General features: G+C 40.8%; 11 protein-coding genes and 4 non-coding genes across 17 annotated transcripts; 8 read left to right on the forward strand and 7 right to left on the reverse strand.

The window, feature by feature from the left end:
• Nucleotides 1-1,190: 1,190 nt before the first annotated feature.
• Nucleotides 1,191-154,302, reverse strand: macrod1 (mono-ADP ribosylhydrolase 1). Of its 3 annotated transcripts, none has more exons than XM_085363014.1 (11): nt 153,771-154,302; nt 152,352-152,450; nt 151,024-151,131; nt 71,703-71,732; nt 55,718-55,834; nt 51,338-51,502; nt 26,327-26,448; nt 17,536-17,566; nt 13,553-13,626; nt 9,507-9,588; nt 1,191-2,077 (listed from the first exon to the last, which is right to left on the reverse strand). In XM_085363014.1, the coding sequence occupies exons 1-11, from the start codon at nt 154,189-154,191 to the stop codon at nt 2,052-2,054; spliced, it is 1,275 nt and encodes a 424-aa protein (XP_085219140.1). In that variant the 5' UTR covers nt 154,192-154,302; the 3' UTR covers nt 1,191-2,051. The 3 variants fall into 3 exon arrangements, with proteins under 3 accessions (XP_085219140.1, XP_085219132.1, XP_085219124.1); XM_085363006.1 differs by lacking the exon at nt 51,338-51,502 and adding an exon at nt 6,658-6,687 and having other exon boundaries at nt 1,195-2,077; XM_085362998.1 differs by lacking the exon at nt 51,338-51,502 and having other exon boundaries at nt 1,196-2,077.
• On the forward strand, nt 111,902-119,964 carry flrt1b (fibronectin leucine rich transmembrane protein 1b). Its single transcript, XM_085362988.1, has 2 exons — nt 111,902-111,957; nt 114,672-119,964. Exon 2 carries the CDS (start codon nt 114,687-114,689, stop codon nt 116,886-116,888), a length of 2,202 nt encoding a protein of 733 aa, XP_085219114.1. The 5' UTR covers nt 111,902-111,957; nt 114,672-114,686; the 3' UTR covers nt 116,889-119,964.
• A 974-nt stretch (nt 154,303-155,276) lies between the features above and the next one.
• fermt3b (FERM domain containing kindlin 3b) lies at nt 155,277-171,107 on the forward strand. Its single transcript, XM_085372247.1, has 15 exons — nt 155,277-155,408; nt 156,654-156,778; nt 159,902-160,135; nt 162,171-162,287; nt 162,454-162,622; nt 164,610-164,712; nt 164,825-164,932; nt 165,130-165,264; nt 165,782-165,828; nt 165,983-166,107; nt 168,199-168,305; nt 168,469-168,687; nt 168,912-169,036; nt 169,484-169,625; nt 170,306-171,107. The coding sequence occupies exons 2-15, from the start codon at nt 156,655-156,657 to the stop codon at nt 170,483-170,485; spliced, it is 1,935 nt and encodes a 644-aa protein (XP_085228373.1). The 5' UTR covers nt 155,277-155,408; nt 156,654; the 3' UTR covers nt 170,486-171,107.
• trnaw-cca (transfer RNA tryptophan (anticodon CCA)) lies at nt 157,959-158,030 on the reverse strand. Its single transcript has one exon. It is a non-coding gene; the product is annotated as a tRNA-Trp (tRNA).
• On the reverse strand, nt 158,624-158,695 carry trnaw-cca (transfer RNA tryptophan (anticodon CCA)). Its single transcript has one exon. It is a non-coding gene; the product is annotated as a tRNA-Trp (tRNA).
• Nucleotides 161,064-161,135, reverse strand: trnaw-cca (transfer RNA tryptophan (anticodon CCA)). Its single transcript has one exon. It is a non-coding gene; the product is annotated as a tRNA-Trp (tRNA).
• Nucleotides 161,983-162,054, reverse strand: trnaw-cca (transfer RNA tryptophan (anticodon CCA)). Its single transcript has one exon. It is a non-coding gene; the product is annotated as a tRNA-Trp (tRNA).
• Nucleotides 171,088-176,068, reverse strand: trpt1 (tRNA phosphotransferase 1). The gene is made up of 7 exons (XM_085372258.1): nt 175,855-176,068; nt 175,580-175,661; nt 172,886-173,055; nt 172,106-172,283; nt 171,972-172,028; nt 171,769-171,879; nt 171,088-171,664 (listed from the first exon to the last, which is right to left on the reverse strand). Exons 1-7 carry the CDS (start codon nt 175,924-175,926, stop codon nt 171,642-171,644), a joined length of 693 nt encoding a protein of 230 aa, XP_085228384.1. The 5' UTR covers nt 175,927-176,068; the 3' UTR covers nt 171,088-171,641.
• A 134-nt stretch (nt 176,069-176,202) lies between these two features.
• On the forward strand, nt 176,203-179,964 carry zbtb3 (zinc finger and BTB domain containing 3). Its single transcript, XM_085372236.1, has 4 exons — nt 176,203-176,247; nt 176,555-176,709; nt 177,525-178,351; nt 178,723-179,964. The coding sequence occupies exons 2-4, from the start codon at nt 176,623-176,625 to the stop codon at nt 179,789-179,791; spliced, it is 1,983 nt and encodes a 660-aa protein (XP_085228362.1). The 5' UTR covers nt 176,203-176,247; nt 176,555-176,622; the 3' UTR covers nt 179,792-179,964.
• Nucleotides 179,965-182,413: 2,449 nt separating this feature from the next.
• rnaseh2c (ribonuclease H2, subunit C) lies at nt 182,414-185,047 on the reverse strand. The gene is made up of 5 exons (XM_085372270.1): nt 185,006-185,047; nt 184,143-184,297; nt 183,226-183,338; nt 183,012-183,131; nt 182,414-182,510 (listed from the first exon to the last, which is right to left on the reverse strand). Exons 2-5 carry the CDS (start codon nt 184,294-184,296, stop codon nt 182,487-182,489), a joined length of 411 nt encoding a protein of 136 aa, XP_085228396.1. The 5' UTR covers nt 184,297; nt 185,006-185,047; the 3' UTR covers nt 182,414-182,486.
• Nucleotides 185,048-187,969: 2,922 nt separating this feature from the next.
• On the forward strand, nt 187,970-194,161 carry LOC146638990 (seipin-like). The gene is made up of 10 exons (XM_085372282.1): nt 187,970-188,027; nt 188,980-189,235; nt 189,312-189,390; nt 189,685-189,828; nt 189,939-189,974; nt 191,858-191,992; nt 192,143-192,240; nt 193,625-193,748; nt 193,858-193,918; nt 194,016-194,161. Exons 2-10 carry the CDS (start codon nt 188,985-188,987, stop codon nt 194,159-194,161), a joined length of 1,074 nt encoding a protein of 357 aa, XP_085228408.1. The 5' UTR covers nt 187,970-188,027; nt 188,980-188,984.
• A 2,442-nt stretch (nt 194,162-196,603) lies between these two features.
• Nucleotides 196,604-201,951, forward strand: LOC146638991 (inositol-trisphosphate 3-kinase A-like). Its single transcript, XM_085372294.1, has 7 exons — nt 196,604-197,479; nt 198,674-198,758; nt 199,278-199,491; nt 200,044-200,248; nt 200,341-200,442; nt 201,523-201,594; nt 201,703-201,951. Exons 1-7 carry the CDS (start codon nt 196,607-196,609, stop codon nt 201,949-201,951), a joined length of 1,800 nt encoding a protein of 599 aa, XP_085228420.1. The 5' UTR covers nt 196,604-196,606.
• Nucleotides 201,952-206,429: 4,478 nt separating this feature from the next.
• nxf1a (nuclear RNA export factor 1a) lies at nt 206,430-217,207 on the forward strand. The gene is made up of 21 exons (XM_085372307.1): nt 206,430-206,673; nt 207,218-207,425; nt 209,017-209,176; nt 209,267-209,350; nt 209,611-209,715; nt 209,939-210,019; nt 211,137-211,206; nt 211,518-211,606; nt 211,722-211,829; nt 211,962-212,071; nt 214,639-214,675; nt 215,006-215,074; nt 215,187-215,242; nt 215,435-215,542; nt 215,710-215,768; nt 215,856-215,971; nt 216,061-216,103; nt 216,200-216,278; nt 216,658-216,840; nt 216,924-216,984; nt 217,096-217,207. The coding sequence occupies exons 1-21, from the start codon at nt 206,646-206,648 to the stop codon at nt 217,132-217,134; spliced, it is 1,893 nt and encodes a 630-aa protein (XP_085228433.1). The 5' UTR covers nt 206,430-206,645; the 3' UTR covers nt 217,135-217,207.
• A 1,301-nt stretch (nt 217,208-218,508) lies between these two features.
• atg2a (autophagy related 2A) lies at nt 218,509-247,041 on the forward strand. The gene is made up of 42 exons (XM_085363027.1): nt 218,509-219,023; nt 219,405-219,567; nt 220,011-220,160; nt 223,913-224,015; nt 226,153-226,297; nt 226,798-227,004; nt 227,100-227,199; nt 227,718-227,882; nt 228,291-228,427; nt 228,772-228,850; nt 229,587-229,839; nt 230,154-230,295; nt 230,681-230,779; nt 231,706-231,861; nt 232,235-232,508; nt 232,919-232,991; nt 233,436-233,610; nt 233,711-233,853; nt 234,509-234,630; nt 234,817-234,974; nt 235,282-235,414; nt 235,511-235,695; nt 235,778-235,858; nt 237,794-237,900; nt 238,000-238,092; nt 238,209-238,279; nt 239,111-239,187; nt 240,902-241,072; nt 241,173-241,299; nt 241,600-241,814; nt 241,920-242,149; nt 242,351-242,486; nt 242,607-242,834; nt 243,036-243,137; nt 243,398-243,482; nt 243,687-243,849; nt 244,077-244,146; nt 244,236-244,318; nt 244,425-244,546; nt 244,643-244,797; nt 244,915-245,073; nt 245,302-247,041. The coding sequence occupies exons 1-42, from the start codon at nt 218,853-218,855 to the stop codon at nt 245,536-245,538; spliced, it is 6,045 nt and encodes a 2,014-aa protein (XP_085219153.1). The 5' UTR covers nt 218,509-218,852; the 3' UTR covers nt 245,539-247,041.
• A 1,668-nt stretch (nt 247,042-248,709) lies between these two features.
• Nucleotides 248,710-251,891, forward strand: trmt112 (tRNA methyltransferase activator subunit 11-2). Its single transcript, XM_085372328.1, has 4 exons — nt 248,710-248,858; nt 250,648-250,749; nt 251,282-251,374; nt 251,483-251,891. Exons 1-4 carry the CDS (start codon nt 248,784-248,786, stop codon nt 251,582-251,584), a joined length of 372 nt encoding a protein of 123 aa, XP_085228454.1. The 5' UTR covers nt 248,710-248,783; the 3' UTR covers nt 251,585-251,891.
• The last annotated feature ends 2,128 nt before the right edge of the window (nt 251,892-254,019 follow it).

Here is a 254,019-nt window from a genome sequence, read left to right on the forward strand (position 1 = left end):
GTATTTTTTTGCAACATACTTTCTGTGTAATGGCCATAAACATGACATATATATGTGTATATACAACGTGTAAAGTAAATATCTTGCTATATTAAACTGAACTTGTAGAAACTTCTAACTAAAAGCACTTATTGGGAAAACATCATCTGAGGTCATAAATTAAGTGAAAATGAGAGTATTTGTCACAGGCTTCAACTTAATCAGACTTCTGTTTTCCGCCAGTGGAGTCGTACTCTGGCGGCTCTGCTTAGCAAGAATGCAGGTTTAAGGCATTTCTCGATCGGCTTCACTGATTTGTAGTCGACTCAGTCTTTTACAGTGGTACACTATCAGTCATGGATTGGCTTCCCTGGAGTCTGAGCCTCAAAGTTACTGAAGCAATGTGGGATCATTTTGAAGAAAAAGATGAGGCCAACATCTGGAGAAGAGCTTTGAATGTCTTTCAAGAAGCCTGGACCTGAGAACTGAGAACAATTATTAGCTTTCAAGCTCGATAGACTTGTGCAGACTGTTTTTACTGTATTTCCATCCCCGTTTGCATATGTTTCAGCACCTAGTTTCCATTTTTCTAGCTACACATAAAGGAATGAGGGATGACTCAAGACTTTTGCACAGTACTGTATGATTACCAAGTGAAATATTTTTGTCAAATTTGTTCTGGTTAGTCATTCATGAGAAAAAGGGCTCTGTGATAATTAAATATTAGCACCGTTTGACATTCTGCAAGATTAATTCAGTGAAGCTATTTCAATTAAACACGAGTCACTGACGTTCATGATTTTTCCTACATTTGCTAGTCTTTATTATTATCAGAAAAAAATTACCCAGGTTCAGGTTGGAGATAACTTGTGGAACAGATTCATCAAATCACTTGTTGATGGGAATTTTGGTTTCAGCTTTTACAGAGACTGTAGCGAGCTCAATAAGAGGCTCAAAAAAGTGTCAAACACGTCCTCAGAAAAGGAACTTGCTGTGTGATGAATATTCATAATCAAAACTTATGAATTAGGGACGAGATATTAGATAATTCTAAGGAACTAAATGTTAAAATAGAATAAAAATACATTTAAAAAACAAAAGAATTTCAGTAGAAGATTAAACAGAACAGTTTTTTTTTTTAAAGACTCTAAAGAGTCAGCTAAACGCAGCTGGGGGGGGGGCTGTTCGAGAGCCCTGGTGCTGCAGGCTGAAAAGCTCCGTCTTTCCTTCCAGTATTCAACTGGTATTCAACTGTGAGCTTGCTTACTAGAGTATATGAGTATAGTAGGCTAGACTATAACAATATAATCTTTTAAAGGGTGTCTGAACGCTTGCCTTTAAAAAAAATTGCACACGTTTAAAATAGAGGGTATTTATAAAGTCTCCCACTCTGCGCTCTCTCGGCAGGACATATCAAATGGCAGTAGCAGCACACACTTCCTCCAGAAAGGTTTGACTTCATCTTCCAGTTTATTCGATCTCTTTCACAAAGAATTACCAGAGAGTGGAGAAGGAAATACTGGTGTGAAGTGTTCTCGAATGGCGCCCCGACTCATCGACTCTTTCATAACCAGAGAAATAATCACTGCGCTCACACAAAGCTCAGATTCATTTTAATAAGCTTTTGTCATGTGTGTCACAATCACGCACACATGCTGATATTTTAATATTCAAATGCTGTAGTACAGGGAAGAGAGAAATCGGGAGGGTGGGGGACGTAAGCCTGATGCGAAGCTGCCGCTGATCACAGGTAGAGTGAAGCTTACGAGTACGCACAGTCCATTTTTCATAAGAATTATCTGCCTCATTTCACACAGTCATCATAACACCGCTCCTAACCTCAGCCATTAGTGGGAAGAAGTGAGAAAAAGAAAACCACCTCCTCCGACAACATCTGCAGGAGAACCGTAGCACTTCAAAAAGGCAATCACCCATTTGCAACTTATCTTCCTGATGAAGATGGTCTTGATTTGCATCAATGGCAAACAGGAGGAGGAGGAGGAGGAGAAAGAATCTGGATGTGAGTGTAGCGGTGTGTATCCACGGCAACCAAATCTGACAAATCCACTCTCTTAGAGTTTGCTCTTGACTGTGGCCTCTGTGGGAGCAGACAGAGAGAGAGGGAGAGAGGAAATGGAAACATGTAAAACACGGTGGGGGGAACATTTTACCTTGGTCATGCAGCGGTTAAAAGCATTTTGGCTTCTGGAGCGTCTGGTTGCTTCAGAGGGATCTGTTAGCGAGGCTTAGTCACTCTCAGCCCAACATGGCTAAGGACGCACTCAAAACATGCAAACACACAATCATACACATCAGACAGACAGCCAGCGTAGGTAGTGCCAGGTGTTGGAGACACATAAGGTTTATAGTGGAGACTTGGAGGCCTGCCTGCAGCAGCTCTGTCACACTGACAGACAGTTCCGGTCCATCTAACAGCCAAGCACCACTACTGCTACCAAATCTGCTGCACATCCATTAGAGGAGAAAGACACCAGCAGCTCGCTCAGACTTTTTTTTTTTTAAAGGGGCACACCTGGATTTTTGGGGGGAAAATAACCTTTTCGGTCAGCTGACCCAGGGTGAAGATGTGAAAGTGCTGATTTCATGGTTCAGGCATCTGACCGGCTGTGCCGCAGTTTGAGACTTTGGCTTGCTGAGTGGAAGCTACTGCTACAAGAAATAGGAAGAAAAAACAGCCTCTAATGCTCTGAGCTGTACGCACTGATCATTCTTTAACACTTAGCCTGTAAAGCAATAACTACATATTTGTTGGCCAGTTGTGGGTAGAGGAACAAGCTGTAAACAGCACAGTGATATAATTTGACCTCACAAGGTCATCAAAGTGAAAATGTAGGTGGAAAGGAAAAAAAAAGGAAAATATTTGGAAAATATGAATCGCGTATTCAGTCTTTATCCATTTTTGTTCTTTCGTCTGGTATTTTAGCAGAATATTTAGCTACTCAGGGAGAAAATAGCTGGTGCACAGACTGCAAATAAAAATATTCACCACTACTTTGTGGAGTTTTCTTTTTAAACTCTGAGTTTCTGCTGCTGTCATGTTTTATATTTGAGACACAAGCTGATGCATCCAAACAAAGAGATACATGCTAAAAAAGTGCTAGCTTTGAAATAAAATACTTGGGCAGGCTATATTATTTGTCAGATAACTGCATTAAAATGCTCCAAAATAAAACAATTGGTTTAAAAGTGATCGCTATAAGACAGTGCCTTCAGCCACTTTTGTTGCCACCTACTTGTTTCTCAAAGCTACAATGACCAAAAATTTTTTTGCTCCTTTTTTAGGCAGAACATTTTTTATTTATTTATTTATTTTAAACAGGAGTCGATGAGAACTGACTCATTTTCGAAACTGGCCTGAAGTGAACTGGAGTTTCTGCCTTGATTTGTTGTGGCTGATGACTAAACGTCTCTCTAAACATATCCACAAACTGATGACAAACTGGATTTAGACATAAAAATACATTTTCCTTCCGGCCAAACAGAAATAAAGGGCTGCTGTGATTTTACCTTGTAGCTTATTTTTCTACATAGGTAGCTGAGGCGGAAGGTCGGTGCTTTTTGCTCAGTACTCTGACTACTGTTCACTGCCTGTTATAGTCATATATATTTAGTCTTGTGGTTTTACTTTTAAAGGCAATGTATAACAGCTTTTTAGCAAACGTTACTCAAACAAGAATAAATAGTTTGTTTATTGGGTACCATTTTCAGCAGTGGATAAATACACTGATGATGCTCTACTGGGTATTAGTCAGCGTAAGGGCGTATGTGGGATTCTCTCAAAATAAACTCACACCTGCGCATTAAACGTTTTAGCAGGAAGTATCCACTTCTGCTTCCCCTTTTATCTGCAAATACATTGTTTTTTGTATATTTTGTATCTACATTCCCCGGACACTTTATTAGGTATACCTGTTTAACTGAGGGTTGACATAAATAGATAGTTAGCTGATCATATGGCAGCAACTCAGTGCAGTTGGGCATGTAGTGACCCTGCTAAGGTCAAACTGAGCATTAGAATGAGGAAGAAAGGTGATTCAAGTCACTGAGCGTAGCAGGGTTTTGGGGTTTGTCTGAGTATTTTAGAAACTGCTGATCTGCTGGGATTTTCCCACACAACCATCTCTAGTGCTCAAAGAGAGGGGTTTGAAGTTAAGATAATATCCAGTGAGCAGCAGTTCCCTGGCAGAAAATGTCTTGTTAATACCAGATGTCAGAGGAGAATAATGGCTTTGAGGCAGCAGTAACTCAAATAACCACTTGTTACAACCAAGGTATGCGGAAGAGCATCTCTGAACCCATAATGGATGCGCTACAGCAGCAGAAGACCACACCGGGTGCCACTCCTGTCAAATAGGAACAGGAAACTGATGCTACAATTCACATGAGCTCACCGAAATTTGTCATGCTTGATGATTCTTGATTTCTTCTGTAAAATTTACATGGTAGGCTCAAAAACAACATTAAATCGTGTATACATCCTGGTTTCCAGGCTGTTGTTGGTGGTGTAAAGGTGTGCTGGGCCCCTTAGTATAGAATGAGTGCCATTCAAATATCACAGTCTGCCCAAGCATTGCTCCCTGATCCCTGACTCCTGCAGTCAAAATGCTACAGTATCCTTGGCAAGATATGAAGCCCAGAGTTGCTTCCAGTGCATCAACTGGAGTGTGAACATGTGTGAACAATAGAAAGAGCTTAGGCGCAGATAAAATTGTTGTATGAATGCTTAGGTGAATGAGACTTAGACAGCAGCAGAAAGCACTTTGAGTTCATCTTCTGATGGCTTCTGATGCAGCAGGACGTGTCATGTCATAAAGCTGAAATCACCTCAAACAGGCTTCTTGAACATAGCAATGACTGTACTCAAATGGCCTCCACAGCCACCAGATATCAATCCAATACAGCATCATTAAGATGTTATGGAAAAGGAGATACGTGTCATCAATGTGCATCTAAGAAATCTGCAACAACTGTGTGACGTCTCTGAGCAGTGTTTCCAACACCTTGTTCACGCTATGCTCCCAAGAACGAAAGCAAGGGTTCAATCCAGTGCTTGCAACGGGTACCTAATGAAGTAGCCAGTGAATGCTTATAAAAAGCAGTTCATCACATTTTGAGATCTCATTATTTTTAGCAATTGATCCTCCTTGAACTGTAATAAATGAAAAATCCTTTCAGATTCGGGGGGCTAGTGGTCAAATCTGTTCACAAAAAAAGATTTTAAAAAAGATTAAGACTCTTGACCCGGTGTGTGAGTTCATATAAGAGATAAGGCTGCAGTGTTGATTGGATTCTCCTCTTAGGTTAAGCAGGCTTCTTCTCTTCTCTCTCCCACTCCTCTTTAACGCCTTGGCTGTCAGGCCATGTTTGTGAAAAACAGAAAACTCTCTCTGTGTCTACATTTGTTTCTTTATGTAGAACTCAGCTGCTGCCAACACGTCTAAAAGCACTCAAAGGTGAGAAAACAATGTTAAATGACATGCATGCTGTATGTTTTCTTGAACTGTTGAACTGCAGAACGCATATTAATGTTACAAAGGGTGATATATTCCAGCGCCAGCAGCATTTCTCTGCTTTGACTTTCCTGCGCTGAGACAATTTCATGGTCTCATTTTCATTTAAAATTAAACACTGCAATCCTGCTCTGGTTCACTTTTTTCTGTGGTGATTAAGTTTGCCTGATTTCAGTTAATTTCACTAATATTTCTGCCATGCATCTCTATTATGAGTGTTAGAGTGACCCGGCTCCATCTGAAGCTCTCATTTAAATTTAAATTCTGTCAAACCCAAAAGCACGGCTTCACTCGTACAAAAGACCTGCGGTTGATAATTTGTTGGATTTCTTTTCAGCAGCTTTGGTAGCACCTGCGTCCCAAGCCACATAACACCCATTAAAAATTACAAAACCAGAAAGCATACGACTGTTAAGACCTCTCTCTCAAAATGTTCCGAAGGCAAGAGGTGAGTTTGATTTATAGCAGCGGTAAAGCAAGACATTAGGGGTTAAGGCTGCAGTTGTAATACCGATGCTTAATTTGAATAATTGAGTGAATGACTGATCATGCTTAGGAGCCAGACTGCTTGGCAATATAACACCATAAATCACAAGTGTAATCAAAACAAATGGGTAAAGTCATCATGTCACAGCTAAAGCCAACATAACATTAAATACATTTTACTTATTTACAAAACTTCGTTTAACCAAATAGATCAATCTGTAGCGATGGCACAACACTTTCCTTTCAGTCTGTTTTGGAAAGCAGGTGAGGCATGACTCAAGAAGGCACCTTGGAGGCTTAAAAAGTGGTTGTTATTTTTCATTTAAATCAGACCCTTTTCACCACTGCAGGAAAAAAACAAAAAAAAACAAAGCCCATTTCTTTTTTCCTTGCATCATTTCGAACACTAACTAGCTTGAGGCCAGCCGTTGTACTCAGGAATGCACAGAATGCCATTTTCATTTAACTGAGGTCTAAATATGAGCAATTTATTTGCAAAATGGGACGAGTGCCGGTTGAAGGAAATGTCAGAGTTTCCCCTCCGTGACACGTAATTTACATTTTGCACTGGGGTTAAGACTGCGTGTCGACAAACAGACTGAATGCAGTTAAGTTGATAGAAGAAACCACACATGTTGACGCACAACACCACGATGGTTACCTGAACAACGGGTCGCTGCCACAGGTCAGGCTAAAGTGGTGGACGAAGAAATGAAGGCAGGATACAGAATGAAAAGACATGTTTGTATCAAAATACAAAACAAAGAAGCTGCAGGGGACACACACACACACACACACACACACACACACACACACACACACACACACACACACACACACACACACACACACACACACAGCCATTACTCTCAAGGTCCTTCCTGTTAAAAGGAAGCTCAACAGTGAGAACTTTTATAATAAGGCAGCTCATGAGCGTAGAGATTGTTTGTAACATTCATTCATATTTCAGGTGACTCATGTGATCAGAGATAAAAGTACAACCTGCATGTTATCCATAAAGTGCCACACTGACTATGCTTTTTATAGGGCAAAAAACTGAAAGCGGGCATCATCTTGGTTGCTTGACAAAATGCCAGTGGGAGTTATCAATAGGCTTTTCTTTTTTTATGAGTATCAGAAAAAAAGGCTCTGTGGGAAAGCTTTAATGCCACCATGTTTGGTTCAGCAAATCTCTACAAACTGACACCCTTTTTTGTGATTTTTGAAACTTAAATGCAAAAGAAAGTAGCTCACCACAATAATGTTAGGCTATAAATCAAGACTGTGTGACCAAAATCAAGTTCCTGTGTTTAACTCTATACCCCTTGAAAGTCCACTAGGAGTAACCTTTGCAATGTTTTTTCTGACTTGAGTGCTTTCTGTCATATTTCTGCTTCTAGAAGAAAATGCCTGGGTTTGCAGGTTAGTGAGGGTGGTCTCCGCCTCTGCGGCTACCCTCGGAAAAACCCAGAAACTATTCTAATGGTCAAACCGTGTCTTTATTGATATATAATGAGGTGTCAAGGCTCGTCATTAAGGGTACCGGGGAGGTCGTCAAATGTTGTCTTTATGGGGGAAATGGTTAATGTGATGATGCTGAATGTCTTCAACAACTTACTCTTATTTAGCCACTTATTAACCACCTGCTTTCTCTAGCACACATAAAGCTTAAAATTTGCAAGTGGGGCATTTATTTTTTTGTTATTGAACAAATGATTGCCATAATTTCTATCTAATGAAGGTCAGTTGGACCAAAACATTGTCTTATTCACCATTATTTTTATTAAATCACAGAGTACAAGAAGTTATAATTGATCTCTTTAAACACTCTTACGCACCTGTTTATGAATTTTGAAACTACTATCGAACAAATCATAAAAATGACCAAAGCGAGTGTTGACCACAGACTTTATGCTATGCATCTAAGATTCCATTCATGCAGGCCTAGGCAGTGGTTACTGATGACCTGGAAAACACATGTTGCTAGGAGAAAGTGTGTAATCCCAAGCGGTTAGTGGTTGCTGTAGGTTGCCAGCTGTCACCAGGTGAAAATAGCTGCAAAGAGCTACGCTAAATGCCTCTTTTTGATTGCTGTGGTTACTGGCGGGTGTGCATCGCCAATAGTTTGCATGGAAGATCTCCACTTGTCTGCAAACCCTCGAAAAACTGCTCGCTGAGTGGCAGTGAAATTATAAAAAAGTGCGACACAAACCAAAAGTTAAAGCTGCACCGACTGAAACATGATGGTTTAACACTGAATCTGATTGTTATGATGTCAGACACACACACACACACACACACACACACACACACACACACACACACCTCCTCCCACCCCGCTGATGTCCACTCAGGAAAACCCCTGAGTGACATAATATCAAATGTTTTATTAATTAAATTGCATTAATATTTATAAACAGAAAAAACCCCACAAACCAATAAAAATATACAAGTGCTATTAAACGCTGAGCCACTGACCCCGAGGGCTGTTAGACTGGACACTGAATCATCATTAATATTAATTAATGTCTACACAATCATAATGTCTGTTTTCAGCAGAACAAAAACTTGCCTCCAATTAACATCAGAAAGTCTTCCAAGAAGACAAAGGTACATTATTTATGCCTTAAGCTCGCATATATATCTTATTTTATTTGACTTTAGCCTTTGACTGTACTTGAGTTTATTTATACATTTTTGCAATTAAAAAAATGTTTTCTTTAAAAAATATAATTTCAATATGGCGTGTCATACAAACAAAGGGTTTAGTTGTTTTTTCCAGCTAGACAAAGACAAGCTGTCAGGAAAATAAATACTCAAGTAAAATACAGATACCTGAAAATTCTACTAAGTACAGAACCAAAGCATTTGCACTTTGTTACTTCCCATCTGCTGTTTGTATCGCAGTTCCTTTAAATTTCACGACCACCAAGTCAGTGTTTTGACAAGCATCAACCACTCACCAACCAGTCGTGGAATATACATTTTTCCCCAGTGACCTGTGGTTCCTAGGGGTCGCTGACAAATCTTTAGGGCTGTCTGACTGAAGTCTAAAAAAACTTGACATGAGTCAAGTGCAAAATGTTAACTCATTTCTAGAGTTCAGGACTCATTTATAGCTATTTTATACCAATCTCACTGCATCCATCTTGGTTTTCTGGGGCTAAAATGCTATATGTATATAAGAACAAACTAACACAAGCTCATGGATGGATGGATTTTCCTTCTCTCTGCAGGCCCTGAACACATGCTGCTCCCTCCCTATACTTGTTCTCTCACAGAGCCATTTACACATCAGCCTGGAATACCTCTCAAAATCAATCAATGTTAAAAGCTGTTTGGTTGCATTAATATATGGCTATTTTTTGTATGTGTGATCCCGATCCTGTATATATGTCAGGAGCCATGGTTTCCCAACACATTGCATTATGTATTCCTCACTTCATCTGTCACTGGTTTTAATGTTGTTGCTGATACGTGTAGCTGCACATATATATGAAGGAAACTCACCAGCAGGAAAGTAGAGTGGCAGGTTCTCCTCATACAGCTTCTGATCCTTCGGCAAGAACACGCAGAAGATGACTCTGTCCAGCTGACACACACACACACACACACACACACACAAAATGACCTTTATTGCAAGCATATGCAATAACTCTGAATCCATCAGTTGCAGCAGGGAACAATGTAAAAATGTGTGACACTGTGCGGTGGCAATATCAGGAGAATGCCACTAATGCATCAGTCCATTACTCCACTATTAGCTCTCTATTATGATAATGCCACGACAAGGCGCTTATTACTCTGCGTGCTGGGGACAGAGTGCTGAAAATGTGCAAAGAGAGGGAAAGAGTGGGTATGTGTGTGATAAAGAGAAAGACAAAAAGACAGAGGCAGAAATAAAGGGGTTAGAGAGATCATCACACACACACACACACACACACACACACACACACACACACACACACACACACAGCCATAAACATAATACAGTAGCTTTCAAACAATATTAAGACATTGGCTGAGAGTGTGCAGCTAGTATATGACAAAGAATCTTTATGCTCCGAGCTCCTATGTTGTTTAGACCCCAGCTCTGCAGTCTATAATATTTATATTATGCTCTGTATATCTGGACGGAGTACAGTACACACTGTGGATGTAGCCTGTAATGATTAAAGTTACTTTAGCTACAGTAAAACGATGCTTCTAGGGATATAACCTCTACTCTGCTCTGACTCTGACAAACATTATTACCACCCTAATGTCTCTACAAAGGTTTTGATTTCTCTGTTTTGGGTGAGGCAGTGCAATTTATAGCCAGGCTGTTTCCATCTCTTTCAGCCTGGTGTGGGAGTTTAAGTCTCAGTGCTTTCAAAGAGACATTTCAGCAGCATGCTAGCCTGCAGCCCATGTTTTTCAGCCCCGGCTTGCTGTACAATTACCATCACTCACCAGGATTTGCATGGAAGCTAAAAGGGAAGATATGGAAATGTAACTAGATCCCCTAGGCTAAGGTTTGAAATTTCTAACCTCCACACGAAGGTGGCTCCACTTGAAAACTGTAGAAGTGGGAACTAATTCTCACACTACTGCAGCAGCGAGCCTAGAGATGCTAATGCTAACAATAACAGCAAGTCACTGTAAATGGCTCTATGAGAACAGCCTGTTGTTAATGGAAACACGTTACACAACCTGTAAATATTCCCCTCTCAAACAGAAAACCTGTCAACTGTTGTGGAAATTACATTAGTCTTTGTGCTCTTGTGAAAATGCATATCCTTTAACAAACGACGCATCTAAAAATATATATAATACTGTGCTTTTCAGCTTTACTTCAGGCTCGACAGCAACTAAAACAATATTCTCACCACGATGTCTATTTAGTAGATTTTCTGAAGACTTCAGTCATAGCGCAACTTGTCCAGAAATAATGCAATTGTGGAACTAGTCAAATTATTAATTTAGAGTTTTAGGATTTCATACTGCTTAACAGATGAGATTGAAAGTCACACTGATCATTAGCCAAACCTCATCCTGAAAATGATTGTTCATTCACACCAAGCTGCGTTTGATCTGCTTTAAAAAATATTTTAAAAATTGGCTAACTGTGGTTAACAAGAGAGAATTTGTACATCAAGGCTCCCCTTTTGGACCAGCATGGTGCAGTCTCTTCAAAACATTTGTGCTTTACTTTTAGTGAGTTCTACCGTTTCCTTTTATTAGTCTGTTATTTAGCACCAATTAGCAGATATGTCTTTCTGTAAAGTTTTTGGATGGAGTTTGCTCACCAACTCAGAGTGTTAGAAGATAAGTTGTTCAACAAAATAGTACAGAGGTGACCAGAAACCAATGAGTGGCCTCTTTGATATACATTCCATGAAAGTATTGCACACTTAAGAGAATGTAAAGCTATACCGATCAGTTGATGAGCTTGTAAACTTTTAGATTTTTCATTTGGTTAGGTTTCTTTCCACATGGAGGACCAAAACGTGTCACTACAAACCGCGTGAGAATGCTCAGTCTGCTTACTGGCAAGATGCATCAGCAGTGCGAGCATCAAAAATAAACACAGAGAGAAGGTGCTGGGTCCTGGAGTAGTAGATAACGTGAAGAGTTTTCTCCTAGCATTTATATTTACCTGGGCATATAACTGTATGTAGGAGGCTAGTTGCTACAGTACATCTGTGGGACTGCTTATTCCCAGAATGCAAAGCAAACCCAGCTAGAGGAAGGTGTTGAAGCCTGCAGTGTACACTTGGTAGTTGGACTGGACCATGTCCTTAAAGGAACCACTTTGAAGTCATTTATAATGAGACCAACTTTAACCAGAACTGTTGTTGTTTTGGTCTGTGTCTGAATGTGATTGCTGTGTTTACAGCTGCAGAAACAAACGGCACCAAGTGGGGGAATAATTTGATTTGAACAGATTAAAAACCGTTACAGGTGTGACGACACCCCAAGAGTTAGGGGAGAGCAGATCGATTGTATTGATGCCAACATTGACATTGGATCCCTAATGATGTGATAGGACTGATACTTTAATATGTTTCTCTCCAAGTTTGGTACATTAAATTCATAAATCATCTTGTACTGCTCTCCTGTACATAAGCCGCCTTTAGAGTTTAAAAATATCAGTGATATTGGTTCTGTATTTACTTGGTTTTGCAGTATCACACACTGCTGCTAACGTTTAATTTAGACTTCTGTGGGAAATTTACATCCTAACTTGTGCAGTAACCGGAAGCTCCTTTGATCCCAACCCAACGCGTGGTTACATTTCTAGCGAGGTGCACGTCAGGTTATGCAGAAGATTGCGGCGTAGGGTTAAAATGGGGTTCCAGCTATGACGCAAGTTACCCCATAGACATAATGCAGAAGTGTAATTAAATTGTAAGAGTAGGGTGGGGCTTTGCAGCTCAATGCAACTAAAAAGCTCAATCTGCTGAAGAAGCTCGTGATTATGAATAAAAAGCCAGAAGAGCTGCTAAAAGGATTTGATGAGACTCTCTAGTTGACTCTGAGTCTAATTCGAGACCCCCCCGGTCCCCCAAAAAACAAAACAACAACAACAGCAGTTACATTTTAAAACTGGTATGTTTTCTGCACATAAATGATTCGATTTTTATTACATTTGATGCAGAATGTAGGCATACTGACATGTTTGCAGTTTTCAATTTCATTTCAACATTAAAGCGCTCCGAGCCAGAACATGCTCGACAAAACCCCATAAAACTTTTCAATTAATGAATAAACCCAATTTCCTCTGGTAAACATTCTCTCTTTATATTTATGTGGTCGCCTTCAATATTTTTTTCCCCCTTAAAAGCAGAGTGGAAGTAGTTGTGGGCAGAATATAAATAATTTTGTTGATTTGGCCTTCTGGTCTTATTTACTGACATTCGAGGCTTGCTGTCTGTTGTCCAGTCTGGTGAGAAATGCAATGATTTGAGTTCATTTGCTATGCACAGAGCGGCTGATGGCATCAGTCGACCGGTATTGCTACAGAGACTCTGGAGATGTCAGAGCTAACAATAACATCATCAGCACCCTCTCTGGGAGGCCGTGCAGGACGGCGGTAACAGCGAGGCTTCAAAGATGGAAAAAGAGAAGTGGGAGGAGACCAGAGAAGTAAAGGAGGGGAAAAAGGGAGGAGAGTTTAGGGCTTGTCAATGACTGATTGGAAAGTTTCCGCCTTTTCCAATCTCTTCCTCCGTCCCTCCCCTCCAGTCATCTATTCCATCATTTTGTCTTTTCTCCGCTTGGCGTTTCTCCTGAGAGAGAAAGTGTGTGCGTGCCTGTGTGTTTGTGTTAGTCGGGTTTGGTCCCGCAAGGAGCCAATTAAAACGCAGACTTGGCCATGAGCATGAGAGAGGCAGAACTTGGGTGTGTGTTCAAAAATATTTTTTGTGTGTCTGATTGTGTGTGTTTTCTCAATGCACCCTTTTCCTCGTATCGCCCGAAAACAAAAACAACAGCTGTGAGAGAAATAATACCTGGAGGAAAGGGTAGGGGAAAATTTGCCAATCATGCAGGCGCAAACACAAACACATACCCACCTTGTCATGATGTGCATCGAGGTAGTCCCTCACAGTTTTTAACGCCTCGTGCACAGCCCGCTCAGATGGATATCCTACAGAAACACAAACACACACGCGCAAGTGACATCAAAAATACACACACAGTTTTCGAGAACAGGTGCAGAGAGAGATCTGTGTGCTTGCGTTGTGCTGTTGTCTTCGGTGCTTTCTGTTCTTCTTTCCACTATTCTAACACTCCCCGTCCTGACTCCTCTCACGTCGTCTGATCCCGACTCAGTTATTCCAGCGAGACGCAGACACAACACACTTGTTGGTTACGAGGAGACAGATGGAGAAAGGCTGCTTTTCTTCTTCTATATTCATTGAGCAGCTGAGACCTTTCACTGCTGGAAAATTATACCCAGCGCTGGTAAAGCAGCACAAAGGCAATGAAAACTCATCATCTGGCCAAACTGCTCAACCCAAACAAACACTATTATACATTAGGAGATGGTTCAGCGTGTTAGCACAGGGGAATACGCGACGGTACAAATTAGCAACATACAATTTGTTAGAGCACTGAAACAAATGCACTGAAGAAAATGTAATATAATATGTTAATATGTGCCCACTATGGCTTGTTATATAAAACATTTTACTGATTGACATGTGCATCTAATTCAAGTGGCCTCACTCCATCTGCACAGGTGTTTTCACTCCTTTTTCTGTTTATTTGGACCAATTGAGACCTGCGTCACTCTTTAATTCAATATTTCAACCCTTATAATTTTAATTTTAAATGTATATGTTACATCCACGCATAAAATACTGAAATAAAGACTGAAAAATACAATGGCGTGAGCAGAGCTGTTCACTGAGCACACTGATTGTTTTGAATAGTTGCCACTGAGTGCATTCATTGCATATGATGTAAACAGCACCACAGGTTGTCAGCAAGGCTAGTGCTAGTGCTGGAGGAGGCAGAGAAAATGTGCAGCTTACAGCAGTGCTGTTAAATATTAGAGGATGATTTTGAGCAAATCTGTGCAAATTCGCACAGGAAAAAAAAAAGCTCAGCCAACTAAGCCACTTTATTAGGTACATCTGTTCAGCACATATCTAATCAGTCAATGTAAATGCAGCGACTCGATGCATTTAGCTTTATAGGTGAAGACACCCTGCTGAAGTTCAATACCAAGCATTAGAATTAGAAACTGCTGATCTACTGAGATTTCCCCACACCACCATCGCTAAAGTTTTCAAAGGATGGTCTAAAGGAGAAAAAGATCAAGTGAGCAGCAGTTCTCTGGGTGGAAATGCCACAACTCCTGCAAGCAAAGAACAGCAAACTCACACTACAATTCGCAGGGGCTCTCCGATCTCAATCCAATAGAGCACCTTTGGGATGTAGTTGAACAGAGGGACTGACATCATGGACGTGTACCTAACAAATCTGCACTAACTGTGTGATACGATCATGTCAATATGGACCAAAACATCTGAGGAATGTTTCCAGCACCTTGTTGGATCTATGGCACAAAGACTTATGACTGATATGCAGACAAAACAGGATGCAACACAGGATTCACAAGGTGGCTGCTGGGTGTCAAATTAATGTAATTTGTGTCCATATGGGTCTGAAAAACAAGCCACAATGTCAACATAATAAGCACCAAATTTGAAATGTCAAATTGACTTAAAGGATCAGGGCAGTTTTTGGTAATAACCACAAAGGATCAGTCATGAAAAGTGTAAGATCCTGTGGAAACAGCCCATAAAAAGTCCCGTAGAGCTGAATTACGTCTGTCCTGATTTCTACTGATTGGTTTATATTTACATGCAATACCAGTGAAAAGCTTAGGCACACTCAATCATTGAAGAGCATTTCTTTATTTTTAATTGATTTCTACATTTTTTTAAAAACAAAACAACATCTGCTGAATTCGTCAGTGACCTACAACACAGTAGGTTGAGCTTTCTTTCTAATGCTGATCCAGGAAATTGTACCACATATGTGTATTGGGGTCCTGGATTATTCTACTAGTAAATAAACGATTGCGATGAATCATCAATAGCCAGTGAGAAGAAAACTAAACCACAGACGCACCTGTAAAGCCACTAAACGATTGATCTTCCAAAGCAAACATCACTGATATTCTCATAAATTTTCAACATATTTTAAGAAATTTACTTTTTTTTTTTAATCACACTGGCTTCATGCTCACTCTGTACAACAATCAAAAGAGTGTAATTTTGTGCATTTGTGCATCACGTTATCTTATTAAACATAAAATGTTCTGATACTGTGACGCACAAATAATTAGAAACATATCTGCCCTCAGGTGTGTCTGAGCTTTCGATTGGTACTTTTGTTTTTCTTTGCATGTAAAAGTAATCTGTCTGGTTTAGCAGTAGGAGAGTTCAGTGATTTATTCAGTTTCAAACGGCTGCAATTGAAAACAAATCTGCCATCTTTAAGCCATAGTTCCACACAGAAAACATACCAGCGTATGAGTATCATTTTTAAAGAATGGTCTCATATTTTAGAGCTGTAACTTAATTCCTATTAAAGCATTAACTGCTCCTCATCAGTGTTTTATACACTCTGTAATCTAACGAAATTGGGAAAAACAAATGTGCCTGGCAGGCAGTTTCAAAGATTGGGGGCTCTACTGAAAAAACAGCTCATTTATAAAATTAAAATGCAGGAAAATAAACATTAAGTGGTTTATTTCGGTACCACAAATTTAGTGCAAAAACTGAGCGCGAGCACCGATTTAATCTCAGAGCTTAACTTGCACACCACTGGATGTGAAGCACAGCGTGGAACACGTTTCCCTTTTTAATATTTAATCAAAACCAAAATCTTTACTCCAACCTTAACTCGAGTGTTTTAGTAATCTCTACTTTACCACATATCTGACGCAAGAGGCAACCTGAGGAGAAAAATGTTGCTAATGAACATAATCAATGATGCAATTATATTCCCTCCAAAAATGTATTTACCGTCCTTATTAGTAAAGTAAGTAAACTATTTCGCTTATTTCCCAGCAGAGGTCTTCTCACCTCCGCTGTAATGAGGTCTGCTCAGCCTTATTGACTGAAACACCAGCAAGCTTTGCAGGGCCTTAAAGTGCAGTTATAATAGTGGTACAAAGTCTGGGAAGAGGTGTACATCATCTGTGTTACTACTAAAAAAAAACAAACAACAAACTACTAGTGTGACTGCCTGCCAGGCACATTTGTTTTTCCCAATTTCGTTAGATTACAGAGTGTATAAAACACTGATGAGGAGCAGTTAATGCTTTAATAGGAATTAAGTTACAGCTCTAAAATATGAGACCATTCTTTAAAAATGATACTCATACGCTGGTATGTTTTCTGTGTGGAACTATGGCTTAAAGATGGCAGATTTGTTTTCAATTGCAGCCGTCTGTCTGTAGAGACACAAGCTGCTTATACCTCCTAAAGTTACATAATTTGTGTTACTGCTTCAACACCCTGACCTACAAAACACTCAAGAGGAAAGAAACAGCGGGACAATGACAAACAAGCAGAACAGGGAGGAAGACAACCTGGAGTCAACTGGGAATTTAGCCTTTTCCTCTTTCCAGCAATGACAGAGAGGTGTCAACAACTAGCCCTCACAGCAAAGCCACCCTGGGGTGTGTTTAAGCACTATCCTTGACTCTCTCCTGCCAGCGTGAAGAGGATTACAGTCAATATAACACAATCTCCGGCCTAATCTATCTTAATCTGCCGCTCTTAATCCAAGGCGTTAATCTGAGAACCACCTCTGGGTCGGGGGAGATCATTTGACAAGCGGCACCCGGAGGCTCGGCGCTCTGGTCAAACAGGCAGACTGACAAGCGTGTGATGGAGAGCACACAGCGTGTACAGTGAATGAAGACAGCAGAGAGGAAGTGTTGTTGGTGATCAATAAATGTGAAATAAATGATAGAAAACTGACACACAAACACAAAGTGTAGGAACAGAGGAGACACACACATGAAGGCACTAACCGTAGATTCCAGTTGAGATGCAAGGGAAAGCCTGCAGAGTGAAGAGGAAAAACCAAGTTACAATGTGCCGCAGGTCACATTTAAAACATTTATCAGCTCCTTGTGTCACTCTGTTATGTTCTAATGCATTCAATCAATCCACCTTCCAATTTAAGTAAGTAAGTAAGTAAGTAAAATTTATTTATATAGCACATTTCACAGATAAAAATCACAAAGTGCTTTACAGTAAGATCAGACATACAAGTAAAAATTAATTAAATTAATTAAAAGCCCGTTTGTATAAAAATGTCTTCAGCTGCTTTTTAAAGGAGTCAGTAGAGTCTAGACAGCGTAAAGACAACGGCAGAGAGTTCCACAGCCTAGGTGCCAGTGCCTGAAAAGCTCGATCCCCACGTGTTTTAAATCTAGTACGTGGGACCACCAGTAGCCTCTGACCTGAAGACCTAAGTGCTCGGGATGAAGCATGAGGTTTCAACAGGTCAGAGATATACTGGGGAGCTTCACCACGCAGAGCTCTAAAAGTTACAACTAAAATTTTAAAATGAACCCTAAAATTTACAGGCAACCAATGAAGAGAAGCCAGAACTGGAGTAATGTGTGACCTCTTGTTTGTACCAGTTAAAAGTCTTGCCGCTGCATTCTGTACAGACTGAAGGCGATCCAGAGCTGATTTGTTAAGACACGTAAAAAGACCGTTACAATAATCCAAACGAGAAGAGATAAAAGCATGAATCATCATCTCAAGTTCTGCCTTTGACACCAGTAGCCTGAGTTTAGAAATGTTTCTTAGATGATAAAAACAGTTCCGGACAAGTTGTTTAGAGTGTTTCTCAAGAGACATCGAACTGTCAAATATAACACCTAAGTTTCTGAGACTCGACTGAAATGAAGGGTCTAAAAAACTGATATGCTGCCTAATTTCTGAGAGCATGTGATCAGGTGCAATAATCAAAGTTTCTGTTTTATCTGCATTTAACTGAAGGAAATTGTCATTTAACCATTGTTTGATTTCTGACAGACAATTATTTAAACAAGACAATTTATACAACTCAGAAGCTTCGAAAGAACAGTACAACTGAATGTCATCAGCATAGAGATGATAAGAAATGTTATTGTAACGTCTGATAATGTGGCCTAGAGGGAGTATATACAGCAAAAAGAGAATAGGACCTAAAACAGATCCTTGAGGTACCCCAGAAGACAGAACTGATGTTTCCGACAGCACATGATTTATACAGACAGTAAAGGATCTCTCAGATAGATACGACATAAACCATTTTAAAACAACGCCAGTAATCCCAAACAAGTCCTTCAGCCTATTTATCATGATGCTGTGATCAACAGTATCAAAAGCAGAGCTGAGATCCAACATAACCAGAACAGTGTACTCTCCAGAGTCTGCTGCCATCAGAATGTCACTAGACACTTTAAGCAAAGCGGTTTCAGTGGAGTGCAATTTGCGGAAACCAGACTGGAAAATGTCCAGAACATTGTTCTTTTCCAAAAAGTTGTTAAGTTGTTCTGCAACTGTTTTTTCCAAGATCTTTGACACCAATGGTAGTTTTGATATTGGCCTGTAACTGCTTGGAAGAGATGGATCCAAATTTGGTTTCTTTAATATTGGTTCAACAATAGCTTGTTTAAAATAGCTGGGAACTGAGCCAGTATAAAGAGAAGTATTAATTATTTCCAGAATACAGGGGCCAATAGAATCAAACACACTAAAGAAAAATGATGGAGGAAGTACATCAAGGTGGCTTGAAGTCAGTTTCATTCGACCAAGCAGAGCACTGATGTCCTGTAAGGTAACAGGAGTAAAGGAAGACCAGGTATCAGAGGTAAGCAACGTGTCAGTGTGATACTGAGAGGATGATGGAGAAATATTAGACCTGACAGCAGCGACCTTATTAACAAAATAGTTTAAAAAGTCATTACAATCAGATTTAGTATAGACTGGTACATGAGGAATATCAGGAGAGACAATGTTTTTAATTGTATCAAACAATACTCTGGGATTTTTCTTTTTTGAAGCTATTAGATTAGCAAAATATTCCGTTCTGGCATTTTTTATCAGGTCGTTAAGTGAGAAAATTGATTCCTTGAGATGTACCCTATAGACCTCAAGCTTGGAAGCCTTCCATAAACGTTCTAATTTGCGACAATATCTCCTAAAATTTCGAATACTTTCATTTATCCAAGGACAGAAATTTGAAGAATGGACAACATTTCGTTTCAGAGGTGCCACCGTATCTAAAATAGATTTACATTGATTGTTAAAAGACAAAATAAGTGAATCCATATCATTTTGAGTCATGCGAGGGACAAACATGGCAGAAAACCTTCTAGCAGCATCCTGGTTTATAATCCGCCTTTGGATCATCAATTTAGGAGGTGAAGGATCCACGTAAAATGACAAATTAAAGAATATACAACTATGGTCACTCACATGGACATCTTCCACATATGCATCATGTATATTTAAACCCAGGGAGAAAACAAGATCAAGAGTGTGGCCCTTCGTATGTGTGGGGCCAGAAACATGCTGCTTAAAGTTTAAACACAACACATGATAATGATGAAGCAAAATCATTTAGAAATCAAACGCTCCTTTTACATACGTGTTCAGACAGTAGATTCAGTACTTTGCTAAATCACCTTTTGCAGCAATGCATTATGAGCTCTTGGGAATAATCCCACAAATTTGGCATGCTTTTCTTTTCCAAAGCTCCTTTTCATTTTGACAGAATCTCTCATGCTCAGCGAAGCTTAACGGGAAGCAGTGGTGCACAGGCGTTTTCAAGTGTCTCCTGGGATGCTCCTTCAGGTCCAGACTTTTGGTTGACTTTCCCACACCAGAGCTGAGTTTACTTGGTAATGTGCTTTATATTCTTGCTAAGATGTAAACTTCTGCCTGAGTCTGAAATCTTATTGTGGAAAAGGTTTTCACTCAGTATTGCTCTGTGTTTTTTGCATCCATCTTCTGCTGCCATTACTGTGTTTGACTGTAGGAATGGTATTAATTAGGCGATGCTCAGTGTCCGGTTTCCTGCACACAAAGCGTGGGGAATTGTGGCCTAAGAGTTCAATCTTTATTTCGTCAGACCAGAAGTATAAGAGTCAGGTATCTGACAAAGCAGTCTGTCCACCATAAAGGCCTGACAGCTAGAACGCATCATCAAAGGCTGCCCTTCTTTTAGACACATCTAATCTCCATAAAGGAACTCTGGATCCTAATTATCATGACCTTTGAATTATTGGTTACCTGTTCACGCAATGCCTTCTTCCCCTATTCCTGATTTTGACAGGATGAGTGCTGGTGGTTCCAGATTTCTTTCATTTTCAACCAAATTCAACCAAATGCACCCTGACAGTGCTTTAGCACAAAAACTACATCGAAAAGTGATCATTTAAAAGACAAAAAAACAAAAACCCATCTCGCAGATCTTTGGAAACTTTATTTTAACTGGTATGTGTATATATTTCCTGATTTTGTCCAATGACTTCAAAAAGACAGATCATGCTGTAGGCATTTCAAGGATCACTGATAGACGTGGGATGCTTAATTACGTGTATCATGACAAAGGCTCCAAACAAAATGGAAAAAAAGACACTCTTTTAATTAAAAACATACACACACTTTACAACCTTGTTTTTGCTTTGACATTGTGGAGTACTGTGTGCAGACTGATGAGAGAACATGAACTGAAGAAGAGCATGAAACACATCAAAATGGGGAAAATTTTAAAAGATCTGACAACTTTCTGAAGAGCTCATCATCATCATCACACACACTCTCTGTATGTCTATCCTTCTGAGGACACTCGGTGACATAATGCATGGCCTATCCTCTCTACTTAACCTTAACTAGCATAAACCAAAGCCCTAGAAGCAACCCTTAACATAACTCAAACCTGACGCTAAACCTGAAGCTTAAATCCGGGTCTAAACCTTTGACGATGTGTCAAAAAGCAACTTTCCCCAAATCTCCTCACTTTCAAGGTCTACAACAAACTGGTCCTCACAAAGGCAGCCATACACGTACACACACGTAGCACTGCACAGAAATCACACTCTCTGCTGGATCCTGATGGAGTCTTTCTCTTGATTGTTTTTTATGGCAGCCTTTCTTCAGCCTCTGACTTTCACATCTATTTAAAGACCAAACTGTTGATCATCCTTTGCTGACGAGGCCGAGCAGGGAAGAATTCTTCCGTCAGCTTCGGCCGTGCTAGTAACACTAATCAGACATCATTACAGTAATTACGATGGTGGGTATACAGACAGCCACTGAGGAAACAATCACTTTATACCGTAAGCTATTACCGGTATACTTTAGGAAAAGAACTTAAAAAACTTCTTGTGTCCACGATTTTGTGGAATTGGTGCATTTTTGCAACAGCTACTTTTTAATGATGCTGGTGAAAATGAAGCTTTGAATGGAAGACTTGCTGCAGTGCTAGACAGATTGTGGGCTTGTAATTGTGTCATATTAGTTTAATACAACGCTAAATGGGCTTTTTTCCCCACCAATGCTGTGATTGAGTGGGAGATCCTTCCCAAACAACAGGACAAACAGGTAAAAGTTAACAGGTAAACAGAGTTGTCACCCTCTTCTAAGAGCTCACACTGCTTTTTACACAGTAAGTGTTGCTGTGTTCTGGCAGCTGAATGCCTTTAACTGTGTTGTCTGTGTTGTCTTAAAAACCATCCTCTTGTGAGTTAACACGTGGGCTATGAACCATGACATTTCCAGTTTGAATCATCGTTTTATTCCATCTCTCTCACCTGTCCTCACCCGTCCGCACTCATTATTAACAATAGCTGCAAAAAATCTGCAGCAGATTCATTATTTCAGGTTCCCGACAAAGCGAATGTGAGCGAGGGAATTGTTTAAAGTCTATTTAGCACCACATTCCCTCTTTTGCATCTCGGCAAGGTAAAATAGGTAATTTGGTACTGAAAATATTTAACCTTGGATTTAGTTTCTCTAAGTTGCCCAATTAATCACTTCAGATTAGCTTTGAAAGCATTTTTTCACAGCACAAAGACAACTGGAGATTTTGTCTCCGCAGTACTTAGATTGCATCTGATTGAAAGAGGCATGTCTTTGCAGCTGCTTTGGACCGCAGGACAACTGCCAAAACCAAAAACTTTTTTTTTCTTAAATTGGACAAGCAGACAAGCATAAGCAGGCGGATGTTTTTAAGACAGACTGGAACAATGTCGACTTGTACTTTAGTATAAAGTTGCAGCAGAGCCAACAGTTACATTTAAGCAATGGCGTGTCCAGCGGGGTGGCCTGGGGGGGCACAGGCCACCCCCCAAACCAGACTGGCCACCCCAGGTGCCACCCCAAAGGCAAAACAATAAAATTCAATCAAATATCAAATGTACGATTATGTTTTCACGGTGACGCTCAGATATCCGAGTGTAAGTGAATGCAGCATCGCTTCTGCGCTATGCGCATCACGTTATCAAAGGTAGGAGAGCCAAGCGCGAAAGATGGCACTGCAGGAAACAATTTTTCGGTGAAAGAAAATGAGGACAGAATAAATGTCCCGGTAAGTAATATTAAGTTTGTTGAGTTTAGTAAACTTCGGTGAAATTAGAATACCAAGGAAAAAAATAACACTTAAAGAATTATTGCAGCTGTGGAATATTTCAGACAGTATGCTACTGAGGGCAGCTAACATAAGAGTTATAAGATATAATCTAAGTCGTAACATTGCTGTATGGAGCTGCAGATTTGGTTGCAGGTTAACATAGCTGGACTGGCCATCGGGCATACCGGGCATATCCCCAGTGACTTATTTTTTTTTTTTTTTTTTGTAATGGCATGAACAATGAGAGGTGGTGGATTGGCCAGATGCAGGTCGATGTGTAGAAATAACTCCGTTGTTTGGTGGTGGCTATGACGGGGCTTCCACAGAGGCAACAGGTGGATGAGGGAAGGGGAGGCAGGAGGAGAGACCCGAAGCAGCCGCCAGTCCGAGTGTCAGGTGAACTGAACTTCAGGTAAGAAGTTATGACCTGCAGTCTCTCTGGGTCAGATATAAACCAAGTTTAGGTGGAGTTTATTTTCATGTTGCTGACTTTTTACTGTCAGTTGCAATAACTTGTACTGCGTTCTAGCCAGTTTGACGGAGTTTTTATACAGCTGGGTGGGTGCTATGATGTTACTGATAGTGAACTTTATTTTATTCATAAGGTTAGTAGAGTTGCCAACGGCTCCTTAAAAAAATGGGATGGTCCCTCATTCAGAGAAAATATTACGCGTTTCGTATTGAGCTGAGAAGAGACGCAGTTTGTCCCGGACTTTAGCTAGAATGGAAAAAAGACACAAAGCTGGATTTATTCTGTCTTTATGCTGCACAGCTGCCTCTTCTCTCATTCTCTCCCCCTCCCTCTCCTGTTGCTACTTCAATCATGAAACTGATCAATGATCAGCTGATCGGCTTTTCTCTCTTGTTTGTTTATCGCCCACTTTGCCAGAAAGAGGAAACCAGCAGATATTGCGCTAAACAACAGCAGCACGTTTAAGCTTGATCAGCTGTTGTTAGAATGTATTTAATATTAATTTCTAGTATCAGCTGATGTTTGCTGGAGCCACAGCTGTAAAGCTGCTGGTCATGATGTCTGTTTAGATATGTGGTGAGAGGGAAACATGAAGATGAAACCAGGAGATGTCCTTACTGAACCATCAGAGCTGAACAGGTGATGGAGAAACAGGTTTACCTTTTAGGTGACATGAATGAGTTGAAGTTATCAACTGTTTCTGAGAGATAAATAACACCAGGATCCTTTTTTATGTAGCTGACAGCTGGTAACTGTGCAGGGGCGGGTCTAGCAAAGTTTTGCCAGGGGGCCGATAGGGCATTAACAGGGAAAGGGGGGCACAAAGAAATACTTTTCTTTCTTATTCTCATTTAAAATACCTAGTTTTTATTAAATAATTATCTAAATCTTACAACCAAAGTTTTTATCTGACGTAAAATGTATAGAAATCATACATATACCAACAAGACTGTACATCACTGTCACAACAGCATTTGTTTTCATTCAAAGGCTTTATGGCTTTACTACCTGGTGGGTCGGTCTGTAGTCAAAATGCCCGATTTTCTGTCCCAGTCCAGCCCTGCAGGTTAATACTGGCAGTGTCACCATGCCAGCTGACTGTATTTCATCATCAGCCAGTGTTGTTCTTTATCAATATTACCAAAGTTTACGATAAGGCAGCATAGAAAGTATTTACTTGCTTTCAGGTTTTATTCAAATATTAGTCTTTTCAGTTGTTTCTCCACTTTTTTCCTGTTTCAAAATCAAACACCAGTTTGTGAGAAGATTATCTTCTTTTTTTAACAGGCAGATAAAGTTTTGCATTGGAACTGGCTAATTTGTCAATTGTTTGTTACAAATGTTCGTATTTTAATTTTCAAAAATGTTTATGCCCAAAACATATGTGCACTATATGTCAGTAAAAATACTATGCAAATATTGCTGTCCTTGAATGCTGAGTAAACACTGACAAAGCACTGATTGTATCTCTTGTACTTTATCAACGCAGTATCTAAAAACTTTGCACCGTAGTGGTTAAAATCTCATTCTAATAAGAGTTAAAAGTGCATTTGGTTATTAGGTTTATAGGATTATTGAATTATGGTTAAGGGTTGGTAGAATTTTTTTTTTAAACATTATCTGCCAATTAAATCTGCCACCCTTCTCCAAATCTGTGCCCCTACCTGGCCCCCCCAACAAAAATTTTCTAGACACGCCACTGCATTTAAGTCATGCATTATTTCCTGCACTGTAGGTGATTTTGCTTACATTGCTGGCAGACTCACCAGCAATGAAAAAACAATGACAAGAAGAGACCACAGCAGAAGGTAAATGCAGCTATTAACAGAAATAAATACATATTAAAAATCAAAAGGATTATAACTGTTAGTCAGTGAGGTCCGTGTTTGCCAAGTCTGTGCAACACCACTGGTTCTCCTTTGAGTCAAGCAGCCAGTAAACTTCAAGTCTGGCAGATTTCCAACCTGTTGTCAAATATGCCAGTACAAGCAGATGTCTGGATGCTCCCCAGGTCTCCAGATCTGTTCATTTAACCAGACTGCACAGCTTAAGACTCAGGGTGAAGGCAACTATGCCTCACAGGTTCTCTGACACCTACAATAAACAAATAATTTGAAGTTTTGTGAAAATTGCTGTTGCTATGAAAACTTCGGTTAAAAAAAAATCCTGCAACTGATGCATTTAAGTCTGTTTCAAATCCTGTTCTTTACTAGCGAAGCTACTAATGTTCTGCATGAATCTTCACACTGCTTCCATGCTCCTGTTTTCTTCAATTGCACCTCTGACTTTGTTTTCATGTTGCTTTGGTGCTTTTCTTTGGCTTTAACACTTCGTTCTCTGTGAAACCTCCTGCCTGGTGTGTTTAATGCTACCTTCTTACAACTCACACTCCTACCTCTTTTCCCCTTCCTCCATCCATCTCAGTTTGAACACTGTATTCTTTGAAAAATCCAATGCGATCATTTTTTCTGGCTTGGGTTTCTTTTTTAACTATAGCACCCTGTCATACAGTCATGACTGCTTCACCCGTCCTTTTTTTCTTCCTACCAATGCTTCTTTTGTATTCGCTTCTTTTGATTTCTTCTTTATTCGTGTGCCACAGTCTTCAGTATTTCTTTTTCTTTACCTTCTTTTACTTTTAACCTGACCTCTCAATCCTCCTGCGTTACCCCGTTTTCAGCATCAGTTCAAATTGCTGTCTCAAATTCATTCTCACCACAGAACGAGCACCATTTTCGGTCGCCGTCTCGAGGCTGTTTCTGTAGCACGATCTTAGCGCGTTCTTCTCCTCCTCTCCAACTCCGCCTTGTGCAATCGGCCCCACTGTGTGAATCACATCTGCAGAGATGGGAAGAAAGAATTCTTTACACAGTGTCAAAGGTATGAAGCTACTGTGAAATAAAGGTAACAGGACAACTGCAAATAAAATACAGTTAAAATTTATAGTTTTTATCAGGGAACTATTTTAAATATTATTAATAAACTCTACTGTTAACATTAAAGTCCTTATAAAACATGTTTTATATCCCCTGACAAAAGCCTGAAAAATGATGCTTACTGTAAACAGTGTTCCTGATCAGCTGAAAAGTAGTGCACTTTCTGTGCCAACTAGCACCAACACTATAATCTTTAGATCTATCCATGTTGATAGTATGATAAAACGTGCCCATCATCAGAAGAGTGGATGACCAGAACTGCTGGTGCACACCAAGAGGCCAACAGTGGATACATTTGTGGTTTGATATTCTGTTTAGCATAGAGGTGCAATTTTGGAAATTGCCATCCATTTTATTTCCGGATAAAATAAACCGTGAACATCCTACATGAAGCGATGAGTGGGCTTCGAGGGCTTGAAGAAGATTACCAGCCTTCCAGGTGATGCAGGTTAGCCGTGCTCCAAATGAATATTGAATGTTTCTTTGTGTTCATGTACAGGAACATGGCAGTAACACCATAAGTCTAATTGACGCAGCTAAATGGAACACCTCTTGTATTTTAGCCATTGCTTCTGGACTCCAAACAGCTTCTATTTAAGTGCTCTAAGCAAATCCAAAAGCTTGTAACTATAGAGCAACATGTCTGTGGCTGTACTCTTCTACTGAGGAGTCTCTTTCTTTCAGTTAGGAAAACAGAAAACACAAGATGACCTTCATTTTAACATTGCAGGATGGTTTTCTTAAGTAATGAGCACAATGAAAAACAAAACAAAGTCTACTTTTTCACATTTCAAACAGAGTTTCTACGTGGCAGAGTTTCCCAATATCACCGTTTTATTCATCATAACTTCAAAAATAAATAAATCAGGCAACCGGCTGGATGTATTAAGCTTTCAAAAAACCACCTTCTCTGTCAGCTCACACAGTGCACTGATCGCACTTCAAGCAAGTGTAAACTCAGATGCCTTCCGTCTATATAATCCAGCTCGTCTGTACACGATAGTCATCAAAATTTGCTTTAACACACATTTAAAATACATCAACTAAAAATCAGTGTCAAGTTGCATTTGAGCTGATAGCAAAAAAGCATAAAACATTTTATACGGATATATTTTTTGTCACCAAACTGTACACTTCTTTTTTCTTTCCTTGCCCCACTGTTATTGATTGTGCTGTCTCTGATGGCACATTAGCCATTAAAGTTTGACAACATGTCGGCCTTTTGTTTACATTTTTTACCTCTACTTGACCCAAGTCTTTTATTTTTATTTCTATTTTCTACATAGAAAATCAGCAGGGAATTCATGTTTTGTGGACGATCGTTAAAAAAAAGAAAAAACTCCCACTCTTGGCATACTCATTTAACCAAAGACCAATTAAATAGTTTTACCCAGGAAAGTATACATTATGCAAGGTTATCTGTATTGCAGCTGCGCCTTCTTTCCCCTCCTCCTGAGTCCCGAACATGAAGTTGGAAATGAGGCAGAATGTAAACATGCCATTAATAAATTGCACTTCCTGGTTTCTTTGTAAGTTGCACCTTGCTGGTACCAAGTTTTTTCTTCAGACCTGCCATAATTCTTTGTGGTATGAATTCAACGAGGTGCTAGAAACTCAACTGACATGAATTATGTGAATCTTCTGTTCCAACATATCCCAAAGGTGCTCTGCTGGATTCATATCTGGTGACTGTGGAGGGCATATCAGTGCAGTGAAATCACTGTCACGTTCAAGAAACCAGCTTGAGATGATTTGAACTTTTTGAACTATCAGAAGATTGTGCATTGCAGTCATAAAGGGATCGGCATGATCAGCAGCAGTACTCGGGCAGGCTTTCACGTTGTTTTAGCCAAATTCTAACCCTACCGTCCACCTGCTGATGCAGAAATCAATAAACCTCATGACAAATAAGGTTATTCCAATCTTTTGTTGTCTAATTTTGGTGAGCCTGAATTGTAGCCTCAGTTTTTTGTTCTCAGCTGACAGGAGTGGCACTCGGTGTGGTCTTCTGCTGCTGTAGCCCATCTGCTTCAAGTTACGATGCTTTTAGCATTCAGAGATGCTCTTCTGCAAACCTTGGTTGCAACTAGTGGTTATTTGAGAATGCATTCTCCTCTGACCTCTAGTATCAATAAGGCTTTTTCACCAAAGTAACTGCAGCTCACTGGATATTTTCTCTATTCAAACCCTTCCCTTTGAACACTACAGGGAGTGCAGAATTATTAGGCAAATGAGTATTTTGTCCACATCATCCTCTTCATGCATGTTGTCTTACGCCAAGCTGTATAGGCTCGAAAGCCTACTACCAATTAAGCATATTAGGTGATGTGCATCTCTGTAATGAGAAGGGGTGTGGTCTAATGACATCAACACCCTATATCAGGTGTGCATAATTATTAGGCAACTTCCTTTCCTTTGGCAAAATGGGTCAAAAGGAGGACTTGACAGGCTCAGAAAAGTCAAAAATAGTGAGATATCTTGCAGAGGGATACAGCAGTCTCAAAATTGCAAAGCTTCTGAAGCGCGATCATCGAACAATCAAGCGTTTCATTCAAAATAGTCAACAAGATCGCAAGAAGCGTGTGGAAAAACCAAAGCGCAAAATAACTGCCCATGAACTGAGAAAAGTCAAGCGTGCAGCTGCCAAGATGCCACTTGCCACCAGTTTGGCCATATTTCAGAGCTGCAACATCACTGGAGTGCCCAAAAGCACAAGGTGTGCAATACTCAGAGACATGGCCAAGGTAAGAAAGGCTGAAAGACGACCACCACTGAACAAGACACACAAGCTGAAACGTCAAGACTGGGCCAAGAAATATCTCAAGACTGATTTTTCTAAGGTTTTATGGACTGATGAAATGAGAGTGAGTCTTGATGGGCCAGATGGATGGGCCCGTGGCTGGATTGGTAAAGGGCAGAGAGCTCCTGTCCGACTCAGACGCCAGCAAGGTGGAGGTGGAGTACTGGTTTGGGCTGGTATCATCAAAGATGAGCTTGTGGGGCCTTTTCGGGTTGAGGATGGAGTCAAGCTCAACTCCCAGTCCTACTGCCAGTTTCTGGAAGACACCTTCTTCAAGCAGTGGTACAGGAAGAAGTCTGCATCCTTCAAGAAAAACATGATTTTCATGCAGGACAATGCTCCATCACACGCGTCCAAGTACTCCACAGCGTGGCTGGCAAGAAAGGGTATAAAAGAAGAAAAACTAATGACATGGCCACCTTGTTCACCTGATCTGAACCCCATTGAGAACCTGTGGTCCATCATCAAATGTGAGATTTACAAGGAGGGAAAACAGTACACCTCTCTGAACAGTGTCTGGGAGGCTGTGGTTGCTGCTGCACGCAATGTTGATGGTGAACAGATCAAAACACTGACAGAATCCATGGATGGCAGGCTTTTGAGTGTCCTTGCAAAGAAAGGTGGCTATATTGGTCGCTGATTTGTTTTTGTTTTGTTTTTGAATGTCAGAAATGTATATTTGTGAATGTGGAGATGTTATATTGGTTTCACTGGTAAAAATAAATAATTGAAAGGGGTATATATATATTTTTTGTTAAGTTGTCTAATAATTATGCACAGTAATAGTCACCTGCACACACAGATATCCCCCTAAAATAGCTAAAACTAAAAACAAACTACAAACTACTTCCAAAAACATTCAGCTTTGATATTAATGAGTTTTTTGAGTTCATTGAGAACATGGTTGTTGTTCAATAATAAAATTATCCCTCAAAAATACAACTTGCCTAATAATTCTGCACTCCCTGTAGAGATGGTTGTGTGGGAAAATCCCAGCAGATCAACTTTTTCTAAAATATTCAGACCAGCTTCAATCACCTTGCTCCCTGTTTCTGATCTTCAGCAGGTTGTTTTCACCGTGTCTACACGTCTAAATGCACCGAGTTGCTGCCACGCAATGATGGCTGATAAGATATTTGCATTAACAAGCAGTTGAATCTGAGTACCCAACAAAGTGGCTGGTGAGTGTCTATTTAAGGTGATCCAGTGTTGCTATGATATGTAGGCACTTTAAATCAGTAAAATAAGCCGATTTTAAACTAGGTTTTCTCAATATTTCTGGACTTTTTTCCCCTCACTTTGATTTCTGTGATGATTAATGAGGCTCTGAACTGTGAGATCACAAATGCATTTTTACTATTTCAATCTAAATTTCCAGAGGGTTTAACATTTGATTTTAACTACAGAGCTGGAAAGCTTTGAATCTACTGCTGTCACTGGTTTTGATGCCCCAAGCAAATCATTTTTTCTGGGTGTTTGTCACAGCCTATGGTCCTGAGAATTCTCAGGAGGAATAACATCACACAGAGACTGCTGGTGTCCTTCTACAGAGCCACCATTGAGAGTGTTCTAACTTACTGCATATGCATCTGGTACACTAGCTGCACAGGGGCTCAGAGGAAAGCACTCCAAGGGATCATTAACACCGCCCAAAAGATCACTGGCTGCCCTCTCCCCACACTGGAAGTTCTACACAACGCCCACTGTTTTAAAAAGGCCCAAAACATCATAAAAGACACCTCACATCCTGGCCACTCCCTGTTCGAACTGTTGCCCTCAGGCAGACGGTACAGGGCAATCAGAGCAAGGACTAATAGACTCAAACACAGCTGTTATCCAACTGCAATAACACATCTGAATACTACAAAAAAATGTCCATCACGCCACTCTTGTGTTAATCTATGCACGGTCTGAAGCATGTGTGTGGGAATGTATGTGAATGTTTTACTGTTATATCTTATTAGTATTTTAAGTATTCTATCTATTTTATTTATTGAATTTTATTGTTTTATTTATATTTTGATATTGCTAGGGATGATGCAATGATCGGGGACCATTCTTAATTTCGTTGTTCTCATGACAATGACAATAAAGTTTCTGATTCTGATTCTGTATGAAAACAGTTTTTAGTACTACCATTATTTACCAAACCGAAAACGGTACACAGCACTTTTTTTACATTGTCCTCTCAGCGAGTCCACAGCAACACCATCTTTCACTGTTTCCAATTTGTTTTGTGTGAAATATTTTTTCATGCTTTTCAGTCATGTAGCCGTAGCTCGACTAATTGATACTGTCTCTGTCAAGTTAATTGCTGCAGTTTTACTCTATGGTCTCAGAAAAAATATTTAAATTTGTGTATTTGATTAAATAAAGGCTAAATAAACTGAAGCGTACTGACGTGAAGGTTGAGGAAAGACAGGAGAGGCAGAGAAAACAGGAATACTAGTAAACAGAAACCAAGTGAGGAACAGAGACTGCTGTCGGTGAGCTGCGGTTTAACCGGCCTCTACACGCCCACGCCGACACCACCACACATTCTGATGAGGCTCAGCATGTTGCTCAGCTTGAATCCCAGCGGTGTCATAAGACCTGGCTGGACCACCGCCACGAGAACACACACAAACTGAAAAGAATCTCAACAATACAAGGCTTTTTTCTTCCATCTAGACACGAGACACCTTTTTTTTTCTTAACAGGCTCCCATGAGGTGAAATAATCTCTGATTTTTTCCACCTCAGATCAGTTTTGACACTTGAGTCTTGAATAAAGTGTGGACTGATCTGCAGATTTCACTCACACCAGACAGCTCAATCACAGCCTCAAACATGTTCACTGTTCATTAAAAGGGGCCCTGTTTTTTTATTATTATTATTTATTTTTTACATCCATCTAGGACAAGTTATTTGTCACATGCCCTCATTAACAATGTGATATAATATAAAGGTCTGCTTGTCTATTTGCAATCTGGCTGTGCTGGGTGGATTGATACTGAAATATTGACGTTTCCAAATCCCGAGATTCCTGTCTTAGAATCAATTCTAATTAAAAAAAAAAAAATCCATATCTAAACTCAGTAATTGGACATAAATGTGTATTTAGTTGTGTGCTGGGGAAGAAATTCAGCCCTCTAACTCATCCAGTGGGACCAGCCTGTGGGGGCGGAGGTGGGTGCTGGGGTCAGTGGAGGGTGAGGGGTGATTACATATTGTTCATGATGTACAGTAGTCTGGTCTCATGCCCGCACAGAGTGTGTGGAAAAACACAGAGAGGGCTGATAAAAAGCAACAATTATCACTGACTACAGCAAAGCAACCTGTGTCTATCCAGGCTACAGTTTTATGAGTTAATGTTCCCGTCATTATTAACCCTTTAATTTAAAAATTTCAACCCTATAGCAATATTGGGGGATATTACAAGATTGTTTTATTTGGTTGCATTTTATGTGTTGCGAATCAGGGTCAATTTATTTTCAATATATGATGTAGGGTAATTTTTTTTTTTTTTAAAGAACTGAATTGAATTGATTGTCCTCTCCAGAGTAAAGGTGCTTGTACCAAATATTGACTTTCAAATTCATAAAAATGTTATTACCTTTACTTTCTGTCTTTTCATGGATATGTGTTTTAAGTGTGTTGCAAATATTTCGAGAAATCACTATATTTAGTTTTCCAAGCAAAATATAAAAGAAGTGAAGGGTGCCTAATAATTTTGTATAGTACTGTATATATATTCATTAGGGCATTATTTACTTATTTTATCATGCATTTCTTTCATTATAATACAATATAATTAAAAACCAAGCCTGTGTTTTCTCCTCTGATCTTTTACAGTAGTTAGTGCAGATTTGGACGCTCCATAAATGTTAAAGAGGTAAGTATTACTTCTCAGTTGCAGTGAATAGATAGACGAAAATAAACAGTAGAAAACTAAACTGAAGAAAGAAGAAGAGAAATAACAATTTAACATAAACCAGTGACACTCCGGTGCCTGATCAACCCTGGCAGGTCCTCCCTGGATGAGGGTGTCCTGTGATAATGTCCGAAACACCCGATGAATCCAAGGTCAAATACTGACGATGTGTCCCAAATTTTAATATGATAATCTACATCAGAGCTCTAATCCCTAAACCTAACCAAGGAAGGAAAAAATGGCAGATAAGCTTGGGTAAAAGACCAAAAGTTGAGGCACACAACGATGCGTGGCGGTGGTAACGTTTCTGGGCTGCCTTTCCTCATAACAGCCATCCCTCAAGATTTTCTCCATTTAAAGCAATGCATTATCAGGGATTGTAACACCTAGTCCTTTTACTGAATCAGTGTACTGAGGTACAGCAAATATAAGTTAGTTTTATTATGCCGTGTACTGAGGTTCAGTCTGTCTGCCAGCCCAGGGTAAAGAGCACCTACACTAACAAGATGATTTAAAATTAAATGGGTTTAGTCTATATATTTTTTTAAAACTTTTTAAACATTTACTGGCAATGGGGATATCAGCTTGGGTGTTACTTGGCATTAAAAACAAGATTAGCGGTATCACACAGCCACGCTCACTCCTAATTGTTTAGCTTTAGACAAACCCAAAATCATTAAAAATTCTCTCCAGGTTTTGTGGTTAAGAGACAAGAAAAGAAAGAAGATGTAAAGCTTTAGACTTGACAGAGGTATAAATCAATACAAAACAAAAAAAAGTGCACTTAAACAGTCTAATTTTACCATTGATTCAGTGAGTAACTTATTGCACTCAAAGCACGCCAAAGGGCAAGCCGAAATTTCAAGACACTCCTGAATTCATATCCATGGAAAGTGAATTTTTGTCATCTGACATGTGAAATAGACCCAGTCCAGCTGAAGACAGAAAACCATTACTTAGTGTTTTTTTACAGGACTGCATAGAGTACTGTAAAAACACAACTGTAAGACTTGCAGTTTACACAGTACTGCCAATGAAAGTGGCTTTTTCATTTATGTTTTCTTCAGGTGTTGGATTGATGGCACTGGTTGTGGTTTGCGGGATCCATTCTCCACTTCACTCCGAGGCAGGACCTTTGATGCGTGTCACTCTCATCATTCGGTAATTGTGCAAATGGATTGTGGTTCCTTTTGACAGATATTAGGAAATAAAATATATAATCTGAATGCTGACTAGTGTGTTTTATGAGAGGCCCAGACTTCAGTGTAAAATTAGGTTGCAGGCTGACAGGAAACTGCACGCCTTTGCAGAAGCATGGTAATTGCAGTAGAAAGTGAAACCAACTAGGCTGTTTGATCGAAACTTAAAGTGTGGTGTGACGTAGAGAGCAAGTATATAAATAACTAGGCTTCCGTTTGTGCTTCAGACCTGGGGTAGTGTGTTTTGTGTTCAGGTCTCCATATCCAGATATGTAAAATAAAGATCATTTTTAAAGTAAAAGGACCACTTTTGAGCCGTGTCTTTCTTGGCCTGAAAGAATCCAAAAGAACCAGAATTTAACACAGACATGTCTTTAGGAGATTTCTGGTGGAAATGAGGTCATAGGAAGTATTAATACGGAAAACTAACAATTTATTCATGATGTTTTGTGCAGTTGTGTGCTTTACGAATATTAGATATTTGTCACAAGAGCCAGTGGCACACCTATAGTTGCCTCAGAGAATCCAAATATAGAACCTGAATGGTTTCTTGAGCCTGGATTTGTTCACATTTGTCAAAAAGGGAGAATAAAAAGCGTGTAGAATTGGAAGACTTGGCTAGTCCTCTCACTCCAATGAAAAGAAAACCGTAACAAGATCAATTATATTTTATAATTATTAATTAATTATAGACAGAGGCCGTTTCTATGATTTATTTCTAGATTCATTCATCAGGCACTGAAAACTTGAACAAAACTTCACAAACGAGAACAAAAACAAAAATCAACTCACTCCTGCGTGCTGGACTTTTCTTTTCACGATTCAAAACAAAATGAGTCTAATAATTAAGCGACTTAATATGGACCTTAATGCTGCTTCAGTCACTCACACAAAACAAGCCACAGATTGCAGAGCACAGAGGAAGCCCTGCAGAACCTCTTTAATCGGACCCTCTGAGGATTGGAGGCCATTAGGCAGAACGATTTAACACAGTGTTTGTGACTTTTTGAAATATGATCTCTTGATCTTTTTTCAGAAGCAGAAATTCATAACAGAAGAATGAAATGTGCGCTTCTACCCATTTCCCCGATGCCCTCTACAGAATTATTTGTGGTTAGAAATGGTTGTAGCTGTATCCATCGACAGCTAACCAACATCAGTGAAGGATTGGTTAGTCATGCAGGATCTGTTCATTATTCGCAGGCAGAGGAACGGAGCTCAGCCTTCCAGAAAGAAGGAAACTGCAGGGAAAGAGGCGCAAGCTGATTTGAATCTCATACCACTTTTTTTAAGAGGGAAACATTCTGAAGCCTGAAGGTATATTAAATGGGGTGTGATGTAAAAACACCCTTTTGTCACTCATTTTAATGCTTCTCAGTGCAAATGCATGAACTGAAATGTGTGATATCAGGCAGAGTGACTGATTAGCTGGGTGCAGGCCAGATTAGAAGCAGCATGGCACAAACTTGTCAGATTTCAGGCCTTGAAGTATATACAGCATCTTTGTACTTCATCATACAGGTCAGAAAGTGGGAGTTTTGATCCACTGACTGAAATCAAAGAACAAACAAGAAACTTTTTTGGTTCAGCATTTTCAACATACCGAATTATGACCGAGACTTCCTGTGCAAGTCGTACTACTTGTAATTTTGTTCTATTACCGTGTTTTTCCTTTTAAAAAAAATGTTATGTAAAGGTTTAAAAAAAAAGGGTTGTTATTTTCAAGAAACAAAGAAAATAATTTTTATTTTCACATATCTGAAGAGCATTAAGGGACTTAAGCCTACAAAAGCTAGTGCAGTGAAGTTTGTGAACATCTGTGCGCCTGTGCTTATTATTATTTTATATCATGTAAAAAAACTAAACATGTAGAAATCACATGACTAAATACAGAAAATGTAAAATCTATATATTTTTTGGAAGTAAAAGTAACTAAAATGGAACTTAAAAAGCTATATAAGGAATAAAAAACCCTGAATTTTAATACAGTTGAATTTAACACTAACAGTAAGGTCAAGGCGCTTTATAATGACCCTACAATAGAGCCAGCTAATAATCTACAGTTTAAATAAACCATAACAAATATATTTCATAATTACATTAATTTAAAAAAAATGAAATTTTATATTTCCATTATCAGATATCAACATGCATTTACATGTCATTTTATTTAATTATTTACCCCTTAAGTTTTAATTTGACACAGCTGCATTAACTGTTCTTCATTTGGAGGAAGAGCAACAAGGTATAAAAATGGCACCTAAAATATAATAAAATATAAAAATAAAATATCACCTGTTATCAGAACATCTTCTGGCCCTCAGCAGTTCTTAAAATTAGGTAAATATAATCTCAGATGAGCTACAATGACAGTCATTTATCATACAGGAAAATGGGGAAAATATGAAATGAAGAGATTAAGAAACAACCAGCTCCTGATAATCAAATGCACATGATTATGATCATCAAGTGTGAGCACCTCCATAAAAGCAGATGTTTTGGCAGTCTGCTTGTCTGGAACAGTAAGATATGCATTACAACAATGCCAAAAAGGAAAGACATCGGAATGATTTTTGGAGAGGCAATCATTACTCCCCATCAATCTGGGAAGGGTTAAAGGCCATTAAAAACAAAAAACAAACTGAAGTCCATCATTCTACAAAACCGTTATTTACAGGTGGAACAAATTCTAGATAGCTGTCAATCTTCCCAGGAGTGGACGTCCAACAATTTCATCCCAAGGTTAGACAATATATAAAAAAATGGCTGCAAACCTCAATGAGCTGAAACAACTAGTAGAAGAGGGGGTTAAAATTGCTACAACTGATGTAGTTATGATAAGTTTAAATTATTGATGCTATAGGTGTTTCTACAAGCTACTGAATTATGAGATATACTTGGTTTAACACACACTGCCTACTCATTTTGCTTACACTAATATTCCACATGTTGTTGTTCATCTGAGTTTGTATTTAAATAATTTCAGAAGTTTCATGTGTTAGAAAAAAGTTACCTCTTTACAAAGCCTGAAGATAAAGCACAACATTAACATTCACTTGATTTGTTTACTGAGTATCCGCTTTTCTTTTAGCTCTGTTAAGGTCTTTATCATTTCCTGGGGGAAATATGTGGTTCTTTAGCTACTAAGTACTCCCTATGTTAAAGAGCTCAACTCCAATGTTTAAAGCACGACAGATATAGTACAGCATGCTTTTTCAACAGCCTTTAGTGTTAGCTGAAAATGGCTCTATATAAATGGTCAAAGTGGGGCATAACAGCAAAGCTGTAACCCACAAAGCCAAAACAATGAGCTAAAAGAGGCTAAAATGCTAATTGAGCCCCTTTTATATTAACCAGGCTTTATTTGATGAAGTATTGATTATACCAAGATTGATTTTCAATTCTAGGCAAGCAGTGTGAATATGTTCACTGTTGTATGTGAAGGTTTTGTCAGTGTTTTGATTTGCTTTGTGTCTTCTTTTTTTTTGTACCTGAAAGGCAACATTTCAAACATGTGCCTTTTCGTGCCCATGTGAACTGTGCAACTGTTTCAGCAGACTACACTCCTCCTGCAATCATTAAGCTGAAGACGAAGAGCTTTACTGCTATGGCAACTTATGAAAAACTGAACGCTGTGATGCCTCCGTGTGCCCCGAAGACCAGAAGCGTGTGGATGAAAGTCTGTACCACAGCCTGATATGGGAGTCCTGCTTGCAGTGGACTCCACAGATCTAGAATGAAAGAGAGTTGTCTGAGTAACGTGACAGTCCTTCAACAAACTGCTCACTAATGAAGCAGAGTGCAGTCCCTGAGAAATCACTTAGTCTGAGTGCATGAACCCACACAGAAGGAATAATAAGTGCTCCAATCAAAGCCTGTTTATGTATTACCATGGCTATTATAAACCAATATTCTCCTATTGCATAGATTATCAGAGGATAAAGCTATAGTGCTACTTCAAAGTTTGTCAAGCTTTTATGTTTCTCTAAATTACTTTATAAACCAAAAGACAAAGGTTCTAAAAACAGAATTAAAGAAAACCCAACTAAACAACTGAGAGAAAGCATGACATACTCAGTGATTTATTTACTGAGGAAAATTTGCCAATATTACAAATTTGTTAGAGGATCAAGTACTTTTGCCCACAAGTTTAGCAGTAAATTTGAAGGTGACATGAAAAATTAGAGTTTTGGGGATTTTGGAAAAAGAGTTATTGATGCTCCTCAGGTTGGAAACCATTACAAAACCATTTTGTGGTCCACTAAAACAACCAAGACAGGTGTGTGAATCACAGATAGTATAAAAGATGGATGTACAGTTGTGGTCCGAAATGTTTATACATGTTAATGGTAATTTTTGTCTTTTAATGATTTCTTTAAAGTGTTCTTTCTTTCTTTAAGATGATAATTTGGTGACAGTGGGAAAGAAAAACTCCCTTCTAACAGGAAGGATCCTCCGGCAGAACCAGGCTCAGGGTGGGGCAGAGAATTAAAATAGTATTATGTTTAAAAAAAGAAATGAAAATGCTCCTCTCCAGCATAAGAACTGGACCCAGTAAGTTCATCTCATTGGTTTGACCAGTTTCAGGCCAACATCAATGATAAGAACAATTCTGAATTACACAAACCAATCTTAGAGAACAACATCAGGACATCTTTCTGTGCCTTCAACCTCAAAACAAAGAGAGTTGTGCACCAAGATGACAGCCCTTATTTTTAATCAAAGAAAGCTTAGAGAAGAACAACGATAAACTTTTGGATTGGCAGAGTTCAAGCCCTCATCTTCACTCAACAGAAATGGTGTGGAGTGATCACTTCAAGTGAGGAAACATCTCATAGATGAAGCTGTTTATATCAAACAATTGCCCTTAATTTCTCCAAACCAGTGTGCAGGGCTGATCAGCAGTAACCAGAAATGTCTGATTGGAGTTATTGTTGCACTAAGAGGTCACAGGAAAGGTTGCCATACTTTTTCCCTGTTGCAGATATGTTATACTGCATCATTTTTATAAATGGATACGTTTCTCTTCTCTTAAGTGTAACATTTCATTTCTTTAAATCATTTAATTATTTTATTTGAACAGCTGTCAAACTTACAGTCACCACTGTGCATCACTTCCAACATATTGCTTGAAATTTAAGGTGGTTATTAAATACACCAGCAACAGAAACACTTTAATGTTGGCTTCTGGACACTAACAGCTCGAGCTACGGCTCATTGGGTTTTTAGGGTGCATTAATGCAACATTAGGCTTTTGTTTAAGAGCAAGAGCTCGAGTGTTAATGTTTTGTGTGTTTGTGCGAGTGACAAATCATTACCGCAGCTTCTCGGCAGCAATGATCCTTCAAGAGGTGGCGTGGGGCTAATTCATACAAACATCTGTAATCTGCAAAGGGAGGATTAAACTTGATAACCCTGATGATTGCACATCTCCCGCCCATCTTTCCTCTCAGTCCACATTTGCTCCAAATCTCAGCTCAGAGACGATGCTGAAGCTCATTCCAGAGTTAATCCCCCGCCAGTCACTGTTTGCAGTATTTTCAATAAGCACCGGCTGCAGGCCCATTAGCTGTTAAGTACCACAATATCAGCCAGCAACAACAATATGCTCTGTGGACTCTGCTATACTTCTTCTACATTATGTCTTCACCAGCCTATCGATAGAAAACCCAGGCAAAAATCACACATTTAACTTTGGTAATCCACAGATTATTTGAAAGCGAGTCAGCCTCTTAAAAAGAAGTGTCACTTGCAGTGAGGCATGACAAAGCAAAGCAGTCATCAATATACTGAACTGAACGACATCTCAAAGTTTAAAAAAAGACTCCCAGGAGAAGGACAAAGGGCTCGACTTAGACACTGATACTGATTAAAGTTAATTAACAGTCAGCGGTTAATATAAAAATACATATTAATATTAGAACAGTCACATTATTGTGATCACATGCTGTACTGTATACTCACTGGCTACTTTGTTAGATGCACCTGTTCGACTATTTGTTAGTGCATTATCTACTGAATCAGCCAATCACACGACACCAACTCAATGCATTTAGGCTCAAGTTTAAACTGTTCATCAGGATGAGGAAGAAAGGTGATTCGGGTCACTCTGACTGTGACAGACATGCTGGTCTGAGTATTTTAGAAACTACTGCTGGGATTTTCTCACTTAACCATCTCTAGTGTTTACTGAGGTTGGTGCGACAAAGAGAAAATATCCACTGGGCGGCAGTTCTCTCTGTGAAAATAGCTTGTGATGTCAGAGGTCAGATGAGAATGGCCTGACTGCTTTGGGTTGATAGGAAGGTAAAAGTAACTCAAATATCCACTTGTTACAACAAAGGTATGCAGAAGAGCATCTCTGAAATGCACAACACGTCAAAGCAGATAGGCCACAGCTGCAGAAGACCACATCCGGTGCCACTCCTCTCAACTAAGAACAGAAAACTGTGGCCACAACTCAGGCAGGGTCGCCAAAATTGGACAATAACAGACTGGACAAATATTGTCTGGTGTGATGAACTTAAATTTCTGTGGCAGAATTTGAGAGTTAGAGAGGAGCAGAAAGTGCTTTGAGTGCTCAACTGAGTAGAAAGACACCATATAAGTCCCAGCCCATCTATGGACAGTTGCTTCCAGCTGGATACACACCATGCCATAAACATCAAACCATCTCAAACTCTCAAACAAATCCTAGACCAGTTTTTAGACATGACAATGAGTTCACTGTACTCAAATGACCTTTACAGTTATCACATCTCCATCCGATAGACCACCTTTGCGGTGGAACGGCAGACAAATCTGTAACAACTGTGTGATGTTTTCACATCAATGTGAACCAAAATGTCCCAGGAATGTTTCCAGCACCTTGTTGAATCTGTGCCATTAAGAATTAAGGCAGTTCAAACTCAGTAGAAGCAAAGTATACCTAATAAAGTGGCCAGGAGTCAGCTTATTAAGCTGTAAACACAATAAACACTGATGTCGTGGCAAAGCGTCAGCTAAATTGACAAGCATGATGATACAACACAGGCGTGGAAAATCACAAATAATCCAACCGATTCTAAAAACAGTGTGCGGTTAAGCACTGCATTAATGTGTCACCCTATTTGCTATCCATGATTTGAGTCATTAGATCAGAAAAATAAAATAATCAAAAATGTCTCTTTTAATTTCCCCGGGCCCAAGATGATATTTATTTTTAAACCCAAAAAGCCAAGAAAAGCAGAAAACATTCAAACAGAGGCTCAGGGGCTAAAACACGGAATTTGTGATACCTAATAATTGAATTAAATAATAAAACAATTATCAAAACAGTTCTGACTTGTCAGTTTTCAAAAAAAACCAAAAAAACCCCCAATTTTCCCGCTTAAGCTCTAAAAATACAACAGTTGTTAATCACAGCCTCCATAAAATTATTAGTTCAAACAGCACAAACAGGAAGAATAATAAGATGAGATCAAATCATCACATTATCACTTGGCTGAAAGTCAATAATCAGCTTTACTTGTTGTTTATCAGGCTTTCTACAAGCCTTATCTCTGTTTTTTCTCAGTAAAAGCCTGATGTAAAAATTCATCTGAATTCTGAGCTCATCACAGACACTGCTCCATCAGCCCCGCTTTAGCCTCTTTTCACTGGCTCCCAATATAGATTAGAATTAATTTTAGAATTACTTTATTGATTACTTTCAGTGCTCTTCATGGCCTTTTCTATTTCCAGGTAAAGAAAAAAATTTAATGGGGACAGTGTTTGTATTCAGGAATTCAAGCACCTGCCTGGAGAAATAACGAAATCCGACTCTAACTTTTAATAAAATATAACTTAAGCCACTGTTGTTGTGCACTGTTTAAAACATTACGATTGCATAAAAATGTTATGTAACTAACTGCTGTATCTTAAATACCCTGCATTGAGCTGTTGGGACATGCTCAATGCAGCAAGAGAGAGGAGCAGAGGAATAAGATATACAATATGTTCAATAGAATACAAGTATACAGTAATATACAGTAGGATAGTGCAAAATATAATATCAAATAAATAAATAAATAATAATTTTATGCACGGATGTGAGAAATGGCACGTCATTAAAACTGCAATTTCAAGAGCTCCCAAGAATTGGCTATATGATGAATCACCACTGTGAATCATCACTTGGTGGGCAATTTATAGTGTTTGAGAAAGCTGCAGATAATTCTTTAAATCCCAGCAGAGACTGATCAGAAAGTGCAAAGTTGTTAAAATGAAACGCTCACAGACACTGTTGTTTAATTACTAAACACGCACGACCGGAAATAAAACGACAAACACAATGGAGTGCAATGCAAACATAATAAAACAGTCAGGCACACATTTGATCGCCACGCGTGTTTGTGCACGGGCTGTGCGATTGTTGACGTTGTCGTGAGCGTGTGTTTACCCACTAGTCCCGTAGCGGCACGCGGCGAGTGCGTGGTATTCTCAAAGAATTGTTCAGCCACGCCAATGCATCAACGGAGCCTCCAGCGGTGACTAGGATCACAAATCGGCCCTGTGTGTGTGTGCATGTGTGTGTGTTTTTGTCGTACTGTACGTGTCGTCCCGATTTGGTTCAACAGTAGGTCACTTGCTGGTCATCCATCTGCATGTCATCAGTTAAATGTCACTGCTACCACAAACTTGCAAGCAGATGCCGCCACTGTTTTTTCCTAAAATTGAATTGTAATCTATAATTGCTGTGGCCGTTTATCCTCATTGCTGAAGCCGTCGTCTCCTCCACTCGTCTCCCCCCTCCTTTCCCCATTTTCGCTTCCATCCATTCTTCCTCACTTCCATCTTTCTGCTTCACTTTCCTCTTTTGTCCTCCCTCCCTCTTTTGCCATTACCTCATCCACTCAACCTCTGCTTGCTCCTCCGTGCCTCCATCAGCTCCTGTCTTTCTCCACCTCTTTTCTTTCATATTTTTCAGTCCCTTCATCCCTCCCATGCCTCGCTTTTCTTGCCCCATTTGTTCCACCCTTTCCTCATCCCTCCATTATCCTCTTTAGCCCTACATCGTTGTCTGTCCCCATGTCCCTGTATTAGATATTCCCCTTCACAACCTCTTCCCTGCTCCCAATCTCTCGCTCTCTCCCCTCCTTCGGCTCACTCTCTCCGTCACCTGAGGTAGACAGTTCTGTCAGGAGTTGGCCTTATTTACCGCCTCTCTTCGCTCCTGTTTACATTATCGATCGGCAGGGTTGCTTTAGTTCCACCATACATCAACATCCCCACACTCCCCACCCCAGTGTTACGGCTGCTGGCTCACATTACTCTGAAACACAGAGTGGAGGAGATGGTAGGGAGAGAGGAGGAGGTGGTGGTGGTGTGGAGATGGAAAGCTAGCGAAGCATGTTAGGATGTGCGAGGGATTTATGTTTGAAGGAAAGAGTGTGGTGGATAGTGCGTTTTGGAGCGTATGTGAGTGCGCGTGTGAGGAGCAGTGTTAAAAAGACAAATTGGATATGTCTTCTGAAAGTGTGTGTGACTGACAGTAAGAGAGTGGTGTGCGTGTATTTAACATTCAGAACCATACACAATCGCCTTCTGTGAGTGCATTTAGTTTCGCTAACAGATGAGGGATTTTGAATCCTCTGTCTGTTAATTTAAAAACGGGCACGTCTGAAACATGCAAAAGAATGTGGAAAATAAAACATTGTATCCATTCAAAACAAACATTAACATGACACGTCAACAGTCACCTGGGAACTAGCTGTGGACGGGAGTGTCTACCACTTATACAATCACATGAAACACTGAGTACATCTTTACGGTTAAGCAGCAGCCAGCTACTGTTAATCAAATGCACTTGATTAACTGATCATCAGCAGGTGTAACCATCTCCATAAAAGCAGAGGTTTTGGCAGTTTTTGGCAAGCAGCAATCTGAAAAGGGTGTCCATCATTCTACAGTGAGAACAATTTTTCACTAGTGGAAAACAAGACAGTGGTCAATCTTCCAAGCAGTGGACATCTCAGCAAATTCAAGTTTAGATGATGCAACAAAGAGCAAATAAAATCAAAAGCTACATCTCAGACTCTCCAAACTTCAGTTAGTATGTTCAATGTTAAACTCAATGACAGTACAATCAGAGAGAGACTGAACAAGTTTGGTTTGTTTGGAAGGGATGTCAGGATAAAACCTCTTCTCTCTAAAATGTGCATGGCAGCACAGCTTGGGTTTGCAAAGCTGCATCTTAAGAAGAAGACGACTTCTCAGGACCTCTGGAACGATGTCCTCTGGACAGACAAGACCAAGGTGGAGATCTCTGGACATAATGCATAGCACTACCTTTGGCAAAAGCTAAACTCTGTATATTTGGGCTTGTTTTGCAGTCACAGAAGGCTATTTGTTAACAGCTAAATCTCATCTGAAACTGGTTCATGCAGTGGGACAATGACACATGGCACAGCTGCAAACCTCAATGAAAGGAAACAACCTTGTAAAGAAGAATGGAAAAAAATTACTTCATGATGCAAAAGACTGATAAAAAAACGATTTTCTTAAGTTACTGCAGGAGGCATTTATAAGCTACTGAATTAGAAGTTCTACGTAGGTTTTCTCAGGACTGTGAAAACCTTATTTTTCATGTGACTTTATCCAATTACTTAATCCTATTTGTCCCTTGAGGATTTAATGGCCAATTTGAGGTCCCTGTGCCATTTCTTGGCCACACGTTGTGCCTCATCTTTGCCAACTCATCCTTCACACGTCACTTTTGCGCTTCCAGGTTTCCAGGTTGTCCATCTTAAACTCTTTGGGATGCAGTTTCTTCCTCTCCAGCTGCACTTGCTGATAAAGCTGTGTAATTAGGTTTCCTACACACTGAAACCCCTCACCTGTTATACATACTGGCGCCATGAGTGTTGTATATCAACACACGTCACTCGAGCATAGGAGGTGTTAACAAATATGTCAAGCTTGTCTTCGTAGCTGCTAGAAAAGATGGTAGCAAAAACTTCAAGCTGCCTGAAAAAGATCCACTGATTGCCTTTTAGTGTATGTGCTGTGCTTTGATAGAGATAAAATATAAAAAACAGCTCCAGAACAACAGCAGTGCTCGCATACTTTTGTGCAACAGTGAAATGATCTGTATTATTGAACTGCACTACTAAATAAACAGTTATTTTCTTCAGTGAACTGAGCATAACATGCATGTTAGCAACAATAAGAAGAGCAGTCTGAGACAGCATTCCTTTGCCAAGGCTAAAAAAAATCCCCCCCACATCCTCCACGTATGGAGTTCCTGGATCCACAAGTATATATTTTTTGAGAACATCAAGATGTCTCCGAATTTTCCTTTCTCCAGACTGATATATGATGAAAAACGTCCAATTTACCCTCAAAATAGTAGAGAATCCTTCCTTCATCAGAATAATTATCCAGACTGACTTCAAAAGTTAATTACTTCTAACACTTAATTTATACTTCTGCAGTGAATATATGAAGATCCTACACCAGGGTCAACATTTATATCTGTGCAGGCTGCATCAATAGCAACGGTTGCTTACATTTCTAGAGAGGAGCACGCCAGGTCACACCTTAGGTTGCTTCAGAAAGATCTGTGGTTAGAATGTACCTGAAACACTGATTTATTACAGAAGTATACATTCACTGGTAGTTGGTCCAGTTCCCACCTGTGATAAAAATTTTTTTGATGTGAATCCATCCCCAACTTTTTTCCAGATCACAGAATAAAAAAAAAACAATCATACAGCCACCTCGGTTTAGATCCAAGTTACAGTCAAAACATAATCATGAGCTGTGATTTACTGTATGCTCAGATATATTCTGAAAGTAATTATGCACAGTTGCTACAGTAACAGTAAAGACTAGATTTTATTCAGAATAATGAGTAGATGCAATCAAATTACTCCCACCTCATCAGATAAGTTTTGCTTTTTTGTGTTTTTTTTAGTTTGGCTCTGTTGATTAATGAGGGAGACACTTGCTGATTCTGCACAAACATTTTTCCCGTCTACCCAACATCAGCCGTCGCTGTAGCGTCTGCATACAGTGCGAAAAAATGGATGTAACAGCCGCATTTTATCATCTTGCTAGTGGTTAAATTTCTCTAAACTGTCATTACAAGAACATGCACACACGCTGAGCGTGTAACACGTTAGTTTATGATATGTAAAGAAGAAATTTAACACTGCCTGCAGATGAATGTTAGGCATGCAATGTGAATTAATGGCTGTCATTACCCTGTGGCTACGCATTCCAGTGACGTATTGTGTGTTTGCTTCGTTAGGTGTCTTTACACAATACGATGCCAACTTTAGACTTTTCAAAGTTTTATGAGAATTCATTTCAAACATTTTAAGCTACTGTGTTCACAGACAGAATGACACACATACAAACCCTAGTTAATACATAACCGCTTTGGTTTAGGTAATTAAAGGACACATTTTTTTTCATCATGTTTTGGGCTACAGCTCCATAGGGCTCCATTCATTCATGAGCACCCACGATGCAGCCGGAAGCTCAGAAAGTGGAAGTTTTCCTAATTAGAAATCACAAAATGTCAATTTTTATATGCATCTACTGTGACGTGAATAACACAAACAAAAATCTGAAATATTTGTTTTTATTGTTGGCCTTGAGCCAGGCATTGATGATTAACATAGTTTCACTGTAAAATCTTTATTTGTTAAGGAGCCAGTAACCACAGTGGTCAGTGGATAAAAAAAAAGAAAACACTTCTTTATGAATGCAACTGGTTTGAAATACAAATGCTGTCTTTAAGAGAACAATATTTAATCAGTGCTGCATCTGAAACCGTCTCCAAAGTCGGAGATGGTTTCAGCAGGCTCCTCTTGTTGCAAAGCGCCAATGTTCCTGCGGTTTTATCTCATTTTCCGCCCGAGAATACTGTAGCGCTTATCAGATCAATTAGAATACGATGCTAAGAAGCTACTTTCATCAAAATGTAAAAACATAATTCTGTCTGACCTAATTATAATACAAGAGCCTTTTCCCCTCCCCGCAGATGGCACCGAGGCGCTTTTATGAAACATACCGCTTTACTTATTTTATAAAGGCGCTGTCACACCGTGGAATCTTTTTGCTAAAACAATAATAAAGTGACAGAACAACATAATGAAATGAAACGGCACAGACAGGTAGGATGGGAAGCGGGGAGTAACACGGGAGAAGAAAAGCTAAATAAATTTTGCATGCGCCTTGCAAATTCAGCCTGCAAAGATGCAGCGGGAGACTGTGTGTGTGTGTGTGCCTACTCTCTCTCATAAGTGGGCGTTACACTGGCATAAGCCTTAAGAGAACTTGACTGAGTGCCATCCGGTGACACCCGCTTTTCTTTTTGTCTACCGTTCCAGCTTTTTTCCTGCTTATTGCCATCACCCTCCTCTTTTTTTGGCTTTGTCTCTATCCCCTCCCCTTCTCTCCTCCTGTGGCCTCACACCATTCTTACCTGGGAGGCCACGAGTCGCTGCTTCTGCTTTTCATACTTAACAGCCACCCATTCGTCCATCTTTTTACCTCCCCTCCCCTTTCACTCCCTCTTCTCATACCTCCATCTGTCCCTCGCCTTTCTTTATCTGCCTTTAAAGCAGGAGGCAGGAAAAAGGCTAGCGGGTCTTTTGTGTGCCCGGCCTCAGTTTGTGCTCAGCCAAGCAGACACAGCTCTTAAATCCAGGCCTGGGTTTTTGGCACAATAGGAAGGCTCAGGTCTTGTAAAAGGCCCTATGGTTCTCCCTGTCTCTTTCCACCTTTCCCTGAAAAAGACAGAGGGGCGGTTATTCTAAACAGGAGGACGAGAGTGTATGGAAAAGGGGGAACAAGATGCAGATGCTTAAAAGAGCGGACATAATTCTCTTCATCAAAGTGCAGCAGCAAAGATGTTCTTTACTCTTTTCACTCCCACTATCCAACTTCCCTTCCCCGAGCCAAGCAACACTGGAGCCTTATTTTTTTCCCTTCCCTTATTCTCCTTCAAGGCGAATGAATTAACTGAATGAATTAACACCAAGGCGGCTGCTGCTGTGATCATCATCATCGCGTTCCTCCTCATCAGCAGCAGTTTTGACGGAGCTTTTTAACACCTATAAGGATCGCACTGCTGACACTGAGGCAGGAAGAAGCAAAGATGTCGACAACCTTATCAGGAAAAGCAAAAAAGAGAGGAGAAAAAAACCACTCATCAAGTAGCAAGGTATCACAGTCAGGCTGCTACAGTCTTTAGCCCAGAGCCTTGTCAAGTCTCTTGGCACTACTAAAGAAACCTTACTGCTGATGATGATAGGAACAGTGGAGGGGGAGGTGAGATGTGGAGGAGAAAGCAAAGGCGGAGGGAGGACGAAAAGAAGAACCAAATTTAGGAGTGAGGAAAAAGGGGGGAAAGAGGAAGGGTGAAAAGGTATAAAGGTGAGAAAGACGATGAGAAGAGCGCAGGGAAACAAGGTGTTTAAGTTGTTGATCACGACGGGGGAGAAGCACCGCATCTTCAAAGAAAGAGAAACAGACAGGGCAACATTTGAAGCAAGAAGATGGAGGTCTGAGAGGAGAAGAAGAGGGGGAGTCCGGGAGAGCTGCAGTGAGGATTTTAATTAGCGGTAATTGGCCACCGAGGGAACAGAAATTGGGAGACGGGAGGCAGGAAGAGAAGAGAGGGGTGCATAACAGCCAGTTTTTGACAGAGTGATATCTCTCTTGCTTTATGCCTCTCTATTTCCTTCAGTCCTTTTTCTGTCTGATCTTTTCCAGATCCATCTCACTCTCCCGCCATCTTTTTCCACCTCCAACTGTGCGATTCCCACTTTCCCCAAACAGTATCTTTTACTTTCAGCCAATTTCCCCAAAACACAAGACAATATACTGTGCTGTATTTGGCACAAGAGACACCAGAAAGTAATATCTGCAAGTAATACTAAAAAGTTTACCACGGTTTACTGAGGCGCAGGATACATTAAAAGTGTTATTTGGGGGGAGGGGCTGGGATCTAGAAAAAAAAGGTGTGATAAATATGTGTAGGACCTACATTTAAAATGAGCCGTTCTGTGATTAACTTGGTGCAAATTCAGGCTCATATTTACAAATGTATGTTAATAGTGTTTCCACAGGAAGTAGTTGCACCTGTACAAGTTGCAATAAGTTTCACAACTCGACCCTTAAAAATCTAAAGCTGTAGCAGATTTCAATTTGGCAGACAACTCCTTTGAGGTTGTCTCCTTATGAAGTCCTGGACCAATTTAAGCTCTCCCATTCTGGCCGTTTCCAATTGTGCATTTGCAGTGCACACTCCAGCAACCCTTGAACTTTCATTTTGGGGTGGAGAAGCAAGCCACAGTGAGCTACACTGCCTTCAGGTTTGAACACTGTAAGAGTCTGTCTTGTAGCTAGAAAAGCATATAGTTTCACCTGTAATGATTCTACACATGAAGATTGGATAAATTGATGAGTGGTTGCTGGAGATGCTGGCTGTCACCTGTTGAAATCAGGTGCATCTACCTCCTTGTGATTGCTTTGGTTGCTAGGAGATTACCAAATTGCCCATGTTTGCATGGAAGATGGTGACCTGTCTGCAAATACTCACTAGCTTGAGATATACTGGAAAAAATTGCCTTTTAAGTAGAAGTTGTTCTTTATCACCACACATTTCAAAAAGACACAACTTTTAGTTTCAGGGAAACGCTCTACATTTCTAGTTAAAGTCACACTTTTCTTAGTTTTACTTCCACTTCGTGGGTAGTTCGCAAACATCTGCTAAGTACAGGTGACTGAAGCCATCTGCTAGTGCTTGTGTTGGAGGTTACTGACAACAGCCAGCAGTCTCCCACTGTCAGAGAAGACACATTTTTCCCCAGTGATCAGTGGTTTCTAAACCTGTGCACCTGAGACCTTACATTGGTACTAGCTCTAGCCTGCTGGACCCAAACAGCTGCTAAACAGTTACAGTTTAACATGTAGTAAAGATGCATCTTTCCACAATAAACAAGATAGTTTTAGCCTTAATTGTAACTTCAGGTCAGCTCATCTTGAAATAATCTTGATGCTCTGGACCTACTGGAGTGAAAATAAGAAATACAGTTTAACATTTTTAGCTTGTTTTCTGAAATAATTACTTATTGGACATTTACACTGCTTCAACTGATCTCAAAGGAAAACAGGACTGTCAGGTATTAGCTGTGATAGCATGGCACTTACCACTGAGATCTGGGAACACAGAAACATTGCTGAAAACAGATACAAGTGGGAAACAAACAGAAGCTGCCATTTTATCTAGAAGTACAACTCAAAGTGAGTTCAACTGAAAAATGTAGGAGGCCACTGCAGATAAGTATGCTGTGCTCAGACTGATGTTTACAGGTAGGTAAAAGACGCTGATATTACTCTTCACCTGCACAGCTGTTTGCTTTCAGCCTGGGTCATTAAACTATTTGGTGATTTTCCACAGTCTGACATTTTTATATATTTTTCCCCTTTCAAATTGTATTACTCTGCTGCCCAGACTGCGCTACATTACATTCACAGAAAGCTATTAGGCAGTAGAGCTGGCTGCTTGTTGTCTTTATTTGGAGTCTTGTTTTGTAATTTCATAATCATCCAGATCTTAACTCCAAATGTCAAAAATGTTTATTTTTTTAATCTGCAAACAATTTGGGAGGTTTAAGAGTGGTTCTGTAAAAACCCTCCACTTTACCAGATAATCTGGGCTGAACATCGGTGTCTGTGAGTCTCAGAGCAGTTTTCTCCTCCAAAGGTTGACAGGAGTGAATCAGGGTTAAATGTGCCCAAAACCCCTGCTGTCTGAGCCTCTAGCTCTCTTTATTGACATCACTAAAGCCAAGGGGTGCTTTTTCTAACGGGGAAGTTGCCAGTTGTGTTATCTTTTGACCCACCCTCCTGCACCTTCTGTCCCCAGTGCTGTATCTCTGTGTGTTTGGGAGTAGAGCTGGCTGGGGAACAAGTTAGCAGGGTTACAGCTGTGTTTATCGGTACACAGGTGAGCTCAGGGCCATGAGTCGCCCAGACAACACGCTGGCCCAGGCTCCCTTGTCTGGCAACTGCAAAAAAAATAAAATAAATAAATAGAAGAAAAAGGCAAAAGAAAAAAGAGAGGAAAAAAAAACATTTGCACACACCTACACATGTGCAGAAGCATCTTACAGCATCTAACGGGCTCACAAGTGAGCAGCGCACACAAACAGGAGGCTCCTCTCCTAATCGAGTCCTAATTACAGTGGCTCATATGCCTCAAAGCTGACAGTTTCTGATTTAACTGCCTTTACATTTTGGCTGAGATTTGACTCCGACCTGGGCCAGCTGTCATTTATCAGCTTCCCCGAATTGCACGCAACTGTTGCTAAACAGCAGCAGTAGTGTGGCATGCACTCTGGGTGTTGCTAGGTTACGATACCAGGCTGCTGATGGCTAAGTGGCTGCGGGATCATCGATGGACACTCTGCATAGAGGGCTGACAGCAGGTCTTCTGGACCATTTGGCAACTTGTGAGTCAGATGCTCTTGAAATCCCACATCTGGTGGCAAGCCCATACAAATCAAGATCAAAGTGCTGCCTTTGAGACCGAGCCCATCTCTCAACCTTTCTGCCTCTCTCCTGTCGAGTTTCATTTTCATTTCTCTCTCTTCAGCTGTTCCTCTGCCTTCACGAATTCCTCTGCCTGCTTTGTCATCCCTCCTTTGCTTTCCCTCTGTTGTTGCTGTCTTGACTCGCTCGCCCTCCTGCTGAGAGGTAATCAAGCCCTGTTGTGAGTGTTTAAGCATTGGAGCAGACGCACGTTGAATTATTCTCAGGACTTAATATTTTGTCTGGGAGGGGAGAACCAGCCTCCTTACCACATGCTGGGTAAAGGCCACGCACACATAAGTGCAACACCGAGAAGGTGTGTGCGTGGATGTGCGCGCACACACACCCACACATGGTTAGTCAGTGAGTCAGTGAGTCAGAAAGTTGTCAGTCACACAGATCTCATGCTGACAGAGTTACAGGTACCAGACTGATAGGACCTGACAGGCAGACCCCACCGCATGCAAGGATATACTGCACTGGCACAGCGTATCCACCAACACATGAGCGAACGCAGCCTGTGAAACAGGCTGTATGACTAAGTACAGGAGAGCAAAACAAATGCACACAATTGCACATAAATATGCACTCATAAAAAACCCAGTGACAAGCAGCCAAGCATCCGCTAACACGCACACAAAAATGACAGCTAACATCCTCAAAGTTAAACAAGTGAACCAACAAAGGAGAACAGACAATGCAATGTAAGAACTCATCTCCCCCTAATTCCCTTCAGTCTTCAGCTCCTCTCACATCTCTCCTCTCCTCTACGCCGCTTCATTTATTTCTTCCTCTCTCCAACTCTTTCCTTATCTATCTTTCCTACTCCTGCGCTCCATTCTGCCTTGAGCTCGCCTTTATCAGCGCTTCTTCTCCTTTTTTTCCCCCCTCTCTTCTTTCCTTTTCTCTGCCACTGTGAACTTAAACTCTCAGTAGAACCAGAAGCTGATATCACACAGCCTCAGTGCTGCTTTAATCTCACTCGGAAAAAAAACACCGACGCACGCTCACACCTGGGTGGCCGTTATAATGCTCAAAGCTTGGCTACTGCATTATTTCCATACCTATTAGTGTCATGCTCCTTTGCAGCTCCACACCCCCAGATGTCTTTCATTTCCCCCCCTACCTCAATCTAAATTGCCTCAAGTGATGTCATCACTATAAGACAGTTTATCAGATTTTCCTCAGCTCACTCCTGAGCCACAAACACATCCAACCTTCTCTCCATATTTAGCAGTAGTCCCCCAAAGCTGTGAACAGACTGTGATAAAAATCAGCGGAGTTCTCCTTTAAAATATCCCATTTAGAATAATGAAGGTATTACAGTTACCTCTCTTTGCCACACTTTTAGTTTTTGTCATCTTTTGCATAAACCTTTAGCACTATAGTCCCACGCAGAGCTGATATTAGCCAATTAGTTGCCAATCTGAGTTTCACTTGTGGTTTTTTGGTGTTTCAAGCAGTTAAGCTGATAAAGATGCAAGACTGGTAAAGAGGCAGGACTCTAAAAAGAACAGGTGAGCCAACCTAGAAAACAACTAAATGAATGTTTGTCTATAGTGGCCGGTAAACCTCTTGACATTTGTGAGCAAAATAGCCCAAAAACACTCCTTGATCTAAAGCCAGAAGAAGGTAAATATGTTTGGCTTTGAGGCAAAAAGCCCAATTATTAGCTAAGCAATGCTAACACACTAAACATGCACTAAACCGAGAAATAATCCATCAATTTTTTTTGCCATTTTTAACATTCAAGGCTGTGATTTGATCAGGCAAGAATATTAGAGAGAGATTATTGGAGATCACCTGAATCGCCTGGGTTTTTCAGCGAGCCAATAACTCTATATCAAATTACCCTGCTCCGCCTCGCAGAAATGTAACCAGACAGAAAGATACGAGCAACTGTGACTGGTCCTCTTGGTAATGATGCACTGTGTATGCATGTAAATTGATCTGTGCAAAGAAATGTTCTCTTGTGAAACAAAATGTAATATTTCATGTGTTTATTGTACAGTATGTGGTTATATCTAAATGCACGCAGTAGCCTGAAACATGTACAGTATAGTATATATCTTCAATGTTTGAAGATGCTGTTGACCACCGATCAACAAACTTTTTCTATTTTTTTTTAGTAAAAACTTCCATAAAATGATCTTTAATTTAGCAAGATTTATTCTTGTCCCTTAACTATATGTCTGTTTTCTTATTGTCTTCTCTGTTATGCTAATAATTTCATCTCAGTAAGACCTCAGTAGACACATCAGCTGAAGGCCAGATGCGTCTCTCAGGTCCTGTGTCAGGACTTTCTTAAGAACATGACTTTCAGATACTTTTCATCTGCTGTGGATATTTTTTTTAGACCTGACACTTCTTCTTTTGTCCTCCACTTGTCCATTTTTCCTCATTTTATAAGGACACATTCTGAGATATGCCACGTTTTCAGTTAATAGCTCTTGGGAATCACCTTGTTGGTGCAAAAACATTATTTTATGTCTGTCAAGCTGTTTTATAGTCTGCATTATTCCTCAAATTCAACTAAAGAAATGGGAACAAATTATGCTTTTTTTGACAGGTTGCTTGTAACAAAGTGCCTAAAGATACCATTTAAAATGGTCTGTCATATGTGGACAACGCGTAAGATAGGTGCTCCTTTTTTATTCTTGAATGGTTTATGGGTCAATTTGGTTTACCAAAAAAGCAAAAATTCCCATGAAAACCAAAAATTAGTGGTGAAAAAGTGTAAAAAGAACTTCAGAAAGCCCAGAGAAACAGAGAAAGTCTGGCTCCTTGGAAGGAAAATATAAAGAAAGGGGTGGTGTGGCTCAAGACTTTTGCACAGTACCGTACTTCAAGCTATCACAAAAAAGCTCGTCTAAGACAGTTCAGGCTGTGTTGACGATCAAGCTTGTTAAAATTATAGAAACTCAGATTTTTGGCTTATATACTGTATCCCCACAAAGGTTTGCTTAAAATATAAAGATATTAGGACTGGCTCCAAACTTTAAGGGAGTATTTTTATAGCAAAAAAATAACACAAATAAATATATTATAGTTAGAGGCTTATTTATGTCCCAATAACTGTGTTTTTCAGGGTTTTTAAAATAAAATTAAATGGCTAAAATAAAATAAAGTGACTGTCAGCTTTTGTGATTTATGTAAATGCAGAGTTCTGATCTCCTACTTAATTAAATGTCTTGTAGATATGAAGAAAGTTGGAGGAGAACACCTAGAAAAGTGCCTCCTGTCATGTTGACCCTACAGTTTCATCACATTACACAAGCAGCAGTGGAGTGCCACTTAATAATTGAGTTCCATTTACTCTGCTATAAATGGAACTCAGTGATACATCCGAGTTTGTGCTGCTGCTCGGGTTTGAGGTAAAGAGGGGAAACTGAGCTACTTTAAGACCTCTCTAAGAGAAAAAAATGCACAAGTTATTTAAACTAATTCGTTAAAAGAGGAAATTGTTGATATTAAGACAGCACCAATTCCTTATTAAAAGCCATTTTTTAAATTCATGAAGCAGTTTAACCTTCGTTTTTCTAGAAAGACTCAACAGTGCAACTCTTTTTCCACATCATCCTGCATCCCTGTTACACTTTCCCACACATTCACACCTGGAAGCTGTCCAGCAGAAACACATGGAAGCAGCCTCACCGGAGCTGCTAGAAGTTACACAAACACTTTATACTCACACTTTGCAGGAAGGCGGTAGCCGCAGGTAATCTTGGCCTCTCCTGTCTTACAGCCGTTGAGCGAAGCACACTCCTTTTTTAGCATGGGACCAGCAGCGCGGTGGATCGCTCCGTCCACTGGAAAGGAGACGACAGGAGATTTAAAAAAGTTGGCCTACTTATGTGAATCCCCTGCAATCTCACTAATTACAGCAGCCAGAGTGTGGTTTGAAGTCCAGCAGACACTTTTACTGGAGTCGAGGCTTAGTGCTAAAAGGACCTGGATAATGTTGGTATTAGCGGTGAACGCTTGAATTTCCAGGCTTCTGCAGGTTACTAACTTTTCACCCCTAATCCTGCTTGCATCTGTCTCTCTACATGTCAGTCTATTTAATGGATTTTAAGGCTGTTGCCTTCCTTAATTACTTGATTTAATGTGTTATTAAGGACTCAGCTGACTTTGACTTTTTGGGCAATTACTCTTTATTAATTAAATTTTCATAAATCTACATAATATTCATAAATGTGTATCTGTCTTTGATCCCCACCACATCTAAAGACCGTGACTGTGTTCATTTCCAGGAGGGCAATGATGCGGCTGAAGCAATTTTACAGCTGTGCCAATTACATTTTCAGACAGAATCTATGCACCCCTTGCAGTCAGACTTATTTCTTCAAAGTTCATTTTGATACAGTTTTATTATTATGATTTGCAGCATTATGAAAGCGAGAAAGAAGAATTTAATGCGTCTAATTCACACTTCAAGGAAAAAAAGCACTAAAAATATCAAACTTCAACAAATGAGCTTTTAAAATCATGTAAAACAATAATCCATCCACAGAGACACTATAACAGTAACCGTAATAACGTAGATTTTCTGTGATTTGATTGACTCATTGATCACTGATCAGCTGGGGTGAAGAGGAGGAATAAGCTGGAGGTCCAACCAAGTCTTCCAGAAATTACATTTACATATTCCCATTTTTCAGCATTCAGGTTCTTCTGTGGCGTTTTTACATTTCTTTTATTAACATATCGTGAAACCTTTTGGGACATTGTGGTTCACGGGCTTTAGCTTAACAGCCGAGGCCAACAGAACACCCACGGGTGGTTTTTAATGAAAGTAAAACACCTGTTTGCTGAAAACATATTTCATTTGTTTGAATAATGATGACTAATGCTATTCTATGCTTTCTAATGATTTTGGGAAAGATCACGATTATCCTTAGATAAAAGTCAAGAGTGAGGAAAACCTCAGGAAATGCTCACCTAATTTACTGACTATAAATCACTTCATTATTTTTTACCAAACATTTTAAAACATAGTTGTCCCAAACCTTGTGATACATAACTGTACTCAAGTCAGTACTTTGAGGTGCGTAGGCATGGTCAGGTCAATCCAGTGAAGTTCAAAGCGAGCATCAGAATGAGGAAGAAAGGTGATTAAAGTGACTTTGAACGTTGGTGCCAGACGTGCTGCCCCAAATATTTCAGAAACTGTTGCTCTACTGGGATTTTCACACAGATCCCTCTCTAGTGTTTACAGAAAATATTGTTTTTTTTAAGTTAAATATTCAGTGAAAATCAGTTCTCTGGGCAAAAAAGCCCTGTTGATACTAGAGGAGAATGGTCAGACTGCTCTAAGCTGATAGGAAGGCAGTAGTAAGTCAAACAACCACTCATTAAAACCTAGATATACAGAAGAGCATCTCTGATTGCACAACACATGGAGTAGAGCAGCAGAAGACCACACCGGGTGTAACCACTGTCAGCTAAGAAAAGGAGACTGAGACTACAATTCACACAGGCTCACCAAGACTAAAAAGATTTGAAAAGTATCTCCTGGTTTAATGAGTTTTGATTTCTGCTGCAACATTCAGATGACAGGGTCACAATTTAGCATGAACACCATTAAACATTAATCCATGTGCCTTTATCAACAGCTCAGGCTACTGGTAGTGTAATTGAGGTAAGGGAGACTTTCTCAGCACACTCTGGCCCCCTTAGCACCAATTAAGCATCAGTGAAACACCACAGCCTGTCTCTGCGTTTTTGCCGACCATGTTCATCCCTTTATGACCACAGTGTGCCCATCTTATAACTGCTGCGTCCAGCAGGATACACATCGTGTCACAAAGGTAAAATCATCCGAAACTTGTTTACTCAACATGCCAATGAGACATGACACTACACTCAGGCCTCAACAGTTAGCAAATCTCAATCCAATAGAGCACGTTTGGGAAGTGGTAGAATAGAAGATTCACGTCGTGGATATGCAGCCCACAAATCTGCAGCAACTGTCTGATGTTGTCATGTCAAAAATGACCAAAATGTGTGAGGAATGTTTCCAGCAGCTTGTTGAATAAATGATGAATTAATACAGCTATGAAGGCTAAAGGGTTACAACCCAGTACTAGCAAGGTGTACCTAATAAAGTGTACAGTGGGTGTATACTCTAAATCAGGTGTGTAAAACATAAAACCCTGTGTTTCTATATGTTTTACAGCTTTTCCTGCAGATAAAGACCTCCCCCACAGATATTCATACTACACCAAAGTAATTGGTGGTGTAGGTATTAGTTAAATCAGGGGTGTCAAACTCCAGGCCTCAAGGGCCAGTGTCCTGCAGGTTTTAGATGCGTCCTTGATCCAACACGACTGATTTAAATGGCTAAATTACCTCCTCAACATGTCTTGAAGTTCTCCAGAGGCCTGGTAATGAACTAATCATTTGATTCATGTGTGTTGACCCAGGTCGATATCTAAAACCTGCAGGACACCGGCCCTCGAGGCCTGGAGTTTGACACCCCTGAGTTAAATAGTTCAATGACAGAAAAGTTCCTGTTTTTCAATGTCTACTAGAAATTTTACACTTTGTTGTTTTATAAAACAAAAACATGCAACACTGTAACTTTACCCATTCATCATGTAGAAAAACTAAGATGCACTGTTGAAATTGCACTTCTTTATCTTATATTGAGATATGAGAAAGTGGAGGTTCACTCGTCCGGTCCACTCAAGTTCAAAGTGGGCTGTAAATGGATGTAAAATTAGGTTTTGTTTGTTTTTAAACCAAGAAAAAGTTTCATATGAAAATAAGTAAAATCAGTTCGATGTACTGCAAGAAAGAACAGGTTCTTAGCTTCACCACGGTGGAGGAAGGCCATGGTGATATGAAAGGTAAGCCTTTCACTCACAGTTACAAGTAAGGAACAATATTGTTTGAACCGTGAATGTGTTTTTAGGAGCACATGCAAAAGAAAGACTAGAAAAGCCAGCCTGAGCAGCATCTTATTTTCCCCCCAACAAAGGTCTGCAACACAACATCCATGACAATGGCACTGTCAGTTATCTGTGTGTTCTTTGTGCAGCCTCTCCACTCACACACACACCTACACACTGCAAAGATACACCGATGTATTGGAGACCTTGAGCTCAGGTGAAGTCAAGCACAACTTCTTCTAGAGTTAACAACTGCTCTAATTACTATAACTATAAAATTTTGTGGGTTAATAACACACATTGCCCTACCAGCTCGTACTAAAGTGATCTTTTCTACTCTAACATCCACTTTTGGCTTGTTTTACACAGCCACAGCTCTCTTGCAAGGCTAAAATGAGTTGCCAGAAACATTTTAAAATGAAAGCAATGTGTGAAGACTAACTGTGAGCCTAATTTGTTATCAATTTCCAGCTTTGCCAGATTCTAGAAAGCGCTGTTACAGACAGCCGCCCTCCTCTCTCTATAGCAGTGATTCTAGCAGCATGCTACTTTCTACTTCTATTCCACTACATTTTGAGAAGCTTTCACTACATTTATTTTAGAGTGCAGTTACTAATTATATAGTAGATTGAGATTATTAATATCAATTATACATGTAAGGAGAAACTATCCTATCTAAAAACAGACTACACCAAATAGCAATACACACCGATCAGGCACAACATTATGACCACCTGCCTAATATTGTGTCGGTTCCCCTTTGCTGCCAAAACAGCAATGGTCATTGAGGCATGGACTCCACTAGATCACACAAGATGTGCTATGATATCTAACGCCAAGGTGTTAGTAACACATACAGTAAGTCTTGTAAATTCGAGGTGTCCAGCACATTTCACAGATGCTCGATTGGATTGAGATCTGGGAATCTGGAGGCCAAGTCAGCACCTCAAACTCATTGCTGTGTTCCTTAAACCATTTATGAGCCAGTTTTGCTTTGTGGCAGGGGGCATTATTGTGCTGAAAGAGGCCAGAGCCATCGGGGAATACTATTTCCATGAAAGGGTGTGCATGGTCTGCAACAATGGTTAGGTAGGAGTAACACATGGATGGCAGGACCCAAGGTTTCCCAGCAGAGCACTGCCCAAAGCATAGTACATCCTGGTGCGAGGTGTACTATGCTGTAAGTGTAAGTGACTAACACACGCCCGGCCATCGACATGTAAAAAAAAGGAAAACGCGATTGATCAGACCAGGCCACCTGCTTCCATTGCTACGTAGTCCACTTCTGATGCTTACATGCCCTTTGTTAGGACTTTTCGGTGGACAGGGGTCAGCACAGGTACTCAGACTAGTTTGCAGTTATGCAGCCCCATATGCAAAAAACTGCAATGCACTGTGTATTCTGACACTCTTCTACTGAACCAGCATTTTGAGCTACAGTAGCTCTTCTGTTGGATAAGACCCCACGGGCATCAGTGAGCCTTGGGTGTCCATAACTCTGTGAGTGGTTCACCAATGTTCCTTCCTTGGACGGCTTTTGATAGATACTGACCACTGCAGACTGGTAACACCCCACAAGAGTTGCAGTTTGGACACGCTCTGACTCAGCTATCTAACATCACTGTTTGGCCCTTGTCAAACTTACTCAAATCCTTACACTTGCCCATTTGTTCTGCTACTAACACATTAACTTTGAGGTCAAAATGTTCATTTGCTCCCTAATATATCCCACCTTATAGCAGGTGAAGAAATAATTAGTGTTATTAACATCACCTGTCAGTGATCATAATGTTATATTTGATCAATTGAGCAATAACCAACCAATGGAAAAAACATCCATCCATCCATTATACAATTCAGGGTTGTGGGGTCAGGCACTGACGCGAGGAAGGAGGACTGGTTCACCCTGCACAGGTTGCCATTTAAACATGCGCACTATGATAGTTGTCAGCACTTGTTCAAAATAGTTTAATATCATCAGTCCATATGCCAGAGCTCAACACATAGGTCTGGTTCTTATCTGTCTCTCTGTGTACAGACCAGACGTTACGGCGGTGTGTTTCGCTAAACTGAGTGGCTCCAGGCGGGGGCCTGGTGTTATCTGTGTTAAGCTGGCATATTGCTGAAAGGACTAGTACATCCTGGATAGGTTGCCAGTAAATATGTAGACATTTAAACATGTTCATGTGTGTTAATGAAAAGCATCCCTTTAATTCAATTAATCTTTGGTCGTCGTGTATGAGCAACATGTCGTTTTTCTAGAATATTAAATCTAAAGTTTGGATTCTAAATCAACCCAGAATCAGGCACATGTCAGAAATGGATTCGACACAGCACTGTGACACTTGTCAGCACTGGTTCAAAATAGTTCAATAGCATCAATCCATATGCCAGAGCTCAGCACATTGGCCTGTGGTTCTTATCTGTCTCTCTGCGTACAGACCAGCTGTTACAGCGGTGTGTTTCGCCAAACTGAGGCGCTCCAGGCAGGGGTCTGGTGTTATCTGAACATTATTGTGTTAAGTTGGCATATCGCATGCGGCGCTGAGCCGTGGTGTGCCATGTCATGCTGTGCCATGTTGAACTGGGCCACGCTGTGAGCGAAGCACAAGTGCGAGGGTGTGACAAACAAGTTCTGAACAGTGGCTACCTCCTCAGGGTGCTCAGAAACTAGCTTAGATATGTGTGTATGCGCATGTGAGTGATATATTGTGTGTGTATATCCTTGTCAAAGCATATGTGCAGCTGTGGACACTGTATTTATGAGTGTATTTTCAAGTGTACGTGTGGCGTGTGTGTGATGAGTCCTTGAGGTGACACAAAAATACGCTGCACACCAACTTTGAAGCAGGCCAACTCTGAAAGAGAGAACAAGTGTGATAAGACAGAGAGATGGAAAGGAGAGAAGGGGAGGAGGGGAGGGGAATAAGCAAGAGTAGCAGATGTAAAAATAGTCTGGAGGGAGAAAAAGAAACAAGCAATAAAAACAACATAAAAAAAAGAAAAGGAACTGACTTGGAAATTAAACCAACAATACCTTTTTTTTTTTTCCATTCGTTGCTGCATGTTTGACAGATACACAAATGTGTATGTGCCTCTCTGTGTGCCTACTAGTGCAAACTGGCCTTTTCCCCTCCAGTCTTTATGAGTGGACTGCATAGCCTTGAGCTACAGCAGTGCTTTTTGACCCAAGTACTGCCCTGCCCTCACTCTTACACAGCTGTAATACAAGCTTGCGAATGGAGCTGAAAAACATCCACACTGAGGCTTGCACACACACATGCAGCTACACACTCTAGAGCACATATGCATGGGTGCACATACAGCTTTAAATACCGCTGAATGCCAAAATTAAGGAACACGTGTCCTGGCACAGAAACACTGTTTGGAATACATTTAATTTGGGAGTTTAATGTGACTACAAAGGATGGCGAACTGCTGATTTCCGCTTGTTACAATGACCCCTTACATCAGGCGCAGGGCCAAGGGGGCTGCCGAAATCTGATTTTAGATCCCCAGTGCTAAGGTGTTAGCCTATTACTGGCATGGATGAATGACTGCGCAGGCCTTCTGAGTTCAAGTCCCCAGATCTAAAGCCTTTCTATGAAGTGACCAATCACATTCTTATGTGGCGAGTCACACAGGGACACAAAAAAACCAAAGAGGAAAGAAACACGCCCACGGAGACACACAAAAGATGACTTTTTAATCCCAGAAACCAGCACTTCCTGTCCTTTTAGCTCCAAATAAGATCATTTTAATGTCATGCTCAACATATTTTCTTTCACATGAGTTGCTTTTTCCATTTAGCAAAAGGCAGCTTTGATATTATCATGTTTAAATTAGATTGCTCCTTGCTAAATGGAGATGATAGGAGGCAGACAAAAGAACCTGAACCTGGTGAGTATGGTTAATAAATATCCATACACCTATTTAACCACTCCATGACTCCCACCTCTTTAACACAGACAAGCTATCCCTGTCACTGCACTCACTGAACACAGACCATGTTAGCTTTCTTTCAGTCTACAGTAACTTCTGACTCCATGGGAGCCAGTGTAATAGCCCAGCATGAGCACTGCATGCTACTGAGTAGATTCAGACACTGTTCTGTCACTTGAATGGTGCCAGAAATATGAAGGGGGGGAACTCATGAGCAGAGGGGGAAGCAAATGAAAGATGTGCTTGAAGCAAAGCGGCACCAGCAGTACCTTGTCAATGCAGACGGCTATGTAAGAGTCGCTTATGGGCACCAATATCGCTCTAGAAAACAATATGAGTGGATTTGTTGAGTTTCTAGACCAAAATCATTTTTCTGCCAGAAATATTTGCCTTTTTTTAAAAATAGTAGAAAGGCGAACAAAAGAATTGTCTTGCATGTGTTTTCTATGAGTTTCCACCACTATTAGTATTATACTAGTATTCCACACATATAATTTGAGACCAGCATCTATAATGTACTTGTGGTTTTGGTGAGCTATAACAGCTGCCAAGTGGTCAACTCACTTCACAATGTGATATCTGAACAACTATTGGATGTATTGCCACGCATTTCACACCAGCCGATTCTCACTGAGACCCATTCATTTATCCATCCGCTTATCCTTTTCAGGGTTGTGGGGGGTGCTGGAGCCTATTCCAGCTGTCACAGGGCAAGAGGCAGGGTACAGATCAAATTTTGTCATATTTTAAGGGTAAAGGTAGTTGTTTTTTGAGGTTATTTCACAGAGAAAAAAAATATACGGTATTCAGAAATAAACGGCGAAAAAGTCTTTTCCTTCAGAAATGGAGCATCATACCAACTGTTCATTTGCAGCGGAGGCAATTTTAAATTTTTGTCTGCACCTTCAAACTCAAGATATGAAGAAGGAAAATACCTAAGTTTTATAATCTAAGAAGGAGTCTCCTTGATCAAAGAAATGAAAGCACAGGTGGAAGAGACCATGCAACCTGTATCTGGATCAAATGTCACCCTCTTCCTCCTCACTGAAAGTCATGACTCTAACACACGAAACGTGCATAAATATGATTTTTTATTTCCAACATTGTTGCAATTTCTTATGGTAGCAGATTAGACATGCGGACCTCCAGACATCTAACAATACGCAGACTAAACAACAACTATGGCTAATGTTTGATTTGAGTTTCTCGCCTAACAAAGGAGGACAGCTAGTATCTACTGTAGAGGATGTAATCTACCAATGGGAAGGTCAGCGGGTCAATCCCTGGCTCCTTCAGCCCACATGTTGAAAGATACTGAACCCCCAAAAGCCTGCGATACACTGGAGTGTGAGTGTGTAAGGTAGTTAGAAAGTTATTGAAAGTATAAAATAAGATGCTGTATGAATGTGTGAAAGGGTGAATGTGGATTGTATTTAAAAAGTGCTTTGACTGCTCTGTTAAGCTATAAAACGCTATATAAATATCAATCCATGTAGCAGTAACAAGAACTTTTTACATCTACAACAAACTTCTCTGCTAGTTTCATGGCTGTCATGGTTACCCATGTCCAGCAGTGATGACAGCAGTTGCTCAGATGTACTGAACTGGACTGGACTGCACCGCAGGTTGAAAATGAAGCTGGATGGGTAGCCAGAACAGCGCAATCTAAAGCCAAAAGGTTGTGGTCAAGTTTCAGTACATGAAAATCTGGGGGTGAGAACAACTTGTTCATTTATAGTCCCCAAGGAATAAAGTCTAATGACTTCCTCTAGTACAACCAGAAAGCTGTAATGAGTGCTTTTAAGTTTTATTTAAAAACAAAACAAAACTATTGCCTATTCTTTGCAATTTGATGCAGAAATCTATGCCTACCTAAAGATGAATTACCAGCATAACAGACTAATGTTAGTGTGATCAAGTGCAATAATAACCTATTTAACGGTGAGCCTGTTAGGTGCCATTATGTAATGTAATGAGTGGTTTTTGATATGGTGACGAGGTGTTCGGTAGATTAGCCTCAGCAGGCCACCAGAGAAATGTCATTACAGCGCAGGTGTTGACTTTATCACAACAGAAATGGCTTCTTTCACATTTATAATGTATTCTTCCTGTTGATCAAGTTAGCTATTAAAAGTTTTTTCTAAAACTTTTTAACATCCATTGTTGTTTAATAGCTAAGGGTTACTTTATAACTTTTTATACACGATTAATAATCAGAGGAGCTGGTAGGAAGTTTTTTCTACTCACCACAAGTACTATAAAGTATGCCTGTAATTTTGTACGCCCTCATACTGAAACATGCCGTTCTTTGACACACACATACACAGTTGGAAAACAATGAGTGTTATAAGAGAAGCACTTGGGAGAGAATTGTGAGGTTTCACTTTTTTTTACTGTCTATTTTCACCGTGGAGCTCTTGCTCTCTATTGTTGCTCTTTTAGGAGGTTTGTTATTGATTTCCAGAAAATATCAGATGTCAGTAAGATTTATGATGTAAGCAGGCTGCAACCACTTCTACTGATGTTGAAAATAAAACTTTTCATGACTGCTGTCTTTAACTGATCTGAATATAGGACCCAGGATAGATCAATGTGAATTTCATGACCTCCTTTATTTCTAGGGACTTGATGCGTTTGATTCTAACTACATTAACTTGTAACTTTTACAGCACTTGAACCTGAGTTGCTCATGGCTCAGTCCCAATACAGAGTAACAATAGCATGGAAGCATCCTTGCCAGTAGGGGATTCAAAAATAATAACCAGTGTTTGCTCAGTGACTGCACTGAAATTTCTTGCTGTAAGAGACCAATTGCAAGTAGTTCTAGTAACAAACTTCCCCAGAGATTAAGTTTGTAACACCCTCAATTTCTGGCTAACCACTTTTGATCACGAGGCAGTTGCACAGATCTCCAATCTGATGCAGCCACTCTCAGACAGATTAGCAATTATTCCTTACCTTTGCTGCCTACTTTATAAACGCAGGCAGACTGCCAATACCTTGAAATCAGTCTTAGTCAGTCTATGCTGAAGAGTACAACTTGTCTGTTATGTGTCTCTCTACAATAACACTGAGGCATTTCCAGGTCAGTCAAGAAATACATCTTTTCAGCATGTCCTGGGCCTGGCCCGGGGGGTCCTTCTAGTGGTACATGCCAGGAACACCCAGGAGGCGGCCAAGAGGCACCCCAATAAGATGCCCGAACCACCTCAACTGGCTCCTTTTGACATAGAGGAGTAGTGGCGCTACTCTGAGCCTCTTGAATGACTGAACTTCTCATCTTCCCAATATTATTATTAATCTGACTGAATTTATTGCAAACATTTTGGTCGTGATACTGTCTTCTCTAGTACAATTCTAGTACAAGGCAGGGATTTCAGACACAACAATAATATTCCAGCAGTCTGAAGCCTCACTCTAATTGATTTATGTAATTTATATGTTTCTGTTGATTTCCTTTTGGTCTTTTATTGCATAGGAACTGGATTTTGTAAAGGCTGTTTGTCTGTATTGTTTATGCTTATGAATGTAAAAAATAAATAAATTCATCACAAATGAAAATCACTTTTCTTGGGAAGCAAAAAAAGTCAAACTGACATTGCCTTAATAAAAAATACCACCAATATCAGGTCTTTATAAGCCACTTAGACACCGAGTCATTTAAAACGAGCAATGAGTTTGGTGTCAAAGGATACTTGTTGTTCATACTCCACTGACTCTGTGCAAATGAAGCATGTGAACTACTCGACCATTAGTCTTAATTGGCTACACCTAATGCAACCAATAGACATCAACCGATTATAACACAATAACCAGGGAACACATTTATATCACTAGACACACAAAAACACACAAAACATGAAATATGCCAAATTAATTTTCATCCTAAAAAAAAAAAATCATGCAAAATTCATAATTTAGCCTTGATTATCATACTAAATATCACTTCACCGTTTTCTGCTATTGAAGCTTGGTCTTTTGGGGAATCAGAGATGGAGTGCACAAACAAAAAAATAAATAAATAAATTAAAAAAAACAATGGGGAATGGAGAGACACTCACACACAGACAGAGAACGACGAGACGGGAGACTGAAGAGCACAGTTGGACAAAAAGAAATGGCTTTGGAAGGGGATCAAGTGTAAAACAAATAAATAAATAAAAGGTATGTAGGTGAAAAGAGTGGGTGAGACTAAAAACAAAGAAGGGAGAGATGAATGTTAAGCAGGGTTCCAGAGAGGAATAGATTAAAAGGATGCAATGCATGGATGAATACAGGAAGGATTGAAATTAGTGTTTTGGCTTCTTTACCCTGTTAAACAGGCGGCTGACCAGTTTAGGTGTTATCACATCTCCCTCGCAGGCTCTGTATTGACTGACTCTGGGGGAGAGAGGGAGGGGATGTAGGGGGACTGTGAAGTGATAATTGGCGATATGCTTACCTGGCGCGGAGCCTGCAACCTCCAGCAGGGCACAAAAACAAACACACACACTCGCACACACACACACACATTCTCTGCTATTGTTCTGTGCCACGACAAGCTTTACCTCAAACCGCCCACCCTCAACAAACACATCCACACATAAGAAAACACACACTCATGGGTAGCTTGGCATAAGAGTAAAACCAATCCTGAAGTCTCTCCTATGGAATACTAATACGATTGCCCTTGCCAGCTGACCTCTTATAGGCCAAACAGGCTGTCTGTCAAACTAATGGGGCGGAACGCTGGCATATTGCTTTCCCACAATCCCTCAGCAGAGCCGGGACACTCATTTACTTCAGTCAGCTTGTTGCCAAGGCAACATTAAGGATGGTTCTGGTGGTGGATGGACGCACAAACACGCACGCTGCCTCTCCTACGATTCTGTATAGGCACCTGTGTATATGTGCAAACTTGAACTCACAAACAAATGCAGCGCAACCTGTTAAGTGTTACTACCGTGAACTCTTGCGCACACAGACACGCACGCACGCACACGCATATATGAGTGTTGCTAACAGCAGTGAAACAGATGAATTTATGTATGCGGCTGACAGCACTGTCTGCATGCGGAAGGTACACTAAGTGCTCTTTGTCTCTAGTCTCATCTCCATGCTCCAAAATTCTCTCCCTTCATTCACAATACATGCTCTCCTGTTCATTTGTTCTGAAAGCCAAGCAGACAAGCCTATTCTTCTCCGCCTGTATTTTTCTCCCCATCCAGACAAGGAGAAAGCAAAAAAAAAAAACCCAAAAAGGGCTGCAGACACACAAGGACGAGAGCCGAGAGACTTCCAGTACCGGGTTTCAAACTCCATCGTTGTTCTTGAGGATTGATTACAGATGTCATCTCATGCAATTTCAGCCTGAATTTTTTAGCTGTGCAACATTTTCTTTCGTGTTTCCCCATCGAAATGAAAAAATGCAAGTGGATGAAATTTTAATTGGGACTGTGCTCATCTATTGTGCACTGTCTTAAAACCTAAACCAATCATAAGCCGGCAGTGTCTTTGTGGCTGGCTCACATCCTGTGCAATCTGTCCCTACAGACCCAGAGCAGGATCTCTGACAGCAACTGTCTGTGTGTCTGTAACTGTGTCTCTGTTTGATCAGTAACTTGTTATTATGAAACCGGAACATCACAGCAAGTGAGGGTTTTGAATGTATGATCACATGATTTGGTTTGACAAGTGCTTAAAGCTGAATTCCAGATCTCAATTTCTATCTTAATATTTTGCTCATAGACGATTTTTACTTGAAAAGTGTTTTTTTGCTGGCTTCTGTGATTGCTCTGCATGTAACAGGAAAATTACCAACCAGGCAACCTGCGTCTGGGTTCACAAACTTCGTTTCAGGGGTTTGGTTCTTGTGATACCAATTTCTTTACTGCTTATTGTAATAGAAGTGTGGTGGGTGACCAACGTGCAATCTTCAGAGCTGAAAAAGGAAGCCAGTGTGCCATGCAATACAAGTTGTTCTGAATGCTCAAATATATAGAAGAGTGCTATATAATTTTAAAGCTATATAATCTTGTCACTACATCACGGCTCGTCTCTCCTACATCACCTAAATCCCCTTTTAAGGTAATTTATTGTGTTGCATGCCCGCTGTGTCGTCGTCACAGCTTGGTCACCATTCATACTGGCACTCAATGTTTCCTGGACTTGCGGCAGTCTCCTCCTGAACAACAGATGTCCCCACTCAAAAAAAATCCTCTGCATTATCACTGATACAGAAGTGGAAAAAATTATAACAGGAAGCAAAGTGATACAGTGATTAAAGTCACTTTCAGTATTTGTCGCTGTTCAAAAGGGCCACAACGGTGAGCATAAAGGTGTACAGTCCAGTCGGGAAACTTCACAGGTGTGCAGTTGAAATCAGAATGAAGGCAGAATGCTCATAGATAAGGAAATAAATTCCCCCCATGGAATGAAAATGCTCTGAAAATATAGTATCAAAGCTATGAAATTACTGTTGAGTGACAACACTGTTCACGAACTGCTGACTTATGTGTTAAACTGCACTTAAAACCCCATGGCTACCCTGCTAAATGAATAAGGAAACTGTAGTTTTCATCCTTAAAGATTGTTTACAATGTCTTGAAATGCAGAAAACAGCTGCACGCTGTATCAGTGAAAGCTGATACTTCTTGGAGGCCACATGCCAGTGAAAAAACACTTTAGCGTGCCATTCATCCCAAAGGTACGCACTGACATATGGTGACCTAGAAGAAGAATCTGTGTTGGCTCTAACAATTTTAACAGCATCCATTCAGAGATTAAACTGATATATGTTCATGTCTACATGAATAAATGTTTATACAAAGATAATGGTAACTGTCTGGCTGACTAAACCTCTATCATCTTGGCTTTCTGTTCCATTTAGAAAATCAATCAAAGCAGTGAAATGTTGAAATAGCAGATAAGCTCAGGAATAAATTAGCAACAGCAGCCAGTGGACATAAAAAAAGGTTAATTTCCTGCCCTTGAGTTTGTTGTTGATGCACTGCATCAGCTCAGCACTCCTCCAGATTGAAGTGCGAAAAACAATGTCGACAGGTGTGCGTTTGATCTAACTGAATGACATTTACCCAGGTACCCTTGAGACTGAGAGGTAAAGAACCGTAAAGACCTTTTGTTGCCTCACCTTTGATGGAAAAAACAACTCACTAAAGCTGAATGAATGAATGCATGGTTACTCAGTGCAGAGTGTGATCCTGGCAAATGTAGATGTATAGTAAATGATTTTTGTGTGTGTGTTTTTTCCCCACTTGGCCCTCCGCTTGCATCTGTCGATCCCAAGTGGCCGTCATCACTCTCGTCTTTCTCGTCTTCTTTCTCTAAGCATCGTTTCCCTCCCTCTCTCTTGTTTGTTCCATTCTTCCTCTTGTCACTACCCTTACCTATCTCTAATTAACACCTACTCCAGGCTCTATCTGCCTTAGCAAACCCCAAAGGACAGAGCTGAAAAGGGAGGTGGAGACAGAAAAATACATACAATAAGAAATGAGGGAAATCAACTGAGCAAGGGGGGGGAAATGGTGCAGAGTGGCACAGAAAGAGAGAATAGACAGATTCAGATGGTGGCTCTTAATGTTGGCTCGTTCAGCTGGTCGGTGGAAATGTTTACAATGAAAACAGCTGCTGTGGTTAAATTTAACTGAATAAAAACATTAACTAAACCACAGTGATCAACATAAACATGCTTTACATGGGCACTAATGCACCCAGTGTGACGCATTCACATGTTCGAGGGCTCTCTAGAAACCATCTGTCTTTGTAAAGCCATCAGAGACCTCAGGACAACATCAAACGACGCTGTAGATCTCGAGGTGCTTGACTGCATGTGTGTGTGTGTGTGGCAACAGGAAGAGTGTGGCATCCATTTTTGTGGCTTGAGCCTCAGCTGGTGTTTATCAGTTAAGGTGGAGCCCGTGTGTGTGTGTGTCGTGTATGTGTGCATATGGACACTCAGGACTTCAGTAGATCATTTCAGGCAAGCAGATGCACGGTTGTAAGCTGACATACGAATGCACATACACGCGAATATACAGACATGCAGGTGCACCACTTGATACTTCACCACAGAGACTGCAAAGAAAAAGGCTGCATGCAGACTAACATACAAATAGGAAGGTTAAAAACGGCAGTGTGAGCGAGCCGGGCTGAAAGGCTAAAGCTGTTTGGCCAAATGAAGACAAAGAAAACGACCACAGGCAAATGCACCAGCACCCAAATTTGCAAGCATTAACAAACACACACACACACACAAGTTGAGTAAGGTGCGTGCGCACATGTTTTAGTGAATCTGGCTACTGCATTAGCAATACAGATTTATTGCAAGTATCGATTACCCACGGACGTCAAACATCACACACCCGCAGCAAAGCACTGAGTCAACAATACACTGAAAAATGTTTATTTCCACAGCACTCCACACCCATAAATTACGAACTATTGACTTCACACCTGCAAACACGTAAAAAGCACAGACACACACACAGACATAGGCACACACCCTCACGAGCTGCATGCAAAAGCACCTTGAACACCTGCCACAACAAAGAGCTACCTGCTACCTTACACAAAGAAAAATATAGACAGACACCACACATGGGGCATAAAACACTCGCAAACACGTACACCAACACACACGCACGCACGCTCGCTCGCTCTTTTTGGCTCGTAAATTGCACTGCATCATCTGATTAAAAGAAGTGCGACAATTTTAAATTATTTGGTGTCCACAGACGACCATTTGCACCACAAAGCCATGCCATTAATAACAGCTGAGGCCTGCACGTATCTTGGCAGGCACACAAACATAGACGACCAAAGGATCAGACAGGTGGTAACTTACCTCCACCTCCACCGAGCAGAGTGTTGTTGGCTAAAAGAGAGACAAGAAAAAAGAAATGATTGTGAATACAACTGAAGCGTAATTAATAAGGCTTAAACTGTCACAGCAAGCAATAATTAAAAAGTCGGAGGACACAAAACTAATTAAATTAAGCAAAAATGTCTGTAGTGTATATATGGCGAGAATGTCTTTTCAATTTATGGCTATGTATTTAGCCAGATAAACAGCTAAGTATTACACTTAGCTATTAGATTTCTATTTTAAACTGCAAATAATATTTGAGGGTTGGACTGAAATAAGAACAAGAAGATGTCTTTTAATTTTTTGGACCATACCAACCTGTGATTGCTATTTGTTAAACTGAATAAATACCTGAACAGATCAATAACAAAAATACCCATGAGTTGCAGCCCTCATCACATCTAATATAAAATGTTACACAGGTCTGTGATGAATAGTGCAATCACGTTCTCATTACATCCAGGTGATATAAAACTCCAATTACTACAATGAGCAGATTTCATTTTTTTCCCATTATGATTATTCAGTTATTTTAATTGTAAACCGATTACCCCTAAATGTCAAACTGAAGCCCAAACAAACAATACATTTGATGGCACCTCATCCAACAGGAAGTAGTTTTAACACTTGCTTTCTCTGCCTTACCTCTGCATAACTTTTCACTATGATTTAAAACACCTCATTTTGGTTTTAGAACATATTCTGTGCACAGTAGTACATTTCATGGAGACATTTCCTACTTTAGTGTCCAACTGGTCCTAATGAAAATGTACATTCACTACGCACTTCATTAGGAACAACTGATCAACTGCTCATTAATACAAATATCTAATTAGCCAATCACATGGCAGAAAAATCAGTGCATTTAGGGCATGTAGATATGGTCAAGATAACCTTTTGAAGTTCAAACTGAGCATCAGAATAGGGAAGGAAGATGCAGTAGAGCATCTATTAACATCAAACCTTGAAACAGATGAGCTACAATAGCCACTTACAGTGGCTTGCAAAAGTATTCAGCCCCCTTGAACTTTCCCACATTTTGTCACATTACAGCCACAAACATGAATCAATTTTATTGGAATTCCACGTGAAAAACCAACACAAAGTGGTGTACACGTGAGCAGTGGAACGAAAATCATACATGATTCCAAACATTTTTTACAAATAAATAACTGAAAAGTGGGATGTGCCAAGAACAGGAAAACTGAGGGCACAGTTTGCACAGGCTCACCAAAGCTGGTCAAGAGAAGACTGAAAAAATGTTGCCTGATCTGATGAGTCAATATTTCTGCGCCAACATTCATATGGTAAGGTCAGAATTTGGTGTAAACATCGTCAAAGCACACCAGTAGTCCTGCCTTATATCAACGGTTCAGGTTGGTAGTAGGACTGTAATGGTGTGGGGGGAATTTTCATGTTTTGGGCCCCTTTTTACCATGTTCATTCCTTTACCACACATCATCTGATGGCTACTTCCAGAAGATAACACACTATGTCACAAATCTCATATCACCAGATCTCAATTCAATAGAGCTTTCATTTGTGGTACAATGGGAGATTTGTATCATGAATGTGCAGCTAACAAATCTGAAGCAAGTGTGTAGTGCTGTGCATCTTTTTGGATCTATGTCATGACAAATAGGGCCGGAACATATCATACCGTTCACAGTAATACCGGTATAATGTTGGGCAACGATAAGAAAATGAAATATCGCAATAGATTATGGGTAAAACACGCATGCGCAGTGCCTTTGTTTTCATACACACATGGCGGAAAAAGCATGGCGGCGGCGCAGAATGAGAAGGGCGAAAGCGGATTGTTGAATGAAACGGATGAACCAGAATTGGTTTGTAAAAATGCTGCAACTTCAGTGGTGTGGAACTGGTTTAACTTTCGTCCGTCAGATACACAACAAAGCACTATTTTTGGTAGTGCATGCTAGCGGGCCGTCGATATTACCATGTTTTTGGAAAATACAGCACACTTAAAATCAATCCTTTGATTTTTCTGAAAAAACTTATAATCCCGTGTGCCTTATGTATGAATTCTGGTTGTGTTTACTGACCTCGAAATGATTTTATGTCGTACACGGCACTCGGAAATCTGTCAAATGTTTTAGTACGACTTTGCTAAGCTACGAACCTGCACCACTTGATGGATTGTCGGAGCATTACGGCTATCGTAGGCAGGAGCCTCGCTGAGTGATACGTACTGTGCTTCAACATGATATTACCGTATTATGTGTATAACCTCTTTTTAAGTTTTGTGGATATTATACATGGTTATGCTGAGGATATGTCAGCCAGTTTCCACTGGAAATGCTTTTTGGTTAAACTGTCAGCAAGGATTTTGCATTTGCACTGTTAAATTTTTATATAACTTTAATGCACATAAAAAACAGCTGCTTGTTTAAGTGAAAATACATTGATGGGGTTTTTTGCACTAATAAAGTTGTGGAGTTGTAAAGTATTTTGTCTAGTGCCAATTATATCGTCAGTTATATCGTTATAGCAAAATTTAAAATGTATATCGTGATAAATATTTTTGGTCATATCGCCCTGCTCTAATGACGAATGAAGGCAGGTCTGAAGGAAAAACAAGGTTCAAGCCAGTTCTAGCAACTTGTATCTAATAAAGAGGGTGATGAGTGTATATTAATGCAGGAGAGCTTTTTCTTCAATAACCCTGCCTAAATGCTGTTTGTTTCAAGAGGTGCAACTGATACTTTAAAGGCAAACTGTCTCCATTTCCTGCTTGTGGACGACTGGTTCAGTTTTCATTCTACAAGTTTGGAAATGGAAGAACCGGATATTTCAGTGCATTGAAGTGTACAGCACATCTTCATTCAAAGTGACAGTAAGACAGAGCTCATATAATATCCATTTTCATTAGTACAATAATGACAATGCTATTAAGAAATGAAGAAATACCCTTTAAAGTAACACTGGAAACTTCAAAAACTACAAATGAGTTACAGTTTGTGCATAAATCTAACACCAAGTTGATACTACAACCAAAAACGTTACAAAATAACACAAGCATGACTAGCTACATTGCTAACGTGTTGCACAAGTGCTTTGCTGACATTATAAACAGGCTTCTGTGTGCAAACAAGAGTCTTTGATCGGTTTATGCTTCACCTCATGATTGGTGATCTGAACAACCTCACAGTCATCACAGTGAGTATCAAGCTTCAGTTTGAATTAATTCATTCAGCTACTTGTTCAACAGTAATTCTAATTTTAATTCCTAGTTCTATATTTAAATGAATCTTCATTTAGGTGAAGATAGAAAAATAAGGGGGGGGGGGGGGGGGGGAAAGGTGTTTTGATATTTGTCCTTCTGGGGGGGAAAAAAAAGGTTTATTGGTGTCAGCAATTCTTCACACGAGTGGCTCTCAGTTTGTGTTTTCAGGGCTTACAGTGCTGCTACTATTTCCCAGCCAGTCAGTTAATTGCATCCACGTGGCATCGCAGGTGTAACTCGGTCCCTGATTAGACGGATAGAATGAGAACCAGCAGGCTCGGAGTCCCGTCAGCGAGGGCTGAGAAGCACAGCACAATATGAACGAGTAACTTCACGGCCCGCGAAGCTAATAAATAAACTCACGCTGAGGCTACAGTCCAAAGAATAATAAGCTACCCTGTGACAAAAAATAAACAGGTAATGTGGTTCAGTTTGTGTTTCACTTATGAAAAAGGAGACCATACAGCGACTTCCAACCTGGATAACAAGGAGGTGACTGTAACTTAAACAAAGTAAGAATATAATGAGCTCTTTTTGCAGCAAGGTAAATGCTGAATAAATACTAGTATCTATGAGTGGCCAGTATGCTCCAAATCATTCCCTACTCGAATCAAGTCACTGCACATGCTTGTAAGTGTAAATTGCTGGCAGGGTGATAATGCTGGCTGTGGCTGCTTTTGACATATGTGATACCCAAGTGTTTTTCTCACCCGCATATCCATGAACGTGTGGACTCAGCAGTGTTAGCCTGAGGACATCTGCAGCGCTTCCAGGAAACCGTACCATAAACTCATACAAATCAAGTTTCTTCTTTTTCCCCCTATGCTCATGCATCCTATTTTGGTTGCTGTGAACATGTTAGGATAATCTGATAAGCACATAATCGTTCTGCGAGGGACAGTTTCAAAGTTACGTATGAACACACAGGGGACAGCTCTCATTTTAGCTAATCCTTGCCAGGAGGCATTGTGCCAACTGGGTACGCACTGAGACTGTACATGAAGCAAGCTGGTTTTTAAGAGAGCGAGGAAGAGAAGCTAAATCCCACAGATGTCTTTCCTTCTCGAGGATTCTCTAGTCTTCGCCGTTTTCACCACCCCCCAATGCCTCATTAATTGTAAATACCACTTAATTTCACCCTTTAAACACAGCACACTTCCCTGTATATGTCTCACTAAGATCTCCCAAAGTGACTCTCTCTACTCTCTATCAAGTCTTCTTAGGAAAAAAAAGGAGTTTAATGTGACAGTGTGAAACTGTCTCAGGTGCACAGCTTGTCTAAGAGCTGATAGATCGAATGATGAACCTGAATAAAGCTCGTTCAGATGGAAAACCTCCGACAGATAAATCGTCTCCATTAAGTCACCCGTTCATCATGTGCTGATTAGCTGCAGGCTGTACATAAGGCTTATATCACACACTAGGTCTTGTTAGTACTCGTCTGTGTCGACTAACATGCCCCGGGCCATTTGAAGCCAGGACTCCTGAGTAGTGAAAAGCTTCCTTTCTAAAGAAAAACAAATCTGCCTGAAGGAGACAGACTGCAGCTCTGACAGGGAGAACTGGACCAAAACTACAGTTATCGGTGTTTTACTGGTGCTGAAGTGAACTGGTGAGCCCGACTGTGACATCAGGATTTGCTGGAATAACTGATTTTGTTTACCCACAGTGGAAACTTGTTACAGCACTTGTTTTAGGCTGATTTGGTGAACTTGTTAGCAAGACACAGAGCAGTTACCGAGCAAAGTAATCACCTATAATTTGTCCGTTTCCACCCTTTTGAATCCAAGACCAATATTTACTGACGTTACCTTTGTTTTAATCTCTAACCAATCCATGGTTAATTACCTAACTGTATAGCAGCTAAATGCTGTACTATCTTCACCAAAGCACAACTGCATTGTAGATCTGCCAGCTGTAGCCAAAAGCAAAGAGACAACAACACTGCGGGTCAACAAAAACTTTAAAGTGCAATGCAAAACAGCACAATGTTCCAGGTCAACTCCCAACCAGGTGTACCTTTCACTGCATCACATTTCCTGCTGTCTTTCCCACATTTCCTGTTGGCTATCTGCAGCTATCAAATAAAAGGCAAAATGAGCATCATTATGAGAGATTTGTTTCACACATTGTAATTTGATAAATTCAGCATATGAAAGCGTGATATTTTACAGACTTTAAAAATCGTCTTTCTGACTGTCTAACTTTAGTAATGGGTAAATTGGTTGCTAGGAAACTGACACTGACAGTTACGGGAACCAAACCCTATTACACCTAATTATAGATATTACTTTGTCTGCATCAAGTGTGGATACGATGACAGATATAGTTTAACAGCAAATAATAATCATGCACTGCAGAATGAGTGTGGAATACATATTACTGTGAAACTGAGTTTTAAACAAGTATCCGGTCTGACATGTTGACCACATTTTTTTTAAACTCTTCCATCACAGATTTTTAAAAAAACTATTTTAATTTTGTATTCAACATAATTCTGGACTAATCTGGCCAATAGCAAGCATTCTTCTTAAATAGTTTTTCTGTTCTTATCCTTTACCTCTTTAGCTCCAGAGAACTTTAGCTGTTTAGCTTTCTGGGAGGACAGAAAGCTAAACAGCTGAGCCACCGAGTAAAAACAAGTTTGAACTGGTAGGTGTCACCATGTGTCAATCTATAGAATCCAAAACACACCCAGTGTCATCAAAGAAGTGCAAATCCCATTGCTACTTCATCGCTAATGACTGCATTAGTAGCTGTAAAAACAGATTTAGAGTGTTTAGGCATGTCAAATGGGACCAGTTGTAACTTAACGATCTTTGGAAGCAAATTATTCACCTCCTCTCCTGCCGCATGCCTTGGCTACATCAGTGTCAGGTAATGTCCAAACATTTCCATTAATCACAATAAGACACAGTAAACACAGAGAGTGATAATGAAATTCCGGCAGTCGAGAGAAACAATGCAACGATGACAACGTGTTTAATTACTCCATTACCCTCTGGAACCCTACGGCTGTTATTTGTGTGCACTAAGTCCTCTTTCTTTCTGAGGGAATGACACTAAAACCTGATGTTTTAGATTGCTGAGATTTGTGTCGGCTGCTCTATTAGAGCTGACAGAAATGTCTTACTCCCACATGATAATGTCTGTTTGAGAAATTTAAAAAAAAAAAAAAAAAAAGTACTAATAAGATGGCAGTCACTACCATTTCAGATAGCAGCGAGTTATGTCCGTACAGGGAAAAGAGTAGGCTGGATGTGTATTTTTCTTTCAAGCACTTCTTTTTTTTTTCCCCTTCCCTCTTCCGTCACTGTTCGTGTGTGAAGCTACAAGATGACAAAGACACACAAAAGCAGACAAAGAGTTCTTGGAGAGAGATCGTGGGGGCAGGCTGATGCAGCCCAGAGGAAGCTGATGACCAGTATAAAAACTGCTGCCTTCAGACATGAACAGACAACACTCTGTATGACCTAATTCATTTGAAAGATATTTAAAGTATAGCAGTGTTTTGTTTTGTTTATTTATTAGCCTTTACTTCACTGCACCACCTGAAAAATACGCTGAATACTTATATGGGGCTGATTTCTTATCCTTCCTTCAAAGTTATAGCATATTTCTCTGCTTCAGTATCGGCTGCAAAGCAGAATTTCCCAACATAGAGACTTTAGTGGGGCAGACTAGTCAGAGTGTAACTGGCAACTCATTTTAGCATATTTAAATACCTCCAAGAAAAAGTCTCCAAAAGTTGATTCTGTTCATCTGGACGTAGCGTTTTGTGGGAGAAACGTTTCGTCACTCATCCAAGTGACTTCTTCAGTCTCAGCTGACTGCAGGTTTCCCCGATCTCATAAACAGTACATTTGCATAATGACTGAAACCAGCCCACTGAAGGAACAATGGGCTGGGAGGTCAGTTCCTTAATCTTAATTATGCAAATTTGCATGACCATTGATCAACAACCACTGACCAAAACCCACTGATCAAAGACCACTGATCAATGGCCATGAGTACCATTCACAGAGAGTTGGGGAATTTCTGCAATCACAGCATTGTAAGATGGCGAAAGATGTACCCTTAGGGCCCCTCCTCGATTCAGAGATGGTCTTTCCCTTTTCACGTAAATGGCCTCCTTGACTCCGCGCTCAAACCAGCGTCCAGATGAACAGAATCAACTTGAATGCATCAAGACTCCAAGAAAAAGGTTCCATCCACGATCAGTCCACTATTGGAGAATCCCCTAGCTAGCCCCAGCCTTCCCTGCCTTGTGTTTTCCTGACTGGCTGACTCGTTAGTCAGATCACTGATGTGGAGGTTTTCAATATCATTCAGCTCCATCGACAGTCTTTGACTGCAGCTGGTGACAGTAGCCCATGTTCTGCCTCAGAGATCCATTGCAAGCTGCAGGGACACTCTAATGAGAACCTGTGGCAGGTGGAAAAGTGGTTAAAATGCTCAAGCTCACGGAGGCTTCAGAGCAGAACAAGGACTACCAGCTGCAGTCGGGAGTTCATCTGTGGATCAGGATACTCTGCTCAGTTAGGTCCATAAGTTTGTGGACAGTGGCATATTTTTCTTGAGTTTTCTCTCTGTAATCCACCACTGTGCATTTTTAAATCATACAATGAGTTTCTGACTGAAGTGCAAGGAGTGTGACAAAAGTGTTGCACTCACTGGCATTGTCATATATCTGATTTTTCAGAGGTTTGAAAGTAACTGGGGTAAAAATTAATCTTTTTATTTTTATTATTTGGCCAAAAACCTGTGGACCTACCTGTATCTGTTAACGTTCTTGGCAAAATATTTGGAACAGCGCGCAGGAAAAGATGAAGTGATATTACATATCACTTCATTTTGAGATACGTTTTCAGTACTCTGGCAATATGAACACTTTTATTAAAAACACAGAGACCATGCTAAAAATAGATCCCACTACCAATTCCTTAAGGTGGTGCCTTTCAAAATAAAATGAGATTAACATCAATGGAAGTTAACTAAGTTATAGTGAAGCATAAGAACTTCACAGGGGGGACGTGGTGGACAGCAGGGGAAAGCAAATTAGAGAGCAAGTTAGATCAGACACATTAATAATCAGACACATTATTCCAACTGACTAATAATAATAATACATATACGCACACTGTGACACCACAGTGCAGGGAAAGTGCTATCTTATTCTTCAAGTATACAAGGATGCTGATTAATTATCTACACCGAGTATCACAGAATTGCTATTTTGTAGGTAATATATGACACGTGGGCAATGCATGGAGAGCTACACTGTACCGACTGCCCAGGTAGCTGAAGATGTAAAATATGCACTCCAACATCCTATTTCCATTTTATTTTTGCCTTTCAAAGAAGGGGAGCCAAGTTCAAATTCAAATTCACCTTGTACCTTCCTGTCACAAATGCAAAAATGATTTTCATTTCATCTCACCATTTAAAAAAAATATCAACTTGTAATCTTTATTCATTGAATTATATAATTATTAAGATAGTCTTACATGAAAAATGTATAAATGTATAAATCTTTGACACATTTTCAGTTATCCCATATAATCCTGTTATTCTCTGTGTAGATACATAGGTGCTTGAGTCTGAACCAGCCTCTGGTCTGATGCCTTTGTTTTCCCTTGTGGGGGGAACAAAGGCATCAAAGCAACCAAAATACCCATGTGCATGCACAATCACGCAGTTGCAGAGACGTGGACACACACACGCTCACATACGTGGAAGCACACAGGCACACAAACACATACGCAGAAGGGTGCAGGAGGAAAAGGGGTTTGAACACCAAGACGTGCATGCGCATACACCACCCTTTCAAGCAGTCACAGATACACACATATACAAATCCAGACAGTCAGTGTTTGGGTAACCATGGTGATGGCAAAGCCCAAAGGTTTGTTACTGAAACCTAGTTAATTAGAAGGAGTAAGGGCGAAAGAGAGAGAGTAATGTCGATACTCGAGGGAAAGTGTTTCGCCATCTGTTAAAACCCACATGTACCCTCTGCCCGGTCGTATGTGGATACAGTGTAACTGTGTGTGCACGAGCTGGCCACAGTTGTTGCATGAGCAAACACAAACACACACACACACACAATTCTCTGCTCCTGTGGTGCTGAAAGCGCAGAGGCCAAGAGTTTCTTTTTCTTACTGGTATTAGATGACTAATTGGAAGAGCTAATGCTTAGCCGCCAAATAACACGCGCTGGCATCTGCTGCAGAGACACACCAATTATCGCGCACGAAAGGGATCAGGGTGATAAGTTATACAACTACATACAGAAGGAAAGAGACGGGAGGAGGGAGGGTTGACAGGGAGGGAGTGGAGAATGGGGTGGAGGAGGGGAGTGCGAGGTGTCAGGGGACAGAGGAAAGGCTCGGGGAGGAGGGGGGAGAGAGCGTGAGGGAGGGAGGGGATGATGGAGGTGAGTGAGTGAGAGAGACAGAGACAAAGTGAAAGAGACCTGAGGGTGGAGAAGGGAGACACAGGGCTAAATTTGCCGGGAACATAAAACAACAAGATGGAGTGTAGTTCTTCTTCTTTCTTGGGAGGTAAGTAATCAGAGAAAGGGGGAGAAAGAGGCCTGATTGATGCATCAGTGAAGGACAGGAGCTACATGCCTTAAAACCTGGCCAGAGAGAGGAGGTGGTGGTGAAAGAATTTGGCTGTAAGAGTGAGACTAAGGAGAGGCAATGGGCTCTCGTTTTGTGTTTGGCTCACTGTGTTTAATCACCTGCGCGTTTATGAGTGTGTGTGAATGTTTCTCTCTCTCTGTGGGACTGTGTTAGAAATCGGAGGTAATGATGATAATGATGAAAACAGGGTAACATTTACTTTGTAGCCCTGTGTTAAACCAGCTTTGCCAGTGTGTGTCTTTCCTTTAAATGGCCTTCCATCTTATTTTAGTTTTTTTTCTCCTTTCTCCCTGGCTTCTCCCTCCTATTCCCCAGGCCCCAGTGCAACCTGTTTGTGTATTCCTCCCTCTCCCGCTTGCCTCTCTCTCCTACCCACTTGTCCTAAACACCATTATAGAGCTTTCAGTCATTTAATTTCTAGCCATCATTTATTTGGACCACTTGAGAATGTCAATCAGTTTGCTGCTGTCCCTGTGTCAGAGAGGACAAAGCCTGAGCTACGTTGCAGGATAAATGCAGATTTGATTCTTTACCATCACCTTTTAAACCGAGGAAGACAAATTTAACATAAAACAATCTGATCTTGTAATTAATAACATAAGAGGATTTGCCTTTAATGACAAACACTCCAACTGTTGTATTAAGTAATCGTTAATAATCTATTTTTTTAACTTGTCCTGCTCCACCCTGAGCATCAGTACAGGTGGACTATAACCTAAACTGAGTTAAACAAGTAATGCAAGCAAACTGGGTTAAAAGAAATAGTGTTATTGTGTTTCCTTTTCTTGCACCTGTGTTTACGCTGCTTTATAGGCTTTCCTTGGCCTCTTGGCAAACCTTACTTACTAGAAATATGTTTTTAAGCTTCACAAAGTCTTGTTCCCACCTGTGTGTAACAAACACCTTACTCCAAAATGTGCATTTGTACGCACTGATGTAGTGTTAACATAGATTTATAAGTGAGGATCCCAACACTGCTAATTGCTTGTGCATTCTTACCATAGTTCACACTTGCAGTGGCGATATGACATGAAGCAGCTGGTAACTTTAAATTAATGATAAGATGAAGCGTGACAAGAGCAGGTTTCTCAGACTACTTGGAAACGGAGGAAGTTGACCAGAGTTCAACTTTATGCAAATGAGCAGTAATGCATTGGGGAAATGGCCAGCTGAAGGGTAGAAGTATTTAAGGGTACTTTACATTTTTTTGTCGTAAATCCTCCTCCGACTACAGTTACTATAACGGCTGGCAACAGCCTGCGTACTTCCTCAACAACTTTATAGTAGAAATTCAAATGCCTGCAATCAGTGAGGCAACATTAACAACAGGCGAAGATAAATGATGCAGAGAAAGCTCTTTTTTTGCCTTTACCATAGAGAGTGCATTGCATGCTTGGCAAAATATTTATATTTTATCATTCTAAAATGATCTTTGAATTAATTAAGAGAACATCTGTTGATCCAGTTTTGCTTTCTTGCTTCTGGTGAGACTGTGCAAGTAAATCATAAATTTGGGCTTTTTCCAGTTTGCACAAAGCCATTTGTTATCATTTTACACTATTTTATACCATAAATGCTTAATTACTAAATTCAATATTTTAATCTCTACTGAAGAGATGTAGCCTCTTACTGAAAAGTGAGGCCAATGTGGAAATGCCTTAAATATTATTTTTTCTAATGGCCAGCAGGGGCGATACTAGAGGTCTATGAAAAGCTTCCCAACTTCTTATATATAACCTCAGCAAACACTTTGCTCACGTGTTTCTCGTGTCATTCACTAGTGTCAAATCTTATGTAATACAGCACAATGTTATTTTTTATAAATTATGGTCCCCTTTAGATTAAAATTATTGCACAGTAGATAATACTGGCTCAAGGCTTTGTCTGACTTGACAGGCTGATATCATCTTTAGTAGTGCTCTCAGAAAATTACTGAGCTTGCCATCACTGCTATTAGCATGAACATACAGGGAACCCATTCTGAATATAACCAACATGCAAATGTGTCACGCAGGAGGCAATGCAAAGTCTGTACAATGAGACTGAGGGAAGCCTGAAGAAGAAGAGTGGTTTGTTTTGCTTTTTGTGGTCTAAACAATCAGAGATGAGCATTTAAGTATTGATTGGCTAAGCCAGTGCAGAATGACCACAATATTGCACAACAAACCAACAATTATTGGTGCAGAAATTGCACTGGTAAATATAGATAATATTCAGATTTTAAGTATTAAGCATTAAGCAGCTGCTAATGCAATTTTTATTATGCAGAGAGCAATTTCATCAATCATGCTAAATCTACATATCAGTGAGTTGAAATGATTGTGTATCATTTGTTTTGGTATAATCTGGGCCATTTTGTTTGCCATTTGTGGCTACAACTTTTTTGTTTTTTTAATATTTGAAGGGGAACATGCAGCTAATCCTTTAACCTACTTTTACTTAAGACAATAATTGCCTGAACGGGGGTGTTAAACAGATACCACGAGGGATAAATCCACCATAAATTACAGTGATTTAACACAGACACAGTAATAGTTCCTGCAGGAATAACTCAATTTTTCTTATTACAAATGCCATAATACAAACAGAAAAAATAGTAACCTGATTGTAATAAGTTCCCTCTATTTAAGAACATTTTCAACAAAAATGGGAGGGAAAAAAACACAATAAGAAACACCCTGATGTAGATCAATAAAATCAAGGGTAATCTTTGTAAATATAGCAGGATGAACTGAACTGAACTGTATTGTACTTCAGGTTCTCAAGTCAGGTTCAAGCTCCTTTATATGACAATATAAAACAGAATGAGAATGATAAATCAGTCAACATTACCCTGTTGTATTAAGACAGGGGGAAGAATATATAGAACTGGATTGCTAAATGTGGATGTTTCAAACATACACAACGCGTCTATCCACAAGTGGACTTACAATATTGTACACTTTCCTTTATCCTAATATTTTGCTTATACTATATGTGGAAAAATAAATAAAACTGCATAAAATGTCAAATGTTAGCATTATTATAGTACCAGACTACTTAAATAGCTAAGCAATAATTATCCAGCATCACGTCCCACTGCCTCATTTAGAGCACAAACAGAAGGAATATATAAGTACGACCATTACTAGAGACTGCTACACTCCATAATTATAGTACACTTGACTTCATAAATTATCATATCACATGATGTAAGTGATACTGACACTGTAAGCATGACAATTTAGACATATGAAGTATTTAATAATATTTGCTAAATTAGATGTAATTGAATTAGAATGATCAACTGTTTTATAAAGTGTTACAAGTGCATAAATGCTAAAGCCTGCTGATATATGGTTGCTAGATTATGATGACGCTATAATATCTATTATGGATAAATACCTTCAGGGGTCTACACAAATTCAGCCACACAAGCCTAGAGACCAGTCGGTGATCCTCTGACAACCTCTGGTTTCTACGATAAATGTGTGTCATCTAATAAGTCGACTGATTGTGGGCGATTGACAGTTGTTCTCGGGTATAGCTGCTTTGGTTGCATATCAGATTGCAACTTGGCAACTGCTCATGGTTTCCATTAAAGACGCCGACAGGTCTGCAAACACTCGACTGAAACACTTTGCATTCAAAATAAAAGTTGTACCTTATTACATCAATGTGTTTCAAAATGCCAAACATTTACTTTGAAGGCAAATATCGTCCATTTGCAGTTTGCATTGTACTTTCACAACCACTTGGCAACTGTTTGCAGACAAGTTGGCATCTTCAATACAAATTATGCTGCAATCACAAGGTTTCCGATGCAGGACCATATAAGTCTTTCTTTTAGCGACAATCAGCAACCTCCTGCAATCATTTAACAACTGGTCTGGAATACAAAATACCAGTGGTAACCATGAGGTCACTGACCGGTCTTTTGGCCTACATGAATATGGGTTAGAAATCAATTCAACAGCAACAGCCAGTAACGTCCAGTAACCACTTGCAATCGGTCAGGGAATACTCATTGTTCCCTAGCAACTGATAGTTTCACGGCACGTTCGTTTGCTCATTTCCTGATTGGTTTCTGTTAGCGCCTCCTGCACAGAGATTTTGATTGTAAACGGTTTTGTTCTCACAGGCAGAAAAACACAACTTACACTTTTCCAAATAATTAATTTAGTAGTACTTATGTTATGATTAGACTTTTACTAATGTGAGGGTAAAATTGGGTTTTTTTGGCGTTTGTGTGGCCATGATGGGTGTCAAGGTTTGGTTAGCAATGGCTCACTGTGATGGACTCGTGTATTGATTAAGAACGTCAGTGTTCGGGTACACAGTCTCACGAGATGACATTAAAAACATATAATAATAGTATTATGGAAATCAAGACGTTTTTCAGGGTTGCACTGTTTGGGTCAAATATACAGTATGACACAGTGGTAGATTAGAGCAGACACACTCTAAAATAACATTTTTTAAGCAGATAAAATAACTGCTAGGGAAATCTGCCCCAGTCCCTCTGATTGTTTCCGTGAGTCTGACTATGAGAGTCTTTCAAAATGAATCAGACTAAGTAGGGCTGGGCGATATATCGAGTTTTTTAAAAATATCGATATATTTTCATACGAGATATAAGATGTGACAATATCGTTTATATCGATATAGTCTATGTTACGTTATAATTATACTTGTGGAGCCGCAGGTTTGCCTCTCTTTCGTCCACTTTTGTCTCTACGCAACGTTACTCTGCCTCGCCTCTCCTTCACTGAACACAACTCCGCCTCCCCCATAGCTTCACCTGACAATGACAAGGCAATGACAAGATGAAAGCGGAAAATCTCCGTTAGCGAATTACCGCGGATGGCCCCGTGCGTGGGGCTGGACGGTGTCAACGTGTTAGCGAGCTAACCGCGCTAACGACATGCAGCCCGGAGGGGCTGCACGGCCTAAAATCCTTTCATTTTCTCAAAACTCGACAGTGCGCCTTATGTATGAATTCTGGTTGTGCTTACTGACCACGAACCGATTTTATGTGGTACACAGCGCTCAGCAATCTGTCAAAAAAATTTTAATATGACTTTGCTAAGCTACGGAGCTGCACGGCTTGATGTCGGAGGATTATGGCTACCGGGGAGGAGCCTCGCGGAGTGATACGTACTGTGTGTGTATAAGGACCACAAATGGCACCTGTTCAGAGACGTGGTGCAGCTGTGAAATCTGTCTCTTTGTTATTATGCTCAGCGTCTATTAGTTTACATTTTGACTGCACAATTGTGAGCTTTTTGTTATGCACAAAAACAACATTTTCTTTTATTTATGGACCATGATTATTTAATAAATGCTGATAATTTATTTTTGAGTAATTTCTTCATGTACATCTACGCTGTATGTAAATAAAAGTGCCCGTGTGACATCTGGGACACAGTGTGACTAAGAACTCTCTTTTTGTTCTTAACTTATGGCTTTAAAAAAAAAAAATCGAGATATATATCTTATATCGCCATCCAACTAAAAAATATCGAGATATGAATTTTGGGTCATATCGCCCAGCCCTAAGACTAAGTCCTACTACCGCATCTCTGGAACAGCGCCAGAGGGTGCTGGTGGTGTAGCTGCACCTGCACCTGGAGCCCCAAGGGGCCCACACAGGCCCTGTACAGATGCTCTGTGTGCAAATGAGCTGCAGAGTGTGTGGGTGGGTGCGTGATTGAAGAGGACAGAGGTGTGCCAATGTTTGCACCTCGGTCTGGCATGACCAACTTCTGTCAGGGAAAGCAACATTTAAAATTGCTGTGTTCGCATTCAATAAAAGCCTAAGCTGTGGCGACTCCTCAGTGAGCAAACAGCGCAAAGGTAATAAATGCAAATTAATTGTGAGGTGTGCCTCTTAGGAAAATAAAACTCACTGGTCACAGAGTCAGAAAACACATCAGAATCAATTTAACCCCGAGCTGATTCACAGTCATTATGCCTCAAGGACCCCTGCCTTTGACTCGTCCTGACACACAATGATGCCAGTGACTCTATGTTTATGATTAGGGTCAAATTAAAACTCAGACTTATATAAATAATATGTATTACTTCATTTTCTCAAGTGTGAGAAACCTTTCTCCTTCCTTTTCCTCGAGGGCTTTAATCCACTCATTTTCCATCTAAGGGGGCCCCCAAAGCCCCAACAGCTAAAGTCTCCGGTGCTTTGTGTAGCCTGTGTGTGAGTGTATGGGTGTGTGCGTGGGTGTGTGTCTGTGCACCTGTCACTCTAATGCGTGGTGAGTTGTCGGTAATTGCTGGACCGTTGCGACCTCCTGAACCCCTGTAACGGAGCTCAGAGAGCCGCTGTACGCTGTAAAGAGTACCCCCCCTCCACACACACACACACACACACACACACACACACACACCCCAACAGAAAACAACATCACGCGCAATCTCGGCTCTAGATGATGAAGAAGAGGAGGCGAAGGAGGAGGAGGACACAACGTGCGCTGGAGGCGACACCTGTCAAACCGTTACTGAACACAGTTGGTTTATTTAAAAAGACGGAGGCGCCCTGAGGACTTGGGGGACAAAGCGAGGTGGAAATAGAGATTAGTCGCACCTATTGCCGCTGTTTTGCGCTGAGGGAGAGACACGGACCTCTTTTGAGGAGAAAGAGTGAGAGAGAGAGAGGAAGAGACTGTGTAGTATTAACGTTATGACATGCCGTTTTGGAGTTGAAGTAGCGAAGTTGACGTTTGGTTGTTGGCTGACAGCGAGAAGTGAGAGCGAAAGGACGCTGGAGAGGGAAAAACTGGACTTTATTCGAGGTTAGCCCCTCTCTGGCACACACACACACACTCTCTCTCTCTCTCTCTTCCACATACACACACACACACACACACACACTCCAAACACATTAACTACAGCGGAGCTCAGAGTGAAACAACAGGGTGGGAGATAACTCGTGCACATCGCGGAGCTTCGGTGCGGACAGACCGAGCGTCCCCGTTCCTCTGCGGCGCGCTCGCCCCGGCTGTAGAGACCGCTGGCCGGGACTTACCGGACACCCAGAAATAATCTGTTAACTTGAGGGGGATGATAGGACAAGGATGCCCTGAGGGGAGCGAGCACCAGAGAGGCGGAAAAAGGGGCAACAAAAGGTATGATGTGGTTCGTGTTGGTGACTGCGTTTGCAGAGGAAACGCTTCGTTCAGTGCTGTCAGTCTGTCATCGTGGTTACATGTTGATGCCAACCAGCTTTAGACTCCCTCCGTGTTGCAAATACGTACGCCTGCCCTCGTTTATATAAATGTGTGTTTGCGTGTGTGTTCATCTGTGCAGCTACCTGCTGGACCAAGCTTTTTGCAGACAAGTAGAAAAAAAGTCCGAGATTTGAGAAGCAGGGCTTCGGAGAGTTAACAGGCAGAGGGAGATTAAAGCCATAGATTATACTTTGTAAAGAGAAAGAATTCCCGCTTGTATGTTTTCTCTCATCCCTCTTATCGCTCTTTCCTGTTCCCTCCCTGCATTCCCCATGTGAGCTGTTGTGTGTGTGTCTGCGCTTATGTGTGTGTGTGTGTGTGTGTGTGTGTGTGTGTGTGTGTGTGTGTGTGTGTTTCAGAAAGGCCAAGTCTCCCAACAGGCATGCCCTTCTTACATGACAACGTCTACATCTCCTTCACCCCCCCCCCCACACACACACACACTCAGTGTCTCTCAAGGCTCTCTGTGCTTTGATGCTCCATGATGCGCAGGACACCAAGCAGACTAAAACACACAATCAAAATGTTGCGTCATGTAACTCGTCTCATTAAAACTAACTAACATCTCTAACTGGGTGCAAACATAAACGTATATCTGCGCATGCACACCCATGTGCATGTACAGTACGGGATTAGCAGTCATATCGAGACAGCCAGATTAGAATGAGATTCTCGGGGCCAGAGCAGTTGAACATGGGATTAAAGAAGAAAGGGAGAGATGGATAGATGGATGGATGAAGTGATGGAAAGGGAACAAGGAGAGGGAGTGAGAGGCAAAGAGGCCAGTGACAGGCAAAGGGGGAGAAAGAGAGAGAGAGAGAGAGAAGCACAGAACATGAGATTAAAGTGTAATGTCCTAGAGAGGCAGAGAGAAAGAGAATCCAGGGCAAGTCATGCAGTTAGAAGGAACTGCATTGGCAGAATGTGGCGAGAATAAAGACGAGGTGAAGGCAGCAGACACTCTTCCTCTATCGCCTCCCTTTTGATCTCCTCTTATTCACCCATCTGAAAGCACTAGGGGAGCGCTGCTTATATAACCCCCCATTTGAAAAGCACAATAAACCAAGGGGTTGGAGGAAAAAAAAAACACTTTAGACTGGGAAATTACAGGAAAAAAACATTCAAATCTAAAACCTGGGAACAGATGTGCATCCTCAGCCTGGCAGACATTAGTATCATCCCCATGCCTGAATGGCAGCATTCTTCATTTCCCTGAAATCTGCTACAGGCATCATTCAACCTATCAAGAGACCCTGCTTTCACCTCCAAAACTACATTTAGCTGTTCCAAATCCTCAAACTCAGCCAAGGATTTGTTAAAATTTCAGCAGCACATGTGTTAAAAGATATGTTAATGCCAGTGCGCTCTGCACAGCATGTGTCTTTTGTTAACACTTCTGTAGCCCTAATTGAACTCAAAGAATTGCTCCAGACAGATTAATGTTAAAGCAGCTTTTAGTCTTGTATCAGCAATGTTGACTAAGCTGTGCCATCGGGTTGCTGATGCTACTATTGGGTAAATAAAACACATTATTAAAAAGTATGATCCTAGAGCCTGCTTTAAAACAACACATAGGGTATTAGATGTTATCCCACTGAATATTAACTGTTTAAAGTGAAGGCTTTTCTAGCAGACCTTTATTAAGTTGAGGCTCAGTGGGGAATTTGTATAAAGCTAATTAGATTTACCGGAAAACAACAAGTCTGCTTTTTTAGAATTAACATATTTTTCCAGGTCACACTGAGGGCACAGCAACAAGTTTGAAGAAATGAACAAAAAACTTACTGGGTGAATAGAGTGTATTAAAGAAACACACCAAGCAACATGAGCATTTACTTGATTTCTGGCCAACTGATGAGTTTAGGTCCAAAATTCCCTCTTCTTCTGGTTCACCTTTAGTCAGCAGGGTGGGAAACATCTGAGCCTTTAGCTGGTAAACACTCAGCTTTCTACCAGTAACTTTGTCTGTCTTCTGCGTGGCGCTGAGAAGGCGGGATTATCAGAGCAAAGCATGACCGCAACAATCACATGAAAGGCTCTGAGTGGTTTCACATGGATGGGAAGAACTGCAGAGCTACAATCTTCTGTTGGCTTTCCAACTCCATTAACCTCCTAGGACCTGGCGTCCACATATGTGGACATCACGTTTTGGGTTATTTAGACCAAAATACTCAATTTTGCTCTACATGGGCCTGATATCCACTTACGAGGACATTATACTGCTACTGTTCTATCGAAATTTTAAACAAATATCCTCATATGTGGCTCTTATTTTCTTAAAAACAAAATTAAGGTAAAAAAAAAAAATCTGGTAATTCTTTGTTTTTACATTCATCGGGCCCAATACGCCCAAATATCAAAGAGAAATTAAAATGCATGCTGTGGAAGAGTTCAGGTCTTAGTAGGTTAATATTACATGCAGTCTTTTCTTTTCTTTTAATTGTTGATGTAATATATTTTCCTTCAAACTTTACTCCGTCCTTGTTAGACTGTGCAATATGCAGTCAGTGTATTCTGTACTGTTAAATATAAAACCCCAGCAGTATGACCTTGGGGGTTGTAACTACCCACAGTTTTGATCAGGAGTGACGTTATTTCCCTGGTGGCACTTTGTTCAGTTTACCACTGAGTGATTGCACGCTCACGTTCAAGGCACTGGGTCGGTTCCCTGTGGCAAAACTCTGCTTCATGTATCTCAGTAATATGTCTGCTGTCCTGGGGCTATTATACCGTCACATCTAACATGCCTACTTTGATGATCTCTGATTCTGTATTTATTTTTTTTAAATCCGACCTTTATCGTCTTTATTACAGCACTGTGGCTTACATCTACTGAGATTTACATCGCTATTAACCGCTGTCCGTCGATTTGTTTCCAAGCCTAAAATCATGACGTTCAGCATTAATGTTTCACGGCAAAATGTAAATAATTGAGTGACTCTGGCATGCTGTTAACATTTCCTTTTATTAATGATTCAATACTGGAATTGGTACCCGTCCAAATCAATACCCAATTGGAGTAAATGGATGATGTCCATGCTGACCGGTGCTGGCTTGTGGCCTTTTCATGACAGTTCATTTATATATTTATTTATTTATGTTAAACCTTTTGCTGTCTCAGGATGGTAAATGGTTAAGTTAAACTGATGAACCAGATGAACTGAACCAGATCAAATTGGGCTTTATTGATCAGCAAGAGCGGAAATTGTCTTGTCATTGAATACAAATGGGGGGAAAAAAACAGTACAGAGCTCAGTATTTTTGCTGATATACCAATACTGACAGCTACAAGATTAAAAGTAAATGTCTAATATTGTGCAAGTCCCCTTCGCTCCCTCTCTAAACCAGCTCTGACCCATCAGGCCCCAGTCATGGGACCTCTGGCGGTGTGCTGTGATGCCTGGGCCTACTGCAGATCTTACTATCTGAGCATGCCTTGGGATGTTTGTGGTATTCTTTGACCTGCTAGCGTGCAGTCTTTATGGTATGGTGGACCACATGATGTTGTGCTTGGTGCTTGGTGGGTGGCATCATCCACAAACACCAGCAAACTATTATTAGTGAGATGATCGATGTTATTCACATCACCTGTCAGCAGTTTAAAAGCTTATGTAATGGTACAGTCTGTGGGACTAAAACATGCACTTTCTTTAACTAATAAACAGAACAACCCAACAGAAGAGTGTTGTCTGCTATATATGGCCTTCCACATATACCTGCACATTAGTGTTTTGTAGTCACACCACATGTGTGGGAAATACTGCACTTGTAGCCAGATTTAGAGTTTAACCCGCCCCCGAAACAATGATTTCATAACCCTGCCCTGAACAGCTTTACAGAGACTCAGACTGAGACAGCACCCAGGATAATTTACTGATGATTACGGCACATTTTATCTTCTCTTAACACGAGGAGGAGAACACAAAGCTCATTTAGATGTAAACAGTCAAACTGATGATGACAAAAATCTATAACTCTGATCTGAGCTCCTTCTTTAGAAGTCAGAATAACCAATCGTACTGTACAGATCCCTCATGTTGTTCATGCCAGAAGCACATATGTGCAAATATTTGTCCCAGGCTAACAAAAAAAACCAAAAAAAAACAGCGTTGATTAGAAAAAGCTGCTAATTGAAAAACCACATGCATTAATCAGGTATTAACTTGTTATCTGCATCACCTTAATCAAATCCAATTCCTTGTTTTTAAGAGTTTTGATTATAAAAGATAATATCCACATAAAAGAAAATCTAGAGAGCGAGTTCCATTTTGGAAATGTTGTCGTCTTTCAGCTATACAATGCTCATGCAGCGCTTCGAATCTTGTGTAGGGGTTGAACGTTGATGCTTCGAAACATCAAAGAGTCCCAAACTGACTCAGATTCTTGAAGTTCATTACATAAAGATGAGATATGCTGTTTAGAGTTCAACTGGGCTAAAAGAGCTTTATTTGAACATAAATACGTGCGCTTCCTGACTCATGGTAGCATGACTAAAGTCACTGTAGTAAACAACTGAGCGCAAAACGAATGACAGCAGCAGAAACTCTGTCGTGTATAATGTGCTAACTTACCTCGAACAGAAGCATCAAGGCTCCAGTTAATTTTAATCAAGCAACATCTCTAATAAAGTTTATTCAAAACAGATAGATCAGTGTTGACAAAAAGTAAGGCGGTGTTGATGTATATTAGAATTTTGTCTTGATGGTAAATTTAACTCTGCTGTTGGTTGGTTTGTGTTCATCTGCCAGCAGGATTATGCAAAAACTGCCAGGCTGATTTTCATGAAAGTGCAGAGGTGTAGCAAAAGCCCATTACAGATAACGTTCTGTAAATTTGCCAGATAAATCAATAACATTTGAGTGCCCGTCTAGTTTAATTTGTTTAATGAGATGCCATATTATTTAGATTTTCATCATGTTTGTGTTAGTCTTTGATTGGCTTCAGTCTTTCAGTCGGCGTTTTGATCGAGGTGCTCTTTGAGTTTCTTTGTTTGTGATGCTTTCCTGAAAATTGTGCCGAGCTGTGACCTCAAAACTTCAAAAAGTACAGACTGTACTGAACTGTAGCACTGTTTACACCTGGTGATGATAAGCATGCTCACTATTTGCCTGAACTGAGATCAAATCTAAGCTATCACAACAAAACCAGGAGCTGGCGGTAGAACTACTCAGCTAGTACAACGTAAACTTTCAACTAGCTGGTTATATGTTTTCCCTTAAAGGCCTAGATTAGTTATTTTACCATTCACAGCGTGGCTAAAATTTTAATTTCACCTCCCTCTTCTGCTTTCCCTTTTATCACTTAGTCAAAAAATAATGTTTCAGTACAGCAGACAGGATTTAACGGCATGTGAATCAAATCTGATGACAGATTGTGGGCTGTTTAGACACCGCACCAATCACATGTGATCAAATTACACACACACACACACATATAGAGAGAGGGTTAATGAAGTAAACACTGCTTTCTACATACACCAGGAAGGTCAGGAACTAGATATGTTGGTTTCAAGACACATGTTGTTCCAAGATATATCCATTTATTCTCTATGCAAGCTATTGTAGGAGGCTATGTGGCCCTGAAACAATCCAGTAATGCAATGTTTTGGCTGAAACCGTCTTGGAAAGGCATAATAAATACAAATCCCAGATAACCTGAAATAAATACTGTATGTCTCACAGAAACGCCAGATAAGAACAGCAGTGCATTGGATGCATTACACACGGGAAGGTTTTGACAATTTGTGATGCTTTCAGACAAACGTACACGCACAAAAACACAGTGGCCTTGCATTATTCTCTGTTATATTGCATTATGTGCATGTGTGTGTCTGAGTATGTGCGTCAGTCTATTTGTTGGAGCAGAGGAAGAGTGTGGGAGATGCAGGCGGGTCAGAGAGCGTAGGAGTCACGCAGAGGGAAGTTCAGAGATGAGCTTTTGTTTGAGCAGCAGAGATGACTTCAGAGCGTCCGCACTGTTCTCATACCTAGCTTTACACCAGCCAAAGGCGCCCCCAGAAATACTGGCACCTGTGATTAAACGGCAGAATGAGCTGAGTAACAGCAGAAAACAAGAAATAAGCTACGTTCCGTTCCATTAAAATTCTCATTTATGCATAAAGAGACTGTGAACAGACGTGACAGGAATGCACCAATGAACCCTGGCTGTTTATTAAAAAGTAAAAATTTCACTGATGTTTTATTTAAGGAACATATGGAAGACGGTGAGAAGCTGTTTGACAAAGGGTGTCAATAAATGGAGCCGTGCCTTCTTTTTTTAATGAGAGTTTTCAGACATGCAGTCTAAACTTTGGCTTTCGTTAACAATACCCTCTGACATGGAAGAGAAAATGACTCATTTTTAAAAAATATGGGCAATTTGTTTTACGCACACCTACGTGTAGTTTATATTACACTAGCTGACGTCTAACAGTCTGAAGTCACACAATACTGAAAATCAGCTATCATATATAATGAGGCAAGGCAAGTTTATAATGTATATTTAGCACCTTTCAAACACTACAGTCATTCAAGGTGCCTTATGAGACAAAATTAAAATGAAAAATAAAAGAAGAGATGGAGTAACACCAAAATAATCAAATTAATAATGATGATGGTACAGCAATCTGGTTAGTTAAAAGCAGTGTTCATCTTGATTTAGTTTTAATCATAATTTAAATTATTAGATCATTTTAGGTTATTATAGACTAAATGTAAAATTTTCAAATCTAAAGATTCAGCAGACTAAAAGTTAAAAGTGTGAAAGTTTATCTTGTTTTTACTACAATGCAAAATGCGTCCATATGTCTCCTCTTCTCTTCCACCTAGCGCTGACATTTTGTCGCGTCATTATGAGAAACAGGGAGTGTGGGAGCTAGCCCTACCATCAGATCAAATGTGCCCTTCTGACCTTACTGGACAAGGAGATTACTTCTGATTGGATCACGTGCAAACTCGTCCCGCCTTTCTACACAACCTATTCAGTTCTCATTGGATCTCGTCTCTCCAGAACATTTTCATATTGTTTTTATTTATTGAAGAACGCGTCCAATACATTTCATCACAGTTTCTGTCCTTGTGAATTAGATGATGACTAAAATATAAACTAATTATTCTTCGACAAAATTAACACTGGAGTAAAGTAGTCCTGGATAAAGCTGTTTTATCTTCTTTTTAAAAATAGCTAGTGTTGGAGATGATGTGACCTCAGTGGGTAGTTGGTTCCAGCGTTGAGCAGCATAGAGGCAAAACACCTTATCGCCCTGTTTAGGTTCAGATCTGTGAACCTTCTAGGTGACTGGGATCTTGCAGATCTTAGAGACCAACTTTGTGTCCATTAAACTCTCAGATATAGATTTAGAGCCCTAGCCGTCTAGTGATTTATAAACGATTGGCGATATTTTGAATTCAGTTCTGTATTTTACTGAAAGCCAATGCAGGAAACTGAGATTTGGGAGTGATACACTTCCAGAAGCCCCATTCTGAACTAACCGACCAAATTCTAACAATTCAGCCACTCAAACCAGCAAATATCCAGCCATTTAACCTGCATAATTACTGAAGCAATTAATTGATTATCACAGTAATTATGCCAATAATTTTCTGTGGGTCGCCTAATCAACAAATTAGCCAAAAAGGTTTCACCTCTGCTGTTTTTACTGCGTTAAACACCTCCAGAATTACCATTAGCAGTAGCACCTCATGCTGAAGAAAACCACAGATGAACTGTTGTGATTAAGCGTGTTTACTGGAGGTTAATGGGAGGTAATTAGAAAGTATCACACTGCATCACTGTGAGCTGAAGTTTCTGACAAATTGTGGTTGTTACCGTGTCAAAAATCATTGTAGAAAGAAAATGTTTGTAAAGAAAATAAGCCCAGTGGTGAAGGAAACGCAAAGACCAAAGATGTGATCGTCTGGATGAGGAGTTCAGTCGAGGCAAAGAGGGATTTCTTTTTGATCCTTCTCAGATCAAAGGCTCTGAAAGCTAATGGAGAGGGACAGGTATGAAAGTATTAATGAATAAATCAGGAACATACGGCCAGGGTTTGGTGATTACTTTGAGTATCAAGAGCCATTCATCATCCCATTTCTGAACATGGGATTTTCATGATGGGTGACATCCTCCATTTTTTTCCCCCTCTGTGAGTCTTTCTTTGTGTGTGTTGCAAATTACTCAAAACACGTAACAATATGTGACATCAATGAGAATCTAAAATGATTTTTTTTTTTTTAAAAGGAATACCTCACACGAACCCAAAATGTGTAAAGGTACGAGTGTTACAAAAGCTCAATGTTGTCTACGTTTTCCACTTTCGTATTAGTTGCACCACAGTTTGCATCTGTTGCAACAGTCTGAGTGCTCTGCCTGCAGCAGAAATTAGTGTTGCAATGACATGTGGTGCATGTAATTTACTTGGAACTTAAAAAAAATAAAAAGATTAAAAAAATAAAAGCTTAATTTTCGATTTTGAGATTTGCACCAGCTGTGTTTTTTTGCTGGCAGGTTTGTCCCGAGGTTTCTCGTTGCTTAATGGCAAACAGTAAGTGTTCTAAAATAAAAGTGAGTTTGTAGGAAACATCTGATTTCTATCCTTTACATGCTTGCTTGCATAAATTGCCCTTATTTAGTGATGTTTTTGCCTCCATTTTATTGGTGAATGACTTTATGACCAGTTTTCCAGAAAGAGCAGAGATTGGTTGCGTTATAACACAAGGTGCACAAGGCCTTATATGTCTAATCGCCTATGGCAGAAAAGAGTTATAGTCAAACTGTGCTACACTCTTTGAAATCATCAGTCATGATGCCTAGTAATGTTCAGAAAGTGCTCCTCTTTCTGCAAAGCAAGACAAGATGGTGCATGAGCGTAAGGACAAGTGGCAGGAATACGTGCTCGACCTGATGAATAGAATGCCAATAGATCTCTTAGGTATGCATGGGTTGCACTAGACTTTGAGCTTGAATAAGAATTGATAATTACCCTATAGCTTCTCTGGAGTGTACTCATTGTCTGTTTACAATTAGGAACAAAGATAAACACAGCGAAAACAGAACGACAGACAGCTGGCAGACTAAGTGCTTTCAGCTCAGCCTCTTTACTCAGCAACAGCGCCTTTTCACATGCAAGTTGGGGGGATTTTTTGGTCCTCTTTTTAAGAAGTTTAGCTCCCTTTTTTCCCCTTCCCTAGAATAATAATGAAATGGAGAGTGACAGGAAGTAGCCCGCCACCAGGAGGCCACATGTACATCACATATTAGTGGATTAAAAATGACTTGCTTTGTCCGACACACACACACACACACACACACACACACACACACACACACACACGACTCCGGGGATTCTCCTCCAAAGGCATAAGTGCCAAGTTCAATCTAGCGAGAGTAATAGTGACCTATCGAAGAGTGCCTTCTGGTGGAGTGTGTGAGAGGGTGTGCGGCCCTTAAATTACCCATCTGTAGGTGTTTCCTGTGCATGCCTCATTCTGAGCGAGACACAGACAGGAAGAGATTGAGAGAGAGACGGAAAACCCCTCAATCATATTTAATGGCACAATTTATCCACGTACTGTCACAAGACGATGTGTGTGTATGCAGGGCTGCATTTTGTGTTTTGCTGAGAGTCGGGGTATATCATAGCATCTCCTGGCACATTATACTGCAGGCAGATGGGTGTGCAGTTTCTCTGAGCGTATAAATTTGATGCATTCCTCCTGTGCTGATAGAGAACAGTGTTAGGCCAGCGTAACAGGCCGGTATTAAAGCTGTTTATGTTTCATTCAGGCACCAGCCAGGTCGCATCGTCCACTGCCGACGTGACGGAGGCCTCGGTCTAAATATGTTTTTAGGAATATTTTTGCTTTATTGCAGATGGCTGAGCAGAGAAATCACTCCAACATGGCGTGGGAGGATGTTACTCATAGCTTCAAGGGTGTCAGTCTGTAAAAACCTGCAATGAAACCTGCCTCACCCTTCCTTAAGGAGCTGCCAACCCACCTAAAAGCCTTCATCTGTGAGGTTTTCACTGGCTTTTCTGTGTATCGCCGTCTAATTACAGTTATGGAAGGCTTCTGTCCTGTGAATCATTTGAAATCTGAGTTTTCACTTTGCTGTTAAAAATGATCAAATTTTAATTGAAAGGCTAGGACTTTGGGGATAGGAGCAACTTCAGTCAGGGAATAAGAAAACTCATCATTAAGGCTGCGTATCTGTCTAACCCTAATTGGAGGTAGAGCGGGTGGGTGAATTAGCTGGGCTCAAGCTCACAGCGATGTGAATATATTGCAAGGACCCAAGGCCGCAGCCCTCAGAGAGCCCCTAGAGAGATAATACAGTTTATTTACCGCTTATGCATAAAAATCTGTGTGCTGTCTTTGTAGCCCCATAGTGTGAGGTCTGGCTGCTTTAATTATTAGCTGCTGTGTTTAAAATGAACCCGCCAGCGTTTTCATTATTCGCACCATATTTATGCAAAACACCTTCACTCTGGGTGTCGTGTGAGAGTTTGTGTGTGTGTTTTTGTGCGTGTGTGTGTTAACCAATCTTCTTCACGTCTCTCATCTCCACTGCTGTCGTCCCTTTGCAGCTCCCCTCCTAGACTCTCTAGTCCATCGCGACCCAACTTCTCTTCTTCTTCTTCTTCTTCTTTTCCCCTCTTCAGCAGCGCTCTCTCTCAAAGTCTTGTTTACTGCCTCCTCTGCCGTTCATTCTCTCTTTGGATACCGGCTTCCTTCAGGGCGAAAACTCTATAGTTCACTTTGTCTCCCTGTCCGCCTCCATCGACGCTCCCCCTCTTCCATCTTTCCTCTTTATCCTCTTCCTTTCATTCCTTTTTTTTCATCTTTTCTCTCCCTCTCAACAGAAGGTTTTGGGACCCATCTATTGAAATTTCCCATTTGCACTGCTTGCCTCTCAGTAGCTTATCACCGCTGGAGTTTTGTCCTTTTTGCTCAGAAGAAGCAGAGGAGTCGTCGTACAGGGAAGGAAAGAATGCACAGCAAGAAACATTTTAACCACACACAGACAGACACAGACGGCAAAGGATTGAATTTAGAAAGTTTGTCTTCGATTTTCACGCTTTACTAACATCCCACCTAATAAACCATCAATAACCTGGCCTGAAATGAATAGACCTGCACATGAAAGGTAGGGCTGACCCATATTAAAGACATCAATGCTGATAGAATGAGATTTATTTCACTAATCATAATGCAACCAAAGATCCTATAATGAAATTCGGATGTAGTTCCTTTATTGTACTAACAAAATCACCCCAACAAAATTATTAGCTTTATTTTCACAAGTATGACAGCTCCCACGTCTACTGCAACAACAGCAGACACTTCTTTAGAGACACCAGGGTAGCTGTGGCCCTTTAGTACCCCCTGGACTCAGTGCAGACAACTCACCTCGCCAATATCACGGACACTTGGCAGATGGATGCTGCTGGCTTTATTAAAAAAAATTACACAACATTTCCTCTATGTAAGAATTGCAGACATGTAGCTATAATTGATAGCTGATTCATAAACAAAAGTGAAGTAAAATAATGAACTAAAAATGTAATTAAGTTAAGTTGTGAGTAAACAATACTCGGCTACTCAGGCGATACGTTGCCAGATTAGTTTAGATTTATAGCCCTTAAATCGATACGAGATTAATTATGTGTACAGACTATTGTTAAGATTAAAAAAAAAAAAACTTAAACCTCTTAAATTTTGTTGTCAATAACATCATTGTCGGTCTTTGAAATTTTAAATCTGTCAGGGGGGGGAAAAAAAAGAAAAATCTGTTGGGCAAGTTGCTGGTCTGTTAGGGCCGTTAATGATGTTTCCATTAATCGTGTTCACTGGTGAGGCGAACTGAAGCCTCATTGATGAGTATTTTCTATTTCCACTCAGTATTTTCACATTAAAGTGCTAATAAAAGTGCACGAAAACACCTGCTGAGTTTTTTTTTAAATTGTGAAGAAAATTCAGTCTATTCCACCTGCTCCCAAACCCAGTGACAGCACAACCCTAACCCCTAACCCTAACCCTGAAATAAATATCATTTATCCAGTTTGCCACAAACTTTTTTTTTTTTTTTTACCTTTGTTGAAGGCAGACAACAGGGTTACCTGCAGCATGCACGGGTCAGCAGCATTTACTCCCTTAAAGCTTTAGTTATTGGATCATTTTTGAGATTTAAAGGATCAATACAATAAAAAAAAACTACTGATACATTAAATGCTATATTATTATAGATTAAGCTAGCATATATTTATATAAATGTTAAGTAATTAAGGTGGCTTTTGTTTCTGAGCCAGTAAGATCCTCATCTTCCAGTGACGCTGGAGAAAAAAATATGTTAGTGTATGTTGTACCTTACATATGGTGTTTTAAGATAACTTAAATACTTTTTTTTTTAAATGGCTAAATTTCAACTTTAATTAGTATCAACAAATGTGATGGGGCATACAAAACGTATACACCACCAAGGCATACACCAAGACAGTCAAGCAGTTATGCAAAGATCCAACGTTTATTATCTTGCCTTGTAAATTTCTGTCCAAACTATATTCTGAAGGATAAACTGGAAATAACGCACCATTTCAGCCCCATATCCTCTCAGGCGTGAGGGGATAGCCCCCGCTCAGCACAGCCACACACGACTGAGGTTGGACCAGTCCAGACAGCCAGCATAATTTGTCCCCTTAATGATGCTGGTGGCTTTTCCATCTTTGGCCTGTGGCGATAACAATGTGACGATCGTGATTGATCGGTGGAGTTTTCATCATTTATGAAACTCCTACAAATGGCAAGTTATCCATTTGCATCACTACTAAACCACGATAACTCAAAGATCACACTCAATTTATCGTCTGTAAATAAAAAACAAAGATAGATCAACTTAAATCTGGGGGTTTTTGTTTGTTTTTTTCAAAGTTAATCTAGAGGTGTTGAAACTTTAGCAGAAAACTGCTTCATTTACATAACAATAACTTTACCCATCTGTTGTAATAAAGTAATAATGCAAAAAGTTTAGTTTTACTTAACAAAGAGAGAAAATCTAAGATAAAGAAAGAAAGGGAGAGACCAAAAAAAAATGTAGAAACATGTAAATAGCAAACAGTAGGAGAAGGTGTTAAAGGGGATGAACGTCAGAGAAAAAAAACTGTTTGAAAACCTTTTTAATAATCTACAGATGCTCCTTAACACCTTCCAGCATCCTGAAGCAGTCAGCCAAGTGTATAAGCAAATTCAGAGCTAATTGACCTCAACACTATTCTGAGTGAGAGGAGAGAGATGGAGGGAAGCAGGCGGAGACAGAAACAGAGTTTGTACTGTGGTATGAACTGCCTTGAAGAGTAAGTGGGAGGTAGTGTTGTCACAGTGCATAATGGTGCTGCTTTCGTTATCACTGGCAACGAGGAGAAAAGAATAGAGAGCTGATGCGTTTGTGTGTCAGCGAGAAAGTCAGTCCACAGGCCAAAAGAGCAAGAAGAGAGACTGAGAGGGTGACGGTGTCGACGTTCGTTTCAGAAAGTGTGGAAAAGATCTGGAGAACTTTGTGTGTCTGTGTGTTTCAGAGGCATCCATTTTAGGGGAGCAGCTGGGTGGTGCGTAAACCACCCAAGCACTGATCTGCTTTAAGAAGCTGATCTTACCCAGTCACTGTGTTAAACACATTTGTCTTGACATTTATCAGAAGTGTGACATTTTTTCCCCTTCTCCATGTGTGCAACAACAAACGTGTTGGAATTTTCAGAGCACTGCTTCACATTCCTGCAGTTATGCAGTGAGGGATTCAGTCCTCAGCTTGAAATGGCCAAAACAAAAAGCAGCACAAAGAAAGACTGACATTTCACCGATTTCATTTTGCAACAACAGAAGAAGAAACAAAGAAAATATAAGTTTTGTTACACAAGAGAAATCAAATATGTAAGCAATAAAATTGAGATTTTCATTATTGTCACGCATAAACTCTTGTATCACAGCGCTAAACTACTGCACTTGGATCTCTGTACAAACATTTTGTTCCATTTCTGAGTGAATGAAACAAGTCAATTTCATGTTATTGCTGAACCTTCTGAATTTTAGTTACATTTTGTACCTCATATCTGGAAAATGTCCTAAAAAGCTCCAGTCTGTGACTCAGTCTCACTAAAGTAAAAGAGAGGATGGTAACTTCCTGCCTTTAGAGGAAAATCTGTAATTGTCGGGTGACTGCGTCAGATTTTCTTTGCTGTCGGAAACCAATTGCAAATCGCTGCGGCAGCCACTTTTGATCACAAGGTGTTTGCACAGGTCGCTAAACAATCACAGTCCAACTTAGACTCTCAGACAGACCATCACCATCTGTACATGTTTATTATGGTTTTATCTAACTGAAAGTTGTAAATATTGCTTGTGCATTACTAATGTAAAAGCCCAACAAGGGACAAGTGCTGGAAATTAGTAGCAGACTTAAATTCGATGTGCAGCACAGCAGTTTTATGTGCTCTGTTCTGGAATTACGTTAAACTGCATTTTCCCTTTCAAATAAATACATTGAACTGAACTGATCCAGTACATTGCAGTCAATCCGAGTTCAATGGAAGTATCTGCCACACATATCTACAGGAGGCTCGACTCAGTGGGTTGCCAGCTAGTTGTATTCTGGTTGTATTCCTGCATAAAAGGAAGGTTACTGAGCGCCTAGTTAATTTTGCAGCTAAACCGTCGTCCTGCAGCAGCTAGGTCACTATTTGTGGAGCAATTTCTGAATTTCCGGTAGTTAATATGAAATTTAATATCTGACAATAACACATTTGCAACACTGACGGCAACAGATTTGCCATATTTGCTGTATTAATAACAGCTAATCACCATATTATCACAAACAGATTCCACGTAATTGTTTGTGACCCCATTCGATCTCAGACTGGAGACTGACTCAGAGATTTTAAGTTCATTGTACACGGTCACAATAATTTCTGTCATGTTGTGGTCTCTAACCACTATTTTCCCCAAGTGTGACTGCAGCATTAGGCAATGCAAGTCCACATTTCATCTATTCAGACTAGGGATGCCCACCAAGCTTTGCATCAAGCCAGTAATGGACTTCCAATATTACCAGGGGAGGCTTTTTTCTTTTATTTCTAAATTTCTTTTTTTAGATGAATTTGGGAGAAGGAGGAGGTAGATTGGAATCATTCCAATGTCAATAAACGATCCTCATTATTACAAATACAATACTATTGGAGGTAACGCTTTTTAAAATAAAGAGTGCTTTCCCTCAATAGAAGCGCATACATTGCCATGTAATCCTCAGCAAATGCACTAATTATTTGCAGTTTTAAAGATGTTCTTCTTCAGTACAAACAAATGGGCTTTGGGCTGAGAGCCGCAGGCAGTTTAAGGAGGTCAGGAAGCATTGAGGGGCAGACCAACACTGTATTGGTTTTCTTTTCTTTTTTAAGGAAAGTGTTGTCAAAAGGATAATATTTCAAAAATAACTCCAGCCTCAACTGCTTGCCCTTTGTGCTCACTGCAACTAATCGATGAGAAGTCCGTGTAGAAATTAGCAGCAAAAATAGAGCCAACCCCAAGTGTGTGCATTACAACCAACTGTCAAAGTAACGCCAGATCAGAAAAAATATACTGTATTGAGCCTTTCCCTCCCTTTAGATGTTTGCTGATTATTCCTGCTTTGTCGCTTCCCTCATCTCTCTCCCTCTCCGCCCCTCCCTCTCATGCTAAATGGAAGCTGTGTGTTGCTGCGTTAGAAAGCTAGTCACATCCCTCTCGCTCTTCTTTTTAGCTCCTCTTAGAGTCTCTCCCTCTCTCTCCCCCTCTATCTTTTTCATTTCCCACCTCTACCTTTCTCTCTGTCTATCCTTGACACGCTCTCTGTCTTTTTCTTTCCCGCTCAGCTCCCTCCAGCCTTCGTTCTGTCCACGTCGACACACTCGACTGATTCTGCCGGAGTCATGGCCTTCGGAGCCTGACAAGAATTCAGCGCCTGTGTTTGTGCAAGTGTGTGTGCGCGTTTGCGTGCGGGGGTGTATCTGTGTCTTCAAGCATCGATGAAATATGAGCTGTTAAATATGAATGCTGGGTTATGTTCTGATGCCATACAGTCATGTCACTCATGCATGGAGTAGTTGTAAAAAACGTGCGTGTGCATAAACACTTACACGCTGCATTCATTGTGTATGACAAGTAACTGCGGAGCTTCTGTGGTATTACTCTGCATCACATTTGCTATCCATTTGTCTGATACTTGCCACACAAACACACACACAGAGGCAGGGCCTGGATTCAGGCTTCACTGACTTTAAACCTTGCACAGGCTGACAGTAATTTCTGCCTCCAAATTACATTCCAATGGCTTCATAAATCTGCTGCCTCCTCCTCTGCCTCTTTCTCTTTCCCCCATCTTCCTGCTTCTCTATCTTCCCCTCTTCTCTGCCGTCCCTGCTCTCTTTCTCCCTTTTACTCCAGCCTCACTTCATTTTTTTTTCACCATCTCTCATTCTCCTCCCCCTCCTATCACTTGTTTTCTCGTTTCCCCAAACTCCTTCTCACTGGCGCTGGCTCAGTAAATGAGAAACGGGGAGGCAGAGATGGGGAGGTTACGTGTGTGGGGTAGTTAAACAGTCACACACTCACACACATAAATCCATACAGATGCATACACACAGCTAACACAGACGTACACGCTCACGCGTGTGCTCACATGGGCACGCCGAGAGAACTCAGTATGTAAATACTCATGTGCGCAAGCACACAACCGCAGTCAAAACATCATAAACAGCACATTACCCTTTGACTGAAAGACGAGCAGTTGTGTTGCCATATATTTGCCGTGTCTCTAAATTGACTTGGGTGTGCGCACACGCATTTAAATGCACACACATGTGGACACGGTTTTAATGAGAGTGTTCATTTTACTGATAGCGCCTCTAGGTGAAATAATTGCCAGTGTTGGGCCCTGATGGCTAGTCCAAGTGTTCTCAGGCCAGTTGTCTTTATTGGCCATGGCGGGCCGCAAACACACCCCTCATCTCCCCAACTGCCGCTTTAACGGCTGCTCTGCTGCAGCCAGCGCACGCTTGCAATGAATACATGGCCTTAATATGCATAAGCACACAATGTAGACACCAAGTTACGCATTAATACTAAAACACACACATACACGCGCGCCCAGGCGGAGGCCAGCAGAGAACAATAGGCCGTCTGACAATGGGGCTCAGAGGAATTCTCTTTTCCATATTAATATTCAGCAGAGTGGATATGGAGAGAGTGTGTGTCAGCAGGGACACATGCTCATCAACCTCGCTAACACTGGGGTTAGACAGCCACATGATTACAAAGTACTCAGACTTTGGTCCCCAGCCCCGCAACTATTAATCCCTAACTCCTACTTCCTCACTTCCTCTGTCCTAGCTCACTCCGGCGCACAGAGCGAGCAAACTGCCAAGTATCACAGCTGTCACTTTTCTTTGCTTTCCATTTTCCCAATTATTCTGATCAGCCTGATGGAGCAAAGGGTGGATGGAAATGGAGATTTGATATCGTCAATTTCCTGCCACCCCCACTACAGTGTGTCAGATTTGTGACAGTGCAGCTAGAAGGTCATCTGGAGGAGGATTTGGAAAAGGTTTTGAGGTTGTTGTTGTTTTTTTTTGATCATGCTACTTAGCCTCAATGTCACCATTTCCTCTTTGCGAACCTCATGTCAGTACAAATGAATATGCCAGCAAAAACAGCTGTAGTACCACTCGTTATAGCTTCCAACCGCAAATCGTACAAGGTGACCACTAACAATGCACATGCGAATGCTCTGGCTGTATTCATGCACATATGTTACCACCATCTGTACATCTGTAGTTACACGAATCATTTTACTGTTCATCTGTACACTTTACTTTAACATAAAAGTATCCACAACGTAAAAAGATTTGTTTTGTTGTAGTCTTCAGTCGCTCTGAGCTCAGATGTGGATGCAGTATCTGTACAGAATCACACTTATTGGTTTATGCAGTTTTATTATCTCTAGCCTTCTTTATAAGCCTCTGCACCAAACAAAGAAAAATAAAACACTAATATCTGCTTATTACTACACAAAGGAAAGAGGAGTGAGAGCATCTGAACAGCACAGATGCCACAGTGAAAGTCACATACTGTTGCCTGCCTGTAGGCTACACAGTTGTTGTAGACTGGCTCACAAGAGCTGAGTGACTTCTGTCCCCCTGAGGAACGAGATGTTCTCTCCAGTCTCTGTTATGCAAAAAGACAAAAAAAAAAAATCGAGTACAACAGAAAAAACATGGAGTGAAGGGTCAGTCAGAAATGTTTTTGACCTCAGCACACGATATGGATTACTGCTTTCTTTTTAACTGCTTCTTTGTTTCAGTGACAGTGTGACATGTTATGTAAAGAGGATGACATAACATTAGAAGAAATAATATTACGATAGCAGACATCAGTTTGCTTTCTATATATAACCTTTCTACAGGCGAAAAGCTGATGAAATAAAGCGTAATTGTAAATTTAGTAAACTGCAACCTAAAACCTATATTAACACAGCGCCACCCACTTAACCTACAAACTTCTGGTGTACAAGGGGTAGCTAGTTAGAAGAAAAATAGCTAAAAGGGAAAGAATGTAAGCTGCACCACAGCTTAGCACAAGATAATTTGGGCTTTCTTGACCTCTCAGTAGAGTCCCAGAATGAAAATATGGAACTGGAAATGAGCATATCAGATATGGTTTGAAGTGTTTTATCCAACAAATGGTCCTAAACTCAAAATCTGCTATCAGTTAAGATTAAGAAAAGATAATAATTGTTCCCCCTTTGCAAGCTATAACCCCCACCTTGTTTTAAATTAACTTTTTGACTAATCAGCTAAGGCATGTTTCATCCAGAGACTAGTTGTAGACCACCTGGCAACTACCGGTTGCTAGGGAAAAACAAATGCTCCCAGAATAGTTGCAAGTAGTTGCTGGCAGTCATTCTAAAATCTACTGCCAAATCCTAGTCTCCAGGGTCACCAGTCAGTGACCCCATGATAACCGCCATCAACAACAGAAAAATGTGCATTCATCAACTGATTGGAGAGTGGTTGCAGACCAAGAAGAAAAGCGATATGCAAACCTGACACTAGACACCTTCGCCTTCAAAGAAAACGCAGTCCCTTTTGAAACATGATGGTTATTTCAGTAAGGTAGAACTTGTTATTTGACGTTCGCTTACTTGTTTTCATCAGACCTTTTCAACCTTCACTATCACTCGAAGAGTAGTTTTCATTTTTCCATTTTCATTGCCTGATATTGAAGGTCTGATCCCACCTCATATCATTCAATGACTTAACAGTGAAACAGCTGACCTCTCTTTTCTATCATACTTTTATATTCTACCACTAATTAGTGCATTTCTAGAAAATGTTTACATCAGAGGAATGAAACCACATGAAAGAGGAAATAAACGAAAACACTTGAACTTCTTTATCATTGTGACTCCATGTCAAAGTGTGTCCATTCGTGTTTTGTGTAACATCTTTCTACAAGGTTATTTTTAGACGGATTTCCTTTGAAAAGTGCTGCAATTTCCCTAATGTTCTCAAGCAGTTATGACTAACAAAAGTCATTACCTTGGTGAAACTTTCTCTAATCTTCCTCAAAACTCTGACAAACAGCCGTTTTCATACTCTGCCAAATGACTAGCATGTACTTTGCCTCCAAGCTCCTTGCTCTGATAGATGCTCCTTATGTCTGCTGTCCTCCCATCACACTCCCACTAGTTAGGCTTGCTTCCATCAAAAAAAGTTTTAAGGACAGCCTTGACATCACACAGATAGAGCTTCACATATTGATGTCTAATGACCAATGGCAGTGAGCTGTGGAGATGCTGCTGATGCTCAATAGTCACTTCTTGTCCAGTGCAGGCAGACGTTTTGCCTGCAGTATGCAAAGATTAGTGCAGAGTCTAAGAGTAGTTGGCTCAGAAATTATAGCTAAGTAAAGCGACTAGCTTTAAAATGACAGTTCACGTTATTAAAGGTGACATCTGCTGTTAATACGTGACTGATGACATCCAATTAGTGTTTATTTTTGTAGCTACTTTAAAGTCCAAAAATGCAAACTGTTAGACCTTAACAAATTACAAATGAACTGAATAACAATGAGTACCGCACCAAGTCCTTGCTTAGACCATTATCTCATTTCTCCTTAATGCCAATAACAAAGTCGACACATTTGGCAAAAACACTGCCTCTTTATCATTCTGCCCCACGTCGCTTGATTTTCATTATGCGAGTTAGCCACAGTCTGCACATATGAATAAGTTTACTAGGCATCAACTGGATATCAATCTGAAGACGTCCTATAAAAAGGATCATTTATCTCGCCAAACACCTCACTGAACTGCACATCCAGTTTCCATCTGTGGAACCAGTTACATCACATGGGAAACAAAAACCTGTACACCATCGCCCTGAGTGCACAGCTTTTAACAGCCCTCGAGGATGTACAGGAGTACAGACATAAGCCTGTTGACCAAGTTCTTCTCAGCTGCAGCGCGTGTCCTTTGAAAATGAAAATGAGGACGCCTTTGTTTGTCTCTATTTGTGTTTAAGCAAACTGGATGATAATTTCCCAGTTGGCGATGTAGTCTACTTACTTTGGGATGAAGTGAAGAGGCGAATGTGAGCAGCAGAGCAGTTAATGGCCTTGATGAATTTGTCTCTGTACACTCAGTATGCCTGATGAAAACCTTATATCTCTAAAACCAGTGTTCACTGGGGGTTTGATTCTGCACATAAGATACAGGCACTTAGTGCGTGATGGTTAATAAAAGCTCAAAAGATTTGTCTGAAGAGAAAAACACAAAAAAAAACACAGATATAAAATATGGAGTTACCTTAATGGGAGGTTTGTGTCTACTGGGAGCACAGTGCTGTGCATATGCAGTGGTGACCTTCAGGAAGTATTTTCACGAGGTACTTAATTTTAAGAGGTATAACCATTCAGATGGGGATAATTATTTAGCCTGTACCTTTTAGGATTCTGTATTGTGCCAACATTAAGACTCAACAGCACATGGTGGCATCATTTACACAAAACAGGTGTAACAAATGAAGATATATTAGAAGATGTTTCATTTACGGCACATTAAGCATTAAGCCAATATTTAAAATATTATTTTTGTGGAAATATAATAAACTCTATGATCATTACAACAACAGATTTATGAGAACAATTCCCCTTTATTAACCAGAATCCATTTCTTTAAATTAGTTTAAGGTTGGTGATTTTAAACTGGCCATATGTCTAAGTGTGAATGGTTTTCTGTCTCTCTGTGTCCTGTGATAGAGTGGTTATTACCCCACCTCTCACCCAAAAACAGCTGTGACAAGCTCCAGTGGTTAAGAAAATGAAGCTTTTAACATCGCTTAAAATAAGAGTTAAAAACTACAAGCCGACTCAAACTTAAGAGGCTTTCGTTAAAATGTAGATACACGAATGACTTAAAGTGACTCGCTTGGCCCCAAAGCCAATGACATAATGTATTTTATGCAACTTCTAAGACACATTACTTCAGAAGACTCAGTCTTAATTCTTGGCACATCTTGAAATATTTTAGCATAACTTCTACAAGTGTCACCATCATCATTATCACGCGGCTCACTTATTTTGATTAAGCTGTATTTATGCAGCTACATTTGTTGCGCATGCATTTGCATGTTACATTTTGAAACAAAAGGCTTGTAGACAGCACTGTCCATCCATCCATCTTTTGAAGCGATCTTCCATCAAAATCTGTGCCACGTCTCTCTGGCTCTCTATTATAATGTCTCTGGTTCCATTAGCATCATACAGTAATCCAAAATTTGTAAAGAGTGTCGTGAACTGAATCAGTGACCTTTAATCCTCCTTGTTGTGCACTCTCTTTTCACGTCTGATGTGTTACAAATGGCCCATTGTATCAGACAGATTTTACCTCGTTGCTCAAATGCATCTCCAAATGAAGCCTCTAATACTACTCTTGCCTGCTGTCTCTTTTCAGGTCGGCGCTCACTAACACTCAGCCAGCTGTCCTGCTGAAGTCGACACCAGTGAAGTCTACCTTCAGGATACAAAGGCTGTCCATTTCCACCAACTCTTCACACTGAGCCAGCCCATCACAGCACTCCTTAAAGCGGACGGTATACAATACATGCTGTCATCTGGCTTTGCTGAAGATGATCTGTGTGAACTGAGAAGGAAGTGATCAAACATTTAACAGAGGAGAGAGTGCTTGAAACTGAGGGAGAAGGAGAAAGGAGCTTTTCCCTTGAATCCTGCTCATACAGTCGGCACTCTTACTGAGGCCAGCCTGTCCATCACTGCCTTAAAAAGTGCTCATAACTATCACTGAACCGTGAAGTGCATGTTGTAATAATTGTTATAGTACAGCTCTAATAACAGATCAAGGACACTTTGTTGGATTTTTCCGAGCTGTGAAAAGCGTACTTATTCTCATTTTCCTCACGCCGATCATCTATTAAAACCACTACCTGTCTATTTGAAGCAAGTGCCGCTCGGTACAGTACTATTTTTGCATGACCCACTGCCTGCATGAGTAACCAGGGTCGCTTTTGACTTCGAAGAAGGACCCTTGAGCCCACAACCATCTTCTGACTGTCTGCCCAACTGTAGCATTTGAGTGTGGGGGGGGTGGCTGTTTCAGAATTAGGCCTCTGGACACTTGCTGAAGATGACTTGAGTTGGCAGGCCTAAAAGCCCCTTACCAAGAGAGAGAGAATTTGACAGCAGGACACACACACACACACACACACACACACACAAAGAAGACACAAATGTGGATGCCGAGGCGGCTTTGAGCCATGCTGGTGTTGCTACTTGTGGAGCCCTGGAGTACAGGCTATCATCATCCCTATCATCATTCACCCAAGCTGAGGAAGATTCAACGGCCCGAAGGAAAGAGGCTACACTTCTGAACAATTCGAAGGAGACTGAAATTGTGCTAACACGCAAAGATCCACAGCAACATCCTCAATAACCCATATAAACACTAATACTCCCCTCCACAAATCCTTGATAGAGAAAAACAAGGCTGCGGCGGGCGTGAAAGGCACAGACACTGAACAGGTGAGCAAGCCCTTGGCAATCACATCCTGGGTCGATCAGACCTTTCACACACACACGCACGCACGTACACTTCATTCATCACAGTGAGGAACACTACACTTACATCTTGCTTTGAGCTACAGGATAGGAAGGAAGACACTAGAAAACACACACCAGCTCTGTGCTCCTTTACTTCAGAACATGATTAAAATGTTTGTGGGAAGTGGGGGGGTCAAAAACAAAAAAAACACAAGGGAGCGGAAAGGGAATGCCGAGGCAAGAATGCCGAGGGAGTAAGAAAGAGACGGGAGTGGTGGAGGAGGAAGAGATTTGGGGGAGAGGTGCATCTAAATGAAAAACAGAAACTAAGTTGCAGTGGAGGAGAGGACAGGAGAGGAAGCGGAGAGCCGATTGATCCAATCTCAGTGTGCAGGAATCAACGGACGACTGAAGAGGAAACGATAAAAGAGGATTAGAGAGATAGAAACAGGGGAGGAGAGGAGGAGGATGACTGCACGGACACTTCTGTAAACAAACCTGAAAGTAGATATAATGAAAGATTATCAAGGGGAGGTGGGCGGATTGGAGAGGTACACGGCGTGATAAAGATGCAGCGAGAGAGAGAGAGAGCGAGAGGATGGACGAGGGAGGGGAGAGAGACGAGAGAAAAATCAGGATCATTAAAAGAACGTGTCGATGGGAAACCTTGGCATGTGGGCAAGAAACACACATGCCAGCTTGTGCCAAGAGGATGTTTATGAAAGGGAAGCAGGGATAGTGTGGCACTGAAACATATGCTAGTTGATATTCATAGAGCATCCCAATATGGTCTCAGCTCGTACCTTGACAGCCCCTCTTGTGTGTATGTGTACCTCTTTCTTTCTTTTTCTGTCTCTCACATGCCGGGGAAAGAAATAGTCAGATTCGAGCTAAAAATACTATTAAGAAAAGAGAAAAATCAAGTCTGGGTCCACGTCGAATTAGGTGGCACACACTCTTTTTCACCCTGACATATCAAATGCTGCCGGTGTCGAGCTGAGACAGGAGCTAGTTGTTGTTGATACAGATCTTTCTCTCATACACAAACGCACACATGCATCAGAGGCACACACACAAGCATGTACAGGTACACAAATGCGGCTATTTTTACATCCATCTCACAGAATAGAAAAAAATGACACCAAACCAATATTTGGAGCCATTATTCTTTTTCCAGCTGATAGTGACTTCAGTCTTCACTGCCAGGAACTCATTTCCCCCTCTCTCCTCCTCCTCCTGACTGTCCTACTGTCCATCTGTCTCCTCGCCTCCACCCCTCCCTCCTTGCCTCTCAACTATTGTTGCCATCTCTCGTTTGCTTTGCATGGATTTTGACTGCAGCCAAGGGGCAATTTTACATGTAGCACAGAGTTCACATACAAACACACACGCACAAACATGCATGTGCAGAAGGGGCGGAGAAAGGGGGGGGGAAAAAAACTTGCCTTTAGAGGATTTGTTTATCAAATGTGCTGTCAAATCATGTCAGGCATTTCACATCAGGGCACATTTTCCAGCCTCGGGCTACTTAAAAGAAAGGATTCAAACACGAGGACGCCACAATGCAATTTCCACAACTTTCACCACTGTATATTTTTCATATTCTAAATATAGTGAGCCGTGAATGTGCACGTACGGAGATCATTTTATCTGAATTGTAAATTCATGTTATTGATGTTGGTGTCAAGGATTTGCAAGGAGACAAATCATAAAACATCGACCAAGGAACCTATTAATGTTGCAGAAAAATGCTTCTCTGTAAAACATCTCACTAAAACATTTCTGGGGATTTCAGGACCACTTTCCTGAATAATTTATAGAAATTTCACGAACAATAACAACTGAGTGAAACCATGCATTATACATGTCAGCTTGTACTGAGACTTCTGTATGTGAATGCTTTGTGCTCAGTACATTTGTTTATTTGTGTGAGCAAATTTCTCAGTGTGTGTTTTGGTCACGACCTCTGATAGATAAATTGTGTTTCTGAGTATACAATATGAAACCTAAATTTCTCTGCTTTTCTTTATTATTCTCTTCAGTTTTATCATATATATTTATTAGGGGTAGATATAGGACAATAACAACAAGTTCAGTAGTTCTGCTACTCTCTGAGCCATCAACTGGACTGTGGGCAATTAATCTGATTTCCTCCTCCCCGATCTCGCCTCCATTTTAGTTTCATATCACTCACTCCATTTCAGTTAATCTCTGTGGAAGAAAAAAAAAACTCCTCTTCACTTATTTTCCCTTCCTTCAAATGTCACTGTCCAATTTTCTCCATTTCTGTCGTCCCTTTGCTTTCTCCGATTCTCGTAATCCTCTTCGTCCAGTCAATCCACCCCTCATCACACTCTGTCTCTAAATGTGCGTTTGTCTTTTGCTTGGTCGCCCTGACCCATATAATAGTGGGCAGCTTCTTATAAGTGCATCTGATGATTCAATCCCCAAATCTTTTGCACTTTAGAGATTTAAAGAGACTCTACTTTTATCAGCAGGTAGAAAACACAGCACTTTGGTCGAGTAATTTTGGAGATAGACCCCACAGCGAAACTCTATCTCGCTCTGTCTCGTCCTTCTTTTTTGCTTCCTTATTTGAATATAATGAATTTTTTTTTCTCCATTCATTTTAGAATCATTGGGTTTCAGTGTCTGTACTTTGTTTTGATCCAGTTTTCCATTTTCTCTCCTATCAGGAGCTGTGCGCCACCATGGCAGCTGAGAGTGTTGCAGAACTCCGCGATTGGCTCTTCCTGCTCCTCCTGTGCCTCACCTTATTGGCTGAGGTGCTGGAACTGGCGGCAGCGGCAATTGCCATGGAGACGGGAGAGGGAGACGAGGGCATAGTTTGCCCCTCGGTTTGCCGCTGCGACGAGGGTTTTGTCTACTGCAATGACCGTGGCCTCAGCATTATTCCTCCGCTGCCGTTAACGGCTGCCATCCTGTACTTACAGAGCAACCGCCTGAGTAACGCCGGGCTGCCACCGTCGCTGGAACGCAGCACTTCCATACGAGTGATTTACCTGTATGCCAACCAGTTGGATGAATTTCCTATACACCTCCCGCCTTCATTACGGGAGCTCCATTTGCAGGATAATAATATACGAACGTTACCGCGGTCGGCTCTTGCCAAGTTACCATTACTAGAACGTTTACACCTGGATGATAACTCGATATCCACCGTTAGCATCCAGGACCGAGCCTTTTCTGGGACCCCACGGCTTCGACTGCTGTTTCTGTCTCGGAACCACCTGTCAAGCATCCCCGCAGGCCTGCCAACATCCTTGGAAGAGTTGCGACTGGATGACAACAGAATCAGCACCATCCCTACTCATGCCTTCCGTGGGCTCTCCTCTCTGAGACGCTTGGTCCTGGACGGGAACCTGCTGGCCAACACACGCATAGCAGATGACACCTTTTCTCGTCTTTCCAACCTGACTGAGCTTTCACTGGTCAGGAACGCTCTGCAGTCTCCACCTGCCAACCTGCCTTCAGCTCACCTTGTGCGACTCCATTTGCAAGACAATGGTATGACCCACATCTCGAGGGCGGCGCTAGATGGGATGCGGCGGCTGCAGAGGCTGGACCTGTCGGGGAATAATCTCACCACTCTGCCCCGGGGACTTTTTAAGGACACAGAAAGCCTGGAGCTGCTACTGCTGCGAGGAAACCCCTGGTACTGCGGCTGCAACCTTCGCTGGCTCCATGCCTGGCTGCACGGTCGGGGGGCGGCGGTTACAGTTAGGGGTCTAACCTGTCAGGGGCCTGAGCCTGTAAGGGGTCAGGCCCTTAGAGACCTAACTTCTCTGATGGAGCAGTGTGAAGGTCCCCCTCCTGTTCCTAATACTGGAATAGGGATGAACCCAGCAGACAAAGATGGAGGAGGTGAAGATGGTGTTGGAGGGGGTCAAGCAGTGGCTTCAGTCCCCCATGGCAGCACCACCACTACCTCTCTGCTCATCCCCACACAGGGTTCTCTTTTCACCCTGCGAGCTAAGCGGCCAGGCCTAGTTATGCCTCTGCCCCCAGGTGAAGGAGGGCACGTATCTGGAGAGGCACTGGAGCTGACTGTAAAACCTCTCTCTTCAGACAGCGTGCTGGTGAGTTGGCTTTGTCCAGAGCCGGCACCCTCCTTCCGCCTGTCGTGGCTGAGGCTGGGCAGCAGTGCAGCTCTCGGTTCAATAACAGAGACTTTGGTACCTGGAGAAAGGAGGCAGTATCTTCTAACCCAGCTCACCCCACGCTCCCATTACCTCATCTGCCTGCTGCCATTACGACAGGAAACTTCCTTTGGGAGCCCCAGCATGGGTTCGTCTCGAGCTGTCAGCACGGACACGGACAGTAAAGACTCAGCCCCGGCCTGTGCACAGATAGAGACTGGAGATGCTCTGGCACACTCAGGAGAAGAGGGCTCAGATAAAAAGGGACGAGACTCAGAATTAACAGCCCTGCCACTGGCTGGGATTATTGGGGGTGCCACAGCATTAGTGAGCCTTCTGTTAATCTTTGGCATCTTCTGCTGGTATGGACAGAGATCAGGTTACATATCCGGGGACTCGGGCTCATACAACAGGGGCCGGGGAGGAAAACATTATGATGACTATGTAGAGTCAGGCACCAAGAAAGACACTTCCATCTTAGAGATCAGGGCCCCTCCTGCAGGGTTTCAGATGACAGCTATGGCCCATCAGCCTGTTCAGCCTAAGCTGGAGGATGTCACCTACATCCACACCATTTTCCCCTCCTCCTCCTCCTCTTCCTCCCAAGCTAACGGGACCTACCGGAGCAGTCACGGAGCTGGCAGCCTAAATGGCACCATCCTCAGCCAAACCAGCCACCATCGTGTTACATATGGCACCAACCGTGGCTACAGAGAGGGTGGCATCCCTGACATAGATTATGCCTACACGTGATGATACAGGGACGCACTCCCTGAGCCACGAAAGCCCTGTTGGCTAGTGGTTATTTTGTCCTTGGTTTCCAAAGTACCCTCTGTGCCTCTGCTGGTTCAATTCTGATTGGTTTGTTAAGTAGAGAATTTCTGCTATGTTAATTGGACAATTGCTAGAGTGACAGAAGTGTAAGTCCTACTATACTCTTCTACTGTATAAATACAATTTATAGTAGGCCCTTCTTTCAGCGCTTCTTATAAATGGTTACAGTTTCTCTTTTGGATATCTCAGTGTCTTTCAAACCTACTGTTCTTCTCAGCTAATGATAATACACAGTAAATTATTTGAGGTTGATATACTAGGCTTAGCTGATTTAGAAGGAGATATATTTATAATATGGGGAAAAGGCACTTGATGTGTATAGAGATAGGTCTCAAATCTTCCAACCAACTGTAAGCTTTGTGCTGTATAGATAAAAGGGATGACAGAGGAAGAAATCAATGGTTGTTATAACCCACAGATGACAATGCATCATGGTTGACATGAAAAGATGTGTTCCAAGCCCCTTCCTTTCCTCTGGTTTATTCCCCTCCTTTTTAATTTTTTCCTCCATTCCGCCTCTTTTTTTTTTTTTTTTCTTCAGCTGAGGCTCTTTCCTTTTATTTCTCTTGTGTCTTTTGTGGTGCTGTGAGCAGAGGACGACTTTGTTCTCGCCAAGGGAGCTGACAGCAGTGATAACAGTTCTGACAGAGACGAGAGACACAAACCACAGCACGAGGAGACTAATGAGAGTGAGAGAGAGAGCATGTGTTTGGGTGGGGGTGATGGATGGATGGATGGATAGATGGATGGATGGATGGAGAAAACATCAAAGGAGATGAGGAAAAAAAGAGGGTGCGGAGCTGTGTTGGGGGGAATGTAGACGCAGAGAGAGGTGTGTTGGCTTCAGGCAAAGAGCGAGGACAGAAAAGGGGAGCTAAGTGGAAAAAAGGGCGTGTGACAAATGCAGCAGCAGGAGGTAAAAAAGCACACAAAGAGGAAAAAAGGTGGGGGATCAAGAAGGGAGTGGGTGGTTAAAGAAGAGGGTTGACAACTGGAATAATGTGACATCATAGTCCAAAAAAGAAGAGAAAAAAAAAGAATGAAGTTTTTGCCCACAGTGTACCCACTGCACTCAGCACATGCCGAGTGATAACAGAGTGCATGCTTCCTTCAAGGACTGTTTTCAGGTGCCTGTGATCATTGAAATTCAAAGATGAATTTAACATCGGTAGTTACCTTTCACCTCGTGTATCTTTTTTTTTAAATAAACAGCACATTTCAGGATTTTAAAAACATCGGTAGGACAACAACAAGGACAAGAAGCACGGCGAGACAATCTGAGTAAAAAATACACTGATTGCCAAGACCACAGGACAACAGACAAGCCTGACAAGAACGACTATTATTGTAAAAAAAAAAAAAAAAAAAGGAAGAAAAAAAACTTCATCTTGGAATTTCAGCACTGCATGTACCCAGTTTTTATTGTGGTCTGGTGTCATTATTAAATTATCTTTGCAAATGAAGTGAAAGAATCCTAATCACACATCTTATTATAGTAACCCATTATCTTCTAGAGGATGGCTAAACCTTCTTAATTAAAAATAAGTTTTAGCAGCTGACACTTTTTTTGGTGGAAGTTGGAACGGCACTGGTCTGATTACTCTTTGTTAAAATCCACTCTTAACAAATCTATTCGACTACAGCGGGGGGGAAATATTTTTCTCTGTGTTTATTTAAAAAGAGAGTAAGAATGATTTGTATATAAAGACCTCTATTAGTGCTTACAATATATTGATTGACTACAGCAAAAATACCAGACAGGAATCAGGAATCAGTTAAAAACACCTGACCAAACTGTAAAACTCCCAAAATTAAAAATTTAAATATTTTATCCCTCTGTGTAAACAAATGCCAAATGTTTCCCTGTTGCAGCTTCCCAATTTTAAGTATTTGCAGTTTTTCTCAGTCTTATTACTCAGTAAATTGAAAATCTTTATCTCTTTTTACTGTTAGTTAAATGAACCAAGCAGTTCAAAGACATTACCCCAGGGTGCAGGAATCTAAGACAGACGTTTTTCCACAATTGCCTCACGTTGTATGGACCAGATGATTCAAGTGGACCTATTCTGCTCATTTCCAGCCTCATATTTTTATTCTTCGAGCACCAGAGTTGCTTTGCATGAATTACAATCCAAAATTACCGTCATTTATCTCGGTGCAGCCCCTCAGTTCACCCACTGTCTGAGATGAGCCACTTCAGCTCCCTTTCCTGTGCCCCTCAGAGGGTTTGAACAGCAGACTGGTGGGAGTGCTGTGCTCACAACTAGAGCTGTGTGCCTGTGATGACCATATTATAGAGATCGCCTCGTATTTGATATGAACAGATCAAAGAGTAGAAACAAAAAAATAACAGAGCAATTTGAAGTTAGTTTTTTTTAAGGCCCACGTTTGAAATAGGGAAGCGCATAATAGGTCCTCTTTAATCAGTTAATTTAGATCAACAATGAAATTGTGGCCTTTCCTCTTACACTGTCATATACAAAGGCAATTCATTTACTTGTATTATAATAAAGATTAGCTGAATTGGAGAAACTAAAACAACTAGTATAATCACACCTGATCTAGTGCATTCTGGGAGGTGAAACGTATAAGTTGACTCAGGTCGTGTGGTTTTATAGGCCTTAGCACAGCATAGACACTATGTTCTGGTGACTGGGATCACAGCCTGACCTCTACACTGTGCAATTCAACTCAAAGACAACCACAGGGAAACGAGCGACCCCCTGCTTTCTGACCGCCTCTCGCTGACCACACTAATGTACTTTAAGGCAGGAGGAACATCAAAGAAGACGCTAATAAAATACAGCCAGAGATTAACAGGAAGAGGAAGAGGAGAAGGTAGAGAGAGAAAAATAAAGGGGGAGAGTGGAGAGGGGTGATTTAGATAGAGCCTGTAAGTGTTGAAACCCAAGTCTTACTTTGTGTAGCTCTCTTTCTCTTTTTCAACCTGTGTTACAGTGTACCAGTAATATTGGAAGAGCTCCGGTGTGGGTTTTTTAGGGTTGTTTTTTTTTTTTTTTTGCATTTGTTTTATTATTTTTTTTTAATTTTTTTAAAAGCACTGAAGCTTCCTTTCATTCTGTGTAGAGATCCTTTTCCTTTAAAAGTGTCACCCTCAGATGTGATAATGAAAACACTCTTATGTATAAACATAAAAAAAGGGTGCAAAACGCTATTCCATTTATTGGTCTGTCGTCTTTTTTTCTACGCAGATGAATAAAGACTTCTAAAAGGAAGAGCGGATTCGTGAGTTCTGTGTGTGCGTGCGTCTGAGTGGAGTTCATCAAATCGGAAGGAAAGGCTGGAGATGTCAAATAATGCACCAGAGTGGGCGGGGGGAGGGCTTAAAAACTAAAAATCAATGGGAAGCTCAGATTATTAACATGATTTATGACGAGACGGAGCAGGCCTCGTTAAATCACACACAGGGGATGAATACATCAGCGTCTATGCGCTCCGATTCCATTCGGAAGGACGCATGTTTTTATCCTGACAAGTTCAAGTGCGTATTTCACAGAGTGACACAAGAAACTCGGCTGCGTCCATTTGTATGGATGTGTTTGTGCTCGGTGCTCCTGAGTTTGGGTGAAGACATGCCTCTCATTCTAAGTGAGTGCTAATGCTTGTGTAAGCATGGATCAATATAACGAACGGGGGAGTGTATAAGTGTCCATCTTAGAGTAACTGCTTGTGATGGGTGTTTGAGAAGGAAGGAGTCTGAAAGAAAAATACTGTAGACAGAAATGGTTTGCCGCACGCTGATGACTTCGTATGACTATCTACAGGATCTGTGATTATACGTCTGGCGGTGTGCGGCTGCATCTTGGCGTCCACGCTCTTAACAACAATGGCCCGAGTTCTCATCGGTCATTATGGACGCCTTTCACTGCCGCGGTCCATTATCTAACGTCAGGTCCTGCAGCTTAATTATCCTAACTCGCATTACACCCAAGAAAAAGATGTATACTCCGAGACTGGGGGTAAGCATCTGTTTGGGCTAAATTTATTCTTGCACTGGTCGGTTGCATTTTAAACTCTATGCTCAGTATTTTCTTCACAACAGTGCTGCCACGGATGATTTAAAGCCGCAACGCGAGTTATCTTCCGCTGTTTGCGTGCATTTATAAGCTTATTTAGTGAAAAGGTCACTGTATTCCTCTCAATGCATGCATTTGAGGAAATGCATGTATGCATGCACAGTCAACCGAATCAAATCCACAACATAATCTTTTTGGCACAGATAGTTTGAATGCAAATGTTTCTACAAATACTGAGGCAGAGCTGAGAAAAGAAAAGGCACTGCACGGGTGAATGTGTAAGTTTACATTTTCTTTCTTGACTTCGCAGCAGTCAAGGGCACGGCAGAGAAAAACATGAACAGATGCAACATATAAACATGAGAGGACCTCAAATACTGCTGCGTTGTCAAAGCCGCTGGCGTTTCACAGATATGCACAAGGTGTCCTTTAGCATCGGTGCCATTATGCACTGTCTTTACGGCAACAGTCAAACTGCCCGTTTACTTCTAACTCATCACATACAAATGCTTATAAATGACTTCTTGGTATTGCACTTAAACACACAAGGTAGCTGTCATTTTTTAGCATGCATTTAATTTGTGAAGGGGCTAATTGTTAAGCCAAATTAGCGCCACAATCTCAGGGACAACAGACAGCTATTTAATTTTTTTTTTTTTGCTTTATATGCTCTCCATCTGACCAGATTCGCATTGGTCATTGCCAGAGTTACTTTCATACAAAAAAGGGCACCGTATCAACAGCCAAATAACCTTAAAATTCACTGAACTTTCACTCTGAGCTAGAGCCAAACTAAATGACACAATGTCAAAGACCCTGCATTTTGTTATCACAGCTCCACAACCAGTAAAGCTTATAATCTAAAAATGCTAATCTAACTTGTGTGTGTTAGGGTGTTCTGCCAACTTTTGTGCCTAATGCTTTAAGCTTTGAGTGTGAACATATCAGAACTGGCACATTTCAGTATGTTTGATCTCATAATAATGTTGTTATGGCACGCAGATCCAGCCACAGCTTCACCGGCTGCAGCGGCAGCTACTTCCAGATCAAGCTGAGTGTGACGTTTCAGAAAAATACAGCACTGTGCAAAAGTCTTGAGCCGGCCCTCAGTTCTTTATAGAAATGGAAAACGGGTACAGCAGTTTCTTGAAACAAACATTTTCTCTGTCAAGATGATCACACACAGGGTGCCGCCGGTGCGTCGAGCCACCTGGGGGGCTCTTCAACTGGTGGGGGAGATTGTCACATCTTGCAGGAGCTTTCCTCTCCTCAGGAGCTCCCTCTGCAGGAGGGGGAGATACAGGAGAGGTGGGTGTTTATTGTCTTATGTAGTCTGGAAGATGAGTGGATGGTGGGGTGGGTGCAGTTTTCTCTGTGGTGGGGTTGGGTGGACTGTCCCGGGCTCTGTGGGGCCGGGCGGCGCTGCTGCACTGGGCCCGGTCTGGATGGGCCTGGGCCCCCTTTCCCTGGCGGGTCGCGGAGTATGGGGGTGCCTACTGGGGTCAGCGGGGGAGCTGGCCCCAGGGAGGGGTCACTTGCCCCTCCCTTCCTTCCCTCCCCATCTCCAGCTGCCTCCCTCTTCCCGCTCCACCACAACCACCCACACATGCAGGGCCTTGGAGTAGGGGTATGTCACCAGGGTGCAGAGGAGGCTACCCCCCCCTCTGTCCCCTTCTGGCTGCCTCTGCCTCAATTTTATCCCACAACTTAGACATTCACATTACTCACACTCTCATTACACATACATATAGGATCTTGGGGGTGGGCACGATACACGGAGTCCAAAGTACCATCAGGGTGTACACCCCACCCCTGGCATCGTTGCCCACCTCTCAATTTTAAATACACGTAGACATTGAGGGCTAGCAGGAGGGACCATGCGCTTACCTGCTGCTCTCTGGCAGGTAGCTCCAAGCCCTCCTGGGTTTTAAATGCACCTTAGAACACACATGCATCAACACTACAATGAGCGGGTGGAGGGAGGTTCGGAGTCTTCTCTCACCCCCGTTCTCTGCGACCTGCTGGAGCAGGGGGGCTAGGACTAGGAGGAGGAGTTGGCCGTCCGACTGCGGTCTGGAGTGTGGAGCCTTCCTGCTGCTGCGGAGTCGGGGCGGTCTGCCTCCCCCCACCGCAGGGAAAAGGGAAACACCACCTGGGTCTGGGTGCAGTTCCCCCCTCCAGGGGCGGGGGCACCTAGACCCGGTTTGTAGAGTACGCTTGGGGAGTGTGATCGTGTGTACAACGTCTCTTTATGTCTGTCTCCACGTTGGTTGAGTGTGGAGTAAGTGCATATGAGAGCATGAGGGTGGGAATGGATGTTTGTATCTGTGTGTGCCTGTATGTCTGTGTCTATATGTCAGGTTGGGTGTTAGGCGCCACCTCTCTGGGGACATCTCAGGCCCTCCAAGGTTTGGAGGCCTATCTCCCCCTACCACCACTTCCCCTGCCAGTGGCGGACCCCCTCAGACATCGGTGCGTTGGTGGTTCTTTGTGTCCGGGGATGGGCGTCCAGGTACACACCGGCTCACTCCTTGGCGGCCGCTTATCAGGGCCTGGAGCCTGGGGCTCGCTCGGGCCACTTCGGAGGTGGGGTGCCCCCGGCCTCTCGGCCTGGGGCTCGGTCACTCAGGCGCAGCTGGCTGCCGGCGGAGCTCACGGGCGCGTCACTGCAACTCCCCCTGGCTTCTGCTCCGCGGCTGCTGAGTGAGCCCTCATCTGGGACTCTCCTCAGCTCTTTCTGGGACAGTGGCGCGGCTGCCCCTCTGTTGGTCTTCCTTGGTCTCTTGTGTTCTGGGGGCCTCTGGATGTCTGGAGTTTTGATCTCCTCCACACCTGCTTCACGCCCTGGAGGACGGGGCTGTGGCCCCCCCACACCCTCTAGCAGATTATTACATGAAGGAACCTTTTAAAAAAACAAAAAACAAGCGCGTCCATGCTCACAGGTGTACACACGGGTGATCACACCCACAAACTACACCCTTTTTGGCTCCTACCTCAAAGCACACTGTGTTCTGTTGATCTTATGTGCTGCACAATAATGTTTAACATTTAGTATTTACTGTCATATTCCCATATATCATTGTGATGTTGTTTATTCTATTACTCTTGTTCTCTTCTGCTTGCTTTCTTTTTTCTTTCTCAGCAGGTGATCCAGGTGATTGATATATGCATTTTTTTTTCTCTGCCCGTTCTGTTGGTTTTTGTCTTTTGCCCTTCTCCCCCGTCCCTCTTCTCAGCTGTTTCTCTTTCCCTCTTTCTTTCTCCCCTTCTTTCCCCCAGTCAAGTCTGTCCCGTATTCATTAAGTGAAAATAAAATAAACAATAAAAGGTGAATCAAATGGACCATTACGGCAAGGCTGGGATGGTCAGTTTGGTAAAGTAAATCCGTTGGGCATCTTTCTTTGCCTTTAGACAACAATTCTGATGGCAAAAGAGCCAAACGGGACAGGCTAAAAGAGAAAAAAAAAAAAAAAGAAAAAAAAAAAAAAAGATGATCACACACAGCTTTAATAATGTTGAGGTCCAGGCTCCGGGGAGGAATAATCAATGACCGATCGTGCTACAATTTGTGTTTTTCTATCCACGCAAGCTTTTATTGAAATGGCACCGCGTTTGAGATCATTCTCATGCCGAAAAATGAAACTGTTGTCAGTCAAATTAATTCAAGTTGGTGGATCAAAATCAGATCCCCAACACCACTGTCTGCAATGCAGCCAAAAGCATGACGAAGCCTCCACCGTGTTTTATAGATGGTTGTATCTGAACCAAAAATTTCAATTTTGAATTCTTCACTCAAGGAGACCTGTTTCCACTGATTTGCAGACCAGTTCATCAGGGTAGAGCAGGTTATCTACTAATGAATGTTAGATAGAATAGTTAGATAGCATTTATCTATAAGAAAAAAGTGCTTGTGTAAATGAGACGTTATTTAAAGCACCATGAGAAACAGTCCACTTATCATCTCTCGGGTCTCTGCTGGATTTCTTCCTTAGGACATGAATTTCTGCTATATTTTTTTTAATCCTGCAACTTCTTCCTTTGCCTTCTACTTTTCCAATTTCCATGGCCTGAAAAGAGTTGTTGTTCCAGACATGCGGTTTAATATTCGATGCTTTACCTTGATTTCTGGTTAGAGATTTACAATTCATCATCTTTTAAGTTTATATGTTGACATTATTAACATCCAGCAGTTAAAGAGGAATATCATCATTCACTTTAAGTTGAGTTTATATGAAAATAAAAAAATCTGTTACCTATCATTTTGGTGTAAAAGACAGAACCAACACTAAATGAGTGAAGCAGATACAGAAATGCAGACCACACGGCAGACTGACGTGCCAGTTTTTCAGCTCTTTAGGAATCACCTTGTTGGTGCAAAAATACTATTTTATGCCTGTCACATGGGAACTAAAGCAATGGGAACAAAATGTCTATTTTTGTGGCCGGCTGCTTGTAAGTGCCTAATGATACAATATAACATAGGTTCTTTACTTAGTTGACATGTGAAGACAACAGTGCTTCATACATTGAGTTAGGCACCTTATTTATGCTTGAATGATTCGTAGGTCAATGTTAAGTGGCTTAAACAATGGTCAGGTATAAGGACTGGATGGAAAATGGGTAAAAATGTAGCCAATTTCCAAACACAAACTTTTAAGGAGCTTCAGAAACCCAGATCAATCAACCAATCAATCAATCAATCAATCAATCAATCAAAGCTTTATTCGCCACATGTAGGTTGCCCTGCAGTGAAATGGGACCCCCTGACCTTACACACACAACACAGACATCACATGGGGATACAGGTCGGAGATGGGTAGCGTTACAGAAAAACACTGAAATGTACACTACAATGGGAAAGTACAAGAGGAAAAAAAGAGACCTCTACTCATGCTGTGCTTCCATGGTAGGACAGCATGAGAACAGGAAACAAAAAAAACTCCTCTGCACAAAAAGCACATAAATGTCCACAGCACAACTTTGTGAAAGACATGACAAGCCACGGGATTGGGTGGGGGGTGAGGAGTAATCCGAAGCGAACACAGCAGCCGCCCTGCACAGCGCTACCATTCCAGCGCGGCACACAGACCTGCCGTGTTCCCCCGCAGGAAACAAGCATCGAAGGCGTTTGGAAAGGGAGGGGGATGAGTGTGTGCTTATCAGTGTAAGTGTATGTGTGTCCATAGTTCAGCTTCGCCCTGCTAGGCTAAGTAAACAGTCTTCCAGCCAACCCAGGTGGCCTTGCATGGAATGGGAAGGAACAGACTCAACACAGTCGTTATCAGACGAACTATTACTGAAGATCGCTTTAAAAAATCTAAGAAATTGTGGCTCCTTTGAAGCCAAGTATAAAGAAATAGATGGCTCAAGACTTTTGAGCAATACTCTAGCTCAGTGTCGGTGGTTATTTAATTATTTGGTATTCTGTAAATACTTGTTTTTCATGTCCATGTAATTCAGTTACACGTGGACCGTGGACTTGGCTCTTTAACCAGTCTTTCAGCGTCCAATATTACTGTGACTGATGTGTCAAGGCCCTAAAGCCCAAGGACACCGTGTGTACCCGACAGAGCAGAACTATTTCACACACTGGAATGAAAATGCTTTAGTATACAGCAAACAAGCAGCAAACAAACATAAAAAAAATATGTTTTTTTATTGAAAAAAAAATTCAAATCAGGTCTTGAGTTATGATTCAAGTAAAAACATGTTGGTGACTATAACATGAAGGCTCTTTTTCCTGAAGATTGGATTTTAGTTTTTCCTTTTCTCTCTTATTCATTTTACAGCTCGACTCCAAACAGCACCTTTCCCCACTTAGTGTGATTTTTTTTAACAAAGCCATTTTACTTTTTGTTCATTAAGCAAAAACTCTCTCGAGACCTTGCCTTCCTCAAATCTTTGCAGGATATGAAAACAGCTCTCAACAGACGTGCACAGATTTACAAACACCAACTCATGACAAACACAGCAGTTTTAAATCAATTTTAAAGGTTCTCATTATTGGACACACATTTGTATAGCCTGAATTGACAAGGGACCAGTGATCCCGGGGGCCAGATTAAAAACACTCGTGTGTATCTTTTATACCGACACACTCCTAGAAACCAATGAGATACCTCAGAGGGATGAAGAGCTATAGCAACAACAACAACAACAACAGACAGACATTAGGCTGCAGTGGTCTGGCTTCTTTGGTAGCAGTGGGTGGAGAGGACATCAGTGGAATAAACAAGACAGAGAGCACACCAAGACAGCCTCTGGGGGATTATGAAAACACCAACTGTATGAATTAGGCTGTCTATCAGAGAGAGACACTTTGGTGCTACTGCAAAGCCCCTCTAGTGTGAAGGAGTACAAAAAAAAAAGAAGTCTTCCAAGTAAAGTTCAGCTGTAACTACGCTCAAAGCATGTGCAAAAAGATAACCAAATTTTCCTTGTACAGCAATTGTCTTCTATTCAATTTCCGATCACTGTGCATGTTATCTTTTAGTTTAGCTTAATTATGAGCCCCTAAAACACAGGATTGCTTTTGTAACCTTGCTTTCAGGAGAAAAAGAGCATCTAAATTCAAGAGAACTAGAGAATTAAAGTCAACCTTAAGTAGTCGTCTATCTATCCCAGGCTGACATTAAGTGAATAATTGATAGCTTTCTTTTTCTCATACGATAACCCATCAGCCATTCAACCCACACGAGCAAACACTGCAGAGGAACGACTCTGGCTAAAGGGCGCTTCAGGCAGCCGGCTCCTGCTGGATGTGGTCTTCCACAGCTCTCAGCCGTCATTCATGGTCGGCTTACTGCCCACCTCTCTGGGGCTATACTCTGGACTACACAGAGACCTCAGCACTTGTAGTTATGGCAACTTGTGATTTCTCTGGAGTACTGGCTCTCAGCCTTTCTTCAGCAGAGGCAGACACAACTCAGCCAAAAAATAAATGAATTCCTGGAGCACAGTAAATTATTCATTACTTAGTTGAAAATGCCACACAGTGAATTGTGATCATTCCAGAGGTGTAGCACACAATGTGCAGCTGAACTTAAAAGGTAACTGCCCAGTTCAAACCTGCGTTATTTAATGCTGCGCTAAGACAACAACAAATATTTAGCAAAATAATGAAATTGCAATTGAGGAGAAATTGCTCAGCTCAGCATGGATAGGTGAAAAATTAAAAGCGTACTGGGGCTCTACCCAAATATTCAGCTATTTAGATATTTGTCTGTTGTTGAATTTTAAGATTTGGATATGTTGTTGGGTTTTTTTCTTGTTAAATGAGGAACTGTAACTAATCTCAGCTTGTGCAACATCTCTCTTTCTCTCTCTCTCAAACTTCCGTTCACCTCATTGAGGTCACTTTGTCACTACATTTAGCCACTTTCAATGCCCCTTCAGCTGTTCTTTTTTTAAGGCACTGCAAAAACTCCATGTACAGTATCATACTGCTTTACAATGACATCTTGCACTCCTGGCACAGCACCTGCTCTCTCTCTGCTGTGTTCGTTGTGTGAGCAGTGAGGCTTCACAGAATGACAGCAGCAATGCACAGTGTAACAGACAGCCTTAATTCAGACTTCAACTGCTGATTAACAATAAAATTAGATAGAAACCTGCAGATTAAGTAGCCTTGAAAAGTTGCAATCATTTATATGCAACAGATGCATAAAGGGCATTGTTGCATGTTGCTTTCTGTCAACACTGCTCTGTACAAAAAAATGCTGTCTGGTAATAAAAAGATAACACAGGCTGGATTATGATACACTATATTGCCAAAATGGTAAATGGTCTGTATTTGTATAGCGCCTTACTTGGTCCTAAGGAACCCAAAGCGCTTTACACTATACACAATCATCCACCCATTCACACACACATCCACACACTGTAAGTAAGTAAGCAAAAGTATTCACTCATCCAAATCATTGAATTCAGGTGTTCCAGTCACTTCCATGGTCACAGTGGGGCAGGGATAGCTCAGTAGGTAGAGTGGTGGCCCCATGATCGGAAGGTCGGGGGTTCGACTCCACTGAACGGCTACCCTGAGGTACCCCTGAGCAAGGTACCGTCCCACACACTGCTCCCCGGGCGCTGCATTGGTGGCTGCCCACTAATTCACTGGGGACTAACACATACACACATTATTACATTACAGGTGTATAAAATACAGCACTTAGTTATGCAGGCAGCTTCTACAAACATTTCTGAAAGAATGGGTCGCTCATGCATATCAGCGTGATAGGATGCCACCTTTGCAACAAGTCCAGTCGTGAAAATTCCTCGCAACTAAATATTCTACAGTCAACTGTTGGTGGTATTATAACAAAGTGGAAGTGGTTGGGAACAACAGTAACTCATCAGCAAAGTGGTAGGCCAAGTAAAATGAGAATGGTCAGTGGATGCTGAGGAGCATAGTGTGCAGAGGTCGTCAGCTCTCTGCGGAGAGATCTTCAAACTTCATGCAGCCTTCGGATTAGTTTAAGAAGCATACAAAGCTTCATGGAAATGATTCCCATGGCCGAGCAGCTATATCCAGGCCTTACCAAGCACAATGCGAAGCATTGGATATAGTGTTGTAAAGCATGACGCCATTAGAGCAGTGAAGAAATGTTCTCTGCAGTGACAAATCACATTTCTCTGTCTGGCAATCCGATGGACGAGTCTGGGTTTGGTGGTTGGCAGGAGAACAGTCCTTGTCTGACTGCACTGTGCCAAGAGTAAAGTTTGGTGGAGGGGAGATTATGGTGTGGAAATGTTTTTCAGGAGTTGGGCTCAGCCCCTTAGTTCCAACAAAAGGAACTCTTAATGCTTCAGCATACCAAGACATGTTGGATAATTTTGTGATCCCAACTTTGTGGGAACAGTTTGGGGATGGTACTTCCTGTTCTAACATGACTGCAAACCAGTGCACAACGCAAGGTTCATAAAGACATGGATGAGCCAGTTTGGTGTAGAAGAACTTAACTGGCCTGCACAAAGTCCTGATCTCAAACCGATAGAACACCTCTGGGATGAATTAGAGCAGTGACTGTGAGCCAGGTCTTCTTGTCCAACATCAGTGTCTGACCTCACAAATCTGCTTGTGAAACCTTGTGGAAAATGTTACAACTGCAAAAGGTGGACCAACATCATATTAAATCCTTTGGACTACAAATTGGATGTCTATCAAGTTCATATATGTGTCTCACATTTCATAGAAGTGAAGAAATGCTGTATCACTGCAGCCATGATCGGATACATCATGCAGTTTGTCCATTCTCAGAAACACCAAACATGCTTTAATAAACCTCGCATACTACTCTTACAACTGCTTTTATTTTGAAGGGACATAGCAATCTCAGGTCACATAAAAAAGAAAGAAAGATTAATGCAGTATGTAGAGGTTTTTAATAAACCAAGGATTTCTAAGTACTTATTTACTAATGTCAGGGGTAAAGCTGTGTGCATAGTTGTTTTGTTTAGGATTACAGTATTAACATATAAGAGCTTAACTTGTGCAGAGCGGGAAAAGATTTTTTTAGCAGAGTTGCAAATAATGATTGGATTAAATCATTAATATGTACAGAGGAGGTCAGGAGATGAAACACAGTTTGTGGCTGTATTTCAGCCAGTGGTGTTGGCGATCTCAGCCAGTGGTCAAAACAATGTATTATGAATGCAGGAAAAGTACCATCAGATTTTGATCCACCATGCAGTACCACCTGCAATAAGTTTGAATGACAACAGCGTTTCAGGATGACAGTAATCCCAAACACACTCCAACCCAGTGGTTCCCAAACTTTTTTTTGCTAGGCCCCCCTTTGTTTTACAAGAAAAATGTTCCCGCCTCCTTCTCGCGCGTGCACACGCACAAACACATCCTCCAACCACACACACCCATATTTTGCTCCATTGCGGTTTATTTCACACCTCAAACATTTAGTAAACAATTAAGCAAATACAAGTAATCTGCAATAAATTACAGGTAGTAATAAAATAAACTACTAACTCTTTTACGCTATGTCCACACCTACACGGGTATTTTTGAAAACGCAGCTGTTTCGTCCACACGTAAACGGCGTTTCGAATCACCGAAAACTGAGATTTTTTTAAAACTCCTTTTTTGCGTTTACCTGTGGACGAGGAATACAGAGTTCATCACTCAACGTCAAAGGTATGTGCCTTTTCTCACGTCACACTGTGCCTCACGTTATTGTTTACATGAGATGAATTGCAGAATGGCAGATAGAGACAAAATAATGTTAATCTGACTATCTTCAGGTTTTACACGCTTACATAGGGACGCAGTTAATGTCCCTCTATTTAGAAAGGCAGAGGCGTCTCGGTGTAATTATTTTACGTGTAGTTGTTTTTTTTTCATGTGTAATAATATTCAACATTGCTATCAATACATTTTTCAAAAAATGCCTCTCTGTGCAAAATGGGTTTAAAAACATAAGCAACTGTGGGATCCTGTTTGTCCGTGATTTAAACAGCCCAGCGCTGCTCCCAACAAAGGGAAAACCAATTCTGCAGGGGAGACCTACCTCGGCACCTGTGCAGGTGAAACCAAAGGGAAGACATGCTTCACCATATTTTCTAGTCTTTGGCTTAGAATGAAGTTGGTTTGGAAACATATTCAGCGATGCTTCATCTCCTGCTATGCGTTTCTGTGGGCGCCCCATGCTTGCAGTGTCCAAGCATTTTGTTTTTTCCCCCCTTTTCACACCGCGCCCCCCCTGCAATGGCTCTGCGCCCCCCCCCCCCCCCCCCCCCCCCTAGGGGGCGGGCCCCACACTATGGGAAGGTCTGCTCCAACCAATGCTGTAAACGCATACCTGGATAGAACAAACACACAACGGCCTCCCCAGAGCCCGAACCTCACCATTACGTAAACATATCTGAACACAATAATGTGAAAACATTAGCAGCACACTCATGCATACACGTAACTGGCTTTCTCATGAGTGTGCAGACCACGAAATGGTTATAGGTTGTTGATCCTGGAGAAGACACAAGACGTAAAGGGTGTAATAAATCTTCTGAGCACTTCAGTGTTATTGTGATCCAAGTGTCCTTCCAATACATCACAGTGTCCTTCACATCTTCTTATCCCTCGTTTTTTTTTTCTTTTCTTGAAAAGCATATCAACTGACAATTTCCTCTCAGTTTACTTTACACGAGGTGGCAAACATCACATTTAATTATATGGATAAATATTTCCCTTTTTTTAATTACTGGATCACTGGTGTGTTGAAAGTAAATTGACCACAGAAATGTCTTGGCTCGTGCTCTGAAAGCAGATGTGTGCCAGGGGCCTTACAAAACAAAATATTATGCCTTGAATGAAATAATTAAGATAAAACTGCAACAGTTGAACAAATTGCCTGTTTAAAAGCTCAATAAATCTGTTGCTTGTACACAAGTCCAGTAAATCAGCAACAATTAATTTATAAGTTTAAAGTAGTAAAGAAAAGTGCTGAAAACACAGAAAGTATTAAAATATTAGCCTTCCTTCAAATGTTAATGACTTGGAAGGAAGCTATTTGTATCTCACTGGCAGCTATCACAGCCTTCAGACACATTTTGTAGCAGATAAGAGTCCTTCTTTTCCCGATTTGGGAAATTTTGCCCACTCTACCATGCAGATCTCTTCAAGTTCTGAGATATTTTTAGGCACCCCTTGCACACACAGCACTTCCAAGGTCTCCCAACTGATTTTCCGATCTTCAGTGATGTGCAGGTCAGACACTCAGAGGGATGCTCCAAAAGATTCAGCTTATGTTTCTTGTAAGTAGTTCAAGGTGGATTTTGAGCTCTGCTTTGGATCATTGCCCTGTTGCAGAAATCAACCTCTTTGTTGACTCAATTCATGATATTTGGCTCTGTCAGTATTTCCTGTGCCTCTGGTTGTCATACAACCCAACCCGATAAACTGTGCACTGTTCTGCTTAGCTCTCCATGGGTTTGATTTTGGCATTTCTCTTGCGGCTCAGGTGCAGTTTTATCTTAAATCTTTATCTTAAAGCTTTCTATGTTTTGACTTCCACGGTTTCCCCTTCACTGCCATTTCTAAATTATAATTCAGACAGGGGAATTGCAGAATGGAGAGTTTAATATCTTTTTATAGCCTTAACCTGTTTAGATTACATCATTTAGCCTGATTTTATACCTTCAGCAAGTGGCTTAGAGGAGCCTGTCATGATAAAATATTAGCTCTTTTGTTGTTTTGGGAGTTTAAAGAGTCAGGAGAAGTCCTAATAATGCAGCTAAGGACCAACAAGTTTCCTGCAGGGGGTGCTTTATTACTTCATTTCACCATAGAGTCCAAACTTTTACACACTTATGTCCCGCAGTATCCAACTGACCAACCCGTCTGTCAGTCCAGCTTTAACCAGGGCTGCCCGTTGCACCCGAGGACAATGGCAACAGCAGGATAAGTGGATAAAGAGCCCCTATAAATAGTCTTGTCATTTCCTAAGCTCTGATAATGCAGCACAGCCGACAGCGTGTGCATCACCGCTTCACAACAACGCCTGATAGATCGCAATTACAAGATGGTAATTGTGTGCAGTGTGTGCCGTGTGCACTCCCTGTACTCTCTGAATGTGCATGCTGGTAATTATGTGACAAAAGCATCATCAGTGATGAGGACATATGAGCAGACAATGAGGACCCCTTGTATTGGCTGGTGGAAAGAGAAGGGAGAGGACTTAGGAATACTTTAAAGCCCATTTTGGAGGTTAAAATGATACATGCTTTGTACTTTGTTCACTAAACTATGATTACGCAGATTAGAGAAAATGGAGGGGTATTGTCAGACTGCATTATACTTTATTATTCAAATAACACCGCCTACAATGAGGATAATCTTCCCCAATGTGTTCTTAATTTCCATATCTAATTCCCCCCCCCAATTCAGTCCCGTGAGTCTCGATTTGAGTAAAAAATTACTTGCAAAGCTGCTTCAGTGAAACGGGGTTCAATACTAATGGAAAACCTCTAAATGAAAAACGGCAGTCATCTAAGGTTGATAAACTCAGTCACAATATTCATCAGGTGATTGTGGTCATAATTACGGTGCTGGAACTGCTCAAGCATTTAACCTTAGCACCCAAGAAGACAAGACATTTGGATGCACAGGCAAAGTCTCAACAATGCCGCTCTGATTACTAGTCTGACTCCAATATTTAACAAAGTGAACACTTTTATAGTCATGAAAAACCAGGAATGCAAACAATTATTCCTACACAGTCTGACTGTACACTTTTAAAAATCCAATTTAAGACTTATTAAGGCATTTTAAAGCCCTAAAAAGAAATATGCATTAATGCCATTTCCGGGGAAGAACAATACAAAACCTAAGAATGCTTAATATCCTCCACAATTTAATGTCTTTATTTGTTCTAATTAAGGAAATATGAATAGTGTATTGATGTAATCGCTTAACCTGCTGTCTCCCTTTTGTAGCGCTCAGTGAAATACTGAAATATTTATTGATATGTTACCAGTCTGCGGTCAAGAAGGAGCTGATGAGCTGGTAGCAGCAGGGACCAAATAATCCAATGGTGCCATATTTTTCAGGAGCAGTGCAGGGTTAGTACTTTTCTGATTTTTATATGTGACTCCACTGCTTTCCCCAAGAGACATTAAATGGATTTAAATGTCCCTGCTACTCCTTTTTCTTTCCTCTATAAGACTCTGAGAAGAACAGACATAGCACAAATCCAACTGTAACAAACTATTATAATCCTAATTGGAAAATATAAAATTACTTTTTTCCAAAACCTCCCAAAAGAAAGAAAATACTTTAAAACCTTTAATTAAAAATCAGATTTAATACCATTTAGTATAAGAATACTGTACACGCTTAGAGAAGTTGTGCTTGTGTACTTATCAATGGATCTGTACGCGATCAGTCATCCATAATGAAAATCTCACCTGTGGTCATGAGATCTGGGTAATGATCGAAAGAGTGAGGTCATGAATACAAGACGCCGAAATGTGTTTACTCAGTAGGGTGGCTGGGCTCAGCCTAAGGCATTGATTATACTTTCCTCTGAGTCTGCGGGGGTCCGAGTTGTGTAAATTTTGTCACCAGTCGGTGAGCAAGAGGGTCCGTGCAGACTTGCCAATTTTTGTGACCACGTGGACTCGTCTGCAGAGAATTTACAATTGACCAACTGCACATGTAGCCCAGGCAGCGTGCCTCAAGCAGACTTAAAAGAAGCATAACAGGAATGACCGCTTGACCATCACGCTTCTGGCTACACACATCCAAATCATACTACAGGGTGAGTATCATGGACATATAGAGGGAGCTTGAAATGGCTGTTTCTTCATGTTAATGGGAGCCAAATGAGATGTCATCTGGTTAGGATGACTCCCCCTTGAAGGTTTTCCAGGCAAGCCCGGCTGGGAAGAGACCCTGGGTTACTTTCAGAAGTCTCTGAGGAGATTATGTGTGTCATCTCTGATCTTCCATATTTGCTGTTCTACGATTTCTGATCAGTTACTTCCTTAATCTACCAATTCATTTAGGTATGGAGAGCAAAACACTGCATGGATTGAGTGAATTTAGCCCACAAGGACTTTTGAAATACAAGCCAATACAAAATTGTATGTTTTAAAATAAATACTGTATGTGTAAATGAAAAAATATGCTTCTCACCAACGCGACATGTGTTTGTTTCAAGGGTTTAAAGAGCACAATTTCTCCCTCCACAGACGACATATTCTATTCTCCGTATATAATATGTCGTCTGGTTCAGTATGTGTATGTTTGACAGTATTGACGAACAATGTGGCAGTAGGGCAATTTTCCTGAAGCCATCAATTTTTAATGGCTTTTTGCTTGTTGCCAGAGGGATCTTCAGAAGGTATTGCTTAGTCTATCTGGCGTACATCCAAGATAAAGAACGGTAAAAGTTCAGCAAACCTTAATGCCCAAGCCTTTAGAGATGATTGTTGCTACTTCCTTCCAGGTTGGATTAAAGGCACAAATCCAAAATATGAGGGTATAATCAGCCAGTATTTTTCAATATTCACCAGCAGGCCAGTTTGTTTGGATTTTTACTTAAAGTTTTTCCAACAGCAGGTCCAGGAATATGTTTTAAGATGAGTGTGTCTATAAAGCAGTTTGCCACCTATATCTACAGATATTCCAGTGCCCAGTTCTTTCTCCTATCGTTGTTTCACATAATCAGTAGTCTCACTATTCAGTGATGTGATGCTAACTTGCTTATGAGTCCTTTATTAGTAGTATTACATGCGACAATTAATATCTGTATCATATGTGGCAGTTAATGTGGATTGAGGCATTTAAAGCCCATATGTCTGACACAAGTTACAGATTTTAACAATCTTACATGTGCAGATAATGCCATAACATGCTCACTGTCTAAATTTGCAATCTTGCATCACTGGTGCAAAGTCAGGATTGTTTGCTGGACGCCTAAGATTCAGTTTAACTTCATTTTGGAGCTGGAAACGTTCAATCATATCATATATCATCTATCTTCAGTGAAAGGTTGACCCACTGGCTAGATGTCTTGATCATTTTCAACATAACCAAGCGCTGATTTGATTGGAAAGGAAATAAATAAAACTCAATATTCTTCCATTTGGCCTCATAGGACGAGATGCACCAGCATAGAAGTGGACGCCACTGGGCTGAGAGGCAGTAATCCCTTAACAATGGTAAAGCCTAGTCTCTTCTTTCCTCAAGCACGAGCTAGGTAGACAATTTCACCCTTGGTCTTTTTTTGTCCCAAATGAGCTCACAAGCAATTTTGAGATCAGATCAAATTTCTGCCAGCAGGATTGTCACTGGAATTGCTGCTAGAGAGAACTATAAGTGATCATTTAAATTTCTAGCAACATTTTGGTCAGCTGTCAGGAAATCAGTAATAAATTTAATATTACTTTTGAAAGATTTCACATATTAGAGGCTAAAGTCTTTCCTGAGAGTCCTGAGCAATAAAACTCACTTGGCTGCATTAAAGACAGACTTCTTACATCCCACTGCAGATCTTTACTATTCTCGTTTCCGTCTTACTAACAGTTTAATTGTGCAGAGTAATGTTGCTTTCCTCTGCTAATGTAAACACTCAAAAGCAACTGTCTCAAAAAGAATATTGAAAGAGTCTTTGAGCAAAACTGAAGGCAGGTCTGAAAATTTTGCAGATTCCGGCTGTCCAGAAAGGCCAATTAAAGCACGACGTGTGAGTCATGCCGGCATATGAGTTTAATAAAAATGCACAGCGTCTGCCTCCTTTAATATGACTACACGAAGGCTTCAAATGCCCTGAAAGCCTCCCTCCTTCCCCTGAGAGATCTCTGTGCTGTTTGTTTTGCCCTGGAAAAATATGGTGTCAATCAGATCTGATTAAACCACAACCGCATACTTCTGATGAAGTTTCTTGGTATTAGACAGTTCATAAATAACACATGGACATGATTTATTTCCCTTTTCTCCTCTTTGTTTAAATTTTTTATGGTTTAATTAGTTACGATTACGCCATAACTGTGTGTTCAGGACAAGAAAAATGTATCTAAACAATGGATACAGATGCCAAGATGTCACACATTAGTCAGAGTTTTGGCCATCACATTGTTTTGTTAAAGCTGGACCTGCAAGGTGTGGACCTGACCAAGAATCTGAAGGAGACTCGACACTCACAGAGCAGAAATTTGTAGTTTAAAGTGTAACTACACCTTAAGGCAAGGTCTAACTCAGAAATAAATCACACAGTAATTTGTGCTGTGAACCCAAATAGATTTTTCTTTGTGTACAGACTGTTATCAGCTGACCTGTGCTGCTACCCTGACATTCATTGTTATTTTAACAGGAAAATATGTGATGTGAGCAGCTGATTTCTAACCTCTAGACACTATAAAAAGGTAGAATTCAAACAGTGAATCTAATCAGCATCATTAACTTAAATACCTTACAAAACAGTATACAACCCTTGATATAACCAGTCTACAATAGTGCTTCACTGTTATCCCAATACTGCTAACTAACCAATTCACCCTGCACCAAACTGCCTGGTATTTAAATGCAGCCTTTGAATAAAACAAAATTAGTTTACTTCAGTTTAAATAAAAGGAACAAGAAGTCCAGATTAGACTTTACCGAGAAACATCGAAAAGAGGCTGCACAGTTCTGGGGGACAAAGATTCTTGGGGCCGATGAAACCAAGAACTACATGACTGCATCACTACAAGGGGGTAGTTTTATGGCTGCCAGTGGAACCGGGTCAACACTGTTTATTGATGATGTGATCACTGTTAGAAACAGCAGGATGAACTCTGAAGTGTGTCGGGCTGTATGCTCTGCTCAGATTCAGGCAGTTGCTGCAAAACTGATCAGACAGCAAAGCCATCTCAATCCAATAGAGCAGCTTTTCAGGTATTAAATGCAAAGCTGAATGCAGAGAGTCCCACATACAAGCAACTGATGGCAGCTGCGGTAAAGGACTGGCAAAAGATCTAAAGAGAAGAAGCACAGCATCTAGTGGTGTCCATGGTTTCTAGACTTCAGACAGTCATTGACTGCAAAGGATTTTTAGCCAAGTAATAAAAACTTGGCTACAAATATTTAAAATCATTTTTGAGCCTCTTAAAATAGGGAACTGTGTATGAAAGCAGCAGTAATTCCTAAACAGTTAAATTAAAGGTCTGCACTTCAATCACATTTTGACTGTTTTAATTTAAAAGCCACTGTGATGGTGTACAAAGGCAAAACTACAAAAAAAAATGTGTCTCTGTCCTGACTGTGTCTCTGGGCCTAACTGTGTGTCTAAGTTCTTCCCGTGCCTCCATTAGGTTTCAACCATTAATCTTAATCTTCCAATCAAATTAAAAACAAAGGCAACATTCCCAGTCTGCTCACTTTTGACACAGACAATATTTACCTTAACAAACTCCAAGCAGCACACATCATTAATTGCTTCCCATCCAGCACAGATACCATCAGCAGATCCACCCAAATCCCACTAGGAGCCCCAACTCTACAAAACAAACCAACACATTTGAATGCAGCACTTGCCTTGTTGACAGAAGCTCTGATGGGCCAAGTGCTGAGGATCAAGCTGACTCCTTTTCTCTTTAACTCCTTCATTCAGTCCATCTCTCTCCATCTCCCACATTGGCCCAATCAGGCTAATGAGGCTCACACTTCCTTCAACCCTTCCTGCTCGCTAAAGTGGCGATTGATTGGAGGGGTGGGAAAGCTTTTAACTAGGGAGGGGTGGGAGAGAAATAATTAGCACGAATGAGCTTTTTCTGCAAACTCCTTCAATTTGGCTTTTCTCTTTCGGTTTATTTACTGACCCAGACAACATTAGGGATTAACTCTCCAAGGGTATGTTAACTTCTCAATGTCAGGGTGTAAATCAGTTTGAGGCTATAAACTAAGGCCCATTTGTCTAGCGCCGATGTCTCACTCCTCTCAGGTCACAGCACTGCGATGATGCCCGAGTTCATGAGCGAAAGAAGGGGGAAGGGAAAGGATTAAAGCCTAACCGAGCGCTGAAGTTTTTCCTTTCATCTTCCCACTCAAATTGAGACACAAACTGAACATTGCAGCATCCTGTGGAAACTGGGAGGCACTGAACCTTGAACACTCAAAATTCTGACTACACAGAGAGCATTAATGTCACTGCCCGAATGACCAGTAAAGTGGTCTTTCTGGCAGTTGTACCGTTATTAACTCAGACAGATCTGGACTGGAAAAAACTAGAGCAGCAGCACTGTCTAAATCCACGCTGCAGCCAACGAGTCTCTGCAGCCTCCAAACTTGACCCATGGCATAGACACAGATACAAAAGGACAGAGTGGCCGTAACGCAACTTCAGTGTTGTGCTTGAAAGTGGGAGACACAAGTAGAGATTTAAGTAAGGAGCAGAAAAAAAAGAGAAGAGACTTGAAAAGGCAAGCAGAAATCTGTAGCTAAACATAAAACAAAATGTCAGCTGTGATCACTTCAACTACCTTTTTTTTAAATGAGTTTGAAGCCCACACACTCTGATTACTCTCAGTGGTGGACTTCAGATCATCTAAAGCCTTAAAAGTCATTAAACACACCCCCAATCATTTAAGTTCTTGTAGCATAAAAAAATGAGGCACTTCATGAGGCAGCCTAATAGTAATTTTCTATTCATTTGATATGTCTTTAACTCATATGGAGGGTTTTCTTGAAAACCCTCGAAACACAAACACAGAGCGCTGAGATATAAGCTCCCATTAGAAACAAACCAGGCTAACTATGGCACGTCTCCTTAGTGACAATTAAGTTTATTTAGCACAAGGAAGTCTATAAAAAAAGCCAATCCTTTTTTACAGAGATAAATAAAATCCAGTGTTCTTCAAAAAAAAAAACAAAAAAAAAACCCTCTAAATGAGAGGACAGTTATGATTTAGAAAGCAACTGGCTTCACGTTAAATGCAGTCATCTCAGGTTTTAGATCAGCGCGTCACTGCTCTCATCGATTGTGATTCAAATATAAAAACCCACTGGCACGGCCTAATGTTTAAATCCATCTTAAAGCATTTACAAGCTTAAAAATATGTCCACCAAATGCATGATATCATTTTTACTACAGGTTAGAGCCTGTACGGCATTTATGAGTCGATTAACATAAAAGTTAACCAGCAAATATTCACATCTGCTGAATCAATTTATTACCTGTGTAATCTTTTCATGGAAAAAAAGAGAGTGACTTGTTTGAGGCATTAAAATGTGGTCTTCCTGCTTTTGTCTCAGTCATATTAAATTAAATATCTAAGGTCCCTGTCATATAGATTAAAAATAGCAATATGAGTCTATTTCTCTTAACATCAGCTTCTCAGCTCTTTCACTGTTCATCAGATCAAGAACAATGGGCTTTTTATTTTTTAAACTCAACTAAACACGGCCTTACTTTTCGGTTTGAACTGACATCAAATGTGTTTACTTCAAAAAGAGTATTTTTTTACAGTTATGATGTTTATTCCCTTCACAAGTTTAAATTACATTTAGAGTGCTATTAAAAAGGTCTTCGGACTTATTTTCTGTGGAGACCCTGCGATGCCCACGTTGTGTCCTTACCGCTGTCTTGAAGTTCACAGACAGGCTCTTCACTTATGGTGTTACTGTCAAACTGAAATGTGTGGGCGGACTGTGATTACATCTCTAAGGAGTTGACCCGACACCGATTATTGGCTGTGTCACAGTAACTCCAACACTGAAGAACATTTTACTGGGAAGGTGTTAAATCTAGTTTTTGGGAGAAGAAGCCAATTTGAAACCCTGAAATCTCAGCTCTCCAATTTCTCCTGTGCCTCACTTGATCTTCATGTGTTCTCTTAAAGGAGCTCGCTGAGGAAAACACTTACTGTCTCACCTTTTGGGCCGCCTGTCTGGAACAAGCACCAGTGGTAGAGTGCATTTGTTCAAGTACAGTTTCGAGGTATTTATGCATTTAATGACTATTTACATTTTATAATTTTACTCAAGTACATTTTAATCTTTTCCCTGCAATACATTAATTTGACAGCTGGAATCACTAGTTACTAAAAATCTGATCAACTTAAAAATGGTTTTAAAATTTGCAACATTTAAAAGCTGATTAACATAAATCAATAAGAGGCAGCATTAATCCAGCATTACATAACTATATAACACAATAATAAGGGCATCCCTGCTGCTTACTGCTGTTACTTTTGATATTTCAAGACGGCGCTGATGATACTTCTGCATCTGACGTATTAATCCATTATGAAAATAACTTGATCATTTGTCAGTTGGGTAGTGGTCTAAATCAATTACAGTTGCTCTACCCTACAGAGGAATAAAACAAAGCTAAATGTACTTCTGCTCTGTAATAGTAGTACTTTGGATGATGGGTAAACATTGCATCAGCCCCGTCTTTGACCCTGCCGATCACCACCGCTGCCTGAACTCGCTTCATACAGCTCAATCTTACTCTGATGGATTTTCTCTTTTATTGGTTTTTTGTACAGTAAATCCTCTTTACAGTAAAAAAAAAAAAAGAAGAAGAAGAAAAGAGCAGGTTATATCTCCATTTGGCAGAGTCTGCACAATCCTCGCCACAGTGATCCCGGTTTAGTAGCTGGTAGAAAGAGGAGGGGGAGAGCGTGTCGTTACCAAGTTTTGACAGCACATCATTTTTGCTCTCAATCTGAAACTACACCAGCGATGCCAATTTGACTCTGTAGTGCTTTTGTATACAGATAGTTGACAGGCACATTGTAAGAGCGCGTCCATTAGCGGTGCTTCACAAAACAGCCAGTGCAGTGGGGATACTGCTGTAGGAACTGGAGCTAAATAAGTACAGTTACTACAGCAGGGAGAAACAGTGCATTTCATGAGGGATCTGCTCTGCTTCACAAGAGCGGCATATGGACTCGTTTTACTTTTAGAGTAAACAGCACAACTCTGGCTTAGTTTTCACAGATGCCAGCAAGCTGAAGGCAACGAGAAGAGTTTCATTGGTTCTCAATTGAAATCCTAATCATCAAAACACACGGGACATTTATAATTTTGCAGCATCTGAGTTCCATCTTTCCTAAAGCATACACGCATGAAATATTTGTCAGCAACAGCAAACTTAGTGTGACATTTTGCATCTTGTAATATGAGCCTGTCCTAACACAACCTGACAAGTGCTCTGGGTTAGATATATGGTAACTGCAGGAAACAGAGAACGCTGTGGGGCCTAAGAGACCTCAGCAGCACGACTAGGTCCGTTCTGGGATTTCCATCAATCCTCCCCCCTCACACCCCTGCTACTACCAGAGAGGTCGGGTGGATCACAACAAGCTGCCTCCCTAGAGTAAAACGTGTGACTTGGTGACTAACTGGCAGACGTCGAAGGGTGTCTATGAAGCCTTGAAAACATTCATTCCTCTTGCTTAAAAAAATAAAATAAAATTACTACAGCTGGCTACAACTTGATTATCCTCTAATAACAGCTACACTATGTACATACTTAAAACAAACACACTATTACACTATTACCAGCTTAAGCACCAGAAGCTGGACCAGATACAGTAGATCAGTTAAAAAAAAGAAAAAGAAACGACAACAAAAGAAAACTTAATCCTTGGCCTGATGCTGGAAAATCCCCTCATAAAGTGGTTAAGCATGCAAGATTCCCACTGAATGTCCCCCATCACTCTAGTCAAATGAGGAAAATGCAGCTCAGGTGAAATCTAAGAAATAATTTTAGCTGCGCTGAAGCAATTTAGAACAACGTCAGGCCTGACAATCTCCCATACACACTCCGGCAGCGTGGAAAAAAAAACGGCGACGTCTGCCAGGCTGATTCTGGCGCTAAGCACGGCACTAAGCCCCATTGACAAAGCCAGCTAAGAATCAGAGAAGCCTTGCAGAAGGAGTGTGACGCTGTAGGGTAATGCTCTTATAAGGGGCTCTACCTGCAGCGCCAAGGGTTCGTCTGTTTTATCCTCTTAAAAATCACCAAACAGGATCAGAGAGTACATCCCTCTCACCTTTTTCCTCCAGCATTTTCTAGTCGATGTCCTGCTGCTTGTCCATCCGTCTGGGTCCGCTCATCCATAACTCCCCAACACTCCCAATAACTTCATCCTCTATAACCCATAGGCCCCCACAACCCTGCTATTGCTACAGGACATCATCAAGCATGGAGTTCTCTGGAATCAATAAAAGATGCCCCAACACTGACTTGAATTTATATTTCAATCGAAGGAAGCATCCAAGCTTAAAAAAAACCACTTTTGTTTAATTATTAATGCTCCCACCATGCATCCACCCGTATACACAATGTAATAATAAAAGATTAAGCTGATCTTGTGCGGCTTCTGCTGTATCACTTCTGTTTACGGCCCAATTCAAAATTACCCACCGTTATAGAAAAAAAGCATTAATAGCCATTTACAGTGTTTGTGTCTGCTCACTCGAGCTCTATAGTCTACATCATGAGCAGGAACCAGATCTTATATTACAAAGTTTTTGCAGTGCCGCCAAGCAGAGCAAGCCTTTAAATATGGATCATCTTCACTAACAACAACAACAACAACATCAGAAAAAAAGAGCTGTGGCTGCAAGAAACAATTATATTCATTGTTTATTAATGAAGTGATTATTTTCTCAATTAACAGAACAAGCATTTAATCATTTAAGACCAGGGTTCTCAAAGTGGGGCCTGCAGGCCGAGAGCAGAAACATTTTATTCAGGCCGTGAGAGCAACACTGAAAGAATGCACTGTGGTACTTTTCATTAATCCACGGTTCATGTTAAACTGTAATATAGCCCGCACAGAGCGAGACCAAGGGAGCATTTATCTTCAGTTTCAACTCTTTAGTCCCGCCCTCATAGCAGACTAAACCTCCCCGAGTCTGATAAATGCAGCTGGTGTTAAAAAAAAATAAAAGAACAGCCATCCCCATTAATATGTCTGTGAAGGTTCTCAGTCATCCAGGTCATCGAGCTTGCAAAGAAAAGCGTCTGGACTTCTTTAAGTTGCTTGAAGACGTTTCACCTCTCATCCGAGAAGCTTCTTCAGTTCTAAGGTCAAATGGTGGAGAGTCCCAGATTTAAACCTAGTGGGAGTTTCCCCCCACAGAGGGACAAAAGGACCCCCTGATGATCCTCTAATCGCCTGAGCCAAGGTGTGAAACTGGGTGTGGGTCCCAATCAGCCAGAGTTTCGGGTGAGCTCATTGTGAAACCTGGCCCCAACTTATCATGCGAATTCCTGAGGTCAGATGGCCCAGGATGTGAGTGGGCGTTAAGGCGTCTGGGGAGGGAACTCAAAAATGCCTTTGTACTAAATGTACAAGCCTAGAGCAGAGGTGTCAAACATAAGGCCCAGGGGCCAGAATCGGCTCGGTGCAGACTCCAACCCGACCCACTGGACAACTCTGGAAAATGTGAGTGAACAGATTTTGGACTTTTAACTGAATTTTTTCAGCTTTCACTCCTAAAACACATCTCAATTGGCCATTTACACTACACGAAAGTAATTAAGGATTAGATTATGAATTAAATGACAGAAAAGTTCTTGTTTTTCATGTCCTACTTGAGAAAGGTATTTTTTTTAACAATGTGTACACAGCATTTTCTGTGACTTAGTAAAAGCCTTCTGTTTTATAATTAGAGGACATTATGGGAAATGAGTCACCAGAACTATTCTGTAATTTTACACATTTATCTCTTAAAATTCAAGCCCAAATAGTCACGCTGACAGATTTCTTTCATTTACTACAGGAGCACGTTTTCCCAGGGATTAAATATGTAGTTAAACTTGACTTTAGGTCTAAGTGGGCTGCATATGGCCTGTAATGTGAAATGAGTTTGACATCCCTGGGCTGGTGGAACACTGTTTGGCAGAGACATGTGAAAAAGTAATTTCAAAAGCTTCTTCTGTTCAGTTTGTATGAGCAACAAAAATAAGCAAGCATTAATGAATGTCAGTTTTTTTGAAAAGAAAAAAGGAAAAACACAGACAAATAACATATACGCGGAAAGACAAACACATTTGAAAGGGCTTGGGGAAGCTTTTCAAACTATTTTAAAGACCTAACAGAAAGTTGGCCTGAATAGTTGTTTTTCGAGAGCCATGCAGTTTTTGTTTGCTGTATTTTTTGTACTGAATGGAGGCGTATTTTTGGTCTCAATTTGAACATTTTGTTTGCTTTTCCTGCCCTTTTATTTCCTTCTAGAGAAGAAATTTTTGAGGAGATTGACTGTTACGTGTTAAATGGTCTATTAAAAAATAAATAGATTTTTTTTTTTTAAACTAGTCACTTTTTTTCCTATTCGGCACTCAGACCGAGTCATTCTTGAGAACCTAGAGTTTAGGCTACAAGAAAAAAGCAAAGAGTAAAAAACTACTTATCATCTCATCACTGTTGCATCTTTTTACAAGCCATAGCAAGACCCTTAATTTCCTTGTTTTTTGCCAAACAAACAGACCAGTAGCTGTAGACGGCTGAAAACTGACTATTAAATGTGACAAAGAAAATCAGAATTTAGATCAGCACTTAATTCTGTTGATTGACTAATTACCAGGAAAGATGCCATTGGGAGAAAAATCTGCATAATGCCTGAATATTTTTAAACCTGAAATCAATTCATTAATCCTCAAGCATTTTGAAAACCAACGCTTCAGTGGGCTTTTGAGCAAAAAGGCCTCGTGCTTTTTCCACCTTCTCCAGTGTGACGATTTGTCCTATATTCATGTAAATATGTACCTAAACAAAGATGCATCTCTTCTGTGAAACAGAATACTGAAACTGTACTCACTCAAGCTGATTTGACTTTGAGCTGAGTCTCCTTCTGACCTTTGAATCGACTGCACACCTAAACCTTTATTATTATTCCCGAGGAGTTAAGCTTCAGGCTTTGATCAGCATCTCAAGTTAACGCTATGAATATCTCTATTTTCCCTGACAGTCTACAATTACTCATGAAAGGCTTTTAATCTCCCAGCTTTTCTCAAGAAATGTTTGTTCATCAATCCGATCACACTTTTTATTTCAAAAAGCTGATGTTGCGCTGACGGTAACGTGACGGTTTGGGGTGGAAATCCTAGGTGACCTGAAGAGTTAGTGCCTTTCACCTGTCTAATGCCTGACCTTTTGTCCCTTACAACACCACCCCTGCTCCTTTATCCATCCATCCATCTCCTTTTCTAGGTTTCTTATCCAGGGGGATGTTACAAGTCCAGCCTACACATACAGACTCTCTCCTCCTCCCTCTTGTCGGTCACCTGGGGGCCGAGAAAACTATTGGCTCTAATCTTGTATCTCTCAGCTTTAGCCACAGTGGGTGGGTTAGCAGAGCCAACCAACAGCTTTATCTCTGACCAGCAGAGGAAAACCTGGGAGACCCTATCTCATCCACCCACACAGGCACACACATGCACATGACAGGATACCTGCTCACATATCAAACCACTCATAGACAAAGCACATCAAACACGTACACACAGTTAGAGCTGGGTTCATGTGTGCTCCTGGCAAAAGCAGGGGAACACATGCAGACTTACATATATGTAGTCTTAACAGCACATCTAAATAAGGGTGTAAAGGTGTGACACACACACACACACACACACACACACACACACACACACACACACACACAAAGACTCCTGGCAAGCAGAAATTGTGACGAAGACAAGTGGTTCAGCTGCGAAGACTGAGATAGGACCGGAATATTCTTTATCTCTTGACGGTGCACGGCTTAATTTTAGGGACAGTTTTTTATAGTCTAGCCTGAAAGATTTATCAGCTGACTCTGCTGCTGCATTTACTTTAACGCACCGAATTAGCTCCACGGAAAAAAAAAAAAAAGGACATCACACAAAAATACTGAGAGAACTTATCGGTTCAGTTTTTAAATCTTTTTCAATTAGATTTTATTCTGCGCAGTGAAGACGGTGGGCCAGAATAAATGGCATTTAATGTCAAACATAATAAATACTACGGGGGCTAAAAGTAAGTGTAGAAATGGAAATGAAGAATAAAACTTTTGCAGGGCAAAAATGCAGTTCAGTAGAGCTCAACAAATTAGCATTTAATCAATTTGAAAAAAGGTTTTAATGCAAAGTTAGTTGCTGCGTAGCAGCACACACACACTCCAAGAACGCATCACTCCAACGACATTTCATTGTGCAATCCATCTTAATCAGCTAGCCCATCAGAGACAATATATCCTCCCCTCCATCTCCCTACCCTTCTCCGGACGGAGTGATTGAGGGGTGTAAAGAGGAGGATGTTTCTGCCCACGTCTCCTCCCCCAGTATGCCCCCCACCACCACCACCCGGACGGCTCTTAAGTGCTTGTGGGTTTTTATGTTTGTAGTGTTTTATAGGAGTGGGCAGAAGCCAGGAGCAGTAAAAGTGTGGAAAGAAGGAGGGAGGGAGGAATAGGAGGAGGAGGGAAGGAGGAGTTGAGGGTTACTGTAAATCCAATCTTTATTGAGAGAGACACACAAACGACAACCAGCGCCCACCCTGCAACGCCCTGTTTACCTGATCAACGAGTGCTGATTGAGGAAAGGAGAGAAGGAAGGGAGGGAATGAAACAAGATAAGGGAGCACGTGAAGTTCAAACCTGTTAATTTATCCGTCCCTATGCATTCGTGTACACGAGTGTCTCTCTTCATGCATATATATGTGTGCGTGTGTTTGAGTGTCTAATCAATTGCTAACCACCAGCCAGGCCTGGAGGCCCCCACCCTCCCAACCTACCTACCAGCCTGCCAGTATAGCGTATAATTGGCCACAGTTGGCTTCAATTGAATGTTTGCTGCCTTAGGGGCCAAATGATGCTTCAAGGCCTTTCAAAGCAGCCACAGAAAATCCACAACACTCCTCCACATGTCAAAAACCGCACGCTCTGGTCAGAGCTTTGCTGCAACAGCAGAAAGTTTACAATTTCAAAAATGAGCGTAATTAACTTGCTCGATGTTTCCTTTTATTTTAATGTCATATTTCTTTAAGTGCAACTGGCATCACTCAAAGCCTCTTAGTCAATCAGTTAGTCACTGGGAGAAAAGGTCAGCAGCTTAGTCAACAAAATGACCACGGAGACAGTCAGCCGGGCAGCCAATCAGTCAGGCAGAAAGGATGATCGGACTCTGCCGCCCAAAGCTCCTTTGAGGGTACCCTGTACCTGCTTGTTGCCATGGCAATGCAGTCTGAGATTTAAATACTAGCCTGTGTCCTCTCCCTGTGTCTCTTTCATCTTCTTCTTTTCACTCCTCCAGACTCCCCTCTTGCTTTTTGTCACTCAGTGTGACTCTCTCACGCTCCATCTCTCAGTCATGTTTCCTCTGGCATTGCTGAGGTTTTTCTTCGTCACCTTGCCTCGTCCTCTCCGCTAAATGACACTTTACTAGCTGTTTCTTCTTGTTAATTCTGTGCTACTTTGCATCCCACGACTCTGTAAAAGCTCTTGTAAAATACAAAGTCGCCTCTCCAGAAACACAGAGACGGTACTTACTGTATACACACATAATTACTGAAACATTTGTAGACAGATGCATGTATAATTACTTGCAAGCACACACAAACAGAAGCAGTCACACTGAACTATGAGAGTCAACGATCAAAATATTCACTGGATGCTGGCACAGCGCGCACCTGCTGACAGTCAGCTGCCAGTGAAAATCTATCATTTTCTGCTAAAGCCTCATCATCAAGCATCATTTAGGCATGCTGGCCTGCCTCACTCTCCCCCGATGCATCACCAGTGCCAAGACACCGATTAAATTTCCCCCACATGCCCAAACAGCCTTGTGGGAAAAAGAAAGTCTCGAATGGATCAAGTGGCTTCTGGCTCCATCTAATGGTCACTACTATCTAAAACCTGAGAACAACAAGTGATGGGAGGACATGAGACCAAAAAATGTTTTAAGAGTTAGATATACATTCACTGGACTGTTTATTAGGTACACCTGGCTAGTACTGAATTGGACCCCCTTTTGTCTTCAGAACTGTGTTAATTCCTCATAGCATAGATTTATCAAGGTGCTGGAAGCATTCATCAGAGGTGCTCAGTTGGCACTAATGGACCCAACATTGGCCAAAAAAATATCCTCCACACCATTATACCGCCACCAGCAGCCTGAACTGAACTACAACACAGACAAGATCCATGGTTTCCTATCGTCTGCACCAAATTCTGAACCTACCATCCGAATTTCAGAGCATAAATGGAGACTCATCGGACAAGGCAAAAGTTTCCAAATTTTTATTATCCTATTTTAGTGAGACTGTATGAATCATACCCTCAGTTTCAGTTCTGAGCTGACAGGAATGGCGGGAATGGGGTACTCTCATGGTCCAAACTTCAGTTTTAACTTCTCGACCATGCCTAAATGCATTGGATTTCTGTTATATGTGTCGGCTGATTAGATATAGCTTAAATATTATTTATAATTCAATATTTGCAGGTAGTTTTGGAATTAAGACATTCGTCTCTTCTGTTCCAGAGCTAGTCCGTTTTTAAATAATTTAATATTAAATAGAATTTTAAAAAACAAATTTAGTAAATGGCTTAAAAATCATTTGGTTAACAGCATTACCGTTATCAGAGTGGTTTTTAAGTTTTGTTTTGCACTTATTGTCTGTCTTTAGTTTTATATTTTTATTTATTCAGCCTCTTGTTCCAGTAACTCAGACATTTCAGACTCTCCCAGTTCTTCATCGTACTATTGCTGAACATTTACCCAAAGCAAAACTGATCTGACGCAGCAGATAAACATCAGCCACTGCCATGGGTAAATGTCAACCTTTTTGCTCATAGGCCAACTGCAGCCAGCAAGGCCATTTCCGATGTCCAGCAGATGCATGCATGCATATCAACAGTTGGAGTTGAAAATAATCACTTTCTGCAGTGCACAGACATTAAAAGATACAGTGTTCTTAAACCAAACAGCTGGGGGATGCTACATAAACAAACAAAGCATATGAATTTCACATATATCAAAGCAGTCTGTCCATAATTCTTCCAGCATGGAGCCTTCAGATGAATGCTAGCTCTGCTTTTGTGTTTCTTTGTCTACTTTTAAAGTTTCCAGGGAGCGACTCAGCAAATCTTCTGATTCTCAGCCGTTCTGTTGTTCTTTTATTCTTTTGTACTCCACTTTAAAGAAAACTTCACAGTAGGATTCTTAACCATATAAAGCCCTGTAGCTGTATCTCCCACACACTGAGAAAACATAATACCCATAATCACAGCGCGAACCTCCCTCCTTGCTAAATGTATGCACATCAATGCACAAACGGATTGGAGGCGGCACTCAGTTTGGCACCAAGCTTTTAAAAACATAATCCTTTCTCATGTTTCCCTCTGACTGACTCTTCTTCACATTATTCTTTTCCAGAGGTTTCATCTGTACACCACTGCGAGCCATTATTTTTAGTCAAATAACAGCAAAATAAAATTGAGCTTCATCAATTTATTTTTTAATTACATTTGATTTTGACCTGTGTGAAAATAGACAACTTCACAAAGGTTTAAACATAGACACACACACACATACCTGCATTGACTATAGCGTCTATCTCAAGCTTGGTGATGTCGCCGTTATAAAGGGAAATCTTCTGGTCCAATTTTTCATTCCTCTTGTAGTCAGTTGGCTGCGAACCACCTGATGATGAGAGACACAAACAGCCTCAGGACCAGGTTTGCTTACCTGATAAATCAGCACAGGGGATACATCTGTAGTTCAACGCATACAAAAAGCATCATGTCCTAAACAATTCTTGGAAAAGGCTGCCACCATTTATAGAAGATCACAAGATGTGTATGTAATGAAATGATTTGCCAGGAAGGCACTCAATCCTTAAGCGACTGTCAGAACTCTCACACTCCCTGCCAAGCATCTACAGTATGAGATACAGATTCATACAAGAGGGATCTGTCATTTCATTGTTCAAGGCCTTTATATAGCAAAGTGAATCTAAAGCAAACACATTGAAGCACTAAAAACTATTAGTTTCCACAACCTTCATCAAAGCAAGTGTAGTGATCTGCAGTGACCCTTCAAATGTATGACCTCCATCCATCCATCCATGGAGATATCAAACAGAGATGCTCCAAGGCCTTCTCCTGTCAGGACATGCATCAAATACCTCACCTAGAAGGTGATCAGGAGGCATCCTAGAGCAGATGCCCAAACCATCAAACAATCTGACTTAGCTCTATTCAGTGTGAAACCCAGCCACCCTTCAGAGGAAGGTCATGGACAAGCTAATACTCTGCAATCTCACTCTCCCTCACTTGTGAGCAACATCCTGAGATATTTAAACTCCTCCACTTGAGACAGCAACTCATCCCTGACCTGGAGTGAACACTCCACCCTTTCCCGGCTGAGGATCATGACCTCAGACTTCAAAATGCTGAGAGTCATTCTTGCTGCACACCACTCTAGTGCATATTGGAAATCACCACCTTAATTCATCATTCTAAATATACCTATATAATGTTAAATAATACAATATTGTGCACTGAAAGCTCTGCAGCTAATTCAAAACAAAATAGTTTTTCATTTCTAAAAACTTGACTCCGCCTGACAGCGTTTGAGCACACTGCCTATCATTGTCTCTTAAAAACCAGAGATGTGTGGGGCAGCATTTTTTTTCACTCAGAAGAAAATATATTGATGTTTATAATCAGACTGCATTTTTTAGCAGCTGAATCTTATGCCTACCTTTACGGAGCAGCTACATATGGGGTCTGTCCAGTATTAAAATAATTGTTAATGATCTGAAACCTTGGAAATCTGAGACTCTTGGAAAACCCTACCACTACTATCACTCAACTCTTTGTGAACAGAATGGTAACTGTGACTGATGCTGAGGGTCTGACCTGCAGTGGGAGTCCACACTGAGATCTCATCCAGTGGCTTGTAGTCAGTTGTCCAGTAGTACTGACGCCTGTCCTCCACGCTCAGAGACAGCAGGTAGTCTGAGAGAAAAGTAAGATAAAGAGAACAGGCAGTAAGTCATCTGAAACATATAACATCAAATGTATTTGTCATTTGCACTTTGAGCAGATATCAATGAGTTTCTGACTGAATATTTGATCACTCTTCTTGGCAGATTTTGAGAAAAACATTTCTCCAGAAGGCTTTTGGCCTGTCCATGTAGGCAGTAGCAAATTTGGTCAGCACCCTCTAAGTCCATGACAATGTAAAACTCAGTCATGCTGGTGTTCCAGCAGTTTCCAGTTCATGACATGCTTGAGTCTTTGTGACTCCTGGTTGTACCAAACCAATCTCCTCTCATCTGAGAGTGACAGTTTGGATCTTCTTCCAGACTTTGCAAAGGAGGTGACACATCCAGAAAACTTATTCTTGCATATAGTCGTTTGACTATGGAATCTGGAGTTGTTGAGAAATGGCTCCATTAAGCTTTGGCCTCAACCCAACTGAAAACTTTTAGATAATGCTTCAATTCCAGCTCTATGACTGGAAACAATTGAATTTAAATGAACTCCAGTTAAGTGAACTGCCGAGAAGAGATGTCAGATATCTGGCCAGAATTATGCCAGATGCTTGTTGATGGCTACCAAAAGCATCTGTTCGAGTACAACTTGCTAACAGACATTTAACCAAATATCAATGGGGCTGTATGTGTCCATTTAAGCCTGTATGTATACTTTTCACCCTGTGTAGATTAAAGAGAACCAAAAATCATTTCAAATTTGTGCATCCTATTCTTTAATTTATTTTTTAAGTCATTAAAGATGTATGCTGTACAATCATTTCATTCAGGAAAAACAACAGTTAATAAAAAAAATTTTAAAAAAATTAATACAATTTAAAGCCCAAAATTACCATGACATTCATGCCTATGATGAGTGTATGTAAACTTCAGACCACAACCTTATGAAGGAAACTAAATAGTGCATGAAATTTTTCACAAGCTTACAACTTCAGGCAGCAGTAAGTCAGTTTCATTCCATAATTTATAATTTTATAACGTTACTGTATTTTAATCATGTATTATTTAATTTAACAGTTAATTAAAAATATTGGTGTGTTTTACATATTTATTAAGTTTAATTTATTAATTCGATTTTTTTAATATACAGTATAATGTGTATGAAATACATGTGTACTTTGATCTGTTACCACTAATTGCTTTATCGGTACTGTTGATCCCTGTGACAACAGCTGGACAGGTTCTGGCGGTCACGTGACCGCACACACGCGTCAAAGGCCCTGCAGGTTAAGCGTTGTCAACTTAAATTAAAATCTTCGCCTCTGTCACTGAATTCTCTCACCCTTGGTTTTCTTCCAGTCTTCCTTATCAGAGTCGAGGTTAATTTTGAGGGCCATGGCGGTGAAAGCTCCGGTGTGGAGAGACTGGACCAGCACGGCTGTGCTCACTCCAAAGGCGGTACCGAGGGCAAACTTGCCCAGCCAGCCTCTGTTCACCTGGGGTAAGGAGGAATGGGTGCCTCGGCTGGACCGCCAAAGTGGTGTTGTCGTTGAGAACTTGTCAGTTCGGCGGACAGCGTTAATATGGCTGCGGGGAGCACTTGTTGCTGGCCTCCTTCCCAGCTGGGGGCTTCCAGGAGTTAAAATATGTTTGAACTTGACACCGACACTCTGAGTGTCAGCACTGACACGGGACAGAGGGCCGCCGGTGTAGTACGGGAGAGCCCCGATACGGGAAACTCGAGCTGATACTTGCAGTGCCATGTCTGAGGAAACTAACGGGTCGTGCTGCTACGGCTTTCTAGTTTGCAGTGTCGGCCACACGTCGTTGTTTCGTTTTCGTTATCAACACACCTCACAAACACTCATGTGCCATTTTTGTTTGGGAAGTTAAGATGGGACCGTACCATTTATGAGGGGAGCCTGCTAATTGCCGCCAAATAAGTACCTGTAAAAATGTGAGTTGTAATGGTTTTCAGTGGTGTCATTAAACAAGTTATGCTGTGACATGTGAAATAAGTAGACTACACAGCTGAGGGTGTTTCTATTTACAAGTTCCCACCCAGCGAAAACCTCGACCCGAGTAGCAGAGTCGAAACCGTCAACCACAAGAGCGCGCCGCCTTCATGACTGTCGGAAACATTGACGTTACATGATAAGAACACGCTGGCCTGCTACAGCCCACAGAATAATGAATACGAATATGTATCTTAACAAGACGTTTCCAGAAAGTAGTCGTTTTGGATGCGGTAGCAGGACAACACAAATTAAAGCATCAACCCTACGCAGTAATCTTGACTTAAAATCGACACTTTCGCCGATTCTTCAAAAGCCATCTAGCCCTGAAAGCAACATTAACTGTACGCTCGTACAGAAGAATATGTCCGTATTTGGTCTCCCTCTAGCGGATTCAAAAAAACAAAAGACAGTCTGTAGTCACAGCAAGCCTATCATTGTATAAAGGTATCTTCCCCATATTAAAAACAATGAACTCCTTATTATCTTTGTGGATGTTAGACAGGAGACAATGAATTTTGGTTTTAAATGCGCCAATTTTTATTAGTTGTCGAGCATAAAAATGAAATTGTTTTGGTTTGTGTCTGATATGTCAATAAAAGGTGAAAGTGCTGCTACTAAAGTATAGAACTCATAACTCACACCCTAAAGTTACATTTTTGCTGATTACTCAACACACAAAAATAACATATTTATGCACACCCAAATTGCCATATATGTGTCACTCCCACAGTCTGTCAGTGAAAAATGTTTGAGCCTTTTCACATTTCCGCCTGTCGGAAACTGACAGAGAAAAAAAAAGGAACAAGCAGCAGTGACACAAGTAGCAGAGACCACAACCCAAGAGAGACAAAACTGGTAAACCTTCTCGGAGAAAACCTGGTAAACTTCTTCAGAGATCTTGACAGAGGCGCAGGGGGTCCCCAGTTTCCATTTTTCAAAACCTTGGACGCGGGAAACTGACGGTATTGTCCTTTAAAGTGTGTGTGTGTGTGTGAGAGAGACAGCATGAGGACAGAGAGCAAGTTTAGGACAGGGCGTGTGTGTATGCGCATGTTTACGAAGCTTCTCTGTTATACACACATCTGAGGTCATGTATTTACTTTCACCACTTCATGAAATGAAATGTAAAATGATGAAGTGGTCACACAGATGGAAAATTATGATTAGACTCATACAGATGTGGAAAGTGTAGGCCTAAGTAGAGGTGCAGGGGGTGTGAAACTTTTATTTATGCATTGTTTTGTCTCTATCTGCTCTTATTTCAGTTCTTAATTAAGTTCAGACACATTTCAGTCCATAAATCCAATATCTTCAAGGTGGGCTTCTACTTTTCATACATATGCAGGAGGACACTGTCTTAACGGGGGATGAACTTCTCACTTTGGGTGGGTCAGAAAGCGGAAGTGTGCATCCATGGTGATAGTTTAAGTCAGAAACAGGAAGTGCTCATCAAAGTGGACATCCCATCCATTATACGTGTGTGTCTGTGTCATGTTGCGCAGTATTATGTGGGTTAAAGTTGGTTTTCTCTGATAGGCCGAAGAGTGATTGGCAGGTCAAATATCCTCCCTTTGTCTCATTCAATATTTTAAATGCCCTGAAAAGCAGAAGGAGGTGTTATATGACCAAAGCTATCCGATTTCTTTTTTAATTTTTTTTAATTGTTATAAAATAACTCACTCAACTTGTCATCACACTTTTACCCTCTTGAAAAATAATTAATGCATATATTCATAATTCATAATTCAGATATGAACTTATCCCTCATAAAGTACTTTGTAATATTCTTGCATGTTTTTATCTCCTTTTAGAGAGTTTTAAATGTCTTGCAAAAACGTAGATGTATTTCAAACGAGCATCGTTGCTCACTCTCACCCTAACACTCCCTCTGAAACATCTGAACAGTTTTTCATGTCAGTCTCATGGAGCTGATTTTTCACAGTTTGATCAATGTGGCGAAGAAACAAAGGAAAGTTAATTACACGTCTTCTTCCATTGTCTTTGTCATCGTTGTCACATATGTAACAACAAGGACAATTAAAAAGAAACACAAGGCATTTGTCACCCATAATCCATCACATAAAAGATGGAGGAGGGCGATAAAGCTGTTTACTCTCTCCGTGTTTGTCTGTTTATCTGTCACTGTGCTCTGTCAGGCTTGTCTCCTGCATTTCTTTCTCACTATCCCACGCTCTCTTTTTTTCCAGTATGGCGGCGTGGGACCTGTCAGTCACGGTGGAGGACCTGGGGCTCGATGCCCCACCCGTCACCATCAGCGTGGCCTCCGACCTTCACATCGGAGGGGTTATCCTCAAGTTGGTGGAAAAGACACGTGGGTAGCTCTGTCTTCCTCTCTTTGTCTTCCTCTCAGTCACACTTCAGACTAAAATTAGTGTCGTAATTTACATATTCACACAAGAGTTCACATACAGTTAACAAAATTACAAATGCATAGTTAAGGCAAGAAAACTGAATGAATTATTCAGCACACAGTGTGTCACAAGTCCTCTGAACTGCTCTTATAATTTTTTTTCTTTTGTCACCTGCTACATGTTTTCAATTTTAGTTTGTTCACTTCTTCCGCCACTGCTTTCAGCAAGAAAGACAACATCAGTCTAAACATGTGTTTCATCAAGTAGTTTGTCAATGTGAGACCAATTAGGTTGGACGGATCATGCAGACACCAGTAAGATCTAACCAAAACAGCTCAATCACATGAGGCTGTTTTAGTTTCAGAGAGGATGAATGTAAATGACCTAGGAGCAAACATTGAAGAAGTGAGGAAACAAAGCTATAAATAAAGCTCGGGCAAATTGATCACTTGTTAATTGCGAGCAGGTCTATGCATGCATTCAATCAAAATCAGTCACGCATTATTTAAACATGTTTTGTACACATGCAAAAGATTACACAGCCCTTTGACAGCAGAGACAGACTCCACCCCAGACGAACCCTGCACTGGACAAACAGTAAATTGATTGCAATCATTGGACTGACCAATGTTCAGAACAATGGGAAAAGTTGGGAAGGTCCTTGCTGCCATTTCTGAACAGTTGTAGATTCCAAGGATGTTCCCAGATGCGTTATTCAGATGTGTCACCACTTGTCCAATGTCTAAAAAAAGATCCAAGCTGTCGCTGAGTGTATGTGAACTTCTGACAACAGAAAATAAGGAAAAGCAATAAGGAAAATGTTCAAATCACATCAGGATCAATGCAGAGTGGGTAACAGTGTTGTGCTGCATCTCTCACAATCCAAGATCCATAAGGTCCTGCTGATTTAACTCTGTAGTGAACATATTCCAGTTAATAAAGAGGCTGCACTTTCCTATGACGTGTTTCAGGAACATTAGTGTAAATAATGTGTGGAAAAAACGAAAAACTAGCAGACAAATATGAGCCATGTGGGAACATACTGAAAACAATCTGGCTATTGCCTAGCATTGTTTGGTAGTGGTCACATAAGAGCAGTGTAAAGCATCGTATAACAGAATGCAGAAATAAGTAAAGAAATGACCCTGACGTGATTTGAACACGCAACCTTCTGATCTGGAGTCAGACGCGCTACCGTTGCGCCACAGCGTCTCACAGGTGGCCATTTTCTCAGGTCAATGAGTCAATGCAAGGTGTCGGTCAGAAAATTACAACTGATATTTTTTTTATTGTTATAACGTCATTTACTCAACTTTTCATCAAACTTTTACCCTCTTGAAAAATGAGTAATGCATATATTCATCATTTTTATGCACTAGTGGGTAGTAGATATGAAATCGTCCCTCATAAAGTACTTTTTGATATTCTGTTAAGTGTTATTATCTCCTTTCAGAGATTTTGAAATGTCTTGAAAAAATGTTGATGTATTTCCAATGAACATCGTTGCTCACTCTCACCCTCTGAAACATCTAAACCGTTTTTCATGTCAGTCTCTTAAATGTTAAACCTTAAACATTTAAAGCTTATTTTAAACAGGAAGAAACGTTCAGCAGAACCTGGATGAATTACGAGAATAGATCCTCTGTTAACAGATTGCTGGTTTTAGATACAAATGTAATACTGAGGTATCCCAAAAAGTAGCGTTTTCAGTGGAAAAAAGGTTTGGTGACTTCTTCAGTCTCGAGACTGAAGTGAGTCATCTGAGCATGCATCGAGACTTCTCAGAGGGTAAGAGACTAAAGAAATGACCCTGACGTGATTTGAACACGCAACCTTCTGATCTGGAGTCAGACGCGCTACCGTTGCGCCACAGAGTCTGCACAGTGTGTGCACCAACTATGGTTACACACCATTTCCTGTCTTAATGGAAAAAAACAAACAAAAAACTAGTTAATTATTAGGTCACAAATGCGGTGAGCTGGGGTTAGCTTTAAACAAAGAAATTATGTTATATAGTGTGTCATAGCAGTGTTGCTCAAAGCATAGAAAACAATTTTTAATGATCAAATGTCACTAATTAAATATTAAAAATTAAACGAATTTGTGATATTTAATTAGCAATTGCAAACATAAGCACTGTTGCTACCATACAGTACACTAACTACGCTAACTCCCCCGAATCCTAAAATACTTCACACACGTAAAATGTGTAACGTACTAATAACAATTTTTTTTAACTAAAAAAAAACACGACGCTATGGTTTGTAAGTTGTGAAGGTGAAAACACTAAGGAAACCCAAACAATCGCAGGACCCCTACTTGGCAACAGTGGGAACAAAAAACTCCTTTTTAACGGGAAGAAAACTCCAGCAGAACTAGAGAGGGAGCCATTGGTACGAGCAAAGGAACGAGAGCAGAGTGAGAGATAGGACATGACATGTGACATACATATCTAGTAAAGTGGCCAACAGCAGTAATAATAATGTAATACTGTATTCTTTTTATTAGTAATATAATGTAAATGAGGAGGCAGACCAGGTATCGAATAGGTGAAAACCAAAGTTTTGTGGGGGAGATCAGGTAATACCAGCAGCTGCAGACCAATACAACAGCTCTATCATCAATTCTAAATTTTAAGCTCACACATTTCCTTTTGTTTGTTCTACAATAGTTATGCTGTGCATGCAGACTGTATTGACTCCTTTCTTATATTTGTTACATTCAAATGGGAATGGAGACAATATTAGAAACATATTTCCATAACACAGTCAAGTATGGCTGCCTAATATAAGCGGAAAACGGTTCATTTATATTTACAAAAGATTAATGGTCAGTGGAAACTTTTAAGTTGTACTTTTTTGTGAAAAAAAAGACAAGAAATCACTTTATGGCTTTTGTTAAAACTAACCATACAAAAAGTCAATTAAAAATCCATTATTTTTCAAGTAAAATGCCATTTAAAATATCCGACGATCATCGTAGTAATAAGTAAATTAGAATATTTTTAAAGTAAAGATGACCAGATTCAGTTTCTTGAATAGTTTAACTCTTTTTACTCTGACTTTTGTTTCTGTCCTCTGCAGAGATCAAACAGGACTGGTCAGATCATGCGCTGTGGTGGGAGCAGAAGCAGCGGTGGCTGCTGCGGACAGCCTGGACTCTGGAGAAATATGGTATCCACGCTGATGCCAAGCTAGTCTTCATGCCCCAGCACAAGCCCCTAAGACTGGGTCTGCCCAACGGCATTACACTGAGGCTCCGGGTCTGCTTCTCCAATCCCGTCTTCCAGACAGTGATGGGCATCTGCAGAATGCTTAGTAAGATTTTCTTTCTTTCATTTCTCTCTTTTGTCTAGTTCTCTGTTTGCTAGCAACATCTACACATCTAAGTTCTTTTTCTCATCTCTCCTTCTCAGTCCCGTTGCAGATTCTAAGTACTCAAGCTGTAATATAGCTGTTCACAATAATTTAATCAGTGAAATGTGTCAAAGTGCCTCATTAATACATCGCAGGGTGACTGCAACTATTGCCAGAGAGGGCCTTCCCCATCTGCTTTGTGCTTTCATTTTGTCTAATTCTGGCACTTCTTGGTCTCGATTCCTCACCAGAAATCCCCGGGAGGGGCCAGCAGACTGGAAAGGTTTTTTAAAGCAGCACGGAAGGGGGAAAATAATGACATCTGTCTATAGAAATGTCACACACATGTTCAAAGATAAGGCTTGGTATCATGAAGTAAGCAGTTCCTTTTTAATTATATTTGCTCCTAGAGCTCACTTGTACTGGCAGAAAAGACACATCCATGTTGAGGACATTCTCTTGACTATAAACTTTTATTTTTTATTTCTAATTTTAAATCCCGCATTGCTTCCTGCCTTTGTTGTGACATTGCTTCATATGTTGTTTGTATGGATCAATATCAAGAGGTGTATGTGAGGATTTGTAGGGAGTATGTATGCTCCAAAATTCCACTTTGCTGCAGTTGCACACCACTGCATATAAAGGCACCTAGTTGGCATCTAATAGACAATAAAATTAGTTTTTAAAGTAATATAAAGACAACAGATGTTTGATATAAGGAAGAGGAAAATGACCAGACCTAGGAAAAGAGGAATGCATTTTCCTGAGATGAGATAAATAAAAGCAGCTCTGCAGTGGCACTAAATGTTCAACAAAAGGAAATTTTGAATACCAAATTATAATTTTGGTATGCACTCTTACACTTCACTGATTTAAGCAGTAAATAAATTGACCCTGACGTGATTTGAACACGCAGCCTTCTGATCTGGAGTCAGACGCGCTACCGTTGCGCCACAGAGTCGCACAGGTGGCCATTTTCTCAGGTCAGACTCAATACAAAGTGTCAGTGTAATAACACTGGAAAACTTTTGGGGTGGGGTAGAATACTAAAGTAAAGTTTGTTTATAGTATATGTGCCATTTTTGGTACTTATGAAAATCTCCTTTTATGTCAAATTACCTGCTGTACTACAAACACATCACACACAAGCAAATATTAATAAGAACCTGGTTTTAATTTATTAAAATGCCCTAGTTTTAATGTCTTTCTTAGTTAGAGGATAGGAGTGAGATTCTCAGAACCATGAGCCTAAGTGACTCAGACAGACAACCATCTGATCAGGAGTCAGACACACTACTATTGCACCACAAGGTCATGTTACAGCCGTTTGACCAGGGTTGTCAGTTTAACAGATTCTCATCTCTTGCCAATCCTTATCGGGACAACAGTGCATGTACTGCGCAATCAGAGCCTTTCACAGTGCAAGGTTTCAATCCAACGATACTGACAAGTTGGAGGTGGGGGAACGTCAGTGGCAAAATGACAGCATTGACATTAACAGTTTCTTACTATTATATGTACTAATTCTGGTATTATATCCGCCTGTGAACAATTCTCCAGTAAGATGAAGATATCTGCTAATTGTAAGGTAAAGATCCAACAATAATACAGAGAATACACGAAAAATCAAGAATCAAAACGAACAAGGACTTGGTGACAGTGGGAAGGAAAATTACTTTTAAACAGGAAGAAAGCTCCAGCAGAACCTAGATCAGTTATGAGTGAAGATCGTCAGTTAACAGATTGCTGTTAAGTGAGGATACAAATGTAGCATCTAGCTTTGTTAGAGGGTAAGATATTAAAGGACTTGACCCTGACGTGATTTGAACACGCAGCCTTCTGATCTGGAGTCAGACGCGCTACCGTTGCGCCACAGAGTCTATGCTTTGAGTGTTGCTTTAACAATCAGCTTAATACAAGAAGTAAACACACCCCTGAATAACTTATCACCTTTACAGCACTGTTACTGTACATATTATTTATTTATTTTTAATAGACATTCGTCACCCTGAGGAACTCTCCCTCCTTCGACCCATAGAGGAGAAGAAAAAGAAGAAAGACAAAAATTTGGCACCAGAGATCTACGACCTGACCGAGGTGCCCCTTTCCTCGGGTACACGCATCACATTTTATTTACACTGCAGGCATAACATAGTAAAAATTAAATTAAATCATTTCCCATGTAATGTAAAAGGCCTGAAAAACATTTTAAACATTGTGTGCTGTCATTTTAATTAAAACTATGCAGGTCAACCTTATTATTTCCACTCCTTTTGCAGTATCCCGGCCCTGTCTGTATAACGGCATGCCCGCTCACTTTGCCGACTCACCGGAGATGGAGGCCATCTACAAGATGCTGTCAGTCAGTCAGCCTCCCCCTGCCCCTGAGGTCATAGCCAAGCAGTACCGCCCAGCCAGCGTTGTGGACAAGGCTCACATCAATGGCAGGTATGTGTGCACAGGTATCATTCTGTCAAACCAGGTGTTTACATCGCAGAGGGGAACTGATAGAGTTTCATTGTCCATGTCACACTAATGCAAGATGTTTAACAAACAAGTTCCCCACAAACTGAGTCCTCTTATTAACTAGCTATCAGGGATGCTGCCTCAGTTAGTATTCTTACCCCACAATACAGAAGGCCGGTGTAATCACTCGCCACTTTTCTTTTTCTTTATCAGTCCTGATAAAGAAAACTGGGGGTTTCCAGAACTCAGAGCTGTATCTACTGAAGCAGTGGCCTCCTCTGATCTCGAGTTCAGACATATTTTATCTTATGCGCATGCTGGTTCATAAAGATACTACCGCCAGTGCCTACAAATGTATTAAAATAGGAGCTGTTTGAAGGGCTTTTAGACTCTTTGATGTAATAAATTAGGCACAGTCGCAGCTTTTTTAAAGTCTCCTGCTTTATCTCTCTAAAGTTCAAAGCCGCTTTAAACTTCAGCTGCCTCAGCCATTGTTGCATAATTACACATCAAATAAATACTTTTTGAAAACATCAAATACGTGAGCTTACATAAAGCACATTATATCATTAGCTTTATAATAAGTAGTCAGTAATATAGTAATGTGAAAAAGTCTTGAGCCACACGTCATTTCTTCATATTTTACTTCCAAGGAGCCAGACTTCAGACATTAAATGATTTTTCACCCACTTTCAGTCCAGTCCTTGTACCTTAGCAACCAGAATGTTTTGTTTGTTTTTCTTTTTATTTAGACCCTCAACACACCTATGAGTCATGCAAGCATAAAATGACACCTAACTCAAGGGATGAACTGGTGTTGTTTATTTCTATTTTTGTAAAATGTTAAAGATAACACAGTTGATTGGCATAAATTTGTATTGTTGCACCTATTCCCAGAGAGCTGTTAGCTATTAATTAGCAGAGTGTGCAGTGTGTCCTTAGAACATTTGTGGAAATGTTAGAAGTAGAGGACAGAAAAAGAAAAATAAACAGTACATGAAAGTCATGTCCTTAAGAAATAGGAAATAATCCAGGAAAGAGTTGACACAGGACTAGAGAGATGCATTTGTCCCTTCTTTTAATCCATTTAATACAGAAATCGTGTCAGTGGAAGGATGCTTGAGAGGAAAATGTAGATATATATGGAGAAAAGGCTGAGGTGTGCTAACAAAATCTGTGGTGACAGGTCTTATGGAGTGATGAATCCAAATTTGAAAAATTTCATTCAAACGGTTGTGAATATGTATGCAGGAGGCAAGCAACCGTCTGTAAAACACAGTGGAGGCTGTGCCATGGTTTGGAGCTGCATTTCACCCAGCAGTGTTTGAGATCTTGTAAAAATGGAATTATGAGCATTGGAAAGTACAGTCAGATTTGGATCCACTATGCAATACCATCTGGAAAGCATCTCATTGACGACAGTGTGTTTAGGACAATGATCACACTGGAGTAAAAGCATGCCATCAGTAATGGATTGATTTCCCCAGAGCCTAGACTTTAATATAATTGAAGCAATGTGTGATCATCTTGACAGATAATAGAACAAAAGAGAGCCAACATTCAAAGAAGAGGTTGAAATGTCCTTCAAGAATCCTGGGGAATTATTTTTGAAGACTACTTAAAGAAATGACAAGAAAGCTTGGCTAAGACACTTCAGACTATGTTAAATAATAATAATGATCACACCCTAGACTTTTGTACACTACTATAAAATTAAGTGAAATACAGAATATAGTTCATATAGAAGTATATGTTTGTTTCTTAAGGTTTTGCACATTTTTTGTTATTCTGCTGTGTTTTGCTATAAGATGTAGTTTCTAAAAACAATCATGTTACCAATTTACTTTGTTTAGGTCAAGCTGTCTATATGATGTCAAATAGTATTTTCTTGTGATTTTAAATACAGATAAACATGGATGTAACAAATATGAAATCATAAACATATATATTCTTTGTCTGTCCCTCTCAGGTGGTTGGACTCGTCCCGTTGTCTTCTGCAGCAGGGCATCCAAGAGAGTGATAAACTCTGGCTTCGCTTCAAATACTATGCTACTTACGATATGGATTCTAAGGTATGTGTGTGTGTGTGTTTACACAAATACAGAGAGTGTGTGTGTGTGCATATTTCTTTGCCAGTATATCAACTCTCTGACCTCATCCTTCTCTTTCCTCTCCACCCTGCAGTATGATGCTGTACGTCTGACCCAGCTCTATGAGCAGGCACGCTGGGCCATCCTGCTGGAAGACATCGACTGCACCGAGGAGGAGATGATGCTGTTTGGAGCTCTGCAGGTAGAAAATCCATCTGCTGACAGTGAAATATGTGAATCACTCTAATGGAAGTGTACATTTCGCTGGATGTCAGATAATATAGAGACTCAAATGTTCTCCCACTCCTCAAAGATATCTGGTCTATTCAATCGTCAGTAAAGCAGTGTCGTATAAAACTGGATTAAATAGGACATTTCTCTGTCTCGTTTTACATGCAGTATCATATCAGTAAGGTGGCTCAGTCAGAGCCCCAGATCATGAGCAACAATCCAGCCATGGACGATCTGGATTCCGCCCTGCAGTCCCTGGAGGTCAAGATGGAGGGAGAAGGCAGCTCTGCATCTGATTTGCTGGTCAGATACAATAGTCTCACCCGAGTCTTTTTAAAATTAAATTATTTTAATAACGGGGAACAGAAATTTATAACAATTTAGGTCCAGGCTTCTCAAAGTGTGGCTTGCAGGCCAGTGGCTGCCTGTGATGATATGTGCTACTGTACACTTTACTACTTTGATCACAGAATGAAACAGAGGGATTATTTCACTTCAATTTTAACCTTCCTAACACTGACAAGTACAGCTGACATTATTAAATGTGATATGCACCTGACTCATGGTTAAAAAAATATAGACCAGCACATCAGTGTTTCATGGTAGAATTTTTCCTATATGGGCCTCCTTGTCCCCCTGATTGGCTTTAAGAACACCTGATTTAAGATATTTCATTAATGGTAGTATTAGCCTGGATCCAAATCCACTGATGATGTAGACAGCATTGAGTTAAATGTTTGGTCTTATGTCAAACTAACATTGATTGACTAACAGTTTTATTGCTAAAACATATTAACTGAAAAACTTGCATTTTATCCAGGAAAATATGACAGCACCAGAACTCACTGACTACCTGAAGATATTTAGGTGAGAGCTGGTTTCCAACTGGTTAAAATAAATTTCATTTTCTTTAAATAAATAAATATTTATTAGTAACCTTCCTCTTTATTTCTAACTTGTTATGAATCTGGGGGGAAAATCCCTGGTGAAATCAGCTAATGTGATTACATGTATATTTCAGACCCAAAAGGCTGACTCTGAAGGGGTACAAGCAATACTGGTTCAAGTTCCAAGATACCTCCATTTCTTATTTCAAGAGCAAAGAGGAAAGCATAGGAGAGCCCATTCAAATGATTAACCTCAAAGGTAATGACTTCGTTACGTACTTTTATGTTATGTTTTTCTGCTATATATAGTGCACCATGCTATTAACAGAATGGTAAGTGTTTAGCACATTTTAAAATAACAGATGTTTACCCAAAGTGATTTCCAGGCACACTTATTTGCAATCCAACTCTCCAAAAATCAATTACAAAACACATAACTTGCCTAAATAGATGATATAATAAAAATAATAACTGGAAAATAAGTCAGAAAATGAGAATAAAAACAACTAAATTGTAACAATGGTAAGAAGTTAAATAAAACAGTAGAAGAAAACATTAACAGTGAGCTTGACCAAACCATGAGAGACTTCAAACTTGATGAAAATGGGCCTGGTAGGTCTTGGAGCTGAATGAAAATTGTCAATTGTTGAGCAGGTTCTTATGTGGGAAGCCAGACTATTCCAGAACTTAGAGGCAATGACAGGTCACCTGTTTTTAGCTGAGAAGAGACATTAAGAGAAATTGGGATGATACGCTGAAGGACCTGGAGGAAAAAGACCTGTAGTATATTATGGCCATGGAGGTCTTTAAAAACAAATAGTACAATTTTAAAACCTTTTAGAAATTTCACAGGTAGCTATTGCATGTGTATAGAAGCTTGATTGTAAGCAGGGGGAACTAAGTTGATATTGTTAGTAAGGTATCTCAAAAATTCAACTTACTGGCTCAGATTTCTGAGGTTTGAATTTTGAGATTATAACCCAAAATTTAGACATATAAGTCACTTTTTTTATGTGGCAGAGACAAGCTTCCATACTGCTGATCTACAGCAGGAGTGACATGATGTCTTTTCTTTGTACCAGTAAAGACTCTAGCAGAATACCTAACTGAAGGCAAAATACCTTCAGTTATGCTATGATTTGAAGTTGAAGGATATTTTGGCTATCTGTGATTTCAGATCATTCAAACAGTCGAAGAGGTTCTTAAAGGAGTGGTCAATGTCAGGTGTGGCTGGCAGATAAAACTGGGTGCCATCACGTAACAGTGATAGTAAATGTTGTATTCATGAATGCTAGAGTCAAGGGGTAACAAATATATTGAAACTAAAAGAGGACCTAACATGGATCCCTGAGGGATATCACAGTTAGTAGAAACTGAAGCCGTTTCCTATTTGGACACTAAAGGTTGAGGAAAACCAGTGTAGAAACCCTGCAGTCCTACGTTATGCTTCAAATGTTTTGTTGTTCAAATGTTAAAAGTATTTATCTAGAAAGCAACTTGGGAGAAGAGAATTTTTTTCTAAAATCTTGGCAAAGGAAGGTAACTTTGGTATCGGTCTGCAGTTACTAAGGAAATATGGGCAAAGTTTATGCTTCTTTAGAAACGGCTGCATGACTGTGTTTTAAAACAGGAAGGAATGACTCAATTTGCTAAATAATTATAGCGTAAATAGTCAGAATAAAAGGAGACAGTGGACCAAAAGCTGCCATGAAGAAGTGTGCAAGTATTATATTTAGAGAACAGTGATGAAGTTGACTGACTCTCTGAAAATGTTAAATGCGGGGGTGACATTTTAGATCTTCTGGTGTTAATGTTGTCAGTGAAGAAGTCCAAAAACTTCCAACACATATGGAATCACATATCAGACACTGAGTTTTAATATATTGCAAGAAGTGAACACCTAAAGGTAGATAAGTACTATGAGTTAAAAGTGAATTAACCTCCTAGGACCTGGCGTCCACATATGTGGACATCACATTTTGGGTTGTCTAGACCAAAATACTAAATTTTGCTTTACAAGGGCCTGATATCCACTCACGAGGACATTATACTGCCTCTGTTTCATCAAAATTTAAAACGAATATCCTCATATGTGGCTCTCATTTTTCTTAGGAACAAAAATGGCGTAAAAAAAAACAAATGTGGTGATTCTTTGTTTTTACATTCATCGGGTCCCAATATGCCCAAATATCAAAGAGAAATTAAAAATGCATGACATGGAAGAGTTCGGGTCTTAGGAGGTTGAGGAGAATCAGCGGGGATCATATCAGTCTCTTCCTACACGCTTTTTGTTTTTAACAGCTTAACCATGAACCTAATGATACCACTTTAATGTTGCTCCTTTACACAGGATGTGAGGTGGCTCCAGACGTTAATGTGGCTGCTCAGAAGTTCCTTATCAGACTCCTGATTCCAGCACCTGAAGGCATGAATGAGGTCTATCTTCGCTGTGAGAACGTGAGGCCACACGCACACCCATACACCTCTTCTCATCTCTACGTGTGACATCCTTTCATTTTCAATGCCTCTATCTTCAGTTCATCATCTCAGCTCTGACCACAGTCACACCTGTCTCTCATGCTCTTTTTTCTATGTTATGTCTTTGAAATTCACCCTGCAGGAGCAGCAGTATGCTCAGTGGATGGCAGGGTGCCGGTTGGGATCCAAAGGCAAGACCCTCGCCGACAGCAGTTTCCAAAGTGAGATCCAGAGTATCCGCTCTTTCCTGGCGATGCAAAAGACCAACTCCAGTTCCAGCAGTGCAAATGCCAGCGAAGAAAGCATCAATACTCACAGTCTGGTGTCACCACGTTACCATAAAAAGTACAAACCCAAACAGGTACAGATGTAGCAACAGGCCACAAAAGGATAAATGTTGCAGATTTATTGTCTTGTGTTTTCACAAAGCAGTATTTTTGATCTCATATATTTTGTGTGGCTCAAATTACCAACCTAAATGACCTTACAGTACAGTAATTTTGTGCAACTGTGCAAATCTGCAACTGCTTATGGCAGCAAATATATAATTAAATCTCACCTTTTACCCTCTGCCTGCTCTTCCAGCTGACCCCTCGAATCCTGGATGCATACCAGAACGTGGCTCAGCTCTCCCTGACAGATGCATTGATGCGCTTCCTGCAGATCTGGCAAGCCCTGCCTGACTTTGGGCTTGCATACGTTGTTGTCAGGTTAAGTTTAAAGTTTCATTTAAAGCTTTTGAGAGTTGATTCTGTGCCAGTGAACACATCAAAGACCGAAATTCACTGTGACAAGGTTATTATAAAGCACTTGACCTCGAACATCCTCCTTCTGTGTGTTATGAACATTATAAATGTTTTAACAGCATAAAAGCAGAGACTGTAGTCGAGGGAAATGCACGCCCAAGATCGGCAGAAATGTAGTTCATGCTAAAAAAAATGAAACTAACCTAACATTTTTTTTTTCACTTTTTGGGTAGACAGAAAGAAAAATTTTAAACATCCTTCCACCAGCAATGTGCAAAGTCATCAGACTAAGCGTAGTTCTGTAGAAGTTTAATCATTTTTATATGGAGGACTCAAGACTGACTTTTATCTAAAATAAATAAATTAATTAACTTAGAGGAATCTAAACAAAATATACCCCCCCCCAAACAGGTTCAAAGGCAGCCGGAAGGATGAGGTACTCGGCATTGCTCCCAATCGCTTGATCCGTATTGACCTTAGTGTGGGTGATGTAGTGAAGACCTGGCGCTACAACAACATGAAACAGTGGAACGTCAACTGGGATATTAGACAGGTATGACTCATATCTTGAACAGGCTTCTGTCTGATAATTTAAAAATGTCTAGAATGCTCATTTTCAACTTCACGTTTTCATTCTCAGAGGTTTTTATGATTCATAGTTCTGACAAGAGGTTTGAACCTTCTACTCGCTGTCCTGACCTCATATTTTACCAAGAGTTTTAGAAAATTGTCTAAGAGGGAGAACTCTGAGTAGTCTGAAGCCTGAACCTTAGGCTTGCAAGAATAATTACTTCTTGTACAACTGATGTACAATGCCTTATTACACAATGGTATTTGTGATAACTGAGCATGAATGAAAAGAAGCTTGTGTGTTTAGAGACAGACCCACAAACCAAGCATGAATTTAGCTGCACGCTAAAGACTTCTGAAAACATGCTGACAGTGTGTCTTTCAATAAAGTGACATTTATAGTTCTTACTGGTCAGATCTTTTAATGGAAATGGTTCTGAAACTGTGGGGCACAGACAACCAGGTGAAAAACCTGAAATGAAACTGAGATTGATGAATATGCTTTTACAAAACCAGAAAGAAAATTTAGGAGCTATTGCCCTAATGACTTACAACGTGGGATATGTATGTATATTTGTAGTGAAGATATTTTTCATCCCTGGATTAATATTTTTTTTCTAAATAGCTCTGCATTTCTTTTGTGTTAATTTTCGTCTACTCCAGATGGCCATTGAGTTTGAAGGGAATGTGAACATTGCCTTCAGCTGTGTGACTGCTGATTGCAAAATTGTTCATGAGTTTATCGGAGGCTACATTTTCATGTCGACACGCAGTCGGGAGAAGAGCGAAACGCTCAATGAGGAGCTATTCCACAAGCTGACCGGTGGCCACGAAGCTCTCTAAGACTGAAACACAAAAGCCCAGACAATGGGATGGTTGACAGCCCATCAGACCTCCTGTGTCTCAGTGGAAAACCAGCTTGGAAAAAGACTTAATGTTTAACTCAAGCAGCCACAAAAAGATAAGGAAATCATCAAAAACAAGATACTCAGTTTACTGTAAATGTGTTAGAAACTTGTAAGTACACCGAGTTTTCCATTCACACATCAGTGGATGTTAAACTTGATATGTTCTGACATGTTCAAGACTCCAGCGGTCCTCATGCTGACTTCCCCCCTCCCTACAGGATGGACTGCTGCTGGGCCAATCTGCTGGGCTTCTGGTCCAGGTTCAGCAGGCGTCATAATCAGACTCAAAGAAATGTAAAATCAACAGCTGAATCAGCCAGCTCTAACTTCTAACTACTTTTCTGAACTCACTCTGTCAAGAAATGTAATCAGCATTGCTCAGAATTGAAAGCCTTGAATGTCCAGAGCTCCAGACCCAGTGTTACTTAAACTTTTTATTAGAAATTAATGTTACAGGTAATGATATGACTGAGAAATATAAGATAAATGGCAAAATATTCACCACATAAAACATTTACTAAAATAAATAGAGCTGTATACTTTTCATTATCTCTTGTTTTCCCTGTGACATATTTTGGCAATTTCTTACACAGGAAACCTCAAACAAGTTATCTTCCCTCACACACTGTGCGTGTCAGTCCATATCTTACTGGAAACTGCAGTCCGTTAAACCTCAATGTCTGCATCCTCTCATTTCCCATGCTTAGCCACGTGACTAACCACATGCACAATACGCTTTATTTAAAGATCTGCCAGTTAAAATATCCTGGTAGTCATTGGTACAATGCTTTATTTAGTATGAAGTGGGGAAAACAAGGCTTCTGTATTTTTAAGTTTGTTGAATTGTCATATAAAAATAAGGATACACCTTCTGTCCTGTTCACTTTCAATAATGAATCAACAGTTTAAAGTTTACCAATCAGGTGCCACTTTGGGAGATTTCTGAATATACACTTCTGTTGCTGATAAATCGATGCTGCTGGAAAACAAGTGTTGCCAGGGGAACTGGGATAAGCATCAACCAACCGTCGGATGCTAACATGGTCAGGTGAGTGCGGTAATGACCAATGACAGGACAGCACTCTCTGCTGTTACTGCAGTGGCAGGATGCTCCCTGGAACACAGCAAAAGAGAGCTCAGTGAACAAGGAAATAGTGAACCCAAATCCACGTAAGCATAAAATCTAAACTTTTATTTCTGTATAAGAGTTTTTCTTACTTGAAGGTCTCAGTCTTAGAGCTCGGCTGAAGTATTTAGGTTGAATTTTACCCTCAGCATCACCTTCAGTCAACAGCACATCATTCTCAGACCAGAAGAACTTGATACCATCTGTAGAGACACATAAAACTAGTAGCATTGGTTCCTACACATATAGAGTAAAGGTAGATAATTGGACAGCAGCAATCGGGGTTTAATCTTACCAGCCAGTGCTTTGGGGACATCAATAAACACAGCTAGATCACAATCTTTCCTCATGCCTGGTGGGGGGAAAAAAATAACGCTGTAGTACAAACCTCCTGACAAGCTACTCTCCATCAAACTCACACGAGCATACCACTGATGATGCCGTCCTCCCCTGGCAAGCCTTGTGCCAGATGGATGTGTGTCCTCTTCATGCGGCTCAGGCCCTGCTGCTGGATGGAGCTCCAGTTTCTGAGGTAGGAGCCATGAACAGCCTCAGCAGGGCAGTCTGGAGAACCAGCCATGACCGGTTTCAGCTCCAGATCCACAACCTGACCGTGGAAACACAGCCAGGATAGCCACAGATTTACAAAGCCGCCTTAAATCTGGTAAAGAAAGGCATTCTGGTTACTATTGCTTTATTTTAGTAATTAGTCATGGGCAGTTGATTAGTATCGGAGAAAATAGTGAGAGAAATTATTAAACTCAAGCCCAGTGAGAGTTTGACTGATCCCATGCTCAGCTGAAATGTCAACAACAGTGGCAGTGTCAAAAAATTTAAAAGGAAGATATTCCCCAAGAATGCAAAGAAATAGAGTAACTTCTTCAAAATAGTCTTTGACTCACTAACACTCTCCCACACATACACATCTACAGTATATTAGGCACAAATTGGGTATATGACTAAAGCAAAGTCTGCATTTTCTGAGTTGCTTTTTGGTTTTATGTCCCAAAAGTATATAAATCACATTTTCATCATATTTTTCTAATTATTTGCTGATCAGCAAGAACAAACAAACAAACTGAATATTTACTGAATTCAGCATCTAGCTAGGCGATAATGCAATATAGCCAATGTGCTGACAACAGCAAGTATAAGCTTCTCAGAGTTTACAGGTGTTGACATGTCTTACAATTTTGTAACTCTCATTACCTGTACTGAATGACCCTGATTGGCCCGAATCTGCAGCCGGCCATCCTCAGGGTGGGTACAGAGCTTAAAGCGCTGCTTGTCATTTGTGGCCACAACTCTCTCAACGTCTTCCAACGAGTACGAGTGGAACTGCGGGTGAGCCAGGAGATCCTCCACAAACAGGAAGCCGTCTATATGTGAAGAGAGCTGTTATGACTATGGTCAAATTTCCCCTGTGGATGTTACAGCCCTGTGAGCAACAAGTTGTTTGTTTGAGGCACTGATCCAATTTGGCAGCATTTTCTCTACAAATAATCCAAAAAAAAAAAAAACAGCAAAAGGATGTTAAAAAGTTCAATATTAAAATTAATAAAAATAAAAATAAATCTAAGGTCTGCATCTGCTATCAAAATTATGACAACATCATTAAATGGGATCTGTCCATAGGTGAAATTTGTTATATGGACATCAGAAATATGTATCACCCACTTTTCTAATTGCTTAAAATTGTTCACACTACTTATTTCATATTGAATGCATAAGTCTTTTTGGTGTAACTGAAGTTTTTTACCCTTCTTGTTGTTTACATCAAGCAACGTGATTGTGATTAAGACAACTCTAGGTATTTCACCAGTGAGTGTTTTTCTAAGGATGCATTCCAGCATCACATGTAGACAAAACACAATGAATCAAATTTATGAATGATAATAATCAGAGGTTCCTCTAGTTAGTTGGTACTAATCTCTATGCGTCCTCAGACTTTCCCAATGCATAGTTTGTACATGCCTAAAGGAAAACATTATGCTCCTAGGCTCTGATCCTAGGAGCATAAAAAAGGGCTACAAGCACAAGCTCCATAGAGGCAGAAATCTAGCACAGCTGATAAAGACCAAAATTGAAGACTGTGCAAAGGTGCTCCAAAGACACTCCAGCACATAGTAGAAAAAGGTAAGATGGTACCTGGGACAATATACACCAAGAGAAACAACCAAGTGGCTGGGATAGTATACAGGAACATCTGTTCCACATATGGACTAGAAATCCCCAAGTCCTCATGGCAAACACTGCTGAAGGTGCTTGAAAATGGCAGGGCTAAGGCCCTGTGGGACTTCAAGTTCCAGACAGACAAGCAGCTGCTGGCCAGCCAAACAGACATAGTGTTGGCTGACAAGGAGCAGAACACTGCAGCTGTGATAGATGTGGCAATCCCAGCGGACAGCAATATCAGAAAGAAGGAACACAAGAAAACAGAAGTACCAACAACAACTGGAGGAGATGCAGAATGTCCAAAGTGATCCCAGCAGTAAAAGGAGCAACAACCCTGAAACTCGACGAGCAGACCAGCAGATTTCAGGCACAACTTTAGTGTAAGTGCTTTTCTGTCTAACATTCACACACATTCATACTCTGATGCATCAGTGGATGAATGTGCCTTAGCAAGATACACATTGGGAACAACCAGGGATCAAACTACCAAACTTCTGATTAACAGATACACTACGTCCTTATACACTAATTACCGGAACTGAGCAATGGCTGTAGCTCAATGTATAATACTGTACCAGCTGACCCTGCTCTGAGTCAGAGCTCCAAATTGTCTTGTTTAAAGCAGCTTCTTAATGTTAAGGAAACCAAATTTATGTTGGTTTACAGAAATCACCCTCAGATCTCAGATAATATTGGTAAGCATATCCAGCAGAAGACTTTGTGAAGAAAGTATTATACTACAAATACCTGGGTGAATGACATCATTTTCTTTAAAGGTCATATTGGGTACTCAGTAAAATGTTTATATTGGGTTTTATTTATTTTAAACTGCCCATCTTAATTTTGCTGTTAGGTAAACATATGTACAGGCTACGTTCTTAAATGTCCTTTATAATGGTGACATTAATTACATGCAGGTTATCTCTATGTATCAGGGTCCTTTATGTTTTCAGTACACATCACTTGTCTTAGCCCTTAATAGTGGTGATTTAGGGCTTTTAATGATTTATTTGAACTGCAGAATGATTATAGTATGATTATACTGCCCACATGGACAAGCTAAATGACTTCTGGAGAAAAGCTTTATGCTTAAATAAGATAAGATAAGATAAGATAAGATAAGATAACCTTTATTAGTCCCACACGTGGGAAATTTGTTTTGTCACAGCAGGAAGTGGACAGTGCAAAAGTTATGACGCAAAAATTAGAATACAATAAGAATAAATACAGTACACAGCTGTACAGAATAGAATAAAATAATATACTATATACAGTAGAATAAAATAGAATAAAAATATACAATAAGATAAAAATAGAATACGAATGCTATATACAACTGAGTAAAAATACAACGATGCCAGAAAGGATTATTGCACTTAGTGTTATTGCACATGTGTGGATGTGTGTGTTTGTTCAGTTAAAGTCTTTGTTGTGGAGTCTGACAGCAGTGGGGAGGAAAGACCTGCGAAATCTCTCCGTCCCACAAATGAGACAAGGATAGAGCTAACTGACCACAATCACGAGGTATTTCTGGAGGTGTAAGTGTGAGGCTGGTTTTGATGCTCATTATAAGTGTTTGTGAACTTCCTGTGTGTAATTGCAGGTAATAATATGAAAATTTGCTACATTTTCAAATGAAAACTCCTTTAGAGTCCTTGCTAAATTTGCATCCCTACCAGTCTACCCTGCATTATCTGTGTTACCTAGATCTGACTGTAAGCAGCTCACCTGTACCCATTTGCAGACCCATCTGGCTGGCTCCATGGCGAAGTGCATAAGACATGGATTTAGAGAGGCGGACATCTCTGTCCTGGTGGTGGAAAAGGCATCACTTTCAGTAACATACACACACTGAAATTTAGTTCTAATTATAGCTGTGGTTTAAATATAGGACCTAGACTTTACCATGCCAAAACCCTCATACTGCCTGTCATACAGCTAATACTATGAGATATTAAAAAGACGGGAAATTATCCCAATTGAATGGGTCAACAAACTCTCACCTCTCCACCACGATGTCCTCTCCTTCCTCTTCCTCTTTTGCCACTTCCTCCCCCTCCTTTGGCACTGTCCATGAACGCACAGGCAGCTCAGCTTTTCAGACCTCGTTTTACAGCTGTTGTATGATAAATTTCACTGGTTTTAATTCTGCGAAACGTTGCATAGGATAATATTTGTTGTCAGTGCATTGCGCGTAGCGTTTTGGCTTGCTCTCGCTTCCTGTGTGTTCCCGTTCTCCGCTTGCAGGTGGCACTGTGACGGGCAGTGCTCCGGTAATTCGGCACCACAGAGGAAAAACGGGTTTTTTGGTTTTTTTTTCTTTTCTTTTCTTTTTTTTTTTTTGTCCTGGAGGAAAACATCATTCAGACAGACAGCTGTTGTCTGAGTGGCTGCAGGTAAGAAAATGTTCAGGACACCCACCAAAAACAATGACGCACTCAAGAATAGAAACGATCGTTTCCGTCCGTGGTAAATAAGAACCTATCTGGTAAATAGCAGGCTCTAAAGTAGGGACTGTCCGGATACTCCTGGTGCTGGAACTGAACACAGAACCTGAGCTAACTTGGCTAACTAATGCTAGCATCGTTGAGCTTGGGTTACCTGAATTTCTGGCTGGGCAGCAGGGGGGGGGATTTCTGAAAAGTGTACGCTTTCAGTCGTGCTTCTTCTTCTCCTGTTTGTGTGAAAAGTCCCATGTTACAGATTGAGCTCGTGGATGAAGAGATCTGCCAGCGGACCGAAGAATTCGAGCAGGTCACCATGGAAACCTAATGTTAGCAACGTTAAAGCTGGACGGCTGTTTAAAGTCTTACCTGCCATTAAACAGCGCTGAAAGACGGAAACACGAAGAGTTTGCCGTGAGTCTTTTATTTTATCTCTCTCTCTATATATATGGTGATAGCCACTTTAACCTTTTGCTCCAAATAATCAATTTCCAATTTTAAAAATAGCTTCTCTCTTTTTTATTTATAGCCGTAGCCATTTATTTACTGGTATAATGATTTAAAAACAACAACAACAAAAAACTGCATAACTGTATATAACTGTATAAATCTTGCACTAGCAATTCTGACCTCGGCATTATCCAGTGTCTGTTCTGGAAAAGTAATGTATCTTGGTGCAAAATTAGATGAGACATGTCATTATTCAACAGTTATCGTTTATATGGAACAGTGTCAGAAATCATATATATTTTGTTAGTAAGTGTAAGTAATTAGGAAATGTTTGTGTTGTATTTAGCTGTAGTGTCCCCCTATGATTTCTCTACAGGTAGTCTTATAAAATATTATTAGATGTTTATCTAAGCATTAACATTAATTTATCTAAAGAGTACATCTAAAAAAATCACACTGTCACTCAGAGAAAATAAGTTAATTAACTTATTTAGTTTATTGTGCTTTATTTTGTGCATAGGTAACATGTTGTCTCCCTATAAAGCAGACATGTCATAAATGCTTTATTACACACTGTGATAACTATAATGTGTTTCCAGCTTTGAGGACATTTTAAACATTTTCTAGTGCACAATATTTACCTACAGTTATCCCACAAGAACAGATCCTCTTTTTGTATAATTGTGCTTTGCTTTACTGTATTGTGATTCAGTATAGTTTCATACAGAAGCTTTCACTTGTAGGGGTTAAACGCATCTCTCCCTGTCTCTTTTGCTCAGGTGATGGAGTTTCCTCAGCATTCCCAGCAGCTGCTGTCCGCCCTGCGGTCTCAGCGCCAGCGGGGCTTCCTCTGTGACTGCACCGTCCTGGTGGGCTCATCCCGTTTCCTGGCTCACCGGGCTGTTTTGGCCTCCTGCTCGCCATTCTTCCATATGTTCTACTCAGACTCTCCAGGAGGAAACAGCACCAGCAGCTCTGTCACGCTCGACAGTGACATTGTCACATCAGCTGCATTTGGCTTGCTCTTGGACTTTGTCTATGAAGGAGTGCTGCAGCTTGAAGAGTCACCTCCAGTGGAGGACGTATTGGCAGCTGCAAGCTTTCTACACATGAATGAGGTAGTAAGAGTTTGCAAGAGGCGGCTGCAGAGACGAGGGCCTCTGGCTGAGGCAGACAGCACACGCTCTGAAGAGAGTGCTGGTTCGAGGAAGGAAATAGAGACACGGAGGAAGGATGGGGGTGACCGTGGAGCAGAGCCCATGGTGGCCATGGCATCAGATCACTCAAATCCAGTCACCATAGCTGCACCACTGTTATCAGCATCCATGGTGGCAGAGAGGAGCCATGTGGAGACTGTGAAGTCTGAACAAAGGACTGGTGGGCAGTCATCAGAGGCACGAGTTCAGACTCCTTTGAGCCCCGATCTCGCCGATACCACCCAGCCAGGCATGGATGGCCCTCCTCTGCCCCCAGGTGGAGAGCTGGTGCAAGGCTTCATCACAGGCCAGTCTGCCCCTGCTCCTGGAGGTCACATCAGGATGGGGGCTGTGCATCAGGGAGAAGGCACAGCACTCTGTAGTCCTTGTAGCACCACTGAGACATGCAGGTAGATAAATTGTTGATTTACAGACAGAAAATAAGGAAAAACAAGAACACTTCAATGGCAGCATACATTACTTAATTCTGTTCTATAATTATTTAGTGTTGTCTTTAATTCAGTTTCATAATCAGATGTTTTTAAGGGTGTAAGGACATATATATATATATATATATATATATATATATATATATATATATATATATATATATATATATATATATATATATATATATAACAGGAGAAGTAAAGTAAAATCTGATTTCAATACAGCCTTCACTGAGAGGACTTATGATCATTATTTAGATTAAACCATAAGAAATTGAACATTCTTATTTCTTTTTATCAAAAGGCTTTGTATCTTCCTTTTTATTTTTCAGCAGTAACCAGCAGCCTTCCTCCTCATCTTCTTCTCTGGTCCCAGTGAGCCAGGCTGCTGGTCGCTCACTGGTTGCTCTTCCCCAGTCAGAATCCAGTGCACATCCTGATGAACCGCAACTCCCACGCAATGGCTCTTTAGGGGAACCCTCAGTCACTGATGACAGAAGTACATTAGGCAAAGGACAGCAGATGGTTATGTTGATCCAAGCATCAGCTCTGACCTCACATTTACAATTAAGCGCACCAAATACGCTGTCCCGGCGTGCGCCTCCACAGATCCGAATTCAGAGTGCCATATCGCTTCAAACCCAGAGCTCAGAATCCCTCGCTGCTGCTCCTCCTCCTCAGAGACAAATGCTTAAAGGACCTGAGGGGGGCACTGGAGCTTCATCTAATACTAAAAATCACCCTCTAATGGGAACAGATAGGAGAGGCAATGATGGAGAGAATGTGAAAGTCAAAGTGGAGGCCATTGTTATATCAGATGAAGAGCTAGAGGATGAGAAAGAGGAAAGCAAAGAGAGAGAACCCGTGATGGAAGTTGATGATGACTTTGAAGATGACATCCAGGAAGAAGATCTGAACAGCCCTCAGTTTCTCTCTTCTCACCCACAGGGCTTCTTACAATTGACCTCCCAAACAAATGATTACTCCTTCCCCCTCTCTCCCTCCTCCTCCTCCTCTGGGGCTGGACCTTCCTCCCAGGATGCTTCCTCTTTCACTGCATCCCTCATTCCTCCATCCACATCTCAGCAGCACTCCGACCCTGTTGCATATTTCCAGGAGCTCCAGGACTCTGTAGGAAACTTCGTAGAGGACGTACCAACGTGTGGTGTCTGTGGAAAAACTTTCTCGTGCACCTACACCCTGAGACGCCACGCCATTGTGCACACACGGGAGCGGCCGTATGAGTGTCGCTACTGCTACCGAAGCTACACACAATCGGGCGATCTGTACCGACACATTCGCAAAGCGCATGACCACACACTGCCAGCCAAACGCAGCAAAGTAGACACAGAGTCCTCTCTGCCAGCGCAGCCACCACCACCACCTCCACCTCTTAGCTAACACAGACACCTTTCAATTCCACAACAAAATGTACAGTATGTACATTTTCTCAAAGACTCCATACTGTTCAGTATGTAATCTGGACCAACCACCTTTCCTCTCTTTATTCTCTTCATAGCTGCCTTCACTTCCTCCTTACTAATCCTCTGCATTTCCTGATTCACTATCTTTTGTCTGTCCTCTTCTCTGATTTTTTAATTCATCAGCTCCTTAAAGTACTCCTTCCATCTGCTCACCACACGTTTCATTCATCAGTATGTTTCCATCTCTCTTTGTCCTTAATCACTCTAAAGCTGAGTTTATGATCCAACAGAGAGAGCATGTTTGCTGTCCGCTGGCAGTTTTGGGGTTGCCCGTATACCTGCAGAGAGCTCCGTTGTCATATGGAGGCAGTGTACAAAGTATGTGGTGCAACCGGTCTGTGAGCCACTTTTGCTTGTGCTGTTGTTGATCCATCAGCATACATACAGCATATATGACATACAAAAGAGCTGAAGTGAAGCAGAGTGTTAAAACAGTAAAAAGTTGTCAACTGCAGCCACTGCCTGTTCTGTATTTTTCACCCCGAATGGAAAGATGTACGCTGACAAACACATTTTTGGGACCATAAATTACGCTTAGCCTGCTGCACATATTTCGTTACATACGTTCGTGAAAATTGAAACCACCATTTTTTAAACCCAGCAGCAGGGGAAATGGCTACAAAAATAACTCTGTGGTCCCCAAGTCTGACGAAAGGCCACAGACCGAGCAGCAGGTATATTCTTGCCTCAACGTCCACCTTTTTTTGTAGTGTTCATGTCGCATATTAATAAAGTTGCAGGGTTTTCTGACGCATTGCTGTGATGACAACCACGCAGGTTAGGTAGTACTGATTTGTAATGGAGAACCAGTCGATCTGAGTTGACTCCCGTGGCAAATCAATCCGAGTAGGTACTAATGGAAAAGGGGGATCTAGAAGAGGGAGGAAAAATCGATCAGTAACATTTGCAATGTGGCGTTATATTTCTGGAGTAAATATAACGCAACATTGCAAATGTTACACACAAAAAATAAAAATCGTGGCTGGTTAAATGTTTGAGTGGCTGAGAGAAAATTTCCCACCCCTGCCACTGACTGACTTTTATATCTCTCACTTTAAAAACGCTCCACAGATACCCCAACTTTCCTTTCTGGAAATTTGATCCCAATCTTACCCACACATATTGGTACTTCTTTTATTCACAAATCTAATCTGTTTAATGTTCACTGTTGTCTACTGGAGCCCTGGAACAGATTTGATAGCTGTACTATTGTGTACTCTTTGTAATATTAAGTGACACCTCGCACCCAAGTTTGTAATTTTAAATACCTTCATCATTGTTGCATCAAAGACGTATGTTTGTTAAAATTATCAGAGATGAAAAAGATGTCTAAAAATATTAGTCATGTGACATACTATACCACTTATGCTTTATTAACTCAAAACAAACACAAAGGTTTTATTTTTTTATTTGTTAAATTTGTATGACTGCTCTTTCAGTGCCAGAAAGTTGATTTTTGTGCCATTTTAAACCCCCAAATGTGAGCTCGAACTGTTTTGAAGTCACTTTGTCAATACCTGCCTTGTTTCTTTCTCGTTTTCATTTCCTTCCTCTTTATCTCCAATGCAGTAAGTGTCAAATGAGGAACATAAAGTAACTGATCCAGAAATACTGAAGTTGCATCTGAAAATAATGGAAATGGATAAAGGTGTTAAATTAACTTTTTTATTTCCAGTGACCTGCACAGGATTGGATTTTACATTGTAGTTTACTGCAAGTTATGCTCCCAGCTCTGTGCATGTCCGGTCGTAACGTCTGTGTCTTATCACCACACATTTCAGACTTTGTTTGACATTGTTCATTAGATACAATCAAATGTTGTCAAGGAGACAAAACCCTGAACGCTCCTGGCCAACATTTCTTGATTAGCTAACAGGTTGATTAATCTCATACCAGTTTTACTTCTGTAATTTGACAGAACAGCATATCGTCTCAAGTGCTTGAAAAGAAGGCAGCTGGACTTCTTTATGTTCTTCTTGCCTCTCATCCAAGCGGCTTCATCAGCTGTCTGAGAGTCTTAGTGGGGACTGTATCCTTGGAGGTGGACCTGAGGGTCATTTACGCATTTGCAATGAATAGTTTTCAAGCACTTGAAACTACCATGACTGAGAACCACCACAGTATCGACACACTTGAACACATGCAGTTTTCTGCCTTCTGTTTAAACTTTAAGTTAATGTTAAACACTCTTTCATTCTGCACCACCTTAAGTGTATTTGTATGACAGCTGCTGTGTGTCATTATTACCATACCGTTATCATATCATAATTGCAGTTAATACATATTAGAGGGTTTTATAGTAGCCAGTCTACAGAATCTAAATGTGCCCTTGTGAATAAACAGTGTTGAGTAGAACGTGCCACATGAACATGGTAGTTTTTTCATTGAATAAAACATTGCACACTTTGGTCAGTGACTTTTATTTATTTATTTTTTGTTCACTAGAAAAAAAACATGTCATTAAAGATATATACAAAGGTTGTGTAACTTATTGCTCTGCAAAAGCAACACTTACTGAAAATATTTCTTAAGCCTTTCCACCAGTTATCATGAATAACCAGCAAGCGGCGCATTTCATATGTAAAATGCTGAGGAGACATCAGGCGGCCTCTTCAGTCATCTACTGGAGCGTGGATCTGTGAAGAGACAAAATATCAGGACAAACCTGCAAATATCTGAAAATATTTCTGTCTGTGTCTTTTGCATTTTCATCAGTTGAATTAAACACAGTTCCTCCACCAAAGAGAATGAGCCTCAACTGAGGTTTTCAGTGCAGTGTAATTTGAGTTTACAAGAAAACGTTATATTTATGAAACCCGGTGAACATGTACTGAATAGCCACAGATGGAAATGTAATATAGATCCAGGAAATAACTGGTAATTAACTCAGAACAGCAGCTTCAAGCAACAACTGGTATTACATGCTTAATTTTTTGTAGGATGTGATTAAAGGTGACTGAATAGTATATGAACCTGCTCCAAAATACAGCCAAGGGTATCCCAAGATTGTTTGGGTCATATTTCACCAAAAAACACACACATTATTTATGTTAAATGTATTAAATATTAATTACTAGGAGACAAAGTTTGGTTTGATCTTGGATTAATGGATCCAAGAGGGGGAAAAAACAACTCACTGCCTCAGCCAAATCAGGCCAATCCATTGCCATCACAATAGTATCGTCTGAATTAGGAGGTGTTTCCAGGTTCCAGTAGGTCATTTTGTCAAATACAGAAGATACTTTCACTGTCCTGTCCTGAAAACACACATAAACACAAGTTACAAAAACCTCATCTACGCATCTGATTTTATGAAATAGTTCTTGGACCCACAACTCCAGTGGTATTTACCTCCTGGTCTGAGCCGGGTTTGTTGATCTCTTTCAGTACCAGCCCCGTGTAGCCCTGCGGACAGCTGATCTCCTGCCCCTTTAACCCACGTCCCCTGAATGACACTGACTTATCTGCAATGTGAAAGGAAAAAACAAAACAAAGCATTGAGGATTCTTGATGTGTGCTGTGTAATGCGCAGTTTTCTTTCCTAAAGCACCTACTTGTCGCCTCCAGTCTGTCTAAACTGATTCTGTAAGGCTTTAACTCACTCTCATAAGTCTTCGCATAACATCCCACTTTTAAAGTTTTTGAATTGTTTAAAATCTTGGGTCTCACTTTTATGACCTTACAGGTTGAGGTCCCCACATATTTTGTCAAACTACTCCACTTGTGTTCTCAAGTCCTTAGGTAGGGGTCTTCTTGTGATTCTGCAAACCCATTTGAAAACTAAATATGATAGTGACTTCCAAACCTCCAGAACTAGGGAATAGTTTACCACTTTCTACACACACCCTTTACTCTGTGGCATCCATTATAATGAAGCTTAAAACTCATCTGTTCAGACAGACATTCGGGTAGTGTTCATATGTGTCCACTTTGCTTTAGCATATGCTGGTTTTTGCGCTTTGTTAGTGTTTTCTGTCTCAAAAAGGACAATAAAGCTACATTTTTATTACTTACTTAAGTGTTAAATAGCAACTCACTTTAACTAAAAATTCCCAAGAATTCTTAAAAACCATTCCACTTTTACCCCCAAAACAAATTAATCATATCAGAAACAGCAGTTATTAAAAAAGCAGTAAAAATAGTTTAAAACCAGGATACTGGCAGCTGTTTGCTTTATTTACACATTTAGTGATCTTTTATCTCTACATTTTTATCTGTCCACTGTGGATTAATCCATATTAGCAGATATCAAAAGATTTTGTGTTTACCTTGTTTCTGATCTTTGGTGGTAGCAGTGAAGTATTGGTTGACCTGTGCTGGCCCATTGTGTTCAATCTCACATGGCATGAGGTGGACTGGAGCTTGCGGTGCCTGTCCCACTGATGATGTACAAAGTCGAATAACACTGGAATTACAGGACATCCTGCAGCCAGGAGACAGAAGAAAAAAGAAAGTACATTTTTAGTTTTTAATTTAACCTCAGTCTCTTTTATCAAACACAGTCACAGACTACAAAAAAAGGGGAAAAAAATTGTATGTGAGACAAACTGAGCCACAAAGTTCAGCCTTTAATCTGAGTGTTTTTCTGCAATTAAAATAATTTTTCAACTGCAGATGTCACTATAGGTTCACAATGGTAGGTTTTATTTTAGCTCTTATGTCCAGCACACTAGTGTACTCAAAAATAAAACAAACAATGAATCATCTGCAATTAATTCAGAACTCATGGTGACTTTAATGTTACTCCACCTGTTTGCAGCTTTTTCTGTTGTTCTGCCAGCCTACCTGTCTGATTGCCTGTCAACCATAACTGTCTGTCAGACCTTCAGCTATGTAATCCATGCATCACAGCACAGAATGAAACTTTTTGGTGGACAGCTTTCAGTCTGCCTGAGTATCTGAGAGCAGCCAAAAGTAATACTTACTTTAAAACAATATTTTTTTTCTGGCTTTCGATAAGAATAGTTATTTGTTGTTCTCCATTTTTCATACACAGAATACGACATACTCAAAGTGAGCACATGCATGTTTTCCAAAGAATCCCAGAGAAAAAAATAATTCCTATTAAATAACATACAACATGCAATAAAAGTCTTACATTTATTTAAAAGACATATATCTCCACCCTTACCTTTCTGCAGTTTTCCAAACGTGAAACGTTAAACTGGATCTTTTCCGGTAAACAACAAACACAGCTTGTGATTGGACAAAACCTTCTTCTTCTACGCCAGAAGATATTTTGGCGGTTTTTTTCTGCTCAGCCCCAGAATAGCGCCTCCTCCCGGTGAAGCTCGATGTTTTCGCCCTTGAACTGTGACTCACACTCGCACCTCTAGATATGAGATAGTTAGCGTATCCTTTTTATTTATTTATTTATTTGGTGGGGGGTTAAACACCTGTCTTTGTAATTTTGATTTCTATTTGAAGTGAAATTAGCGGCCAACTCAATTGCTTCGATTTTAAAGGTTTTGTTTTTTTTTAAAAACACGTTCATTCCCAGTTTTCATTTAATATAAGTCTTTGTATTTTATTATGTACGTATATATACATATATTATATGTCTGCATAATATCATATATAACATAATAAAGTAATTATTACATAATTATTAACATAAATAAATACATTTTGAGTAGCACATAAGTAGCACATAACAAGTACTGTTATGTGCTACTTATATATATATATATATATATATATATATATATATATATATATATATATATATATATATATATATATATATATATATACCAAGATTACCCTCAAGCTCCCAGGCCTCTGGTAGAGGACCCGAGCTTGAAGGATAAACCGCCCGCAGGGGCGTGCTGGGTGTTAGTTTTTTATATATATAAACACCCAGCACGCCCCTGCGGGCGGTTTATCCTTCAAGCTCGGGTCCTCTACCAGAGGCCTGGGAGCTTGAGGGTCCTGCGCAGTATCTTAGCTGTTCCCAGGACTGCGCTCTTCTGGACAGAGATCTCCGATGTTATTCCCGGGATCTGCTGGAGCCACTCGCCTAGCTTGGGAGTCACCGCACCTAGTGCTCCGATTACCACGGGGACCACCGTTACCTTCACCCTCCACATCCTCTCGAGCTCTTCTCTGAGCCCTTGGTATTTCTCCAGCTTCTCGTGTTCCTTCTTCCTGATATTGCTGTCATTCGGAACCGCTACATCGATCACTACGGCCGTCTTCTTCTGTTTGTCTACCACCACTATGTCCGGTTGGTTAGCCACCACCATTTTGTCCGTCTGTATCTGGAAGTCCCACAGGATCTTAGCTCGGTCATTCTCCACCACCCTTGGGGGCATCTCCCATTTTGACCTCGGGACTTCCAGGTTATACTCGGCACAGATGTTCCTGTACACTATGCCGGCCACTTGGTTATGGCGTTCCATGTATGCCTTGCCTGCTAGCATCTTGCACCCTGCTGTTATGTGCTGGATTGTCTCTGGGGCATCTTTACACAGCCTGCACCTGGGGTCTTGCCTGGTGTGATAGACCCCAGCCTCTATGGATCTTGTGCTCAGAGCTTGTTCTTGTGCTGCCATGATTAGTGCCTCTGTGCTGTCTTTCAGTCCAGCTTTGTCCAGCCACTGGTAGGATTTCTGGATATCAGCCACCTCCTCTATCTGCCGGTGGTACATACCGTGCAGGGGCCTGTCCTTCCATGATGGTTCCTCGTCTCCCTCCTCTTTCTTGGGTTTCTGCTGCCTGAGGTATTCACTGAGCACTCGGTCAGTTGGGGCCATCTTCCCAATGTATTCTTGGATGTACGTTGTCTCATCCTGGACTGTGGTGCTGACACTCACCAGTCCCCAGCCCCCTTCCTTCTGCTTAGCGTACAGCCTCAGGGTGCTGGACTTGGGGTGAAACCCTCCATCCATGGTCAGTCTGGTCTTGCAGTCTCGGCTGACTGTTCTGTCTACCAGTAGCTGGTGTTTTGCGCCTCTGGCATTCTTGCTAATTCCTTTCTGTGTCCCGCTCATGTATTGACCCATGTGCCTGTTCATCTTAGCCGATATGATGCCTGACAGGAGCTTCCATGTAGTACTGAGGCAGGTTATTGGTCGGTAGTTGGAGGGGACCGGTCCCTTCTTGGGGTCCTTGGGGATCAGGACCGTCCGACCTTTGGTTAGCCATTCCGGGTGTCCCCTGTTAACTAGCAGCTGGCTCATTTGTGCTGCCAGACGCTCGTGGAGTGCAGTCAGCTTCTTTAGCCAGTAGGCGTGAACCATGTTGTTCATATATATATATTAAAATAACAGACAAAAACAAGACAACACAAAACAGTGTTGAAATGAACTAACAGATAAATTGGAAGACAGGAGTGTAGCTCTCTGAACGTTCCTAACAGGAGAGGAACAAGATGTGAAATAAAACTAATACAAATACAAATAAAACTAATACAAACTGATAAGGAGGCTGTTGGAAACATGAATACTAACACATAACTGGATATCAGAGGCAAAGGAACAAAAGGGGGAACAAAGCATTAAAACAGAAAATAGACAGAGGATGATACAGATAGAAACACTGGGGAGACTATTATCACTACCAGTAATAATGCTATTAAAAAAGACATGAAGCAGAACACAAAACTGAAACAAAAAACCCCTGGGGACGATGGACCACGAGATAAAACAAAATAGATCAACAATAAATGATCAGTTCAGCAAACAGTTTGATATGATTATCAGTTTCTGCTGGACATAAAACCAATACACAGTTCAGAATATTAGACCTCATGCAGCATTAGATCATGAGTTAGCATTTGTTACGCTATGGATTCAAACACTGAATATGTGATATTGTAGGCATTATTTCAAGCACCATCACTAAATAATCTCACATGTCATAGTACACTTTGAAATGTCTCGTACATTCTGAGTATTTTGATGACGTGTGTCGCAGTGTTACTTCAGTCTTGCTCAGTTCTGAGAACTCTGCTACAGTTGGCAGCAGCATCTGTCTTAGTGTGGGATGGACTAAATCCTGTCCAATGTGAGTCCGAGAGCCACTAAGGAGAAGTTTCCTGGGAGAGTTTTGCTCATATTGCATAAAATCTGTGTCAAGCCTCCACTGAGGGGACTTCAGGGGAAGAAGAAGACGTTTCCTAACTGCTCACAATTAGCCAGCGCAAGCAAGAGGTGAGTTTTTATAGCAGGACAGATAACTGTTGCAGGCATGTTGTATGGGATCCTACTTTTTTCTTGAATGCTTTATCAGGATTCACGTGAAGAGAAAGTCTCAACTCCCTTCTTCTTTTATGATTTACAGTGTTGTGTAAAATTCTTGAGCTACCCCTCATTTATATTTATCATCTATAAAAATGTCAAAAATAACAGTTCCATAGACATTTTTTTTTTTTGCAACAACAAAGGGGTTTTCAAAGAGCTGTTAGCTAAAAGCCTGCCATATCTCATCATGGTGTGCAGTGTCTCCTTAAAAATTTGAGGAAACTGGACAAGTGGAGGACAAAAGAAGAAATGTCATTCCTAAAAAATAAAACTACAGTGGATCTGAGAGAAAAAGCCATTCTTAAGGAAGGGAAATATTGGGAACATGCTGAGGAATGCCAAATTACACAAGAACTGTGTGTACAGCCATCTGTAAATCACAGTGGAGGCTCTATCATGGTTTGGGCTGCATTTCAGTCAGTGGTTTTGGAGATCTTATCAAAACTGATGACATTATGAACACAGAAAAGTACCATCAGACTTTGATTCACCGCTGAATATTATCAGTCTGGCAGTTGACTGCTGACACAGTTTGAAGTCATCTGATATGAAAGAACTCTGCATGTGACTGTGATTGGACTCAGCGGTTTTGCAGATCTCGGTAACATGAATGTGAAGGCTTGTGCCGAAACATCATAACATCATCAGCCACACTGAGGGTCTGGGAGTGAATCAAATGCTCAGTGTGTCTGTATTTCAGGAAAATGTGAAGCAGATGACGTCTTAGATAACACTGAAACATTTTCAGACTCACAAATGTGGATCTTAACCTGCTTTAGCTGAGTCCATATGAGTCCTTATTTCCATAAAATAACCTTTATCGATGTGTTTTATTAACCTTCACTGCTTGTTTGGTTTTTAGATTTAATGGAGCGACAAAGCAACTTGCACTCACAAGATGATGCAGAACCATCAGTCCTTATTGGTTGGGCGCTGGTGAAGCTCCAGTACGCTGTATTCGTTGCGATGTCACGGGCCCGGCAGAGACTCGTACAGCTCTCAATTGTGTTCTCATTTGTCTTCCTCCTCCTGTGGATCGCTGCATTTCTGTACGGGACTTTCTACTACTCTTACATGCCCCAGGCGACTTTTTCTGCACCTGTGAACTACTACTACAGGTGTGTATGTCAAGTCCCATCCAGCTTCTGTTTTTGTGGTCCATTCTTTCTCATTTATTCATGTTTTAATCTCCAGGACAGACTGTGAATCTCCAGCTTCGTTTTTGTGCTCTTACCCTATGGCCAACATCTCTCTGATCAGAAATAAAAAACATGTAAGTTCATCAGTTTACTCCATGCAGGGGACTTATTAGGCTTTTCTTTAGAGGAAGAAAGTGGTCCTTAATGGGGAGCGGAGTGCGGAGGAACAAAAAAGGGCTTGTTTCAGACAGTGAATTAATTTTAAACAGTGAATCATGCAAAGCCTCACTAGTAGACTCTAAAAATAAAAATATATGGCTGGAAATAAGCATAATTGTTCCCCTATAGACATTCATTCATATTATATATATGTATATATTTATATGCATTCCAAGAATACTCATATGTTTTTTGTAATATATATCGAGGCGCTGACATTCGGCCAGCCCTATCGGATGTCTTTGCAGCTGGAGATGCCGGATTCCCCAACCAATCGGGAGCTGGGGATGTTTATGATTAAAACAACCTGTTTCTCTCAGGATGGAGAGCAAGTGGCCTCCTCTGCTCGCTCTGTAAGCTGCACTCATACTCACTCAGCACCAGCGCGTCTACATGCAATCAAATAGTGTACTTTTAACAGCTACTCCAGTGATTCACTGCTGCACTGCTGTGTGTTTCTCAGGGAAAACATCAGCTGTCTGCCTCCAGCTCTCGCTTTGTGAGTACAGTGCTGATGCATGCTAACCCTTTTAATCACACAGCCTGCTCAGAGCCAGATTAGAGCTGCTTATGGCAGGTCTTCCACTGTGTCAGGTCATCCCACTTCTTCTTAACCTTTATTTTACCAGGAAAAGTCCCATTGAGATTAAAAACCTCTTTTCCAAGGGAGTCCTGGCCAAGAGGCGACAACATGTTAAAATTACAAAGTTACATACATGATTATAAGTAACAATTACATTTTAAAAAACATTTTTCTCTGGCTCTCTCAATTTGGACTTAAAAGCATTTAATGAAATAAGATCTGCTATCTTCCAGTCTTTTTGCATCATGTTCCATGTAAAAGGGGCAGCATAAGAAAAAGCCCTCTTTCCCAGTTCAGTTCTGGCAAATGGAACATTGAGCAGAAGAAGATCGCTTGAACGCAGGCTATAAGAAACAGTACTCCTCCATGTGAGCAGATCGCAAATATAGGTGGGCATTTGTCCAAGCAGGGCCTTGTAAATAAAGATGCACCAGTGATCAAACCTCCTGGAGGACAACGAAGGCCATCCCACTCGAGCATACAGATCACAACAATGGGTCAAAGCCCTACAGTTTGTAATAAACCGTAAAGAGGCATGATATACTGAGTCAATCTTATGAAGACACTGGGCAGAAGCATTCATGTACAGCAGATCACCATAATCTAAAACACATAAAAATGTGGCATTTACAAGACGCTTTTTTGTCTCAAAAGAAAAGCAAAATTTGTTTCGAAAGAAAAATCCTAATTTTAGTTTGAGTTTTTTCACAAGATTGTCTATGTGAGATTTAAAGGTCAGAGAATCATCAATTAAAAAGCCAAGATATTTATACGTATGCACCACTTCTATGAGGTTTCCCTCAAGAGTGGACACCAAGGGGACAGTTTGAGGAAATCTCTTCATGTTTGAAAACAACATTAGCTTTGTCTTTTCAGCATTAAGAACCAATTTCAGCTCCAGAAGTGTGTGCTGAACCACATCAAAAGCTTTCTGCAAAGATTCTATTGCCTTTTCAAGGTTTGAGCCAAAGGAATAAATAACTGTGTCATCAGCATAAAAATGCATACTAGCATTTGACACATTTTGTCCCAAATCATTTATATACATGATGAACAACAGAGGTCCTAAAATTGAACCCTGTGGCACCCCAGTGTGAATATTCAAAAGTTCTGAGCACAGATTTTCACATTTAATGCATTGAGTCCTGTCACTCAAATAGTTAGTGAACCAGGAGACAGCATGTCTAGACAGCCCCAAAGAAAGAAGCCTATGCTTCAAAATGGCGTGATCCACAGTGTCGAAAGCTTTTGACAGGTCGATAAAGAGAGAAGCGCAGTGCAGTTTTTTATCCAGAGCAACAAGTATGTCATTTATCACTTTTGTGGCAGCCGTAACAGCACTATGCTGTCCCACTGTTAAGGTTAATGAGATGACAAGACAAAGATGTGACATGACAGCTTAGAAATACAAGATGAATATGTGACATGGACTGTTTGATTCAGCACCGATACTCAAACTCTAAAGCATTTTTTTTTTAATTTAACAGAAATAAATTATATGAGTTTTGTTTTAATTGTTTACACATCTCCATACTTTTTAGATGCATGTGTCTAATTTACAAAAACCCTGGTAAGTTAATCCACAACCACCATGAACAGCCTATTGGTTCATGGGTGTAGTATAAACTCATGAGCGTCTGAGCCTGCATCTGTAATCCTTTCTTTAAATTTCATCACTAAAGACCTTTTGCACCGACTTGCACATTTGTAACAAAAGAGCAAAATGAATTCATCCCAGAGTCTGGATAATAATATGTGCACTGTAAGTGAAAGATATTGTGCTGTGCTGTTGTGGTCAGAGCATACTGCGATACCGCTCAGACCTGCTGAGGACGCTGGGAACGCTGCTGTTCCTCCCGGCCTTTTTGACTGGAGCAGCCGAGCAGAAACAAGTGCTGGAGGTGGAGCTCTTCTCAGACTTCACAGACAACCCAGTGAGTCCTGCATATATAGATGTTAAATAAAAAGGGAGTAGGGAGCAATAAGCAGGACAGGGATACAGGGGAACACATGTTAATACGGAAACAGCAGGTCAATATTTAACTGACACCTAATTAACAAGTTTATTTTCCCTCTCTGTTCAGTATGCTCCCTCAGTCACGGCTGTCATCGAGATCATGTCCAGCAAGGTGCAGATATATTCATCTGACCTCTACATTCATGCTCATTTCACTGGCATAAGGTGAGAATTACCCACATAATGCACACATTTGCTTGAAAAAAGAAGAACGTGTTGTAACGTTTAAACCTCCTCCAGGCCCCTCTGTGTACTCAGATTGCAGGGTTCTCTTCACAGTCTAAAGCTATTTGATGACTGTGATGTATCCAAACTATCATATGGAGCACAAATGATAAAATGTCACTATTTTAGAAAATTGCTTCGACCAGAAGGAATCATACCAGATTACCCTGGAACTGAAATGTAGGCAAAAAGGAGAGCTTTCATGTGCTGCGATTGGTTTCGACCAGAAATACTGCGTGGGAATAAAGACGCTCAAAAGTTTACCCAAAAGAAGTTTTCGATCCATTCATATGTACCTCGAGGGCTTCTTCCAGGAAAATGTTTGTAGTATGAAGGCAAAATTTTGAATGGCTCATTAAATACACGTTTGATTATTTATGGAATATAAATTTTTTATTTTTTTTCTGTGACCAACTGTCAGAATATGGCATTTTGTGAGATCTTCCTCAAAATCATGGGTTGGTTACTTGACAGAGATATAACAATGATAAGCCAAGGCACCAGTGGCTCTGCTTTCACTCGTGGTTTATGAGGAATGAAGCAGAACTTACATTCAGCTCAATAACGCCACAATAAATAGAATAGAAATATGATGTGGACGTGAAAGGGACACACGTTTCTCAGAAGTGGCTCTGAAAAACTTGAATTCAGGTAGCAGTGATCCTCATCTTTGTTAATCAGCTGCCAAACTCAATGACCCCAGGTCCCGACACTGTGTAGACTTTGGCCCAGTCTCAGTGACCACACTCAGAGACATGCAGACTTTGAGATGCATTACTGCTAAGTCTTTGAGGGGTGTCTCTGGCAGACAGTTTGAGTACTTTTTGTCATGGTTCTGGCTCAGGTTACCCAGAGTTTCTTGGACCTTTGAAGTTTTGAAGTTGTATTGATTTATTTCTTCTTTGTGATCCCCGGTTTGTTTGATGTTTATATTCACTTCATGTATTCTTGTATTTAGTTTTGTTCCTAGTTTCTAAGTAGCTTCATCATTTCACTCTTCGTTGTCCCTCATATTTATGTGTCTGCATTTTCCCCATGTAGTTATCTTATTTTGGGAGTTTGTGTTCCTTGTTTGTTGCTTTGAGTTGTTGCTTCCTATGTAGTTGCTGTCTTCCTCATTGTCCTTGTCAGAGCCTCAGTTCACTTCCCCCTAACATATCCCAGGTCCTGTGCTACATTTCCCTAGTATTTATTCCCAGTTTATGCTTCTGTAAAGAGACGTTTTTCTGTTGCTTTTTGTGTTTTGGTCTTTGTTTAGTCTGCACTACACATTCAGGACACTTTTTCCTGAGATTTATATAATATTTACCTGTTGCCTCACCAGATACTTGCTGTACTACTTCCCCATCATATCAGCCATTGTGGGCGTCTCCAGCAACTTCATCTTCCTCAGTTTCATCTTCATCTTCAGCTACATGAGGCTGCTGTTTCAAGTGAAACCACAGCGGGTGAGAAGAGAGACCCATGACTGCAAACAGACAGGGCTCTAAACTTGAATTATCAGATTTTTCCTTCCTGGTCATGCTTACCTGTCACTGAGTTCCTTGTTGCCTACAGTTCAGAATGAATTGGACAGAGGAGAACAACCAGCAAGGGGAGGAAAGAGCTGTCCCTGCAGGTACATTATTATTTATGTTCATGCATGTTTAAACTAACTGGATCAGTTCAAGAGTGTGATTTACTGTGTTTGACTGCTGGAACAAATTCTTTGACAGGCACTGCAGAAATGCTGGGTCCCTTCCATCAAAACCCCACAGACGTGAGACAGGAGGAACCACATTTTCACGTTGGAAATGGCACAGAGCAGCAAAACAGAGATACAATTGGTCAGGGAGAAATAAACGAAACAGAAGCAGCCTGAGGCAACTGATAAAGGAGGAAAATGTGCAGAGAACAACCATGATAATGTGATGTAAAGATGAATATTTAAGGCCAATATCTGGTTGAAAATGATGAAGAAAATCAATTTTACATAAAAGCCGCAAAGAAACCCTGTCATTATGAGAAAAACATTTCTTGGGAATATGTTAGACTGAAAAAAATATATATGGTTTTATTTGTTTGAGTATTTATAGGCACCACAAATAAGTCACTTGCAAATGTCTTTATAATCAAAACAAAAAGACATTTGCTCTGATATAAAATAAAACATAATTACAATGATCATAAATGTTGTAGTTGCTGGTTAACACTAATCATACAGACAAAGTCTGGAGACAAAGTAAGAGGGGTCGGGATGGTTTGGAGATGTGCAGAGGAGGAATAGTGGATATACTGGACAAAGATGGAGGTGCCAAGCAGGAAGAAAAGAGAAAGATCTAGGAGGAGGTTTATGGATGTAGTGAATGGGTGCATGCAGAGGGATAGTTTGAGGTGGAGGCAGATGACGCCCTGAGGCAACCTCCAAAGGTAGAAACTGAACGTGGCTGAAAGAAGAAAAAGAAGTTACCTACACAGCTGTGTAGGTAACTTCCCATGCCACTGAAACACACTTCTGTGTTTCAGTGGCATATTAATCCAAGATTTCTATGTTAATTTACACTTAGATAAAATCTTTTCCAAATACATCAGCTGAAAGCTGCTTTTGGTTTTGGGAGGGGTTTTAAATACAAGTAATTCATTTAGCTGGTTGACTGCATGAAGCATTACCATTAAAAAAAACGACCTTTTTTTTCAAACTGAGCATTCTTGTTCTAAGAAATGAGGACTATTTAATGCGAAAATCAAAATCAGTGATGCTTTTATACACTGGTGTTTGCTACTCCTTTCACATAACAGCCTGAACTGGCTCTAACCAGAATCGAAACAATGTGGGGAAACTCCAGCGGACAACTGAGTATGAAGACAAATACGTTTAAAACAGAACATCCACACATAAAACAGCAGAAACATCAGCAGCACGAAGCTGGGGGCCAGAAATGGCCCAAGACAGACTCAAACCCCAGCTCCTGCAGTAGCCTTTCAGAATATTGGTTGTCTGCTCAACACAGTGAGCCAAACGGTTACCCCACTGCAAGTTTTTTAAGCAATAGTTGCAAAAAAAAAAAAAAGCCACACCGTGTCTCCTTAGCTTGGGACAATTACATCCATCAACACGCACTTATTGGAAAGTTTATTGGTTACACTTTGCTAGTTCCAGATTGGATCTCTTTTCAGAGCTGCCTTAATCCAACGAGATATCGTACACATCCTTCTGAGATTTTGTGCTTTATTGACATGCTAGCATCACACAGTTGTAAATCTCCCGCTCCAGCACATCCCAAATATACTTAATTGGATTGAGGTTTAGTCACTGTGGAGGCCATTTGAGTACAGTGAATTCATTGTTATGTCCAAGAAACTATTTTAAGATTATGTGATCTTTGTGATACGGCGCGCTATCCTGCTGGAAGCAATGATCAGAAGATGGGTATACTATGGTCACAAATGGGTCAATATGGTCAGCAACAATGCTCTATAGGGTGTGGCATTTTAAGCAAGTCTGAAGCAGAAATTACCAGTGTGTGAACTTCAGCAGGTTATGTTGACCATCCCTTACCATGCATAAATGCACTGAGTTGTTGCTATGTGATTGGCTGATTAGATAATTGTGAAAATGAGCAGTTGAGGCTTTCCTAACAAAGTAGTCAATGGGTTTATTTCAAAGTAATATGTACTTATAACAATATACATGAAATCTATTCTACATAATAACTGTCTAGAATTTCTGTTTTCATTAAGCTGTGAAATGTTGGACTGTGGAGCTGTTTCTTTTGTTGTATGATGAAAAGAAATTCTGAAAAACAACAAAGCAAAATTTGCATCTTTTTCTTATTACACAAATAACACTTTTTTTGCATTTATTCACTCGAATGCTGTGTAACTATTTAAGTAAAACACTGTAAAACACATTCATTATTGGAGGGAGGACACCGTATTCCTGGATGTCCTCTTGCCAGTGGCACTCTTGGCCAAATTCCAGCAGCTGTCCCTGAATAAAGCTCTGGAAACTTAACAGCGTCACTGCATGCAAAATTTGGCACCAGCAGAGAGAATGAGAACGGGATGTGGCTCACTGACAGGCACACAGCTTTGTGTAACTGAAAACTTGCAGGTGGAGGACACGGGTTAGGTAAGTTAGATACACGTGAGCATTTAATGCTGCTTCTTCTTTTTTTTCAATTTCTGTCATTTTAAAAAAATGTTGTCGTTCTAGTGATTTTTAGTCTCTTTGAATGCTTTTCCTCAAACGTGTTCAAAACTGTGCATCTGTTGTAAAGATTTTGCTGTTGTACAAGCACATGTTGGGCTCACATCCGACACAAAGATGGACACTACAGATGACAACCACACAGAGGGGATAAAGATGGAGATAGAGAATCAGCAAATTGTAGAGAATGACTGCTTTTCCACCTTATCGGATAAAACGCATCAACATCTGTTGATCAGTGAAAGACCGTCGAGCAGCTGCAGGGTGGTCAGATTAAGATCCAGACCCAGTCTCCAGTCAACAAAAAGCTTCCCCCCTTATAGTCAGTGCATAGGTGGACTGGGAGAGGACGAGGACGAGGATGATCAGCACAATTCAGACATGGCTTGCCAGTCAAATGCCACAAATGTGAAGGAAGACAAAACAGAAGAACTTCAAAGCACAGAACGAAACGAAGAGCTGACTACAAGATCTCCAAGGGACTGGTTAAAGGCAAAATGGAAACTTAGGAGGAAGGAGAGGTCGGGGGGAAGCTTTGAGGTCGACGCAGACAGCTGCGAGAGAGGAAGGTGGAGTGGGAAAAGAAGGGTGGAGGAGACTGAAAAAAAAGAGGAATTTAATGATGATGATGATGATGATGATGAAGGGTGTGCAAATGCTGAGGGAAAACACTGGAGAGGTAGAAACTCCAGCTTTGAGAAAGTGAGGAAAGAAGAGGAGGAAGACGAAGATGGGAGATCGACTATTTCAGCAGTAGAAGGAGATACAAAGAGCAGCAGGGAGACCCCAAAAAGGAATGATGAGGAGGAACTGCCAGGAGTGACAGAGGGGTCCACAACACAACAGTGGTCCTCCCCACATCCTATCCTCTCCAAGCTTCTGCACTCCTCCACCTCCTCCTCCTCTTCCCTCAACCTTTCCTCCGCAGAGAGCGACGAGGTCTTCAGTGAAGGAGAGGATGCTGGGTCAAAGAGGAAGACATTCAGGAAGGTGAGAATATCTGAGAACAACACATTATACACAGATGCAGCTTTAAAGTATGTTCTCATTTTTTGGGGGGAGGGGGGTCCTGGCTGATACACTAGCATTGGCTCATGTGTCTGGCTGCTCTGGTTTTCCATGGAAGTAAAGTAAAACCATGTTTCTCAACTGTTCTGTGCACCTGTGGTCCTACTGATTTGCATGGGCTTGAAAGAGGACTTTGACAAAGTCAGATTTGAATGGTGTTTGCATGCCTGGCTGCTGCTGCTGCTGCAGATATGAGAGTAAAGAGCGAACAGAGGGAGGATGATAGGAAGCACGCTCTAAACACAGTGTGTTTGCATTGTCAGACACTGAATAGCAGACAGTCGGCTGTAGCAGGCCTACAAAACATTTTAAACCAGCATGGTAACGTTTAATATGGAAGCGTGTATGATTGGAAGAGCTTAAATATGATGTAATAGAGACATTTCCTCCAAACTGCAAGCCTGTCATTTTGTAACAGTGCACTACTGAACATGCTTGGCTCAGCTTCAGCTGCTTTTGGGTTTAGGTTTTTCATTGGCTACCTCTGTGTCTGTTAGAGACTGTTTTGTGTATATACAAAGTAGATCGTAACTGCTGAGGAATGTTCTGTTTGTTGGAGTACATTTTTCAGAGTTTGTTAAGGCCACGTGACTACATGGCTCCCCGAAGTGGGAAATCAAAGAATTTTATGTAGTCATTTTATGCTTTTGTCAAAAGAAATGTACAAATGAACCATTTCCAAATTACAGAGAATTAAAGTTCAACGTGCGTCCATAGCTATGATTTCACTGTGAATGTTTTGACATTTCACGGTAGCAAACGTGCGTAAAAACACACGTACTTGCCGCTTAAAACAAACCAGTTTCTGTTAATTTTATTAATGACATCTCTGTTTTTCCTACTGTGACAAAGCAAGTTTAGCCCTTCACACTAACAAACCGGCTTACCCTGCTTCTTTTTGCATGCATGCTGCTATTCCTGTTGTAGGTAAATTCGGCACTCCAAACTCCCTGCAGGTGTTTGTCTTTGTCCTTTACACATAGGTAACCTACCTATTAACAAAGAAATGGAAGGTATTCTCCACACCCTGAACTGGCCTTAGAGATAATAGTTGTTGGATAACTACTAGACAGGAATGCTCCTCTCACGTAACATGCTTTTCTTTTTATGCCTCAGTGCCGCTCCTGGAAAACCTTCCTGACCATGATGCACTGGTCTATGAGCCGGCAGAGCTCCTGGGTCCAGCTGGCTGGACATCAAGGCATGTGTGTTACAGTTTCTTCCACACAGACACGTGCAGGCTTTCAGAAATCAGCGTGAACACATTTCCAAATGATGCTAGCTATGATGCTGTCCAACACATTGATGTTTACATGATTGCAAAGCTTTCCAAGAGGACATTTTTGACTTGTAAATATGAACTGAAGTCACTATAGGATGTACTGTATGTCATCACCACTGCTTGCCGGCATTAACTCACATTGACTCATATGTAAATATCCATGTGACTGCACATTATGTCAGCTCTTCATGGACTTAGTCATTGTTTTAGTTTGTGTTTCAAAAGATTATTAGGACGTGGGCTAGTCATTGAACAGTGGATGGTTAAAACCAGGAGACAGTGAAGCTCAGTATTACCTTTACTGAGGTGTCAGTCTTGAAAAAGTTTACTATGCTGAACTTAGGCAGTACCCATCACTCTGCTTCCTTCACTTATTGCCTTATTGATTGTATGGGAACAATAATTTCATCTCTTCTTGATGTTTGCTGATGTCATCAGGTAACTTCCAGGTCAGTAAAGGAGGTGAGGTGCTGAAACTATACAGTGAAGTGGAAGCAAACTGCCTGGATTGCCTGATGAGAGACCCGCTGAGACCCTTTGTCCCACAGTATCATGGCTTGGTAACAAGAGGGGAGCTCTGCTATATCCGCCTGGAGGATCTGCTAAGTGGCCTGAAGAGGCCCGTCATCATGGACTGCAAGATGGGAGTCAGGTAAGGCGTCCCTCACAGGTGACTCATCAAGTCTTGATTGCAGAATATTAACATTCAGCTACGTGAAGGGCTTAGTGAGTTTTCTAGGAGAGAAAATGTCAAGATTTCAGATTTTATGAATAATACGCTACACTGGTTTTAATGTATAGAAAGGGTATTTGGGAATAAATTGTTTATATCATGTTCTTGCTATGATGACTAACTCATGGAAGGTTATTTTTATATCGAATCCCGAAAAAATGACAAAACATTAAAACGTGAACATCCAGTTTGTACCTGGTCCTGAGCTTATAGTCATTAAGAGCGACGGATACGGGAACTGTCGTTTTGAATGGTTCAGATACGTCTTTGTGTCCACAAGGAATGAATTGAGTCTTACCTTATGAGACCTCAGCATCTAAACACCACACTTTCTGCTCAGGGCCAGGAATTAAACCTCCCCTTGAATTTCACTCACTGTGGTATATCACACCATTATTTCCAGTCTGATATTGGTGTTTTTGTTTGAATGACCCCTTTGTCAAAACTAAATATCTACATTTTCTTTGCTAGAACCTACCAAGAGGATGAATTAGTCAAAGCTCGTGTCAAAGCTCCTCTGCGAAGCGATATGTACCAGAAGATGGTGAAAATGGACCCTTCTGCTCCGTCAGCAGAGGAACATGCACAGAAGGGAGTCACCAAATGGCGCTACCTTCAGTGGAGGGATTCAATCAGTTCTACGTCCACGCTGGGCTTCAGGATAGAGGGCATTATGGTAGGAGTGAAGGCCAGGGAAGGAACTGCACTGTTTATGTTTATTAAAAGTATCCATCTGATAAAGTATCTGTTTCTGTCTCTGTGAGTCAGATGGAGGATGGTAGCATCCAGCGAGACTTCAGGAAGATTCAGACTTTAGCTCAGGTCACTGAGGCACTGCTTTACTTCACCAGGAGCCAGCTGCACACTCTGGTCAGTTCTGCTAACATGTAAAACTTTTCCTTTAGAAAACGCACTGGAATCATGTCATAGTAAGAAAAAAATTGTTTGATAACAGAAAACAGAACTGGCAACTTCAAAACTGATAATGAATGCAATCCTTAATGAGCAAGCAAGTGGAAAAAGTGAGGATAAAGAAACCCTAAGTGGAGCTAAACCTGGTGAGGACTTACATCTGCTGTGACCTGTCATGGTCGTAGGGAAAAGTGTAGAGAAGTGCAAAGTTCTTGCAGTGTATACCTAAAGACACTTACCAGACCAAACTATTTTGAAAGAATAATCCAACACCAACCACTTTACAAAATGATCAGAAAATGTAAAATTACTTTTGGATTTTCTGCTCATTCACATCTCTCATTCTTAATTTTTGGAGAAAGCAGACCTGCATTTTCTGGCAGAGCTGTGACCATATTAAAAGCATTGTCTTTCTTTTACAAATAAGAGTGAAAAAGTGTCATCGTGACTTGTCGAATGTGGGCCCAAATGCAGGCAGGAATGAGCTAAAAATGATCCGTTTATTAAAGATGTTGGCAGATAATCCACAAAAGGAAAAAAAACCCCACAAAGTCCAAAATATAACTGAAAATACACAAACATAAAACTTGGAAAACACACGAGGACAAGGAGACAGAAACAATTGTCACACAGGGGTATTTGGGGCAGCGAGGAGACCCAGCTGAACTAGGACTCTAATAAAAAGTCAAAACGCAAAATAAGTAAACTTGAAAATCTCGTAAACAGGCACACAAAGTTACTCAAGCAAAATGAGAAACAACTCAAACCTAAAGCATACTTAAACCCAAAATGAAACTAAAACTCTAAAAACTCAGAACCGTGAAGAGACCCAGGGATAGTGACACTGAGTGCAGCCTACAGCCCAATTGGCTGCACATACACTGACCTGGTTATCTGAAAGCTTTGGCCATGTCTAAGATGAGCATCCACTGTTGTAACACTGAAAACAAGGAAAAGCATAATAGATCCCATTTGTTTTAGTTATCATAGCTTCACCATTTTCTGTTGCTAAACATTTCCACCCATGTGTGTTCTCAGAGAGCGTACCACTCCAGACTCCTGGCCCTGAGTGACGCACTAAAGAATTCGCCATTTTTCAGAACTCATGAGGTTAGTCTACATGTAGAGATGAATCTTGTTCAATTGTACGATAAATAAAAAACACATGAATTCATCATAGCCACTCTTACAATACCTTTATGTTTTTTAATCGATCAGGTGATTGGCAGCTCGCTTCTCTTTGTCCACGACCACAGCAAGGCCAGTGTATGGATGATAGACTTCGGAAAGACGACGCCTCTGCCTGACTCGCAGGAGCTCCGACACAACGTCCCGTGGTCTGAGGGTAGCAGGGAGGACGGCTACCTCATCGGTCTGTCCTCTCTCGTCGCATCTTTAGCCCAGGCCATCAGTGTGGCCTCCTGGCAGCAGGAGGAGAGCTGTGAGGAGGAGCAAATAAGCCCGTGAATGTGCATTTTTGACAGTCGTTACACAATTGTAAGTGGATGAGATGGACAAATCGACTGGTGTTACATCGGAATGGTTTCATTCACTGGAAGAGACTTGATTTGTTAATGGAGATTGTGTCTTCAGGGGCTAAGGAGGAGGAAAAAGGGACTTCAGTGTACCGAAAATCCATAGATATGTGGTTGTGCATCCGGTATGTACATACTCTGACAGTTAAAACTACTATGTTACAAAGACCTTTTTGTTTTCTCATTTGCAAAAGACGGACAATCCAAGGAACATCTACAGATCAGGGGCTTGCCCAGTGAAGAGGCATGGGTTGGGAATGACTCTGCTGGAGATCTGTTTACAAATGCTCCTGTCTTGTTTGTTTTAATGTGGTTGGTCTGCATAACCTAAAACAGCTTACCTTTGTTGCAACATAAGCTCATTTAAGGTATCTCATAATGCGCACATCGACTGAACAGCCTCGTGCTCTATCTTTTTTTTAAGACAGTATGTGTAAAAAACATGGGTTAAGTACAGATTAAGCTATACCAATGAAGAAAACACAGCCACAATGTTTGTATTGTATTATTATATTGTTTGTATTTAGATTACTTACACATGATGCAGCTGAAATGTTTTTCACAGTTTTATAGGCTATAAATAACCTCACATATATATATATATAAAATTAAAATAAGAATGCTTCTTTCTGTTGGGTTTTTATATATCCATGTCACTATTATCATCATCTTATATAAAATGATCAATGAGTTGCAGACATCCAAGTGATATGCAAAAAAGTAGATAAATAAATAAAATGCTAAATGGCAGTGAGAGTTTAACAGCTGAAATCTCAGGGCAGTCAAATCCATTCGATCATTGCAAAAAGCAGGTTGAGTGAAATATTTCAGTGAGATGGATTGGTGCAGCCAAAAAGCATATATGTCACGGTTCAAGGTTCTTTATTTGTCACATACATAGTTATACAAGTATAACACACAGTGAAATGTAACCTGACACACTCCTCGACGTGTGCAAAAATGGGGGGGGGGGGGGGGGGTAGAGGATGAACATTATATATATATAGTATATACATTGGGTAATGTGCAGTAGTGAATGTGCAGAATGTACATATATGTATTACACTGCATGAGGCAGTGGTGAAGTGTTCAGCTGAAGTGACGGATGAGTTTAAGGTGGGGAAGGATCGGCTCTGAGCCCCTTCTTATTTGATGTGGTGATGGGCAGGTGGACTGATGAGGTCAGGCAGGAGTCCACAGAGACTCCTGCCTGACCTCTTACACATTATGATCTGAAGTGAGAGAAGGAGGCAGGCTGAAGAGAGCATGGAGAGGTGAAAACACATCTAAAAGTGAAGCTGCAAGGAACAGAGGTGGTGAAGGTGGATGTTTAAATATCTCGGGTCAACCATCCAAAGCAACAGATGGGGCACAAGAGAGGAGAAAGTCCAGGCAGCGTGGAGTGAGTGGAGAAGAGTATCAGGGGTGATTTGTGACAGAAAGAGAACAGTGAGAGTGAAAAGGAAGGTTTACAAGACACTAGCACTGACAAAAATACAGGAGGTGCAGCTAGAGGTGGCAGAGCTGAAGGATGGACAGGATTAGAAATGAGCACATCAGAGAGACAAAGTTATAGAGGCAGGGCTGACATGGTTTGGACATGTGCAGAGGAGGGATAGTGGAAAAAAATAGGAGGAAAATATTAATGGAGGAGGGTTGGTGTGACAGATGAGGACGCAAAGGGTTGAGTGAGATGGAGACAGATTTCCACAGTGGGAATCCCTAAAGGGAGCAGCCGAAAGAAGAAGACTGAAAGATATGATTTGTGCAAATCTGAAGTATTGCTAACATAATGCTGAGTGTTTAATTTAAAGTAAGGCAAATAATAATAACTGAAAAGTAAGCAGTAAAACAATTACAATTATTAACCCTGTGAGGTCTAACACATCATCGGTGATCTGAACTCTAGGCTATAACAATATGTTTTTGTTTCTCACTGACAATGAGAAACAGAGGATAACAAAATAATCAGACTAACTTTACTTGTTAAATTCCTTTTTTCTGCAAAGTGTTACAACTCAGAGCTAGGGTTAGGGTTTCAACAGATTTATGTACTTCAGCTAAATTCAAGTACATTTTTGTGTTCAAAAGTTTAGAAAAATAGAAATATCTGGCCCAAGAGACAATATTCCCCCAACATTAAGACATCATAATTAGCATTTTAGTGGTTGTAGACTGTCAAGATGAAAATGTATAGTTTTAGTAATTAAAGGCTCCATCTATTGAAAACACATTTGGCATTAAAATGTGACAAGTCTAAAACAGAGACCACAAATTATGATGCAGAAGTTTGCAATAATGTTTTGGAGCTGTTATTACGGACTATTGTTAAAAATGACAATGACTTAATTTTGTATTTTTTTTTTAGTTAACAACAGGAAATACAGCAGAAAAATTAAATTTTTCCCCTTTTGTTATTGTTTAACAACCTAATAATAATTTGTGTTTGATTGACAAATAGATGCCTGAATTACATTAAGTTAATTACTTTGTTAATAATAAAACTATTTAAGCCAAATATCTATTTTTAAAAAATGCCATAAAAATACAAAATTTTACATTTGCCTAAATATATTTTTTTAAAGTAGTTTAAGCGCTCAGGCTGCAGTAATTAGACGTTAGAGCTTCGTTTCGCCAGGTGGCGCCATGTTGTTGGCGCTTCAGGAGACAAGTGAGCGGGAGAGACCGACTGACAGGAGCTAAAACGACATGTTTTCGGTACTTTTATGGGGGGAAAAACCAATAAGGTGGTAAAAAAAGAAAAAAAGAAATTAGTGGTAAATGTTGAAACTGGTCCTGGGCAGCCAACGTGAACGATACTGCTAGCTGCAAGCTAACCTTAGCTTCTGCTCACAAAGTTGCCCAAAAAGAAAAAAAGCATAAACTTCAAATTTCGCTCAAGAAGGCTGACAAAGAATCTGGTGCTGTTTTGAAAAGGAGTTTTTCAAGGAGAAAGTAAGTTTTTTTCTGGGAGTTTAAGTGGTCTTGAGAGGACCAAGTGATCATGTTTCAGAGGAACTACCGCAACCTGGCCGTGGTGACACATGTGGTGAATGATGGTAAGTCTGACTCCTATTATTCTCTCGGCTTCGTTTAGCCCGGGTTTACATTACCGTCTAATCGCTTACACCTGCTTATGCTTCGTGTTTTAAACAGACATTGTGAATGATATTGCCTTAACATTGAAAATTTACAAAATAAATAAGCATGCTACCGAGGAGGAAGGTGTAGCTATTGTTTACCTGGTCAGAGAATTAAATGGTGTGATGCTAACGGAAGCCTTCAGGCTAATATTTTAAATGCATATGTTTTTATATTAATTAAATATATATTCAGTTGCAGTTTGGTTACTAAGAACCAGGATCGTCACGATTTGCGATAAAACACAGTTTGTACAGCTGACCCTATCCTAAAGTTTCTTTGAGCGAAATATTATCAAATTATACTCCTTTTTAAATCCTGATAGGCCATATTAAAGTGCACTGTTTGTACAAAAAAAAGCACCTCTGGACAATTCCAGAATAAAATATTAAGAGCTTATTATGACATTTTGTGATATTTCTGCTAGTATTAAACCGTGCTGGTTCACTGTCAGGGCTTATTGGGACATCATTATTGTTATTGCTTCCAGCTGCACCTTCCTGCATTGAAAGTGCTCCTGGTTTTATGCTTCAGTGGCACAAACAATAGAAGTGAGTCATTAATATAACCTGGGTTTTTTTTCTTACTTTTAAAAATCAGTCTTTTGTGCACATGTCACGGGAACTTTACAGTTATTTGGAGGATTACTGACAGCTGGTCAAAACAACATACTGAGATATGATTTGTGCAGCGCTGAAATTAGAATAAAAACTTCTGTAGGTTTAGGAAATGACACATCTAAATGAATCTTATGTGATTCTGTTTTTATCAAAGGTCTCAGTGTTACATGATGTTGAAATTATTATTTTCAAATTCAAACAATATAGTTTTTAGAAGTGTTGCTAAACGAGACAACCCCATTTTGTATACCCTTTGAAACCGCTGTAGTTTTTTTTAAAAATACATTTGCATACTGGCGCAGCTTTGAAAAAACAACAGACCGGCCCGTTGGCTAACTTAAAAGACAGCTGTCTGTGTTTTATCCCTCATCTTTGTGGAAATACAGAAGTTGGTGAGCCTTTTAAAGAGGTTCGTGTGTGATTTAAGTGGTCGGATATCCCACATCAAGCTTCGCGCTATAGGTTTTGCGCATATATACGCAAAAGTAAGTCGAAGCTAACGCTAGCAAAACCTGATTTGTACATTGTTTTTTTTTTTTTTTTTTTTTTACTTGACCATAATCCCACCGTAGTTTGTTTCAACTGTCCGCTCCCTTTTCTTGCCCCGGAAGAGAACCCAGTTGTGTTTCCGGCTTTGTCTTTTCGTTTGGGCTCGGCAGGGGAAGCTAAGCTAAGCTGCTAATTACGAGCCGACAGTCACGTCGGGGTCGCCTTTGTTTCCGCTGGTCCACTCGGAATGTTGGAGTTTCTCCGACAGCCTTGGCTTTGAGTGCCGTGAAACAAAGAAAAGAAACCACCACTAGTAGCATTGTTGTTTTTTGTTTTACTCTGGGTTGTGGCTGTTATCCAACACTATTGGAGAAATATGGCGGACGGCGGGCATTACTACAACGGTAAGAAGCCACGTTCACTGCAGGTTTAAACTTACTGCACTTTTAACGACCTTTCCACAGATCTTGGAGACTTTATGGTGAGGAGAGAGGTCAGAAGAACCGATTTCATGGTTCACGGAGGTAAAAATATGTCGAAGGCATCTCGGAGGTGTCATTTTGTGACACATGTTTACCCAGTACCACGCCATGAATATTTGTATTATTTCGCTGGTAAAATGAGTCCAGAGAGTTACTGCAGAGATCAACAAGACCAGGGCTTGTCTTGGATATTTAAAGGACTTTTTAAAATGTGCATAATTTGCAAAAGTGTAGGCTTAATTAAAATCTGCTACAGAGTGCGTATTTAAAATTGTAAGCTTCCTTTAATGTTTACATTGCAATCTGTAACAGTCATTTGAGCTCTTTTCAGTCTTATCTAGTCCATGTACAGTAGCTGATTTAATTTAACTCATAACCTATGCCTTTTGGGGGGTTATTATTGCTTGTATTTTGTAGCTGAGATGTGATATTTAGGTTGTGAGCTAACTTACTTTCTCCGTTACAGAGCATGATGACAGAACCGCACCACAGTTTCGCAACCGTAAAGGCAGAGGCCCTCACAAGGGTCGGTATGACAGGTCTCGCAGAGACCGCCAGCGTGGAAACCACTCAGGAGGGTTTGGAGGTCCTGGACCACGGTCGAGGCTTGAAGATACTGATGGAGATGTAACTATGAGTGATGGCTGTCAGGACAGCAGCTCCCAGAACAGATTGTAAGTGTAATAAGTTACACTTTCATTGAATGCATTTGCTAGAGTTTGTCTGATAAACTTCTCACAGTAATACTTTAGTCTAAGTAAACAATTAATGGCTTTAAACTGAAAAGAACATTTGCACAATGTATAATTTTCTTGTAAGGTGAGTAACACATAAACAGCAAGGTCTTAGGTGTTTGATGTGGATTTCATGTGAAGCTGTAGGAAAGGTGTTGCATCTTGAATAGCCCGCACAGGATGAGAAAGTAGAGCACCAGACCATTTTCACTTCTGTTCCTTTGCTGACATGAATAATACCACAGGAAAAGTGAACAGGACTGAAACGGTAAAAGTGAACTGAGAAAAAATAAGTGATTTTGTTAGTCAGCTAAAAATTATAACATGAAATTATTAAAATATCAGCTCGTGTCCTGCATCCAGTGTGACTTTTTTTTTCTAGTTTCCACATCTTGAATGAAAAACTGGTTGATGAAGGAGAATATTCCAGGTAATAAAAAGGGAGGCCACTGTAAAGCAGTGTTTTAATAAGTTTGCCTGTCTGTGTCTCATGCTCTGCCAGTACATGCGTGTGACTATTTCACAAACACTGGGGTAGGGTAATTATTTCTTTATTTATTTTAAGTCTACTAGGGGTGGCTGTAGCTCAGGTGGCAGAGCAGGTCAGCCACTAATCAGAAGGTCAGTGGTTCGATCCCAGGCTGCATCCTGGCTGCATGTCAAATATCCTTGGGCAAGATACTAACCCCATGTTTGCCTACTGGTGGTGGTCAGAGGGCCCGGTGGCGCCAGTGTCCGGCAGCCTCGCCTCTGTCAGTGCGCCCCAGGGCAGCTGTGGCTACAATGTAGCTTGCCATTGCCAGTGTGTGAATGTGTGTGTGAATGGGTGAATGACTGAATGTAGTGTAAAGCGCTTTGGGGTCCTATGGACTAGAAAAGCGCTATACAAATGCAGGCCATTACCATTACCATTACTACAATAAGAACTGCGAGTGTGAAAGCTGTGTTGGGCCTTGACAAAAGGTTAAAGCAACACTGAATGTAAGGAAAAATACAGAGCATTTATCCGTGTAATTTTGAAACCTGACTCCTGTCGACCTGATGCAAAGTCCTGTAAGGATTGTGGTTGGCACACTGGTGATTGCTTGTGCATATCATAACCACACTTGCTGCAGTCTACCCCTAAATGATGGAAATGGTTTTGAACTAGAATCAGAACACAAGTCAGAATGGCAAACAACGCAATTACAGAGGTTTTTATCAGGAATCTCCTTATTGCTATCTCGAGATATATGATTGATGAGTCACGTTGAGACCGACCTACTGGTACCTTTAGCCCTTCTGCTCTGCACACACCAGATTGCAAAAATCTAGATAGGCACAACAAACTGGTAGTTTATCAAAGCGCCTCACATGCCAGAATTGTGACTTAATCTTTGGCAGATGGCATGATTTGCAATGATGATAATAGATAAATAAACTGCTTGTACAAAGACAGAATACTGAGAAATAGAACTTAAAAATTGCGTTGATTCTTTTCCCTGTGTGGCCATATGCCTGAATATATACTGCCTTGTTGTGTTCTCCCTAGTAACCCATACGGAAGACCTTTTAGGAAATTAGATGGACGGTTTGACAGAGACAGGCGACAAGGCAAAGGTGGAGGCAGAGGTGGAGGGGGTGGTCCCTTCAGAGGAGGAGAACGAGGTGGCGGAGGAGGGAAAAACCAATCGGGCTGGTACAAAGTAACGGTGTGTATCATTACGGTCACCCCAGGAAGTCAAAGAAACCACTTTGTAATCTATAAAGAAATTATATTTTGTTTCTTGTATGTTTGGCAGATTCCACATGGAAGAAAATATGACAAGAAGTGGCTACTCCCAGCTCTCCAGAACATTTGTTCCGTTCCGTACCACCCTATACAGGTGAATTTAAGCACTTATAATTACTAGTTATAAACAGATTTAATACCTTTTTATATATTTCTTGAAGTAGCAAATGTATGAGTAAGCTTTTTTAAGTTTCTGTATGTTGTGTTCTGATAAAATAAATGATGTAATTCTTTGTGCCTATACAATTATTCAGAAAATATCTGCAGTACCCATGTAGTAAAATTTGTAAGGTAAGTCTAAGGCGATTTTAATTGTATTATCTTTTTCTTTCTTGTCTTGCCCTCTTTATCCAGTACCATGTGGACCATAACAGGGTCCATTTCTATGTGGATGACTCCTCTGTTGCCAGTGCTTTACACAAGTGTTCACATAAGATCACAGACACCGATGGTTATAAGGTATGTTGGTGTAATAATATCGATAGGTTTTTGTGTCATGTGTACTGTTCACGCCTATTGTACTCTGCTGTGCTGTTGCCTTAAGGTCACAGATCATTGGTGTGCTGCTACTGAGTGTTTATCCACCTACTTGAATGTGAAAACAAGATAATGAATAACCATTAATCAAACAATCTTAATCTTAAGTTATTGATTTGTCATTTTCCATCTGTGTTTCTTCAAGGTCGAAGTGCACGTCAACAAAAGTGCTCCACCGTCATTCCTCCTCTCTGACCTGAAGCCTGAACACCTGGAGCACCTGAAGGTAGGAAGCACCTGAGTGGGGGCAGTGATTGTGGCTAAAAGCCTCATAAGTAATGTTCAAAATGTCTTTGAGTTTCTCTAATCATTGTGAGAGTCTGTTGCTCAAACTAATGGTGTTCTAGTACTAAGTACACTGTTAAAGTGTCGTTCTTACATATATTAACTGTTTATTAGTGATGTTAATAGCACGTTCGTTTAAATGCAGTTTACCAGTTTAGGTCACAGAATTATAGAACCTCAAAGCAAAGCATTTTCATTTTAGTGATGCACATGTCATGAGTGAAAGTGAAAGTTTGTCGTGTCTCTAAGAAGTTGGAGACAGGCGGCCTTTAGCCTGCATTTTTAACCGATCGTCTCAACCTGACTCCCTGTCAAAAAATGCCAAGTATGGCGCTTGTCTTGTTTGTAGAGACATTTTTAGAATGAAATTGCAGAAAACAAAGTTGACTAAATACACATTTCACCCATTACTGCTAAATGTAGTAAGGCAGTATGATTTAAAATGACGACATCTCAGTTTCACAACCATAAAGGCAAAGCGCCCCAAACTAACCAAGCACAATGTTCAGGACTTTGTTATGATGAACTTAACATCAACAATAAAATGACTCACTGATGAGTGTACGCTATCCACTCAACACAACAAAAAGGAAGAAAGCACCACCTTCTGGTGTTTTTGGGAAATACATGTCAAATTCTCAAGCAAGCAGACCACTGAACTACCAATAGCTGCTATATTCTAGCCAAACCCTACTTATAATAACTGTAAATGTGTATTGTCCCAGTCAGGTGTTTTCAGAGTAAAGCTGCAACTATGGGGAGTGATTAGGAGCGTTAGTAGAACCTTAATAAAATATTTATAAATTTTTGAAATTTTTATATGACTGTACCATAAGTTTATTTGTGTTGTTATATTTGGACGCATTGAGCAAACGGGTAAAGTGGTGGCTGCTTCGCTGCATTCATTTTATTAAATTGGTAAACTCTTTTTGCATTTGATTCAACAGAAGTGATCTGACCTGAGTGGTGGAGAGAGTTCAGAGGAGAATTATTTTGCCATTGTGACCATTTGTGGTGTTTTGGAGGCTAATGTGTTGATTCTTGTTTTTATCTGACAGCAATGCATGGCAAAACGTTTCGATGCCTCCCAGCAAGCACTCGACTTGAACAACATTCGAACAGACCCAGGTGATTATACGCATCTTTTAAAAAAAATTTTTACATACATTTGCTACCAGGATCACACGGTTCATACTTATAAGTAAGTTTCTGACCAGCCTTACAGAAATGATGATTATTATTGTTATTACAATACTTGCATCTCTGCAAAATGGCGATTGAATGCCTGTTCTAAATGGCTTCCTGTGATGTTTTACACCAAGAGTCAAATCAATCCTCCTGTGAAACTGTACCTTGCAGAACTTTATTTACTGCCATGTAAAACAACACTTTAACATGTTTGTGTAGTGTTTTATTGCTAATTTTATCTTGCATGACAGACCTGGTGTCCCAAAACATTGAAGTGATCCTGAACAGGAAGACTAACATGGAAGCTGTCATCAAGATCATTGAAGAAAACATTCCTGAGGTAACATTAGTGCAGTGACAGAAGCACAGGCACTTCTATAATCTACTGTAGCTGCTATAAAGTAATGGAACACATTTAAGTGTGCTCATTATCATTTTGTGTCTCATTTTGCCAGCTGACGTCCTTAAACCTGAGTAACAACCGTATTCACAAACTGGATGAACTGGCTGAATTGGTTACCAAGGTGCCCAATTTGAAAACGCTCAATCTTTCCCAAAATGAGGTGAGACTGACTACTCAGTTTGTAGAAGTATAAACAGACATGACCTAGTGGTCCTTTGCACGTTGCGTGTGTATGTTTGTGCAATTTAAAAAATAAAATAAAAAAAAATCCTGATTCTGTGTGGTTCTCCAGCTAAAGTCTGATCGGGAGCTGGACAAGGTGAAAGGCCTGAAGCTGGTGGAGCTGTGGCTAACTCGAAACCCTCTGTGTGACGTCTTCAAGGACCAGGCCTCATACATTAGGTCAGTCAGCGATTCACGAGATTGAAAAAGTAATTCTTACAGAAATAATTCAGTGACTGTGTGTGGCTGTCTGAGTATGATGCAGGATGCTACAAAACAAGATCAGTTACCTGTGTTTGTGTTTAAGATGGCTGTAAAGTAACAAACCATTTTGCTCAGGAGTTGAGGATGAACGCTTGGACCAAGCAGAGCCAACTCATAAAAACTTTAACGACTTGTGTTTTCTGTGAGTGAAACACTGTAACTCGCAGATATTATCTTCTTTTTTTTTTTTTTTTTTAAGTTGAAGGAGACGTACCAGTTGACTTAAATACACCATAAGCTTTCTGATCTTGTCACTGTGTTGAGGAATATTAAAAATGCCCTAAATGGAAATGATAACTGATTAATATTTGTCATTTATGTACAGATTTACTTGCATACAGACTTTTAAATATCCATGCAGTTGTGCCTATACCTATACACTTGTAGTGACATACACAAGTATTCAGCTATGTGCTGTGCGTTAAATAATCAAGGATCTGTGGGTATTTAAATGTTTTGGGGTTTTTTTGTTGTTGTCGTTGCTTTTTTTGAGGGGGGGTGGGGTTTGAACGTGTTTTTCCCACTCAATGATTAACGTTTCTTTTTCGCACTGCAAACTAATCATTTCTTACTTTCAAAAGTTGCTGAGAGGACATCTGACCACAGTAAATTTGCACAGTGTTAAAATTTATTTTCCTTTCAGCTTGCTTAAACCCTCTGCAGTGTGAACAGCACTACTTCTTCTTTCTGACGGTTGTTCAGCTTCTCTGTGGCACTTCCTTTCAAGCTTTGGTCTCATCTTTGTGTGTTGTCACTCTAGGCGGCGCTCTGCCTAGTATTCCCCTGCTGACATTGTGGTTACTTATCCCATAAGCTGCTGTAAAAATACTGTCACACTGCAGATGATAAGAAGCATGCTAATTTAAAAAACAAAACAAAAACTGCAACAAAAAGCAAAAAAAAGTGAGCATTTCACATCTGATTTATTTCAAAAACAGGGATCCATAATGAGATTTTGAGCAGTACTGTAAAAGTGTAGACTCTCTGTTGGAGAGTGGGCAAGCCATTTTCATCTCGACAAATTTTGGATGAAACAAAGAAAATTTCCACAGCCAGTGTGTCCCCTCCCCTCATAGCACCCCTGCCCACTTGGCCCCCGTATCAGGCGAGTATGGAAGGCTGGATAGCCCATGACGGGTAAGATCCCACCTCGAAACCCTGGGACAACCTAAGGCAGGCACAGTCACGATTACTCGGCCTCAGTCCCTGTGAGCTCAGACTCACTGATGAGATGAAGTGAAGAAGACGGGACTTCAAGGGTAAAGCCGCTGGGATGAGGCGGAGGGGGAAATGTCATTATCAATGACCAGTGATGAGCCAAAGAGAGAAAACACTCCCACTAAGTCTGATCTCTTTTGCCTAAAATGGGCCTCTGATTGTCTGTGAATGAAGTGGAGAGTTTGGCAAATATCCCTGACAAAACGTCTGAAGAAAATATGTTCTGAACTGGAAATCAGTTCAGAAAAAACCCCAACATGAAAACACTTCCTCTTCCAGTTTCTGATGGCTGTGACCAGTACGAAAAAGCTCAATTATTATTAGATGATTATCACTCTACGTCATGATTACGCCTCTTTAACCAGAGGTTTGGTCCCAAATTTTACTTGAAAAAAAAAAAAGCTTAGAGAAAGTTTATTTACTCTTCAGAGTGAGAAAGTTAGCTGGTAAATTTCGTACTTTAGCAGCAGGGGATGGGTACAGAATGAGCGGCGGGACTGCTAGGCTAAGCTCTCTTAGAGACCTGCTGTCGTTGCCGTTCGGCTCTCTTCTCAGGTCTGCTTTAATTGCTGATAATCGTGGGCACAGACGCTGATGAAAATCACCCAAATGATGAATAGTGACTGTCTTCTGAATGTTAGGCTACTTGTGCTAGTATGTCACTGAACTGTACTTCACCTGTTTTGTTTTCTTGGTGACGTAGACTCATCTGTTCCCCAACATCTTGGCCAGAGATTTTGTAACCACCTCTCTCCCAGCAATGCATAATCTCTTTATTTTAATACTTCAGAATGAATGTGTTTGCTGGATCCTGGTGTGGTCTCGTAAATCATGGGACTTTGCATGTTAGTATGTGTGCGCTCCTAGAAAAGTGTGCTTGTGTTGCTGCTCCATGTCAGATCTGTGTATGTCACCAAAATGGGGGAGAGGGTGAGTATACCAGCTGGTAAGTACACTTCAGTGCGGGAAACTTCAAAAGAGCACAGCAAAAAATATGAGAAGGACGAAAACGCTAAGTTGATTTGTGGATTTCCTTGTACACACAGAAGATTAAATCCTTTGTGACACTGGTTGTAATGAAACATTTTAATTTCATCCTCAAAGTGTAGTGTCCTAAAAATTCAACTGAAAGGCACAAAATGACATTAAGTGGATCAGCAGGTGTGACTGTCAGTTATACCCACAGTAATGAACATTATTTGTGTGTGTATGGGTATGGATTGTGACGATAACGTTCCTGCTCTTGGTTTTTGTTCCCATACCAGTGCTGTGCGCCAGAGGTTTCCCCGGCTTCTCAGACTGGTAGGTTCCCACATTTATATCTCAAAATTCACTATCTTTGAAGTCATTCTCCTTTATTTAGTTGTTCTTTTACCTAAAGATGCTATAAAATCCTTTTGAATATTCCAATAAATGTCATGTTCTGAAGAATCTGTTGGTGTTCTTGATTTCTATTGTTTTTGGCCAAAATGGGAAAAATGATCAGAGTAGTTTTGTTTCATGTGTTCCCTGGGAAACCCTAAAATGGTCATTATCTTTCATATGATACGCACATCTCCATATTTTAGTTTTTGTATTGCTTTATTGATGTTAAACCAAACTTTTACGATAATTTTGTGTGTTTCACTTCAGGATGGTCATGACCTCCCTCCACCGATTGGATTTGATGTGGAAACGCCCACCACTATTCCCCCCTGCAAGGTTAGCTGAATGTATAGTTTTACTCACTGATATTCAGCATTGTGTCTATATTACTGTTAACTGAATTAGTTTAATCTGCGTTGTACAAATGTTTTCCTGTGTGACTTTCCAGGGCAGCTGTTTTGGCTCCGATGAGATCAAGGCGCACATCCTTCGGTTCTTGCAACAGTAAGTTTCTCCTTTTCCTTTTTTAGTAATGAGGAAAACCCTGAAATTTTTTTAGAGTTGGTGCACTGATAATGTGCCCACTGAACAATTAATGTTTTTATTTGTTAATTTTAATTAGCTTTTAAGGAAATAATTTTTTGGGGAAAAGGACAAACACAGAAACTAACTTCATGGCTTGTGACTGTGTTGCAGGTACTACAGTATCTATGATTCGGGGGATAGACAGCCGCTCCTGGATGCCTATCATGATGGAGCATCATTATCAATCACAACACCTTACTCCACCCAGAACCCCTCCAGGTGAGGACACAAGCACATTTGTAGATAACTTACTACTCTGATTAATATATTTTGGGTGTTTTCATCAACAAAGCAGAATTAAGCTTTTCATTGACAAGATGTTTGCATGGGTTGCTCTTTCTGTGTCCTCCCCTAACATTGAGTCTGTTTGTCCCTCTGCTGTTTAGGAGCAGTCTGGGAGAGTATTACAAAGACAGTCGAAACCTGAAGAGAGTCAAAGACTCCAGTGAGTATCTTTCACTGTCTAAATTGAGGTTGTCGGGATTTGAGACGTCTCCTCATGTTTTCCCTCTCGAAATTTTGACTTCTTTAGCGATACGCTTTCGACTGCTGAAGCATACACGACTGAACGTGGTGGCTTTCCTCAACGAGCTACCAAAGACTCAGCACGACATCGCCTCCTTTACGATTGATGTGAACACCTACACGGTGGGTTTTCATTCTGTCATCCACCTTGACGTTTTCCTCTGAAGCAATTTATTGTTCTAATTCTCTCAAAACATGTTTTCCGTTTACAGAATACACTACTGTCATTCACAGTGAGTGGAGTCTTTAAAGAAGGTGAGCTGTTTTAGTCAGAGTTTTAGAATTGGTCCTGAACAAAGGGGCATACCTGTTGATTTCTTTACTAATTTGTCTGTCTGTTGTCTGTTTCAGTTGTTGTTGATGGGAAATCGCGAGAATCCACAATGGCCTTCTCTCGAGTTTTCATCACAGTCCCAGCAGGAAATTCTGGGTGAGTTTTACTGAGCTCCCGGCGGTTTATATGATCTTCCTGTGGTGCATAACGAAGTGTTTGTTTATTGTTATGCTTCAGTCTGCGTCTTGAGACCAGTCTGCAACAACTTGGCACCCACCAATCACTAGAGAAAAATGTGTATTTCATGAAATTGGTAACACGCTGTGTTAGAGTCAGAGAGTCATAACGGTCAAGTTAAATATATCAAACATATTACATGCGTGCGTCTCCTGCTAGAGCCTGACAGCAGACTGTATTGCAGATGAACCTAATCAGAAATTGTACCAACAAACAAAAAGGACGTTTAGCTTCTCCTGTGTATAACAGAAACATCCAGATATCCTTATGTTTTCTGTGTGTGGTTCTTTTGTGACAGGTTGTGCATTGTCAACGACCAGCTTTTCATTCGAATGGCCACAACAGAGGAGATCCGCCGAGCCTTCGTGGCTCCTGCCCCGACTCCATCTTCCAGCCCTGTCCCCACCCTCACTGCACAGCAGCAAGAGATGCTCACAGCTTTCTCACAGAAGTCTGGCATGAACCTGGAGTGGTCACAGAAGTGCGTTTTGTTTCCTGCACATATCTTTTTGTGGTCTTGTGTATGATTGTGTATTTAAACATCTAAACATACATCTTTAACAGGTGTCTACAAGACAATGAATGGGACTTCAGCAGAGCAGCGCAGATCTTTACTCAGTTGAAGGTAACTTAAATTGTATAATAATAATGATAATTGTTCTGTCTATAAATCAACATAGAAACACTATTGTGAGGCCATGGCTTTGAAATATCTCCTTTTGTTTTCTCTTTCCAGGCTGAAGGAAAGATTCCTGACGTAGCTTTCATAAAATAAAGAGTGGAATCAAATATCTGTGAAATAAACTAAAGCGCAGTTACTTTTATTTATGGCTTTTGTTCTTTTATTCGCTCACTTTTGTTTAATTATGAATGAAGTAGATCAAGTCTACTTGTGTTAACTGTTTTAACAGCCAAATGTCATTCTGCTACTGTTTTTGGTTATTGTAACCTTAGTTTTTGGTCATTTGTATAGATATCACTACACAGTTTTTATAGGAATAAAGACATATGGCCATTGGTCCATTGTATTCATGTGCTCATCTTGATTTTGTTTGTTTATGTTTAACAATAAAATATATTTTGTCACAACTGATAAATTTTCTTCAAGGTTACATTAGAAAAGAGTGGAAAAGTGAGGGGGAAATGCCCAATAATTTGACTACATTTCAGTTTACAGCAAAAATGTCAAAATATTTTAAATAACTGAGAAACGGTGACTTATTGAAAGATGTAAAATTGTTAAGTTTCATTGGGGTAAAAAAATAGATCAATGGTGCTGCTCATGGATGACTTCTTTTATCAGAAAGTTTTATCCAAGCAAATATAAATGTGTGGGAAAAGTTGACATAAAAAATATAGTATGGAACTTTTTACAGTGCTGCTTTAGTTCCTACATCTTTATGGCTGTCCAGATTGAAGTTTGGGCTAATTTAAATTAATTATTTTTCTTGTATATCAGAGACAGCTCGGGTTGAGCAGTTTGGAGACAGAGTAGTCTGATGTGGGAGCATGTGAAATGGAGGGAGAGCAGATGGTTTAGACAAAGTGTTATTGAAGGGAGCAGCTGAGGGAAGCTGGCCTTAAGTTTGTATTTGCTTTAGGGTGGTAGATTTAATATATGCTGTACATTTGCCTTACCTATGATACTAAGACTTGTGATGTTTATTATATTAAATATAGTTAAGATAAAACCACAAAGTTTTATAAAAAAATAAGTTTGGAGTTACAGAACTCTTGTTAGATACAACCAGTTTAATTAACCAAAACAAATTTTAAGGTTAAAGAACAAGTGAAAACGATCTGCAAGAAAAATAAATGGAGACAATCGGGGAGAACGCACAAATGATCTTTTTTTCAATTTTATTATTTTTTACATACAAAGGTACACACTGAAGCGGAATTTAAAAAATATCACATTTTATAAAAGGATAAGATTTGTGATTTCTGATCGTCCATATCGCCTTGCCTTCCATACAGTTATATGTAAATGTTCAAAACTCTGGAAGAAAAAATATAAAATCAGTGTTTTACAATAAAAACGCTGACCTTCTAAAAATGGCGCCTGGATAGATACGTTCCTTTTCCGGTTTTTGTCTACGTCAGTGTGACGAGTTACGCACGGACGTTCCATCAGTTGGCGAATGATAACAATAAACAACCCCGAAACAAGGGATACGCGAAGAGGACTTATCGCTGCGATTCGACACAAAGCTGGCGAAAATATGAGTTGAGACGGATACCGTCAGCTGGAGTAAAGTCTCGAAAAGTATCGTGGGAGCTTCTTGGGTCCTGACACAAAGGATTTTGTAGTTTTTGTGTAGGGAGAACTAGAGTTACGGTATACCCCTTCCTTAGCCCCTTGTAGCTAGCTGTGGCTCATTCCTTGTTTTTGCACACTTTGTTTTAGTCTGTTATGCAGTTTCCAGGGGACTGTACTCGCACTCGTTCTCCTCCACCACCTCTTCGCTCCCTCTCCCCGCTCTCTCTGGCCCTATGTCTCGCTGGTTTTTCCCCTGGTCGGGCTCAATCAAGAAGCGGGCCTGTCGGTACCTTTTACAGCACTACCTCGGTCACTTTTTGCAGGAGCGATTGAGCCTCGATCAGCTGGGCTTGGACTTGTACAACGGCAGCGGTGTCATCAAGGATATCAACCTCGATGTTTGGGTGAGTTTTTAACCGTGAGGAGAAGGTGATCTTGGCACGCGAGCAGCAGCCATCAAGTGTTTTTGTCGGACTCGTGCTCCCTCGACTATTTCGCAACTGCGCTTGAATTCAACAACAATCTCCAGCGTCGGGCTCCCAGCCTAGGTCACATTTCTTCGAGGAAATCCACTCTCAGGAAACGCACCACTAGCTCACGAGTTTAGGTTTACCTCTGTCTGCATTCAGCATAAATATATATGCCCATGGTACACTAACTATGCACTTCCTCAGCTTTATATGACACCCAGAGTGATGAGGCAAATGTGAAACCGCATATTTCAATTTTTTCTTTTACTTTTACTTCTTAGCAGCTGCTTACTAACTGCCTCCTCTTTACAACAGGCGGTCAATGAGCTTTTGGAGTCCCTGGGGGCCCCTCTGGAGATAGTAGATGGCTTTGTGAGCAGCATAACGGTGACCATCCCTTGGCAGGCTCTCTTGACTGATCACTGCACCTTAGAGGTTTCTGGTCTTCAGATAACATGCCGACCCAAGTACCGGACCAGTAAGTTCGCTTAAAGTATATGTTCTTTTCATTGAGACACCGAACACGCCTCAGCCAGCAACTCATGTTCTTATCATTTCTTAACGTGCAAACCCAGTTTGACAAAATCAGTATAATTATTAAGATTGCATCATTTATCTTCAAGGACACTGCAGAAGATGTAAACAGGATAAGAAAACATTCATTTGGTACTATTTATGTGAACAAGGACTGCAATAATTCTGCCATATACTTTCATATGTTTGAGTCTGACAGATATTAAACTAATGATGCTAATTTGTGAATCCTTTCAGGTCCACATCTAGCTCAGGCTAAATCTTGTCTCATATGTGTAACTTAGACATCATCTCACTAAAAAAAAAGAAATTAAAAGAATGGTAAATAGCCAATGCTGAAATAGCTAAAGTACAGAAATCACTCAGTGCTCCCTCTTTTGCCATCAGGTGGGGGCTGGGACTCGCAAGGTTGGTCGTCCAGCATGACCTCCAGCATGCAGCTGGCTCAGGAGTGCCTAAAGGACCCCCCTGAGGCTTCAGAGGAGCCCCCTGCCCCACTGGAGGGACTTGAGATGTTTGCACAGACTATTGAGACGGGTGAGTGAAAGCAGTTTGTCTGCATGCAGATTGTCACTTGTCTAAATGTGATAGTTGGCGTGCAGACAAAAGAACTTCCACAGCAACGGAGGAAAAGTCAAGCGTTCTCAAGAACTCCCACAAACCATCACAGTTATGATCACTTTGAAGTACAGTACTTTCCATCCATTCCCCAGGAAACCTCTTCCCCCAAGAAACCAAAGTGATAAAAACGTACAAATAAAAATATAAAGTCATAAAATTATATTTACTTTATTGACCTAATTTATCTGCTCTTTTTTGCTTTGAGTGTTTCATGTGTTACATGTATTTAAAGTCACACTCGTTTCTCTCATCACCCTTATCTCCCCTGTTGTCACTGTGTGTGTGAGAGGGGCATCAAACAAAACCGAGTGCAGTAAGGTGGGGATTAGTCTTTGTTGCAGACACAGACAGGTGCAGACACCACTGACCAGTGCTTATTCCTGTAATAGTCCTCTGAAGGGCGCATGCGTAGTTGGGTTGAGTCCATAAAAAAGGCAGGCATGCAGATTTTTTGCATGAAGCGTCTCGCTCATTGTCTGTTGATACACTTAACGCAACCCAGACACAAGTTGACCCTAGCACACTTGCAGATGAAGAAACAGTGACACATATCACCCGAGGCCAGACGGGGAGAAATTAAGGTAGGTTGACTGCAACTTACAATAAGCTGTACTTCATGTGTACCAGATACTGTGTGTATCAGATGGTTCGGTGACCAACATAAACACACAGAGGGATGAACTTTAACGCTCACTTTGTTTCAAAACACATAACACTTATTGATACTCTCATATTTTATTTTGCATGGAAAAGAACCATAAAACTAGCCAAAGTTCTTGTTGTTGTTTTGTATTGTTTTCTGTAAGAAAGAGGGAAATCATCATTGCTGGCCTCATGGTGGTGTTGACATGTCTCAGCTTTGACATTTCAACGAATTATAGTTTAAACTATGTATTTTTAACCATTTATGATCTATCTCCCCGATTATCCCTCCACCTCATTCCAAATAGAAAGCCATCTCTGTGACAGCCTTCTTCTGTATATTATCATTACTCAGTTACTCCTGGCTGTTACCCATCATCCCACGGTTCATTTCCTACTTTGGGGGTTGAAAGGGGCTTTTGTTCATCTTTACCAAACCTCCTGATGTTACCTAAATCAGAGGCTCCTCAGCGATGTAGATGTTTCTTTGGAAAAAGAAAAGAAAAAGAAAACAGGATTCTGGAGGTTTACATAAATATAATATAGGGCATGCTACAGGTCAACAGTTTCACTGCACACTTGTTCTATCTATTCTGGGCGGCCCATCCCTGCTAAGTGACGTCCTCTGGCTTCCTGCAGACTGGACTCAGGAGATTATATTATTGTGAGAGATGGGGAATCTGTTCATTTGCATCCAGCATGCTTATAGGTTTGTGTAACTAATGAGAAAAAAAAAATATTGGGTAAATTTGAAATGGAACAGATTTAAAAACCTGTGATCTGCTCACAGTTGGCCACCTTAATTTACAATTTCTCCACATTGGTGCGGTTCTTTTTTATGTTTATTTAGTTGTTTGTTCATGTAGTTACCCTTTACTCCATTACTGATAAGTATTCTTTTGGCCTATAGTACTGTCCAAAAGGCCAGTGAGCCACGCCTCATTTTTTATTCTGTGAGGAAAGTGAGATGCTAGTTGCTACTATTTATTGAAACACGTCCAAACATATGTGAAAATAAAGTATATAAGGAAAATACATTAATAATTAGTTTGAAAGTTAATATTAGGTTTGAACACCTTCTTCATCACACCCTGAACTCTCTCAGGCAAGCTTTCTGATAATTTCTTTAAGTAATCTTCAGGAATAGTTGTCTAGGGTTCTTAAAGGACATTCAAAGTGATTCTTTGGCTGGCTTTTTGCTCTGTTCTCTCTTAAGACGACCCCACACTGCTTCAATAATGTTGAGGTCGATGCTCTAGGGCAGGGGTCTCGAACTCCAGGCCTCAAGGATACCGTCAGCTATCTAAAACCTGTCCTGCAGGTTTTAGATAGCACCCTGGGTCAACACACCTGAATCAAATTATTAGTTCATTTCCAGGCCTCTGGAGAACTTCAAGACATGTTGAGGAGGTCATTTAGCCATTTAAATCAGCTGTGTTGGATCAAGGACACATCTAAAACCTGCAGGATACCGGCCCTCGAGGCCTGGAGTTCAAGACCCTTGCTCATTGATTATATTTGATGGGGGGGGGGGTTCTATCCAGGTATGCCGTTACTACATGGTCAGTATGTTTGGCATCACTGTCATGATGAAAAATCAAGCTATTGCCAATCAGATGCGTTCCAGATAGTATTGCATGGTGAATGAAAATCTCACAGTACTTTTCTGAATTCAAAATTTCATCAATTCTGAAAAGATCTCCAACACCACCAGCTCAAATGCACCCCAAACCATGACTCTCAACTGTGATGGCGATAAACCACGGGTGGGGAACTCCAGGCCTCAAGGGCTGGTGTCCTACAGGTTTTAGATGCGTCCTTGATCCAACACGGCTGATTTAAATGGCTAAATTACCTCTTCAACATGTCTTGAAGTTCTCCAGAGGCCTGGTAATGAACTAATCATTTGATTCAGGGGTGTTGACCTAGGCCCTTGAGGCATGGAGTTCCCCACCCCTGCTGTAAACATTTACATTAGTACCGCTCTCCTGATCTCTTCCGGATATACTGACAGTGAATTGAAAATTACTCTGTAAGACTCGTTACTGATTCTAGTGACAGTCAAGTTCTTGTGTTGTTCAAAATTATGTGCTTTTGAAGCAGGCTGCTAGTAACAAGCATTTAGAAGGCCTGGAGAACTATTGCTCAAGACCACTTTAATAATTAGAGGAAATTCTGGCTCCTTGGAAGCATAGACATTAAAGGTGGCTCAAGACCATTACTCTGTTTTTTAATTTATTTTTTTATAATTGAACAACACTTCATACATATACATATAGTGTTACACAGTACAAGTGAGTTGTTTGACATTTATAATGTGCTATCAAACAGCATTAATGTTTGGTCATGGATTTTTTTTTTTTTTTTTTAATTTCACAGTAACTTTACAGTGCCCCCATTATACTTCTACTTCTTTTTCATAATCTACTTTACTGTTACAATGGTGACTGCTCATATTAAATATGATTGATGTTTCAGATAAGGAGGCTGTTGTTTGCACAGGTAATTCTTTCTCTGTTTGATCAGTTTCAGGCAGTACTTTCTGTTCCTTACTTGGCTCTTGGCTTTGATGCCAATGAGAGGTCATATCCTTAATATTGTCATCTTGGGCACACAGCTCTGTAATTCCACCAAGCTGCTCTTCAAATCTTTTGCTTCCAAAACTTTTAATTTCCTTACAGGAAAACATGTCAGTTCAACTTTGTTACACTTCACATTTTTCCATGGTTGTTCATGCCCCATCTGAATTGGCTTTATTCCCCACCACTGGGGCCTCCACCATAGTTTGATATCCACTGTTTTAAAGGGAGGTGAATTAGAGCCTCTTGTTTACAACGGTTAGCTCTGACTTTGACAAATCAGAATTTACCTTCATTCAGCTTTGATTAAGCAGATGTGCTTCAGGGAGACAGTAGAGACACTGTTAATGTACATATTAGATCCCACCATTCAGAGCAAAGCAGAACTCATGTAAGAGATCGGTGCTAATGAATCTTTGCATATCTGTTTTGTCGTCTGTTTTTCAGTCCTTCGTCGCATTAAAGTCACCTTTCTAGACACTATCGTCCGCATCGAGCACCAGCCCTTGGACCTGGAAACAGGCGTTGCCTTAGAAGTGCACATTAAAAGGTGAGTTCCTGCTTCCTTTTTCCTAACGGAATATGAGCTGCAAACAGGAAAAACTAGACCTGGTTTTCACTGAAGGTTATTTTACATACTTACAGTTACAGCCTCATTGATACTACAGTTAGAGTAGTAACAACATTTCCAGTAGTAATGGAAACACTTTTAAACACATAAATGTATAACTTGTGCTTCAGTAGTTCACCTGACAGTAACTTTACTTGCCTTTTAGAGTCACATTGTCTTCATTCAGTGTATTAAAGGGAGCAATATGTGTTTGTGTGTTTATTTTTCTACATTTACGTTCACTAGAAATTCCTGAAATTTGCAAATGAAATAATAGTAGGCTTACTTGGAATTGATGCTTAAGTGGAAAATTAAGCCGTAGCTATGCTGTAGCTGCAAACCCCTCTGAAACCCTACGTTGTAACCTGGCGTGCACTTTGATGTGTGTCGGTACAACACAGCCGGTGTGATTGGTCTGTTCAGTACTGTTGATACCTCCTGTGCACTTCTGGCGACTTTTTCCCTAGATTTGCATTTATCAGTGACAGAATAATAATCATAGCACCAGTTTAAGGACTCAAAAATGTCAGCAATTTCACAGAAGGTGATAGCTGAAACGGTCAGAATGGATGTGGAGGAATGAACAAGCAAAACTTGACGGACAAAACTGACCACAACAAAGAGCGTATGCCCAGGCACATGAAAGACTGGGACACAACCACAAGGTTATTAACACATAGTGCACCAGCACAAGGATAAGTGGTGGCAACAGCGTCGGCCGCTTCCAGAGTTACGTCGTAGGTTCTACAAAGATTCCCCACAGAAGTCAGAAATCAGGCCCTATGATCGTAATCCGCAGCTTCAAGAAAGCTCCAAATGTGTTCACCAATAGTGTCATATTTTAACCTTCTATCTAACTGTAACATTACCAGTATTCGGCTGAACAGTGGCTACAGATAACTGCAGCCTGTGCTTGAGGTGTTGTCAATAATAGAGTGTCTGTGACCGTGACATTCATTGATGACTATGGACACTAATGAGTCACTGATGCTGCGTATGAAACACCAGAATTATATATAGAGAGAGCTGTTCCTAATAGTTTGATGTATTCGTGCTGCATTGTTGACATAACATTGGAACCATTTCCAACTGCAGTAGTCAAGCATGGTTAAATAAAATGCACTAAACCTAGTTTAAAGCATAAAATACTCTTTCTGTTTTATTATTACAAATGACCCCCAATTTTTTATTTTCAGATAGATCTTATAACTTTAAAAAATCCTTAATCCAAGCCTAAGAAGACAGGAGAGGATGTAAGTTGTCATAATCAAGAAAGTGTTTTTAGCTCTCAGGCTACTTTTAGGCTGGCTGGACTTTAAATGGGATAAATCACAGTACTTTTTAAATTTCCAAAAGTTGAATCTGTTCATCTGGACGTAGCGTTTTTGTGGGAGAAACGTTTCGTCACTCATCCAAGTGACTTCTTCAGTCTCGACAACGCTACGTCCAGATGAATAGATTCAACTTTTGGAGATTTACTTTCCTGGATGATTGAGAATGCATCAGGATACTTTTTAAATTATTTAAACTATAGTTGCTAATATTTTTTTGACAATCGCAAGTTATTATCTGAAAAGGAAGGTAAAGATTACTTTAAATAGACTTGGATTACAGTATGCTCATTTTTTTTAAACCTCAATGCCCTGCACACGTCTTTCTGTGTCCCTCATATGTCACGACGTTATTGGCATTTTGCTGTGAGACTGATGACTCTCTGTTGTCCTGGCATATTGACAAAGCTGCACAGGTTGAGTTTTGCTGATCTGTGATCAGAGGCCACAAGGGCAGAACTGATTCAGGTCAAGTGAGGCATGTTACACATGCAGTGTTTGTTAAACAGGAGCTTCTGCTTCAGCTGTCCTGGTGCTGAAGGCACTGATCGTGTAAGTGTGTATTTCTGGTCAGAATATTACGTTGGTTATCAGCATACCATTAATTACACGACTGGTGTTTTGTCACATTGAAACCAGTTTGCAAGTGTAATGTCTTCCTCTGTTTCCACCGTTATTTTCTTCTCACTTAAATTTGCTGTTAGCAATAAATGGTGTACATTTCTGATTTTGCCATGTTGTTCCAGGCTGGAGTATTTCGACGAGGCAGTGCGCGATCCAGCCAGCCAGACTGCCGTGCCTGTCGACATCCACCAGCCACCCGCCTTCCTGCACAAGATCCTCCAGCTGAGCGCTGTTCAGCTGTTCTATGATAGCAATGGCATAGTACAGGTGATGGAGACCACGCTGCCTCAGATTTCTGTATCTTTTCTATTTTATTTTCTTTATTTCTTTTACCTTTAGATTTTTTTTTTTGCAACATTTTTAGTTTTCATTTGGAATACAAGTAATCAGACTAACAAATGTGGACAGCTTTGGGGACACGTTGCAGATATGACACAGACATGATCTGCTGATGTTTAAACTGAGACTATAAGATCAGTTCAGACAATCTGACTGGAGAAAGTCTGCAGCTTTTTAAAAATGTCTGACTTCAGAAGGATACTTTTTAGGTTACAGCTTTACAAACAGGATGATTTGTCTTTTCTTATGTGAAGTGTTGTCAGAAAATAATGTATTAAAGTACAACTTCCATAATAATGGTATGTGATACCTAGGGAGGACAAAGTGGTGTGGATCTGCTTTTTCTTTAGAACTGAATTATAATTTACAAGTGGCATTATGTGAAGAAGAAAATGTTCCTGACTTTCATCTCTGTCTTCATTTGACAGGGTACTCCTGAGGAGGAACACACAGATTCAGCCATGGCTAGTGAGGGAGAGGAAGGTGAAGGCGACGATGATAAGAAGGAGGAGGAAGAGGAGAAGGCCAAGCCACAAGTTGCCCCTCTATCTCAGCCGCTCCTTATAGGAAGCTCCTCCGGTTTCATTGAGACCACCGTCAAGATCAAACAAAACGACATGCTGCCCGGACCAAAGGTGCACGAAGCTCTCTCATGCACACCAAGAAATGCAAAAACACAACTACTGTCTCAGGCTGACTTCTCTCTCTTTTCTTTCTCTCCGATTCTTAGCTGGAGTTGGATGGGAAAGTGGGCTGTGTCCACATGCTGCTGTCTCCTGATCAAATAACCCATCTGACAGACCTGCTGGCAGCCCTCTGTATAGACACTGGTACAGAAAAACGGGCAGTGTGATATAAACTAATTCATGGCCAGTTTTATGATTATGCCATGACCTAAAATAGTCTGTACCTTTATAAGTTAAAGAATGCCATTTTTGTCAGCTGACTCTAGGTGAAAGCAGAAGACTGGTTGAAGCATAGTTAGGTAATTGGGGGTATAGTAACATAAATAAATGATTTTAAAATTAAAGTTTTCTCTGTTTCCCCTTTATGGTCATGTAGGTTAAAAAGTATTGCCCTCGCTCATAATATTGCACCTGAAATGTATGATCCTCTGAACCATAAAGTAGTACGGGCTCACAAATTCAAGCAGTACATTGTACAGCCCCATAATGTGATAACGTCTCTGTCCTTAAACACCTACACTAGTCTGGCTTCTCCTGCTGCAGCCTGGAGCTAAACAATAATGTCACAGATATTTTTAAACGCCTCCTAAATGTGAGGTTATACACATGGTCTGTTTTCTTTTGAACCATTTTAATCAGATATTCGCTCCTCTATTACCCAGAGCCAGAGACCAAGTGCGGCAGAGTGCACAGTCGTCCGTTAGACTCGGATGACATGCGAATGATTGAGGAAGACCTCGGTAAGCAGCTCGGCTCCAGTCCCAGAGACGATGAGTGGGAAACTGAGCCTGACCTCGAGTCGTTTGTCACCGGCATGGAGAATGGAGGTACACGGATCAGTACAAGACCTCTTATACTGTGTCTGCTTCAAATGCATCCTAACATCAGGAGGACTGTTAAGAATCTGCATATTTAATTAAAAAGAAAAAGCCAAGTAAATTGTGAAGCATGAGTTGATTTATTTTGGGATAGTAAATGGTGTTTGTTCCCAATATCTTAGCTCGCAATTAATACACAGTTTCCTTTGATAGTGTCATTTAAAAAAGATACAGGACACCAGTCTGGTGTTTGATTGTGTGAGCCACAGAGAGTAGTCTGGTATTTTAATTTTATGTCCTATTCCTGAAGGTGTGTAAAACTGCTGCTCCTTTTCTTACAGGAACATGACGTGAAGAAGTGTTTGTTTACATTTCAGTAATTAATCACTCGGTGTGTCTGTATGTGTCTTCCTGCAGAAATGTTTTTCTCTATGGGTCCTGCTGGGATGACGAGCAGTGTGACATCTGTCCGCTCCGGCAGTGAGCTGTCAGACAGCGACATGGAGTCTTCCACACACAGTCTAGCCAGCTTCGCACAGCCGCTGTCTGCACAGGTACACAGTGTGTGTGTGTGCGTGCGCGCGCATATTTAAATTTCTAACAGATGCCTGATTGTTCTAAGGTCCAAAAACTGTCAGAATAAATTTCTGGTTGATCTGTATTTGTATTGTGTGCTCATGCCATGAAAAGTATAAAAATATCTAGTATGATTTTTTTATTTTATTTTATTTTTTAAACAATTATTTCATTTATTTTATTTTGGGCGTTTCACAGTTGTTAACAAATGCAAAAATGTGTTTTAGCACCAATTGCAAGCACAAAGTTATGTATGTTGAAGAATAGCATGCATTAAACAGGAATTTGTAAATCTTGTTCTCACTTTGACTTTTCCTGCCAGGGCGTCATGAATTGTCCCAGGAGATATCCTGTTGCTGGCTGTCTATCTAGTCTACCCCAGGCCAGCGGCCGCAGTAGAGGTAATGTGGAGTGCTAAGTAATGGGTTTATGTTGGGAAGAGGGACGGGTGGGATATGTGTAAAATGATTTTGGTGAAAGTACACAGTTGTACATTGTCCGGCCAGAGGACTGAACAGTTTGGTTGAAGCTCACGCTCTACCTGAATACTTCAGAAAAAATGTGCTGCTATTAATTCAGGAAGCTCGAATCTTTTCAGCTTCACAAAAGCCACAAAGTTATTGATTTTTCAGTATTTTCAAGTCTTACTCTTCATTTTGCCTTTGCTATAAAAGGAGCTGAAGTGGTGAAGTAAAAATAACTAAGTCAGGGAGCATCTAATTGGTCTACCTGCAGACATACACCCTGAATTGGGTTGACAAGTTTGCATGTAGGCTGTGTTTAATGGGCAGTCTTGCAACTTTAGATGACCACAAAAAGCTTGCATGTCTGATATATATATATGTACACATTAAAAAAAGTTAGATTTTCAAGAAAGTTGCTGGACTTTTCTGGGAGAAACAGCAAAAGAGAAGGGTGCCAGAAGATGGTGTTAAAATAAGGGAGTCCTGGCATTTGTGCCTATAGAAGAATCAGGAGGTCTAATATAACAAGTGTCATGATTACACTTAGTAATAGAAGCAGTGCCTTAACACTATGACAACTAAATGTAAAGCAAATTAAATTTACTTATAACCTTATATTAAGCAAGAAAGCCTGGCCATGCTTTGTCTCTATGCTGAACTCTCATCTTTGCAGGACGATCACACAGCGGCCAGGCAGAGCAGCTGAAGCCTGACGCGTTGCTGCGACTGACCCTTGGCGGACTCACTCTAACCCTTCTGCAGGAGGATCCACAACCCTCCAGTGCTGACGGAGCCTCGTCATTGGCTCAGGTGTCTAAGGTGTTTTTCAAGGAGCTGACCGCCTTCAAGGACAGCATGTTCAGTGAAAGAGACTTCCATCAACTGAGAGGCGGATTCGCCAAAGCCTGCCCACGCTCAAATCTCAGGTTAAAAAATGCACACATCGTCTTTATTGTGGTTTTGTATGGAAGGACAACGAAAAATACACTTTCATAACCAGGTGCTTGTGATTGATCATTAGATGGTAGTTATATATTTCTTAAGTACTACAAACATTAATGAAGTTAGTCTGTAGGTATTGAGGAGGATGCAGATGTTTTGGGAGGGTTTTTTTTCTCCTTCTTTCCGACTTTTTGTTGGTCCTGCTTCCGTCCTCTCTCTCAAATTGCATTCACACACAGTTGGTCAAGTTTTCCCACTGAGACCAAGAGTTTGTTTCTCTTTATCGTTCTCACTGCAGATTAACAGGAGCAGCGGTGCAGGTCGCCTGTGAGATGCGGAGTGGGAGACGCCAAAACAGGGCTGTGACCTCTGACCTTTCCTTCAGCAGACTGGAGATGTTAGAGTGCCTCTGGGAGGACGGAAAGCCGGAGTACTGTGAGGTAGATCATCTCTCTGTCAGTCTGTCGAGCTTTTAAACAAAAACAGGCAGTGTTCACACTTGTGTCCGTGCTAAGAATTTAATTTTGTGAAGCATTCACATTAAAGTCAGTGTTTGCACAGTCCAGAGTAAGTTATTTCATAAGAGCATCCAAATACTTAACAAACATCAATATTTAAGGTTTTGAGAAATGGCTGTTCAGACTAAAGTTATTGTAAAATAAAGGAAAAGTGACTTAAATTAGAGTTGAAAATGTCAGATAAGAACTTCACATTTAAGATGACCTTTCCCTATTGTCTGGAAGTGGTACGTTTGTTGCTTCTTTACCACCCCAAGGGAAAAACTACAAATCCAGTCTTAACTCTCCTGTGGGTTTCTCTTTTCAGCTGCTTCAGTTCCAGAAAGCTGGTCTGTTCACAGTTGGAGCTGCAGCCAGACCGTGTGCCCAGTTACACTACAGCCTCACTGAAAAACGCCTGCGTAAGGTAAGCGTTTCTAAACACACGGCCCAGTCTTTTTAGCCATCGAGTAGTCCGCTGACTTAGCCTCTCAAATTGCAAATTATTCTGGGTTCACATTGGAGCCAGGATACCCTGATGGTGGTTATTCAGTTCAAGACTTCCTGTTCTGTTCACCCATCATCGTTTACAAAATATACATTTTAAAAGCAGTGTATCAGGTAAAGTAAAAGTTAAAAGTATATCTTCTGATAATAAAGTGCAATTCACCTTTTAATTACCAAACCACAGTGTGCTCAGAAATATTTTCAGAAATGGTTTAATGGTTCGGTAATGAGTTTTACTGTAAACAAATATAAGTTATATTTATGGTTAGAGATTGGCACCAAAATGATTTCTATGTATTTTTCCCAATGCCAGCTGAGGTTAAAACAGTATAGGTTTGACTCAGAGTCATAGCCGAAATTAGTGTTTGCAATGGAGATCATACACGGGACAAGAAGCAGTTGCATGAAAATGTGAACTCCAGGAAGGACATTTTGATAGCTTAAAAAGAAAAGCATTAAGTATGCGTTTCTTACAGTTTTATTAAGAAAGATTTTCCCTCTTTTTTTTTTTTTTCCATTTCATATTAAATAAAATTAGATATTTGTGACAAAACAAAACTTTACCCTTTAACTTTTTATGTCTTAAAATATTCAAAAGTTCAAGTAATTTTTTAAATATTTAATAGCTGTATCCTGAAAAATCTGTACTGTAACAATTCCAGTATTTATATATGCAGATTTTTGTGAAGCTCTTCAGAAGGATTGACCGCTAAAAGCCTTACAGTTTACTTTAGCTATTCAAACATAAACATGCGTAATCAACCAAACATTATGTCAAAAACTGATGTGAGAATAGCAACAATTTCTTTTTTCTTTAACCTGTTGTGTGTTCATGTGTTTCTGCAGGGAAAGCAGCAGGTGTTGCGGCGGAGCAGCGTTGTGCGAGTGGAGCTGGCTGAGCTTAGTGCCGAACTGGATTTGGACATCCTCAGCCGCCTGGAGAGCCTCAGCAAAGCCTTCAGCTACTGTCCCAATCAGACGCCTGGACCAGGACTCGTACAGGTCAGTGGAATAGATTTATTCTGTGAAAAAAATAAATGAGGTCACCCAGAGAGTACGAACTGTGTATCGTGTCTTAGGTCCAGACCATACAGAGAGACCTGCTGTTAAAAAAATCCCTCATGGTTACTGGATCTGAGGGGATACTTAATCTTGACATCATTAAAGGCTATAGAGTTTATAATTATAGTAATATGTTGGTAATACAAGCCACTGAGGCTCAGCCTCCAAAAGACTGTGAGCAGAAAAGCATTCAGATAAAACATAACATTAGCAGCTTTGTTCAGAGTCATAACTTTTTACTTTCTGAAGCTCTATGGTTGAAATGCTTCCTAAAATCCATGTTCACATGTTTTTCCTCCTACTGTCCTCTTAGACTCACAGCACCGAGCTCAGCTCCTCCTTCACCCTCCTGTCGCCTCACGCCGTCCTCAGACTTCGTTTCCCCATACCTGATCTGCAGCCCCTCCCAAAGCGTCGGCCTCCAACTCAGAGGGCGGTGCGGCAGGAAACCTTGGTGTTGGAGATGACAGAGTTTGAGCTGAAGCACCAGGAGGCCCCAGACCTGCAAAGTGAGCAGACTACACCGGGACAGCCGTGGGCCCCCTGCCTCACCCAGCTGCTGGAGGCCTCCTTCACCGACCTGCACGGTGGGAACACACACAAGTAGTTGTTGCCTCTCAGTGAAGATTCATGACAGGAGGAACCAAAGCTAGATGACTAGATTACTGACCACTGTTTAGCAAAGACAGTCCGATGTACTTTTAGTGTTAAATTTAGTTATTAGGGACTTCTGGAAACAATAAACTGTAACTTTAATTTTAAATTAGCGCTATATTAAAAAAAAGAGACCCGTGTCTTTCTGTACATAAAGTTATGTTATATACAAGTGTCTTTTATAATGAATGCAGACATTTTCATATCTGGCGTTTTATATTGATGTACCCATCCAAGTTGTGTTTTTACCGGCTTGGTTTCTAAGATTATAGTTTAGTTAATAATTCCTTTAGTCTGATATTTAGAACTCAGTTTAATTTCCCAATGTCTTGTGTCTCACCAGGGTCATATGAGGGCTGGGAGGGAGGCTCTTTCCCTTGTATCAGAGTGAGGAAGAACCGGGACACTCTGCCCAGGTTAGTCCTTCTGATCATCAGTGGATCAGTGATTCATAAAAGGAGTCACAGACTCCATCTTATGATGCTCAAGAAGACCATCAGAAGAACACAATAAATGTGTTTTCAGCTATGGGAAGATTATAAAATATAATAAAAATGTCAAGATCTTTAATAAACTGAATTAGCATTTCCTCCTTTTGAGGCTGTGACCAAATTGTCTTCTCTTCAAATATTCACCAGCCCTTTTTTTCAGATACAGAAGCCAAAAGACAATATGTGTAATTCACGAAATTTGAGATGCTGAACTACATGTTTTAATTTTAACTTCACTGTTCAGGAGTCTGGTTCTTTCAGTACCATGAGGAGTAGCAACACTCGTGAGACAACTGAAGGCAAAGCTGATTTTCTTCATTATTCTTTCTCATCACTCATAGTCAGCTTTCCTCACGTCTTTGTGAACAGGATATCAGTGCGTGTGCGTGGAGGTGAGGCTCAGGGCCCAGCAGCTGGTCTGAGTGGCATGAACCCGGGCCTCATCAGGGATCTTGGTGCCGCCTTCTTTGAAAGTCACTGTGAATTCAACGACAAAACGAGCTCTCCTTTTTCCTCCAACCGCACCATGTTTGAGACTGAGGAGGTGTGCTGACACACACAAAAACATGACACATCCCAGTTTATAAACCATCTCAGCCATCCATGTTCCTCCTCGCCTCACCTCTCCTCCCTGTGTGTTTTAGATGGTGATTCCAGCCGACCCAGAGGAGATGCGTCAGTTTCAGGAGCAGTGTGTCGCTCAGTGTCAGTGTGCTGTGGACATCAGCATGCCACTAGCTTATATCCTGCTCCCCAGCAAACAGGCCTTCCAGAGCATCTATAACAGGTATGTAAAAAGTATCACAAGACCACTGCTTGCCCTCCCAGTTTAGAATAATCCAGGTGTCCTTAAAAAATATGGACTCTACTTTTTTAAACTCTTAAGTTTAATATTCAAAATACAAACGACTCTTATAAAGTCTTACAGATGCACTCTACCTGTCTTGACACACAAAAGATTCTGCTGGCTTTAGGTGTTAATAGTGTCCAGTGCTGGATACATTTAAAAGTAACTTAATACATAACATATTACTGCTGATAAAAAATTATGTTGCATCATTACTTATAGATGAACGTAACTCATTAAAGTTTTGCATCACCAGAGATAAACTTGCTCCTACAGTTTGCTCATGAGCGCTGGTTATATGTGCAGAGGGAGTCCAGCCCGAGTGTACTGACTTTAGCTGATTGTGTAGCGAGTTCATACTGCTAGTATTTCTTCCACCACATAACCCAGAACGAGCTCCTTCATTTCCCTCTGAGCGTCTCGGAGCTGTACTGTTAACGCAATTCTCCGTCTTTGAGGTGCTCGTGTCAAACGGACTTTGCTCGTTATATTAATACCTCTTCCAGCTTTGTTCCTATTTTCATCCTTATTTTGGTCTTAAATCCTGCCTCAGAACTAAAAGTAATTTCCCCTCACCCGTCCCTCTGTCCACAAGGATCAATAATGATCTGTTGATGTGGGAGCCTCCCCCGCCTCCTCCCCCCTCAGCCCACAGCCCCGACCACAGTCGCCATCACCAGGACGAGTTCCAGCTCTGCAAGTCGGCCTTTAGACTGGGTAAGTTTGGCTCATTTGATGGAAAACTTGAACATATTGTAGATTTATTAGACATAATAACCTCTCAGGTCATCTTATATTAAGTATTTTATTATGTTTGGAGAATTTTTCCTTCACTGATGACTAAAATTAAACAGACAAAATGTTTTTTCCTTCGTCTTCTCTCATGCTCTCTCTCTGCTGTAGACTCTGACTCAGAAGAGGACGAGTGTCAGTACTACTTGGCCAGTGAATCATCTGGAAAGTCGCATCCGATGGCTCCTCGTCCCAACCACAATCTGAGCCTTCTCTCCCTCACTGTGATTATCGGGAAGGGTCGCCTCCAAGCCAGGACAGACAAGAAGGTGGCCAGAAGACAGTGAATTTTGTGGATTTTAACTGCATCAGATACTAATTATTAAAACCTTCGAAGATTGTTTCTCTTAAACTACAATGTGTTGGAACTTCTTATTTTTAGCCTTTCAAGTCAGGAGATGAAGATTTAATGACTATAAAGTAGTTGTAATCAGATATCCAACCACATGTTAATGAATGTATTTATCGAAATCTATTCATAGTTACTATTATCATGAAGATGTGTAAAATGCTTTTCAATTGTTAACTGTGTATCCGTCATGTATTGTTCTGCTGACACTGATGTTATTGATTCAGGAGGACCAGAGTCACGGAGAGCTCGTGCTTGATCTGGAAGGGGGGAAGATATTCAGTGTAGCGCAGCACCAAAATGACCCCAATCTCAGTTTCCTGTGTCTGGAGAGCAGACGAGTGGAGCTCTACCATCGAGGTGCGCATTGTGTTATTTAAAGACATTTAGTTTCAGCATGGTGTGTGTTATGCACTAAGTATGCAGTTAACTTTTTCATATGCCACACAAACACAGCTGTCTTGAAGGACACCCCCATCCCGCAGCGGTTGGAAATGCCCAGCTTCATGCCCCCAAAGCACCTGGACCTCACCATCTACCCCACAGAGGTGGGAGTGAGCAGTGTGAGCGGCAGGGAGGGAGAGGTGCAGATGTTATCCACAGCCATCAAAATCACACTGGACCCTCAGAGAAATGTCAAGGCATGTCCTCATATACCTGATAGTGATGATGATGATTGTTATTGTTGTTGTTTTGGTTTTTTATTTCTTGTTCTCTTCACAGGAGTTCCTCGTTGCCTTTCGCCTTCAAGGTGCCACCATGCGACATTACATGACGCAGACTAACCACAGTTGGCACGAGCAGGTAAGAAGCTGAATGAATCGCGCTAAAGAGGCACAGCGGTGCAATGGTTTGTCTCCTAACAGCAAAAAGGTCCTCAGTCTGAATCCACCAGCTAGCTGATATGGAAGCCACTGAAAACAAAATAGCATTTTGCTGAATTTTAAATCTAGAGAGCTAGCTCACTGGTTAAGCAGGCGACCATATCCCATATCCATGCAGCAGCCTTTGCTGCGGCTCTTTATGTGTTGTTACCCCTCCCAGTCTCTTTCCTGTCTATCTTTTTCTGTCTAAATCAAACTAAAATGTTTAAAAAAAAACTTCTGAGGAAGTCAGAATTTTGACTTGCGGATGGCAAAAAATATATATTTTTCTGTGGGGGGAAACAAGCTTCTGTAGGCTTTTTGTGTGGAGTTTCCATGCTCTCTGCATGCCTTAATAAGTTCTCTCCAGGTCGTGCGGCTTCCTTTTGCAGTCCAAAGACATGCATGTGAGGCTAATTGGTGATTCTAAAATGGCAACAGGTGTGAAAATGAGCATGAATTTGTCTTCTTGTTCTCTGGGTTAGCCCTGCCATGGACTGGCGACCTGACCAGGGTCTACCTGCATCTCACCCCTTTGACAGCAGGACAGGCTCCAGCACTGCTGCAACCCTGAATCCTGAATTGGACATTTCGTTAAGAAAATGAATGGATGTTTTTGCTATTCAATTTTGAAGTATTTGGATTAGAAATTTCAGCTGTCATAGAGAAAAAATGTCAGATTTGCTGTTTTGCAATTCAGGAAATATCTTTTTCTTCCTACACTGCTGGTTTTTGGCATTCTACATTCTACAAAAAGAAATCTGTACAGATTTCTTTTTTCTTTTTTTTTGAACTGGTTAAAAAGGACTGAATAGAAACTAGACTAACACATTATTATTGTATTTATTTTTTTAGTGAGACATTTTTCCAAGTACTTGGAGTAAACACCTTCTCTCCTGCCCTCCCCTCTGGGACACTATCATAAAGAAATGACTGCTTTCAGTTCTAAAAACATTCCCTGCTCAGACTGCAAGTTTTTCTTTCTTGAGTAGAAATAATGCCAGCTAAATGTCAGTTTAGACTCTGCTATAGTCCCAGAGCTCCTTCCATCGTGAAAGAGTTTTATTCTTCTATCACTCTCCCTCTTTGCTTTTATTGGCTCTTACAATAACAGGACGCTTCTTTTGCTGTGTTGAGTTTCCACAGTTACTCTGGTTCTCCCAGCATCCAGCATTTCTCTAATCTGTGTGAAAATGGCTGAAAATAGCTACCAGGAAAACACAGGCTCTGTCTTACTCTAGTTTTGGAAGCACAATTAAGCCCTCATTTTCTTCATTTTCTGCACCATCAGTCTAAACACTGATGCTGTTATTATTTTATAGCCACTATCTTGTGCAGTTAACATATAATTCACGATTATACATTAAGAAAAAACGTTTAAATTGCTGCATCAGGGAGGTTGCAGGCGATTTAGAAAGTGCTGTAATCACTGATGTAGATGTGGTTTAGAGGAGATGTGTGGGGGAAAGAAAAAAAAAACTTGGACTTCACAGATTGATTATACAGGTCAGATTAATTGCACTGCAAATGTTTCTGTACAGGAAATGAATAAAAAATCCAGACAGCTGAAAACGGCTGCGAGTGTGCTGGCAGCTGCTATTAGTCTATTACCGGCTCTGCCAAAAACAACTTTTTGCTCCCAGAAATAATAAATAAGTATATGTTGTTACACCGTAGACAGGAAAAAAATATGATTTAAGATGGAAAATTACATAACTATAATGAGCTTTATCCTGCAGAACGTGTAAATGTGGTAATTAAACCGGTAGTTAAACCATTTGGACTGAAGAGAAAAATAAAAAGCGCACTCTACACAAAGAAGTCAAATAAAGTGGATAAAGTCTAAATTTACTTCATGACCTGCAAACTGTTCCAGCTGGTTGACTTCCTGGATGTCATCGACGATCCTATTCTGGGATACACCGCGCCGGCCGTCATCACTGTCCTCCACACGCACCTCGCTACCTGTGCTGTTGACTATAGGTATACACCCAAAAGAGAGGTTTTGTAAAATAATGTGGGCATGGATTTTGTTTTTGTTTTTTCTCGTTTTACACCCTTGTTTCATATCTTGTTTCTCAGACCCCTGTATCTGCCCCTGCGAGTGTTATTCACAGCGGAGTCCTTCTCTCTGTCCAGTAATATCATTGTTGACACTGCCACCTTCCACCTCAGGTACTCGACATAAAGATTGTCCATTAAAACGATAATCAAAAACGTCGCTGTCAGTTTTTGTCACAGTGTATGAATCGTTGGGAGACCTTTGTTCATTTTTGTTATGTTGCGGTCAGATTCATCCTGGATGATTCTGCTCTCTACCTCTCTGACAAATGTGAGACTGAAACAGTGGACTTGAGGAGAGGTAAGGTACTTCAGATGCCTTTTGGAGCTGTGTAAAAACAGGGGTTTGGTTTGGGTTTCCTTTTTGGATTTTATCTGTTAGAGTTATTCAGGACTGTGTGCTGAGGAACTCCAGTGAAGCTTAGATGAGAAGTAGCATTTTCTTTTCTTATCTTGCATGCATTAAACTAATCAGTGTCTTGCGATATCAGAAACTAACAGGGGACCGAATCATTGGCCATGCTGTTCAGAATGACAGATGACTGAACAGTGAAAATGGTTATCCCAAGTTTGGCGGTCTAGTATTTTTAACATGAGGCCTGTGAGACTGATATTAGAGCTGTTTAAGAGTAATTTACCACCCTCTGAATGGTTTTGGCCTTTAAAGTGGTGGATCACAAAAGAGTATGTGTGAGCTCTGTATGATGTTAAAGGGAGGTAGTACCCTCAGCCAATCAGAAGAAAGTAATCTTGAAGGGTGGAAAAGGGGGTTAAAATGGTTTGTTTCTTTATTGAAGCTCAGTTTAACATAAAGATTAAGATTTTGAACTGTTAATTATGCTCCAGTAGGGTCCAAGAATAGAAAATAAAAATATGACTGGAACTGGGCCTAAAAGGTCATCTTTATGCTGAAAAGAACAGCTACATCCACTATAATATTGGGAAGCTGAATGGCCAATAGAAAGGTTACTTAATATGTACTTTTTCCAAAAACAGGCATTCTGAAAACTGGTTTGCCAGTTTAAGGGCCTGTCCCGCAGTTATTGTTAGTAAAATAAACAAAAAAATGTGTTGAAATGACTACAAAATAAGCAGTTTCCTAATAAAACCACCGCGTGTTTGTGTCACACAGACTACGTGTGTGTCCTGGACATTGACCTGCTGGAGCTCGCCATCACCACATGGAAAGGCAGTGATACGGGAAAGCTGGTGAGTGCCCACCGTGTGTTTACTTACCTTTGTCTCCTTCACCCTCAGCAGCCGTGAACCACAGCAAGAAAAAAAAAAAAAGATTACTGCTGCCAGCAAAATATGTGAGCATAAATAAAACATCACAATTTAGCGCAATTATCTTCACAAACCACTAACAAGCACAGGCTACATGTTTATAAATATTTTGTTTGTTATAATGAAGTTTAAATACGATAAAAAGCTCCAGGTAGCAATTTAGGACTATAATCCATTTCAGCTGGGCAGGAAACCAAAACCAGCCACAGTAAACAGGGCCTCCCTCCTCACCGATGCAATTGTCCTATAACCAGGTCAGTGAGGACATATTCAGGGTATAATATGAAAAATGTCTGTTTAAAATCAATTAAAAAAATGCTCTAAATGTCTATTCTCAGTCTTTATTTGGGTGTATTTGCTCTGTTTGCCCTTTTTTAATTATTGTTTTCCTTTTTATTAAGGTTTTAAAGTTTTTATGGGCTGTAATTAGACAAAAAAATGTTTAGATCCCCAGGCAATACAGACAAACAAACGAAAGAAAGAACAAGAAAAAAAAAGATGGATAAGAGTCATTACAAGTAAGTTTAATATTCAGATAAACAAGGCATCAACAAAGCATAATAATGCAGCTATAAAAAACAAACAACCTCATCAGCAGCGGCTGTGGCTCAGGAGGGTAGACCGGGTCGTCTACCAATCAGAAGGTCGGTAGCTTGATCTTCAGTTTTCTTTAGTCTCCATGAAGCATCCAGGAGTGTGTGTGAATGATCGGTTTACAAAAGCGTGTGTGTGTGTGTGTGTGTGAATGAGGCTGGTAGTAAGGAAGTGCATTGAGTGCTTAGTTAGAATAGAAAAGTTATATATACAAGTACCTGTCCATGTTCTTGATTATGCCAAGCTCAGGTTTTCTGTGCTGGAGAAATTGCATGCAGTATACATTTTTAAATAGATTTTTGACTAGAAGTTTTTAAGTTTGTAGAATATTTAAAGGCACAATGAAATTATATTGGGGAAGAAAACTCCCTTCAGTCTTAATTGAGAATTATTGACTCACTGAAGAACATATCGAACGGCAGAAAAAAAACCTAAATCCCTCTGATGTAAATAATAGAATTAGTAGATACATTTATAGGAAAACACCCAGAAAGTAAAATGAAGGATGGGGATATGGATGATGTATTTGAGAAAATGTGAAGTAGAAAATATGTCATGAAAAGGAATCTCTTTTATTTTCTTTCTTGTATTAATTTACTATAAATTTAAAATGAGATACACAAAAAAAGTAGATATGTACAACATTAATATCTGGTAATAAATTAGAAATAAACTATTTCTAATGCATACAAATATATGCATTTCTTATACCCCACCTATCCTTTCCCCTTTATAGTATTTCTATAAACATGACTTTTAAAAGTTGTGATTTTTTTTCTCTTTTATGTATAGATTGAGGTTTCACAATGAAAAATTAAGTTAATACGTAAATAAAAAAATTATACATTTTAAGGATTAAAAGATGTTAGAGGTTAAGAGGATTTGATTTAATGAAGTTTCTGAATAAACTCTGCCCACAATAAAACTCTTTATTTCTGTACCATTACACATTTTGTTAACATTTTTGACAAAAGTTCTCTCATCTCTCTTATGATCTTCCCTCTTGTGTTCCCACTGCCATTGTCCTCTCTTTATTCTGCAGTCCCAGCCGCTCTTTGAGCTCCGTTGTTCCAACAATGTGGTCCATCTGCACACCTGTGCAGATTCCTGTGCTGCCCTCGTCAATCTGCTGCAGTACCTGGTCTCTCAGGGCGACCTGCACCCGCCGCCACGGCACACCTCGCCCACTGAAATCGCTGGACAGAAATTACCAGTAAGGCTGGTGAAATGTGGAGTGTATGATGTTTACTTTAAAGATGTGATAAAATGGTCCAACATACCAATGTTGTTGTGTTGTTATGTTGTGTTATTAGCTGTCAGAAAGTCCAGCGTCTATGCTGCCCTGTCCTCCCGCTGAAACCGCCGAGATCAACCAGTACGACCTGGCTGACGCCTTAATCGACACGGAGAAGAGCCACAGAGAAGAAAGTTTAGAACCAGGTACTGCAGAGTTGCTCTGTTTATAACCCCTGGGATCATCCTGACAGACTATAGTTAGGTAAAATTATCCTGTTCCCATGTGTGTAGACATGCTTCACTTTACACACAGGAGATAACTTAAAAACTTAATTCAGTTCCTTTTTTTTTTTTTTTTTTTAATGATATTGTTTGAGTGTCTGAAAACCCCAAAAATTCTTTAGTGGGAACAGTGGCATTCTTTGTATAACAGGAGGTATTATGGTCTGTATAGAGTACCAGTTTGCTAAATATTTACATCTGATTCTGTCTGCTTTCATCCAGGTTCACCTTCAATGCCGAGAAGCTCCCCCGTCTCCGTCTACCTGTTCCCCGATGAAGCCTCAAAGCACGGCCCCTCTGTCCTTCAGGGGGAGCTTGACGGGCTGGTTGCCACAGCGACAGAGGCGCAGGCAGATATGATGTCAGAGGAAGGCTCCGAGGGCTCCACCGACAATGACGACTTCTGTATCCTGGAGGCTCCCGGCATGGGCATCCCTGTGAGGGTCCCCTCTTAGCTTTCACTTCCCTGTCACCTCTCATTCATGAACCCATTTCAGACTCTGCGCTCACTCACAAAATGTCTACATGTGTGTTTATTACAGCCCCGGGATGGGGAGCCCACGGTAACAGTGCTGTGCGAGGGGCCCATTAGAGTGAAGGACAGCCATTTTTCCCGGCCACGTGGCAGCTCAGACCTGCTCCGAGCCCCGAGTCGCTTCCCAGTGCCTCAGAGTAGGGTAGTTTTACGGGAGATCTCTGTGGTCTGGCACCTTTACGGGGGAAAGGACTTTGGAGGCAGGCCTATGTCTCTGCATGCTCAGAACGTCAACAGGTAACAATGCACATGAATTCTTTCATGCACAGACACCCATGGTTATCATATAATTAATTATATAAATATTAAATAACTGAAACATTAGTATGGTGATTGGTCCAGTCCATACAAGGTTTTTGAAACTTTTGTGTACATAGTTTGTCAGATTTATAGTTTTTGTTTTTGTTCTCCTGTGTGTGTGGGTGCACCTCTCTGCAGAGGTCGTTCAGTGCCCGCTGGCGTCCGTGGGTCACCTTCTCGCTCCGCCCCCTCCTCTCGACCGCAGAACTCTTGGCGCTCGGCTGGAGGCGTCGGCCGTCAGCACAGCCTGCTGATGGAGATACAGCTCACCAAGGTACACTAATGCACTGATATCACTGGTTTGAAAATGTACGTTTTTTTAAATACATATTGGCATACAGACATATATCACTGTACCTCTGTCTCAACATGTGTCTCCTGTTTTGTCCTCCAGGTGTCGTTCCAGCATGAGTCCTACCCGGTGGCAGTAGCGGGGCAGGATGGGGAGGGGTCAGCAGCACCTGTGGTCGGGGTCGGTCCCGGTGGTGAGCAGCCGCTCTCCAGGCAGGTGTTCATCGTCCAGGAGCTGGAAGTTCGAGACCGACTGGCCTCCTCACAAATCAACAAATTCCTCTACCTCTACACTAGTGAGAGCATGCCCCGCCGAGCCCACTCCAACATGGTGAGACAGAGAGACGGAGGGTCTTTGATTAGAAACTGAGTTTTCTGTCGTGCACAGCATCTGACTTGGAGTCAAACCATCCTGATGTTGTAAATCTTTACTTACTTTGTGCACTTTCTATTTAGCTTAGCTTTAATGCAGTTAGGGACACGATGAACAGACTTTGAATGATAGTACTCATGTGGTGTGTCATTTTTGTAGTTGACTGTGAAGGCCCTGCAGGTGTGTCCTGAGTCTGGCCTCGGGGGGCCAGAGTGCTGTCTCCGGGTCAGCCTGCTGCCGCTGAGACTCAACATCGACCAGGTAACTTTTGGGACTGAATACTGAGAGCTGCTCTTGAACCTCGTCCATGAGGTGGTGGCACAAACAAAACAACTCTTACTGCAGAAATTATTTTGAGTACAGGTGTATTAAATCTGTTTGATCATCATAAATGAGCCGTTTCACACTCCACAGATGTTTCTTTGTAGCTCAAAATTCATTCAGTACCATTCATTCTGCTGTTTGTACTGCTCCCATAAAGTCTTCACGTCTTTTCTTATTTTTTTCTGTTTGTTGTGTAGGACGCACTGTTTTTCCTGAAAGACTTTTTTAGTAATCTAGCTTCCTCTGTTAATCCTTACCTGCCTGTGGATCCTGCAGCTGAAGGTGAGCTCTGCCAGGTCTTCTTTCTATCATTCATTTCTTTGATGTCAGATCTGCCGAGCTGATTTTTATGGAGTTGTAGCCTTTTTCTTGTTCATCGTTGTGGCACGATGAATTTTAATTAGCTACAGAGTACATTTAAATGATGACTGAGGTGAATTTTTAGCATGCTAGATTTGTGACCTGTTGTAATTTCTCTGTTTTCAGTGAAGGCAGATTTCTCCCAGAAGGGGTCTGAGGATCTAGAGATGGCTGCTGCTGCAGGTAGTCTTGGACCCGACCTCACAGCTTCTGTGGAAACTACCTACAGTGAGCAGAGTTCCTCTTCTGCCGGCTCCAGCGCCTCCTCTGACCAGCCAATCTACTTCCGGTATGTAGTGACTGAAAAGAGAGTGAGAAATCTAGAGAAACAGAATAAAAAAGAAAGAGCAGAGAATACTGTAAAGACGATGTAAGTTACTAGCTAGGAAACTCCTATGTTACAGATTCCAAAAAAGAAAAATCACCTCTAACAAATTAGCTTAAATAGAGTAACTCAAAGACTAAAAGTTTCAATGATTGATAAAGTTTCCCGCTTCTTGTCTCCACCCTTTTCAGGGAGTTTCGTTTCACATCTGAAGTGCCTATTTGGCTCGACTATCATGGCAAGCATGTCGTCATTGAACAAGTGAGTGGTCATTCAGAGATCCTGTCTACTAATTCAAACAAAAAGCTGAAGGGTTTAAATGATGCGTTTTCACACTTGTTGTTCCTCAGGGGACGTTTGCAGGGATTCTGATCGGTCTGGCCCAATTAAACTGCTCCGAGCTGAAACTGAAGAGGCTCTGCTGCAGACACGGGTAAAAACAAACGAACCAACAAGCAAACATTTCAGTTATTTTTCAGTAATTTGCCCTAAATTTGCTGTTAGTAGTTTGACTTTCTGAGACTTTCTGCATGTTCCAGTCTCCTCGGGGTCGACAAAGTGATTCAGTACGCCGTCACGGAGTGGCTGACGGACATCAGGAAGAATCAGCTGCCCGGCATCCTGGGAGGTGTCGGACCCATGCACTCAGTCGTCCAGCTGTGTAAGTTGCTTTTGTTTTCTGCAAACATTTTTACAGCTGCTTTCCATTATTGCTTGGATTGTGGTTCATACTTCCTCTCTCCTTCATCCTGTCCAGTCCACGGAGTGAGGGATTTGTTCTGGCTGCCTATAGAGCAGTACAGGAAGGATGGACGCATCATTCGAGGTCTCCAGAGGGGGGCAGCGTCCTTTGGTACCTCCACAGCATCTGCTGCTCTGGAGCTTAGCAACAGGCTGGTGCAGGCTATCCAGGTACTCTGAGTGCAGATCATGACTCTTAGTTACAAAGACGTTAAAAGCCTGAAGGTAAAGCACACACATTCCTAATATGCCAATAACTCTTCTGGTGTCTGTGTACCTCTGTGACAGGCTACAGCAGAGACCGTGTACGACATCTTGTCTCCAACACCTCCTCTGAATCGCTACGCCATCACCGAGGGCCGGGCCATCTCTAGTCGACCTCGAAGAGTCGCCCAGCCTGCAGACCTTAGGGAAGGAGTGGCCAAGGCCTACGACACCGTCAGAGAGGTACGTGCCCAAATAGACGCTCTTAAAATGTAGAAAGAGTTCGTGGGTTAGAGGCCAGGGTTAACCAGGGCTGAGGATGAAAAGAAAATATCTGCAGCTACATCTATGTTGGTAGAAGAGGTTAACTATATGTTAAAAGGCCTTGTAGAAACTTCCACATGCAAGAATGCAAAGGGGGTTGAAACCCTAAATTTTTAGACTAAACTGTCTGCTCTCTTTGCTCTCCAGGGAGTGATTGACACGGCCCAACAGTTGTGCGATGTAGCATCCCGCGGCCACGAACAGAAAGGTCTCCCCGGAGCCGTGGGCGGCGTCCTGCGGCAGATCCCGCCCACTGTAGTCCGACCTTTAATAGTGGCCTCTGAAGCCACCTCCAATCTGCTGGGTGGCATGAGAAACCAGATCAAACCGGACGCCCGGAAAGAAGATTTCCTCAAGTGGCGCACAGAGGACGGCCAAGAATGAGGACAGCTTTTTGTGTCTGTGTGTGAGGGGAAGTGTGTGTGCGTACGTGTATACGAGAGTATGAGATTATGATCTGGGAAAGTCTATTCTGTGGGAATCCATGGGTTGTGTGAGTAGCTGCATGTGTGTTGTGTCTAAAAAGAGTCAGCGTGTGCTCCAATGCAAAAAAGAGAAAAGGAAAGAAGAAGAAATTAAAAAAAAAATGACTAACTACTGCTGCAGTTCCTGACGCACAGTGTTTAATGTTGCTCCCACATACATAGACGTGCAAGACTTCATTTTTCTGTTCGGCATTCGCTCGTTTTCCCGCTCTCTGTAACACACTAGTGTTTTTCTTCTTAACGTCAGTGCAAACATATCGCCGTCACTTTCTGCCGGCTTCATTTTCAGTGTGACCCGGGCAGAGGGGGCAGGTAAGATTATCACGCTCTGTGTTTCTTCACTCATTTGTGTGCTCTGAACTGTGATGCTTGAAGCTGTTTGTAATTTGAAGCAGCGATTTCAAGCACGAGTTGCACGGAGCGCTGAGAAGGGATGTTTATAACTGAGAGCAGTTTCACTTTAATGAGCTTTCTGCAGATGAGTGGGGGGTACCTGTCTTTGGAGGGGGGTTGCCATGTGTTAGTTTTGCTCTCTTTGTGCTCATAATGGAAACTGAAAATATTTTGATCAAGTGTCCTTTGCTTAACACCCTTGCAGATGGTACAAAGCTGTGTGATTGGTTTAGCTGTGACTCCCACTATGCACCCGCTACCCTCAGTGCTGTTATTCGTGCCATAAACCTTACAGTGTCCTTTTTAACTAGTTTGTGTTGCCTTCCTCGGATCTGTACCTCATCCCCTACTCAAAGCTCAGCACATACAGTGGCATACCTGACTGAACAGAAACAACGGGTCACATGAAGTCTCTAAATTTTGTAGCATATTGGATTCTGCTCGAGCTTCACGAAGATGAACGTTTTTCCAAGCTGACGTCACTGCAGCTCTCCTGTTAAATGTCAGATCCTTGGATCTCAATTAGCCCACTATGTCCTCAGAAGTCCTCTGCCCACATCTTTAGTTGCCTTTCTGCATTGATTTTGTAATTGTCTCTTCTTCTTAGTTTTTTTTTAATATTATTATTATTATTTTGTTAAAGCATAAGTATTGTCATATTTGTTTTCAGAGTAAGAGTAAGGAGGTATGTGAATCTGGTGAAAATGGAGGATAGAAAAATTAGGGTTAAAAATGTTTTACATTTTCTTTTTTTGTTTGTTTTTAATCAGTGTGAGGGACGCGTGTCCCTGTCTCTGTGTGTGTGTGTCTGTCTGTCTGTGAATGTGTGAGGATGAGAAAATGTGTTTGCGCGCATGATGCACGTCTGTGAAGGTGACAGGTTGATGCTTGTTACACCTCTTGCGTGTAATTACTATTTACTATATCATAAACTGTATGAATGATCTGTATAATACAAAGATGAGGATTATACAAAATTAATAGAAAAATTAAAAAAATTTGAGTATAAAAACCGAACAGCTGTCTGCCTTTATTTATTGTATTTTTAATTATTATGATTCTTATTATTGTTATTATTATTTATTTATTGTATCTATTGGTGATTTAAGCAGTGTTGTTGCTGTACAGTTTGTATACTGTGGCATTTCAGGAACTTACTTGTAATTACTTGCATCCAAAATGATGGCCGGTATTGTATCTTCACTTGTTTAAAAAAGTTAAGACTGAAAGTAACTCAATCGTGAGCTGGTGCAGTAATAAAACCTGTAAGTATGTACTGGTGCATCAATAATTATATTGCACATCCTGAGTATTGATAATATTTTTATAAAATATACTGAGAATAGTGTATTTACATATATTTATTTACTTTTTTAACTTTTTAATCTCTTTTATTACTTCTTTCTCTGATAATTGTTGTGCATGTTGCGTGAGGTAACGGCTATTACAAAAAAAAAATCACACTTTTTAATTTTTACACTAAATACATAATAATGGGTGATTCTATATTTGGAGGAAAATTTAGACTTCAGAAATTACAAAAGAACAAAAGACAGAGAAACTTTGTAATTTTCTACTATGTGTTTAAGAAAAACACACAAACGGTTTGAAACTTTGTGGAAGTGGAAGTAGACCAAAGGTCACCATGTGTAGACCTTCTACCCATGGTGTTCATGTCTCTTCCTCTTGGTCATCTCTCTGCTTTGTCTCCTCCTGTCCCGGGCTAAATGGGTGTTACCGAAATCTACAAAATAAAGGATATATAAATTTCGCTGCCAAAAACGGATTTTCCAGAAACTTGCAGTGCAAAATTACTGTTATGCAATATATATGTATATATATTAAAATACGTTAATATTATGTAAACACGTTAAACTGGTTGGATCATTACAACAAACATGGAAAAAAAGAAAAAAGAAAAGAAAAGGTGGATTTATAACTTACTTTGTAATTTGACCTGCAGTTTGTTACTGCAGAAGTATACGGAAGCGTAGAGCTGCCACCCAGGCAAAAGAAAAATACAAGTGTATCACGTTATAACGTGAAAGGTTTATTGTTCTAACAAGATACTTTTCCTGTTTGTACAATATACTATCATGTTTGTACAATATACTTTTCACGTTTGAACAACATAATATCACGTTCGTACAATATACATAATTATCACGTTCGTACAATATAGGATCACGTTCGTACAATATAGGATCACGTTCGTACAATATAGGATCACGTTCGTACAATATAAATATTATATTGTACGAACGTGATAATTATGTATATTGTAATAACGTGATATTATGTTGTTCAAACGTGAAAAGTATATTGTACAAACAGGAAAAGTATCTTGTTAGAACAATAAACCTTTCACCTTATAACGTGATACACTTGTATTTTTCTTTTGCCTGGGTGGCAGCTCTACGCTTCCGTAGAAGTAGGAACAAGAGAAAAAAAACAAAAAAGAGGGGTGTTCAGAAGCTACTTTATATATTACATATTTTGGAAACATTTTTGTGCAATTTATACGACAAATATTTGTTTTAGTATTTTTGTGGTACGGAAAATGTGCCTTTATAAAATTTTTTTACCCCTAATAATAAATTAAAAGACACTAGGAATCAACGGAAGCTTTGGGAATCTTTTATGCGACGTACCGCCGTCACTTCCGGTGCACATGTAAACTCCGCAGCGTGGTTTACGTGTAGCTGTCAGAGTGTTTGCAGTTTTCTGGCTTTTTAGCGCCTGTTTGTAAACATGAAGCTCCTCACGCACAACATGTTGACGTCTCACGTGAAAGGGGTCACCAAGGGATACCCACTGCTCATCAAGGTAACCGCGAACACCTGGACAGAAGCTAATTCTAAAACACCAGAGCTCACCGAGCTTATCGCGACACACGTTTCTGCTAACGCCGAATTCTAGTGTTTAGGGTTGATTTATGCAGCAGCAGTTAACAGTTCGCTTTTTACTGTAAGGCTAAGACCTGAAGGATTAGAGAGAAACCCAAACAATCAGCTGTTTCCCTCTGAGCTGCATTTGGCAACAGTGGGAAGGAAGAACTCCCTTTTAGTTGGGAGATCCAGGCTCAGGGAAGAGAAGCCATCTGTTGTTTCTCTGCGGTTTTTATGGCTCATATCTTTGCTATTTTGGTAAATAGGCTCTAATCAACATAATTTATGAAGGGGACATATATAAAATAAAGAAATGTCTTATTAAAAAAAGACATTTTTAATGTCAGACTCAGGGAGCGCTTTTACCTCGATAAGAATATGGAAAAGTAACTTGATAGGCTTGCTAAGGCTTGATATTGTTATAAGTCAAAAATTAAGAACAGTTTAATTACCAACACGAATCCAGGAAGAGTTAGCAGGGTCAGGAGTAAGAGGAGAGTAATAAAGGGAGAGTACAGAGAGACGAGGACAAAACCCACACTATCAGAGAGAGAAAACAAAACTTAATGGCATCAATTAGTGGGATAAAATGTGTGTAGAGTGGAAATAATCTGAGCCTATTGCAGCATAACCTGATCCAGCTCCAGCTATAATCTTCATGATGATGAGAGGTTTGAAGCCCTAATCGTAAAGGTAGTCAGTATAGTGCTGAAGGCTCTGCCGTTTTCTCTTCTGCAAACTCCAGGAACCGGAAGTCAGCCTGCGCTCTGAGAGCCAGGTGCTGGCATGGGATGAAATGGCACTATAAGATCACTACTGGGTCTTCTACAGTCAGAAGTATTGGCACGAAATGAAGTCTGTTATTTAAGTTTTTATAGTTGATACTGCAGCTTCATCACCACACATCCAGACTCAATGAGTTTCTTTTGCAGAGCCTTCGTACTTTTACATCAGCTGATCTGAGATCAGTTACAGGTACATACATACACAAATTTTATTTTGTTCACACGAGTTTACACTTAATTGGCGTTAAGCCTTTGTAAGCCTACGCAGGTTTCATGTTTTTATCTTTATATATAAAATGAAATGTGCTGTACAAATAAAATTGCCATTACACGCTGTAACAGTTGCTGAATCACTGAAATGCACTTTACACTGAGCATTTTATCACGTTGTCTGATTTCTGCTTATGTGAATCGTGTGTGACTGTATCTACATTTTTATGCAGCAGATGGCAGGGCAGCACTCCTAATGTCACTAACCTCTGCTTCAGTGACAATAAAGCTTAATTCCAATTTTATTCTTGTGAAATCCAGTGTAAGATTTTAAGTAGTAACGATTAATTAAAAATATTCTTTTCCTGGTACACACGACAGAGTGGTTGATAGTTACTGCTGCTGTTTCCCCCATAAACATCTTTTATTTTTATTTCTTTCTTTTCATATACAGTTAAATGTAAAAAAGCACAACAGAAATTTGGATATTATCTCAGGGGAATGTTGAAGATGGTCACATTGTACATCAGCTGTGTAACATTTCATTGAAAACAAGTATATAATTGCGGCAAACATTAAAATGTTTCTCATCTATAATTATTAATGGGTTGCATTTAAACCCAAACCAAATATGCACATCTGGTCTTGTGTGACATCACGCGTGCGTGTTTTGAATGAGTGTTAATAAAATGTTACTGAACATTTTAAACTCGTGCGTTCTCTGTTGTGCAGGCCACTGAGGTGAAGGTGAACGAGGTGGAGTTTAACCCTCAGTTTGTCAGCCGGATGATCCCCAAACTGGAGTGGGGCGCTCTGGTCCAGGCAGCGGAGGAGGTGAGTCAGACATCACCGACTTTCATTGTTGATGCTAAACTGGCTGTAGTGGGGTGCGAGTGTGAACGAATGAATGTTTAATGGACTGGTTACCTGTTCAGGTTGTGTCCTGCCCCTCACTCTGTTTGTTGGGATGGGCTCCAGTGAACCTGAGCTGGATGAGTGGTTAAGAAAATGATTCAAAGTGGCATAAAAAGAAAAGGAGAACTAATATTCAGTGAGCACCCTTTGCCTTAAAAGTAGCATCAGTGCTCGGCACGCTTGCTTCTTAAGATGAATAATAAGGGAGGTTGTTTTGAGTGTGTGTGGATTTCTTCTCCCTCTTCATGTGACCACAGGCTGAATAAGGTTATTTTTTATGACTCTGGCTTTTATGTATGAGGTTGTTGTCAACCTGGCGATACTGCATCAATCTAATTGATCCATAAAGCGTCACAGGACTTTGTGTTTATAAAAAATGCTCCACAGTAAACTTTCACTGGGGTGCATGTTGTAACGTAAACACCCGATGCAATCCTTTTTCTCTCTGCAGCTGGGTCATCGGCAGGACCTGCCAGGCGAGCTGGTGCAGGACTACGAGAAAAACGAAGACTTCCTGAAGAAAGTGCACCGAGTGCTGTTAGAGGTAAATGGCTCCAAGATGCCAATTTAAAATTTTTAAGAGCGCGGTAATGTGTGCGGAATTTGCACTATGGTGCCACCTAGTGGTGACTTCTTGTCTGTTGCGTTGTAGGTGGAGGTGATAGAGGGCTGTCTGCAGTGCCCTGAATCAGGACGGGAGTTCCCGATCTCCAAAGGAATCCCCAACATGCTGCTGAATGAAGACGAGGTGTAGATGGCACCGCGGCGGTTCCCATTCACCTTCTCACCCCTAAACTGTGTTTCTGACTCTGGACTGCGTGCATTCAGAGACAGGCTGGACTCTGGCCAGAGTTGGAAAACGGGCCACTGGTTTGGTTGCAGTTGTGGCATCTGAACAGCCGATTCCGCCGAGAAGATTTGACGATTAACAGATGGAAACGTTCCCTGAGAGTAACCCCCAGTGCTTTTATTTGTATTTATTTTTGTAACTGTTTTGACTCCTTTCTTGTTTTTACTTGTCTTTTCTTTTTTCTTTTCCTTTTTCAATAAAACTGTCCAGATTTTCATGACAGCCAGAGTCATTAGTGGGAAATATGGATTCAGTTATATGCTAAAATATAACCCTGAGAGGCTGGCTCTGAACCCCATCCTGCCTTCTGCTAAGGGCCAGATGACGTGGCAGTGGCTTGTCTATATTTGGCTTTGAGGAAAAAGAGGCAGAAATGGCAGGCAGGCAGGCTGGAGGTTGTTTTTGAGGAAGTCTTTCTATTTTTTTTTTTTTTTTTTTTGTCCTTGAAGCCACATATTACAGCTCTCATGCACGCACGCACACACACAGAGTCAGACACAGACAGAGAAAACACCCCACCTGGGCATGCTCCTCTGATCTGAGATGGTCCGTGATATGTCTGATCTTTGTAAGATCGCTGAGCGCCGTGTTGACTAATTGGGCGTCTTTCATCGTCTTCTTTCTGATGTGAAGCGGCAAGCAGTCAAGTTAGAGCAGGAGCCTGTTTGTTCGAAGGCGCTGTTATCATTTTTAGAAACACTGCCAGGACAGACGACGAAGGGGGAGGTTGCCCTGACCAGAAGCCTAAAGGCAGCCTGAGTCTCTCCTACCTTTCCCTTCTACTTACAGCAATTACAGGCCTCCACCCGCAACTATAATAACGGTATAATGGGATGGCAGCAGAGCAGCAATAAAAGCCACCCCTGACAGATTAATAGTCCTCTCTGAGTTAGGAGCTGTAATTAACAATAAGACCGAAGAGGAACAGAGAGAAATGTAAGGCGCTAGATTGAAAGCTTAAAGAGATAAAGATCTTTTTTAAAGCGGGGGATCGACTGCCTTTGGAGTGATTTAATAAAATTCGGAGTAAGCCTCTAAAGTCTGCATGAACAAGTCAAAGCCTGAAATCACACCTAGCCTAAAGCTGCATTTTGAAATCAGCATTTTCATGTTGCATAAATATTTAAAAGAGGTTTCACATTTTGGGAAATGGGCCTTTTAGCAGAAATCGATACCACTCTCATCTGGCTCTACTGGCAGGTGACAAATGGCCATCAACAGGAGCGCTGAAACTCTTAAATTTACAGTTTTTATTGTTGGATTAGTGATTGTCGGGATCTGTGGGTTTCTAGAGACGTAGCTTGAGAGTACTGAAGTGGTTGATCACCGCTTTTCTAATCTAAACTTTGCATTTCCCTTTTAGTATTTTTGATACTGCTGTACGCAGGGCTTCTTGACTTTACTGCATTTTCACAGGTTTTTAGGAATAATTGATTGAAGGCGTCAGAGCCCAGTGATGTTTCACTCTGTGGGAGTCACAGATGTAATACTGACATTTAGCTCCTTGCATGCACTCACGTCTTTAGGTACACCTGTTCAGCTGTTTGTTAATGCAAATAGTTATTTAGTGAATCACAGAAATACAATTCATTTAATATGAAAGAATGAGGAAGAAAGGTGATTTAAGTGGCTTTGAACATGGCTTGGTTTTAGGGCTGGTCTGAGTATTTCAGAAACTTTGGATCTGCTGGGATTTTCTCCAAACAAACAACCACCTCCAGAGTTTACACAGAATGATCTTAAAAAGAGAAAATATCCAATGAGCAGTAGTTCTGTGGGTGAGAACACCTTGTTGATGTCAGAAGAATATAGCCATACTCCTTCGAGCTGACAGAAAGGCAACAAAAACCCAAATAACTACTCATTACAACCCAGGTATGCAAGGGAGCATCTATAAACAGAAAAATTAAACTATGAATAAAATGAGTTCAAAAAAATTGGACAATGGAAGATGGAGAAAAACGTTTGCTCTGATAGGTCTCATTTCTGCTGCAACCTTTGGATGAAAGGGTCAGACTTTGTTGGAGACGATGTGAAAGCATGGATCCATCCTGCTGTGTATCAACAGTTTAGGCTGCTGCTGCTGGTGTAATAGTGTTGAGGGTATTCTATTGACACACTTTGGGCACTTTGAATGTTATGTAGACATTACAGCATACCTGAGTATTGTTTCTGACCATGTCCATCTGTTTACAACCCATCTTCTGATGGCTGCTTCCAGAAGGATCACAAACTGTTTTCTTGACGACTTCTCTGTACTCAAATTCCCTCCCCGGTCACCAGATCTCAATCCAACACAGCACTTTTGGGATGTCCTGGAACAGGATTCATATTATGGA

This window comes from Diplotaxodon limnothrissa, linkage group LG2 (genome assembly GCF_057381915.1).
Source record: "Diplotaxodon limnothrissa isolate DT_005_m linkage group LG2, D_limnothrissa_male_GT1.1, whole genome shotgun sequence".
NCBI lineage: Eukaryota > Metazoa > Chordata > Actinopteri > Cichliformes > Cichlidae > Diplotaxodon > Diplotaxodon limnothrissa.

Bases quoted from the DNA above. Each gene is read 5' to 3' on its own strand.
- flrt1b (XM_085362988.1), top strand. From the start codon at position 114,687: ATGGCAGCTGAGAGTGTTGCAGAACTCCGCGATTGGCTCTTCCTGCTC.
- rnaseh2c (XM_085372270.1), bottom strand. From the start codon at position 184,296: ATGTCCTGTAATTCCAGTGTTATTCGACTTTGTACATCATCAGTGGGA. The intron at 183,132-183,225 runs GTAAATACCACT...GTGTGTTTTCAG, and splicing joins AACCCGGCTCAGACCAGGAG to GACAGGACAGTGAAAGTATC. The intron at 182,511-183,011 runs GTGAGTTGTTTT...GTCTCTTCACAG, and splicing joins GGCCTGATTTGGCTGAGGCA to ATCCACGCTCCAGTAGATGA.
- atg2a (XM_085363027.1), top strand. From the start codon at position 218,853: ATGTCTCGCTGGTTTTTCCCCTGGTCGGGCTCAATCAAGAAGCGGGCC. The intron at 227,200-227,717 runs GTACAGAAAAAC...TCTATTACCCAG, and splicing joins AGCCCTCTGTATAGACACTG to AGCCAGAGACCAAGTGCGGC. The intron at 245,074-245,301 runs GTACGTGCCCAA...TTTGCTCTCCAG, and splicing joins CCTACGACACCGTCAGAGAG to GGAGTGATTGACACGGCCCA.
- LOC146638991 (XM_085372294.1), top strand. From the start codon at position 196,607: ATGGACACTACAGATGACAACCACACAGAGGGGATAAAGATGGAGATA. The intron at 200,249-200,340 runs GTAGGAGTGAAG...TCTGTGAGTCAG, and splicing joins TCAGGATAGAGGGCATTATG to ATGGAGGATGGTAGCATCCA. The intron at 200,443-201,522 runs GTCAGTTCTGCT...GTGTGTTCTCAG, and splicing joins GGAGCCAGCTGCACACTCTG to AGAGCGTACCACTCCAGACT.
- nxf1a (XM_085372307.1), top strand. From the start codon at position 206,646: ATGGCGGACGGCGGGCATTACTACAACG. The intron at 210,020-211,136 runs GTAGGAAGCACC...TTTATCTGACAG, and splicing joins AACACCTGGAGCACCTGAAG to CAATGCATGGCAAAACGTTT. The intron at 216,104-216,199 runs GTGAGCTGTTTT...TGTCTGTTTCAG, and splicing joins GAGTGGAGTCTTTAAAGAAG to TTGTTGTTGATGGGAAATCG.
- LOC146638990 (XM_085372282.1), top strand. From the start codon at position 188,985: ATGGAGCGACAAAGCAACTTGCACTCACAAGATGATGCAGAACCATCA. The intron at 189,236-189,311 runs GTGTGTATGTCA...TTTAATCTCCAG, and splicing joins CCTGTGAACTACTACTACAG to GACAGACTGTGAATCTCCAG. The intron at 193,919-194,015 runs GTACATTATTAT...ATTCTTTGACAG, and splicing joins GGAAAGAGCTGTCCCTGCAG to GCACTGCAGAAATGCTGGGT.
- zbtb3 (XM_085372236.1), top strand. From the start codon at position 176,623: ATGTTAGCAACGTTAAAGCTGGACGGCTGTTTAAAGTCTTACCTGCCA. The intron at 176,710-177,524 runs GTGAGTCTTTTA...TCTTTTGCTCAG, and splicing joins GGAAACACGAAGAGTTTGCC to GTGATGGAGTTTCCTCAGCA. The intron at 178,352-178,722 runs GTAGATAAATTG...TTTATTTTTCAG, and splicing joins AGCACCACTGAGACATGCAG to CAGTAACCAGCAGCCTTCCT.
- trpt1 (XM_085372258.1), bottom strand. From the start codon at position 175,926: ATGGACAGTGCCAAAGGAGGGGGAGGAAGTGGCAAAAGAGGAAGAGGA. The intron at 172,284-172,885 runs GTAATGAGAGTT...TTCCACGGTCAG, and splicing joins ATCAGGGTCATTCAGTACAG to GTTGTGGATCTGGAGCTGAA. The intron at 171,665-171,768 runs GTAAGAAAAACT...GCTGTGTTCCAG, and splicing joins TCTAAGACTGAGACCTTCAA to GGAGCATCCTGCCACTGCAG.
- trmt112 (XM_085372328.1), top strand. From the start codon at position 248,784: ATGAAGCTCCTCACGCACAACATGTTGACGTCTCACGTGAAAGGGGTC. The intron at 250,750-251,281 runs GTGAGTCAGACA...TTCTCTCTGCAG, and splicing joins TGGTCCAGGCAGCGGAGGAG to CTGGGTCATCGGCAGGACCT. The intron at 251,375-251,482 runs GTAAATGGCTCC...GTTGCGTTGTAG, and splicing joins TGCACCGAGTGCTGTTAGAG to GTGGAGGTGATAGAGGGCTG.
- macrod1 (XM_085363014.1), bottom strand. From the start codon at position 154,191: ATGGCACTGCAAGTATCAGCTCGAGTTTCCCGTATCGGGGCTCTCCCG. The intron at 151,132-152,351 runs GTCAGACCCTCA...TCTCATCATCAG, and splicing joins AGTGTGGACTCCCACTGCAG to GTGGTTCGCAGCCAACTGAC. The intron at 26,449-51,337 runs GTGGGTCAAAAG...CCATCTCTGCAG, and splicing joins GGGACAGAAGGTGCAGGAGG to ATGTGATTCACACAGTGGGG.
- fermt3b (XM_085372247.1), top strand. From the start codon at position 156,655: ATGGCGGCGTGGGACCTGTCAGTCACGGTGGAGGACCTGGGGCTCGAT. The intron at 165,265-165,781 runs GTCAGATACAAT...CATTTTATCCAG, and splicing joins GCTCTGCATCTGATTTGCTG to GAAAATATGACAGCACCAGA. The intron at 168,306-168,468 runs GTGAGGCCACAC...TTCACCCTGCAG, and splicing joins TCTATCTTCGCTGTGAGAAC to GAGCAGCAGTATGCTCAGTG.